General features: G+C 48.5%; 9 protein-coding genes and 1 non-coding gene across 33 annotated transcripts; 8 read left to right on the forward strand and 2 right to left on the reverse strand.

The window, feature by feature from the left end:
• Nucleotides 1–219: 219 nt before the first annotated feature.
• On the forward strand, nt 220–48,185 carry SLF2 (SMC5-SMC6 complex localization factor 2). 4 transcript variants are annotated; one of them, XR_010726534.1, is made up of 21 exons: nt 221–619; nt 3,244–3,287; nt 3,775–4,517; nt 5,794–5,851; nt 10,312–11,297; nt 12,250–12,320; nt 15,287–15,409; nt 15,827–15,994; nt 16,950–17,052; nt 24,383–24,458; nt 25,244–25,385; nt 26,940–27,042; nt 28,460–28,636; nt 29,885–29,982; nt 30,865–30,952; nt 32,730–32,861; nt 33,270–33,347; nt 38,153–38,239; nt 40,033–40,101; nt 43,263–43,430; nt 47,703–48,185. XR_010726534.1 is itself a non-coding variant. In XM_066238548.1 (20 exons), exons 1-20 carry the CDS (start codon nt 480–482, stop codon nt 43,296–43,298), a joined length of 3,519 nt encoding a protein of 1,172 aa, XP_066094645.1. In that variant the 5' UTR covers nt 220–479; the 3' UTR covers nt 43,299–46,501. The 4 variants fall into 4 exon arrangements, 3 of the variants coding, with proteins under 3 accessions (XP_066094645.1, XP_066094644.1, XP_066094646.1); XM_066238548.1 differs by lacking the exon at nt 47,703–48,185 and having other exon boundaries at nt 220–619; nt 10,315–11,297; nt 43,263–46,501; XM_066238547.1 differs by lacking the exon at nt 47,703–48,185 and having other exon boundaries at nt 43,263–46,501.
• A 1,380-nt stretch (nt 48,186–49,565) lies between these two features.
• Nucleotides 49,566–49,641, forward strand: TRNAA-CGC (transfer RNA alanine (anticodon CGC)). Its single transcript has one exon. It is a non-coding gene; the product is annotated as a tRNA-Ala (tRNA).
• A 2,044-nt stretch (nt 49,642–51,685) lies between these two features.
• On the forward strand, nt 51,686–67,791 carry SEMA4G (semaphorin 4G). Of its 5 annotated transcripts, none has more exons than XM_066239413.1 (17): nt 51,711–51,787; nt 53,956–54,017; nt 54,619–55,088; nt 55,179–55,327; nt 55,605–55,667; nt 59,540–59,638; nt 59,735–59,828; nt 59,978–60,091; nt 60,277–60,446; nt 60,529–60,698; nt 60,969–61,113; nt 61,277–61,499; nt 61,888–62,003; nt 62,141–62,316; nt 62,504–62,565; nt 63,964–65,016; nt 65,141–67,791. In XM_066239413.1, the coding sequence occupies exons 3-16, from the start codon at nt 54,965–54,967 to the stop codon at nt 64,794–64,796; spliced, it is 2,538 nt and encodes an 845-aa protein (XP_066095510.1). In that variant the 5' UTR covers nt 51,711–51,787; nt 53,956–54,017; nt 54,619–54,964; the 3' UTR covers nt 64,797–65,016; nt 65,141–67,791. The 5 variants fall into 5 exon arrangements, with proteins under 5 accessions (XP_066095509.1, XP_066095513.1, XP_066095510.1 ...); XM_066239414.1 differs by lacking the exon at nt 51,711–51,787 and adding an exon at nt 53,682–53,841; XM_066239412.1 differs by lacking the exon at nt 53,956–54,017 and having other exon boundaries at nt 51,686–51,787.
• MRPL43 (mitochondrial ribosomal protein L43) lies at nt 67,441–68,653 on the reverse strand. 2 transcript variants are annotated; one of them, XM_066239421.1, is made up of 3 exons: nt 68,468–68,653; nt 68,334–68,380; nt 67,441–68,154 (listed from the first exon to the last, which is right to left on the reverse strand). In XM_066239421.1, exons 1-3 carry the CDS (start codon nt 68,596–68,598, stop codon nt 67,913–67,915), a joined length of 420 nt encoding a protein of 139 aa, XP_066095518.1. In that variant the 5' UTR covers nt 68,599–68,653; the 3' UTR covers nt 67,441–67,912. The 2 variants fall into 2 exon arrangements, with proteins under 2 accessions (XP_066095518.1, XP_066095517.1); XM_066239420.1 differs by having other exon boundaries at nt 68,274–68,380; nt 68,468–68,650.
• Nucleotides 68,654–68,691: 38 nt separating this feature from the next.
• TWNK (twinkle mtDNA helicase) lies at nt 68,692–74,785 on the forward strand. Of its 2 annotated transcripts, XM_066239418.1 has the most exons (5): nt 68,694–70,561; nt 70,749–70,989; nt 71,128–71,235; nt 71,548–71,689; nt 73,222–74,785. In XM_066239418.1, exons 1-5 carry the CDS (start codon nt 69,319–69,321, stop codon nt 73,489–73,491), a joined length of 2,004 nt encoding a protein of 667 aa, XP_066095515.1. In that variant the 5' UTR covers nt 68,694–69,318; the 3' UTR covers nt 73,492–74,785. The 2 variants fall into 2 exon arrangements, with proteins under 2 accessions (XP_066095516.1, XP_066095515.1); XM_066239419.1 differs by lacking the exon at nt 71,548–71,689 and having other exon boundaries at nt 68,692–70,561; nt 73,222–73,424.
• A 2,223-nt stretch (nt 74,786–77,008) lies between these two features.
• LZTS2 (leucine zipper tumor suppressor 2) lies at nt 77,009–87,501 on the forward strand. Of its 10 annotated transcripts, none has more exons than XM_066238200.1 (5): nt 77,009–77,029; nt 82,901–83,350; nt 83,979–84,641; nt 85,146–85,382; nt 86,171–87,501. In XM_066238200.1, the coding sequence occupies exons 2-5, from the start codon at nt 82,943–82,945 to the stop codon at nt 86,852–86,854; spliced, it is 1,992 nt and encodes a 663-aa protein (XP_066094297.1). In that variant the 5' UTR covers nt 77,009–77,029; nt 82,901–82,942; the 3' UTR covers nt 86,855–87,501. The 10 variants fall into 10 exon arrangements, with proteins under 10 accessions (XP_066094297.1, XP_066094294.1, XP_066094298.1 ...); XM_066238197.1 differs by lacking the exon at nt 77,009–77,029 and adding an exon at nt 77,129–77,234; XM_066238201.1 differs by lacking the exon at nt 77,009–77,029 and adding an exon at nt 77,321–77,567.
• Nucleotides 87,502–87,528: 27 nt separating this feature from the next.
• On the reverse strand, nt 87,529–108,315 carry PDZD7 (PDZ domain containing 7). Of its 3 annotated transcripts, XM_066238191.1 has the most exons (17): nt 108,252–108,315; nt 107,388–107,620; nt 102,562–102,702; nt 102,062–102,236; nt 101,381–101,557; nt 100,953–101,100; nt 99,338–99,398; nt 98,538–98,945; nt 97,858–98,055; nt 95,571–95,618; nt 94,816–94,991; nt 90,801–90,892; nt 90,575–90,666; nt 90,352–90,423; nt 89,230–89,838; nt 88,825–88,925; nt 87,529–88,433 (listed from the first exon to the last, which is right to left on the reverse strand). In XM_066238191.1, the coding sequence occupies exons 2-17, from the start codon at nt 107,608–107,610 to the stop codon at nt 88,218–88,220; spliced, it is 2,937 nt and encodes a 978-aa protein (XP_066094288.1). In that variant the 5' UTR covers nt 107,611–107,620; nt 108,252–108,315; the 3' UTR covers nt 87,529–88,217. The 3 variants fall into 3 exon arrangements, 1 of the variants encoding a protein (XP_066094288.1); XR_010726503.1 differs by lacking the exons at nt 87,529–88,433; nt 88,825–88,925; nt 89,230–89,838; ... (1 more) ...; nt 90,575–90,666; nt 90,801–90,892 and adding an exon at nt 95,939–96,032 and having other exon boundaries at nt 94,975–94,991; XR_010726502.1 differs by lacking the exons at nt 87,529–88,433; nt 88,825–88,925; nt 89,230–89,838; ... (1 more) ...; nt 90,575–90,666; nt 90,801–90,892 and adding an exon at nt 95,939–96,032 and having other exon boundaries at nt 94,975–94,991; nt 95,571–95,621.
• A 301-nt stretch (nt 108,316–108,616) lies between these two features.
• On the forward strand, nt 108,617–116,776 carry SFXN3 (sideroflexin 3). Of its 3 annotated transcripts, none has more exons than XM_066239237.1 (11): nt 108,617–108,744; nt 110,900–111,063; nt 111,675–111,849; nt 112,201–112,295; nt 112,636–112,711; nt 112,864–112,949; nt 113,225–113,352; nt 113,531–113,580; nt 114,374–114,423; nt 115,085–115,132; nt 115,416–116,776. In XM_066239237.1, the coding sequence occupies exons 2-11, from the start codon at nt 110,903–110,905 to the stop codon at nt 115,510–115,512; spliced, it is 966 nt and encodes a 321-aa protein (XP_066095334.1). In that variant the 5' UTR covers nt 108,617–108,744; nt 110,900–110,902; the 3' UTR covers nt 115,513–116,776. The 3 variants fall into 3 exon arrangements, with proteins under 3 accessions (XP_066095334.1, XP_066095332.1, XP_066095333.1); XM_066239235.1 differs by having other exon boundaries at nt 108,632–108,749; XM_066239236.1 differs by lacking the exon at nt 108,617–108,744 and adding an exon at nt 109,590–109,686.
• Nucleotides 116,777–149,197: 32,421 nt separating this feature from the next.
• Nucleotides 149,198–153,620, forward strand: KAZALD1 (Kazal type serine peptidase inhibitor domain 1). The gene is made up of 5 exons (XM_066239986.1): nt 149,198–149,351; nt 149,791–150,349; nt 151,373–151,533; nt 151,616–151,763; nt 152,371–153,620. The coding sequence occupies exons 2-5, from the start codon at nt 149,845–149,847 to the stop codon at nt 152,463–152,465; spliced, it is 909 nt and encodes a 302-aa protein (XP_066096083.1). The 5' UTR covers nt 149,198–149,351; nt 149,791–149,844; the 3' UTR covers nt 152,466–153,620.
• A 65,170-nt stretch (nt 153,621–218,790) lies between these two features.
• TLX1 (T cell leukemia homeobox 1) lies at nt 218,791–225,791 on the forward strand. 2 transcript variants are annotated; one of them, XM_066239108.1, is made up of 3 exons: nt 218,791–219,849; nt 221,910–222,147; nt 224,724–225,791. In XM_066239108.1, the coding sequence occupies exons 1-3, from the start codon at nt 219,285–219,287 to the stop codon at nt 224,944–224,946; spliced, it is 1,026 nt and encodes a 341-aa protein (XP_066095205.1). In that variant the 5' UTR covers nt 218,791–219,284; the 3' UTR covers nt 224,947–225,791. The 2 variants fall into 2 exon arrangements, with proteins under 2 accessions (XP_066095205.1, XP_066095206.1); XM_066239109.1 differs by having other exon boundaries at nt 221,946–222,147.
• Nucleotides 225,792–280,598: the final 54,807 nt, after the last annotated feature.

Genomic DNA, 280,598 nt, shown 5'->3' on the forward strand with positions numbered 1-280,598 from the left:
CTTGCTCTCCACCGGGGGGTGGGGGAGCGGGCTGTCGCCTGCTGCCGCAGCGCCCACAGCAGCCCGCTCTATCCCACCCCCGCGCGCCCGCCAAGGCCGACGCTGCCAGGACCGGGCAGCGCGACCCACCCACCCCCGCGCGCACGTGACGGCGAGCAGTTTTCCTTCTCCCTTCCCCCTTCCTAAAACTCCTCCTTCTCCTGAGAGGTTGCGGCTTTTTATTGCGCCATTACTGGAATGACCGCCGCGTCAGCCAATCTGAACCCAAACATTCAAGCAAGACCCGCCCCCCAATGTTTGTCAGGTTCCTTCCCGCTCACACAGGAGTCACTTCCGAAGAGAGGGAACCGCCATGAAGAGAGAAGGGGTTGCCGCCCACCTTTGCTCCAACAGCCTCCCCGAGTCCCAGCAGCAAGACGGCAACCACGCACCCAACTTCTCCAGCCACAGCTCATGCCGCCGTCGCCAGCGGCGCCGACATGACAAGGCGCTGCATGCTCGCTAGGCCAGGTTTCCCCTCCTCCCCAGCCCCAGGGTCGTCGCCCCCGCGCTGCCATCTGAGACCCGGTAGTACCGCCCCTGCTGCAGCGGGAAAGAGAACAGAGAGTCCTGGGGACAGGTACCGTGCAGAGGGCTTGAGAAGGGGCCGGGTCGCGGGGGCAAGGGTATGAGGGCGGACGGCGGACGGCCGCTTTTCAGTTCCCGCCATCCTCCGCGAGCTCTGGCCTCGGCGTTTCGGGGCCTGGCAAACCTCCGCCCCGCCTCCGCGCGGGGCTTCTGGGAGTTCGAGTTTCCTTTTCTGTAGTTGGGACGCTGTCCTCGGTCTAGTGACCAGAGCCCGGATGGCTACGGAGATCCCGCTTTAGGTAGAACGTGCTTTTTGTCGTTTATGATAGCTGGACCCGGAGCCCTAACCGGTTAATGCATATTTAGGTGGTTTTCTGTACTTTGTCAGTTCTGGTCCTAGTGGTTTAATAGCAAACCTTTTTTTCTATATTGTGGGTGAAATTATGTAAGATGTATGAGGAAGACCCTTCCACGAATTACTTTATAGTTCAGTATAAACGCTAATTCATACTTAAAAGAACATGCAGATTTGGAATGTGATATATTTTATATTTTCTCCAGTAACTTCTTTCCAAGAGGCCAGTTTTTATGTAAAGGTTTGGTGGGAGCTATGTAATGAGATGGGCAGTTTTCTCAAATGACATCCTCTGACAATAAAACATGTTTAAATTCTCTACACACTTGGTACTGTCTTTTTTATTTTAAGTTTAAAAGCTTGTAACATAAGTTTAACAATAAATTTATCTTCTGCTATTGCAGTACAAGTCTACAATCCCTTAATTGTGAAGTCAGAAAGCTGTGAAAACCAAAAGCTTTCAATAAGTTTGGCATCATATCTTTCTTGACCGCCAAACCTAAAGAGAACTAATGGAAGACTGTGTATGGTCTTTATCTCATTAATGTAAATATTCATGTTTTGCTGGAAAAATATTAATGTGATTGCTTACAAAGTGCAATATTAGACCCCACTGGGGGGCTTTATGTACTATATCCAAGTTACCACCTTATCTATTACATTCAGAATTCTAAAATACATTTGGTCCCAAAAGTTTCTGATAGGGTTTGTGAGCTGTTACATTTTTAACTACCTGTAAATAAGTAATAGACAGTTCTGTGCATATGAACTTAGGGAACCATTCCTTCTTGAAAGTTACATTCATAGTTATTTGACAAATGCTGAGCATATTTTACAAAACCATTTTTCTCTCTGATGTAGTAACCGAAAAAGAGACAGGGATCTAATATTTTAGGGAAGAGATAGTGTTATTTTTAGTAATTAATGTAAAATTATAGTTAGTGTTACCTTGTTTTGAATTAACTGCTTCTTAATCCTGTCTCATCTCTTTCCTCAACCAATAACTAAAAGTGTCCTTACATCATCCTTCTCCCCTTTACAGAACCTCTAGCATTTCTTTCTTGACCCTCATGTACTGAATTTACCTAGTAAGAATTTATTTTATGAAAACAAATGAATAGATTCATCCTTCCATCACTCATTCAATTCATAACTTCTTAGCTTTTCTACCAGCACTTTATACATTGTATACTCAGTAAATCATTCAAGATGGCCATTGCTATTTTAATGTGACCAGTAAAGTGTGCAAGATGAAGAAGAAGCTTATCCTTCATGGGACTTGGATTGTTCATTTTTTCTCTAGCATTCCAACCTCTTAGTGAATAAATGATTAGGGAAACACGTAGACTTACTGTTACTCTCTTTCAGTAAAATGAATACATTTTAGCAAAATTTACCAAAAGTTGATTTTTTTGCTTTACACATAACATCCCTCTTTGTAGCTGACAAGTAACTAAATATGTGATAAAATCAGAATACAAATTCTGATAACATGGTCCTGTTTCATTTTGTGTCCACTGTAGGATACAGAATTCCTTAAAAATGAAAACAATTTGGTTTTTGTTATTCCTTACTTGTTAACTTCCTTTTCTCTTTGTTTTGTGTTTTTACCAGGTAGTGTGTTATTTTTGTAAATATCTTAAAAATTCTTAGATAAAATGAGATTTTGAAACATACTTGTGAAAACTCATTCCAATTTCTGCTGTTAGATTAGCATCTTACTGAAGATATAAGAGGGTATTATATGGTTAATACTTGATCCTTTCTGTTTTTTGTTCAACATACTCTTCAGCTGCCTTCCCAGACCAGCCAAATCACCCATATTACCATTCTACCATCTACTCTTGTTATGAGTCTGTTAAGATGTTACTGTTTCTACAGTCTCCATTATTCATTCAGCAAACATCTATTAACCATTATTTTGTACCAATCATTGCAATTATCAAAGAATGGGATCAGCTCTCTCAAGATCTTTTTTTTTTTTTCAAGATCTTCCATTCTGTGTAATTGAGCTTTTCAGACCTAGGAAGCACTCTACCATTCTCTGGATCCACACTTCAATCTTATCATTTTACTACTATAGGTTATATAAACCTCAGTTGTGTTTTTATAAATTTGATCCTACAAGAAGTGGTGAATTATATTTTTGATTTTTTATAATCAACTCAGCAAAAGCATTGCTATTGTCAGAATTTGATTAAACTGGAAGGTGAAATCCAGCCTATATTCTATAAATCTACTAGTGTTCTCCACTTACTCTGAATTATTGAGGTTTTAATATTGCTTATGTGACTCCATATTAGTTATGCTTTTATTTTCAGGAAGCAGTCAGTTATAGATTTCTTCAAACCAACTTCAAAACAAGGTATGTATATTATAAATGAATTTTATTGTGGGATTTTTTTTTTTGGACAGGGAAATGAATTCTTAAATCTACTCTAAACTCATTACTTTGATTAGACAGTGTTCAAAATTAAAAATATAATGGAAATACAGTTTTTTTTACAAAGCTAAACAAGTTCTAAACATCATGATGAAACTTTTTTACTGCTATACTTTTTAAAATTATTTCACACAATTTTTATAATGCATATTATTTTGATTACTTAATACAGTAACTTTATAGAGGCATAAGGAGCTTACATGATATAGCAAAAGGAAGGCTTTATGAAATTAAGGCTGTTAACAAATAAATCATGTCTTAATCTTTCCCCATAAAATGTGTATCATCATCTAAAGCAATTAAAAATTTTTCTGATTAATGTTTAAGTAATACTTTAAATATACAAAATGTATTCGTTTGTATATTTATAATAACATGCAATTTGTATGTGTTTTAATTGACTATTTAGACAGACATATGTTGGATTCTGCACAAAAATCAAACATCAAATATGGAGAAAGTGGTTTGTCCATTGCTGGGACAGAGCAGTTTGAAAGGAAACTATCCTCACCCAAAAAATGTAAGCGCAAGAGGGTGTCACCAGAAAAGAGCTCTATTTTAGAGGCTCTGATGAAAGGTGTTAAAAAGCACCCTAAAGATCGTGGTGTAAATGAGTCGTGTCGGCCTTGTGTGTCACTAACCACCAAATGTCCAAAGACAGTTACAAAGATGGTCTATGTTCCTCCTTCATATCGCTTGTCTAAAGAGATGAAGACACGAAAGCAAAAGCATCGATCACCAGAGAGAAGGAAGTTACTGTTCACTCAAGAAAATAGCAGGGAGAAGAATGATAGAGATCGAGACAAGAGCAATTCAGATTCCAAAAAGCAGGCCACAGTGACAGAAGCTGACATCTTCAAGAACACCTCCAGAAGTCTTAGCAGCAGGAGCAGCCTATCCAGGCATCACCAAGGAGAAAGCCCACTGGGAGCTAAGTTCCAATTGTCACTAGCTTCTTACTGCAGAGAAAGAGAACTAAAGAAGTTGAGAAGGGAGCAAATGGAGCAGAGAATCAACTCAGAAAATTCTTTGTCAGAAGAAGCAAGCAATCCTTCCTTAAAATCTTCCAGTATAGGAAGAAATTGTCAACCAAGGCAGGAACAAAGTAAACAGAATGATGTCAGACCTGGAAAGAGTAATCTTTCAAACCTGGTATGTGCAATAATTACTGAATTAGCTTGGCTACTGCATTATCCTATTTAGATACTACATTTAAAAATATTCCATAATTGTTATGTTGGTACCCTCTGTCCCTTTGTTAAAGAAATAACTGATACACAGATTTTGTAGAAGCTAGTATCATTAGGTTTTCTCCAACTGTCGGTCAAACTCAATTAAGCAGTGTTTCTTGCCCTTAATTTTTTCAAACCAGGAACAAAGCTTTCTTAATCAGAAAAGTAAACATTCTTTTTTAGGCAAGTGTAGTCATTTTTAAATTAGGCTTTGCTAAAGGGATGTACTTGAGGAATGAAAAATTAAAAACAGGAAGTGGTTTAGAACAGAGGTACTCAAAATGTGATTCCTGGACTAGCAATATCTGCATCACCTCAGAGCTTGTTAGAAATAATTCTAAACCCCACCCCAGACCCACTGAACCAGAAATGGGAGGTAGAGCCCTGCAATCTGTGATCAAGAAGCCTTCCAGATGATTCTGATACACTTTAAAGTGTGAGAATCACTAGTTTATATATAAATCTTAAGTAATTGAGTGAGACTTAAAAAACTATCCAAATACATCTTAACCATCAGATATATATTTTGAGACTAGACCAAACTTAGATCAGCATAAAAGCTATCCCTCTTCTCTGGGAAATCAAGCTGTTAAAGTGTTATCTGTTTCAAAGAGCTCTACGTACAGAGCAAATACAGGAAGATTGGGTAACAAGAAAGTGCTGTGTTAAAAAGTTGCTATTAAATTTGTAAGCCAGATAAACCAAACTGACATTCTGGGAGTAAATGGATATTATTGCATTGTATGTTGCCAGAAAATATATTTGTAAACTCTAGGGTTTGCAAGGAGTTTGATGCCTTTACCAGTGAGATTTGCTAGTAAGATTTCAGTATTTGGTGTTGGCATCAGTACTTAAACAGAAGTATTGAAGAATGAATTGAATCCATTTGGCAAATATTAGGCTTACTATTTATCAAAATAATTGTACACTGCTTAATAAAATCTTAATCCTGAGTCAATATAAATCTCTAAATTTGCACTCTGAAAACTGAGCTTATGGCTAATATTTTTATGTTAAAAATGTTTTATGATAAAACATAATTAAATATTTAAAATATTTTATTGAAGTTTGAATTTACCTCTAAATATACATTTACTTCATTCAGTCTAGAAACCTGTGTTTAAATGTTATGAAGAAAAATTCACATTCTTTGCTTCCCCCAACTTCTAATGAATTTTTTCTCATTATGCTAATAGGAAAATGGACATCTCTCAAGAAAAAGATCATCTTCTGATATATGGGAACTTGCTTCAGGTAGAATCAAAATTTATGAATTTAAAAATAAATTTGCATTTTATTGTCACTTTTTTAAAGCAAAAAATGGTTTAAATATACAGTTTCCTTCCTGAAGGTGGATTGAGTATTTCAGATTAGTTTAGAGTTTGGTATATTCAAAAAGGTTAGTCTTTGAATTTATTACTGTGTATGTAACCTGTGGTTTGTCTTGACTCGTCTCCAGAGTTCAGATTGGTATTCAGTATTTTATGTCTGATTCCTTGGCTACAATTAAGAAGCATAATCTTATATTCCTGGAATTGTGGATTATTCTGAGGTCTTGGTATTAATGATGCTTTATATAAAGTTGAGAGTGTTATTATCCACAGCAGTGTTTCCTGTATTTCAAATACAAAGATCCTTTTTTTAGTATCAAATTTCAAGGACACCTACATGATACTAGTTTGTACTTTTAGTATGTAATAGCAAACAACTACTGTTAATTCAGTAATTCTTCAAGTATCTTTATTTTTATTTATTTATTTTTATTTTTTGAAGCTGGAAATGGGGAGGCAGTCAGACAGACTCCCACATGCGCCCGACCGGGATCCACCTGGCATGCCCACCAGGGGGCGATGCTCTGCCCCTCTGGGTGTCGCTCTGTTGCATCCAGAGCCATCCTAGCGCCCCGGCCATCTCTGCTCCAATGGAGCCTCAGCTGCGGGAGGGGAAGAGAGAGACAGAGAGGAAGGAGAGGGGGAGGGGTGGAGAAGCAGATGGGCGCTTCTCCTGTGTGCCCTGGCGGGAATCGAACCCAGGACTCCTGCACGCCAGGCCGATGCTCTACCACTGAGCCAACCGGCCAGGGCCAAGTATCTTTATTTTTTAACTAAAATATAGAACAGTGTAAAATTTAAACACTGCAGAAATTTTTAACAGAAAATGAAAGGCTCCCAGAAATAACAACTGCTAATAGTTTTGTATATCAGATTTTTTTTCTGCTATGACTGCAAACTTTGAAAAATGGATTTTACAAATTTCTACACTCATAATAGCAAATGTTTATTGAGCACATATGTGTCATGCCCTGTTCTGTGTCCTTTTAATTTGAGCCTCACATCCATATAAGGTAGTTACTTTTAGAAATTTAAAAAATGAAGGTATAGAAATGTTTTCTGACTCACCATTTCTTAGGTTTTGTGTAAAATTATGACTGTATTTTTTATATATTCTAGAGGTACATGCATTTTGACCAAGTGATCTCAAGTGTTAAAATCAATTTTCAGCCAAAGCTGAAATATATTTTACCATCACAGGAAGAGCTTCTAGAATACAGGAATAAGTTCGAAATTTTATGTGTTTTTAAATTTTTATTTAATTTTTTAAAATAATTTTGGTGATCAAATCTTAGTGAATTTAAAAAATTAGTGACTTTGGACATTGATATTACAAGAACAATTTTCTCAGCCATGTGATTGTTCTTGTACTCACTATATTTCATATCTGTAATATTAAGTAAATGATCACTTTGCACTGAATTGAATAGAAGAACAAAATACATATTTTTAGGCTAGCTCTGCCAGTACAAGGGGTGGCTAGTAATGGTGTTCTACCAAGCTGTTCAGCTTGGTTTTCCCTCTGATAATGACAAAGATATAAAAATTATCTTTAGTTCACAAATTTACCGATTTCCTGAGCAATGACGAGAGTAGTTTTTGTTTTTGTGAGTTTTTGTTTTTCTTTAGTTTGAGGAAGAAGAAAAGTGATATGAGAGGCATCAACTAGCTCATAGTTGCATCAATTTACTTGTTCATTGCTTGCTTCTCATATGTGCCTTGGGGGGGGGGGTGCTCAAGCAACTGCACCACCATGGGTCAGGCCAGACAAGTTTTATTTATATAATCCCACATAATGACATTTTTGAGCACTTCATGAAAAAGATGCTTTCCTCAAATTTTCTGAGGCACACTTAAGATGCTTGCCTTCACTAATGTTTTTATTTCTAACATTTTTGCATGTTTTTCATAATCCTTATACTGTATTTTTCGCTCCATAAGATGCACCTGACCATAAGACACACCTAGGGTTTTAAGGAGGAAAATAAGAAAAAAAATATTCTGAACCAAGTGATGTGTTAAAATATTTAATAAAATAGCATATTTTTTGCTACATAATACGCACGGGCATTTTCCCCTCCACTTTTGGGGGGGTAGTGTGTCTTATGGAGCGAAAAATATGGTAATTATGGTATTATATTCTTTCTTAACTTTTTTTCTATTGATTTAAAGAGGGAGAGAGAGAGGCAGAGAGACATCAACTTGTTCCACTTAGTTGCACACTCATTGGTTGTTTCTCATGTGCTCTGACTGGGGATCCAACCCGTGACTTCTAGGTGCCTGGGATAACATTTTATCCACTGAGCAACCCGGCCAGGACAAATAGCAGGCTTACTATTTATACTCTTTTATTTATTTATTTAAGTGAGAGGAGGAGAAATAGGTTCCCGCGTGCGCCCCAACCAGGATCTACTGGGCAACCTTGATCTGGGGCTGATGCTCAAATCAGCCGAGCTATCCTCAGCACCCGGGCCAACCAGCCAGGGCGGCAATTTGGTTTTTGATAATACTGATTATGTAGGGAGTTTTTAATGAATGATGAATTTTAAGAGTGATTAATGAGGCCCTGGCCTGTTGGCTCAGTGGTAGAGCGTCAGCCTGGCGTGCGGAAGTCTCGGTTTGATTCCCGGCCAGGGCACACAGGAGAGGCACCCATCTGCTTCTCCACCCCTCCCCCTCCTTCCTCTCTGTCTCTCTCTTCCCCTCCCGAAGCCGAGGCTCCTTTGGAGCAAAAGATGGCCCGGGCGCTGGGGATGGCTTCTTGGCCTCTGCCCCAGGCGCTAGAGTGGCTCTGGTGGCGACAGAGCGAAGCCCCAGATGGGCAGAGCATCGCCCCCTGGTGGGCGAGCCAGGTGGATCCTGGTCAGGCGCATGCGGGAGTCTGTCTGACTGCCTCCCAGTTTCCAGCTTCAGAAAAATACAAAAAAAAAAGAGTGATTAATGAAACCACATTTTTAAACAATAAGGATTTTTTATTTATTTTTTACAGAGACACAGAGAGGGGTAGATAGGGACAGACAGGAACGGAGAGAGATGAGAAGCATCAATCATTAGTTTTTCGTTGTGACACCTTAGATTGCTTTCTCATATGTGCCTTGACCATGATGCTACAGCAGACCGAGTAACCCCTTGCTGGAGCCAGCGACTTTGGGTCCAAGCTGGTGAGCTTTGCTCAAACCAGATGAGCCCCCGCTCAAGCTGGCGACCTCAGGGTCTCGAACCTGGGTCCTCTGCATCCCAGTTCGACACTCTATTCACTGCGCCACTGCCCGGTCAGGCAACAATAAGGAATTTTTTTTTAAAAACTTAGTTAACTCAAATATATGTGGTTATTAAAAGTGCTTCTAGATGGGATTGCTAACACATCTTGTTTTAGTTGTCTAGGACTTCCATAACAAATAATGAAACCCAGGTGGCTTAAAGCTAGAAGTTCAAAACTAAGGTTATCAGCCTGGCCACGGTCTCTAACAACTCTAAAGAAGGATCCTTCCTTTTCTCTTCTAGCTTCTGGTGTTTACCTACAATCCTTTACCTTCCTTGGCTTATAGATGCATCACTCCAATCACAATGTCTTCTTCCTATGTGTCTCAATGTCATATTCCCTCAGCATGTATGTCTTCATGTCTAAAATTCCATTTTTATAAAGATACCAGTCATATTGGATTAGGACCCATCCTAATGACATAATTTAAAATTGATTATACCCTGTAAAATATACTATTTTCTAATGACAGTCACATTCTGAAGTTCTGAGAGTTAGGACTTCCACATACCATTTTGGGAGCCACAGTTCAACCTATACCGTAGGCTAAAGACAGGGTTACATGGGAAAGGATGAGCAAAGACTTGGGAGAAAGACTTGCATTGATTTTTTTCTAATTGAGGAATTAAAAATTGTCTTCCTTCAACTAGTTACCATATATGTGGTTTAAGATAACATAAATTTAGATATAGAAGTGTTACATTTCTGGAACCAGGTAGTCTTTGGTATAAGAAAGAATGTATGTACTTTAGGGGAAGTGCCTTTGGAATCTTTTCCTTGATACAACTAGGCAGGGTTTTTTTATTTTGGGGTTTTGTGGGTTTTTTGTTATTGTTTTGGGGAGTGACACCTTTAATTCTATTTAGGTAATAGACTTTTAATAGTTTTGGAATGAAAGTAAGCATTTGTCATTAGCTTTAAAGTTCTTGGAGTGACCAGTATTTATCAGTGAAAAAATAAATGATAATAATTCTTTTTCCTCATTCCATATGTGGTCAGTAATCTGTTTAAACTTTTAGAATGTAAACATTTTATCATGGTGTTCTAGACACTCAAATTGAATAAACTTTACTAAAGTAGAAAAATATTTTTTCACTAATCTGGCAAAAATTGAATTTTAGCAGGCTCTAAGCAGAATAAATTCCCTGACAAAAGAAAAAGGAACTCTGTGGACTCAGATCTGAAAAGCACAAGAGAATCTATAATGCCAAAAGCAAAAGAATCCTTCCTTGTGAAGCGTCCCGATGGACCACATCCGAAAGAGAAATTTATAAAACACATTGCACTGAAGATACCTGGTGATGTATTGCGCTTGGAAGATATATCCAAGGAATCGAATGATGAAGCTGATTGCTCTTCTACAGGCTTGGCACCTTCAAATCCTGGCCACCATTCTTGCAGAAATAGTGACCAAGCTCGTGTGGCAAGTACCAAAGAGACTAAGATACAGAAACCCCACTTACCTTTACCTCAGGAAAAGCCTGCAATTAAAAAAGCTAGCAACTTTCAGAAAAATAAAACTGCTAGCTCCGTGGCATCAAAGGAGACAAAACTTCTACCTTTACTTTCCCATGTTCCAAGTGCTGGTTCCTCTCGGGTACCATTAAATAAAAATTGCACTCTTCCAGTTCCTAAAAAAAATAAAGAGCGTTCCTCATCTAAAGAATGTTCTGGGCATTTTACAGAGTCCTCCAAACACAAGGAACACAAAGCAAAGACTAATAAGGCTGATTCTAATGTGTCTTCAGGGAAAATTTCTGGGGGATCTTTGCATTCAGAATATGGCACTTCTACAAAGTCTCCCCCGGCTGCTTTGGAAGTTGTGCCATGTATCCCAAGTCCTACAGCACCTTCAGATAAAGCCCCTTCAGATAAAGAGGGTTCAGGAAATCTCAATGCAGGTAGCAATGCACTGAAAAGAAAACTAAGGGGTGATTTTGATAGTGATGAAGAAAGTTTAGGTTACAACCTAGACAGTGATGAGGAAGAGGAAACATTAAAACCACTGGAAGAAATAATGGCTTTGAACTTCAGTCAGACTCCTGCATCTACAGGAAAGCCTCCTGCTCTTTCCAAGGGGCTTAGCTCTCAGTCATCAGACTATACAGTAAGTATTTCTAGAATATTTATCTTTACTTGAAGAGGGAAAAGTGGATTGAATAATGAAAGAGGGATGGAATGTAAGGACTTACTTTAAAATCTAGTATTTGTTAGGACTCATACATAATTGATCTGAAACTGGTATAGTTTTTGTTTGGTTAATGGGTTTCTTATTTTTAGTTTTATTACTGTAAATCAGTGGTCTCCAAACTTTTTTGATCACACACACTTCTATTAGTAAAAAATTTTTTGAGCATGCACCCCAATATATATGTATACTTATAGATTAATACATGTATTACTAGACTGTACTTTCTAAAGAATATGCAAAAATAAGAAAGTATTTTTTTGTAGAATTTACATAGAAGTTACTATAGACTAAGTTCTACTGGAGTTCCTATAGAAGTTCCATATAAATAGAAGTTCTATTATTTTCTTTCTGCACCCCAATGGATCACCTTGCACACCCCCTGCTTTGGAGACCACTGCTGTAAATGAAGGTAGAGTGTAGAAATGTTGTTAATTGTGGTGTGCAATTTATTTATAAAGTGCTTCATTCTATCTTGGGAATAAGGTGAATTCTAGTATGTCTAAAATATGGTGGGGAAGGTGTTAATGGTCATGGTAACACCTAAAAATTGTTTTATTCCACGAAAATAGAATTTTAAAAATAAACACAGGGTAGTCATGGAGCCCTTGGGTGTTTATAGTTAGTTCCTAAGGCTAGCAGGGTTTTATAGTAGTACCTTTCCTAATATAGATGGTAAAATCAAATTGCCTATAGTACAAAATACTATATTTCAAGCATGAAGGTGAAAATTCTCTCTTAAGAAAGGTATCCTCCTGGCTCAGGTTATTGAAATAGAAAATATTCTTTAGTACTCTGAATAACTTAAAACATCCCAAGTTTTCTACTAAGATATGTTATAAAGTATTCCTGAATTTTCTTCTTGTTTTAGGAACATGCTCATAGTGGAACTTACACAAATACTCTAGAGCGTCTAGTGAAGGAAATGGAAGACACACAAAGGTTAGTTAGCATCATGGCTACCTTGCTGAATTTAACATACTGCTTTAGAAATAAGATATTCTTGTTCAGAGGCTGGGTCAGAGGCTCTTTAAGTTTTATGTTATGCTGCATTAATTAATAGTAAAAATTTCTTTCTGCTTACCACAACTGGTATCTAATAGCTAAGCTAAACCTATTGATCAAAACCATTAGTAGATTTTTTTATACTTTTTATTGTGATAAAATATATATAACAAAATTACTATTTTAATAATTTTTAAATGTACAGTTCACTAGTGTTAAGTACATTTACATTGTTGTACAAGTATCACCACCATCTAGCCCCAGAACATTTTTTTCATCTTCCCTAACTGAAAGCCCATATCTATTAACCAATAACTCCCCATTCTCCCCTCCCCACCCTTTGCCCTCCCCTCCCCTCTCCCTTTTCTCTCCTTCCCTCTCCTTCCCTCCTCTTCCATCCCCTCCAGTCCCCTTCCATCCCCTTCCATTCCCTGGTACAGCTTCATTCTTTCTGCCTCTGTGAAATTAACTATTCTAGATACTTGATGTAAATGGGATTGTAAGTATTTGTCCTTTTATGACCGGTTTATTTTACTTAGCCTGTCTTCAGGATTCATCCATGTTGTAGAATTGTGTCAGCGTTTCCGTCCCTTTTTTTTGGGGGGGGGGGCTCAATCAAAAGGACTTGGGTCGCCTGACCTGTGGTGGCGCAGTGGGATAAAGCGTCGACCTGGAAATGCTGAGGTCGCCGGTTCGAAACCCTGGGCTTGCCTGGTCAAGGCACATATGGGAGTTGATGCTTCCAGCCCCTCCCCCCCTTCTCTCTCTCTGTCTCTCCTCTCTCTCTCTCCCTCTCCTCTCTAAAAAAAAAAAAAAGGACTTGGGTCTGCAGAATCGTCTTCCTCTTTAAGGCTGCATAATAGTCTATTGTATATAGATACCGTATTTTGTTCATTCATTAACAGACACTTGAGTTGTTTCTGTTTTTTTATTATCAATATTGCTGCTGTGAACATGGGTGTACAAACATATCTTCAACTATACACTTTCAGTTTGGGGTATATACCCAGAAATGCAATTGCTAGATCATGTGACAATTCTATGCATAATTTTTTGAGGAACTGCCATTCTATTTTACACAGTGGCTGCACCATTTTGCATTTCCACCAGCAGTGCACAGGGTTCCAGTTTCTCCATATCCTTACCAAGCCTTGGTATTTTCTGTTTTGATAATAGCCCTCATAAAGAACATGAAGTGGCCTGACCTGTGGTGGCGCAGTGGATAAAGCGTTGACCTGGAATGCTGAGGTCACCGGTTCGAAACCCTGGGCTTGCCTGGTCAAGGCACATATGGGAGTTGATGCTTCCTGCTCCTCCCCCCCCCCCTCTCTCTTTCGCTCTCTCCTCTCTAAAAATGAATAAATAATTAAAATTTAAAAAAAACATGAAGTGGTATCTTATGGTTTTGACTTGCATTTCACTAATGGTGTTGAGCATCTTTTCATGTCCTTATTGATATTGGTGTAGCTTCTTTGGAGAAGCATCTATTCAAGATCCTTTGCTCATTTTTTAATCAGGTTGTTGGTGTGCAGTTTGTTGTTGTTTGCGTAGGTACAGTTTTTTAAAATGTGTATATGCCTGCTTAGTCCAAGTTTTGACACCAGCATAACCAGACATATTATTTCTACATCAAGCTGCTCTTTTGAGGAAGAATTTTAGTTATGACTGATACTGTCTGACCATGCACACAAAGAAATAAAAAATTTTGAGGGTCGTAATGATCCTAATGAAATTTATGTGACTAGTTGCAACCTGCTTTTGCTAATGAGAGAGGGGAGATATATTTCTTATTAGTTCAAGGAATATCCTTGAAAGAGCCCAGAGAACTTCACTAAAATCTCTGCTGCCTTGAAATTTTATGTGTCTCAAACTTGATAACTAAATAGCTAGATAGGAATTGCAGATACTTACTAAGTCAGAAGTGTTCCCATTTCTGGACATAAATTAGAGGAATTGTTTCTATTGTAAAATTCTTTAAATGTTTCGTGAATTTGTGATTTGTGATGTCAAATCTGAAGTTGCTTATTTAAAATTGAACTTTGCACAGACCAAAGGAAGAGATGCTGTGTGATCTGATGATTGACTGTTTCCTGTAGTAATAGAGCAGTACATTTACTGGTCATTTACTGTTGTATTACACTCATCTACTGTGGAGCTAAAATAAGGATCTCAGTTAAAATAACTTAATCTTGGTGAGTAATATAAGTAAGGAAGGACTTTAGAACTAGACTCTGACTTTGAATCCCAGCTCCTTGCATTGTGAGCTTGAGTAAGTTAGCTTTTCTAATGTCTGTTTCCTCATGTATAAAATGGGTAATCATAAACTACTACATCACATTGTTGTGAGGGTTAAAAAAAACTTAATATATATTCTTAGTACAGTGCCTGTCACATAGCAAGGGCTTAGTCAGGATTAGATGTTGTGACAGTAGTGATGATGACAATGATAATGACTACTGGTGTTAGAAAGCCTAATACTATCAGGTTGTTGGTCTACTGGAAGTCAAATGAGCATTAGAGATTAAACATCAAATTAGTAATGTTTATTCCTTGCCATTTTTCCTTCTCCTTTCTCTATATGATTTGGACATCATTCTTGAAGTCCTAGCTATAAAGTAACATTCAAGTCTTTTATGTGATGGAATACAATTCTAATACCATACTGGTAGCTGCGTAAAAGCCTAAGACCAAAAACAATTTTTGTGTTTAATGAAAATAGTATATATATATATACTATATGATATATCATGACATATTTGGAAGACATGATTTGACCTATAGTGTAAACAAAGCTTGTCTTAAAACTCTTAATAAGAGTTTTCCTTGGTGCTTTTAGACATAAACTTCAGATTATTTTTATTTTCAGGGCAAACGATTTATTATAACGTTCTTCCAATTCTCAGGCTAGATGAACTGCAGAGGCAACTGCAGGAAGACATAAGACAAGGCCGGGGCATTAAATCCCCCATCAGAACTGGAGACCAAGACAGTACAGATGATGAGGACGGCCTCTTAGAAGAGCACAGGTACACCGTTTTTCATAGGATATTCCCTATTAAGTTTATGTATTTAAGTTTTTTGTTTTTTATAAAATAAATGAGCAATTTATGGTTATTTACTTAGTGGACAATCTGATGGGTTTCTAATCCATCTTTGATGGATTTGAAAGGCAAATGTTAAGGCCAAGTTACATCATTTGTCTTTTCTCCTGGTTAGTGTCTTTTTACACACGTTTTGTGGCTTTGGACTAATAACTAGCAAAAAGTGTAAGGAACAAAACATGTGTTTTCATACTAATCTTGTAATCTGGGATTAATACTAGTCCTTAGAAAAGTTTGCTTTATACCCAACTTTTTTTTTTTTTTTGTAACCAACTTTTAAATGTAAAATTAGATGCAGTATAACTGTTTGTTACTCAATAACTTTTTTTTTTTTAATTTCAGGGAATTTCTAAAGAAATTTTCAATTACAGTTGATCCTATTCCTGATCATCATCCAGGTGAAGAAATATTTAATTTCTTCAATTCTGGAAAAATTTTCAATCAGTATACCTTGGATTTAAGAGACTCTGGTTTTATTGGACAAAGTGCTGTAGAAAAGCTTATTCTTAAGTAAGTAGAAAAATAGACATTTTACTTTTTCACATATAAAAATTACTCTTAAGATTCTGACTGATATAATCTTCTGAAAGGTTAATTTCTGTTAACCCATCCAGTTTCTTAATCCTCTTATTACTGTTGCCCTTTGTGTTTCATTATTTAATTACAGGAAGCCGTGTGAGATGGTAAGTTGGCACATCACGTGCCTTTATTAGTTAGGATTAAGATCAGTATATAACAGGGGCTTAAAGAAATACATTTCTTATGTGAAAGATTTCAGAGGTAGGAGGTCCAGGGCTGGTATTTCACTGTATGATATCTCCACCATCCTTAGCACTTAGCTGCTTTAGGTGCTACAGGAGCTCCACCCTTTACATTCAGATTTCTAGAAATCCCACATATCATTTCTACTGATGGTCATTTGGGTAGAACTTAGTCAACATGGTCATACCCCCATAAGAAAAAGGCTGGAGAGTGATTTTATTTCAGACAGCCAATGTGCCCAGCTAAAAATCAGGGTTCAGTTACCAAGAGGAAAGGCAAGGATAGATATTGGGAGACTAGCAGTCTCTCTCACAATGCTTTTCTCTCAGATTACCTCAGAGCTAATTTCGTTCAGTGTATGATATCTCAGACCCAGAGAAATCACATTAATTCTGGTGCTGAGTTTTATGGAAGTACAAACCCAGACTGGCAAATGTAGATAATGTCCTGAGACTTGATAGGCTCCTCTATCACACTGCCAGCTAAAGTACATTTGTCCAGTAGATAAATCTAAAGCCAAGCCAACAGATTAGATCAACTTTAAGCCATCAATTGAATTTCTTTTATGAGCAACCCATCCATATTGGGGTAGAATCCACCCAAGAATGGGATTAAGGATGGTTTGCTTGCTCATGTTCCTGATGATGTCAGATGTGGTGTTAGAAGTTTCTTGTCAATAGTGATATTGATTTTATTTTTTCAGATCAGGAAAAACAGATCAGATTTTCTTGACAACACAAGGCTTCCTTACCTCTGCTTATCACTATGTCCAGTGCCCTATACCTGTGTTAAAGTGGCTGTTTCGGGTAAGAGAAATATTTGAGGGTAAAGTTGCTTCCTACTGTATTTCCCAGTCAAAAGCAAACTTTTAAAATATAATCTTACTTGAAATTATTAGAGAAAAATCTAATATAGTACATCAAACCCATTTCAGTAGATTAGAATAAGGCAAAAGAATCAGTGTAAAGAGATTTGAAAGAAAATACTGCCCTGGCCAATTGGCTCAGTGGATAGAATGGTGGGCCTGGTATATGGAAGTCCCACATTCGATTCCCAGTCAGGGCACACAAGAGAGGCAACCATCTGCTTCTCTCCCCATCCTTTTCCTGCTTGTCTCACTCTTTCCCTCCCATAGCCAGTGGCTTGATTGGTTTGAGCGTGGAACCCCAGGCACTGAAGATAGCTCGGTTATATCAGCCTCAGGCACTAAAAATAGCTCGGTTGATTTAAGCATTGGCCCAGAATGGGTGTTGACAGGTGGATTCTAGTCCGGGTGCATGCGGAAGTCTGTCACTATTTCCCCTCCTCTCACTTAAAAAAAAAAAACAAAACTAAAATGCAGGAATAGTCAATAATGTTGTACCTGAGACATTTTATCACATTGGTAAATCACTAGTATATAGTTGGTTTCAGAAGAGGTCTTCTGATACATACCTGGGGGGTGGGTTACCATTTTTTCCCCCATTTTTATGGGGTCCTGCATACATTTTTATGATTTGACTGTATACTGTTTTCCCACCCATATATTTTATATGCAAATCAAACAGAATGTTTTTCCTCCTCGTTTATATTTAACTCTGCATTCACTTAAAATAATTATCTTAAGTTTTATGTTATCTACATAGTAATGTTATAAATATCAGTGATATCAGAGAACTAGAACTACAGTGTGTCCGTAAAGTCGTGGTGCAATTTTGACCGGTCACAGGAAAGCAACAAAAGAAGATAGAAATGTGAAATCTGCACCAAATAAAAGGAAAACCCTCCCAGTTTCTGTAGGATGATGTGGCAGCATGTGCACATGTGCACAGATGATGACGTAACACCATGTATACAGCGGAGCAGCCCACGGTCATGCCTTTCAAGATGTGGATGGACGGTACAGAGGAAAGTTCAGTGTGTTCTGTGGCTCGCTAAATTCGAATCCGTGACCAAAGTGCAACGTGAATATCGGCGCGTTTATAACGAAGCGTCACCACATAGGAATAACATTACTCGTTGGGATAAGAAGTTGAAGGAAACGGGCAGTTTGGTGGAGAAACCCCGTTCTGGTAGGCCATCAGTCAGTGACGAGTCTGTAGAGGCTATACGGGATAGCTACCTAAGGAGCCCTAAAAAATCTGTGCGTGAGCCCACATCGAACTGCACTGAATAGGTATGAAACTGGGAGAGTTTTCCTTTGATTTGGTGTAGATTTTACATTTCTATCGTCTTTTGTTGCTTTCCTGTGACCGGTCAAAAGTGCACCATGACTTTACGGACACACTGTATTATATGAAGTGAGAAGTGGGACAAACATAGATTTTCTATTCTGGGATTTAAAATAGCATTTCAAAGAGTCATATATATTTGGCAAGAACTAGATATTCCAGTATAGCCTTTTATTCACTTTTTCATAAAGCTGGCAATTTTGTATTTTTCTGAAGTTGGAAACGGGGAGGCAGTCAGACAGATTCCCGCATGCGCCCTACTGGGATCCACTCGGCATGCCGGGGGGGGGGGGGGGGGGGGGATGCTCCACCCATCTGGGGCCTTGCTATGCTGTGACCAGAGCCATTCTAGCGCCTGAGGCAGAGGCCATAGAGCCATCCTCAGTGCCTGGGCCAACTTTGCTCCAATGGAGCCTTGGCTGCAGGAGGGGAAGAGAGAGACAGAGAGGAAGGAGAGGAGGGGGATGGGTAGAGAAGCAGATGGGCGCTTCTCCTGTGTGCCGTGGCCAGGAATCGAACCGGACTCCTGCACGCCAGGCCGACACTCTACCACTGAGCCAACCGGCCAGGGCCAAAGCTGGGATTTTTTTTTTTTTTTTTTGTATTTTTCTGAAGCTGGAAACGGGGAGAGACAGTCAGACAGACTCCCGCATGCGCCCCACCGGGATCCACCCGGCACGCCCACCAGGGGCAACGCTCTGCCCCTCCGGGGCATCGCTCTGCCGCGACCAGAGCCACTCCAGCGCCTGGGCCATCTCCGCTCCAATGGAGCCCTGGCTGCGGGAGGGGAAGAGAGAGACAGAGAGGAAGGAGGGGGGGGTGGAGAAGCAAATGGGCGCCTCTCCCGCGTGCCCTGGCCGAGAATTGAACCTGGGTGCCCCGCATGCCAGGCTGACGCTCTACCGCTGAGCCAACCGGCCAGGGCCAAAGCTGGGAATTTTGAATGACAGCTATACCAGGCGCTGGAAAGAACAGCAATGAAAAAAAAAAGTGTTTCTGATCTCATGAAACCCACATTCTTGTATAGAGGAGAGAGACAATAAATGTGTGTATGTACATTTATAGGTATATTATGTCAGGTAGTAAGTGCTATGAAGTAAAGGTAGGCTAAGGTAGATATAGAGACTATCAGGGTGGGAAAGAAAGTTTGCTTTTTAATGTATATATATAAGGTATTTATATAGTTTATATATATATATTATATAAGGTATCAATAAGGCCTTACTGATAACATGAGGTCTTAGTCAAGACCTGTAGAAAGTTGATGGAACAAGCTTTGCCACTATGTGGGAGAAGAGCAATCCAGGCAAAGATAACAGATGGTGCAGACTGTGGGGCAGGAGCATTTGCTTCCAGGGACTACTTGGACCCAGTAATTTTTTTATTTTATTTTTGTGACAGAGAGGGACAGGTAGGTACAGACAGGAAAGGAGAGAGATGAGAAGCATTAGTTCTTCGTTGCAGCACCTTAGTTGTTCATTGATTACTTTCTCATTTGTGCCTTGACTGGGGGGCTATAGCAGACTGAGTGACCCCTTGCTCGAGCCAGCGACCTTGGGCTCAAGCTGGTGATCCTTGCTCAAACCAGATGAGCCTGTGCTCAAGCTGGTGGCCTCGGGGCTTTGAACTGGGTCCTCCGCGTCCTAGTCCGATTCTCTATCCACTGTGCCACTGCCTGGTCAGGCTAGACCCCCATAATTTTTTACTAGCCCTAATTAAGTAAACAGTTGCCTCCTGCCTACCAGTGGTGGCACACTGACCAGTGGATAGAGCATCGACCTGGGATGCTGAGATTTCAGGTTCAAAACCCCGGGGTTGCAGTCTTGATTGTGGGGTCACCAGCTTGATCCCAAAGGTTGCTGGCTTAAGCAAGGGGCACAGACTCGGCTGAAGCCTCCACCCACACCCGTATGAGAAAGCAATCAATGGAAAATTAAAGATGCAACTATAAGTTGAAGCTTCTCATTTCTCTCCTGTCCTGTCTGTCTGTCTGTCTGTCTCTCTCTCTCTCTCTCCCCCTCTCCCTCTCCCTCTCCCGCATGCTAAAAAAAATAAAAGTTGCCTCACTACAGTTTTCATCTAGTGGTACTAATTTTCTTTTCTATAGCTTCCCAGAATATGCCTCATCTGTCTTTACAGTCCTTCAGTTATTTTTCAACTATCATGACCCTCATCTCTTCCCACACTAAACATTCTTCAATCACTAAATTTCCAGTCTCTTTACTTTGTTTTTGTTTTTTTGACACACACACACACACACACACACACACAGGAAGGGAGAGAGATGAGAAGAAGCATCAACTCGTAGTTTTGGCACTTTTAGTTAATTGATTGATTCTCATTCGTGCCTTGACCTGGGGGCTCCAGCCAAGCCCATGACCCCTTGCTCAAGCCAGCTACCTTGAGCTCAAGCCAGCAACAATGGGATCATATCTGTGATCCCATGCTTAAGTGGGTGAGCCTGTGCTCTAGAACCAGGGACCTCAAGGTTTTACACCTGGGCCATCGGCCTCCCAGGTTGATGCTCTGTTCACTGCGCAGCTCTTTAGCTTGTCAGTGTCACTCCTGAAGTGTTTCTTCCCTCCCCATATAAATTGACATATGCTCAGCAAAATTCTTACCTATCTACCGCACCCACATATTTCTGTTTATTACAATTCTGAACTTTATTCGCTCTTATGACAGGGTTTCATTATACTCTAATTATGTAATATAGCTTCTCTTAAACTTATAAGTAAGACTTTGCATTCATATGTGTTAATTTTCATCTTGATGTGGTCTCATCATTATGGCCTTTCAAATTCTAATGATGACATACAAACATATCTTTGTGTAAGCAGTTTTTATACTCTTCATATTTATTATTTGAAAACCAAACTAATCATTTGTTAAGCTCTTTTTCTGTGTAAGATACTTTGTCATTTCTCATTTCCAATTCCAAATTCATTTTTCATGATGAAGAGGCCAACTTATTAACTTTTTTATAAACATATTAGAATTTATTTTAATGCTATAGTTCTAATATTTTGTAAATTGTTAACATGTTTTGCATCTTTGTGATCCTAATGTAGTATACCAGAAAAAGAGTTTACTATTTTTTTGTATTTTACCATTTTCAGAGGGAATTCACATTTGATTGTGAGCTGTTCAAGTAAAATGGAAAGGACATTAAAATTAAAAAGGCTGACTCCCAATCTCCAGGGGCTGTTAAATTTTAGAGTTTTCTGGATTGGTCTCTGTATATATGTAGAATGCAGTATAACATGTAAATAAAATATGTAGGTTTTTAAAATTTTTTTCTACTGATTTCCGAGAGGGAGAGAGAGAGGCGTCACCTCGTTGTTCTACTCAGTTGTTCCATTTAATTGTGTACTCATTGATTGCTTCTTGCATGTGCCCTGATTGGGGGTTGAACTCACAACCTCAGTGCACAGGGACAATGCTTTATCTACTAAGCCACTGGCCAGGGCCAATATGTGCTGTTTTATAACTTTACCTCAGATAATAAGTTGTCAAGTATTTTTATCTTAGTATAGACATGTTATCATCCTTTTTAATAGCTTTATAGTATTACTTGTAGTGCTATACACTGGTTTCTTTAGTCTTTATTTTTTTCTTTTTGGCAGAGACAGAGAGAGGCAAAGAGAGGGACAAACAGGAAGGGAGAGAGATGAGAAGCATCAAGTCTTCATTGTGGCATCTTAGTTGTGCATTGGTAGCTTTCTCATATGTGCCTTGACTGGGAGCCTACAGCAGAGCGAGTGACCCCTTGCTCAAGCCAGCGACCATAAGATTGTGTCTATGACCCTGCCCTCCAGCTAGTGAGCCCGTGCTCAAGCTGGATGAGCCCATGCTCAAGCCGGTGACCTTGGGGTTTGTAACCTGGGTCCTCCACGTCCCAGTTCAACACTGTATCCACTGCGCCACCACCTGGTCAGGCTTTAATCCAGTCTTGATTGGTAGATATTAGATTGTTTTATATACTTCTTCATACATTAATTATCTCAAGTTGCCCACCTTAGAATTCATGTTATCCAAAATCCATCCTGTGTCCAACATGCCGTTGAATGGTACTGCTCTCTAGTGACAGAGCATTACAGCACAAACATAGTAAAGATACTTATTCACATGGGATGATTTTGAAATATGATACAAGCTATGTGCCTGACAGAAGAAGCTAGAGTTGGGTTATTCTCTCTTACATTATAGATTTAAATTTATTATAATGATAATCCCTGGCTCCAAAGCAAAAGAGAGATAGAAATAAAATATATATTTTTAATATGATATTTTTAAAACGTGGGGTTTTTTTGTTTTTTGTTTTTAAGTGATAGGAGAGGAGATAGTCAGATTTCTGCATGAGCCCTGACCAGGATACACACAGCAACCTGTCTGGGGCCAGTGCTTGAATCAACAGAGCTATTTTTAGTAATGAAGATGAAGTGCTCAGACCAGCTGAGCTATCCTCAGTGCCCCAGGCCACACTGGAACCAATTGAGCCACTGGTTGTGGGAGGGGATGAGGGAGAGAAGGGGAAGAAAGAGGGGGAGGAAATCAGATGGTCTCTTCTCTTGTGTGCCCTGACCAGAAATTGAACCCAGGATGTCCGTACACTGAGCCAACACTCTTATCTACTGAACCAGCCAGCCAGGGTCTAAAAAACATAAGTTTTTTGTTTTTTAAAGATTTTATTTATTCATTTGAGAGAGGTGAGAGAGAGAGAAGGGAGACATAAGGGCGGAGGAGCAGGAAGCATCAACTCCTATATGTGCCTTGACCAGGAAAGCCCAGGGTTTTGAACCTGCGACCTCAGCTTTCCAGGTCAACACTTTATCCACTGCGCCACCACAGGTTAGGCCTAAAAAACATAAGTTTTACCAAATTACACATCGTGGGCATACTACCTCTTTCCTAAGTACACTTGCGAACAATGAGTATTATCAATATTCTCAATTTTCACCTATGCTGAAGTCAACTAATGATATCGTGTCATTTTTTTTTTGTATTTCTTTGACTACTGGTGCTATTGAACATCTTTTTAAGAAGTATATTGGTATATTAATTTGCATATTTATATCTTTTAAAATAGTTTTACTAGGTTTGGGGGGGGGAGTTTTGTTGTTTTTTTTCGCCTGTGAAGTGATCAGCCTAGCAGCCTTTTCCTTTATGGTTTTTGGGTTTCGTGGCATGATATAGGAACTAGAAATTTATTTTTTTATAGTTTCAAATATTATATTTGTCTTCTTTTAAATAAAAACTATAGAAACAAACATGTTAGAATTGAAAAGGCCCTGATTTTTTTCTTTCTTTCTTTCATTTTTCTGAAGCTGGAAACAGGGAGAGACAGTCAGACAGACTCCCGCATGCGCCCGACCGGGATCCACCCGGCACGCCCACCAAGGGCGACGCTCTGCCCACCAGGGGGCGATGCTCTGCCCATCCTGGGCGTCGCCCTCTTGCGACCAGAGCCACTCTAGCGCCTGAGGCAGAGGCCAAGGAGCCATCCCCAGCGCCCGGTCCATCTTTGCTCCAATGGAGCCTTGGCTGCGGGAGAGGAAGAGAGAGACAGAGAGGAAAGCACGGCGGAGGGGTGGAGAAGCAAATGGGCGCTTCTCCTGTGTGCCCTGGCCGGGAATCGAACCCGGGTCCTCCGCACGCTAGGCCGACGCTCTACCGCTGAGCCAACCGGCCAGGGCCCGAAAAGGCCCTGATTTTAGAATCAGAAATTTAATTCCAACTGCTCGTGGATTATATTGGGTAGAGTATTTTAATCTCTCTGAAACTATTTGCTCCTGTATGTGATGTCTGACCACTTCATAAGGTTATTACAAGTATTAAATGACATGCTCATAAAACACTTATATATCATAAATAGTTAATGCTCATGTTTTCTTTCTTATCTCTTAATACTCTTTTATCTTCTTAGATGATGTCAGTTCATACAGACTGTATTGTGTCCTTGCAGATTTTAAGTACATTGATGGAAATAACAATTAGAAATGGTGAGTATATAATAATATTAGCGGTATGAATTATTGTTTGCTATGGTCTCTTGTGTTGCTAAAAATTAGGATATTTGGGAATATAGAATACAATTTACTTTTGTAATCTAATCTTTAATAATGAAATGAAATTCCAATGAAAAATGAGTATCTGCATTTTTCTAGTTACACTGAGAAAAGGGGTATAAGATCTTGCAAGTGGCAGCCCTTACCTAATATTTGCCAAGTCATGGCTTACTGTGCTGGGTAAGTAGAAATAGTTGCACGTTATTTAGTCAATTAACTTTAATTGGCTCTTGGTTAGCAACAGTATTAAACTGATTATGCACTAAAGAGATTGAAAATGTCCACTGCAAAAGTGCAACGGTTGCTTTCTCGCCTTTGAAATCCCTTATAATGACACAAGCACTGTGATCTAGTTGTCTTGTTTTGAGGATCAGGGCAAAAAGGCACTCAAGATGATAAAATCTTCCCGTGTTAACAGTTGGTATTTTATTATTGTTATTTCCAATATTTTCAAAATGTGTTTCTTCCTTCTGAGTTATACCCTTTTATTCATCACTCTCAGATATTTTGTTCATAAACGTTACTTCTTTCATATTTATTTGAAAATTTGTAATTTGTCTGTGGTCATTCTAAATAACTGTATTGTTAACATACCATTACCAGCTGTCATTTCTATGAAATCACTATAATAATCCATGTTTCACATGCATGCTATCACCTTGCAACTGTGGGTTTGTGAACTCAGGATTTGAGATAAAATGTTTTCTTCTGTTAACTAGATACCTTCAGTGATTCACCAGTTTGGCCTTGGATCCCATCACTGTCTGATATAGCAGCTGTGTTTTTCAATATGGGAATTGAGTTTAGATTTCTGTTTCCTCTGGAGAATCTTCAGCCAGACTTTAGTGAAGACAATCTAGTGTAAGTTTTTTTTTCATAATTAATGCCAGAAACATTTTAAATAATTTTTATATAAGAACAGTTAAATATTCATTTATTTAATAAGTTTAATATCTATTCTTGATTTTTTTTATCTGTCAGATTTTAAATGGATCTTAAATTAGATACTTTCTTAATGTCTGCCCTAATCTAAAAACTTATCATGTTTAACAGGGAAAAAATAGAAACCTTTTTTTTTTAATTCAAAAAATTCATATTTGACCTATTTTCTATTTTGTTCTCCCTTTGTCTGACCAAATTAATCTGCTTGCTGTTTCTCCGCATTAGCCAGTGTTGCGTTGGCTCTTCCTCATGCTGTTCCCTCAGTTCCATCCTTAATGTTTAACTGCCAAAATATTGCCTGTCTCACATATTGAAACACTATTTATGAGAGCAAAAGCATTTAATCTATTGTAGACAGGTCATGTTACATTAATAATAATCATCACAGCTATTAACACATATTGCTTACTGTGTGCCAAGCATAGTTCTAACGACTTAATATACAGTACTTAATTTAATAGTCACTGCAACTATCCCATTTTACTGGTGAGTTAGGCACAGAAAGGTATTAGGTAACTTGCCGAGGTTCTGTATAGCTAGGAAGGGACACAGGACTACCAAGCAGATATTTTAAAAAGAAATGTTCTTCATATATGGAAGTATCTACATGATATATATTAAGTGACAAAAGAGATGTGCACAACAGAGTATATGGTATGCTGCCATGTGTATTAAAGGTTCATATTTATTTGTGTATATATAAAACGTGGAAGGAAGTACTAAAACTAGTAGTGGTTATGGAGAGGGGAATAGGTGGCTGAAGGTCCAGTCTGTGAGGACAGTTCTTCACAGCATACTGTGCCTTGATAACTTGGCTTTATAAACATATGAAGGTATTATTTATTTAAGAAATTAAGCAAGAAAATGTCTGTCTTTTGAAGGCCAAGTTCATGTGTCTCCTTTTCCATGAATCTTACCTCAACCAAAACTGAGGTGCTCAGAATTACTTTAGTATAGTACTGTTACAGTTTTGTGAGGCCAGTCATGAGACCTCTAAATATTGTAAGATCTTTGTAACCAGAGCCACCTCCTACATAGCTCTCTAACGCCAAGAGCAGTGAGGATAGTGCCTTAGAAGAAGTAGTGGTTCAAAGAAAAACTAATGTGTAGAGCCAGAGATCAAATTAGTATTTACCTGGAGGGGGAGAGAGTGGATTGGCTTGCATATGGCAATGAAGGGACTTACAGGGATAATGGAAGTGTTCTATTTCTTGATTCAGATGATGGTTACACTAGTATATATATATATACTGCTCACAAAAATTAGGGGATATTTCAAAATGAATATGAAGCGATAAAATATCCCCTAATTTTTGTGAGCAGTATGTTTACCAAAACTTACACTAGTGTGTATCTTTACCAAAATTTATTGTGTGTAAATTATACCTTAATAAAGTATACATTTTTGTTGCTTTTTATATCTGATAATTATGTTGGACCTAATTTCATGTTGCTTTATTTGCTTTTCAATAGTTCTGAAACACAAATGACATTGGGGGTAAAAGGAAGTGAAGATTCATCTTGTAAGCCAATTTTTTCAACTCTTCCTGAAACCAACATTTTAAATGTGGTTAAGGTAAGAAAAACTTTTGTGTGTCTTTAGCACAGAGCTAGAACCATTTAGTTTTGTGGTTAATAGTTTTAAAACAAAATCACTAGTGTTTCACCAGTGATTTCCAGTTTCTGTAATTTCTTAGCAATAATCTTTGTTTTAAAGGTTGTTTTTGCTGTTTTTTGTTTTTTTAGCGAGAGACAGCCAGCCAGATAAGAAGGGAGAGAGATGAGAAGTATCAACTCATAGTTGTATCACTTTAGTTGTTTAATGATTACTTCTCATATGTGATATGTGCCTTGACTGGGGGGCTCAAGCCAAGCCTGTGACCTTGGGCTCAAGACAGTGACCTGGGCTTCAAGTCAGCAACCTTGATATTATGTTGATCCCACACTCAAGCTGGTGAGCCTGTGCTCAACCAGATGAGCCCATGCTCAAGCCAGCAACCTCGGGATTTCAAACCTGGGACTTCAGTGTCCCAAGTCAACACTCTATCCACTGCATCACCACTGTCAGACTTTTTTTTTTTTAAATATTAAGAGTGAAAGGGATCTTTAGATCAGAATATATATTTAAAATAGTTCTAGGAATGCTTTACCAAGAAGCTTTTTGAAACTAATATTTTTTAAACCAGTAATTTTTTAGAATTAAAATTATGAAGAAAAAATATTACAGTATAACTTAGTGACTAATAATTAATAACATGTTAAAACATTTTTAGTGGCCGTGGTCTGGGTAATAGCTCAGTTGGTTGGTGCCAAGGTTGCAGGTTCGATTCCTGGTCAGGGCACATAGAACAATCAACCAATGATGCTTGACCAGTGGTGGTACAGTGGATAGAGTATCAACTTGGGATGCTGAGGTCCCTAGTTTGAGTGCAGGGTCACTGGCTGGAGTGCGGGGTCATCAACATGATCCCAAGATCGCTGGCTTGAGCAAAGGGGGCTCAGCTTAAGCCCCCAGTCAAGGTATGTGCAAGAAGCAGTAAACAACTAAAGTGAAGCAACTACGAGTTGATGCTTCTCACTGTCTTTCCTCCTTCTCTCCCTTCCAGTCTCTATCTCACTCTCTCCCTCTCGTCCTCTCAAATTAAAAACAAAACAAAACCAATGAACACATAAATAAGTGGAAAAACAAATCAGTGTTTCTCTCTCCCTCTACCCCCCACTTTCTTTCTAAAATCAACCAATAAAATGTTTTTAAAAAATGTTTTTAGTGGCTGGATTAAATCAATGCTAATGAGCTGTTAAGATAATCTTGAAAATGAAAAATACAGAAGAAAATACTTATCACTTAATTCAGCTACTAACATGAGTTATTTCTTTTTTCACAGCTGGAGAAAACACAATTCTCTTTTGCATTTTTTATTTAAAAGTTTTTATTTTAAACTTTTCAAGTAAAATATATCTCAAATTGCTTTGTCTCTACATTTATGTCAAAGTTTCTAGGCCTATGTACATCTATCCATCCAGAAGGTTACAAGGATCATGAAATAATGTTGCTGATCTTAATGTTGTTTAAAATGAGTTTGGAAAAACAGCTGAAGCAGATTCCTCTAGTGGACTTTCAAAGCCTCCTGATAAACCTGATGAAAAACATCAGAGATTGGAACACAAAGGTAACATTACTTAGAGCTTTAGTATTGCTTTTCATGTAGAATATCACAGTTTGACTTTCATAGTGCATGCAGAACAGTTTCTGAGTGTACTTACGATCTTCATCAGATGAAAAATAACTAAGGAAGGTACTGTCTTTGCTAGGACTGTTATTAAATTAATGGTAACTGAATCTTCTCTAAAACTACAAGTATTCTACTCCCCAAAAAAGTGTTTCTTGGGGAGTTACTGTGGGCCAAGCATTACTGTAAATGCTAGAGCTTCATCTGTGGTCTGTGGCCATACCACCCTGAACGTGCCCGATCTCGTCTGATCTTGGAAGCTAAGCAGGGTCGGGCCTGGTTAGTACTTGGATGGGAGAGATTCATCTGTGAAAAAGACAAAGCACTTGAACTCATGGCAGTTTTAACCTTGTCACAGGGTTATATAATAAGTAAATGTAGATTGTGCTATTATGTCAACTTACCATAGGGCTAGAAATAAAAATAAAGCATATAGAAAGTAGCAAGGCAGGCAGTGCTCTACTTCAGAGAAGGCAGTCAAGCAAGGCCTTTCTAAAGTGACCTTTGAGCAGAGACCTAGAAGAAATGATGGAGGAGTCACACAAGAATTTGAACTTCTGCAGCCATATTGAGGCTAAACATGGGTAATTTTTGGTTAGATATTTTTTTAATTACATTTTTCAGCCTTTTTTTTGTGGAAAATTTCAAACAAGTACAAAAATAGAGAATGTAATTGAGCCCCTAACTCTCTATCACCCAGCTTCATAATTATCAAGACATAATCTTGTCTCTTCTGTTACCCTCATCTTGTACTTTCCCCTATTCAGAGATTATTTTGAAGCAGTTCTATTACATTCTAAATCCTGGAATAGCTGAGGATCCTTAAAATGTAGAAATCCCAGGTCTAAGAAGGTATATGGTCTTATACAATTCTCATTATATACCTTTGTAAACTGGTATTTGTATTTAAATCACTTTATTCTTCCAAGAAGGAATATTTAAGTACATATAGATATGAGGTAGCATAAAACATTAAAGCCGGGTGAAATGTGAATAAATGCATTGGTTCAGTCTGTTCTAGAGTTTAAGATAAAATTTAATCTATGCTGTATAAGTTTTAGCAGGTACTTGTGCTATTTCTGAAAGTGGGTGCTCTTTTTATAATAATGCCTCCATTATGGGAAGATCATTGTGGATGTTTGATTTTACTGACCTGTTTGAAGAATCTTACTCATTCTTTGTTTTCAGGTGCCTGAACTATGTCTGGCCATAAATGAACTCTCTAGTCATCCCCACAACCTTCTGTGGTTGGTACAGCTGGTCCCTAATTGGACATCACGTGGAAGGTATGGAAAAGGGAGAATTAAACTTTAAGAAAAACGTGTAGTGAGCCCTGGCTGGTTAGCTCAGTCTGTTAAGAGCGTCCTGGAATGACAAGGTTGTGGGTTCAATCCCCGGTCATGGCACACATGGAAGCAACCAAAGAATGTACAACTGAGTGGAACAACAAATGAATACTTCTCTTCCCCCTTGCCTCTCTAAAACCAATAAAAGTTAAGCCGTGGCCAGATAGTTCAGTTGGCTGGAGCTTCGTCCCAGAGCATGGAGGTTGCTGGTTCTATTCCCTGGTCAGGACATATACAGGAGCAGCTCAATGTTCCTGTCTCTCCCTGCCTCTCTCTCTCAAAAAAATGAAAGAAAGAAAAGAAAAATGTATAGTGTTTATATTAATGAAATGCTTTTGGGTTATTTCCTCTCACCATTCCTTAAATGTTGAATCAGTCTTTTATTTCATATTCAGCTATGGGAAAAGGCATTGATACCCTGATTCTGATACTGAACTCAAATCATTTTATAATCTTGGTTTTTAATTTTAGCTTACTTGATCATTTAATCTAGATGGTGCATGCCATGAAAATGAATGAATTGCCTTTTTTTTTCCTTCAGTAAAATGAAATTTCAGCAATAAAATAGATTTCTAACTATAAATCAGTATGGTCAAAGATAAAGGCTCTTAACAATTTGCCTGAGCCTTGGGCAACTTGAACTTTATGTACAAATATTTTACATGAAAATTTTACTATTCAATTAAAGCTTGCATGTTCTATACAGCTTCCTCTTAAAACATTAGCTATATTTTCAGTTAGCAGGACTAGAAGAACTTTTGGCTTACTCATTTGCTTCTCAAACAGGATTGATTAAAATACATTCTAAAATTCTAATTCCAGGCAGCTGAGACAATGCCTCAGCCTAGTGATTATTTCAAAGCTTTTGGATGAGAAACATGAAGATATCCCTAACGCCAATAATCTTCAGGTATAAATAACATTTTTGTTCTCTTTTAATAAATGGAAAGGGTAGTAAGGTGTAAGGAAGTTTTATGGATCCTGAATCAACTCAGGATCTAACCCAGGGTTAGATCTCAACTTTCAGATATAATGCTATTTATATAATTTTTAGAATGGTACTTAAGTAATTAAGATTCAGTTTCTTCATCTGTGAAATGGTGATGATGTCACACCCTCTACCATCTCCATAGGGTTGTTGTAGATATTTAGATGAATTAATGTATAAAAACTACTGGGAAAATCATAATGGTTAAGTATGACATCATTTATTAAATTAGTTCACTTTATCAAGGTTAGCAATTTTATCACAAGATTAAAAATTGCAAAACTATTGTGCATTAATTGCATTTGTACCTGTTTTAATATCACTCTTTAAACTATAGAACTTAAATGTGGTCGCCCTTCAGTACTTAATTCAGTAGTGAATATATCATATACGTATGAGTGTGTATAAACATGCCCTTTGCAAGTTCCACTCCGAGAAGTCCTGAAGGCTTTTCTCAAATATTAATAGCACTCATGGGGGCTATTCATATTTATTTGGATTTGAAAACTCAACATAGAACCTGATCTAGATGTTGTATTCTTGTTTGGATTGTGATTCAGTACAAAATACTCTACTAGGGATTTTTTAAATGAATTTGAGACTGCCCTTGAAAACATAATCTAGTTGCCCTGGCCAGGTAGCTCAGTTGGTTAGAGCATCATCCCGATACACCTAGGATGTGGGTTTGATCTTGGATCAGGCATATACAAGAATCAGCCAATGAATGCATAAATAAGTGGAACAGCAAATCAATGTTTCTCTCCCTCTCCCCTTTTCTCTCAAGAAAATCAATTAGTCTGACCAGGCAGTGGCACAGTGGATAGAGCGTTGGACTGGGACGCAGAGGACCCAGGTTTGAAACCCCAAGGTCACCAGCTTGAGCATGGGATCATAGACATGACACCATGGTCACTGGCTTGAATCCAAAGGTCTCTGGCTGAGTAAGGGGTCACTCACTCTGCTGTAGCCCCCCGGTCAAGGAACATACGAGAAAGCAGTCAATGAACAACTAAGGTGCCACAGCGAAGAATTGATGTTTATCTCTCTCTCTTCCCATCTCTGTCCCTATCTGTCCCTTTCTCTGTCACACACACACAAAAAAATCAATTTTAAAATGTTTTAAACCATAATCTAATGGTTGAAACAAAATAAACCAATCATTGTGGTATAGTGTAGTAAGAGCAGTGATAGAAGTATGCACAAGGTGCTGTGGAACAGAAGGATTGAAAGAGACAGATGGTTTCTGCTTTAATGGATTTAAGGTAGATTTGATTCCAGCTATAGGGGCCACTCCCGAGTCACCAGGCTCATTATCAAGTAGCTCTCAATCCTTTCAGTGATATTTACTGCCATCAAAAAAGAATTCTTTCCAAAATTCAATGACTTCTACTCACAGGGAGAGTCAATTTTGTTGACTTTTAAGTAATTTCACAGAAAAAGCACTGTCTTTGACCTCTATTGTGATACCATTTGGTCTCCTCTTTGAACTTTTATCCTCAATTACAAGTACTAAATCTTTAAAATTCCTTTTAAGCAATTGAAGACTTTTAAGTAAAGGAGAAATGGGTATCACTGGGCTATACAGAAAACTAAAGGGGCAAAATTAGAGAAGACAAAATGAACAGAGGACTCACTGGAAAAAAAATAGCCTAGGAACAAGCAACTGTATTGCTTAATGTTAGTACCTTTCTTTTGGTAGCTGTCAGTCCTACATCGGTATCTTGTGCAAATGAAGCCTTCTGATTTATTGAAGAAAATGGTCTTGAAGAAAAGAGCTGAACAACCAAATGGCACCATTGATGACAGTCTTCGTTTGGAACTTGAAAAGCAGGTATCCAAAGCTAGATCATCTCAAAAAAACACATATGAGCGTCACCTTCCTAACTATAAATTGATATAGTAAAGGCATTCAGAGACTTACTATAAAGTCAGTGATATTTTTTATTGCTGTCAAAATTTTTCAGTAAACTTGGGAGTTGAGAATTGAGGTTAAAAGGAAGGTTATTGGTAATTTAATACTGGGAGTATTTTTTTTGTAGCCCTTTACTTGGGCACTCATGAGGGAAAAGGAATGCACTTGAGTTAGAAATCAGAAAGCCCAGGTTAATACATGGCTTTTTCCTCTAATTCGGTTAACTTTAGCAAATCCTTAATTCTTCCTGGGCAGTTTTCCTTAATGTCTAAACTGGAATATCTATGCTGGCTAATTTCATGGTTATTTTATTCATTTTTCTAATAGGCATATTACCTGACCTACATTCTTCTTCATTTAGTTGGTGAAGTTAGTTGTTCACATTCTTTTTCTTCTGGGCAACGGGTAAGTAGTCTTTATTGGGTTTTGTTTGTTTTAATAAATGTCACTACTACTGATGGAATGAATACATGAACTTTTTTTTATTTATTGGGGTGACATTGATTAATAAGATTATATAAATTTAAGTGTATAGTTCTATAATATATCATCTGTATATTGCATTGTGTGTTCACCACCCAAAGTCAAGTCTGCTTATGTCACCATATATTGGACGACCTTTACCTTATTTTACTTCCCTCCAACTTTCTTCCCCTCTGGTAACCACCATCCTGTGTCTATGAGGTTTTTGCTTGTTTTGTTTGTTTATTTGTTGCATTCTCATAACTCATATATGAGTGAAATCATATGGTTCTTGTCTCTTTCTGTCTAACTTATTTTACTTAGCATGATACTCTCAAGATCCATCCATGTTGCAAATGGCAGTATTTCATCTTTTCTTATGGCTGAGTAGTATTCCATTGTTTATATGTACCACATCTTTATCCAGTCATTCATCAAAAGACACTTAGGTTGTTCTGATGTATTGACCACCACGAATAATGCTTCTGTGAACATAGGGATCCATATATATCTTTCTTTACAATCCTTTTTTTTTTTTTTTTTTAAGTGAGAGGAGGGGAGGCAGAGATAGACTCCCACATGCACCCCCACTGGGATCCAACCAGCAAGCTCACTAGGAGGCGATGCTCTGCCCATCTGGGGTCCTTGCTCTGTTGCAACTGGAGCCTTTTTTTTTTAAGCACCTGAGGTGGAGGCCATGGAGCCACCCTCAGTGCCCAGGCCCATTTCACTCCAGTCGAGCCATGGCTGCAGGAGGGGATGAGAGGAGATGAGAGAGAGAGAAGTTAGAGGGGGAGGGGTGAAGAAGCAGATGGGCGCTTCTTCTGTGCGCCCTGACCAGGAATCAAACTTAAGACATCCACACTCCAGGATGACGCTCTACCACTGAGCCAATTGGCCAGGACTGCAAATGTTTTCAGATTTTATGGGGAGATACCCAAAAGAAGAGGTCTTGCTGCATCATATGGTAGCTATATTCTAATTTTTTGAGGGACCTCCATACTGTTTCCTATAGTGGCTATACCAATTTATGAACATTCTTTATATGGGAGAAGATTTAATAAAAGGTAACTTTGGATTTGGTATATACTATTCCCACCTTGTCCACAGAGGATATGTCCGAAGACCCGCAGTAGATGCCTGAAACCACAGATAGTACCAAACCTCAGATACAATGTTTTCTCTGTATACATACATACATTTATTTCAATGTATACATACATACCTTTTCACTTTAAGGGAGCACTTTATGGCTTCTCTTTGGCATACTCAAATTGTCACCATCACTGCTCTTGCACTTTGGTGCCACTGTGATACCACAACAGTGGATCTGATAACTGAGATTGCCACTAAATGACTTAACGCACAAGTTGCCTATAGCAATTTTTTCTAACTGCCAGGCCAAAGCCTGGATTCACTGGCAAAGGGATGATTCACATCCAGGGTGTAGCAGAACAAGACAGCATGAGATTTTATCACTCTAGTCAGAATTATGCTCAATTTAAAACTTAATGAACTATTTATTTCTGGGAATTTTTATTTGATATTTTCGGACCATGGTTGACTGCAGGTAACTGAAACTGAGGAAAAGTGAAACCACAGATATGAGGGGACTACTGTAGAAATCCTAGTGTGCACTGGAAAGAGGGAAGAGTAATAACCTTCCAACCACATCACCTACAAGAGTTATTTGTCCACAAATATTGGTTCTGTTTATTGGGATGGATGTAAGCATCATGACCTGCCAACAATGTAATATATCAAAGTCACCAAATACCAAATGGGCCAGCTTTTAGCTGATTTCTTCTCATCTCTTCTCCCATTCCACTTTTTGTTTTAATCTTTAGAAATAGTATTTGTCTTAAAAAATTAAGTTGATTGTAAATTGGGCTACTTAGGATATGCATTTTTTTTAAGGATTTTTTAAAATTTATTGATTTTTTGCTAGTGAGAGAGAGAGGGTGGGGATAGACAGGAAGGGAGAGAAATGAGAAGCATCATTCTTCATTGTGGCACTTTAGTTTTTCATTGATTGCTTTCTCATATGTGTCGTGACCAGGGGCAGGGGCTCTCCAGCTAAGCTGGTGACCCCCTTGCTTAAGCCATGACCATGGGGTCATGTCTACAAATCCACACTCAAGCGGCAGCCCTGTGCTTGAGGTGGTGAGCCATCACTCAAGCTGGCAACCTCAAGGTTTCGAACCTGGGTCTTCAGTGTCCCAGGCTAAGGCTCTATCCACTACACCACAGCCTGGTCAGGCTAATTTATTGATTTTAGAGTGGGTAAGGGGAGAGAGAGAGAAATAGAGAAAAAGGGGTTGGGTAGAGGAGCAGGAAGCATCAACTTGTAGTATGTGCTTTGACCAAGCAAGCTTGGGGTTTCAAACCGATGACCTCAGCATTCCAAGTTGCTGCTTTATCCACTGCACCACCTCAGGTCAGGCCAGATATGCATTTCTAAATTATCTCCCCATATTAAGATTTTCTTTTTTTTTTTAACTTTGGAGCAGCAATATTTTATTTTATTAACAAGTAAACATTTCACAAAGATTTAATCAGGGATGCATATGTATTAGGCAGAACAGAGAAAACAAAATGAGATAATAAGGCTTAAAATATCATTTGTAGTCCCATCTATTTTGTTATACATAGTAGATATTCAATACTGCTGCACTTAAGCACTTTATAATATGTACTTACAAAATGTGTAATGCCATTTTGAATTACATATTTTGTTCTTCCCATACTACCATGATTCATACTCCTGAGTAAGCTCTTATTTAACTGCTCATGTTTCACACTTTAGGTAAGCCAACCCTGGTTTTTTTTGTTTGTTTTTTGACAGAGTCAGAGAGAGGGACAGATAGGGACAGACCGACAGGAACAGAGAGAAACGAGAAGCATCAATCATTATTTTTTTGTTGCAACACCTTAGTTGTTAATTGATTGCTTTCTCATATGTGCCTTGACCTTGGGCCTTCAGCAAACCGAGGAATCCCTTGCTCAAGCCAGCGACCTTGGGTCCAAGCTGGTGAGCTTTGCTCAAACCAGATGAGCCCGCGCTCAAGCTGGCGACATTGGGGTCTCGAACCTGGGTCATCCGCATCCCAGTCTGATGCTCTATCCACTGTGCCACCGCCTGGTCAGGCAAGCCAACCCTGTTTTAAAACTTAGTATCTCCTTAGGCATGATAAAAAGGACACAAAACTGGTTCATGCGTTTTAATAAACATAATGTTCATAGAACTGTTTGCTCTCCTGATTGGAATCTAATATAGTCATCCATCTATAATGTTTTTATATGATCTTTACATTAAATTTCTTTTCTGGTTAAAAACTTAATAGTATCTAAAAGCTCAATTATTATAGAATCATGTAAGGTAGAAAGTGGAAAAACTCCTAATCCAGTGCCCTCCCATAAATTTCTATGTAATTTATGCATGTACTGACATAATTTTAACAAAAATGGGGTCAGACTGTTATTATCTGCAACTTCTCTTTTATAACTTTAAGATATTAGCACTTCTGTCTACAAATTATATTTGAAAACCTTTTGTGATAAACATTATATTTTTGTGATTACACACAGTGCTAACATGCATGTTTATTTGTATATCTCTACCAACCTATGCAAGCATTTCTATAAGGTAAATTCCTAGAAGTAGAATTGATAGATTAAAGGTTAGCCAAACCATGCAGTGCACAGTGGATAGAGCATCGCCCTGGGACCAGTTCATAGAGCATCACTTAGGATCCAGGTTCAAAATCCCGAGGTTGCCAGCCTGACCACGGTGTCGCTGGCCTGAGCGTGAGATCATAGACATGGACCCGTGGTCTCTGGCTTGAGCCCAGAGGTCACTGGCTTGAAGCCCGGAGTCACTGGCTCAGCTGGAGCCCCTGGTCAAGGCGTGTATGAGAAAGCAATCAATGAACAACTAAGGTGCTGCAACTATGAGTTGATGCTTCTCATCGCTCTCCCTTCCTGTCTGTCCATCTGTCTCTCTAAAAAACAAGATTAGACCTGTGGTGGCACAGTGGATCAAGCATCGACCTGGAATGCTGAGGTCGTTGGTTCAAAACCCTGAGCTTGCCTAGTCAAGGCACATATGGGAGTTGATGCTTCCTGCTCCTCCCCCTTCTCTCTCTCTCTGTCTCTCTTCTCTAAAATAAATAAATAAAAAATAAATTTTTAAAAAACAAGGTTATACATTTTTCAAATTTTAATTATTTAAAAATAGCTGTTATCACAGTTCTCTCCCAAAAAGTATCCATTTACATTCTTACCTAGGTATTTTTGACCTTGGTATATGTACAGAGTGACTGTTATGGACTATACACTTCTAAAACTTAAAGGACACTTGATTTTTCAAGGAATTACTATTAAAGTAGTTTATAGAGAAAAAAAATAAGTTAGCTATTTGAATATTCCATGAGAGAATGCATTAAAGGAAGGACTTTTTAAATTTCTGGGCATTACATCACAGTCTGAGTTCTAGTGTTAATTTCTATTATGTGCTTCAATACATTAACAAGAAACTTTTTGTGTGTGTATATCTTTTACATTAACTAGCAGTAAACCATAACAGCCTACTGTCGTGGCAGTTAGTACTTTCATTAATATGACTGCTGTTATGTTGGATGGCTAAATCAGAAGTTGCTGTATGGAGAAGGGTAGATTTTTAAATGCTTTTTAATTATAATTTGTAATGCTTCAGAGCCGTTTTCATTACTTTTGTTTGTTTTGCACAGAAATACTTTGTGTACCTCTGTGGGGCTTTGGAAAAGCATGTTAAGTGTGATATTAGGGAAGATGCAAGGCTGTTTTATAGAACTAAGGTAAGTGTATATTTTTCTTTTTTTGTTGTTTAAAATTGGTTATATTAATATTTAAGGAAGAGAAGCATATAAGGGTCTCTTTAAAAACATAAGATTTGAGATATGATTTCCTCTCTTAATAACAAATCATCTTCTACTAAAGTATATTTAGCTACATTGAAAGTGAAAGAGGAAAAAAGTCAAAGCAAATACATTATTTAATTTTACTATGCTTTCTATTCTAAAACTCCCTACACCTAAGAAGAAAACTTCTTCCACTACTAATGAAACTTATGTACAGTTAAGACCTTTATGCTTAAGTTAACTTCAAGGATTTATGTCTTAAAACAGTGGTTATAAAATTTTGTGATGGTTAAAAAAGTTTTGTTCATAGAGAAGAAATAGGCTAGGTGCTACTCTTTTAATATTCCGTTAGAGAATGTGTGAAAGGAAGGACTCTTAAATCTCCGAGTCCTAGCCTGAGCTCCAGGATGGCAATGATTCAGCAGTAAGCTTGCTAAGCTTTTTTCTTAAAATCTTTTTCTTCTAAGAATTTTTTTATTTTAAATCATCTGATTCCTTTTGCCCATTTGTGTTTGGGTGGTCACTGAATGTGAATTATCAGCTTTGTAACTTTATATCTTACATTAATTGGCTGTAAAAGTTAGCCCATTTGGATTTAGTATCTCTGTTTATTTTAGTAGATTTAAGTTAAATATAAAAATGAGCACCTAATGAAGTTGTATCAGATTGCAGATTTTCAAGTACATGTAGGGTATAGCTCTTTGCCTTCCAGTGGAAACCATAGTTTCAGACAAGCATTCTTTTGGACACTAACTAGAATTACTGGCCCATAGAGCTTGGTGGTTAGGGCTACTGCTGACAGACATGCTAAAAGGGGACCACCCAAGGTTTTTGTGTCTTAAGCCAGGAGCAGGCAGAGGTTGGTGCCAGGGCTCCTCTTACTTGGAGTGGAGAGTGACATAGAGGTCTATGGAAATTGCTTAGGGGACGGCCCTGCTGAAATGGTTGAGTTGCGTGCCTCTCTCCACAAGCCTCTGGTAGAAAGGCAGTAATTGTTCTGGAGAAACTGAATCTGCTGAACTCTAAATGGGGAAAAAAGCAGACCTTGCAGTTTACTTTATAAACTTATAGTAGCTATTAAATTCCTGACTTATTTAAAACCTTTTTCTCAGGCAGTTATGTTCAAGAGCTAGTTGAGAATCTCTAGAGTGGTAGGAAAGTTTGAGTTTCACACTAAGACTTGTTAAACCTCCAAATGTTGGAATGTACCAGGTATTTAAAAGAAGATTCATAGTACTTTACAAAACCCTAGAGAGGTGTAACAGTGAATTTTGGGTCTTTTGATAATGTGGAAAGGAACACATGACAACCATTGTTCATGGCCTTGAGCCTCTCAACTAGAAGCTGGAAGGACAGGTAAAGAGCCTAAGCCTCTGGACCCTGTAACAAAGCTACCCTTTTACCTCCTCTGAGTGTTGAAAAGCCATCAAGCTGAAAATGTGTCTTGAAGATGGGGACATGTCTTTCTGGGTGATCTTTAGTAACTAATGGGAAAATGGAGTCCTAAACATTCAGTATTTTAGATTAGGGTCATGCAGAAAAGTCTTATTAATCACTATGATTTTAAAGCCCCTCCTGAAGATGAGTGGTGTATTTTCTTTCTTGACAAAAATCAACTTGTTTTTGGGTGTGGGCTGTCACTGTTATCAGATCTTTTGTATTAAGCATTAATTTGATTTTAGGTGAAGATGTTTTGATCTATCCCTTTTCCCTTATTTGATATTTTTAAGGTAAAAGACTTGGTTGCCAGGATACATGGAAAATGGCAGGAAATAATCCAGAACTGTCAGCCTACTCAGGTATCATTTTATTAAACAGTTTCATTTATTCTTAATACTTTTGTTAAATGATTTCTACATATTGTTTGAAAAAAGTATGACAGCACTTGTCTCTAGATATCTTAAGATAAACGGAAAATTCTAGTATAATAATTTTGTTTTTAGTTTTTGTTTGCTTTATAGTCATTTATTTCAGGAGGTGATTGAGCCCATTTAAAAATGTTAAATTACATCACACGGAGGTTCGTTCCTTTTTTCTTTTCTTTCTTTTTTTTTTTTTTTTTTTTTTTTTTTTGAGAGGAAGATAGTGAGACAGGCTCCCACGTGCGCCCCACTGGGATCCACCAGCAACCCCCATCTGGGGCTGATGCTTGAATTGACCGAGCTATCCTCAGCGCCTGAGGCTGTCACTTGGACTAACTAAGCTATCCACAGTGCGCAGGGCTGACACTCAAACCAGTGGAGCCACAGTGGCTGTGGGTGGTGAAGAGGGATAGAAGGGGGAGAAGGAGAGGGAGAGAAGCAGATGGTTGCTTCTTTTGTGTGCCCTGACTAGGAATCAAACCTGGGATATCCATGTGCCAGGCTGATGCTCCATCCACTGAGGAAACCAGCCAGGGCCACATGGAGTTTATTTTTTTAAGAGCTTAACTGAGATAAAATTTAAATAACAAACATTTCAGCCATTCAGAGTATATAGTGGTTTTAGTGTACTTTAGAACATTTTTGTCTCTCAAAAAAAAAAAAAAAAATCCGGCCCTGGCTGGTTGGCTCAGCGGTAGAGTGTCGGCCTGGCGTGTCGGGACCCGGGTTCGATTCCCGGCCAGGGCACATAGGAGAAGCGCCCATTTGCTTCTTCCCCCCCCCTCCTTCCTCTCTGTCTCTCTCTTCCCCTCCTGCAGCCAAGGCTCCATTGGAGCAAAGATGGACCGGGCGCTGGGAATGGCTCCTTGGCCTCTGCCCCAGGCGCTAGAGTGGCTCTGGTCGCAACAGAGCGACGCCCCAGAGGGGCAAAGCATCGCCCCCTGGTGGGCAGAGCGTGGCCCCTGGTGGGCGTGCCAGGTGGATCCCGGTCGGGCGCATGCGGGAGTCTGTCTGACTGTCTCTCCCCGTTTCCAGCTTCAGAAAAATACAAAAAAAAAAAAAAAAAATCCCATCCTCATTAGTAGTCACTTCCCATTCTCCAGCTACCTACACTTTATCCCCATTCCACCAAACCCTAGGCAACTACAGATTTTTTGTGTGTATAGTTTTGCCTATTCTTTATATTTCATATAAATGAAATCATATACTATGTGGTATTTTATAACTGGCATCTTTCACATAACAGTGTTAAGTGAATCCATGTTGTAGTATGTATTCTATTCTTTCTGTTGCCAAATACTCCTTTGTATGGATATATCACATGTTACTTATTCACTTACTAGATGGACATTTGAGTTGTTTATACTTCCTGGCTATGAACTTTTGTTTTTTTTTATTTTATTTTTATTTTTTGTATTTTTCCGAAGCTGGAAATGGGGAGAGACAGACAGACTCCCGCATGCACCCGACCAGGATCCACCCGGCACGCCCACCAGGGGCGATGCTCTGCCCACCAGGGGGCGATGCTCTGCCCCTCCGGGGCGTCGCTCTGCCGCAACCAGAGCCACTCTAGCGCCTGGGGCAGAGGCCAAGGAGCCATCCCCAGCACCCGGGCCATCTTTGCTCCAATGGAGCCTTGGCTGCGGGAGGGGAAGAGAGAGACAGAGAGGAAGGGGGGGGGTGGAGAAGCAAATGGGCGCTTCTCCTATGTGCCCTGGCCGGGAATCGAACCCGGGTCCCCCGCACGCCAGGCCGACGCTCTACCACTGAGCCAACCGGCCAGGGCCCTGGCTATGAACTTTTGTATGAACAATTTTTCAAGTGAAAACATCTTGAGCATATCCCTAGGAGTAAAATCGCTAGGTCGTATGTTAATTTTGTGTTAATTGTTTTGAGGAACTGCCAGACTTTTCCAAAGAGGCTGCACCATTTTACATTCCCATCAGAATATTTGTGGTGTCTAATTTTTCCATATTCTTGTCACTACTTACCTGTTTTGGGTTTTTTTTTTACTAAAGTCATAATGGGGGCTTGAGAGTAAAATCTCACTGGTTTTAATTTGCATTTCCCTAATGACTAGTAAGCACTTTTCATGTGCTTATTAGCCATTCATATAGCTTCTTTGGAGAAATGTCTATTCAAATTGTTTGCCCGTTTTTTAATTGGGTTTTTATCTTTTTAATTGAATTGTAAGCATTCTTTATGTGCTCTAAATACAAGTCCTTTATTAGGTATAATTTGCAAATATTTTCTCCCATTCTCTGTGTTGTCTTTTTTATTGTCTTGATGGTATCATTTGTAGAACAAAAGTTTTTAATTGTGATGAAGTCCAGTTTTATCTATGTTTTTTTCTTTTGTTACGTTTTTGGTGTCGTATCTAAGGAGACTTTGCTTAAGAGAGGCATTGTTTAAACACTTGCTATTAAGTTTGCCATTTTGCTTGTTTACAAACAAACTGATACAGGATTGTCTAAAATGTTGATTCTTGTAGTGTGTAGGCATCAACAAGAAACTTACTGAAATGCAGATTTTATTCCGAAGGTCTGGAGTGGGGCCTGAGATTCTTTGCATCTCTGCCAGGTTCTCAGGTTGATGTCCGTGCTGCTGGTCCAGGCACTGTACAGCAACAGGGACACTGAATATTAACTAGGAAAGCAGTCTCACTATTTTATGACATTTTGACTTTTGCTGTGAGTGTCCGTCATAAGATAGACATAGAGAAGTCTTTGAGAAATCTTAATCTAATGTTTCTTTGTTTCTAACCTTAGTAGATCGTTTTTTAAGCTGGCCATCTTAGTTGATGTGGCATTAGAACAAGAACTTTAATAATGAGCTTAACATTTCACTTAATCTTCTTAAATATGACCCTCTATATGTGTGTGTTGATGAAGATAAAACATCATGCACTAATTTTATACTTTTTAATTGTTAGACCACAAAATGTGAAGCTTGGATATAATTACTGTTAATTCTCAGAGAATATCCAATATAAAGATATTACTACTTTTGTTATCAAACTCCTTTAGATTAAGAAATTTTATAAAGATTAATTCATAATTTGGTTTCTCTTTATCCTTTTCCCCCCTTCTGTTTTCTAGGGGCAGCTTCATGATTTCTGGGTACCAGATTCTTAGCAGGAGTTGCAACAGCAAAAATATGAACCAAGAGAAATTCAGTAGAGGAGTGGAAAGGATTACTACAAAACCCAGTGGAATACTAAGAAAATGTGCAGCAAGTGTCCTACTTGAGTATCTAGTATGAAGCTGGTAATAAGGAAATTGCCATTTCTGAAGCAGATATGAAACACAGTCTGTTTAAATAAGGCAATTGGCCTTTTAAAAGAGCAGAATCCTACAACAGGCGGGAAGAGTAGAAGCAGCTAATAGTTGCATGTCTAACCTGCTCCTATTAACTCCTCTGTTGAATTATAAGCCAGTTAGCTTTTTTTTTTTTCTTTTTGGTATTTGTGGCACTTGGATAATCACAGGAAATATGTCAGAAAAGATTTAGACCAGTGTGAGGAATTGAACGTGGAAACCAAGTTCCAGTTGGGTTTAATTTTCCTTTTTGGTTATTTTAGGCTCAACGGGAAAGCTTACACTTGAGTTTGGTAACAGAAAGGATGAATCTCTTCTGTAACTCCTATAAAAGACAGGAAAGTTCCGATCCATGCATTTTCACTATTTACAATTATAATTTGTTAGATGGTAAATATACATTTAAACAAACAATTGAGAAATAAAATGTCTATTGTCAGATCCCTTTAAGGGGGAGAGGTTAAGCTGTAAAATTGTGGCTCAGTCTTTATGCCAAAATATTCATATAGTTTGTTTTTAATTTCCAGTGCATTTTTTAAAAATACTGGTTAGATCATAGAATCTTGGCTAAATCTTAGAATTCTGGCTCCTTGGTAGCCACATTACAGAAGTCTGTATTATAAAAGCTTAAAAATCTGGACAAGTTTCCAAAAACCTTATTTGCATAAGTATATAACGTTGGCCGAGACCTAGATGGTGTTTATTCTTTAGGACACTACATGCATGTGTGTGCACACACGTGTATTTGTATTTGTATATTAAAGTTGTTGCACTTGAAAACCACAGCTGCTCTAAATTCTTAAACACTGGAAAGCTCCCCTTTGGTTTAAATGGTGGAGGGTTAGTAGAAGTGCACATGCCGGTCTTAGCTCAAAGGCTCTTTGAAGCCTTTAGTAGTAATAGACTCTTACTAGCTAACTGAAAGTCTTTTGTTGACTGAGTGTCCCTTTTCGGAGGGTTTGTATTTTAAAAGAAAATGCAACTTGTTTTTTCTTTCAATATTGACATGGATGATACTGCTAGCTATCCTGAGCACTCAGAGGTCTCCAGTTGTGAGGGGAAAGATGATGGCGGGGAAGGGAATTGGACTTGATGTTAATAGTTTGAGAAGTTAGAAAATACATTTTGAAAAATAGCTTTCTACTTCTAAATTGAGGCTTAAGAGTAAAAAGCATTTTATCTTAAATGTATCATTTAAAATAGCATAATTTTTGAGCCCATGTCAAGCATTGAGCAGTTAGAGATTTTCTAGGGAAGACAAAGTAAATCCAGTTGCTAAGAACCCCGTCAGACCAACAAAAGTTTTCTGTGTTGAGTTTACTGGTAAGAATATTATTTTCTTGATACTACCTCTCAAGGGTATTGTTAGAAAATGCCACTTAAGGTTAACGAGATAGATACAAAGAGTTATATTTGACAGAAACTTGCAACTCTGGCATCTATCTGCCCAACAATGGGGGCTTTCACACTCTGTGATTTAATACTTTGTAGATACATTATTTGTGTGTAATTTTGCAAGTGTTCATATTTTTCTCATTTTGCATTGTGTAAAGTGTACAAAATCTCAAAAGTATAAAATACTGCTTATATTGCTTGTAATTAGAGTGTGTAAATATTTTCTAATCGTGTACATTGATGGGGGGACAAGTGGATTATTCAGGTGTGTTTTTTTTAAGTGACCCTTTTGTATCGCAATTTCAACAGGTAACTGCCCATCAAATTTAAAACCACTTTGATACATTTTTATTTAGCAGTTCTAATTTAAAAAGTCTCTATTTTTAATTATCTTTCTCCATTAGAGGAAAATCCTTCATGTGTCCCTATAAAATAAATGGGCAAAACATCAGTTTGGACCCTTGTATTTATGACTCTGGTAGATGTCTTCAGTCTCCAGGTCATATTCCATTCAGTATTTGCATTCGGGTTCTCATAAAAAGTGTGTGATTCTCTTTTAGCATAAGTAGCCCATGGTTTTTCTTCCAATCAAGTATTACCCTTCTCCCTCTTGAGTCCCCTTGCTTTCTCTCCTTCCTGCTGTTGTTGCCCACCCAGTGACTGGGATGGTAGTGGGGAGAAAATGTTAATTGCACAGAGAATGTCGGGCCACTTTTGGCACTTGGCAAATAAAGCTTGCACTGAGTGGTGGTGTGTTTGGCAATATTACTGTGCCAAAAAATCACCTTGTCTAATTTTTTGAATATGTATGTCAAATTTATCACCCTTATTGCAAGCTGAAATTTAAGGTACTTGTGTTTATGCTTTTGTGTGTAACTGTTGCCTTTTCTAAACTGCTTTCTTGTTATCCAAAAATACAATTCTGTGAGTTATATCATGTTAAGTGAAGAGGCTCACCATGCACAAAATGCATCTATGTTGTGGTAAAATAACAATATTTGTACATTTTTATGTCTATCTCCTGATGGCAGTGGTGCCTTTGTCACCTTTTGGAAGGTTGGCATTTTGTTTTTGTTTTGAGGTACAAGTAATAGCTTGCTTTTGACTTCACAAAAATCTCCCCAGATGTGAAAGAGAAAATGGCGTGTTGTCATCCAGGCTCAGTTGGAACATTTGCATTTTTTATGTCTGTCAAACAAGTATAGGTTGGTGGGGACTGGCCAGTAGTATGTGTGGAGTCTTTAAACCAAAAATAATTTAAAAATTTTAAAAAGTAAAACTTTAAGAGGTGACCCATTAACAAGTGACTGAGTTGGAGAATTATGGAAGGACTGTCCTGATTTGCCTCTAAGGAGGCAAGATTGGGGTAGAGGTGGCTGGACATGAGAGCATGCTCTGTGGTTATTCTTACTCACGAACATGTTGATGCACCTCATCAACCGTGCATCTGCCGCCCTGGGCAGTCTCAGCCGGCTCATCCGCCAGTTCTTAGGCAGCTTACAAGTAGATGCAGGTTTCCTTTTCTTTCTTTCTTTTCCTTTTTTTTTTAAGATTTTATACTACATCTTGTTGAAAGTCCTATGAATGTATGTATGTGTTATTAAAATAGCTTTTCTCAATTTGAACATGTGTTTAGTCATATTTGTTTGGGAGTGGGGATAGTTTAAGTATCTGGAATGCCCCGTTTCTTCTCCTACCCCATCCCCTTGGTTTTAAACTGATTTCTTCCTTTCTTTCTCTTGCTTTGGATTCTCCAGTCAGTTTTTTAGTTTGATGTCTTCTGTTGCTGGAATATTTAAAGTGATAGTTGTACACAGTTCACTTTTATATAACCCAATTAGTAATTTGCTATATACTTTGCAGTCTGGAATTCAAGAATCTCATTCTTATATTACCTCATCCACTATGTTCCATCAACTACTGAGTTCCTACTACCAATTAGACACTTTTTAGGATTCAGTGGTGAACAATACAGACAAAACTCTCACGAATCTTACCTTCAGGTAAAATACTCTGGTTTTAGGCAAAGAGGACTGGAAGAGACTAGCCTTGGCCAGGCTCCTTGTTCTGAAGCCCAGGAGAAGCCATCCAGTGCAGAGGCAGGGCTCAGGATCACCTCCAGCCTGCTAGGCTGACACAGCTCTGGATACGCCAGCTGGGAGGAGATACAGGTTGACACCTCACAGGGGCAGCTGTTCTTATGAGGTCATAGAAGGGCTAGGCATGGTTGTCAGAGGCCTCGGGCTCTAGAACCATGTCAGTATTTCTCCCTTCTGACCGGCCAGTTTAAGAGACTGCTTATGAGCATTTTTCTCTTGACAGCGGGGTGGACAGGTGGCAGGCAGCACAGTCTTGTATAACTTAAGGGCCTTGACCTTGCCCTTCGTTCTGATCCCAGATCCCAGATTAACCACAGCAGTTGTTTGATCCTTGTCAAGTTACTTAACTTCTCTGAGTCTTAGTTTCTTTATGCGTTAAAAGGAAAGTTAATAGTGTCCACCTGAGCTGTGAGGGCGAAATGAGCTAATGCATGAAAAGTGTTTAGCAAAGTGCTGGGCTTATAGCAAGAAGTCAATAAATACTAACTGTTACTGTTGAGCTCTAAGTTGACGCTCTTCTCAGATGCCAAAATGGATCTTAAGGTACTTGGGCTTCACTGACATCTGAGCAAACCATATCTCTTAAAACTATATGTGCTCTAAAAAAGGTTTGTGGTTTTTTAAAACCCAGCATGCTAAAGCTTAGTTAAGGGGGTGGTGGGTGGTGATTTTCCAGCATTTGTGGACATGTCCTGACATTCCCTTTTCCTTGCTAACCATTCCCCAGGCTGGAGTCAAGAGAGGTCAAACCAGAAGGCCCAGCTTTGGGTCTGACTCCAAGACGACTGGCTGGGAGGAAAACTTAACAGGCAAAACAGGCTTCTGAGGCACAGTGGAACAGTGAGACTACAGCATTGTTGCACTGGTGACAGTCCTTACTGAAGAAGCACCTCAGCTGTAATGTGGCCAAAATAAAGATCACAACACCTAAAGGGAGAGTGCTGGGCAAGTCAGAGGTGGAGATGGCAAAGCAGGAACAGAAATGCTGCCACAGTGAACAGCAAGCAGGACAACTTGACTAGGCCAAGTTCTTTTGCCTCAGGGAACCTCTGCTCAAGTATCAGGAGTTCATACCTACCCCTTACACCTAGGATCCCTGCTACAGTGAGTAACTGCTCTGTGCAAAGCCTGGAGCCAAACGCTGGTGTGTAGCTGACTGAAGACAACCAGCACTGGCCTCAGTCACTTTCCTGCAACAATTGGGGAGAATAGCCTAGCAAAATCTACATTTGCGCTCTGTTTGTGAAGCACACCCTGTGGAACAGCCAAACTAGTGCCTTCAAGGATGGGTACCAACCTGCTCAAGGAATGACCTGCTTGTGTCAAAGGACACAAATTCATGGCTAGGTTAGGATTAATTTCTTGATTTGCTTTTGAGTCTCTTCCACTGTCCATCTTCTCTTCGCCCATAATTTATCAGCTTGTAAATAATCCTTACAAAAAGGATTATTATCAAAGGGCTTCCAATAGATGGTTCCACTAATTGCTATCGCATCTGATCATTTCCTTTGGTTCAGAGATTGAAGTGTGGGAAGACAGCAGAGAGAAATCCATTGTGGTCTGAATCTGTACTATCAGAGGTACTGACGTAACTGCCCAACTATAGTGTAGCAAATGGAGCTCAGCATTGTCATTTAGGCATTTTGTTCATTTGAAAAAGTGTAAGGTTCTGAGTCGCCATCAGAGCCTTTCTCCTCACAGCATAGGTGAGCGGGATACTGAACCTACTTACCACCAAGTCACTTTGGCCTACTTGTCACCTCCTGAAGTATAGAAAGTCGACGCTGAGTTCCATGAGAACACAAGGAGCTGTGTCCCTGTGCCCACTGAGGCCCCTTGCAGTTTAATTTCTCCCCTGTTTTACTATGAGACTAGCAGTCTTCCTGTCCCTCCTCCACTGTCACCCCAACCCACTGTCCCACAAGGACTACAGAGTTGTTGTTTTTTTAAATAGGGACTGTTTATTTTATTTTATTTATTCATTTTTAGAGAGGAGACGGGGAGAGAGAGAGACAGAGAGGGAGAGAGAGGAGAGGGGAGAAGCTGGAAGCATCAACTCCCATATGTGCCCCGACCAGGCAAGCCCAGGGTTTCGAACCGGCGACCTAAGCATTTCCAGGTCGACACTTTATCCACTGCGCCACCACAGGTTAGGCCAGAGTTGTGTTTTTTTAAGCCATGTTTTTCCCTGTCTTCTCAGCTTGGACCTTCTTACTTAGCTCTTTCAGTTTTCTTCTGTAGTCTCTTCCATACTACTTACTGACTTTCCTCTCATTACCTTCCAGGAACCCTCCAATCTCATCAAATCAGCTCACCTTCTCTCATGTCCTCCATCTGCCTACTTCCCCAACACAAGCCTACACGTTTCTGCCTTTGCTCTGATAATAATACCCCTTCAGACTTAACCTGCTCCCCTCTTCTCAGGCTTTCCCAGTACTGATTGTCCTCTCTGTAAAAACAATATTTTTTTTAAAAAACCAATAATATCAAGGCAAGTTATTTAACCTCTTAAAGCTTGCTTTTCCATCTACAAAATAAGGCTATTAATTCCTCACGATGAAATGAAAATACAATTAAAAAAATAAAGTGGGCCCTGGCTGGTTGGCTCAGCGGTAGAGCATTGGCCTCGCGTGTGGAAGTCCTGGGTTCGATTCCCAGCCAGGGCACACAGGAGAAGCGCCCATCTGCTTCTCTACTCTTGCCCCTCCCCTTTTTCTCTCTTCCCCTCCCGCAGCCAAGGCTCCATCAGAGCAAAGTTGGTCCAGGCACTGAGGATGGCTCCATGGCCTCTGCCTCAGGCATAGAATGGCTACTGTTGCAACAGAGCGACGCCCCAGATGGGCAGAGCATCGCCCCCTAGTGGGTATGCCGGGTGGATCTGGGTTGGGCGCATGCGGGAGTCTGTCTCTGCCTCCCTGCTTCTCACTCACTTCAGAAAAATACAAAAAAATAAAGTGAAGGCCCTGGCCGGTTGGCTCAGCGGTAGAGCGTCGGCCTGGCGTGTGGGGGACCCGGGTTCAATTCCCGGCCAGGGCACATAGAAGCGCCCATTTGCTTCTCCACCCCCCCTCCTTCCTCTCTCTCTCTCTCTTCCCCTCCCGCAGCCAAGGCTCCATTGGAGCAAAGATGGCCCGGGCGCTGGGGATGGCTCCTTGGCCTCTGCCCCAGGTGCTAGAGTGGCTCTGGTCTCGGCAGAGCGACGCCCCGGAGGGGCAGAGCGTCGCCCCCTGGTGGGCGTGCCGGGTGGATCCCGGTTGGGCGCATGCGAGAGTCTGTCTGACTGTCTCTCCCCGTTTCCAGCTTCAGGGAAAAAATAAATAAATAAATAAATAAAATAAAGTGAAGCTGGACACTATAAATGTGTGTGTATATTTGAAGCATTTCTCCCAAGCCACCTCCCCCTCCACATACACACATCCTATTTGCAGAATGCTGGGGGAGTTGGAAGTGGGATGTGGGCCCTGCTGTTTAGTCACACATAGCAGCCCATACTACAAGATTGTAAGTGAGGAAGTGCCAAAAGGCTTTGGGGAATTCAGAAAAAGAACAGGATGGTGCCTGAAAAAAAAAGAAAGTTAAATAATGACAGGGCCTCTTGAATCTTGTTCACCTGCTACGGCCAGTGTTCATCCCTCTGTTCCCCCACCTTATGCCCCTCCAGAGCACAGACTCCTAGGCACATGCATGAGTCAGTTCTGCTATGGCCTTCATCATTTGGTCCTGCTTTGGGGTCTATATCAATACTGTCATGGATGAGAGGGAAGATCAGGCCAGGTCATGGCTAGATCTCAGGTTTGAGTCAAACCCTAGAGGGGTCTTGAATAGGCAGTGGGAATGAGTTAAGGGGAAACTGAAGGGCTGAAGATTGCATGGGAGGACCACCCTAGTTAAAGGAGTTGGGGACTTAATTCTGAGGGGGCTTCCTAGATTGCTACTGAGTAAGGTGATTGAGCCTAGGAAAGAGGATATTTTACTACCTAGGCAGAGTTCATGGAAGGATCTGGACTAAGACGTCCAGGATGAACTGGAAGGGACGGCAGGTGTCTGAGTGGCCCAGTTCTCGAGTAGGTGCCCTCCAGTTATGTGTAAAATATGGTTGTGGCTTATGTTATCCGGAAAAAACAAAACAGCATTTTCTGTGTGCACTTCTGGTCAAGCCATCCAGGCCTGACCCGGTTCACACACCCAAACCTTAGGCTGAAGGACCAATGAGCTGAGAATCAAGACCATGTTCTGTATTCAGAGCTGCTCTAACGCTTGGTCTCCAAGTACTGTGGCCCTCTGCACTCTAGGCAGAGATCACAAGGCCATGTCAGGAGTGCAAGAAGTGAGGACGGGCCTCGGGCCCTTGGGCTTTGGAAGAGTTTTAAGCCCTCAGAGAACAAGTTTGCACGTCTAGCAGGAGGAAAATCGGAGGGGTCCTAGGGCTGGAGAGGAAAGAAGTTGGGCTATAAGCCATTAGGCACTCATCAGGGTGATGAGGCCACCACCAGAGGGCAGTACTGGGTCGCGGGCCTCGGGAGTAGGGAGCGCCAGCTACCGAATGACTGTTTGAGCCTTGACCTTCTTAAACGGTCTCTACTGAATAGGGCCAGGGTGGGGGAACGCGAAAGGAGAGAGCAGCGCCCTTTTCGGCACCCCACCCTGTCGGTCCCGCCTCCCCATCCCGCCTTCCAGGCCCCCGCCCCACCCCCAGCTCCGCCTCCACCCCCACCCCTTCTGACCGCGGCCCCTTCATCCTGCAGCTGGTGCTTTGGGGCCCCGGAGCTGCTGCGCGTCGCTGTCTCCATGGCCCGGGATCCGAGCGCAAAGGTGAGAAAGGCAGGGAGTGAGGGCGGTGGCAGTGCTTGGGCTGGGGGAAGAAGGGGGCGGGGGCCAGGCCAGGCCTTCCCCACATCCATGCCACCTAACTGAGCCAGGCCTTTCTTACCGCCGAGTCCCCCGGTCTCTCATAAAGGATGTAGAGGGGCGCATGCCAGGCCTTGGGGCCGCGCTGGGCTCAGACCCGCCAACGCGCGGAGTCGGGGATCAGCGCAGGGCGGGGGGCCGTGTGGCGAACAGTATTCCCCGGGATGTGGGTCACGTCTCCTGGCGTCCGGCGGGATAGAAGGAGAGCTTGTCCTCGAGCTACAGCAGTCGAGACTGAGGTTAGACCCGAGGAAAAGAGAACCTGAGGGGAGATGATGGAGAAAGGAGGTAGCGGGGGAGGGGCTCTCAGCCCCGGAGAGACCACCATCCTCCTGGGTGAGGGAGATATTCCCACATTAAGCAGGTGGACGTCTAGGATGACGGTTGAAAGCCTGCTGGTCCTACACTGGGGGGGAGTCACCCCTCAGTTCTATCTACCTAGGGTCTGCCTAGTGGGAAGGTGATCAGAGTCCAGGGGCTGTCCGTGGGAGAAAGCCAAACTATGGAACCGGAGTAGGGGGCAGTGGGGGCGGGTAGACTGGAGATCTTGAAGTCTTGTTTGCCCCTTAGCCCCGCCAACTCTCCCAAGAGGTTAAAAGGGGGCTGAGAGCTCAGGCCCCACTCCCGTATCTAAACCTGCAGTATACATGGGAGTAGGAGAGTGCCATTCCATCTTTCTTTTGCTACAACTAGGGACCTCCTTTCTCCCTCGCAGAGCAGCCTTGACCCATGCACCCGTCCCGTTTGAGCATCTGAGGTCAGAATCCTCCCCCCATCACACACACACAAACACATACTTGGCCTCTGGCCTTAGAATTGGGACACTGGGGTGGGAGGTGTTCTGCTTTTCACCTCACCGTCCACGGTCCCTGGCAGCCTCCAAGCCTGCAGTGAGAACTGGGCCCCTGTGTGTACATATGCTTGTCTCTGTGTAGATGTAATTGTGTGTTTGAGGACTGTCAACACACATGGACTTGACCCTTCTGGGAACATGACAATGCCTGAGCCACTGTATGGAGTTCGTGTGCATGTCCCTCCACATATGTGTCTATGCGCAGGACCCTCCTGGGAAGGGGTGTCCAGTCCTTCATTTGCACATGTTGTATGGGTTTATAACCCTCCTTGTCAACCTCTGAGGCTGTGTGACCTGCTGAATACAACCTTACATGTGAATACATATGAACACAAGTGGTAGGCCCTTTACGTGAACATGTGTGCACAAACCTTCCTGTGAATGTGTGTGTGCATGACGTATTCAGAGCCCTCCTATGCATGTGTGTGTGTGTGCACCTGTTTGCATGCACATCACCCCCTCTGGACATGTGACTCTTGTGTAAACCTGTATTAGTGTGCCAGGCAACCACTCTGAGTGGTTGCTCTGACCTGGGGTGTGTTCCTTCTGCCCAATCCTAGGGACTGGTTCCTCCTAGCCAGAGCTCCCCCTCCTTCTGTACTAAGCAAATAAGAGGCCCCAAAGGTAAACAGGTGTGCCTCCACAGTAAAGTGTGGAGTATGGGCAGTTTGCCTAGGGCCTCCTGCTGCCACAGCCCCTAAACCAGTAGCTGATGCCCTTCCTTTCTGTGATCCAGTGACCCTCTTCTCTCTACTCATACTCTGTTCTTCCCCTCTGGCCTCTGCCCACTACAGTGGTGACCTTTACCTCTTGAATAAATGCTCCAAATTCCTGTTCTCCCTCTGGCCAGCTTCTGGGCCCTCCCCTCTCTTCAAGGCCACATAGTTAATATTTGACCTGGAAGGGAAGAGAGAGCCCAGTATGACCCCTCTGGCCCTATCTCTGGGCATCTGATGAGATTGGGTGGGTCAGGCTTTCTCCACACCTAGCCCAGCTCAGGGAGCCTTCAGGAGCCACTTCGGAGATCAGGCCTATTAAGGGCTCAGAGGAGGCCTGCAACCTACCCCACCCGCTCCCCAGCTGGTTGGCTTGAAGGAGGGTCCAGGTATGGGAACAGTCTCCAAGCTATGCCAGGGGAAGTGGCCAAGAGCTCAGGGATCCCATGGTTCACCTTTTCCATGTTGCTTGTGTCTCAATTAACTGGTCTTGCACATTCTAGCCTCCTGCACAGACATTACACTCGTTTGGCCAGGGGAGCCAGATACCCGCACCCCAGTGCCTGTGAGTACCTGTGTGCAGGTAGGGACATGTGTAGATGCCTAGCCAGAGGGTGCAGTGCAGACTCGAACGGACAGGACGGAGAGGTACACCCCCTCAGAAAGGAATGCTGAGAAGTGTCTAATTAAAGAGAATTTCCAGAGGGAGCTCTCAGGCCAGGGAAAAGAAAGAACAAAGGGAAAACAGGACAAAATAAACAAAGGCCCATTAAACGTCTCTGCCCAGGCCTTCCCGCACAAGTCACCCCCTCAGGCTGCAAGGGCAGCTGCTGCCCAGCTGGGTCTCGTTGTTGGGAGGAGAAGGCATTCTCCCGGAGAACCAAGCTCCACCGCGATGGAAGCCTCGCTAAGCTTCCTCGCTAAGCTTCGGACTTGTCAGAGGTCTTTACCTTGGGTTTAGGTTGGGGGAAGTGCAGGGTTTTGTAAAGAAGGCGAGTTCCACCCAACTTCCTGTATCGGAGTGACTGAGTCAATCCTGACGTGGGAGTTCTGTGGATGCTTGGCCTCCTCCCTTCAGTACCTCCTGAAGTCTGGGGGCAATGTCAACTACCTTCCACCCACACACAAACCTAAGAGCTTTTATCCTGTTTTTTTTTTTTCTTCAGAAACCAGACCTCAGAGAACCAGGACTAGCCTTGCTGTCAAGGCAGGGCAACCCCATCAGTGACCGACAACCTCTCCATGACCACACAGCTCCCTCTCACCATGGAGTTTGTATTTGATACAGACAGGCAGCATGTGATCCTTTGACCTCTTACCTGGGATTCCATGGCCATACAACCCTATGATTCCATGTCCCCCCAATTCCAGGACCCTCCCTGGCCCCATGACTCCTGACCTTCCAAGTGACCTCCCTGGACCTTGCCCCCTGTGACTGTTCTTTGCATCATCCCCTTGACTCTGGCCCTGGCTCCCCTTGGGGGTCTTGTTGGTCTGGGCTTCCCTAAGAAGATGTGGGGGAGGCTCTGGCCCCTCCTCCTGAGCTTCCTCACAGCCACTGCAGTCCCCAGACCCTCACCACGGAGACCATCCAGAGAACTAGATGCCACCCCGCGGATGACTGTCCCCTACGAAGGTTAGACTGACTTCTCCCACAATCTCAAAAGGCAGCAGGAGGGTGGGGAGGCAGCCCCAGAACTGAGATCACAGCTCCTGCTCTCCCCAGAGCTCTCCGGAACTCGGCACTTCAAGGGCCCAGCCCAGAACTACTCAACCCTGCTGCTGGAGGAGGCTACGGCAAGGCTGCTGGTGGGAGCCCGGGGCGCCCTGTTCTCTCTCAATGCCCACGACATAGCAGATGGGGCTCATAAAGAGGTCAGCCCCTGGGACCCGGGCCGCCCAGAGGGTCTCCAGCTTCATCCAGCTCCCCAGACCTCCACTCCCTGGAAATCCTGCCCACCTACCCTAGTCCCCGTCAGACAAGGCCGCCCTTCCCAGCCCAGGTTCCCCTGCGCCTCGTGCTTCTCCTGGAACTTACACCCTCCCCAATCTCCCCAGTTCCTGGGGGTCCTATCACTTGGCCCCACAGGTAATGGGGAAAAGCAGGGGTATCTGGGTCAATGCATCAGCCTTTCTCCCCTCCCCCCTCCAGATCCACTGGGAGGCCTCCCCGGAGATGCAAAGTAAATGTCATCAAAAAGGGAAAAACAATCAGGTATGTGGTCTGTCCTGTCCCCAGCTCCTTCCCTCCTCCTCAGTGATGTCAGGGTTGGGAACACAGACCGAGACAGACGTAATGAGCAGCCAGTCTGTTGCAGCAACCACATAAACTTGCAAGTGCTTCTGGAGTGGCGAGCCCCAGGCACTGCAATTCTAATCCAGACATCTGGTGCCCTATTAGCTTGGGTTATGATGGCATCTTAATTTCCTCTGGGCTCCCAAATAGCAATCCTGATAACAATAATTAATCTCTTAGTTTTTTATCTCACCTAATTCTAAAATAATCCTATGAAATAGTATTATCCTGCATTTTAGAGATGAGAAAAATGGAGGCTTTGGTCAAGGAATAGCTCAAGTACCCAGTATTCCACAGAAGGGTGTTGGTTAGGTATCAGCCCTTTCTGACTAAAAAAAACAGTGCTGCAGGGTTCTCCTGTCTAGCTATGTAATAGATCCATCTGGAGAGCTTTTTTTTTTTTTTTAAATAATTTTTTTTATTTTAATTTTTTTTAATATTTTTTTATTTATTCATTTTAGAGAGGAGGGGGGAGAGAGAGAGAGAGAGAGAGAGGAGAGAGAGACAGGGGGAGGAGCTGGAAGCATCAACTCCCATATGTGCCTTGACCAGGCAAGCCCAGGGTTTCGAACCGGCGACCTCAGCATTTCCAGGTCAACGCTTTATCCACTGCGCCACCACAGGTCAGGCCATCTGGAGAGCTTTTTAAAAATATACATTCCCAAGGTCCACTAGCCCCAGGATTCTGATTCAGTGAGTGAGGGACGGTGTTGGGACAGCTGTGTGAAGAGAGGTGCCTCTTGCAGCTTCCATCAGAGGTCGCCTCCTGGTGGCACACGGACAGAAAATGGGGCTGCGAGACCCAGTCACGGAGGGCTGTAAACGCCCGGCTGGGGGGCTGGATTTTATTCTGTGACAATGGGCACCCTCACCACTTGATATGTTAGATACCCTTAAACTTGAATGTGCACAAGAATCACCTGCGGCTGTTATAAATGCAGATGCTAACTCAGTGGCTCTGGGTAAGGGTCAAGATTCTGCAGCTCTAACGTGCCCCCAGGTGAAGCTGGCACTGTGGGTCCCTGGACCACACTTTGGGTAGACAGACATTTTCCATAGCATGTTCTGAGGAACATTAATTTTCAAAAGAGGGATTTAATGGTCAGATGAGTTTGGGAAATGCTGCATGCTCAGTCCCACTAATGCGCAGCAACACCCTTACGGCTCTGAGAAATCCCCAGTAAAGGCAGATTTTTACCTGTGGTTTCCATCTTATTTGACAATAGAATCTCTCTCTACCTCCTGCCCTTATTAATGTAAACATCTTTTTTAAATTTTTATTTATTTATTTATTTTTAAAGAGAAAAGAAGGAAGAGAGAGAGAAACACATCAACTTATTTGTGTTCCACTTATTTGTGCCCTAACTGGAGATCAAACCCACAACCTTGGTGTATCAGGACAATGATCCAACCAACAGAGCTACTGGGCCAGGGCCCTTAATGTAAACATCCTGAGGAAACATTACTTACTATAGAAATATTACCCAGCCACACTAGATGGATTAAAATGAAAAGTCTGGAACAGTGGTAGTCAACCTGGTCCCTACCACCCACTAGCAGGCTTTCCAGCTTTCATGGTGGGCGGTAGCGGAGCAATCAAAGTATAAATAAAAAGATAGATTTAGGCCTGACCTGTGGTGGTGCAGTGGATAAAGCGCCGATCTGGAAATGCTGAGGTTGCCGGTTCAAAACCCTGGGCTTGCCTGGTCAAGGCACATATGGGAGTTGATGCTTCCAGCTCCTCCCCCCCTTCTCTCTCTCTGTCTCTCCCTCTCCTCTCTAAAATGAATAAATAAAAATTAAAAAAAAATTAAAAAAAGATAGATTTAACTATAGTAAGTTGTTCTAGAAAGATTTATTCTGCCAAACTTAGCGAAAATCTGACATAAAGTACTTGGTAAGTAATTATTATTATATGCTTTAACTTGCTGTAACTCTGCTTTATAAATTTTATAAAGTAAACTTACTTCCCTACTTTATAAATCACTATTACTGTGGAACCGGTGGGTGGTTAGAAAATTTTACTAACAGAGATACAGAAGTGGGTGGTAGGTATAAAAAGGTTGACTATCCATGGTCTGGAGGCTGGAAAGGCATAGGGAAGTTGGGGCCATTGTGTGGGTCAGAGTTAGGAGGCCTGAACAGGCTGGCAGAGAGGAGGGATGGATGCCCAAGAACGGCACCCAGTGAGGGAGTAGAATGACAGAGGCCTGGATGGATTCAAACCCTAGGGAACAGGCAGAAGGAAGAATCATTAACAAGGTGAAGAAGTCAAGAGGGCAGCAGTTTAAGGCATTTGATGTGCAGAGGCCAATATGGCTGGAGTGTGGTGAGTGAGACCAGAGAAAGGGGCAGGGCCAGGAGCATGTTGGACCCTATGTTCAGGACTCTAGCAAGCCACCAAAGGCTTTTTAAATATAGCAGTGACATGATCTGGTTTACATTTTTTAAAATATGCCTTGGAAAGTGGGTTGCAAGAGTGTGCCAATTGGTAGACTATCTCTGGAAGGAAACAATGGTAATAGCATTCTCCTTTTAAGGAAAATGGGGTAAAAAAAAAAAAAGGGAGACTTTTTACAACATATCCCTTTGTACCTTTTGAATCGTATACTGTGCGCTCGTATTCCTAATTCACTGGATAAATGAGTTGTGTTTTATAAAGAGTGGTGGAGGGTTGGAACAGCAGTATGGTGTTCTCTGCCGTGGTTCAGGGATGAGGTGATGGTAGAAATTTGCTCTAGGGTCGGGGCAGTGGGGGGGGGATAATGGACCAATGGACCAAGTCAAGAGACGTATAGGACAAAGAGACACTTAATCAGGGAGCAGGACTGAGTGGGGGTGAGAGAATGGGAAGGAGCAACAATGACTTGGTTTCTGGAGGAAGAGAGGAGGGAAAGACGGGACAAACAGGTTTAGGAGGGAACGTGCAGGTTAGGGAAAGGGGGGGTGAGCTTGCTCTCTGACCAGGTAAGTTTGATGTGTCTGGGATACTGGGTGGAGAGAGAGCTGGAGCTGGAGGATAGATCTGGCAGTGTCACCCTGAAAGGGGTGTGGGAGCTCTGGGAGGGGGAGCTTGCTGAGATGGGAGAGAAGCACCTTTGGGCGGTGAAAGCCTGAGCGCACCTGCACTGAGGCTGCAGGAGAGGCGGGAGGAGCTGCCAGTGTGCCCTGTAATCCAAGAGATGGAGGAGGGAAGGGGATCTATGCCACTGGGAAGCCAAAGGACAGTGAGTTCCAGGGACTGTTCTATGTTCTGGGCAGTGAGAAGGCCCACTGGGATCTTAGAAAGAACTGTGTGTCCTGTGAGTAAGAAGTAAGAGCCAGACTGCCCTGGCTGGTTGGCTCAGTGGTAGAGCGTCGGCCTGGCGTGCAGAAGTCCCGGGTTCGATTCCCGGCCAGGGCACACAGGAGAAGCGCCCATCTGCTTCTCCACCCCTCCCCCTCTCCTTCCTCTCTCTCTCTTCCCCTCCTGCAGCCGGGGCTCCATTGGAGCAAAGATGGCCCAGGCGCTGGGGATGGCTCTATGGCCTCTGCCTCAGGCGCTAGAGTGGCTCTGGTCGCAACAGAGCGACACCCCGGATGGGCAGAGCATCGCCCCCTGGTGGGCGTGCCGGGTGGATCCCGGTCGGGCGCATGCGGGAGTCTGCCTGTCTCCCCGTTTCCAGCTTCAGAAAAATACAAAAAAAAAAAAAAAAAAAAAAAGAAATAAGAGCCAGACTACCAAGCTGGACTAATGGCAGAGTCCTCTAAGGAGGTCCAGGCCTCACAGCCCTCCCCCACCTGTCTCACAGACCGAGTGCTTCAACCACGTGCGATTCCTACAGCGGCTCAATGCCACCCATCTCTATGCATGTGGGACTCACGCCTTTCAGCCCCTCTGTGCAGCCATCGTGAGTATGCCTTCCCCAGCCCTGATCACTGGTCCCTGACCCCATACTTGTCTGACCTTGGGCCCCTGCCTTGACTCTGAACTCTCATTCCCCCAGGATGCTGAGGCCTTCACTTTGCCAACCAGCTTCGAGGAGGGGAAGGAGAAGTGTCCTTATGACCCAGCCCGTGGCTTCACAGGCCTCATCATCGGTGAGCATCCCCTCCTCTCCACTCCAGTCTCTCTTCCAGAGTCATGCTGTTTGAAGGACATAGATGTTGTTGCTAGGACTTGCCACCATGTGTGTTAGTGTGCCTTGTTGTATGTAACATGTTTCATGCCTGGCATGTCCCTGCCTCAGATGGAGGCCTCTACACAGCCACACGGTATGAATTCCGGAGCGTTCCTGACATCCGCCGCAGCCGCCACCCGCACTCCCTGAGGACAGAGGAGGCACCCATGCACTGGCTCAATGGTTAGGAGGATGGTGGGGGCAGGGGACTATGTCTTCATCCCTACTGCCTTGGGCAGTTGACTGTCCTATCCCCAAATCCCCAGGTGAGCCAGCCTAGTCCCGTGCATTGCTGATTAGGGATGGAGTGGGGTGGGGGGAAGACATCCAGCCTGTCTTAGAAGCCACCTGAACTGCCTGCCCCACAGATGCTGAGTTTGTGTTCTCTGTCCTGGTGCGGGAGAGCAAGGCCAGTATGGTGGGTGATGATGACAAGGTTTACTACTTCTTCACGGAGCGTGCTGCTGAGGAGGGCTCTGGCAGCTTTGCTCAGAGCCGCAGCAGCCACCGTGTGGCCCGAGTGGCCCGTGTGTGCAAGGTGAGTAGGAGTGAAGTTGGAGCAAGGGTGGAGAGGCTGAACCGCTGCCCCGGCCCCTGACCCCGTACCCCTACCTCCCCAGGGAGACCTGGGAGGGAGGAAGATCCTGCAGAAGAAGTGGACCTCCTTCTTGAAGGCGCGTCTCATCTGCCACATTCCACAGTACGAGACACTACGAAGTGTCTGCAGCCTGGACGCTGACACCTCGGCCCGCACACACTTCTATGCGGCCTTCACGCTAACCACACAGTGGTCAGTGCGGGCTCAGTGGGGAGGCAAGAAACTGGGGACAGCACAGGGGCTGGAGCAGAGGTCAGTGAGAATGAGACGTAATCCACTGTAGGAGGGCTGGCTGCAGAGACGGAATTTCCAGCATATCCATGGCCTACTGACCCTCAGGAGGCGCTGTGGGCCTGAAACGTGGCTCGACTAGGGTAACAGTGGGCTCCAGGCTGGGCAGGTGGCCAGTGGGCAGGCTCCACGCAGTGTGACTTGGCCCTCTCCCCTATGTATTACCCCTAGGAAGACCCTGGAGGCCTCAGCCATCTGCCGCTATGACCTGACCGAGGTGCAAGCTGTCTTTGCAGGACCCTACATGGAATACCAGGATGGTGCCCGGCGCTGGGGCCGCTATGAGGGTGGGGTGCCGGAGCCCCGGCCTGGCTCAGTGAGTGTCCAGGCCTGGGGTCAGTGCTCAGTAGACAGAACCCCTGGGACAGGAGGCCTGTCTGGCCTCATGGGGATGGCAGGCAGGAGGACAGAACCCCTGAGAGTGGTAGTAGAATCCTGTGGAGGGTCCTGAGGTTCACCAACCTTGTCCCCCACCCCAGTGCATCACAGACTCTTTGCGCAGCCGAGGCTACAACTCATCCCAGGATTTGCCGTCGCTGGTCCTTGACTTTGTGAAGTTGCATCCACTTATGGCTCGGCCCGTGGTACCCATGCGTGGACGGCCCCTGCTGCTCAAGCGCAGTGTGCGCTACACACACCTCACAGGGACACCTGTCATCACACCTGCTGGACCCACCTATGACCTGCTCTTTCTGGGCACAGGTGCTTCTGACCCCTAGCCTGAGCGCTCTGGTGACTGCTGACCTATCCTTTGATCCCTGTTGACCTCTAGCCCCCTTAATGACCCTTGGTAACAAAACCCAGGTGACCACTGATGTTGGTTCCTCAATGAACACTCACTATTGGTGCCCAGTGAATACTGGCTCTTCTCTGTCACCAATCACAATGACATTTGACCCCAATACTAATGCTTCTGAACTCAGTAATTCCTGCCATGACAAGCTGAGTTCCCAATGTCCTGAGGGCCCACTGCTACTAGCTGAATCCTGTCCCTGATCTCATGACTCCCAAGATGGTCCCATTAGGCTACTACAGGGTCCAAGAGCAGATTCCTTTGCTGAGATCTGACCCTCAGCCCTTTCCATACCAGCTGATGGCTGGATCCACAAGGCCGTGGTCCTGGGCTCTGGGATGCACATTATCGAAGAGACACAAGTGTTCAAGGAGCCGCAGTCTGTGGAGAATCTGGTCATCTCTCCAATGCAGGTAACCCCGGACTTGTGACCCTCAATATGACCTTGCCAGAATAGGGGGAGGGGCTGGAGAGGCTGGGCACTGGCTGTGTATGTGTGTATCAGTGGCTATGGGGGTGCTGCTGACCAACCGTCCTCTCTGGCTCCCAGCATAGCCTCTATGTGGGGGCCCCTAGTGGAGTCATCCAGCTACCGCTGTCCAGCTGCTCCCGCTACCGCTCCTGCTATGACTGCATCCTGGCCCGGGACCCTTACTGCGGCTGGGACTCCAGCACCCATGCCTGCATGGAGGCCACCGCCAGAGCGAACAGGTCCCAGGGGAGCAGGTGGGAAGTGATGGCGGGGTGTGAGGGTCCCATGTGCCCAGGGTCTCGAAGCCTGAGGGGAGGAGGAAGGCCTGCCAGCTGCAGGGGAAGTGGGAGCCAGTTGTTGGTAACAGCCCCACTGGCCCTTCCACTTGGGAAACTGATGCCCAGTTGCCCTTGCTCACAAGTCCTGCTCTTCTGTCTCTAGAACAGCACTGATACAGGATATAGAGAGAGGAAACCGAGGCTGTGAGGGCAATAGGGACACAGGTAAGTGACATTCATGGATGTGTGGGTCTGGCTGCATAGCCTGTCCTCCTTAGCACTTACAGTACTATCATTTGTGTGCACATGTATGTATTGAATGTGCTTTCGGAGGCTGGCACAGAGGAAGTGCTCAAAACAAATATTTGTTGCCCAAAAGAATTATAAATGAGGGAACAGGCTCACTTCCAGAGCTTACAGCCAAGTTGGGAGAGGGAGGCTGGCAATCACATGATCACACAACTAATTATAATTATTTCCACTAGTTTTTGTTACAAAAGAAATAATTATAACAATGACAAGGGACAAGGGTAGAAGGATCATGGGCACTTCCCCATGGAAGATCTGATGACTGTGCTGATGTCTGAAGAGCAAAAGTTAATGATAGCTAATATGTACTGAGGACTTACTATGTGCCAGGCACTGGTCAAACACTCACAGGCACCATCTCATTTATTCTCACAGAACTCCTATGAGAGAGGTAGGTACTACTGTCATAATCCACATGAGGGGCAACCTCTCTGAGGCACAGGGAGAATAAGTTCACTTCCCAAAGTTAATCAGCTATTTAGTGGCAGAGGCTGAACTTGAAACTGCCCCCAGCAGTCAGACCGTGGTTCGTACTTTTGATCACTGCTATGCCCTCTCCCCCCAAAGTTAACCAGGCAAGTGAGGGCCATATGGAGAGGGATGACGCCTAAGCAGAGGGAAAAGCAGGCAGAGCGAGCTTGGTGTGTTTGAGCAACAGGAGAAGAGGCTGGAGAAGCGGGCAGGGATTATGTTAAGGCAGGGGAGTGGCGTGATCGGCTGAGTGTTTTTAAAAGGTCACCCCACTGCTGCATAGAGAATGAGTTAGATGGGCACCAGAGTGGGCCTGCAGTTGTGGAAGAAGTGAACAGGTCTGAAATAGGTTCCAGAAGCAGAATCTGAGTGAGGGTTAGATACAAAGGTGAGCAGGAGTGAGAGGCAAGGGAGACTCCCAGGTTTCTGATTCACGTACCTGAGTAACAGGCAGTGCTATACACAGTGGTAACAATTCAAGGGAAGACCTAGTGTAGTTTGGGAGGGAGGCTTTGGCCTTAATTCCTGTGACATATCCAAGAGACCCCATGTTGATGCCTCGCATGTGGAAGATAGTCAAGTCTGCTGTTCAGGAGAGAACGCTGTGCTGGAGGTAGAGATTAGGCATCATTAGCAGATGGCAGGAACTGCAGCCACAGGAAAGGGCCATTGTGATCCTTCTGTAGAATATAAGCACAGAGAGCTGGGCCAGTTGTCACCGTGATTCCAGATTCTGTGCTTGGAGCTGGGAACACAGTAGTGAGCCACCTGGCTTGTCCTCTCCAATGCCTTCCCTGGGATTGGGAGGCACTGACTGCTCCTCCTGTCTCCTACTCCCGCCAGGGCTGCTGCCGCCAATAAAGACTCGCTCTGTGCTCCGGGGTGATGATGTCCTCCTGCCCTGTGACCAGCCATCCAACCTGGCCCGGGCCTTGTGGCTGCTGAACGGGAGCCTGAGCCTGAGCGATGGGCAGGATGGCTACCGTGTAGGTGTGGATGGGTTGCTGGTGACAGACACACAGCCAGAGCATAGTGGCAACTATGGCTGCTACGCTGAGGAGAACGGCCTCCGCACCTTGCTGACCTCCTACAGCCTCATGGTGCGGCCAGCTACTCCTGCCCCAGCTCCACAAGCCCCTGCCCTGCCAGGGGCACAGCTGGCACCTGATGTGAGGCTGCTCTATGTGCTAGCCATTGCTGCACTTGGTGGCCTTTGTCTCATCCTGGCTTCCTCCCTCCTCTATGTGGCCTGTCTTCGGGGAAGCAGACAAGGGCACCGACGGAAATACTCACTGGGTCGGGCAGGCAGGGCAGGGGGCTCTGCTGTGCAGCTGCAGACAGTCTCAGGCCAGTGTCCCGGAGAGGAAGATGAGGGTGATGATGGGGAAGCCAGCACTGGGGACCTGGAGGGCAGCTGTCTCCAGATCATCCCCGGGGAAGGCGCTCCTGCCCCACCTCCTCCACCACCCCCACCCCCACCGACTGAGCTGACCAATGGGCTGGTGGCCCTGCCTAGCCGTCTGCGCAGGATGAATGGCAACAGCTACGTGCTCCTGAGGCAGAGCAACAATGGAGTGCCTGCAGGGCCCTGCTCCTTCGCCGAGGAGCTCAGCCGCATCCTGGAGAAGCGGAAGCACACGCAGCTCGTAGAGCACCTGGACGAGAGCTCTGTCTGAGCCCAGCCTCCCAGGACAAACGCTCTTCCAAGCCAGCCTGTCTGCCCCAGGCTGGGCTGCTGCCTCCCAACACAGCCACCCTACCTTCACCCTCCAACTCTCGGCCCTTCCAACTTTTGATGTCCCTATAGGGCTAGCCAGTCTGGCCCAGCCAAAGTCCCCTCCTCAGTCTCCACAGACCAATCTGTGAGCAGCCCAGGCCAACCGGTTCTCCTCAGAGGTAGGCGCTCTTTCAGGTTCTTCAGCCCCAGCCCCAGTTCCTGTTCCCTTAACCTAAGCACTTGGGAAGAGGACCCCACCTTCCGGCTCTGTTCATCTGCTCAAACCCTTCCTCTTTCTCCTAGGCAGGGCTAGCAGGTCCAGATGGCCTCAATGTCACCATCTTCTGCATAGCCCTCTGTGCTGGATGGTCCTGATACCAGACAAGAACTGTCAGCCAAAAGAGCCACCTGAGCCCTGCGTACATTCATACGTGCACATGGAAGAATGTCAATCAGCTGGGCTGCAGGCCCCTCACCCCACCTTCTGGTGCATTGTTTCATCCCTTTCTTTGGACTGTGGGTACCCTCCCAATTGCCACATCCCATCCTATCTAGTCCTCTCCCCTAGTCCCAGCCCCTGTGATGACCTTTGTCAAGAACTTGGGAACAGAACAGCGTGGGGAGGTAAGACTATCATTTCCCTCAATGTGCTGCCCTTATGAGCCACACCCCCCCCCCATTCCCTTGGTCACTCTCAAGAGACGGAGTTCTAGGCATGTCCCTCATATACATATGCTTAATTTCTACTCACATGCACCTTATGAGCCTCCTCTTGCTGCCTCAGACCTGTCTATTGGATTTGGTCCACAGACATTTCAGAGAGCCCTTTCCGGTTTAGCTGTCCTTGCAGACACTTCCCTAGGACGGGTGACCAACACTGCACTCAATGAGCCAGCCTCCCTTTTGGGGACCAAGCCTTTGCTACCCCTAGACGAGAGCAGGAGGAAAGATCTGATGTCTCACCTGGCACATGAAGCCCGTTCTCGGAACTATGCAAAGGGCAGAGGCTGGGAGTTTGGATGCTTGGCTCCCACCCCTGTCCTACCTCACCGGGCACTTTCAGGGTCCAGGGGACTCTGAAGTCTTCAGGCCCATATGGGACAATCAAATCCTGACTGAGCTCCCCCATTCCCTTGGGTGAGGCTGTTATTTTTGTAGCTGAGAACGTGGAATCCCACGGATTTTTACTGCCCTTCGCCCATCCTCTTCCCACCTCTACCCCACAATGAATGTATTTATTGTGAGATGGCTTCACTTCTGTAGGAATTGCCCCCACTCACCCCCCCCCCCAGGTGGGCAGAACAGGCATGTGACAGTGGGGAGCCTGGGCTCAGCTCCTCCACCCGGTTGGTTAATAAATACCCTTTCTTCCCGTTATGAGTAGTCTACTTGATCTAAACTGGCCTGACCACCAGGGGACAGGTTTCTGAGCCCATGGAAAAGGTGCCACAGGCTTGGCTCTATTCCCCATAAAATGATTTGCAGAGAAAATTGGGATCCTCATTTCCATCCTGGCTGCCCTGGGCAGGTATATAGGCCTTTGCTAAGGCTCTCACTCTTCATGGATTGTGGAGATACAGGCATGACAAAAGTAGTGCTTTAAGAATGCATACAAAGGTACCTCCTGGCTCTTTTTCTCACCATCTCCCCCACCCCACCCCTTGTTTGTTTGTTTGTTTGTTTTAAGCTAAGCACCTAAAACACACTGCTGCCCTGCTGCCCATTTATCAGCTAGCCCAGGAGTCAGGAACCTTTTTGGCTGAGAGAACCATGAACACCACATATTTTAAAACGTAATTCCATGAGAGCCATACAACGACCCGTGTACGTTATGCATTATCCAATAAAAATTTGGTGGTGTCCCGGAGGACAGCTGTGATTGGCTCCAGCCACCTGCAACCATGAACATGAGCGGTAGGAAATGAATGGATTGTAATACATGAGAATGTTTTATATTTTTAACATTATTTTTTTTTTATTAAAGATTTGTCTGCAAGCCAGATGCAGCCATCAAAAGAGCCACATCTGGCTCACAAGCCATAGGTTCCCGACCCCTGAGCTAGCCTGAGAATCACTCTCTCCAAGGATCAGGCCTAGATTAATTGCATAGCCTTTAATATTAAGCATCCCAAAGGGTTATTACATGTCCTTCTTCTGGTTTTATAATGAAAAGTGGTGTTAGGCCCTGGCCGGTTGGCTCAGCGGTAGAGCGTTGGCCTGGCGTGCGGGGGACCCGGGTTCGATTCCCGGCCAGGGCACATAGGAGAAGCGCCCATTTACTTCTCCACCCCCCACCCCCTCCTTCCTCTCTGTCTCTCTCTTCCCCTCCCACAGCCAAGGCTCTATTGGAGCAAAGATGGCCTGGGCGCTGGGGATGGCTCCTTGGCCTCTGCCCCAGGCGCTAGAGTGGCTCTGGTCACAACACAGCGACGCCCGGGAGGGGCAGAGCGTCGCCCCTGGTGGGCGTGCCGGGTGGATCCCGGTCGGGCGCATGCGGGAGTCTGTCTGACTGTCTCTCCCCCGTTTCCAGCTTCAGAAAAATACAAAAAAAAAAAAAGTGGTGTTATACTTTAAAACAAAAGCAAATCTTTTGATGTAAGACCTCAAGAGTGACTGTGGGTAAGTTTATTAACCTCAGTTTTTCCAGTTTGTACACAAATATTCACACAGCCTAGCCCAGATGTCAAGTTCACAGCAGAGCAGGAAGTGCTAGCTAGCACTCTACAGCTTAATGGTTGCAGAAACAGGACATCAGGGATTCTTCAGCAGCCAATCTTGAAATCCCTCAGTGATCTGAGACCACTACTGTCAATTTGGATTTCAGAAAGAAGGATCCAGTAAGATCCTTGAAGACTCAGAGTTCAGTAATGTCAACTGGAGAGGAATTAAGAGACAGAAACAAAATCATTGCCCCTCACAGTGGTCACCAAAAAGAAACAGGCAGCTGTTCTTTATCTCAAGCAAAAGCTTCGGCATCAACTTCCCCATTCAGGGGCTCCACTGTCTGCCGGGGCTGGGAAACCCCTGAAACAAAACTGAAACCACCCTCACTGGGACTGGAGTTGGGGCAACTCTTCACTGCGCTTGCCCTTGGGCTAGGGCAGGATCCTGGGCCTCTCGGGGGCGCAGCCCGCCCCACGTGGTCGGTTTGTTGGTGAAGGGGTGCCACTGGCCCTGGATGCTGGGGGTGTCCGTGTGGAAGGGCTTGCGGATGCGGATCACCTCCAAGCCCGACTGGTTCGCCAGCTTCTGCACCAGCTTCGTGATCTCCTCGGCCGACTTGCAGTTGATGCTCTCCTCGCGCACAGCCCCATTCACTGGTAGAGGGAGGTGAGGGTAGGAGAAAGCGGGAGGTCAGGCTTCAGACGAGGGGAATAAGGCGGGCCGGGCCCGCCGCCCCCAGGCCGCCCTCCAGCCTCCGCCCGGCCACACTCACGGTACTCGGCCACGACTCTGGGCACACTACACGGCCGCGGGTTCACGTATATTACGACACCTGGGTTCCGTCGGGCGAAGTCAGCCACCTCCTGTTCCACGTACTCCCTGAGGAAACCGAGAAGGTTGAGCACGGTAACCGGACCCGAGCGACCTCTGTCCGGAGTCGCACCCCCGCGCCCTTCTCCGGTTCACCTGGCGCCACGGGACGAGGGCGCGTCGCGGCTGAGGGTGAAGCTAAGTCGCTGCAGCTGCTGCACGTAGCGACCAAGCCCGTTGTGGAGGACACTGGTCAGGAAGCGGCTCGGAGTCCCGCGCGCCGTCATGCCTGCAGTCCTCCGCCCGCGGAGCCGGGCCGGGAGGAGGAGGGGCGGGACTAACAACCAGGCTTCCGGTTCCGGGGAACAGCGCCCAAGGAGTTTTGATTCCGAGGTCTTGGCGGATGGCGCGCGCGGGTGACCCACGTTGCGAGCGGAAGGCAGGAGGCGAGATTGGTGACACCGACTAGGGTCGGAGCGGCGGAGATCCTGAGGGTGGAGCGCAGGGAAGACACGTGGGTCGGCAGAGAAGTGGCGCGGAGAGGCGCGGGAGCCGCACAGTGGCGCCCTAGTCGTATCGAGTCTCCTTTGAGGGAAGGAGCAGCCAAGAGGGCCACTAGTAGTGGTTGTAGAGCAGAGGGGCTACAGAAGGGACGCAGACGGCTGTAGAGATGTGGACGACGAGGAGACTCCGTGAAGGGCAAGAGTAGTGGAGAGATGATCTAGTGAAGACGTAATACGTGAGGGGTTACATGAGAGAAGCAGTAAAGGACCACGGAGGTAGGGAACCAGATAAAGGGACAGAGACGTGGTAGGATCTTGTAGGTGGGTTTGAGTGAAATTACCAAATGTAGAAGAGCTGAAGAGGATTCAGCAGATGTTTATGAGGGAGAAGTTTGAAGAGAGCAGCCATCTAGAGTGAACTCTTAGAGTGCTGTGGGAGGATCCCTAAGGGTCTGGAAGCCACCTGAGGCCTTTCAAGTAGGGACTTCCTCCATCTGACTAGGAATGGGGGTCCTTTTTCGAACTGGGTACCCCCTCCGCATCCTGCTGTCCCTATGTGGGGAGTGGATGGGTCGGAGGGGCCTGCCTCGAAGCTTGGTCCCAGGCTTTCCTCCCAGACGCTACAGGAAGGAGGCTCTCCCTGCCTTGGAGATACCAGTGTTGCCTGTGACTGCAACTGAAATCCGCCAGTATTTGCGGGCACATGAGATCCCCTTCCAAGATGGCCACACCTGCCTGCGGGCACCCAGCCCCTTTCTGAGGGACTCCCAGCTCAAGGACCAGACTGATGCTCCCACTTCCTTCAGCCTCTTCATTAACAAGACCACAGGACGGTTTCTCTGCATGACCAGCCTAGCGGAGGGAAACTGGGAAGACTTCCAGGCCAGTGTGGAAGGTCGCAGGGATGGAGATAGCGAGGGGTTCCTGCCTAGTGAGGCTCCAGAAGCTGAGGACAGTGAGGAGATCCGGAGGATCTGGGACCGAGCAGTACTTCTCTGGGAGCTGCCTGAGCTGGAGGAGGCTCAGCTGGCTCGAACGATGTTTGGCCTTACCAAAGTGACAGATGACACGTTAAAACGTTTCAATGTGCGGTATCTACGGTCTGCTCGAAGCCTTATCTTCCCTTGGTTCTCCCCTGGAAGTTTGGGATTACGAGGTCTGAAGCTCCTAGAGGCTGAAGGTCAGGGGGCTGGAGTGCATTTAGTGGAGACCACCATTCCCCGGCCTGGTACCTACCACAATCTGTTTGGATTACCCCTGATCAGTCGTCGAGATGTTGAGGTGGTACTGACGAGTCGTGAGCTGGACAGCCTGGCCTTAAACCAATCCACAGGGCTGCCCACTCTTGCTCTTCCTCTAGGAACGGCATGCCTACCCCCTGCCTTGCTCCCTTACCTTGAACAGTTCCGACGTATTGTGCTCTGGCTGGGGGATGACCTTCGGTCCTGGGAAGCTGCCAAGTTGTTTGCCCGAAAACTGAACCCCAAGCGATGCTCTTTGGTGCGTCCTGGGGACCAGCATCCCCGTCCCCTGGAGGCCCTGAATCAAGGCTTAAATCTTTCTCGAATTCTGCGTTCTGCCCTGCCTGCTTGGCACAAGTCTATCGTGTCTTTCCGGCAGCTTCGGGAGGAGGTACTAGGAGAACTGTCAAATGTGGAGCAGGTAGCTGGTGTTCGCTGGAGCCGCTTCCCAGACCTCAATCGTCTCTTGAAGGGACATAGGAAGGGCGAGCTGACAGTCTTTACAGGTAACCCTTTGGGAAATCACTGCTTGGGATGGTGGCATAGGATCAGGTGGCAAAAGCATGTGGGTTTGGGCCACTGTAAATGTTGAAGAGGAGGCTTTTCCTCCCAACTTTGAGGTCCTGCTCCGTGACTTGGTTTCAAGGGTAGGACTTTCGTCTCTCACCAGGTCTATGTTCAACCTCCCCGCAGGGCCAACAGGCAGTGGAAAGACGACATTCATCAGCGAGTATGCCCTGGATTTATGTACCCAGGGGGTGAACACGCTATGGGGTAGCTTTGAGATCAGCAACGTGAGACTAGCCCGGATCATGCTGACACAGTTTGCTGTGGGACGGCTGGAAGAGCAACTGGAAAAATATGACGAGTGGGCTGACCGCTTTGAGGACCTGCCAATCTACTTCATGACTTTCCATGGACAACAGAGCATCAGGTGAGATTCCCATGCCTGGTATTTTCAAAGAATGGGAGAGCAGGAGAACAGACCCCCAACAGAGTTTTCAGGATGCTGGCTTTCTGCCTGGAATGGACTGGAGACTATCTTGAATTTATTGCCTCTTCCTCTTCCTAGGACTGTAATAGACACAATGCAACATGCAGTCTACGTCTACGACATTTGTCATGTGGTCATTGACAATCTGCAGTTCATGATGGGTCTCGAGCAGCTGTCCACAGACAGGTGACATCCTCTTGTCTAGCTGGAACCCACTTGAACACATGTCTCCTCAGGCAGCTGGCCCCTAGTTACACACACTGTGCTCTCTTGTTTTCTGACACATGTGCAGATACATCCCCCCTTACGTGTATTTCTGTGTTAAAGAGGTGTGGGATATGGCCGCAGGAAGTACCGATAGAGACCTAAGTGTGAGTCCTTGGGTAAGGGGAAGTAGAGTGGGGTATGGAGCTTTTGTGGATGAATCAAGAGTGTGTGTCTATTCTTGTCCTTCTGTTTGTATCTGATAACGTCTTTGCTTTGTCGGGGTGGAGGCAGGATTGTAGCTCAAGACTGTATCATCGGGGCCTTTCGAAAATTTGCGACAGAAAATAGCTGCCATGTGACACTGGTCATTCATCCCCGAAAGGAGGATGATGATAAAGAACTGCAGACAGCATCCATTTTTGGCTCAGCCAAAGTAAGTGACCTTTAGAAGAACCCAAACTTTGGAAAGAAGAGGGGCAGATGCAACCAGGGATAGCCCTCAGTGAGCCTTAGATCATCTTTTTTTTTTTCTTTTAGCAAGAGAGAGACACTGTGGGACAGATAGGGACAGACAGACAGGAAGGGCGACAGATGAGAAGCATCAGTTCTTTGTTGCAGCACCTTAGTTGTTCATTGATTGCTTTCTCATATGTGCCTTGACCATAGAGCTACAGCTGAGCCAGTGACTCCTTGTTCAAGCCAGCAACCTTGGGGCACAAGCTAGCGACCATGGGGTCATATCTATGATCCTGTGCTCAAGCCAGCGACCCCACACTCGAGCTGGTGGGTCTGTGCTTAAACTGGATGAGCCCGCGCTCAAGCCAGCAACCTCAGGGTTTCTAACCTAGGTCCTCTTCGTCCCAGACCAACGCTATATCCCCTGCACCACTGCCTGGTCAGGCAGCCTTCAGTCATCTTGACTCTTCACCTGGAAAAGGCAGCTGGGGCCACGGCATGAGCAATACAAAGGCTGATAGTTATTGGTCCTTTGCCTTCCTCACCCTCTAGGAACTCACATTCTCTAGTGGGGAAAACAATGAGGCAGTGATTACAGCTTGGTGCAATAAAAGAAATGATAGGCAGCACACATATTTGAGGAGCAAAAAGAAAAGACATCTGAGTCAGCCTTGGACATCTAGGTAGACTTCCTAGAGGTGTCAGCAAAGGCTGGGTTTAGTTTTGGCCAACAGTAGGTGTTTAATAACTAAATTGGAGGCCCTTTTGGGCAGCAGGACCAGCCCAATCCTGGAGCTCCCAGTGGTACACTGAATGCCTATTACATGGTAGGCCTGGGCTGGGCACAGGGAATACAGAGCGAGGAGCAGACTCTATGCCATAATGGAACAAACGTGGAGCTGGGGAAGAGAATAACAGACGTGGATAGATAGCAGTGACTTCTCTACGGGGATCAAGAATGGTCTCTCTGATCCCTGACCTGTGGTGGTGCAGTGGATAAAGCATCTACCTGGAATGCTGAGGTTGCCAGTTCAAAACCCTGAGCTTGCCCGGTCAGAACTGGCAACCTCAGTTCTGACCAGGCACATAATGGGAGTTGATGCTTCCAGCTCCTCCCCCTTTTCTCTCTCTCTCTCTTTCAAATAAATAAAATCTTTAAAATAAAAGAATAAAATAAAAAAAAAAGAATGGTCTCTCTGATGAAGTGTGACATTTAGACTGCGACTTCAGTAAGAAGCTGGGGTTGAATAGGATGGTGAGCTGTGCAGAAGTGTTACAAGCAGAGGGAACAGCAGGTACAAAATATGGGGATGACAGCAAAGTTGTTAAGGAACTGAAAAACTCAAGTTGCCCAGCATCATGGTCAGTAGTTGAAAGTGCTTTGATAAAAAGGAAAAGTACTCTTTCCCTTCGCCATTCTTGCCACTCCTCCCTGTACCCTCAACCTTCCTCTCTGCTTCTTTCATATGGCCTCTCACTGTCCTTTGTCCTCTGTTCCCTGTCGCTCAGGCAAGCCAGGAAGCGGACAATGTTCTGATCCTGCAGGACAGGAAGCTGGTAACTGGACCGGGGAAACGATATCTACAGGTGTCCAAGAACCGTTTTGATGGAGACGTAGGTGTCTTCGCACTTGAGTTCAACAAGAGCTCTCTCACCTTCTCCGTACCACCAAAGAACAAGGCTCGGCTCAAGAAGATCAAGGAAGACAATGGGCCAGTGGCCAAAAAGCCCTCTTCTGGCAAAAAAGGGGCTATGCCCCAGAACTCCGAGACTTGCTAAGGCAAGGCCACCAACCCGTACCAGCCAGACCCCTGCAAACTTTCAAGGTGAAGGAGGTGCAGAGCTGACACGGGAGTGAGCATGACCGGACAGGCTGGGGCATAGATTCTTAGCCCTCTGCTAGGACTGCCTCTGTCCTGTGGGCCTAAGCTACGGGTCCTTCTCAGTCTGAGGGACCCAGCCTAGGGCAGGGTCCCCTAGTGAGAGAATTTAATTGAGCAGATATTTGAGAACCTACTGTGTGCCAGGCTTTGTTCTAGGTCCTGGGAATATGGCACAGACAGGACAGATGAGGTCCCTGCTTCCATGGAAAATGCAATTTGCTGGAGGGACAAGATAAGCTAATGAACAAATAAACACAGAGCATACTTTTTTCTCTTTTTTTTTGTATTTTTCTGAAGCTGGAAACGGAGAGACGGTCAGACAGACTCCCGCATGCGCCCTACCGGGATCCACTCGGCACGCCCACCAGGGGGCGATGCTCTGCTGCAACCAAAGCCACTCTAGCGCCTGGGGCAGAGACCAAGGAGCCATCCCCAGCGCCCGGGCCATCTTTGCTCCAATGGAGCCTCGGCTGCAGGAGGGGAAGAGAGAGACAGAGAGGAAGGAGAGGGGGAGGGGTGGAGAAGTTTCTGTGTGCCCTGGCCGGGAATTGAACCTGGGACTTCTGCACGCCAGGCCGACGCTCTACCACTGAGCCAACCGGCCAGGGCCAGAGCCTACTTTTAGAGAGTGAAAAATTTTATTTGAAAAATAAAATAATAATGCGATAGTGTTTATAGGCTAGTTTAGATTAAGATCTGAAAGGTGTCTCTGAGCAGAAGACATTTGAGGTGCGGCCTAAAGAACTAGCATTGAGCCATGTAAACATCTGGAGGAAGAGATCCAGGCTAAAGGGAAAGTAAATACAGAGACCGTGAAGTGGGAATAAGGAAGTTCAGAGCAGTGGGGTCAGGCCCCCCAGAACCTGGAGAGTAAGAGACTTCTTGCCAAAATTCCAGCTGAGGCTTTCAGAGCCAAAAGGTGACCTGATGGGCACCAAGCTCTACTTCCCACTCTAGAGCCTGCTATGTGGTGGCATTCGCTATCACTGGATCCCAGGTGTTTGGCCCTGTAATATCGGGGTCCCGAAATGAAGGTGGAAGCTTGGCCAGAGAGCCATGGAAAAGCTGTGAGCCGAGCGCCTGCCACCTGGACCCTGGGTGTGTGGTGTGCTGCCTCAACCACTTTAGTGGATGTGGTCATAACTTTTTGTACAGCCTTTCCCAGTTTTACTAAAAAAAATTTTTCCATAGCCTTTGTTTCTGTGCTGCTTCTTATTTGTCCACCAGGTGTCTCCCCAGTCTGTAACTGGGTTTTCATCTCACTTTGAATTGGGAGTGGGTGCGTCCCTTTCCTCACCCTCAGTCTTTTTTTTTTTTTTTTTTTTTTTACAGAGACAGAGAGTGAGTGAGAGAGAGAGAGATAGACAAGGACAGACAGACAGGAATGGAGAGAGATGAGAAGCATCAATCATCAGTTTTTCATTGCGCATTGCAACACCTTAGTTGTTCATTGATTGCTTTCTCATATGTGCCTTGACCACGGGCCTTCAGCAGACCGAGTAACCCCCTGCTGGAGCCAGCAACATTGAGTTCAAGCTGGTGGGCTTTTTGCTCAAACCAGATGAGCCTGCGCTCAAGCTGGCGACCTTGGGGTCTCGAACCTGGGTCCTCTGCATCCCAGTCTGACGCTCTATCCACTGCGCCACCTCCTGGTCAGGCTCCCCACCCTCAGTCTTGAGCTTTGTGCTCCCAAGGAAGCAGGAGCATTAAAGAGCCTTCACACACGCACATCTTTCCACCTCTTCTTGGCCTAGCGAAGACAGGATGGTGCCTCCATCTCTGTTTTCCCTGAGCATCTTCATGTGATCCTTGGCAGAGGTGTGGGTCACTGGGACACAGGCCTGGGCTCTGCCTGACCAGCTGTCCATCTGTGATATGAACCACTCACTAACCTCTCAATGTGGACTCAAGGCTCAGCATATTCTTTCTGGCCCGTCCATTCCTACCCACCCCCACCCCCACCCCACCCCACCCCGTACCTTCTCAGTGTTTCTCTTATTTTAGTGTATGTCAGAACTAGGGCTCTTGTTTGAAAAAACAGAACATAGGCCCTTCTCTCATCCCAGTCCTTACACCAGAAATTTCTAACTCTAGTTTGAGGAGAGTTATAGAATTCATTGTTTTTAACAATGAATCCTATAGTCCTGAAGGAGATGGGAAAATAAGTTATCCAGAGACCCTGTCATAAATTTTCCTAAATGATGACACTCTCCTCTCACTTCCTCTGATGTCCTAAAGTCCCAGTTTCCCTTTAGATTTGCCTCCAAGTGTGGGGAGAATACTAGATTCTTTTGAGGGGGCTGGGGAAAACCTTTTTAAGGTGGTTCCCCACTACGAAGCAGGCCTGCCTTATCAAGGTCTCCTTCTCAACCTAAGAAGGGGCTCCTGGGCCCCTGTAAAAGGATCTGGGTCTGGTTTTTTATGTCTGAGAACTTTGGTTACAATTGTCTCCTGAAACAGACCTGGAGCAAAGCTGTTTTCTGGGGGAGGGAGGAGAGAGCTCTTCCAGGGCCTCCCTTCTTGGGGGTCTCTCCCAGACTGGCTGGAGCCAGGCCTCCTAATCCCACAGTAATCATTCCCAGCCGCGGGCTGGTCTAGGCTTCATCCTAGGTCTATAACATTGAACGTCAGCCATGCCTTCCAGATGCAAACTACTGAATCATTCCTACCTTTAAGGACATGGGTTCCACGTTCTAGTCTCCCTAGAATACCTGGTGTGTTCTCAGGAAATCCATTCAGGGAACTTCATGAGGTCTCTGTGGATTGAGGATAAAGGACTTGCCTGTTTGTCTTCCCCCCACCCCGCAGACACCCCCACACAGCACAAACCAGGATGGGAGGGAGGGGATGCTGGTGCTCCCCCAGCCCCACACCTTACACAAACACACTCCATTGCACACCTGTCAAACTCCTCACATCAAGGTAAACTCAAAATGTGTTCAGGAGTCCCTGGAGCCTAGAAAGCAGTGGGGGCCCCTGAAAGCCACTGTCCCTGTACCCAGCCAGGGTGGATTGAGGCAAAGTACTCTGCTTACATCCAATTGGACGTTCAGAGTCTCTCTGATCGCTCAGGAAGGGAAGGGCCTGGCCAAACAGGGTCCAGCTGGATCTGCAGCCCTTTCCTCAGGCGGAGTATCACGCTTGGCTGTGAGTGGGCTGCTTCGGACCTCCAGCAGCTTTGCTGTGGATAGGTTTGAGAAGGGACTAAACTCACTGCACTCCTGCTGCCCAAGTACTAGTCTGCAGATATGGCTCAGGTACCTGTAGACGTCACAGGCTGCCTTAGGTGCCTCCCTGCAATACAGTCCAACTTCCTGTTTGTGCCTGTGGGTGGAACTTCACGAGTTTAAGGGAAGCCAGCCTATGCTCTGTACCGGGGCCAGAACTGGCAGGTTTGCTCACCAGGGTAGACACCTATTCCAAAGGAGAGCTAGGTGCTGGTTCTGCTTGGGCAGCCCAACCCGAGGTGTAGGGGGGAGGAGAGGCGGGTCTGTTTTGATGAAACCCGAGCCTTCTTTGTCTGCTTCTCAGGGGTTTTCCCTGTCTCTGGGGAGTGGGACAGTGGACCAGGTTTGGCTCCCTACAGAGCAGGGATTGGTGGCGGGAAAGCCCTATATTCAGCTTGGTTAAGGCACCCAGGTAGGTAGCTAAACTCTTGATCACGTGCAGCTTGCCCCTTACGCAGGTCGAAAGCCAAATCCTGTAGGATGTGAAGTCAGAGGGCAACCTCAGGCCACCGCCCAGCTACTGCTGGGCTGGGTACAGGGTCGCTGTTCAGGGGGTGCTGCGGCAGACCATTCCCTTCCTTGGGTCGTGGGCGCGGCCTCAGCGGCCCCGCCCCGCTCCATCAGGCCGGACCTGGCGGGCTCACGGAGCCCGGAGTCCGGAGCGGGCTTGAGAGCTGGCGGATCCACGGCAAGGAGTTGCCCGCGCCGGGGCAGGAGCCAGGCAGGAGCTGGAGCAACAGCGCAGGTGGCACTGAGTGAGTGGTGGGGCCGCGGAGGTGTAGAAACTCGCGCCTCCCGCACATTTCGACTACGGAGTAAACTTTTCCGTTTGGCGAAGCTGCGGGTTGGGATGAGGAGGGGGTGTCCCCACGCCAGGGCGCAATTGAAGTGTTTGAACAGGGAACCGACACGGAAATTCACATGGACGGGCCCGCACATGCGTGCATACAGACCCACGCACGCACTTGGGACACACGAACACACGTGTACTCAGGAAAGGACGCGCCCAATGGGTTACTCTTGCAGCCCTTGGAACAGCGCCACTGGCCCGCGCGGACCCCAGCGGGCCAGGGACCTCTGCTGTCGCGTACTTGGCGGGGGTGAGAGAAAAGGGCCGACGGGTGATTGCGGACGGGGGCGGGCCGGGTGGGCCGGTTTCTGCTTCCCCGCGGCCCACTGGTGAAGACTAAGACGTAAACAGGCGCCGAGCACGTGATCGCTTCTCAGACAGGTGGGCTGTGCTTCCCCGGACCCTAGCATCAAGGCGAGGACAAACCTCCTGATGTCAGGGCAAGTTTTCAGGGTCCCTTGCGGGGCTGTATTCCCTTCTCCACTTTGAGTGATAAGCCCTCCTCCAGAAATGGGAGCACGACGCCCCCTGGAGTCCGGGTAGCGCAAGAGGACGGGAGGCTGTTGGACTAGGGTGGAGTTACCTGGGCTCCTCGCCTTCCTTTTCTTGAACACATTTATGGTGCCCTCATCCCTGAAGGTATCGGAGCGGGGGAGGGGGGACGCTATGCTTGATGGCAGTGGACAGCTGTCCCCTCCCCCCACCCTGCCCCATACCTCCAGCTTGGGAAGCAGCTGACTGAGCGCCCGTGGGTCCCCTACCTACTAAGCCCCCTTCCTTGCAGAACTGGGAGCTCCCCCCCCGCCAAGGTAGGAGCAAAAACCCACTCACTCAAGAGGGAGATCCTTTTTCCCCAGAGACTGCAGGAGCATAACCTTGTCCTCAGTACGGGAGTGGGCCTATACCCCTTACGTAGACAGAAGACGAACCCCCCATCCCAATGAGGGAGTGGGTAGAAGCCGTCAGCCTCCCTCCCCGCCCCACCCCCCACCGCTACACACATGCTGAGCCCAGCTGCTGCCGGAGCTTCTGGGCAAGCTGCCAGAAAGGGGAGGAGGCTCCTTGTGCCCCTGGAGGCTGGGATCAGGGCAAGGCCAGAGGAGGGGGTCTCTACTGGAGAGAGGGGCTCCGTCTGTTCTTGTGAGACTCCGGGTCTAGGGTGAGCCTGAGGGTGGCTGAGCTGTTTCCCTTTCCAGGGAAAAAGAAAGAAAAACAATCCTTTCCATAGAGCTAAAAATAGAGCTGAGAGCCGGCCAGGGCTGTGGCCTGGAAGGAGGGGGATGCTCCTTCTCGGGGTAGAAGAGCTCAGGCAGGCCTGGCCCTGGTGGTGGTGGTGGTGGTGGGGAGGGGCAGTTAGGGGGATGGAGGCTGTCCTTGCCCGGGGGTGCTGGCATCAGCTGACCCGATCAGGTCACGGAGACCCCTACAGGAAAGTATGCGTGGTAGAATGTTTGAAAAATATGTGTATGTGTAAGAAGTTGTGACAGTGAATAAGAGCTTCAGTGTGTAAAATATGCTTAGGAGATTGTGTTTAAAGTTTATGCCTGGGTGCGAAGGACTGCGAATTGTGAAAGTCTGTGCACAAGTAGTTTGGTGACTCCGAGTGTGTCTGTGTGAGTTGGCCTGAAAGATTATGAGAAGAAGGAACGTGGAACCGCGTGATGAATAAGGCTCTGTTTTTTGTGGCTGTGTGAGACTGAAGATGGAAAAAGTCGTGTGGGTGTTAAAGGTCGTGTTCTTTGCCATAGGGTGAGAATATTTGTAACCCCGAAAAAACAGTGGAATGTTGTCTGTGAGGGTGGTATGGGTTTGAACCTGCTCACCCCAGTTTGTTGAAGGGTCAGGGGCTGCCTCCCCGACCAGTGACCTCTCTCCTAGCAAATGACTCTGAGGGAAGACTGAGGAGAGCACAGAGCCGCCTCTTGGGCAGCCCTGGCCTCGTGGGGAATAGGGTACACTGCTGAGAAGGGTGGTAGGGTACTCCCCACCCACCACCCTCCGAGGTCGGGGAGCGGGGTTACTGTGTATGTTTTCCGAATGTGCCACTAGGTGGCGCCGCTTCCGCAAATCCAAGTGTGGCGCCTCCTAGCAGCTGGGGGTGGGGCAGGCACGGACCGAGCCTCGGCCCCTGGCTTGTAACGGGGCGCAGGGCCCCGGTCTCTGTAGACTCTACAGCGTAGAGAATGGGTGGCAGCTGACCGTCGGCCTCTCCCTTCGGACTCCGAAGTCAGAGAGTGTGTCTGGGGGCGGGGGGAGGCTTCGACAAGAGAAGTAGAGGGGGCAGGGCGGCCGCCGCGGCGCCCGGCCCTTTGTGCTTGAACAATGACCAGCAGCCGCTGGCCCCGGGGCCCGGGTTGGGGTAGAGGGTGACCCGCTGCCGCCGAGTCCTCAGCATACCGAGCCCCCAGACACACAGCCATCCGACCTGGGAGGAAGGGATCCGGAGCTGGCTGGGCGGCTCAGCGTACGCCCCGCCGGACACGCGTGACGCGGGAAGCTTGCGCGTGGCCGCGCCCCGGGGGCGGGGACGCCCCTGGGACCCCTCCCCCCCCTCTGCACCGCCCACTCGGGTCGGGCGGGGGCTGCCCCGCGGGGGGCGCTGCGGAGGCGGGGCCGGGTCTGGCCGGGCGGCTCCAAGTGGCCGCGCGCGGGCCGAAGCCGGGCGACTCGCCGGTGGAGCGCGGGGGGCGGCCCGGGGCTGAGCATGGAGCAGAGCGGTGGAGGTGAGGGGGGCCGGGGCGGGGAGGCGACCTGGGAGAGCCCCCAACTTTTGCGCGGCGGCGGGCCAGTAGGGAGGGAGCATTCCACGGCGGCCCCCACTTTATGGAAGTGGAGGCGGTAAGGGGAGCTCTGGAAGGTGGAATGGGGGCTCCCGACTTCCTGTCGCAGAATGGGAACTCGTGGTCCCAGACTGGAGCCCACTTGACGGGTCCTTGGAATTTGATGAGGGGAGACTTTCTCCGAACTCTTCAGCCCCCAAACAGGTTTGTGGGCCCTCGGACCTTGGCAGACCACTCTCAGGCCCTGGCTGAACTCCGCCCTCTGCCCCCCAGCTCACTAAGCTGGGTTGCTGTGGCAGAGGGGTCACTCCAGGAGTGCTGGGGAGAGTGGGGGTTCCCATTCCTACAGCCACAAACGCAGTTCTCAAAATGGAGCCTCTCCTTGCCCCTCCTTCTCTCTCAGGCTCCAAGAGCGGGAGCCGGCCGGCTGGGCCTGGCTTTCCAGACGCCTGGCTCTGGCTCCAGCTGCCTGAGTGTCTGGTTTGCAGGACCCAGCTTTCTGTCTCTCTGGGTTCAGGGGCCCCTGGCTCCGTTGGGTTCAGGGTCCTGGGTTCACTGGATCTGCCTGTCTCCTTGTCTACCTGACACCCTGGGGCGCCTGAGTCTTTGTCTCTTGTCTTTTGGGTCCCTGTCTCTCTGAGTCTATCTCCTCCCCTCAGTTTTCACTTTCTCTGCGCTCATTGAAGTGGGGAGATGCAGACAGAGATGCCAGCCCCCACCGCCCCCTCAGAAGCCCCTTCCCCACTGTGTTCTCCGTGCTCTGGAAGAGGCAGAGGAGAGGTGGTTCCATTCACTCTGCTCAGGACTGACACTTGTGTGGTGGACACTGCTCACCCCACCCCCAACTCCCAGCTCCTCCTGCCTCAGTCTGGACATCTTCCTGGGTCTCAGGGTCTCTTGACTTGAGTGGGGAAGTGGGGGCAGACTTAATGGAACACAAGCAAGCAAGAAGGGGAGCAGATCAGGCAAAGGAGTCAGATAATGTCTCTCCTCTCCCACACTCCAGTGAGTGACAAAAATCAAACTCCCACTCACCCAGTTGGCCCTGCCTGCCACTCTCGCTCCCACCCTCTCTCACACTGCTCCTTTTCACACACACTCCTCAATACACACTTGTACACACGTTCCTGTTCACACACTTGTGTAAAATACATGTAAGTTTACACATAAACTCAGCTATATATGAGTGGAGCTCTATATCAATTATCTTCTCTCATATAGTCACACATACACCACAAATTCACTTAGTAGATATGTATTTATAACTTTCACATATGTACTTTTGTATGGGTGACCCCTGTTTACACACACTCTTATAAGATATACCCATATGAATTCACACGTATACTCGTGTGTATGTGGATGTATCTATCTAAACATCTACTCACCCTCATTCATGATGTTTTCACACGTTTCCATATATACAGTGCTCATTTTCATGCCGTGCATACAGCCCCATACACACAAATAAGTAAATGCACGTACTCCTGCTCCTGTGCAATTCCCTGTCCACTTCTTGGCCTCTACTCTGCATGATGACTTCAGCAGATGCCTGATCCTGGTCTCCGGGATGGAGGGAGTTCCGGGTGGAGACTTGCTGTCCCCTTCCAGGAAGGAGGAGGGCCTAAGGAGGTGGAGCCCTCCTCCCTGGGCTCCAGGGAAGTGAGATCTGAAGCAGCTGCCAGAGGTGATGGTGGGGCTTCCACCGTCATCCCTTTGGGATCACACTGGGGAATTATCTAAAGCTGGAATGTTTTTGTAGGAGCTGGCAGTAGGTCTGTGTAGGTTCCTTTAGGTCCAGTTGATGGGGTTGGGGAGGCTAGGAGTCGTCATGACAACAAGCAGGAGCCTGCATAGAGTTAGGAGACCCCAGAGGGCACTTGTGGGCACCCTAAGAGCTGTGAGTTCCTTGTTTGGCCAGCTCCACCCTTGTCGCCACTCTGTCTGGGAGAAACTGAGGCCCAGCTGGGGAAGGCTGGGCACTGCCTGGCCTTGGCTCTTTGTTCCCTAATTACCATCTGAGTCGCTGACTTTGTCCCTGAGGTTGTTTCTGCCCAAACTGCCCTCTAATGAGGCCACCTGTCCCAGGGGACCTGTGCTGGGAGCTGGTAGAGAAGGCTTCCTCCCGACCTTGGGTCTTGGCCTTTGTGGGGGGATGCAGTTTGGGGCTGGGCCCTGCAAAACCACCAGGTGTCCCCTCCCCTCGTCATCCCTGCTCAGTAGATTCAGCCTTCTCCCCTGTTCAGACCCAAGCTGGGCGGTAGTCTGGGGCCCAGTAAGAACCCAGGCTCATGCCAGTACTTGGAGGGGGAGCCTTGGGAGATCAGGGCTTGTTATGGAAGTCAGAGGGCTGTTTGACCTGGGATCGGGTCAGGAGAGGGACTTGGGCCCTTGTATAGGGAGGAGGCTCAAGGTAGAGGGACGCTGACACCACTGCCCTGCTCACAGGTTCCCCTGGAGGCCCCTGGCCAGGCCAGAGTTTCTGCCACCATGGCCATTGTGCAGACTCTGCCCGTGCCACTGGAGCCCGCTCCTGAGTCCACCACTACCCCACAAGCTGCAGCCATGGGCAGTGTGAGCAGCCTCATCTCAGGCCGGCCCTGCCCCGGGGGGCCAGCTCCTTCCCGCCACCATGGCCCCCCGGGGCCCACCTTCTTCCGCCAGCAGGATGGGCTGCTGCGGGGTGGCTACGAAGCCCAGGAGCCACTGTGCCCAGCTGTGCCCCCCAGGAAGACCGCTCCTGGCACCACGTTCACCTACATCAATGAGGACTTCCAGACAGAGTCACCCTCCAGCCCCAGCAGTGACATTGAGGATGCCCGAGAGCAACGGGCACGTAATGCCCACCTCCGTGGCCCCCCACCAAAACTTATTCCTGTCTCCGGAAAGCTGGAGAAGGTGAGGACCAGCCCTTTCTTTGGGGCCTGGGTGGAATCAGGAGCCCCCTGGAGAAGCTGGAGGAATTTGAGGTCTATTTAGAGGGAAGAATGTAGACTCCAGATTCACCAGACTTGAGTTCTAGTCCCAACTCTGCCTCATTCTCACTATATGACCTCAAGGAAGTCACTTAACTTTCTTGGGCCTGTTACTATATCTGTGAAATGGAGGTAATAGGTCAGCTCCCATAACTTTGTTGTGAGAATTAAATAATATATGTAAAGTGCTTAGTATAGTGCCTGGCATATACTGTGTACTCAATAAATATTAGCCACTTGAGAATACTGTTGTTACACAACAGCAATATGTTTGACTTCAAGCATGGCCATTCACTCTGCTGAGCCTCCATTTCCTCATCTGTAATATGGGGATGGTGATAATATTTTGCTTGAATGGCTATTGTAATGACTAGTGACAAACCTTTTAAATTACGTGACACAAAGCTGACACTTGGGAGCCCCTCAGTTATTGGTAGCAATTGTTATTAATATGTGGGAATGGGAGGCCTCAGATGGGCGACAGGGAGTATGATGAGGGCTTTGAAAAATTGGGCAGCACATCCCCAGTGTCACATGGCACCTCATTTCAGAACATGGAGAAAATCCTGATCCGCCCAACAGCCTTCAAGCCAGTGCTGCCCAAACCTCGAGGGGCACCATCTCTCCCCAGCTTCCTGGGTCCTCGGGCCACCGGACTGTCTGGGAGCCAGGGCAGCCTAACACAGCTGTTTGGGGGCCCTGCGTCCTCCTCCTCCTCCTCCTCCTCCTCAGCTGCCGACAAACCTTTGGCACTGAGTGGCTGGGCCAGTGGCTGCCCATCAGGAACGCTATCTGACTCCGGCCGAAACTCACTATCCAGCCTGCCCACTTACAGTACTGGGGGTGCAGAGCCAGCCACCAACTCCCCAGGTGGGCACCTGCCCTCCCATGGCCCTGGGCGGGGGCCACTGCCAGGGCCAGCCCGAGGAGCCCCTACTGGGCCCTCCCACTCGGACAGTGGCCGATCTTCCTCCAGCAAGAGCACAGGCTCCCTGGGGGGCCGCGTGGCTGGAGGCCTCTTGGGCAGTGGTCCCCGGGCCTCCCCTGACAGCAGCTCTTGTGGGGAGCGCTCGCCTCCACCGCCTCCACCACCTCCACCCCCATCGGATGAGGCCCTGCTGCACTGTGTCCTGGAAGGGAAGCTCCGTGACCGTGAGGCAGAGCTGCAGCAGCTGCAGGACAGTCTGGACGAGAGCGAGGTGACCATGAGCCAGGTGTGGTCAGTGGAGATAATGGGGGTGGCATGGCAGGACACACAGTGGTGCTGGGGACCCAAGGAGCATTTGCGTTTGTTCCAGGTGGGGGCAAGTGGTGGCAGTTACACTGTGGTCCCATTTCCACCCAGCTGTCTGGTTTGACTGTAAAGTGATGAGGATTCAAACCTAGTACTGCCATGTACTTTTTTGTACTAAGCCTCAGTTTTCTTATCTATAAATGGGGATATTTTTGTCCTCTTGGAGTTATAAGGATTAAGTAAAGCAAAGGGTGTAGAGCATTTAGAATAATGCCTGGCACCTAGAAAGTGCTATGTAAGTGCTGCTATTATTATTGTAGTTTCTTTTATCATAAAGGTAGTAGTTACTATTGCCACATTATTATTGGATAGTGGAATCTAGCTTACAGCCCCCAGCGGGCCACTAGAGCAGTCAGTGATTGGGGGTGGCCAGGACTCGAGGTTTGGGGAACCGCCAGCACCCAGGTCTGCCCTCTCACCACAGGTGTATGAGGATCGGCAGCGGCACTGGCAGCGGGAGCGAGAGGACGGTGCAGCCCGGGCACAGCGGGCACAGCAGCTGCTGCAGCTGCAGGTGTTCCAGCTGCAGCAGGAGAAGCGGCAGCTGCAGGACGACTTTGCACAGCTGCTGCAGGAACGTGAACAGCTGGAGCGGCGCTGTGCCACCTTTGAGCGGGAACAGCGGGAGCTTGGGCCACGACTTGAGGAGACTAAATGGGAGGTGGGTCAGACCAGGAGGGGTGAAGTCCTACGGAAACAATCCCTAGAAAGAGGGGCCCAGCCACACCCACTGAGCTAATCCAGAGAACCTCCCCTTCCTCAGCTCTGAGATGAGGACCTCTCTCTGACCTCCCTTCCTGGGAGGGGGCTTCCTTGTGCCTCTGTGTTTGGTCTTCCCATTGGTCTGGTCTAATGCCCATAGCCAGTGGCATTTCCACTCACTGCCTTCCAGCCAATAATAAGAATGTAGTGCTTGCTATGCAGGGCACTATTCTAAGCGTGTTACATAGGCTATATATCATTTAATCTTCATTAACAGCCCTATGGGTACTGTAAATACCCCCATTTTAGCATTGTAGAAACTGAGACTCAGAAAGGCTGGAGCCCCAAATTATACCAAGTCTGTGACAGAGTTGAGATTTGAACCCAGGCAATCTTACTCCTTTGTCTATGCTTCTGACCAAAATACTGTAGTGCCCTTTCAGCTGGCAATGTGGGCACTGATCTCAGTTGCCCCCACTCCTGCAAAACCTGCTATCACCCAGTCCCCAGAGCTCTGGGGTTTAAAGACACCACTTTGAAAGGAACAGATCTGGGTCTGTATTCCACTTTAGCCAGTGAGTAGTTGTATGACTTCAGACATGTCACTAGGCTTGCTTCAGTGTCTTCATCTGTAAAATGGGTATAAGGATCAAACCTCCTCTCCACCGAATGTCCAGTGTGATGTCAGGGCCTGACTACCTGGAAAAACCCTTCTCACCATTCTTCCTGAATCCTTCCCACCATCAGGTGTGCCAGAAGTCGGGCGAGATCTCCCTACTGAAGCAGCAACTGAAGGAGTCTCAGGCCGAGCTGGTGCAGAAGGGCAGTGAGCTGGTGGCCCTGCGGGTAGCCCTGCGGGAGGCACGGGCAGCACTGCGGGTCAGTGAGGGCTGGGCGCGGGGTCTCCAGGAGGCGGCCCGAGCACGGGAGCTGGAGCTGGAAGCCTGTTCTCAGGAGCTGCAAAGGCACCGCCAGGAGGCTGAGCGTCTGCGGGAGAAAGCTGGGCAGTTGGACACTGAGGCAGCTGGACTCCGGGAGCCCTCTGTTCCATCTGTCACTGCTGACCCATTTCTCCTGGCAGAGAGTGATGAGGCCAAGGCCCAGCGTGTGGCAGCTGGGGTGGGGGGCAGCCTGCGGGCCCAGGTGGAGCGGCTGCGAGCCGAGCTGCAGCAGGAGCGGCGGCGAGGCGAGGAGCAGAGGGACAGCTTCGAGGGGGAACGGCTGGCCTGGCAGGCAGAGAAGGAGCAGGTGATCCGCTACCAGAAGCAGCTGCAGCACAACTACATCCAGATGTACCGGCGGAACCGGCAGCTGGAGCAGGAGCTGCAGCAGCTCAACCTGGAGTTGGAGGCCCGGGAGCTTGCTGACCTGGGCCTGGCCGAGCCAGCCCCCTGCATCTGCCTAGAGGAGATCACTGCCACCGAAATCTAGGGGGCCCTTGCTGTCCTGGCTCTGCGGGGAGCTCCACTGAAAGGGAACAGGAGCCTCGGGTCCACTGACGGCCCCAGAGCCACTTGTCCCCTGGGATCCAGGACTCTGGGCCTCTGCCAAGAACCAGCTACCCTATGACTTGGATGAGCAACATCAGACCCCTTGGAGGTCCCTGTGTTCACCGTCACCCAGAGGCTCCTACTCACACCACCTGTTTCACTCTCCACCTGTCACCACTGTCAACCTCATTCACCCTAGACAGTCACCAGCTCAACCCACCGGGGGTCTGGCGAGAGGAAGTGTCCCTCATCTCCATACACTCCCCTCTCCACAGCCAGAGAGAGCCAGACAGTGCCAGCTGCTCCAGATGTGCCTGTCCTCACCCCGCCCGTGCTGGGGACAGGGCTGGGACTGGGGTCTGGTCCCCAGCTTCCAGCTCTGCAGCCCCTCTCCTGTGGGGAGGGGGCTGTAGTCAGACCAAAGGAAGAACTCAGAAATGTCTTGTTTATTTGTGTTTGTGACCAAGTGGCCCCTCCCCACACCCTGGTCTATGGCCTCATTTTCACTTGTATATTTTTCACACTGTAAATTTCTTGTACAAACCCAATGAAAAAAATTAAAATTTTTTTTGTTTTTAAGAAAACAAAGGTGAGTATGGGAACTTGTTTGACCCGCTGTCCCCTACCCCTCGCAGAGGTCCTAGGGGGAGAAAGTGAGCTGGGAAAGGACAAATAGTCACAAGTCTGAGGCTAGTGGACCACAACATGAAGTGGCCTCCAGGGGTTTGAGAAGCTTCCTGCTGTCCCTGCACAGGACACTGCTTGAGGGCTGGATCTGAGAGTCTGTGTCCCTCAGGAATTGGGAGAATCAAAGGGGGCGTCATGAGACAGTGCCCACCGATCCCAAGCTCCAGACCTTGGGTTTCTTAACCCCTTCCTGTCTTGGGAGGTCAGGAGCAGTGACTGGGTGACAGGCTGCCAGTAGCACCTTGTCCTTGACACCAAGTTTGCCTGGAAAGGGCAGAGCCTTAGTGACAGCTGCAGAGGGAAGGAATCGGAGACTCTGAGCCACCAGGATGGAGCTCCGGGAGTGAGCGAGGCCGAGGCCGGCAGGAGTGGGAGCTCCCCAGCTGGGTTAGTGGGCGAGGCCCAGGGGAGAGCAGGAGGACTCCAGGGACAGTGGGAGGACCTGAAGTCAATGGGAAGGGTCCTGGGATAGGTGGGGAGAGGGGTTGGGAATCGAGCATTGGACAAGGGCTGGGCAGGGGGTCAGCTGGCAAAGACTGACGTCAGTGGGAGAGTCTGGGCGTTGTTGGGAAGGGTACTGAGAGATTCTGGCAGCCAGTGGGAGGACCATCCAGGGGTCAGCGGGCAGGGGAATGGTCAGCAGGAGGGAGCCGATGGGTGAGAGCCAATGAGTCGGAGGGTAAGGGTGGGGGGCCAGGCCCAGGGACCCTGACCACAAGCTCCATGGGCTCCCGAGCCTTGTTTCGATAAGCCCGGCGGATGGTGTCCACTGCTCGCTGGTGGGTCACCTGCTCCAGGCTCTCTCCATCCACTGCCACTAGCTCAAAGCCAGCCTAGGACAGGAGTGGGAGAGTCACAGCCCTCCCTCCTCAGGTCACCCCTGACTCCAGCATTCAACCTCTCACCTCCCTCAGCCAGGACACTCCTCACTGGGTGGAGGGGATGGACAATGGGACATTTGTGCCTGGAGCTATTGGGGGCTGGGTGGGACACAGACAATGGCCCTTTGTCCCTTGGGGCAAGGAGTGGAACAGGATGGGCCGCCCTCAAGCCCAGGCTGGCATGAGGGGACAGATTTTTCCCTGGGCTTGCTCATCCTGCCAGCCTGACACCCTCCCACGGCCTGCTCTCAACACGCCTGGCTGGCCGATGAGCGTGTCCCAGCCTGCCTGGGCCAGAACACGCACTGGGCCAAGGGAGCAGGTCCGAGTGGGCTCCACCCACCTGCAGGGCCCCACTGAGGAAGGCAGCCCCCCCGGGGAAAATCTTTTCTATCTTCACCATGGGCTGCACCTTGGACTCGATCCCCCCTGAGATGCTGATGCCTAGAGAAAGTGAGAAACGGGGTGAGAGTGGCCACGCCCCTGAAACCCAGAGCTCCCAGGACCGGCCCAGGGCCCCATCCCCAAATCTGGGCACCCAACTCTTCCCAAACTTTAATTTTGTTACTATTCAATCCTCAACTCCAAAATCCTCTAGATCCTAAAGCCTACAAATCGAGACCCCCAGCTACCCCAATACCCAGGTTCTTTTCCTAGGCCCAGGCCCTAGTCACATCCCCAAACCAAACCCACCAACCTTACCCAGACCCAAGAGCCCCTGGCCAGGCCCAGTCCCACCTGCACTCACCCAAGGACTGTTTCATCTTGGACAGCGTGACTGTCCTCAGCTCCCCACTAGGGGCCTTCGTGGTGGCTGCGTGCTCGTGCTCAAGTGTCCTTCCAGTCCCGTTCTCGGAGAGCCCTTGACTGCCCCCTGCCTTGGCTACGTGCCCATCCAGAGGTTGTGGCAGAGAGGGCCTGGCCTTCCGAGGCTTGTGGTAGCGCCCGTTGGCCATGCTGGTGGTGAGGATAGGCCCCGGGGACGGAGAACGCCTGCGTCCAGGGGACTTGCCACGGCCCTGGCTGCGGCTGCGGCTGCGGCTCTGGGCCGGGCCCTGGCTCTGGCCCTGGCCCTGGTGAGGGTCTTCTCGGGTTAGGGGTTCTGTCAGCAGCCAGTTAGGCCTCGGGGGCCGGGGAGCAACAGGGGGTGGCTGGGGAGGGGGTGTGCAGGCGCTCCGGCGTGGGACAAAGGCATCTACTGGCACGTCTTGGAGAGGGGGGATCCCTTTATGAGGGTGGCGGGGGGCAGAGGCTCCGAGGGAGACCTGGAGGTTCCCCAGCCGCTCCCTCAGCTCCCTGTCCTCCTCCTCCTCGGAGAAGCCATTCAGAGGCAGCAGGTAGAAGCCTCCACGGCTGTCTGGGGAAGAGGGCCAAGGTCAGGCTTCCCCTCCTCTCCAGCCCAGACCACCTGGCCAGAGCCCAGCTCTCACCTTTGTTCCCGCAGGGCCTTGGAGACCCAGGCCTGGGTCTGTGCAGGCCCCACGCAGCATTCCCTGCAGGGAGGGACACAGCCCATGCTCCACTGTAATAGTATTTTAATACTTTCTATTGTAATAAAGTTTTATTTTAATGTGTCTAGGAAAAAGTATGACTCACACACCAAACTGGTTATTTCTCGGAGATTATTGCATGGAATGAGGCTAGATTTAAAAAGCAAGTGGGTTTAAAACCAATTATTCGGTAAATAATAGTGGTGAGTGGATGTGACGGAAGTGGTTCTGCTGGAGGATGGCCTCCCATCGGGGAACCACACATACCTCTGAAACCACGACACCCCACAGTCCCTGGGGCAGGGACCAAAGAAGGCCTGTTTTCCCTTCCCCAGTTCCCCTCAGTGTGCCCGTCCCTGGGCTCGGGGACTGTGACTGACCAGGCACAGGGGTGATGAGGTGACGCTTGGGTGGTGTGTCTTGCCGGGCTGGTCGCAAAGCAGGAGGCCGTACTGGTTGGAGAGAAGAGGTCAGCGGCAGGGCCCTGCTTCCAGGCTCCCTGATGGACACAGCTGAGAGGGTGTTGACCCCTTTCCACTGGGTAGGCCACCCCCACCCCCACCTGGGGTTCCGGGTCCACAAGTCCTGCCCCCAGCCGCTGACCTGCGCGGCTCCTGAGGGCCTCCAAAGCCTCCAGCTCCACAGGCATCACCATGCTGTCGAAGCGGCCCAGGTCTGTGGGGGCCACCACACTTCTGGGAGGAGGAGAGGGGGTGGGTGAGGGGCTCCGTTCTGGAGGTACCCAGGGTGGGGCTTCAGCCCTGGGGAGAGTGGGGGTGGCGTCAGGGATCCCCTTCCTGCCCGAACCCCTCCCACAGCCCCCTCCCACCTGATGTCCCGCAGCAGCAGCAGCTTTGCGGGCCTGTCCAGAATGGCCAGCAGGGGCCTCACCAGGTCCTCCACGCCACCCTCGTGCACGTACTGCGGAGAGGGCACCACCGGTCAGACAGCAGCAGCGGCTTCTGGAGCTGGCGAGGGGCAATGCCCGGCATGGCGGGGCCCCATGTTTGGGAAAGGCTCTCCCCATCCCAAGCCTGTCCACAGGATGTCTTCTTAGTGACTAGGTAAAGGCCTGCACCAACTATAACAGACTTGTAATCGCGACAACAGCAATGACAGCTTCAGGACGGGGACACCTGTCTCTTATTTAGCAAACACCCTGAGCGATGACATTATTTATTCCTGGTTTGCAGATGAGGAAACAGGCTCAGAGAAAAGGACTTTGCCGGCTCTGGCCGGTTGGCTCAGCGGTAGAGCGATGGCCTGGTGTGCGGGGGACCCGGGTTCGATTCCCGGCCAGGGCACATAGGAGAAGCGCCCATTTGCTTCTCCACCTCCCCTCCTTCCTCTCTGTCTCTCTCTTCCCCTCCCGCAGCTGAGGCTCCATTGGAGCAAAGATGGCCCAGGCGCTGGGGATGGCTCCTTGGCCTCTGCCCCGGGCGCTAGAGTGGTTCTGGTCGCAGCAGAGCAACTCCCCAGAGGGGCAGAGCATCGCCCCCTGGTGGGCAGAGCGTCGCCCCTGGTGGGCGTGCCAGGTGGATCCCGGTCGGGCGCATGCGGGAGTCTGTCTGACTGTCTCTCCCCGTTTCCAGCTTCGGAAAAATACAAAAAAAAAAAAGGACTTTGCCAAGGCCACACAGATAAGGAAGTATGAAGAGGGACTGAAACCAGAGAGGTCCAGCTCTTGCCTACTCTGTGCAGGAAAAGGATGTGCAGAGAGTGGACTCTCCTCCCCACCCCCACCTTCCAAGCAGAAGGAAGGAATCTGAACCAAACACTAGGCTGTGGGCCTCACTGGCCCAACATTTGCACACAGACCTACAAATTAGGCTTTGTTCAGGGCTGGAATGAGGACCTTGGGGAAGGAAGGGGTGGCCCTACAGAAAGCCTCCCCAGTCAGTACTCAGGGTGGTGGAGGCCTTTCTGACTGGCACTGCCAGGATGCCACCAGTCACACCCCACCTAAGCAGACCAACTGGCAAACTGAACACTGGGCGCCAACCTACTGGGTGGCATACTGCCCCCTTGTGGTTAAAGGGAGGCAGTACTGATCCAAGGACAGAAACACAGAGCACCCTGTTCGGTCAAGTGGGAGCACAATAATGAAGACCCTGTTCCAGATCTTCAAAGACTCAGTCTAGTGGGAACGAGGGGCAGAATGAGCCACGTGCCCCAATGTGCTACAAATCACTGACAAAGGGAGTCTCAGAGGAGGGTGGGAAGATCAAAGCAGGCTTCATGGAAGCAGTGGCATTTCCACTCTTTTTGTTTGTTGTTTTCTTTTTATTTATTCATTTTAGAGAGGAGAGAGAGAGTGAGAGAGAGAGAGACACGTAGAAAGAGAAGAGGGGAGGAGCAGGAAGCATCAACTCCCAAATGTGCTTTGACCAGACAAGTGCAGGGTTTCGAACCGGCGACCTCAGCGTTCCAGGTCGACGCTTTATCCACTGCGCCACCACAGGTCAGGCCATTATTTCCATTCTTAAGGATGAATTCAGGCATCAGCATGAAAGTTGTGAGGAAAGTGCTCTGAAGGTGATGTGGAATAGCAGGTGGAGAGAAGTTTAAGTTGATCGTGGGTTACATAAAGGTTCCTCGTGTAGGCTGAGCAGATTGTGATTACAGTGTGAGCAGTGCCCCTAGGGTTGTGCAATTCATAACCTGTATAAACTGATGTGGTGACCAGGGGAAGATGACGACATGGCGATGTGGTGACTGGAAAAGCTGAGGTTAGTGGGTTGAAGAGTCAAATCAGGGACGGCCTTAGGCCCTGACCAGTTGGCCCAGCAGTAGAGCATCGGCCTGGCGTGTGGAAGTCCTGGGTTCGGTTCCCAGCCAGGGCACACAGGAGAAGCGCCCCTCTGCTTCTCCACCCTTCCCCCCTCTCCTTTTTCTCTATCTCTCTCTTCCCCTCCCACAGCCAAAGCTTCACTGGAGCAAAGTTGGCCGGGGCCCTGAGGATGGCTCCATGGCCTCTGCCTCAGGCGCTGGAATGACTCCAGTTGCAATGGAGCAACGCCGCAGATGGGCATGCTGGGTGCATCCCGGTCGGGTGCATGCGGAAGTCTGCCTCCCTGCTTCTCACTTCAGAAAAATACAAAAAATAAAATAAAGTAAAATATAATAAAATAAAATAAAAATCAGGGAGGGCCTTAAATGTGAGAATAAGGAACTTGTACTCTAGTCTGTCAAAGAGAGCACAAGAGGGATTGGGGAGTGTAAAGTGATCAGAGAGGTGGTTTCTAATGCCTGGCTGCCATGGAGTAGGGGTTCAGGGCTGCACATCAGAATCACTGAGCTAATCTTTCCTGCCATCTCAGAGGGTCTAATCTCTTGCTGTGGGTAGGGCTTGGGTCAGGTTTGTGTGGTATTCAGAGCTCCCCAGGTGCCGTGGGGACAACAGAGAGGCGTCCTGGCTTGGGTGGGGTGAGAGGAGCTGAGGGAAGAGGGGAATAAAGAAACAGACACAGAGCCCCACCAAGTGGCCATAGCGCAGAGTTACAGGCTTACAGAAGCTGATACACACAGCCCCACTTAGCGCTAAGAGCGAGTATGGCACTTGAGTTTAGCCCAAAGACCCTTAGCTGCCCACAACATGCACCTGACAACTCAGCGCCCTATTGTAAACCAAGCCTCAGTATAGGGCAGCGGTTCTCATAATATGTATTTTCCGATGGCTTTAGGCGACCCCTGTGTTTTGGTCGTTCGACCCCCGCCGGGGTCGCGACCCACAGGTTGAGAACCGCTGGTATAGGGATCACCACATCTGTCTCCAGGTGACATATACATGCCTGTTAGCCAGACACCTGTACGCTCACACAGACATACAACACAGCCCCACCCTGACCATGATGAGAGAGTGGCGGGGAGCCACAAACCAGATTGTCCTTGCACATAGACTCACATGTGCATGAGCGCAGATTTATTACAGGGAATCCATCTCAGAAACTTGGAGGCTCTTGAGACAGCGGGAAGCCCTATACTGGAGCGGGCCTTCCAGTCCTCCTGGAGGAGGTAACCTGTGCCTCCTGTAGTCTCCCCAACATACAGGCTACAAAGATCCCCTCAAATCTAATCTCTATCCCATCCTGACCCTTCTAGTCTGTTTGAAGTGGAAGGGAACAGAGAACCACTGTGTAGGTGTCAGGGAGGTTTGGGCAGTGTGTGTGTGGTGGGAAGGACAAGGGATTACTTACTTTTGCCAGGCCTGTTGGCTGACCCAGGAGAAAAGGAAGTAGGTGGACGGGCTGGAGTTTAGAGAAGAGAAGCGGATGTCTGCAGGGACTCATGTTCCCCAACTCATTACCTGTCGGACTCCTTCGCTCAGCTTAAATACCAAAGGCCCTCCCAGGTCATATCTAATTTGTGCCTCTTGGGTTATTTATTTTATTTTAGAAAGAGGAGAGAGAGAGAGAGAAAGGGGCAGGGAGGAGCAAAAAGTATCAACCTGTAGTAGTTGCTTCTCTCTGACATGTGCCTTGTCCGGGCAAGCCCAGGGTTTTAAACTGATGACCTCGGCATTCCAGGTCAATGCTTTATCCACTGTGCCACCACAGGTCAGGCCTTGGTTATTTTCTTATGTTCCTTTTCTTCACAGTACTTTACATTATTTGTCACTATGGATGTTTAAAGTCTAGTTATTGTCTACCTCCCCTTTTTTGTGTGAGCTCAGTGTGTGTGTCTGTGTGTATGTGTGTGCGTGACAAGGGTGATTTCTGCCTTTAATGACCACTGCCTCACAGTGTTGAGCCCAGATACTGGTCAGGAGACAGTAATCTGAATGAATGAGGGACTGGGTGACTGAGTGACCATGTGCTGGGGCAGGGGGTGGGCTGGAGGCTTACCCGGGAGCAATGGCGGGTGACAGCCAGCACCTCATCGTCAGTCAGCAGCCGGCGAGCCAGGTCCTGAATGAGGGGCCGTCGGCTCTCCCAGGCCTGCACTTGCTCATCCACACTGGGCAGCTGGCTGGAGGGGCTCCCAGACCTGGCAGAGAGCACGGCCCGGCCCCTCTCCCGGTCTGCAGGGCAGGAGCAAAGCGGTATGATGAAGGAGCCTGGACCCATCAGGGGAGGAAGGGGGGCTTCCCTAAATGGGGGTTAGACCCCAGGACAGGCTGGCTGAGAGGCCCAGGTGCCTAGACAGAGTCCCAGCCTCACCCAGGTGCTCGCCACCGTGGTCTCCCATAGTGATCTGCCCACCTAGGGAGCTCCACCCCAGGCTCCTTCCTCAGCCCCCCAACACAGATCTCTGTTCCGCCTGTTTCTCAATGGAGTCCTGGCCTAATGGCCTGTGGGCCCCCTGAACATGCACTGTCATGCTGCTCTGGTCCCCACTGCAGTTCTTACACGGGTTTCCTCATTTCCCCCAAATATGTGTCTGGAAGTCCCAACTGAAGCTCCCTGGTCCACAAAATGACCCCCAATACCCACCCACAACCCTATCCTTCGTAGTCCAGTTCTTTTAGCTGCCCGCTCTATGCACCTCCCTATCTGCCCGATCCCCCATGTTTAACCTCAACTGAGTCTAGCCCAAAGCCCCTTAGCTGCCCCCCAACATGCACGCCCTCACAGGCCTTAGTAAAAGATGCACGCATTACCGCGCCTCAGCCTCCAGGTGACAAACTTCTGCACAGGGCCCACTCCGCCTGCTGAGAAGAGAAAAAGCTCAGCAGCAGGCTCTGGGCCTGTCTGAAAATGGGGGTTGGTGGGCTAGGACTAGCTGGACCACTGGTTGGAGTGAAGAGTTCAGCCTGAAGGAAATGGGATGAGGAGGCAAGAGACCAGGCAGGTCATGGGGGTCTTGAAGGCCATACTCAGGCCGAGGACTTGTTCAAAGGCAATGGCGACTCAGTGAAGGTTTTGGGATCAAGAGAGGGTGCAGTCTGAACTCTGCTTACAGGGATTTATTTGGAAGTAAATGTATGAAGGCAAGAACTCCAGGGACAAAGTGTGGGGGAACACCTACCTTCAGGGGACAAAGAAAAAAAGGACAGCCTTTGAAAGAGAGAGCGGAGTGGCCAGAGAGGCAGAAGGAGAACCAGGAGAGCAGGTCCCAGAGGCTGTGGAAAGAAAGACGGGTCATAGGAGGCATGGGCTCAGGAAGGGGGCTGGCCTGCCCTTATTTGTTGTTGTGGGTTTTTTTTGTATTTTTCTGAAGCCAGAAACGGGAGAGACAGTCAGACTCCCACATGCGCCCGACCGGGATCCACCCCGCACGCCCACCAGGGGGCGACGCTCTGCCCACCAGGGGGCGATGCTCTGCCCCTCCGGGGCATCTCTCTGTTGAGACCAGAGCCCCTCTAGCGCCTGGGGCAGAGGCCATCTCTGTCGCGACCAGAGCCACTCTAGCGCCTGGGGCAGAGGCCAAGGAGCCATTCCCAGCGCTCGGGCCATCTTTGCTCCAATGGAGCCTTGCCTGCCCTTATGTGAAGGAATTGTTTCCCCCATGGGACTGCTACCTTGAGATCCAAGGGAGGGACAGGGCCCACCCATGCTCTGGTTGTTTTTGCCTACCCAGCATCTACTCTTCCTTCTGGAACAGCACCTTGATGTCACCTGGGGATCCCCATTCTCAGTGCAGGTCCCCCAGGGGGGGCGCATGACCCTGGCTGGTTGATGAAAGCCCCTCTCTCCCATGTCACAGTGATTTGTTGGGCATGTGATCCCAGCAAGCCAATGAGCCTGGAACTTCAGCTGGGACTATTTAAGGAGAAGCCCTCTTTTCCTTGTGTTGCTAAGCAACAGTGGCCATTTTAGCTCAAGTGGGTAAGGCCTGCACGGTAATGAAGCCAACTGGGGAAGGGGAACTGAGAGATGAGCGGGGCAAATGTCTAATGAGATTGTTTAAATTCTTAGACCCAGCTTAAACCAGTAGCTGAGCCAAGAAGTGCTTTGTGAAGCTAGTTTGGGTTGAGTTTCTGCCCCAGCCAACTCCAAGAGTCAACTCATCTACTCTTTTTTTTTTTATTTACAGAGACAGAGAGAGAGTCAGAGAGAGGAATAGATAGGGAGAAACAGACAGGAATGGAGAGAGATGAGAAGCATCAATCATTAGTTTTTCGTTGTGACACCTTAGTTGTTCATTGATTGCTTTCTCATATGTGCCTTGACCGTGGGGCTACAGCAGACTGAGTAACCCCTTGCTCGAGCCAGCGACCTTGAGTCCAAGCTGGTGAGTTTTGCTTAAACCAGATGAGCTCGTGCTCAAGCTGGCGACCTCGGGGTCTTGAACCTGGGTCCTCCACATGCCAGTCTGATGCTCTATCCACTGCACCACCACCTGGTCTCAGACCAACTCATCCACTCTTGGTCCAGTCGCTGAACCTCACATGGGAGCTAAGAGGCCCTCTGTGAGGGTCCTTAGGGAGCCCCAGGGTGAGTGAAGCCTGCCTAGGCCCTTCTGCCTGGGCCCTGATCTAGAAGTGGCCTTAATCAAAGATGGTTCTAAAACTGGTTAGGGCCGGCAGAGCTCTGGCCAGGAAAGGCGAAGCCAAATATTCTAAGAAAAGAGTGCCCTCCCCTCCTCTCAGCACCAAGAGCGCGGGCATTGGACTCAAGCTCTTCCACTTCTTTCTGTTCTGTATTCCTATCAGTTTTCCCTTCTGTAAAATGGGGAGAGAAAGCACTATAAATTTGCTTAATGACCGCTACATTTTCTGGGCACAAGGAACATGGCAGACAATGTCCTAAGTGATGAACAGACACTTATTCATTTATTCCTCACTATTCCTAAAGCTATAGGCACTATTGTTTAGATTTGACTCATGAGGAAGCTGAGACTCGCAGGGTGGAGGGGTAACTCACAGCTAGTGAGAGGCAGAGTGGGGCTGAATGCCAAAGTGGACTTTTCTCCTGTCCTCTCTGCCTGAGCAGCCCAGCACTTACCTTTCTCCATGTCCAGGCGAGGACGGGCCTTGGCCGGGCTCCCTCTCTCCAGCGTCCAGGCCTCTCTACCCCCGTCCCCAGGCAGCCGCCCTTGCCGCCCTCCCTTGAAGAAGAGGTTCATGAGTGTCTTGGAGCGCTGCAGGGCCCCCTTCTCCCCGGAGGACCCCGACTTCTCCTTCTTCCGTTGCTTCTTCTCCTCTGCAGACACGAGGGAGCACCCAGGGGGCTGGAAGGGTGGCAGAAGGGAAGGACCAGGGACAGGGGTGTGGGGAGGGGCAGAGAGAAAGAGAGTAGGGGGGCAGACAGGGTCTGCAGCTGTGGGGGGGTGGGAGGGATGCGGGCAGGGTAGGGGTCCTCCTCCAAAGTTTTACCTCTACAGCTACAGCTATGTGAAGAATCCATGCGGGCCGGGGTGTGTGGTGTGTGTGTGTGTGTGTGTGTGTGTAGGCACTTGTTTAGGGCTTTTGGGGGGCCCAGAGCTGCCTGGAGCTGGGACTGAAGGTGGGTTTGGGGTCTGTACTAATTTTAAAAAGAGACCAGCTCAGGGTCTGAATATATTCTGGCTCTGAGGCTGGGTCAAGGCCTGGGGCAGAGCGAGGCTTGGGGCCCAAGAAAGGGCCTAAGAGAGGTTTTGGACCAAGGGCTTTGAAGAGAGCAGCAGCCACCCCTCCCACACGTACCCCACAAGGTCAGGTGGCTCTGGGAGCGAGTGATGGGGGGCCGGGGTCGGCTGAGGGCCAGCAGCAGAGCTGTCTTAGGGGACTCAGAGAGAGCAGAGTCAAGGCGATGGGTGGGCAAGGGTCCATCGGAGCGGATGGCTGTGTCCCTGAGGATGACTGTGGGTCGCACGCTACACCAGGTCTCCACTCGGCCCCCCACGTCGGGATCTGTCTGCATAGCTGTGTCTGCCCGTCCCCAGCCAGGACCGCGGCTGCCGGGCTCCTCAGGCCCCAGGCAGACATCCATGCGGTCAGAGGGCAGAGAGCTGGAGCCCTCGGCCGAGCTGTAGGGGACGCTGGAGGCATAGGAGGAGACACTGGAGCTGCTCTCGGAGGCCTGGGACAGCTGCTGCAGCACCCCGTTGCTCACTGCGGGCAGAGGGGAAGGCACGGGCGTCTCAGGGGTCTGACCAGACTGATCAGAGTCCTGCCGGTCTCGCAGACCACCCTGGGTTTGGGGGTCTAGGGAATATCCGGCAGCAGCCAAGGTCTGAACTCAGCATCCTGCCAGCAGGATGAGACCTTGGGAAAGTCACTTCTCTTCCGTCCAACCCCCTGGGACTCCAGACCCTAGGAGAGCCTGCCATGGAACCTGCAGCTTCTCAGAGAGCCCAGAAACAGCTCTGGGCAGTGGGAAAGTCTGGACAGTGTGAAAATCCCAGTAAGATCTTGGTCCTCTGCCCATTTATTCTTCATAGCTTCTAGTCCCACCCTCGGGCCTCAGCCCTTTCCCTTCAACCTTGGGGACCTGAGCCACTTACATCGGTCCAGCCAGCAGTACTCAGAAACCATCTCCTTGTAGGCAGGGTACCGGCCAGTCTCCTGGGGAGGGCATGGAGGGCATGGGGAGTGGGTCGGAAGGGAGAGTAAGAATGGAGAGTGAGCCTGACCAGGCGGTGGCGCAGTGGATAGAGCGTCAGACTGGGATGAGGAAGGACCCAGGTTCGAGACCCCAGGATAGCCAGTTTGAGCGCGGGCTCATCTGGTTTGAGCAAAAAAGCTCACTAGCTTGGACCCAAGGTCACTGGCTTGAGCGGGGGGTTACTCGGTCTGCTGAAGGCCCATGGTCATGGCACATATGAGAAAGCAATCAATGAACAACTAAGGTGTCACAACAAAAAACTGATGATTGATGCTTCTCATCTCTCTCCGTTCTTGTCTGTCTGTCCCTATCTATTCCTCTCTCTGACTCACTCTCTGTCCCTGTAAAAAAATTAAAAAAAAAAAAAAAAAAAAGAATGGAGAGTGATGGGACAGGAGTAAACTTTTCAACCCTATCACTCTCCTTCCTCATGCTCTAGCCATATGGGCCACTTTACTTCTGAATATGCCAAATTCCTCTATACCTCAGGACCTTTGCACTTGCTGTTTCTAATTGGATTCTCTTTCTTCAGCTCATCTTGTGGCTAGTTCCTTCTCCCTCTTCAGGTGTCACCTCCTCAGAGAAACCTAATCTGACCCCCCTCCCAGCTAGAAGGGTCTTCCTAAATTGCTTTATGCCATCTCTGTGTTAATTTTCTTATAGCATTTGTCACAATGTGCATGTGTCTAGTTTAATTGCCCATCTCCCCACCTCACCACCTGGTAGAAGAGACCTTGTCTTAGTCACTGTTGTATTCTCAGTACCTGGCATAGTGGCCATTATATAATAGGTACTTAAAAATATTGAATGAATGGATGAATGAATGAGGGGTAGAGTGGGAATACGGAGGAGCATTTGGGATCATTTGAGAGGAAGAAAAAGGATACATAGAATGTGAGAGAGGTGGGAAATAGAGGTGGTGAGGTGGGGAATGGTAGAGGAGGCTCCCAATGGTGAAACGGGTGAAAGTCTTGGACAAGAGAAGGGAGAATGGGGGAGCAGGGGCTGGGATGAGATGCTAGGGAGAGGCATCACTTCCTCCAGGGACCAGAGTGAAAAAGACCTGATCCTCAGCAAGTGTGAGACCCACATGAATAATGGATCCAGCTACCTCTCTTGAAACCCAATCTCTGGCCCCAGCCTAGCCCTTCCTGCCCTGTACCCTGAGGATGCCCACCACCTAGGTCCTACCCAAAGCCGTAGCTACCATTCACCCTTCTGAGAGGGACATTATTTTTCCTTTTAGTCCTTGGCCTCCACCGCTCATAAGAGGGGGCACTGCCCTAGACATTGGCCTGCTACTGACCAGCTGAGTAATTCACTGGGTCCTCAGTTACTTTGCCTCTCTGAACCTCAGTTTCTTCCTCTACGAAATGAGAACAATGCCTGCCCTACCTCTCATGTGGCTGTGAAAAGGTCAAATTGCAGTGCAATGGGTGTAATTAGGCACTAGAGTGCTCGAGGAAGTCCTTCCCTCAGTCTGGCGTCTCCCTCGTTCCCACGGTTCTGCGCACCTTGATGGTCAACATGATGTGCGTCTGGCCCTTCAGCACCTCCACGGCCTGGCTGTGGCTGATGTCGTCAAACCTGACCCCGTTGGCTGCCAGGACCTGGTCTCCCACCTTGATGCCATTCTCCTCGGCCAGCCCACCATGGTCCACTCTAGGGTCAGGCAGGCAGCAGTCTGGTAGGCCCCTTGGCCTGCCCTCCCACCCCATCCCAGGCTTTCTTCACTTGGATGCAGGGATGCCCCAGGCATTTCACCCTCCTCCTGGTGACCCCCGCCCTCCTCTGCAGATCCCACCCCCACCGAGGCCCTCATTGGAACATGTGGCTGGCCACACCCCACTTGCTGGCCTATATCCCCAGGTCCCAGCCCAGGTCAGCTCCAACCCCCATTCCCTAGCCTATCCGTTTCGTTCGTTCCCTGTCCAGCCCTCACTTGGACACGTAGATGCCCAGGCCAAACTCCTTGCCCCCGCGGATGTTGAAGCCCAGGCAGAAGTCGTCGGAGGTCGTGTAGAGGTGAACGATGCGCCGCACACCGTCCTCTGAGCTGCTGTCCGATGGCGCTGAGCTGCACTTCTCCACTACCAGCTGCCGATTCACCACGTCCACCCTGGGGCCGCAGCAGGGAGCCTCAGCCTGGGCCCCCATCTGCCACCGCCCACCCCCTCCTCTCAGCAACCTCCACAATTGCACGACAAAGGTGGGGTTGCCTTTGGGGAACTTCCCACTCCTGAGATCTTCAGTGGGACTTAGATGAATCAAATCTGGGAAGTCATCCTAATCCCTTTTTCCTGAGCAGCTACAGCATGCTCGGCCCTTCTCGAGTCCTCATAGGCCCACAAGGAAGAGGTGCTTTTCCTATCTTAAACTCACAACAGCAGCAGCAGCATAGGGGTCAGGGCCTGGGGTAGCAGATCCTAGGGAGGGGGGCTGAGGGAGAGACGCGGCCTTTCTTCATTTCAAGGTCAGGCCTTAGGATCCCTGCGTGTCCAGCCCCAGGGGGTGGGAGAAGCAGAAGCCATACTAGCCAGGCCTGTGCAGAGCCCTGTGCCCTCTGCCTATCCTGCCATGGCTTTGGGTGGGGGTGCCGGGTGGGCAGGGCAGGCCCTCTCACCACGTGGTCTTCTCCTTGGAGAACTTGATGCCCGGCACACGGCCCATGCGTCTCACCATCATATGCAGGCGGCTGCTGCCCGTCAGGACCTTCACGGCGCTGCCCATGGTGGTGCTCTCCAGGCTCAGCCCATTCACCTCCGTGATCTTGTCCCCCACGCACAGGCCAGCCCGCTCTGCACCAGGGGAGAGGGGTGGCGGCATGGGCCCCTTGGGAGAAATCCCTCAGCGTGAGGCTGAGCCCCCATCAGACCAGGCTACGTGGGGTAAAACTTTCCCCCGAAATTGGTGGTCCCAGGCAGGGTCTGAGTGTCCCATATTAGACTAGGGACCTGCCCAGTAGACCACTCTGCCCTGGGAGGAGGTCCTGTCTCCCCACCAGATCAAGACCTCCAAAGCCGAGGACCCTTCCTCCCATCCCTGACAATAGCACCTCTGTACCCCACTGACGTGGGGTCACACACCTCTCCCTGGGACCTTCCCCTGGGGGTCCCTGCTCACCTGCACTGCTCCCCTCCTCCACCTTGCTGACGAAGATGCCCAGGCCGTGCTCAGAGCCGCCCCGCACACTGAAACCCAGCCTCCCTGCCGGACTCTTCTCCACCCGGACTGCGTGTATGATGTCGCTCTCATCACTGTTGGCTGTGGAGGTGGGAACACAGGCATGACTCCCATGCCAATCTGGGCACAGTGAACCCTGAGGTTCCCCAACTTGGGGCCTGCAAAAGCTGGGTTGCTGGGCACAGGCATCGAGACCGAAACAGGCATGGGGGGAGGCAGCCAATTTCTGAGTTTCCTCTGAGTGATTTTGAGACTATGGACTAGGGAGAGGACAGAAGCAGACAGGCAGGATAGGACTCCATGTGAAGAGAGTCCTCTTTCCCTTGTAATATAGAGGTGTGTGTGCAAGTGTGTGTGTGTATGTGTGCATCTAATCCTTGGTAAGCTTCTCATGCCCACAGGCCTGGGATAGGCCAAATACCTAAAAATCTTGGTACTCTCGGGTCAGATGGATAGAAATGAGTTCAAGAACCTTTTCTATGAGGCACAGTTGAGGGAGTCTGGGCTCCTCAGCTTGCACTGGAAATGAATATGTTGGCTCTATCTTCAAATAGTTAAAGAGCCATTCTGTAAAAGGAATTACATATTTTTGACTGTGCAACCCAGAGGGCAGAACAAAGGCCACATAGTACAGTTATATGGAGGCTCGCTGAGCCAAGGAAAACTTTCTAAAACTTTCAGCTGTCAGGCCATGGAATGAGTTTTCCAGGAGAAAGAATGAGTTTCTCATTTTGGGAGGTATACAAGCTGACACTTAGTCAATTCCTGTCTAGAGTGTTGTGGAAGGATCCCTGAGGCACCTTCTATCTCTTAGACTCTGTGATTCTGGAGGTAAGGGCTACCTAACTATATAAAGAGAGAAACCCAAAGCAACACCATGTTGCAGTATGTGCCCAGTTCATGGGAAAGTCAAAGGACGAGGGTCCTTAGGGGCTGGAGCTGTCTGAGGTTTCCTGGAGGACTAAGATGGACAGAATTTGGATGGGTGGAGGAGAAAAGAAAGACACTGATGAAGGGATGGCATGAGCAAAGGCTCAGAGGTGAGTCCCTGAGGAGGCCCTTGTGGTTGGAGAAAAGTGAGAAAACTGGAGGAGGGGTAAACTGGGCCCCAGGTGAGAAGGTGAGATTTCTTTCTGGGCAAGGCTTACTCCGGAAGAAATCAATCTCTCTCAATCTCTCTTCCTCTCTCTCTCACACACAGACACACACACACACTTCTATTCTGTTTGAGCTGAGAAACCAGCTTACAATGCACGATCAGGGCATCTCAGAAGAAATCAATCCCCAAGGGCAGCCTGTGGCAGGGATGCTACAGAACAGAGACCTGGGGATCCTGGGGCTTCCTGGCTGAGTTTGTCTGCACAGGTCTGGGGACCTTTTCATCCCAACCAAGGAGACTTTTGATCTCCCATCCCCAACCCCTTTCTCCTCAGTCCATTCCTGGGGCCTCCCTAGGGCTCTGGACCAGGGGGATGCTAGATCCGAGTGTTTGAGCCTGAGAGTTTGGGCATCTGAGGATGGAATCTTCTCTCCCTCGACGGCCATAGCCCAGACCCCTGACCTTTCCATTCTCTACACAGTGGCCAGAGTCAGCCTTTATAATAGATCATGCCCTTCCCCTGATTAAAAACTTCAGTTTCTGCCTGTTCTTCTAGAAGGAAACCCACACTCCTCCCATGCCCAGTAAGGTCCTTCATGAGCTTTCCTCTGCCTACCACTCTCTCTTCACTGCTGGCTTTCATCTCTAGCCTCCCTGAGCTCTGGCCACACCGACCTCTTTCCCATTTCCCTCGTGTGCCGGTCCTTTCAGTGTTTCCTCAGCCTGAGATGCTCTTGCCTAGACCTTCAGAAAGTCAGCTGCTATTCCTCAGGCCTTCCTGACTCAGACACCACTTTCTCAGAGAAGCCTTCCTGGACTACTCTACCTAGGAGAGCCCCTTTCTTCCTTCAGGGGGTCTCTGTGGGAGTGGTCCTCAAAGCGTGCTCCCCAGACCAGCAGCATCAGCAGCACTTGGGAGCTTACTAAAAATATGAATTCTTACGCTTTATCCCAGACTCACTGAATCAGAAGTTCTGGGTATAGGAGCCAACAATCTGTCTTTTAACACATCCCCAGGCAATTCTACAGTTTGAGACGCAATGTTATATTATCTGAATCAGTCCCTTCAAGATTCTTGCCATCTTTTCTCATTATTTGTATAATATTTATTATCTGTCTCCTCTCATGGTAAGCTTAAGCATGGTAGAAATTTTGTAGTTTTTCCCCACCAATGTATTCCCAGTATGTTGCTCAGTACTTGGTATTTGCTAAGTAATTTTAAATAAATAAAAGAATAAGTGGATAGATGAATGAATGGATGAATGGGCAAATAAATGAACTAGAAAAGTGAGGAGAGTTCTTGGCTGGTTTGCTCAGTGGATAGAGCATTGTTCCGGCCTATGGATGGCCTGGGTTTGATTCCTGGTCAGGATACACAGGAGACGTGATCACTTGCTTCTTCCCCTCAGCCTCTCCCCCTTCTCTCCCTCTTTCCCCTCTCATGCAGCCCCAGGAAATGAGGATAGCTCCCTTGGGGTACATTAGCCTTAGGCACTAAAAATAGTTTAGTACTTGAGCATCGGCCCCAGATGGGTTTGCCAGGTGGATCCCAGTTGGGGTGCATGTGGGAGTCTGCCTCACTATCTCCCCTCTTCTCACCCCCCATAAAAAGAAAGTAAAAAGAAAGGGCTGGTTTGGCTTAAAGATAATGTATTTTCTCTGCGACCCACTGAGTTTGAGGAGCTGGTGGGACTTCATGGGGGTGATGTGAGTAGTAGTGTTCCCCTTCCCACTGTGTCTCCCTTATCAGTTACTTTAAGCCCCTGAGTGGTCTAAATAATATGAGGAGGAATTCTAAGCTATGAGTTGGGAAATATTTGTGCACAGGCAGAGGAAAATATTCTGAGCTCAGTGGCTGCCAGCCCAAACAGGCTAGGGGCCAGCTGGTCAGAGTAGTGCCCATTGGACATGGTGTGTCTGGTATGTGAGGGGGTGTATGTGGCATATGAGGGGGAGGTATAGCACACACAGTTCAGTTCTTTTTTAAAAATATATTGATTGATTTTAATTATTTTTTAAATTTTATTTATTCATTTTTAGAGAGGAGAGAGAGAGTGAGAGAGAGAGTCAGAGAGGGAGAAGGGGGAGGAGCTGGAAGCATCAACTCCCATATGTGCCTTGACCAGGCAAGCCCAGGGTTTCAAACCAGCGACCTCAGCATTTCCAGGTCGATGCTTTATTGATTGATTTTAGAGAGAGGGAGAGAGAGAGACAGACAGACAGACAGAAACATCAATCTGTTCCTGTATGTGCCCTGACCAGGGATTGAACTGGCAACCTTTGCATCTGGACAGTGCTCTAACCAACCGAGCTATTAGGCCAGGGCTAGCAGTACAATGAGAATTACAAAAGCAGTGCTGCAGTGCCCCCTCCCCCCTCCATGTCTTGTAGCTCCTCTGGGAACTTCTGCTCCATGACCAGAATGACAGTGGTGACCCTCAACAGTGCCCTGCTGCTCACCCTAGGGTGAGACCAAGTGTGTGGATGATGGGGGTGAGTGGCTGGACTACTGGTGGAGAAAGCATGATGCCTGAGCAACCTGCTCTACTCTTGCCCCAGAGGCCCAGTAGAAAAGCAGAGATGCCCAGCTGAGGGAGAGGGGAGGAGCGGGATCTGAAAAGTCCAGTCTGGGATTCAGCCAGGGCTTTCTGCTGGCTGAGAGACAGGACGGGAGCTAGAAATATTCATCTGGTCTTGTCCACAGAAGGCTCAGGCCCAGGGGGCTCCCACTTCCCCGCTGTCATTCAACGTTCTGTTTTGCTCATCTACTCTGTCGCCTTACACCTGTCACTGCAGCCAGGCTGTCTCTTAAGTGCCTGCCCTATTGTGCTCCATGCTTTCTACTTCCATCCTTTGTCTGTGATACCTCCACCACATCACCAGCTGCTCTCACTACTGTCTCCAAGCCCGGCTACACTGTTAATTTCTGAAAATGAAGATTGAGCCCTACTTCTCTCTAGGTTCCTTGCAGCACCTAACTAGGGCTGGCACAGAATGCGTGTGCGATGAAATGGTATTAAGTATCTACATAAGCTTAGGTCTCCCCCTCCTTCAGGGCCCAGCTCTGGCGCCCTCCCTGACCCTCCACCTTCCTCTTCTCCCCACTCGTCTAAACTATCTTCTGTTACTCTATCATCATTTCCTTCCTTTTGCATGTGAAGCCTTTCATTCTGTCTGCCCAACTGAGCACTGATACCTCACAGCTCAACACAGAGCTGCTCACGCAATAGGCTTGTTGATGGAGCATGCACTCCAGCCTGCACACTCCCCGAAGGCATGCACAAATGGGTTTGGACAAAAGTAGAGTACATGAAATGGAGGGGCCAATTCAACACATTGCCAGCTCATCTGAGAACTAGCATCTCTCTCTCTCTCTCTCTCTCTCTCTCTCTCTCTCTCACACACACACACACACACACACGCACCTTTCCCTGTCACCATGCCCTATTTCCCACCTCTGACCTCTCTACAATTCTGGAGCCCTAAGGGATTGGCCTGAAGGAGAAGGAAAGTAGATGAAGAGTGTATGGGTTCCCAAAAGCCCTTCCACCCTTAAGACTCCCATTTTTTAGTTCCGCCACCCATGTTGGCTCTGCCTCCTACTTAGTGCAGTATGGCCTCTCCCCCCACCCTCTGCTCTGGTCCTGCGGATGGGCCCCGCCCCTACCTTCGATGGGGGAGTTGATGAGGATGACACGGCCCATGGGTGACGAGGCTCGGATTCCGCGGGGGGGCCCATTCAGCAGCCGCTGTTGCTTCCTCAGCAGGTATCGCGTTGCGGTGCCTGAGTCGCTGCCCAGGTGGCCTCGGGAGGAGAGGGAGCTCAGAGAGCCCGAGCTTACGTCTCCAAGGCCCAGCGGGTCAAAACCCACTGCGAAACCGTGCGCCATGGCGGCTAGACTACAGGTCCAGAAGGAACCTGTTAGCCCGCAAGAGGTGGGCCCTGCATGCCTTAGGCCCCCTCATCTCTCCCACCCCTGGCCAGAGAACTGCCCAGTCCAGGCACCAGCGTGGGCTTTTGGAGCTATTCATACAAGGCAGATGGGAACCTCTCCACCCCTCAGTCCTGCTCTCAGCTGAGTCACCTACTCGGTCCTCAGTCCTCATTAGAGGCTGAGCCAGTGGAGAAGATGAGATTACTGCAGGCCTGCGGCTTCGAGGGGTGTGAGAGAAACTGCGGCCAGGACAGTTCACCGCACACCTTTCCTGTGCACGGGGGTAGGGCCTTGGGTGCTCAGGCCAAGGTCAGGGCTTCAGGACCTGGGACAGCTGCAGCCAAAGACCGCAGACATTCCTCGGGCCCCAGAGACCCGCCAAGCCTCAGGCCGCTCTCTTCTCCGTACCCTCTCCTCTCCCGTCTGAAAAGGTTGTGTGACCCTCTCCTAGGCGTGGGGGTAAAACCTGCTGCCGGGAGCCTCACAACATCCCGCACAGACCCCGGGCCAAGTCCCCCAGAGCAGATCATAGCACCCCACCCCCGTCCGGTCCTCCCGGCCCCCCACCTCTCGGTCTCAGCCCCGGCCCACCTCACCTGCTTGTGTGCGCGGCGGCCGCCGGCCCTGCCCGCCCGCGGGCGTGAGCGGCTGCAGCAGCAGGGGACCCCGCCCACGCCTCCCGGAGGCGGCAGGATCATCGCCGGCCTGCGCAGCTCTGCGCTGCCATTGGATGAGCGGGCCGCCAGTCACTCTCCCTCCTGCCACCTCCTTGGGCACCCAGGAAAGCGGTTCGTCACCAGGGCTGGGGCCACTGGGTCCTATTCACTCTGGTTGGAGTTCTGATCCTCCCGCCCCCCGACCTAAAACTTAGGGCTTGGGTCTGGGCTTGCCCTCCTTCCACTACCAGTTCAGCATAGGGGAACCCAGAACCTTGTTCAAGCCTAGGGCTCATGTAATTGCCACCCCACCGCGGTCGCATCGAGGCCTCAGTGAGGGAATGCCACCTGGGCAGAGCGGGACGTGAGCCTGAGGCGGGCAGGAGTGGACTGGAGCCTGGGTGTGATGCCGACATGCTCTATACTGTGACTGGTGAGGTGTGTGTGTGTGTGTGTGTGTGTGTGTGGCTGAGAACTTCTTTCTTCTCATGCATTCACCTTCTATGTCAGAAAGTGTCTCTCTGGTCAACCGGTTATGGAAGTCTCAGGAAGCGGCAGCGGGTTCCAGGACACTGGGGCATGTGTGTGTGTGGGGGGGATCTTTCTGATTCACTTCGTTGGTGCAAACAGAGCCTTGAGACATTGCCCCTTCACATCCCAAGGTCCCATGGTACAGGGGAAGAGATTGGGGGCATAAGGAAACTGGAGACCCAGTGAAGCTAGGAGTTACAGAGGGGAATAAGGACGGGACTGGGGAGGAGCAAAGAACTGGCGACATAAAAGGGGCACGCCCGCGGAACAGAACTCTGAAGGGGTGTGAATGCAGAAGTGTAGCAAGGAAGGAGTTTGTGGGAGTGGTACAGGAGCCCAGGGAGCCAAGTAGGCAGAAGCCACTGCCAAGGCAGCTTACAAGTAAACAGGCCGGGATGTAACCCCAGTCCCTCCGGGCGCACATCAGAGGATAGCCCCTCCACACTGCCCGCCTGCGCCCTGCAAGCCTTCGCTTTGGATACTTAGACCCCTTGCTGCCGAGCGCGGGAGCCTCCCGAGGCCAGCCGGGTGATTACAAGCACCCGCGGCTCCTCCCTCCTCTCTTTGGCTGAGGACAGGGCCTGATCCTCGAGCCGAGATTGGCTCTGGGAGGTAGCATGGGCCGGATCAGATGGCGGGGGCTGGGGGCGTCGCCCCAAAATGACACCCACCGCCCCTAGGCTCTGCCAATCCCTGGGCACGCCGAGCGGACGCCGGGGGAGCCCCCGCCCCTCCTGATGGTTAGCGTCACGCTTGACGTTACGCGTGATGGGTGGGAAGGCGGGGGCGACGCTCGGAGTGTAAGGCGGGTCTGGGAGCTGCAAAGGCCAGGAACCCAGGAAAAGTGAGTGCTTGGGCGCGGTTCTGGGGTCAGGCGAATAGGGGTTTGAAGGCTGGGAATAGGAGAGGAAGGTCTGCCTTCTATGTACTTTACGGATTCAGTATATTCATGTAGGGAAGTTCCACTGGGCGCGAGGAAAGGTTTTGGGGGAAATGTGAGGGTGGGGCTCTGTGTGATCACACACTCAAGTGTCTGCAACTGATGGATATGGACAGCGTTGTGTGTGTGTGTGTGTGTGTGTATGTGTGAGTGTGCGTGCAAGTAACGGTCTTTGAGGGCCAATGCATGCTAGGTGTGTCCACGCTGTTTGTATGTCTGTGTAGGGCTAGTATGATGGTGTTTTTGTGTGTGGGTATGTGAGTGTGTGACAGAGGGGAGGGTGTGTTTGCCTGTGAGGGAGGAAATGTGGTTGAAGAGGATTAGTCATTCTGTAGGATTTTGCCCAACGCAGCCAGATGGCTGTTTCAGGCTTTCCTCTCTGTGCTGGGTGGAGGGGGCACTTACAGAATCCTGCCCTTTCTGGAGGCAGCCGGTTCCAGAAAGAGATGGATGGCTGCCTGTGCCAGCCCTGTCCAGCCTGCCCATTTAGTATGGGTTGAAAATGCACACACACACACCCACATACACACACAGGCACACATACACAGCTGGCATCAGAGTCCTCTGAGATCTGGGATAGATAAGTTCTGGGGTGCCAGTGAGCTCCTGCTCTCCTCCAATCAGAGGCAGGGGTGTGGGGTGGCTGTGCTGTCTTCCCAAACAGCCTTGGGAGTTTGTATCCAGGTCTCGGGGCAGCTGGGGCCTAGAGCTGAAGTGAACATAAATGTGGAATGCATATAATATGCATTTTTGTGCATATAGAGCACAAGAGTAGCTGCAGGGGGTTAGTTGCTGCTCATGCAACAACCACACATATGTAATTCTCACTTGTGAAAATCTGCACCAGGCCACAGTGCAAGCTCTGTTTTCCTGGTTCTGTCCCCACCCACTCCCCTTCACCCCCCAGCCTCCTCCAGTGGTGGTAAGTCCCTGGGCCTGACATTGCCTGGAAAACAGCTCCTCCCCCAACTGTTGCTTACCTATCTGGAGTCACCTTGAGCTCTAGAAGGGATTGGCCATAGGCCCGGGGACCAGTGCAGGACAACCAAAGGCTCCTCCAGGTGGAGCCCTTGGACCCTTTCCTTGGAGTTCTCTGACTCTGGTCCCTGCCCTGCAGAAAATGGGTGCGTTGCCCTTAGATATCAACATCCAGGAACCTCGCTGGGACCAAAGCACTTTCCTGGGCAGAGCCCATCACTTCTTCACTGTTACTGACCCCCGAAATCTGCTGCTGTCTGGGGCACAGCTGGAAGCTTCCCGGAACATTGTGCAGAACTACAGGTGATCCCCTTCCCCATCTGACTCTGTACCTCAGGGCCTCATTCCCTGCCATTAATACAGTACCTTTTGCACCCATATCCCCACCAAGCTTGAGAGTGACCCTGTCCCACCCCTCTCTCCCTGGCCCTATCTGTTGGAATCACAGAAAACTATGGCACAGAGCTTTTACCCAAAACATTTTAGGGTATTTGGGTTGAAAAGATGGCATTGATATTTATGCCTCACAAACTCTTTACAGGGACCCATCTCCTTGCTGAACCACCCTCTGCAAGGACAGAGGGGCTCAAAGTTGAGTCCCATGGAGGCAGGGGGGCATCCCCTTTGTTTCTAGAAGGAAAAACCCTTGCAAGATCCGTAGCCATTTTTGACCTATTGGAAACCATCAGTATTTGGGCAGAAACACTTTGTGTGGCTAGAAGGGAACTAGAAGTAGGACCCCCACCCCAGGAAGATTTAGTTCTCTCTCAGAGCCCAGGAGCTCCTTTATTCTGAGATTGGGGACCAAAGTGCCTGGTTCTCAGTCCAGTCTTTCCCTGAGCCAGGTGGACAGGGCTTGGGAAGGCATATTTGCTCCCTAAAATGGCCTGTCTATTCCCTGCTAACCTCTGCAGGGCTGGCGTGGTGCCTCCGGGGCTCACTGAAGACCAGCTGTGGAGGGCCAAGTATGTTTATGACTCCGCTTTCCATCCGGACACGGGCGAGAAAGTGGTCCTGATTGGCCGCATGTCAGCCCAGGTGCCCATGAACATGACCATCACTGGCTGCATGCTCACCTTCTACAGGCAGGTCCTATCCCGTGTGTCCCCTTCCTGAGCACTCTGTCCACGTTAGAATGTAGCTTGGTGAAGAGATGCTTCCTGTCTGGGCCAGTGTGGGCAGAAAAGAGTAGGTGGATGAGAACTGGTGTTAGAATCCCTTTATTCTTTAGAACTCAGCCCTGGGGTTCCTCTCACCCCAGAGACAGGAGGAGTGTTTGTGTAAGTGGGAGGGTCATGCAGGGGTCATCAGAGCAGGATTTTGGGTCAACTGGCTCCCTCCTGAAGGTTTGGGAGTCATCTTTGGAGTTTCATTATCAGGGTCCAAGGATGAGGAACACTGTAGAGGGGACGGAGTCAGTGTCTTTATTTCCTCAGGAAGACCCCAACCGTGGTGTTCTGGCAGTGGGTGAACCAGTCCTTCAATGCTGTTGTTAACTACTCCAACCGCAGTGGCGATGCTCCCATCACTGTGGGGTGAGAACGCGTCTCTGGGGACCCTTCTCCCTGCCCACCATTGCTCTCTCCTGTTGGATCCTGTTCACCGAGGGCCCGTGCGGCCGGTGGCTCTGGGCTCCCTCTTAGTCTGCTCCCCTCCCCACTTCCCTGGCCTGAGGGTATGGGGTGCTGGGGGGCATTCTTCTTCAAGGGGAGGGGTTGGGGTTTCCAGACAAGTCCACACTGGAGCGTGGGAGGCACGTCTCTGCTGTGAGGCACCTCCTACGCCTCATGGGCTGTGGATTTGACATGTGTCTGAAGGAAAAAAACACATGCTGGGCTGTTCACCTTTCTTGTGTCCTGGATTTTCCGCCCATAGGCAGCTGGGAACAGCTTATGTGAGTGCCACCACTGGGGCTGTGGCCACAGCTCTGGGACTCAAATCCCTCACCAAGGTAAATGCCCCCCATTCCACTGGTCCCCAGTCACCCTTTACTCCCTTTCCTGTCACCCCATCACGCCAACCTACAGGCTTCAAATAGCTTCTCAGAGTTCCCTACCATACCATAGTCCTCACAGCCACTAAATGACAGCTTTCCTCCACCAGCACCTGCCCCCATTGGTTGGCAGATTTGTGCCCTTTGCAGCTGTGGCAGCTGCAAATTGCATCAACATCCCTCTGATGAGGCAGAGGTGAGTAGCCCCGACTTCCGGACGGTGCATGCCGGCATGCATGTGAGCACACCGTTTAGTGATGCACACCAGGTGGAATGGGGACCATCCCGTCCTCTCCCTCCCTGAGCATGAGCTGCTGGGCCCAGTCTCAGGCTGATGCTAGGATCTGGGATGAGAGACCCAGGCCTTTAATCAGGGATGTTTGAGGGGACCCCAGGGAATAGCTGCCCATGAGGGCATTTTGAGTAGAATTTGGGGCCTGTGATCTGAACCCACACCCCTTCCCTTCTCAGGGAGCTGCAGGTGGGCATCCCAGTGACGGACGAGGCAGGTCAGAGGCTTGGCCACTCCGTGACTGCGGCCAAGCAGGGCATCTTCCAGGTGGTGATATCGAGAATCTGCATGGCGATCCCCGCCATGGGTGAGGCTGGGCAGCTGGGAGGGGCACAGGGGTCTCTGAGAGAAATGGGGTGCTGTTCTCCAGAGACTTTGAGGACTCCTGGGGGTAGTAGGGAGAACTGTGAAAGGGGATCCCCCTTCCTTCGGGTTCTGACTGTCACTCTGCTTACTCGCTCCCTTCTTCCCTGCTCTCCCCTCAGCCATTCCCCCCGTGATCATGGACACTCTGGAGAAAAAAGACTTCCTGAGGGTAGGTCACTCTCACTTCTTCTGTCTTGGAAGTAGCGGTGACTGGGAGCAGAAGTGACCAGTCCCTAACCCCCGCTGCAGCCTGACCTGAGGCTCAGACTTGCCACATGTTTGCTCCACCCCTGTGCTGCCTTTTCCACCGTCATTCATTCAGCAGGAATGAACTGGGCCGGAGTGAAGGAACACTGAAGGAAGGAAGGAAATGGTTTCTATCCTGAAGAAAACTGGTGTCACTCAGAGCCTCTGACACACATGAGGGTGAACTATCATAGTTACGCTTGCTATCAGACTCATGCTGTCACCTATTAACAACAGTGAGACATGCACACACGCAGAGCCCAGAAATACAAGCTCTAGCTCGCTCATTGGATCATTTATTCATATATATTTATTGAACATCAACTGTGTATATTTGAGTAACAGACATGTTTGGAAAGGGACACATTCATGCCACTGAGATGGAGGAAGTGAGTGAAGGGTCAGAGGGGCTTCCTGAAGAAAGCAGCTACTGGAGGAAGTGAGGGAAGAGAAAGAGGGGCAGGGAGTGCCATGGAATCCAATTCTGAGGGGCCAAAATGGGTGGGGGGGACACTAGGGAGTGTGTCAGCAAATAGACTTGGCTGGAGTGGCTGGTGGTGATCTAAAGGTCTCAACCCTGTTTTGGATTTGGGAGAAAGAAAAGGGCGCCATGCATCAGAGGCTGAAAGGCAGGGCTGATAGGTTAGAGTCATGGTGGGTGACATGGGATGTGGGCAGGGGACACACACCATTCCATTGTCTCTGTTTCCCCACAGCGTCGCCCCTGGCTAGGGGCACCCCTGCAGGTGGGACTGGTGGGCTTCTGGTAAGTGTGCAGGGAGTTAGCTAGTATATTTGGGAATGCCATGGTGGGAATTTCCATGGTGGACGTGGGTGGGTATTTATTGCTTTTGATGTTTATATGCCCTGGCCAATGGCTTGGTTGGAGTATCACCCCAGTACTCCAAGGTTGCGAATTCAATCCCTGGTCAGGGCACATGCAGGAACAGATCTTTGTTTCTGTGTGTGTGTGTGTGTGTGTGTGTGTGTGTGTCTCCCTTTCTCTTACTCTAAAGTGAATCAATGATTTAAAAAAAAAAATATATATATATATTTCAAATATTAAGAAGGTAGGGGTCTTGGACACCCACAGGGCATACTGTGTGTGTGAGGGGTTGCTCCTTTTCTTTGAAGGTCAAGAGTCTAGTTGAAGGGTTTCCAGTCTTTCTCTATGAGAGGAAACCATGATAATACACCTTTTGGTGCCATCCAGGAGTTTCGTGCACATTGAATTCTTGATTCTCACTCCCTGGCTGTGGAACTGGGTCACTGCTCTGGAGAGTCTTTCCTCATCCAGAGCCTCATGTCAGCGCTGGCTTTAGTCAGTCTCCACCCCTAGGGGCAGTGTCCAGACATGGGGTGGGGTGCAAGGAGGGAACACACTTAGGTCAAAGCTTCACAAATCTTTTCAACACTCTTCTTCCCAGCCTGGTATTTGCCACCCCACTGTGCTGTGCCCTGTTCCCCCAGAGGAGGTAAGTGCTGCTTCCTGGGCTTGGCCGGGGGCTCTGGGCAGGGGGCTCTGGGCAGGTTTCCCTATCTCTGGAACCAGCTGACCTAGGGTCCCTCAGTGTGTCCCAGGAAGAGGCCTGGTAGGCGCTCAACTTATTCAGGGGCTGGGGTAATGACAGTGCTCTGGGCCTTCTGCCCTTTGATGGAGAGATTCTTCAGCTTTGGAAGAGGAGGGATGGTGATCCCTTAGCCCGAGGGGGGTTGGGTTCAGGGGACACTCAGCCTTCCTGTGCTGTTCTGTTGCAGCTCCATACGCGTCAGCAGGCTGGAACCAGAGCTGAGAGCTCAGATCCATCAGCAAAACCCCAGCATTGAAGTAGTGTACTACAATAAGGGGCTCTGAGGGAGGTCAGCCTGGCCCCTCCCTCGCCTCCTTGGGCCACTGCTACATTAGTGGAGCCTTGCCCTCCTGCTACTTCTCTTCGGCCTGGTGCTAGGCAAGAGGCTTGGTGGAGAGCAGCCACTGAGACTAGCAATTCACTAGGCTGGGAGGTACCGCAGTAAACCCCTTTCTTTCCTCTTTGATTCCAAAGAGCAGGGTCACATATCCCTTTCTCCTGCGCTGGTGTCTGTATATGCAGAAGTGATAAGTGTGTGTACATGCTGTCCTGGAAGCTAGGAGCAGACGTGCTGTCCTGGGATGTCCTGATATCTGGCTATTCCTCTTGGCCTCCTGCCACCTTCCAGCCAGCCAGGCTGTGGGACTCACACAGTTCCACTGGCCAAGTCATTTCTGACAGCACCTCACCCCAGGATCTCAGGACACACTAAGGGAAACTAGCAAACCAAGCTGGGCTAAATCCTTCAGATTTCTGCTTCCTGGCTCCCAAAGCTGACTCAGGAACTGGGCTGGCAGAGGAAACCATGTCAGAGCTGAGGGAGGCAGGGGGGCTTATATTATCCCCCTGGAATAGATCACTTCCTCTCGGCTTCTCTACCAGAACAAAGGAATGTCAGTATCCTGTACTCCTCTTACCATCTTCCCGTCCCTCCATCCACTGCATTGTGGGCATATTCAAGCACAATCCTGGGATATCTTGGCCCACACTGACATTATGGCCTCAAATCTAAACCTACATCCCCTACACTCTCCCCAGCCAAAATGTCACAAAGGCAGAGAAGCATTCCTCTTTCCAAACTCCCGTCATACCAGAGGGACACAGCTGTGGGAACAGTACTTAAACTCCTCAAATATCTGAATAGGTATAACTAGTACACCCTCAAGGGCAACTAAGGCCACAAGTGTACAATTTTAAGACAGGAATTTTTTATTCCTTTGGCTCTTGTTAGACATTCAGCAGAACTCCCAACTTGGCTCCTCCTCTTTCTTGAGGCTTGGCTTTGCTCCCACCCCCAGCCCCAAGAGGAGGTGGGGCTCAGGTGTCAATGGCTGGTCCAGACGGGAGGTGGGCTTGGGGATAGAGTGTGTGCTGGCAAGTAAGAGTATATAGTGTTGGACTTTGACTGCCACTCCCATGACATCTGGCTGAAGTGTGGGGTGAAGTCCCCAGCAGGATCTGCTAAGAGCACCTTACTGCTCCCCCAACCAACCGCCACCAATAATAAAAGCTATGATGCCATTGTTACTCAATAAAACTGAAAACCTGTCTACTTTTTTTTTTTAACAGAGACAGAGAGAGGGTCAGAGAGAGGGATAGACAGGGACAGAGAGGGATGAGAAGCATCAATCATTAGTTCTTCGTTGCGACACCTTAGTTGTTCATTGATTGCTTTCTCATATGTGCCTTGACCGCGGGCCTTCAGCAGACCGAGGAACCCCTTGCTCGAGCCAGCGACCTTGGGTTCGAGCTGGTGAACTTTTGCTTAAACCAGATGAGCCTGTGCTCAAGCTGGCGACCTCGGGGTCTCAAACCTGGGTCTTCCGCATCCCAGTCCAATGCTCTATCCACTATGCCACCGCCTGATCAGGCAAAACCTGTCTACTTCTTGATCTTCATTTAATACCAGGTCCTGAGTGCCCTGCTTGTGGCCATTCCTTCCCTCCCCACAAAGTCCAGGTCTTAGTCTCTTCTCTTGCCTTCTGTACGGAGCCTCATCTCCCAGCAGAGGGCGCTTTGGGATTAGAAAATCAGTCCTCCGTTAGCACCGTGAGTACTAAAGGAGAGGAAATGTAGGTAGGTAGATGCCTCCATCTTCTACTCCATCAGCAGATGAAGTCCTGGGTTTATTTTCATCTTTGCTAGGGGGGATGATCACATACCTACATGCCTACTCAGACTCTGGGCTTCTCTGTTCCCTTCAGGCATTTGGCATGGGGTAGTAACATTTGGTCCCCAGGGAGGCTCCTGCATAGAGAAAGGCTAGAGTGCTAAAGCTTGCCCAGCATCATCAAAGAGAAGTTGTCAGTACATCAACACACCCTCCCTCCATTGATACAACAGGGGAACAAGTCTGGCAGGGACCATCTGCCACTCAACACTCCTCCCCTCTACCCTGGGCTCTGTATTCCCTCTCTGCTTATGTAAAATCCCTCCTTTTTTTTCTGGGAGGTATGAGGCCAAAAGTTTATGCCAGTGTAAACCTTGTGAGAGGTAATATTAACCAGTTACAGTTGCCTCTTTTACTCTAGGTTAGAAGATTCAAAAGAATAAACGTGAATGAATCTAATAAAATCCATTATCCTTTCAGGAAATACCTCTTACCTCCTATTTTTCAGCCCAAAGCTCTCAAACTAGGTGGTGGGGAGAAATCTTTAGGGCTAAATGGTCCCACAGCAGCCTGAAGTGAAGCTGTTACCTTGGCCTGGGCTTACTCATTCCTCTTAGGAAGTACAAGTTTACTTGTGTGGGCGGTGGGAGTGACACCATCTACTGTTCACTGAGTTCTACTGTGTGGTAACAGGCTTTATAAAGCAAAGTACTTTAAGTATATTACTGCTTTAGATGTTCACAACCACTCCTGTGTGGCCAGACATGTGTCCGTTCTTAGCAAACACACAGGCTTAAATACATTAATAAAATTTCCCGTGACTACACAACAAAGAGCTGGTGGAGGCAGAATTCAAGCTGAGCTGTTGTGACTGAAGCCACTGCTATGTTTCTTCACCTGCCAGCTGCTAGCCAAATTTGAAGTCATTTTCCTAGTCCCTTCGACGTTTCAGGCCTGCAAAACTGACAGGCCCACAAGTATACACAGACCTTTTTTTTTTTTTTTGTATTTCTCTGAAGCTGGAAACGGGGAGAGACAGACTCCCGCACGCGCCCGACTGGGATCCACCCCGCACGCCCACCAGGGGCAAAGCTCTGCCCACCAGGGGGCGACGCTCCGCCCCTCGGGGGGTCGCCCTGCCACGACCAGAGCCACTCCAGCGCCTGGGGCAGAGGCCAAGGAGCCATCCCCAGCGCCCCGGCCATCTCTGCTCCAATGGAGCCCCGGCTGCGGGAGGGGAAGAGAGAGACAGAGAGGAAGGAGGGGGGGAGGTGGAGAAGCAAATGGGCGCCTCTCCTATGTGCCCTGGCCGGGAATCGAACCCAGGTCCACTGCACGCCAGGCCGACGCTCCACCGCTGAGCCAACCGGCCAGGGCCTATACACAGACCTTTTTATTAAAGCCACTGAGGAGTTTCCAAGTTTGAAGGGTTTATAGCTGAAGGAGTATAAGCAAAGATTCCCATTGTTGATTAAATAGAGAACCAATTTCAATTCCAATCAGTTCAGCTAATCTGGACCAGTACTTCCCTCAAGCCCACGGGAGCCCTGAGTACATTCCTGAAGCCTCTTTCTACAGTTACAATTTTGGCCTTAGGTAATCCCTTTGAAAAGAAGCCTTGCACTTTTCTTGTACGATCTATGCAAGATAAACTCATTTGGGGAGTGAGGTGCAGGAATTTGTGTAAAACAAAATCATTAAGAACATTTTATTTTTTTTATTGATTTTAATTTATTGTGTTTACATAGATTCTAGTGTTACCCTGAATGCATTCCCTGTCCCCCTTCATGAAGAATATTTTAGCCCTGGCCAGTTGGCTCAGTGGTAGAGCGTCGGCCTGGCGTGCAGAAGTCCCGGGTTCGATTTCCGGCCAGGGCACACAGGAGAAGCGCCCATCTGCTTCACCCCTCCCCCTCTCCTTCCCCTCTCTCTCTTCCCCTCCCGCTGCGAGGCTCCATTGGAGCAAAGATGGCCCGGGCGCTGGGGATGGCTCCTTGGCCTCTGCCCCAGGCGCTAGAGTGGCTCTGGTCGCAACAGAGCGACGCCCTGGAGGGGCAGAGCATCGCCCCCTGGTGGGCAGAGCGTCGCCCCCTGGTGGGCGTGCCTGGTGGATCCCGGTAGGGGGCATGCGGGAGTCTGTCTGACTGTCTTTCCCCGTTTCCAGCTTCAGAAAAATACAAAAAACAAACAAAAAAAACATTTTATAACAATTTCATATGTGTTCTGCAGATAACACTAAACCATGTTAGAGAGAAGACTGGCCAGAGCACCAGTGGACCAGTTAGGAAAGAATGCTTTCCTGCCATCGTTCCTAATTCCACACCAGCTTCTCAAAACAAAAAATTAACTTTAGGCTAACCACAGGCTCTCTAGGGGCATTGCCTAGCCAGGTACATTTTCCAAACTGGCTCCACGTACTTAGACATTTCCTTGGAAGTCAGCATTTGGGCAGAGGTAGTACTTTTCTCACTGGAAAGTAATCTGCCCCATTCTTGGGCCTCTCCATTTCCTCGTGCTCAGACTCCGGGAACCTTCCCTGGGAGCCTGCATCTGCGTCCTTGGCCTCCTCCCCGGCTTCTTTCCCTTGCCTGGCCTCATCTTCAGAGCCCGCACCCTGTCCACTGTTAAGAAGGTCCATAAAGCTCCGTCTCTCCCGGTCTAAGGTCTAAGGAGAAATAGTGTCTTAGTTCTGGAACCCTGACTTAGCCTGGCCATGGAAAGGGTGCCATGTATCCCGTTCTTTTCCCGGATTATTGGGACTAATGAGGCCGGCATTTTAGGGACAGGTTCAGCTCAGGCCCTGTGGACTCCTGTCAGTCAGACTAGCCTAGTCCCGCGGGGTCCGGTGCCATATGGGTCAGAGCCAAGCCCCCTTTTCCTGCCAGTGAAGTTTGTCAGTCTCAAGCCAGCTCCGCCCAGGAATCTGTCAGTCATAGGTAAATCACCCCTCAGGCATAGCCAATCAAGAGCAGAGTCCCGCCCCCGCTGTGGCCCCTGTCTGTCAAAATTGGCTTGTCTCCACCGTCTTCCCGTTTCCCGAGCAACAGCTTTAGCGCTGCAAGCCTGGAATACCATTTGTCTTCCCTGCCTGAACCTGAACCTACATCTCAGATCGGCTTCCCAGGTGATCTCGGTCCTGGACCGCTAAGTCCGTCACGTCCCCTCCGTGTCAGTTTCGAAGCCCACGAGTGCCTCAGCGCCCGCCCTTTGACTTCCTGCCCGGAAATCCGCGAGGTTTTCGAGGAATCACGCAAGGCCTCTCCTGGGTCTCTGATTTTTTTCAGCGGCCTCTGGGGTTACTAGCTCTCCCTTTGGCGCCGTCCACGCCCCTCCTTCTCTCCGCCCTTGCATCCCATATTCAGGAAACATTTACTGAACTCTGTCGAGTGACTGTGCCCGGCACGGGGTAGAAATGGCCTGCTGGGTAGACAGATTCCCTCCCCATCTGCAGGGACACAGCCTGTATCCAGTAGTAGTCGTCCAGGCGCCTCTCCCTGTCCCCTCTGCGTCAATCTCCCAGCTCGTTGCAGTGATCTCGGGTCATCGTGTGGGGGCGACCTTTTGTTAGAAATTGTGGCGGAATCTTGATCTACTTGGATCATTTCCCATAAAGGAGTTTCCTGGGCTGCTGCCTTCTCTCTTCCTGGGTACACAACGTCTTTTTCCTCACAGGGAGCCCTTGCACAGGCTGCCAAAGGGACGATGGCACCCTCAGCTTCCTGGCCACAGCCTCCTTCAGCTTCCTTTTTTCATTATTCTCAGACAAGGGACGTTTTGCAACTGAATTAAGGGTCAGGAGAATGTGGGAGGAATCCTGCATAGCTTGGGCTACCCCCCCCCCCCCACTTTATACATCCAGTAGGAAAATAACCCTGCCTGAAACAAGCAACAAGCCACCTCCTTCAGGGTGAAATATTCACTAATGGAGCAAGAGTTTGCTATGTTAACCTATAAATTGACCAATGAACCACCTACGTTATTTTCTGACTGAAAATTCCCCTCTTCCATCACCAACAAGTCCTCAATTGACAATTTTAGTTATTTATTTTGGGGGGCATGATGATGAAAACAATTTTATTCTTTCTCACCACAATCTGTTAAACTTGTTTTATGAAAATGGAAAACTTTTTATTTCCCAGAAGGAGCACTTCTGGTTTTTTGGTTTTTTTTTTTCAGATACAGAGATTGAGAGTCAGAGAGAGGGGTAGATAGGGACAGACAGACAGGAACGGAGAGAGATGAGAAGCATCAATTCATTAGTTTTTCATTGCGACACCTTAGTTGTTCATTGATTGCTTTCTTGTATGTGCCTTGACCAGAAGCCTTCAGCAGACCGAGTAACCCCTTGCTCAAGCCAGTGACCTTGGGTCCAAGCTGGTGAGCTTTGCTCAAACCAGATGAGCCCACGCTCAAGCTGGCGACATTGGGGTCTCGAACCTGGGTCCTCCACATCCCAGCCTGACACTCTATCCACTGTGCCACCACCTGGTCAGGCTGGTTTGATTTTAATTGAAATTATTTTGTGGAAAACAGCAGACAATAATTGTGGCTAGCTTCAATAAATAGAGGGATGTATAGAAAGGATTTGTCAGTAGCTCTAAGAACCAAAGATGGGGCTAAACAACTTGGCTTTGGGAAGCACAGGAAGCTGGACAGCTTCAACCAGCTCCAGTCTCTGATCTCTCCATTTAAGTTCTAAAAAGTTGGTACAGCTAAATCAGTTGTCTAACCCTCAGAGCTGGCCACAGGTCAGGGTCAAGTTGCAAGGACATTGGACATCATTATTTCAGGTCCTCTTCTGTGGTTGGGGCTGTTCCTAAAGTAGAGCAATTGTTGTGAGCAGTAATTACCCTGATTAGTGTTTATTACAACATGTTATTGGTCTTGTATGGATGATTCTCTCCAGTTTATATGAATCTCTTCCAAGAGAAGGCACCATATCTTCATTTTTTTTCTAATTGTGATAAAGAACACATCACATAAAATTTATCATCTCAACAATATTTAAGCGTTCAGTTCAGTGGTATTAAGTGTATTCACATTGTTGTGAAACACACTTCTGTAACTTTTTCATCTTGCACATCTGAAACTCTATACCCATTAAATACCTCATACCTTCACTTTTATGTGCCCAAAGCACTTATAATAGTACCTGATCCACAGTAGATAATCAATACACATTTGCTGAATAAATGAATATGCCCTAAACCCCACTCATATGTTGATCTTAGGTAAGGTTACTAACACGGTGTTTCTCAATCTGTTTTACTCCTCAAGAAACATAAAAAATGTGATAAATGCACAACAGAAACAATGGCTGACAGCTTTAGTGATTTTCAGCCTGGTGGATGGGGGAGCATGTCTTCCCAGGGAGGCATATCAGAATCTTGGGTTAAGTAGTGTGGCTTGAAAAGTTCCCCAGGCAAAGTGAAGCTTGGCCCTAGATATGTCTCTACATAGGATGGCCAGCAAGAGAAGGAGCTCAGTCCTTCCTGTTCTCTGTCTCGCTAGAAGTCCCAAATACAGTGGTGTGAGGGACAGTGTCTCACATGTCATCAGGGCTCCCATTTCCAACTCTGTTGTCTGTCTGCTTCCCTGCACATGCCAATGCCTTTTCCCTGTGTTACTTAGGTCCCCCTGATGCTGACCTACCCTCTACAGCTTCTTGGGGCTGGCACCAAGCTGCAGTCATTTAAGACATGGTGGAAAATAGACACCTTCACCTTATTCTAGTCCAGTTCCTATCAAGCAGTCCCATAGCAGAGTTGCTTGGGCCTCTGGATATATAGTTTTATTTGCATGACCTCCTTTCCAAGGCACAGTGAGGTGGGAGTGATACTGGGTAAGTGGTGATGTAAGATTAGGTGTCACCCTACAATATACCTGGAAACCTTCCTTCTTATGATACTCAAGCCTTCTGTTGAGTCTGGTTCACCCGGTTGGACTTGCTCATCACTGCTAGTGATTTTCTTTCAGGGCCCATTTCTGCTAGCTGGCTTCCAACACCTGACCCTTAGCTCTCAGACTCCCTTCCTTATATCTAATCCTAAATTGTGGGTAAGATTTAAGTTCTTTTCCTTTGGCCAAATCAGATGACCTCTATTCAATTGTTCCAATGTTTTCAAGACCACCAAGGAGGATTGTTGCTAATGGAAGATAGGCAGACTCCTGAAATCTGTGATTTCCAAAGTATGTGTTGAAGCACAATGAACTCAGAGGACATTTTAAGTTTTTGAGGGAAATCCAACCCAGCAATACTTGACATCTTTTGGAAACTGCATAAACTACTAGCTTGAGCTCACAGTTTCAAAATTAGTTTGTGATGCATTACTTTCAACGTCTTTGGAAAACTGGGTTTTTGATGGTTTCAATGACCAAAAAAAAAAAAAAAAAAAAAAAAAAAAGCAAGAACTACATAGAGTCATTGTGGGACAAGAAATGAGGGTGGCAATATCCAGGCTGATTCCAAGTTTCGAGACATTGTACAGAACCCAACAGGTGTACACATGTTATTAGTAAGTAATTGAAGTTAAGAATTACAAAATATATTTTTCTTCCAGCTTATGTGTATTGGTTTTTCAGACAGCTACAATGGAGTTAGGACATAAATGCTTAAGTTGTTTGGGCCTAATTACTTAAAGGGGACTATTAGATATTTTTTTGTCCAAGGGTACTGTGACAAAATTACTGAAAAACTAAGGTTCCATGATTGTAGAAAGTTTGAGACCCCTCGCCCCAAATGAACGAAGAAAGAAATGAGGGAATGAGGGAACAGCACTGGGTTGTATTTGGGTCTCAGCCCTGTCCTCTGTAAACTCACCAGGTACTATGCCTTTGTAGGAAATTTCCTCTTATTAAATTCTTGATAATTCCTTCTGGGAAGTTCTATCAGTTTCAGTGACCCAGGTTGTTCACAGTCAGATCAGAGGATGGTAGAGAGTCCCTAGGGATTGGGGATGGTGGTGGCAACTTGGAAGCCAGAGATGTATTGGCAGGTCTAGCTCAGAAGATCAGAAGCAAAGGAGAGAATGGAGGCTGCGGACAGCGGGTCACTGCCCTGCCCGTCTCTGCTTTGCATCTCTGTTGGGCTGCAGTAAGGAGTCAGTCTCCTTAGAAACCCCATCCCCGGAGAGCTGCCCCCTGGAGGCCACACTGGGTCTGTGGGACTCTGGACCAAAATGCTTTCTCCCCGCCACTGGAAATCTGGGGGCCTTTGAGAGCCCATCCCGTGGGAGAGAGGGGGTCGTTCGCTGCCAGAGCCGCACGCAGATCTCCGCTTCTTCCTCTGTCCTCACCTGCATCCTCAGGTGAGTGGAGGGAGCCTTCAGGACGCTAAGACAGAAGAACCAGCGGGTCCCTAGTTCCCGGCTCATGCATTAAAGATGCGGAGGCGTCAGGACTATGGTGCAACAAACATGAAGACAAATTTTTAATCCCGAGCAGGAAGATGCTGGGAGATGTGGTCGCGGGAGAAAAATGAATTAGGTTTTTATTATGTGTTTTATTATGCTGTAATTGAACAGGATTAGGTGAGAATACAATATATTTCTGATGCGGCTGGAAGGGAGAGGAGGCGGGAGAGAGGCTGACGGCGAGGGGAAAGACAGCGAAGCCCTCAGAGAAGGGGGGCTCCAGGCCGCAGCGGATCCCAGGAGAGGGCGGAGAGGCGCCGACCCGCCCGGGTGGGCCCGGAACCCTTCCCCCCACGTCCCCGGCAGTTTGGACCCGGATAGAGGGTGAGGGGGAGGCTTTGAAAGAACTGCGTTAGCGACAGGTCCTGCTAGTATTTGCTGGAGGAGAGGATGGTCTTAACAGCTGGGGGGGGGGGGCTCACAAGCCCACCCCAGGAGGAAAAATAAGTCATAGAGGGGGGAGGGGCGCAGTTATGAAAAAACAAGGCGTTCTGGAGTCACTGCGGTTTCAGAGACCCACGAATTCACATTTGCTCCCAACATCTACCCCCTGCACACGTCCACGTCGGGCACCGGCCGCGTAGGTCAGCAAACATCGGAGCACCCGCTTTGTGCCCTAGCTTATTGCAGAGAGACTCGGACTCCGACACTCCCTCTCCCCGTATCCCACCTCACCCTTGTTACCACGGAGAGGATCCACACTGATGCCGGTCTAACCCGGCACTCTCCCCACCCCCTAGGAGGCCTCCTTAGGTAACAGGCGCCCAGGTGAGCCCCCGACCTGGGCTGTCCGCGCGGACGTGGGCGAACCATCCTCTTGCCCCTGGAACCGTCTCCCTCCCCAGAGGATGCCTCTCGGTCCGCCCTGACCCACGGCTTCATTAAGGGCCGCCGCCTGCTCTGCGTCTCACCTGCCGCGGCGCCCCGCGCGCCCCGCCGGGGACCGACTCCTGGCGGTGATGAAGAGGCCCATTAGCCGCTTCTACCTTTAGGGCGGACTGGGCCTCTCTCCCCACCTCCCAATTAGGACATTAGAAACCGTCAACCAAGATTAATAGTTGCGCGGCGCCGGGGCAGGAAGACGAGCCCAGATCCTGGCGCAGCACTGCGCGCTCGGCCTGGGCCAAACCGGTGCGGGCCGGGCGCCCGCCGCCGCCGCCACGCCTCCCTCCGCCTCCTTTCCTGCCTCCCGGCGCACCTGGGCCTCTCAGGTGAACTCCGCGATGGGGTCTGGAGTGTCAGGGACCCCAACCCCATTCCCTGCTGAGCCTTCCACCCGGGCGTGCTCCGAGGCGAGTGGAGGAGGAAACAGCGCCCTCTCGAGGGTCCTCTCCCAGCTTTCCCACCGCTTCGATGGAAAAACTGGGATCTTAAATGAGGGAATGGCTTTCTCGAAGAAGCGTCCTTACCCCCCTCTCCCCCAAGTCAATTCTCCTTTTGTTCTCGCTGGATTGCTCTCTGTCATATTTCAATATACGTACCCATGCGTGCTTTTTTTTTAAATTTTATTTATTCATTTTTAGAGAGGAGAAAGACAGAGAGGGAGAAGGGGGGAGGAGCTGGAAGCATCAACTCCCATATGTGCCTTGACCAGGCAAGCCCAGGGTTTCAAACCAGCGACCTCAGCATTTCCAGGTCGACGCTTTATCCACTGCGCCACCACAGGTCAGGCCCCATGCGTGCTTTTACCTTTATTTGTGTGGTTGTATCATTGATGTCTGCTTCCCTCGCTGGACTGTGGGCTCCAGCGGGCAGGGGCCATCGGTTTGCTCACCATGGCTTTGCAGGACCTTCAGTACTTGTGAATGGAATGAACGAGTGGGCAACAGGCTTGTTTCCGGGTTTTTATTTTATTTTATTGAAACATCTGCTTCCTGTGCTAGCTTCCCCCACCCTCTTCTGAAACACCCTCATAGCACCGCATTCATATTGTAATTGTAACTTATTAATTATTTCTCTGATTTTCAGTTCAGTGTCTGCTCCCCTTTGAAGCCAGAAGCCCCAGGAGGGCGGGCAAGGGCTGGGCACACAGCTGCACTCAGCCTGCCATCGGGGAGTTCAGCACACAGTCCAGCAGATTACAGTGTGTGAGGGCCCAGGAGCCCAATTCTTCTGAGGACTCCGTGGCCTGGAGAAGCAAAATGACTTGTCGGAGGTCACACAGCCAACCATGTAGAAGCAAAGTCAAGGTGAAAATAACTTCTCTCCAACACACTGTGATTTTTTTTTTTTTTTGCCAACGGTCACATCATCTGGGACACTGAAGAAGCCCCTTATGAATGTTCCCTATACTCTGTATCAATAGAAGTATATTCTTTCCATTAAGTCTCAACTCTAGTTTCCCTTCTTTGGATGTAAAACTAGGGGGAGCCCCATTTCTCTAGCCCTGGAGAGATGTGAACTATCTCTGATCTCTCTCCACCCTCCTCCTCCCCCAGAAGCATCAGGAAAAAAAATAGGATTATGAAAATGTGGGGAACTACAGAGGACGTGCTAAGACGGGAAGAGTAGGGGCACGAGCTCTTCCATCTCATCACACCTCTGCTGTCACCTCTCTAGAACCCACCTACTCTAGGGGGGAGGGGCTGGACTGGGTTTGGGGACCGGGGTAAGATCGATACTTCGCTGGGTTTTGATGACCGCAGGCTTTCACCTTGCAGATAATGGGGTGAGCGGCGGTAAACTCTCACCGACAGAGCGGGCTCTCCCGGCCTTAATGAGATAATCAATACTTGTTCTCGGCTTAATTTCCATCTAATTGCTCTTTAACGACGCCGGATAATGGGCCGCCTCCTGTGAGGAGAGAGCTGGCTGGGAATCCGACCCGCCTCGGACTCCCGACCCTCTTCCCGGGGCGGAGCGCCCTCGCGCAGGTGGGATGGGGGCGCACCACGCTCTCACGCGAGGCTGGGGCTCCCTCCGCGCGTCTCCTCGCCTCGCGCCGCCCCCTGTCCGAGGCGTTCTCCGCACCCCCGCAGGGGGCGCTCCAGGTTTTGAATGAAGGATCCCAGCCAAGGCTTCCCGTTCTGGGCTCCAGGTCATACACCTGATTGAACGTCGGAACCGCGCGGTGTCCTCACCCCCTGATGTTGCCTCATCCTCCCTGCCATCCACAGGTCAGGCAACTCGCATCTGAGCCCCGCTAGCCAAGGTGAAGGGCCTCTGGACAAGGAAGGCCCTTTCTTCCTTTCCTTTCTTACCTCCATGCACTGCACAGGGCTGTAGCCCCGAGGCCTTGGATAGGTTGCGGTGTTTCTGAATCTAAAAAGGGCTCCAATCATATTTTTCCCTATGAAGTAGCTGAGCTGTCTCCTGCAAGGGAACCTGTCTGGCCACCACCGCCCCTCAGGCAAGAAGGGAAAGGGTAGGCCCTGGCCGGTTGGCTCAGCGGTAGAGCGTCGGGGGACCCGGGTTCGATTCCCGGCTAGGGCACACAGGAGAAGCGCCCATTTGCTTCCCCCTCCCCCCCTCCTTCCTCTCTGTCTCTCTCTTCCCCTCCCTCAGCCAAGGCTCCATTGGAGCGGGAATGTCCCGGGCGCTGGGGATGGCTCCTTGGCCTCTGCCCCAGGCGCTGGAGTGGCTCTGGCCCCGGAGGGGCAGAGCATCGCCCCCTGGTGGGTAGAGCGTCGCCCCTGGTGGGCGTGCAGGGTGGATCCCGGTCGGGCGCATGCGGAAGTCTGTCTGACTGTCTCTCCCCGTTTCCAGCTTCAAAAAAAAAAAAAAAAAAAAGAAGGGAGAGGGTCAAGAATGAAGAGGCTATGGTGGATACCTAAGCCCCATGACTCAGAAGCCCACACTGTTCCCCAGATCAGAGAGCCACCTGATTTCTACTCACCACTCCCCCTACCCCCACTGCCCCTAGCCAGGACAGCTCCTGTCAATTCCAGCAGCTGGTATTAGCCCTAACTGCCCTCACCTCCCACCTGCCTGTTTCAGCACTGGGAGCAGCTGGAGGTTCTCCAAGGACTCCCAAATACCCTAGCCTCACAGGGGACTAACCTGCTAGCCTTCATGGCCAACCTCCAGCACGTTTCTTCTCTCCTCTGGATGCCAACTCTGAAGCACTCTGGCCGTAGGTGCCCAGAAGCTGTGACCAATAATGTTCCTATCACCTTCCACCTCCTGATCTGCTGTCTGGGCACACACTCACCTGCATTTCTACAGCTTGGCTCCTGATCTGGGGTATTTAAATTTATAAACCACCAGCTGCCATTCTGGCTCTAGTTGCACTGAAGTTAGGCTGACAGAGGTACAGTGATGGCGTTAGAATAGTGTGATGATTAGAATAAGGCCTTGGACCTTAGCAGCCCCCAGTTCAAATCTCGGCTCTGTTGCTTACTGGTCAGTGTGAAAGGGGGCAAACTTACTTATAGATCTGAACCTCAGTTTTCTCATTTAAAAAATAATGTTCATAATCTTACCTTTGTAAGTCTCAAATAAGATGATGGATGCAAGTTGCTTGCCACAGTGCCTGGCACACTGGAACCATTTGATAAGTAGTAGCTATTATTATTGTTGTTATTATCGCATGTTAGAGCTGAAGGAATCATCTAGTTCAGGGGTCCCCAAACTTTTTACACAGGGGGCCAGTTCACTGTCCCTCAGACCGTTGGAGGGCCGGACTATAAAAAAAACTATGAACAAATCCCTATGCACACTGCACATATCTTATTTTAAAGTAAAAAAACAAAATGGGAACAAATACAATATTGAAAATAAAGAATAAGTAAATTTAAATCAACAAACTGACCAGTATTTCAACGGGAACTATGCTCCTCTCACTGACCACCAATGAAAGAGGTGCCTCTTCTGGAAGTGCGGCGGGGGTGGATAAATGGCCTCAGGGGGCCGCATGTGGCCCGCAGGCCGTAGTTTGGGGACCCCTGATCTAGTTCAAGGAGCTTAAACTCGAAGGCTACAGAAGCAGGTAGGAATCCTAAATGAGGGAAGTAGACCTGTCAGGACAGTGGTAAGCTGGACAGGGCCAGCCCCACCTAAAACAGCAGCCAGTACATCTTTAATTGTTGCTAGGCAGACCAGATTCCTGGTTTTTATTTTCTCAATAAAATTTGGCAGCACCAGCAGCTTAGATATCAGCTCTGACTCTTCTTACCTCCAACCTTTCTATCTCAGCACTAGGAGCAGCTGGGGGTTCTCCCCAAGCCCTCTCTGAACATCCTGGCCTGATAACTTTGGCCCCAAAATTCTGGATTTGTCTATAAAATTTCACACAATTTAAATACTGGCATTTAGGTAAAGGAATTAAAACACTGCCAAATACAATATGTCTGAAGGCAAAATTCACCCTTATTTCTTAGAAACCTGAGGTGCAGATGGTGTCACGGCTGCTGGCAAAGCTGATTGGAAGCCTGGATTCAAATAAGAACTCCTAGGGCCCTGGCCGGTTGGCTCAGCGGTAGAGCGTCGGCCTGGCGTGCGGGGGACCCGGGTTCGATTCCCGGTCAGGGCACATAGGAGAAGCACCCATTTGCTTCTCCACCCCCCTCCCCTCCTTCCTCTCTCTCTCTTCCCCTCCCGCAGCCAAGGCTCCATTGGAGCAAAGATGGCCCAGGCGCTGGGGATGGCTCCTTGGCCTCTGCCCCAGGTGCTAGAGTGGCTCTGGTCTCGGCAGAGCGACCCCCCCCCCCCCGGAGGGGCAGAGCATCGCCCCCTGGTGGGCAGAGCATCGCCCCTGGTGGGTGTGCCGGGTGGATCCCGGTCGAGCGCATGCGGGAGTCTGTCTGACTGTCTCTCCCCGTTTCCAGCTTCAGAAAAATACAAAAAAAAAAAAAAAAAAAAAAAAAAAAAGAACTCCTAGGAGGCCCTTCCTGGACCATGGGTCTCTTCAGCCTCCACTGACTACATCTGCCCATAGTAGTTGATGGTTAGGCTGGTGTTAGTACTTCGCAGATACTAAAACACAAGGCCTGGGTCATAGCAGCCTTCTCCCTTCTGATAAATATTCAATACAAATTCTTTTAAAATGTTGTAGAAGGCATTGCGGTAGCCAGTCAAGTCCCAGGACCCTGGAGATCTCAACTCCTTATTTAAAGCTCTATTTTTTTCTTTTTCTTTTAATTCTCCCTTTGTTTAGTTCTACATAGTTTGTAATTGTCCCTCCTTTCTTTTTAAAAATCATTTAGTTAATTACAGTTGACATATAATATATTTGTTTTAGGTGTACACCCCAGTGATTAGACATTATATAATTTACTAAGTGATCATCCCAGTAAATCTAGTACCCATCTGACACCATACATAGTTATTATAATATTATTGACTATATTCCCTATGCTGTAATTTATATCCCCATGACTATTTTGTAACAATCAATTTGTACTTTTTAATCCCTTCACCTTTTTCTTTCTTTCTTTCTTTTTAAAAAACATTTTATTTATTGATTTTATAGAGGGGGTGAGAAATTTCAAGTCATAATTGCTTCACTTAGCTATTCATTGATTGCTTGATTGTTGTATGTGCTTTGACCGGGCAAGCTCAGGGTTTCGAAAACCTGTGACCTCAGTGCTCCAGGTCCATGCTCTATCCACTGCACCACCACAAGTCAAACACCTTCACCTTTTTCACTCATCTCCCCAACCTCCCTCCTATCGGGCAACTGCCAAAATGTTCTCTGTGTCTATGAGTCTGTTTCTTTTATGCTTGTTCCTTTATTTTGTTTTTTGAGATTTAATTGTTAATATATATGTATTTATTGCCATTTTATTGTTCTTATTTATTTATTTATTTATTTAAATTAAGTGAGAGGTAGGGAGGCGGGGAAACAGAGACACACTTGCATGCACCCCAACCGGAATCCACCTGGCAAGCCCCTTACAGGGGCATACTCTGCCCATCTAGGGGTGCTGCTCCATTGCTTAGCAACCAAGCTATTTCAGCACCTGAGGCAAGGCATGGAGCCATCCTCAGCACCTGGGAACAACTTGCTCATTTGAGCCATGGATGCAGGAGGGGACGAGGGGGGGGATTGGAGGGTAAAGGGTATAGAAGCAGATGGGCACCTCTCCTGTGTGCCCTGACTGGGAATCGAACCCAGGACTTCCATATGCTGGGCTGATGCTCTACTGCTGAGCCAACTGGCTAGGACCCATAGTTCTGATCTTTTTTTTCTTCTTCTTAAAGAAGATTGCTTAACATTTCGTGTAATACTGGCTTAGTGGTGATGAACTCCTTTAGCTTTTTCTTGTCTGGGAAGCTCTTTATATATAGCCTTTGAGTCTAAGTGATAGATTTGCTGGGTAAAGTAATCTTGTTTGTAAGTCCCTGTTTTTCATCACTTTGAATATTTCTTGCCACTCTCTTCTGGTCTGCAAAGTTTCTATTGAAGAATCAGCAGACAGTCTTGCAGAAGCTTCCTTGAGGTAGCTAACTGCTTTTCTCTCACTGCTTTTAAGAATCTCTCTTTGTCTTTAATCTTTTGCATTCTAATTATGATGGGTCTTGGCCTCTTTGGGTTCATCTTGTTTGGGACTCCATGCTTCCTGGACTTGTATGTCTATTTCCTTCACCAGATTAGGGAAGTTTTCTGTCATATTTTTTAAATCTTATTTTTATTAATTTTAATGCAGTGACATTGATAAATCAGGGTACATATGTTCTGAGAAAATATCTCCAGATTATTTTGACCTTTGATTATGCTGCATACCCCTCACTCAAAGTCAAATCATCCTCTGTCACCTTCTATCTGGTTTTCTTTGTGCCCCTACCCTCCCCCACTCCCTCCCTCTCCTTCCTCACCCCTTTCCCACCCCTCCACCCCACTCCCTGTTATCATCACATTCTTGTTCATGTCTCTGAGTCTCATTTTTATGTCCTATCTATGCATTGGTTCATATAGTTCTTAGTTTTTTTCTGATTTACTTATTTCACTCCGTATAATGTTATCAAGGTCCATCCATGTTATTGTAAATGATCCGATGTCATCATTTCTTATGGCTGAGTAGTATTCCATAGTATATATGTACCAAAGCTTTTTAATCCATTCGTCCTCTGACGGACACTTGGGCTGTTTCCAGATCTTCGCTATTGTGAGCAATGCTGCTATAAACATGGGGGTGCATTTCTCCTTCTGGAACCGTTCTATGGTGTCCTTGGGGTATATTCCTAAAAGTGGGATAGCTGGGTCAAAAGGCAGTTCAATTTTCAATTTTTTGAGGAATCTCCATACTGTTTTCCACAGAGGCTGCACCAGTCTGCATTCCCACCAGCAATGCAGGAGAGTTCCCTTTTCTCCACATCCTCGCCAGCACTTATTCTGTGTTGTTTTGTTGATGAGTGCCATTCTAACCGGTGTGAGGTGATATCTCATTGTGGTTTTAATTTGCATTTCTCTAATGATTAATGATGTTGAGCATTTTTTTTTCTTTTTTGTATTTTTTTTCTGAAGCTGGAAACGGGGAGAGACAGACAGACTCCCGCATGCGCCCGACCGGGATCCACCCGGCACGACCACCAGGGGCGATGCTCTGCCCACCAGGGGGCGATGCTCTGCCCCTCCGGGGCGTCGCTCTGCCGCGACCAGAGCCACTCTAGCGCCTGGGACAGAGGCCAAGGAGCCATCCCCAGCGTCCGGGCCATCTTTGCTCCAATGGAGCCCTGGCTGCGGGAGGGGAAGAGAGAGACAGAGAGGAAGGAGGGGGGGGTGGAGAAGCAAATGGGCACCTCTCCTATGTGCCCTGGCCGGGAATCAAACCCGGGTCCCCCGCATGCCAGGCCAATGCTCTACCGCTGAGCCAACCGGCCAGGGCCGATGTTGAGCATTTTTTCATATGCCTATTGGCCATCTGTATATCCTCTTCGGAGAAGTGTCTATTCATTTCTTTTGCCCATTTTTTGATTGGATTGTTTGTCTTTCTAGTGTTGAGATTTATAAGTTCTTTATAAATTTTGGTTATTAACCCCTTATCAGACATACTGTCAAATATGTTCTCCCATTGTGTAGTTTGTCTTTTTATTCTGTTCTTATTGTCTTTGGCCATGCAAAAGCTTTTTAGTTTGATATAGTCCCATTTGTTTATCCTGTCTTTTATTTCCCTTGTCCGTGGAGATAAATCAGCAAATATATCGCTGTGAGAGATGTCAGAGAGCTTACTGCCTATGTTTTCTTCTAAGATGCTTATGGTTTCACGCCTTACATTTAAGTCTTTTATCCATTTTGAGTTTATTTTTGTGAATGGTGTAAGTTGGTGGTCTAGTTTCATTTTTTTGCAGGTTGCTGTCCAATTTTCCCAACACCATTTGTTGAAGAGACTGTCTTTACTCCATTGTATTCAATATTTCCTTACCTCCTTTGTCAAATATCAGTTGTCCATAGAGCTGTGGGTTTTTTTTTTTTTTTTTTTTTCTTCATTTTTCTGAAGCTGGAAACAGGGAGAGACAGTCAGACAGACTCCCGCATGCGCCCGACCGGGATCCACCCGGCACGCCCACCAGGGGCGGTGCTCTGCCCCCCAGGGGGCGATGCTCTGCCCATCCTGGGCGTCGCCATATTGCGACCAGAGCCACTCTAGCGCCTGAGGCAGAGGCCACAGAGCCATGCCCAGCGCCCGGGCCATCTTTGCTCCAATGGAGCCTTGGCTGCAGGAGGGGAAGAGAGAGACAGAGAGGAAAGCGCGGCGGAGGGGTGGAGAAGCAAATGGGCGCTTCTCCTATGTGCCCTGGCCGGGAATCGAACCCGGGTCCTCCGCACGCTAGGCCGACGCTCTACCGCTGAGCCAACCGGCCAGGGCGAGCTGTGGGTTTATTTCTGGGTTCTCTGTTCTGTTCCATTGATCTATGTGCCTGTTCTTATGCCAGTACCAGGCAGTTTTGAGTACAATGGCCTTGTAGTATAGCTTGATATCAGGAAGTGTGATACCTCCCCCTTTCTTCTTCTTTTTTAAGATTGCTGAGGCTATTCATGTTCTCTTTTGATTCCATATAAATTTTTGGAATATGTGATCTATATCTTTAAAGTATGTCACTGGTATTTTAATTGGTATTGCATTGAATTTATAAATTACTTTGGGTAATATAGACATTTTAATGATGTTTATTCTTCCTAACCATGAGCATGGTATATGCTTCCACTTGTTTGTATCTTCCTTGATTTTTTTTATCAATGTTTTATAATTTTCTGAGTACAAGTCTTTAGTCTCCTTGGTTAAATGTACTGCTAGGTACTTTATTTTTTTGGTTGCAATAGTGAAGGGGATTGTTTCCTTAATTTCTTTCCGATTGTTCATTGTTGGTGTATAAAAATGCCTCTGATTTCTGAGTATTAATTTTAATCCTGCCACCTTGCTGAATTCATTTATAAGGTCCAGTAGTTTTTTGACTGAGGCTTTAGGGTTTTCTATATACAATATCATATCATCTGCAAATAATGATAGCTTTACTTCTTCTTTTCCAACTTGAAGAAATAAAATTCTTCTTCTTGTCTGATTGCTGTGGCTAGGACTTCCAGGACTATGTTGAATACGAGTGGTGAAAGGGGGCACCCCTGCTTTGTTCCTGATCTTAAGGGGATTGCTTTTAATTTTTGCCCATTGAGTATGATGTTGGCTGTGGGTTTGTCATAGATGGCTTTTATTATGTTGAGGTATGTTCCCTGTATTTCCACTTTGCTGAGAGTTTTGATCATGAATGGGTGCTGGATTTTATCAAATGCTTTTTCTGCATCTATTGAAATTATCATGTGGTTTTTCTCCTTCCTTTCATTTATGTGATGAATAACATTGATAGATTTGTGAATATTGTACCCACCTTGCCTCCCCAGAATAAATCCCACTTGATCATGATGTATAATTTTTTCCATATATTGTTGGATACGGTTTGCTAATATTTTGTTGAGGATTTTAGCATCTATATTCATCAGGGATATTGGCCTGTAATTTTCTTTCTTTGTGTTGTCTTTGCCTGGTTTTGGAATCAGAATTAGGCTCGCCTCATAAAAGGAGCTTGGAAGTCTTCCTTCCTCTTGAATTTTTTGAAATAGCTTGAGAAGGATAGGAGTTAGTTCTTCTTTGAATAGTTGGTAAAATTCACTTGTGAAGCCATCTGGCCCAGGACTTTTCTTTGTTGGGAGTTTTTTGATAACTGTTTCGATCTTATTTGGTGTAATCGGTCTGTTTAGGTTTTCTGATTCTTCCAGACTGATTTTTGGAAGATTGTATGTTTCAAGGGATTTGTCCATTTCATCTAGGTTGTCTAGTTTTTTGGCATACAGTTCTTCATAGTATTTTCTTACAATCCTTTGTATTTCTGTTGTGTCAGTTGTTATTTCTCCCCTCTCATTTCTAATTTTATTTGAGTCCTCTCTCTCTTTTTCTTGATGAGTCTAGTTAAAGGTTCATCAATCTTGTTTACCTTTTCAAAAAACCAGCTCCTAGTTTCATTGATCCTCTGTATTGTTTCTTTAGTCTCTATGTCATTTATTTCTGCTCTGATCTTTATTATTTCCTTCCTTCTACTACATTTAGGCTTTACTTGCTGTTCTTTTTCTAGTTCTTTTAGATGCAGGGTTAAGTTGTTTATTTGAGCTTTTTCTAGCTTCTTAAAGTATGCCTGTAGTGCTATAACTTCCGTCTCAGTACTGCTTTTGCTGTGTCCCATAAATTTTGAGTTGTTGTATGCTAGTTATTATTCATTTTTAGAATTTTTTAAATTTCTTCTTTGATCTCATTCTTAATCCATTCGTTATTTAACAACCTGCTATTTAGTTTCCATGTGTTTGAGAATTTTTGAGCTTTTCTGTTGTGGTTGATTACTAGTTTCATGCCATTGTGATCAGAGAAAGTGTTTGATATGACTTCAATCTTCTTAAATTTGTTGAGACCACTTTTGTGCCCTACATGTGGTCTATCCTAGAAAATGTACCATGAGCACTTGAAAAGAATGTATATTCTGCTGCTTTAGGGTGAAAGGTTCTGTAGATATCTATTAAATCGAGTTGATCTAGTGTGTCCTTTAAGTCTGCTGTTTCTTTGTTAATTTTCTTTCTTGAGGATCTATCTAGTGATATTAGTGGGGTATTAAAATCCCCTACTATTATAGTGTTACTGTTGATCTTGCTCTTTATATCCATCAAGGCTGCTTTATATATTTAGGTGCTCCTATATTAGGTGTGTAGATATTTATAATAGTTATATCTTCCTGTTGGATTGCTCCCTTTATCATTATGTAGTGGCCTTCTTTATCTCTTACTATATTCTTTGTTTTAAAGTCCATTTTGTCTGATATAAGTATTGCTACCCTAGCTTTTTTTTCATTTCCATTTGCATGAAATGTTTTTTTCCATCCTTTTACCTTCAACCTATGTGCATCTTTTGTTTTAAGGTGTGTCTCTTGTAGGCAGCATATGTACGGGTCCTGTTTTCTTATCCATGCAGCTACCCTATGTCTTTTGATTGGATCATTTAATCCATTTACATTTAGGGTTATTATTGACATGTAATTGTTTATTGCCATTTTATTCTTTAAAGCTGTATTCCTCTTTTGCTATATTCTTTTCCCACTTTGATCTGTTTACACCATGCCCCTTAACATTTCCTGCAGCATTGGTTTGGTTGTAATGAATTCCTTGAGGTTTTTTTTTTTTTTTGCATTTTTCTGAAGCTGGAAACAGGGAGAGACAGTCAGACAGACTCCCGCATGCGCCCGACCGGGATCCACCCGGCACGCCCACCAGGGGCGACGCTCTGCCCATCCTGGGCGTCGCCATGTTGCGACCAGAGCCACTCTAGCGCCTGAGGCAGAGGCCACAGAGCCATGCCCAGCGCCCGGGCCATCTTTGCTCCAATGGAGCCTTGGCTGCGGGAGGGGAAGAGAGAGACAGAGAGGAAAGCGCGGCGGAGGGGTGGAGAAGCAAATGGGCGCTTCTCCTGTGTGCCCTGGCCGGGAATCAAACCCGGGTCCTCTGCACGCTAGGCCGACACTCTACCGCTGAGCCAACCGGCCAGGGCCCTTCCTTGAGGTTTTTTTTGTCTGGGAAACTTTTTATTTCTCCTTCAATTTTAAATGATAGCCTTGTTGGATAAAGTAGTCTTGGTTGTAGGTTCTTGCTCTGCATTACTTTGACTATTTCTTGCCATTCCCTTCTGGCTTCAAGTGTTTCTGTTGAGAAGTCTGATGTCATCCTTATGGGGGCTCCTTTGTAGGTGATAGCCTTTTTTTCTCTCACAGCTTTTAATATTTTCTCTTTATCACTTAGCTTTGGTATTTTAATTATGATGTGTCTTGGTGTAGGTTTCTTTGGGTTTCTTTTTAGTGGAGTTCTCTGTGCTTCTTGAATTTGTGAGAGTTTCTCCTGCATTAATTTAGGGAAGTTTTCAGCTATGATTTGATTGAACAAGGTTTCTAGTCCTTGTTCTTTCTCTTCTTCTTCAGGAACCCCTATGATGTGGATGTTCTTTCTCTTCATGTTGTCACAGAGCTCTCTAAGAGTTTCCTCAGACTTTTTGAGTCTCTTTTCTTTTTTCTTCTCTGCTTTCATGCCTTCATTCCAGTTGTCCTCCAACTCACTGATTCGATCCTCAGCTGTATCCTTCCTGTTTTTAATTCCTTCCATTGTGGTCTTCACTTCTGATATTGTATTTGTCATCTCCGACTGATTCTTTTTTAACATTTTAATATCCTTTTTTATACTTGCTATTTCTTTATTTAGGTGTTTGTGATGACCATCCATTGTTGTTCTAAGATCCCTAAGCATCCTTACAATCATTATTTTAAACTCTGCATCTGGAAGTTTGATTATTTCCATATCACTCAGTTGATCTCCTGAAGGTCTCTCTGTGGTTTCATTTGGATTGCACTTCTTTGTCTTCTCATTGTGCCTGGGTGTCTGGGTGTTTTCTTTGTAGAGCTGGTTGAGTCTAGGCTTGGTGTTGTCTGTCTCTAGTTTTTACTTGTGTGGTTTCTAAGTCTTCTTGGGTTGGCTTCAGCTATTATTTGTAATCCACTTTAGGATTTGGGCCGCTTTGAAGTCTTGATTTGTTTGTTTTCTTAACAGGTGATTGTCTTCTTTGCTGACCTCAGCAGGGGGCTTATTTGAAACTGTATCCAGGAATGCAGTGGGTGTGACCTGAGGCTCTGATGTCCTCTTCGGCCAGTTAATCTCTCTGGGGGCGGGTTGCTTTCTCAGCTTCAGTAGGGGGAGGTGTATCTCAGATCTCCAAGGAGACCTGAGTTACTGCCCCTCCTCCCCACTTCTTGTTTTCAGCTGTGTCTTATTGTGCTAATTGGAGCTGGAGAGATGTCTGTATCTCTGTGACCTGGAAGTACTTTTGTATTTTGCTTTGTGGAAGGATCAGCCCCTCCCCCAGTTATGGCCGCCTCCAGCACTGAATGAGTCAGCTTTTTATGTCATCACCTATATTCCTCTCCCCGTCACCACCCGTCTTTCTCTTTCTCCTTTCTTTTTGGAAGACAAGCGGGCCCTTTCAACACACCTTGTTCCCTGGTCTCCAGGTAAGTGGCTGTGAGCAGTATTTACTGCTCTTTATCCTTGGAATTGAGAGCCTAGCCTCACCCCCCCCATTACTGTAAGCAGGGGAGATTCAGGCGCTCCCTACCAGGTTTGTTGTGGCTTCTTCTTTGCTCCTTGATTTTTGAAAGCTGTTCTTGTAGTCCAGATTTGGTTTTTCACGCTGATTGTTCATAAATTAGTTTATAATCCAGTTCGGTGGTGTGAGCTGGGAGTCTGTGTGTCTGCCTACTCTGCTGCCATCTTCAGGTCCATCTGACATATTTTTAAATAGGTTTTCAATTTTTTTCTTTTTCTTTTCTTTTGGCACCCCCATGATGGGAATGTTGGTATTCTTGAAGTGGTCCCAGAGGCTCCTTACACTACTTTCATTTTTTAAAATTCTTTTTTCTTTTTGCTGTTCTGATTGGGTGTTTTTTGCTTCCTTATATTCTAAATCACTGATTTTAATCTCCATTTTCTCTACTGTTGATTCCCTATAAATTGTTTTTCATTTCAGTTAATGTATTCTTCATTTCTGACTGGGTTTTTTTTTTTTTTATGGTTTCTGTGTCATTTTCCATGCTGTTGAAGTTCTCACTAAGTTCCTTGAGCATCCTTTTTTCTTTTTTTTTCCGAAGCTGGAAATGGGGAGGCAGTCAGACAGACTCCCGCATGCGCCCGACCGGGATCCACCTGGCATGCCCACCAGGGGGCGATGCTCTGCCCATCTGGGGCGTCGCTCTGCTGCAACCAGAGCCATTCTAGCGCCTGAGGCAGAGGCCACAGAGCCATCCTCAGCACCTGGGCCAACTTTGCTTCAATGGAGCCTTGGCTGCGGGAGGGGAAGAGAGAGACAGAGAGAAGGGAGAGAGGGAAGGGTGGAGAAGCAGATAGGCGCTTCTCCTGTGTGCCCTGGCCGGGAATTGAACCGGGACTCCCGCACGCCAGGCTGACGCTCTACCACTGAGCCAACCGGCCAGGGCCTGAGCATCCTTTTAACCATTGTTTTGAACTCTGTATCTGGTAGTTTGCTTGCTCCATGTCATTTAGTTCTTTCTCTGGAGATTTTTCTTGTCCTTTCATTTGGAACCTATTTCTTTTTCTCCACAGTTTGGCTGCTTCCCTATGTTTGTTTCTTGTGTTAGGTAGAGCTGCTACATCTCCTGGACTTGGTAGAGTGGCCTAATGTAGTAGGGTGTCCTGCAGGGCCCAATGGCACAGCCTCCCTAGTCACCTGAGCAGGGTGCTCCCCAGGTGTACCCCTGTGTGGGCTGTGTACACTGTCCTGTTGTAGTTGAGCCTTGATTGCTGTTGGCATCATTGGAAGGGACTGACAACCCCCCCCCCCCCAGCTGATCAGCTTCAAGGACCAGCTGTGAGTATAGCAGAGGAGTTGCTGTCCGGGAGTTGACCTAAGGAGCAGGACTTGTTTCAGTGGTGCTTTGGTGCTCACTGAGTCCACCCCTTGAGTGTGTCACTCACAGAAATGGTAGGGTTGTAATCTGGCATGGTCTAAAGCTGGCTCTGGGGCCTCATAGGAGGTGCAATGTCAGCCACAACCTGTGCCCTGCTTGGGACCACCCAACACAAGCTACAGAGTGATGTGTGGATGGCTGCTACTTGTGCTGAGATTGGAGGTGCCCAGGAGAGGCCAAGCCAAGAACTGAGGCTGGCTGCCACTAGTGCTGGGCCTGTGGCCACTTAGCAAGAGGTATGGGGTATGCAGAGGCCAGATAATGCTTGTTAAAGATTTTAGGAAAGTCCAAATCAAGAGGCAAGAGGCCATTTTGTATGGAAAAACCACTGGAAACAGCTTTGGAGGGCCTGCAGTTAGGTGGGGCAGAAGCCTCAGGGAATCCCCAGGGCAGAGCTAACCCTGTAAGCCAGGTTGATGGAGACTCAGATATGGCACTCACCTGCCACCTCTGTGTGGGGGTGGGGGGAGAGGTGTGGTCTCAGAAAAGGAACCTTTACCAGCACTTTTATCTGACAGAAAGCTGTCCCCCACCAGCTCTTGCCTTTATGCCAGACATTTCAGTTCCTCCCTGTATGTCCCTGGTTACTTTCATGGTGCTGCCCCAGTGCTTGAGCTCAGACAGAGTGAGTCCAAGTAAGTCCATGTGTGGGCCCTTTAAGGGGAGCTGCCTGGGACTCCAGCAGCTGTCCATTTCACTCAGCCACAATCCCCGCTGGTTTTCACAACCAGAACTTATGGCGACTCTTTTTCCTGGCTCTGAAACCCTGGGCTGGGAGGCCTGGTGTTGGGTTGGGACTTCTTGCTCCTCAGGGGCACCTCTACAGCCCAGATACTCCCAATTTTTACCTAACAGAATGTAAGTGTAGCACCAGCTCATTCTGCCACTCTGTCCCTCCTATGAGTCTCAATGTGGCTTGTTTAAATCTCTAGTTGTAGGAATTTCACTCAGCCCAACTTCAGGTGGTTCTAAATGATGTTTGTTCTGTAGTTTAGCTGTGATTTTGATGTTAAAGTTCTATTTTCTACATATTTCTTGAATTCAACTTCAGTGTGATTCTACCCAGCAAGTTACCCACTTGGGTCTCCCCAGTTAGAAAACAGAGCCAGAAGGAGGTTTACTAGGCATAGTTCTCTTGATTGCTACTTTTTGGTACCTCTCTTCCTGTACCTTAGCCTCAGGGGAAATGTAATAAAACTCATGAAGGTATCTGGGGTTTTGTGAGTTGAGTATATTGAAATTTAAGAACTAAGGACTTTTGAACATGCTTAGAAGTTCAGGCTGAGCCTCAGGTTTGTTCTTTCTTGCACACATTCTATTTAACACGTTTGTTCTCCTAATACTGAGTTGCCCACACTGAACAGAGATGACAATTGTTTTTTGCTTAGCATTAATCATATTCTGATGCTTTCCTGGGGCTCAGGATTCTCTATGTGGTTGGCTGCCTAAAAGCCAAATAGTTCCTGGCTGACAGTATGTACTCTTATTTTCTATCAGCCCTTGAGAAACTATTCCACTATTCCTTCCTTGGAGTTCTGAGAATATATTTCCCAGATTCTTCCTTGGCTTCAGGGAAATAGCCAGCTCAGGGGAATCCTGGGATGTTAACCTACTGCCCAACTCCCCATAGAAGCCAACACTAACCTGTAATTTCTTAAGAGCAAAAGTTAAAAGTGGTATGTGGACAAGGATATTGTTATAAACAAATGTAATTTTGGAGCCCAAGATCTTTTCCTGGTCTATATGTTCTTAATGGGGCCCTCAGACAGATGTCCTCCTCCATTGACAGGAATGATCTTAGTTCTGGTTCCCCAGAAAGCAAATCTTGAGAAAGGATTGTTTGGGATGTTATCCCAGAAAACACAGTGAGAGAGAAGGGAAGCAAAAGAAGGGAAAGGAAGTGAGAGAAGGGAAGGAAAGGGCATAAAGTGTGATCAACAAGTGGGTTACTACTGAGGGCAACTAGGGCTCAATCCCACTGCAGCCCTTCTTTAAGACTGAAAAAGCCTGACCAGGCAGTGGCACAGTGGATAGTGTGAACCTGGGACACTGAAGAGCCAAGTTCGAAACCCTTAGGTTGCTGGCTTGGGCATGGGTTTATCTGGCTTGAGCAAGGGCTCACCAGCTTGAGTGTGAGGTTGCTGGCTTAAACGTGGGATCATAGACATGACCCCATGGTCGCTGGCTTGAGCCCAAAGGTTGTTGGCTTGAACGAGGAGTCACTGGCTTGGCTGGAGCCCCCTAGTGAAGGCACATGTGAGAAAGCAATCAATGAACAACTAAGGTGCCACAACAAAGAACTGATGCTTCTCATCTCTCTCCCTTCCTGTCTGCCCCCCACCCCTCTCTATCTCGCTTAAAAAAACACTGAACAAAATACACCTCAGAATTATTCCACTGAAAGAAAGGGAAGCAGGGTATTTATCCTCTAACTCCTGGCCCTCACAGGCTACAGCTTGCTTCTGGGTTAACTCTGTGGCCTTTTTCAGCCTGCCCTGCTAGCTGAGCTCACTCTAGGCACCAGAAGACTCCATGAGGCAGAAAGACATGTGAAATTGTACAAGAACTGTCTTCAGGTCACATTTGGTGTGGCCAAGGGTAAATGAGTGAGGTATCATCATCTGCTACAGGGGGAGATTTATATTCCAAATCATCCAAGCAGAGTCAATAAAATATTTCTCTGTGATTTGACATATTGATGCTATTGATATATTGATGGGAACCCTAAGTATGGTGCAGGCTGGAGCTGTTTACAGCCTTTGTTCCTGGCTGCTTGGGAAAAAATATCAGAAATGGATTCATTAGTTTGGATTTTTATTGATGTAATGTTCAGGAGAGGTCTGGGCCAGAGACAGAAATAGGGAAATCATCTTGACATTATATACAATAATAGTAGAAGTAATGAAGAGTCACTTAGTAGTAGTTGCTTCTTTAGTCTGTGCCTTGACCGGGCAAGCTCAGAGTTTTAAACCGGTGACCTCAGCATTCCAGGTTGATGTTTTATTCACCGTTCCACCACAGGTCAGGCTAACGAGGAATCACTGTAGTGGTGTCAGCAGAAAGTCATCTCATTGGCTTTACCTACAGAAAATTGTCTTCAAGTAAAAAGTGGATGTAAGGCAGGACTGAAAAGCCAGCTGCTTTGGAGACTATCACGTGTCATCGCCAAATCTTTCCTTTCTAAGTGTGCCATAATGAGAAGTGGACTTCTACCAGTGACCCTGGGGTAGCTCAGAGCTACCCCAACAAGTAGAAGTAGAGTGTGAAAATGTATTTAACTATGACAAGTAGCCTCCTTTCCCTTCACTGGTTTTTGATGATAATTTTTACAGCAGCTTATATATGAAATGACTTCTTTTCTAGTATTATAGATTCTATTAGCATGAGTGCGGCATTTATCCTCTCATACCCCAGAAGACCCATTTAGTCACTTCATGATTACACAAACCTATACATGTGATAAAATTTCAATTATAAACACACACATGAATACATGTAAAAATCAGTGAATTGTGAATAAGGTCCATATTTAGTCAATAGTTTTGTAGCAATGTCAATGTCCTGGCTTTGATAATTCTACTATGGTTTATAAATAAAATGTTATCAATGGGGCAGGGTGGGTAAAGGGTAGTAGAAACTTTCTGTGTTATTTTTGCAAATCCTACACAAGTCTAAAATTATTTCAAAAGTTTTTTTTTTTAATCTAGGGAAAAAAATGCTTGCAGAGCTGACCATCTTAGAATCTTAGGCTATAAAATATTTACTTAATATCTAAAATTTTAAAAACTGACAATAAGTGTTGACAATGATATGGTGCAGTGGGAACTCTCATAAGCTGCTGGTGACAAGGTATACTGACACAGTCACTTTGGGAAAAATGGTTTGGTAATACTAATGTTGAATGTATGCATATTATATGAAGTGGTAATTCTACGTGTATTCCAATTCATATAAAAGTCAAAAGCAGGTAAAATTATCGAGTTAGAAGTAAATTAGTCTGACCAGGTGGTGGCGCAATGGATAGAGTGTTAACCTGGGACACTGAGGACCCAGATTTGAAACCCCAAGGCTTGAGTGCTGGCTCACCAGCTTGAGTGCTGGTTGCTGGCTTGAGTGTGGGATCATAGACATGACCACATGGTCACTAGCTTGAGCCTAAAGGTCACTCATCTGAAGCCCAAGTTCGCTGGCTTGAGCCCAAGGTTTCTAGCTTGAGCAGGGGGTCAATGGCTCAGCTGGAGCCCCCCGGTTAAGGCACATATGAAAAAGCAATCAATAAACAACTAAAAGTGCTGCAACTATGAGTTGATGCTTCTCATCTCTCTCTCCCTTCCTGTCTATCTGACCCTGTCTGTCTGTCCCTCTCATGTGCACTAAAACAAAACAAAACAAAACAAAATAAAATGAAGTGAATTAATAAAGAGAAAGGATCAATTATTGGGAGGAGGCATGATGGGAGCTTCTGAAGGTGTTATTTGTAATGTTGTTTCTTTTTCTTTTGTGACAGAGACAGAGAGAGGGACAGGTATGGACAGACAGACAGGAAGGGAGAGAGATGAGAAGCATCAATTCTTCATTGTGACATCTTACTTGTTCACTGATTCCTCTCTCAAATGTGCCTTGACCAGGGGGCTACAGCAGACCGAGTGACCCCTTGCTCAAGCCAGAGACCTTGGGCTCAAGCTGTTGAGCCTTGCTCAAACCAAATGAGCCCGCGCTAAAGCTGGCGACCTTGGGGTTTCGAACCTAGGTCCTCTTCATCCCAGTCTGACGCTCTACCCACTGTGCCACCACCTGGTTAGGCTGTAATGTTGTTTCTTGATTTGGATTATGACCACATGAATGTTCATTTGTAGTAATTAATTGAGCTATATAGCTACTTTGTGCACTTTTCTGCTTGTGTGTTATACTTTTTAAAATTAAATTTTTTTTTATTTTTTTAGTGAAGTGAGAGGCAGGGAGGCAGAGAGACAGATTTCTACATGCCCCCAGATCAGGATCTACCCAGCAAGGCACCTACTTGGTGATGCTCTGCCCATCTGGAGCTACTGCTCTGTTGCTCAGCAACAGAGCTATTTCAGTGCCTGAGGTGAGGCCATGGAGCCATTCTCAGCACCTGGGGCCAACTTGTTTGAACCATTTGAGCCATGGCTGCAGGAGGGGAAGAGAGAGAGAGAGAGAGAAGTAGGAGGGGGAAGGGTTGTGAAGCAGATTGATGCTTCTCCTGTGTGTCCTGACCAGGAGTCGAATCCAGGACTTCCACACGCTGGGCTGATGCTCTACCGCTGAGCAAACCGGCCAGGGCCATGTGTTATACTTCAAACCAAAATAAAAGTAAAAGGAGTCTAAATGATTTAAGTATCCTTTTTAAGTTTATCAATACAGATGTGGCCAAGTCATCAGGTCAGATGAAGCTACAGTATCCATCTCAAAGGGGGATGGGAAAATAGGGGTGAAGAACAGGGAGTTGCCTCTTGGGATATAAGAAAAGTAATCTGAGGAAATTTTTGCCTGATTTATTTCTGCATGTTTTAAAGCCCATTCAACTAGCCTTAATGCCTAGGTATTCCAGAGAGCTAGTCTCCTGGGTATTCCAGCTTTCGTTTGGTAACAATATAGCTGAATTATAATGCTTATCTTCCCACCTGGCTTTCCCAGCTTCCTACATTTATCTCAGCACCCTAATTTACCTATGAAATAGTTTCTACTTTATTATGATAAGTCATTTTAAAAAATAATAGTGGGTATTATACTCAACCATTTGCCTCATTCCACATTCTCTTAGGGTGTTTATTGATGATATATATGATAAATATTTACATGGTTGTCATCAGTATCCATATACTTCTCCTTTTCACTTAACCTTATTTCCCTACTCACATTTTTCACTTTGACTGAGTTTACCTATTTGTCATAATAGGTAGCTACAAGGTATTCTATCTTAATTATCTAGTTGGGCCTTTTTTTTTCTTTGAGTTAACTGATGCTCATGTTCAGAGGAAGAACAATTCCTCTGTATCCATCACTAATAGGTCAATCTAGGCCATTTATTTCACTTCTGCTTCTTCCTTGAAGTTGCAACTCCACTATTTTCACCAGCTGTATCAAAACAGGGCTAAAACCCTGACCAGATAGCTCAGTTGGTTGGAGCATCATCCCAAAGCACTGAGGTTGCTGGTTTGATCCCTGTTCAACAAATTTTAACTTCACTCTCTTCATCTGAATCTAATCTCCCTCAGGCAGACTTGCAAAGAATACCGCCACCTGGCTTTTTTCCTGGCAGTACTCACTTGATCTAGATAAAGAATCCTTTCTCTGTGGCCCAACAATTTTGCATGACCCACTCAAACTGACTAAACATTTTCAAAGTATGAATATGCAAAATATTTAGTAAGTTTATGATGCAAATAGATGTTACTAAAGGTGTTTTGGAGTCTTAATAGATAGTGGCAGATAATGAAGATCTGAGTACATATCTAAACTTCCAAATTGTGTCTTAGGCAAACAATTCCCTTCTAAAAAAAATTTCACAATATGTGGTGTTTCCCTGGAACAAAATCTCTACTTAATAAAAGCAGATTTCCTATATAATCAAACACCTACTATAGGCACGATATTGTTCTCATCACCAACCACAAGGCCACCAGAGGGCGCTCGTTCCCCGTCTATCTAGTCTTCTGCATCAGCGACACAGAAAATCCAGGTTAATCTTGATTTTCACTCAGGAAGTCTTTTACATTTAACCCAAATATTTACCAAGAATTTTCTATGCTGTCAGGCGCGGGGCTTGGTTCGCAAGATACAGTGGCAAGACACAATTCCTAATATTAGACGCTTGAAGTATAGCAAAGATTGAACATAAACAACCGGCTACAATAAAGTGGGATGGGGTAAGAGTTCCTAGGTCTGCGAAGTTTAAATACTGGCGCCAAGCCTTAGAAACGGGTAATAATTCCTTAAGAGGCCTGACTGCTTCCGCTCTGTATCCTGGGCATTGATCTCCGCCCTCAAGGCATTCTGTAAATCAGAGCCAGAGGCCTCTCCTTGGGTGAGTGGCTCCATTAGTCAACTTCCTCAATTTCAAGTCTCTCCTACCCCCTTTACACCCTCCACCCCCAGGGCTTCCTGTAGTTCTCTTATAGTTCGTTTCTGCCTCAGGTCGACATTTCAATAGCCCTAAGACCAAGAATAAGAGTTCATCCATGACTTCCAGTTATATCTGGCTCCGCCCATTCTTTTTCCGGTTTAAAATCCGCGGGCTTTTCCTGTTCTGAATTCCTAGACTTCCTGTTCTAATTCCCGCGACAGTTGAGAGACAACGCGTGAAGTTCGCTTCTTGTCCTTTTGAATCTGAAAGACCAAGGTGACGGTATCTGTCTTCGCCCACCTCATCAGACTCTTCCAGCCAGGAGTGGCGTGTACACTGGTAGGGACCCCTACGTGAAACTTATTACACGTGTTGAAGCCCTGAGAGAAAGTTCCGAACCACACTCGGGAACTTGACTCTCCGAGCATCCAGTACGCATGCGGAGCCGATCGCCGCCTCGAAGCCGAGGGCCCGCCCCGAACTTTTGCGTTGGCCAATAGGCTCCCTACTGCAGTCGCCCCACCCCCGGCCAGGTCATTCTGGGCGGAGCCTGACTACAGCCCTGGTCCCGGCTGCAAATCTGTTTCCGCACCTCCCCCCCCCCCCCCCCCCCCCCCCCCCCCCCCGCGGAAACAGTAATTTAAGCGCGGCTTCTGTAAACTGCTTGGGGCTGACAGGGCCGGCGGGGCGGGGCGGGGCGGGGCCTGGCAGACCCCCCAGTAAGGTGGGCGGGCCTCCAGAAAAGCTCTCCTCCCCGTCCCCAGCCCAAAGTGCCACGGTGGCGCTGGTGGCGGCTTCGAGATTGTACGCCTCCGGCCCTGCTATCCTTGTAACCATAACCTGTAATCTGTACGCGAGAGGCGGGGTCCCGCCCACCTCTCCCTGTGGCCGCTTTTCGGTTCGGACCCTTAATCACCCGGCTCATCCGAGGTTAAAGCACCTGCCGGATGTAGGGAGGGAGGAGGAGGCCAGATGTGGGGAGACTGATGTAAGCTCCCAGTCTCTGGTCGGCGCCTTTGTGGGAAGCTGGATGAACAAGCCTGCAATCATTCCCAGGAAGCCGGTTTGGGGTTGCGTGGCCCTGCCCTATAGGAGCGCCCGACTTGGCACCAGAGCTCCTACCCCGGGACTGGAAAGTCAGATGGGACAGGGCCTAGGCTGTCAGCCAACTCTTCGAACTTCGCTGCCATCCCCCTACCCCTACTCTCAACCCTCATCTCACCCCGTCGCTGGTCCTCTTCCAGCTTCGGTGTCCAGTTACGGCCTCTCTATTCTCACTGTGACTTTGGCCCAGACTGAGTGAAGTGGCCCAGGAAGGTCCCTTGCAGCCGCATAAAATTAGCAGCTTCAGAACGAAGGAGATGGTGTGGGGTGGGGGTGGGGTGCGACATCTAGGGGCGGGGAGAGGGGCGGAGGAGCTCCTCTCTGAATCCAAGCCCCTGGGCTCTCTCCGAGATCCTCAAGCAGAATCAGAGGTGGCTGGCGGACCCAGCCGATTGTTCTCTGCTTTCTTTCCACTGCCTGTTTTTTTCGGACTGGAGTCTCGGCTGCTCTGAAGGGCTTAGTTCTGGACACTAGGTGAGCGCTCTGGACCTCAGGACATCACCCACTTTCCTTCCTACCCTTACTTACAATTCCTTCTCATGGGGCCGTCCATTCCCATGCACCTCTAGGGCAAGAAACTTTAAAGTTGGGTGGTATGTAGTGTTGGTGCTAGTGTGTGTGTGTGTGCGTGTGTGTGTGTGTGTGCGCGCGCGCGCGCGCGTATGCCATGCTGTGCCAGAGCTTTATTACCCTTTCTTCTTGCCCCTCTCTAAACGCCCCCCCCCCAGAACAGCCCAATCAATTACCACCCAGCATAACTGAATAACCCATAAAGGGTCACTATTCCGTGGTGTTGAGGGTCTACTTGACTCCAAAGTAGCAGGGGAGGGGACAGTCCTAGAGTCAAACTTTGATACGAGAACAGTGAGGTAGGTTGCTTCTGACGTCCTAACCTGGCTTCCCTCCCTGGCAGGGTGCACGAACCCACCACTGATGCCCCGAGTGCTCGCAGGGCTCCCAGCTAACTATGCCACAGCCGCCCGCAGCTACCTTGGCGCTGCCCCTGCTACTGCTACTGCTGGTGGTGTGGGCGCCGCCCCCAACTGGCGCACTGCCGTCCCCAGGCCCGGATTACCTGCGGCGCGGCTGGCTGCGGCTTCTGGCGGAGGGCGAGGGCTGCGCTCCCTGCCGGCCAGAGGAGTGCGCCGCGCCGCGGGGTTGCCTGGCTGGTCGGGTGCGCGACGCTTGCGGCTGCTGCTGGGAATGCGCCAACCTCGAGGGCCAGCTCTGCGACCTGGACCCCAGTGCCCACTTCTACGGGCGCTGCGGCGAGCAGCTTGAGTGCCGGTTGGACGCAGGCGGTGACCTGAGCCGCGGAGAGGTGCCGGAGCCGCTGTGTGTCTGCCGCTCGCAGCGTCCGCTCTGCGGTTCCGACGGCCGCACCTACTCGCAGATCTGCCGTCTGCAGGAAGCGGCCCGCGCTCTGCCGAACGCCAACCTCACTGTGGCGCACCCAGGGCCCTGTGAATCGGGTATGGGTCTTCTATCCACAGCACTTGGGGTACCTCGAGGCATTGCTCCCTGGCCTCCGACGGCATTGGCTCCTGGCCAGCGGAGCAAAAAAGATGAGGCCTGGAATCCAGTATGAGCCCATTCTCGCTGCTGGTGTGCAGAGGTCACCACCTGAAGGGACCCACTGGCAGGGACCAACTCTCTGAGGGAGTAGACACATAGCCAATTGTTGGCCTCAAAACTGAGAAAGTGAAGAGACCCCCCCAGACTTTGCCCCAGACAGCTGGAGCCCAGGCAAGGGAGACTTAGGTTCCTGTGATATGCAATCGGGTTTCTAGCAAGCTGTGTACCTCGATTAGTGAAGGAGAGGACTCTTTTAACTTTTCACCCACCCCAGGAGTCTCAGGGCCATTCAAGCCTCAAGTTTTATTTGGCAGCTTTAGTAACTTTCACTTCCTGAGCCCCTTTGACGAGTCTGGCTGGGCTGAGGCTGCCAGGAAAACAAACACCCTGTGGGGGTCCCAACACTTTCTCCTACAACTCCGGGCTTTCTGCCTGCTGCCCAGGTTGGTTTCAGTTTCTCTGCTTTTGCCATTTGAGACATGCCACCACCTCCCCCCACCCCCACCATGAGGTGGGGTGCCCAAGGGCAGCTTTTTGGGCCTTTGGCAACTGAACCTGGTTAGAAAAAGGGGAGGGTGGAGGAGGGAGGTGTTGGTTACAAATAAAGGGACAGGGCCTAGAGAGTGAAATGAGGACAGGGGAGCAGTCAGGAACAGAATGTGGCTGCCAGCTGAGGTGTGGGTCCGTGTGCTTGTTTGTGCGTCTCGTCTGCATGTCGTACATCCCCATCTCTGCATTTGCACTCGTGTGTCCGTGTGTCCGCAAGCACATGGTCATGTTGTGTTCATGGAGGTGTATTTACCTCAGTATATATTGTGTTCCTCAACAAACATGTTCACAATGGTTCATATTACGGGATCCTTGCTAGGCTGGATGTGCCATCCTGTTCTCAGGCCTCCCACCTCCACCCCCACCCCCAGAGCCCCAGATCATGTTGCACCCATACGACATTTGGAATGTGACTGGGAAGGACGTGATCTTTGGCTGTGAGGTGTTTGCCTACCCCATGGCCTCCATCGAGTGGAGGAAGGACGGCTTGGACATTCAGCTGCCAGGAGATGACCCTCACATCTCTGTGCAGGTAGGGGAAGGAAGCAGAGCTTCCCCAGGGGCAGCCCAGGACCTACCTAGAAAGACCCTGATGACTCTTTCTCTGGTTACAGTTTAGGGGTGGACCCCAAAGATTTGAGGTGACAAGTTGGCTGCAGATTCAGGCTGTGCGTCCCACTGATGAGGGCACCTACCGTTGCTTGGCCCGAAATGCCCTGGGCCAGGTGGAGGCCCCAGCTAGACTGACTGTACTCACACCTGGTAAGGGGGAGCCCTGAGCTTTGAGGGCAGAGGGGAGTGGTGGCAGATTGAGGCCTTAGTGCGTATCCATGTGTGTATGTGCATGGGAGTGCACATTGCAAGCATGGCTTGCCCACAGGCTGGGAGACGTGGGCACTGACAACCCCTCTTTCTTTTTTTTCTTTTTTCTTTTTTTTTTTTATATTTCTGAAGCTGGAAACAGGGAGAGACAGTCAGACAGACTCCCACATGCGCCCGACCAGGATCCACCCGGCACGCCCACCATGGGGCGACGCTCTGCCCACCAGGGGGCGATGCTCTGCCCATCCTGGGCGTCGCCATGTTGCGACCAGAGCCACTCTAGCGCCTGGGGTGGAGGCCACAGAGCCATCCCCAGCGCCCGGGCCATCTTTGCTCCAATGGAGCCTTGGCTGCGGGAGGGGAAGAGAGAGACAGAGAGGAAGGCGCGGCGGAGGGGTGGAGAAGCAAATGGGCGCTTCTTCTGTGTGCCCTGGCCGGGAATCGAACCCGGGTCCTCCGCACGCTAGGCCGACGCTCTACCGCTGAGCCAACCGGCCAGGGCCAACCCCTCTTTCTTGTTCTCTCTTCTTTGCCCACATGTTTGTAGACCAGCTGAACTCCACAGGCATCCCCCAGCTACCGTCCTCGTACCTGGTTCCTGAGGAAGAGGCCGAGAGTGAAGAGGGCGAGGATTACTACTAGGTCCGGAGCCCTGGCCCGTGGGGGTGGGTGAGTGGGGATAGTGTTTATCCCTGCTCTTGAAAAGATCTGGAAAGGGGGAGCAGGGCCCCATCTCATACTACTTTAATGCCTTTAGTAGGGGAGACAAAAATTAGAGGAAGGTAAGGAGAGAGGCAGAGACTAGGGGATAGAGTGGTGGGATGCAAAGGGGCCCATGGAGGGAGATTTATGGACCAACTAGGAAGAAGGCAACAGCTGCTTGCTGGCCCCTAGGCTGAGGTGGGGGTGGGGGTGGGGTGGAGCAGACACAAAAAAGTGCAGACAATAGGTTCCTCCCTTGCTTCCCAGCAGCCCTCCTTCCACTCCTGCTCAGCCAGTCTTCCTAACTGTCCTTTGCACAGCTCCTGCTGTTAGTTTCCTATTCCCCAGTCTTTGCCTTGCCTCAGTTTGCCCCTTCTCAAAATTAACTTAGAAATTTCCCTCTCTACTAAGTCCCAGTTGCACTTACTAACTGCATTCCTTTTTGCTGTTCGCCATCTGCTGTCTAGGCAAGCACAATGGAGCACGGTTTAGTTCAATGCAGTAAGATGGGCGTTTGGTCATGTCTAATTTCTCCTGTCATTCTGGAAACTCCGTATCTTATACCACTTTGTATTGGACAATGCCTAGCACAGGACTAGGCACAGTAAACACACAATAAAGGTTTATGAACAGATGCACAGATGGTTCATGCAGATGTGCACATGAAGACTGCGTTTCATGGTAGTAAGACTCTGGCTTCCAGAAGCTGTAGGTCCTGCTCTCTGAGCATATGTCTGCCAGATGTACAGAGAGGATGCTAGAGCTCCCCCACCCCCCACCCCTGCCCTCTAGGGAGGAAGGCTGGAGCCTTCTGGGTGGAGGGAGGGTGTCCCCCAAGGCTGCACTCCACTGGGGCTGGTCTAGAGATAAATTACCTGCCCCTGTTGATCTCACTCTGGTCCCCTGCCCTGGCAGAGTGGGAAATCTGGTCTATGTGGGTAGGGCACAGTGTGAAAACATAAACTGGGTGGAGGAAGGGAAAAGTTTGGCTACCTGCATGGGCCACACCCTAGGATTCCTAGGAATCCACCCATTTCCCTGCTGAACACAGTCACAGTAAGCTGGTTCCTCATCTGCCCCATCTGCGGCCTGTTCTTTCTGGTAGAGGGTCATCATGGAGCCAGACTCTTTCACTCCTCAGACCTCTCTGTACACACTCCTTGCCTAGCCAAGGGACACTGGTGAGGCGCAGTGTTTATTGTCTGATTGAAGAAGATGAAAGCTTAAGTTCCGGAGTCATGTGGGATGGCAACGGCCTGCACGCCTGGCCTACGCCTGGAGCCTGGCGCCACCACGGGAAGGATCGCAGTTGGTTCAGTGTCTGAGCTTGTTCTCTGGCGCCCAACGCAGGAGCCCAGCCTCTTGAGAGGGGCGTGGTCCAGAACCCCAACCCCAGGGCTTGGGCGCCCCTCACGTAACAGCAAGGCTCGTCCAGAAGTCGCAGCAGAGGACTGCTCTCATTGCCTGGCTGGATCCCCGCAGCCCAGGAGCTGTGCTCAATAGACTTGGGGCGGATTCCAAGGCGACCACGGAAGTAGGAGTGGGGGTGTGAGTGGCGTGGCAGGGGAAGGAGGTCGTGCTGTTCCGCGTCCAGACCAGGAGGTCTGCTCCACGCTGAAAGGGGGGATAGGGTCTGGGTCCTGCAGCAGCCTGGGAATCCGCCCTGGCTTCTTGTTGGCGGGGTACTCCCGACCAGCAGGGCTCGAAGGTGCCCACTGGTAGCCCCATTGATCTTATCGCGCCCACCTGCAGAACAGAGGCTCCACCCTACCCTAGAGGGTCACACGCATCCCCGGGAACCCCGTACTGCTCGATCGCTTTTGCAGCAAGTTCGGGTTCAGCCGCTTGACAGTCTCCGTTTCCTCAGCCGCGGCCCTCCTTGTTCAGACCCGGCAGCTCGGAGTAAGAGGAACTCCTGCTGCGCCCTCTACCCGCCGCCGCCCCACCCCCGCCTCAGCTCCAGCGGACGGACTTTAATAACGTCGCTGGAAAGTGACACGCGATTTATTATTAAAGTAATGCGGGGACGGGAAAGGTTTAATAAACGTGCCGCGATGCCGAGGAATATTCGCCGCAAATAAATGAGAGCACGGGCGGTGTTTTAATAAATAATTTCCCGCCGCTCCCAGGAGAGGAGAGGGGAAGAGGAGGGGGAAGCTGAACTGCTGCCAGAATTCCCGGCTTCTCCCCACGGGTTTCCAAGCTCTCTCCTCATTTTTCGTCCTAAGTTGCTCACGCCCGACATGTGAGTTTCCAGGAAAGCTGACTCGAGTGGCCCAGGAGACGGGAGAGCCTGTGTCCCACCTCACTTCCCCACCTCCGGGGTTTTAAGTAGTTTACTTGAAACGAGTGAATGCGCTTCCCTCTGTCCTTAGCTGCCTGCATACTTAGAATATCCCTAGGTGACAGGACCTAAACTTTTGAGCCTCCTCCCCCCACCCCCCCTTGAGTCTTCTCTGAACCAGAGATCCGGAGTCAAGACCGGCCCGGGGCAGGAAGTGTTAACGGGGACTAGCCTCTTTAAAGCCAAGGGTCCTAGGTCCCAGGGCCTAGCCATTCCCCCAGCTTTAGGCTGACCTGGGCTAGATGTTCAGGGCAGGGCGTACAGAGTAGCCGAAGGGACCTGTGTTACCGGTGTGTAGGTGTCACGTGTGTGCAAATGACCCCTCATTTTCTTCTTGGGCATTTTTGGGGATGGGGCTATTAAGTCTGGCTGCTCGTTACTATGAAGTCCCGGGTTGGAAGGGCCCTTGAGCCTGGTCTGGACCTACGGAGTCCTGGGGAAGCCCACACCCTGGCTCGCAGGTGAACAACGTGGATTTGAGTTCAAGCTGAGCAGAATTGGAGCCTCAAGGGGGAGTTCGCCCTTTCTACAGAAGCCCGGAGGCCTGAGAGTACGAACTGGATTTTGGAGAGGGCTGAGATTGTAGCCTTTGCGGACCAAGGACACGCCCACCCAACTGGAGGGTAGGGGAGGGAGGGGCAAGCTCGTGGGATGCGCTAGCTTCGAAAGTTTTGTACCTCGGACAAAAGAGTTGGCGTCTCTGGCGACACTTCTGGCAACACTTGGAAGTACAGGAAGTGGTGAAAGAGTGCTATCTGGCGGTTATTTCAGGATACGGCAGCCAGATCTGGGCCAGGGACCTTAAGACAGTTAAATAGGCTGGAAATTTTTTAGTAAAAATGTATTTCGATTTGTATTTGTTTATGTATGTGAAGGTATACGTGCATGTGTAGTATATATGTGATATGTTTGTATGATATGTAATATATGTCATGTTTATTATAGTGATATGTGTCTATATGTACTATATGTAAGGTATGTGTATAAATGAACATATTACATCGCAATATATGTGATTACCTAAATGCATACACATGTATGTGATAACCATATAAGTGCTCAAAAGTTATATGTGTATATAGCTGTATATATACATTTATTTGCAAGTATATATTTTATTATGTGTCATTCTTTCAGCAAATATTTCTTATATTTCAGGACTGGAGATACAGAGCAAAAAACCCCACATTATTTCTGCCCTCAAAGAGCTTATATTCTATACTAAGATGTGCATGTAAATAAGTTATATATGTGTATGTTTACAGGCTTATATGTGTATGTATGTATAACTCTGTTTATGAATGTATGTATAAGGACTAGACAGGTTTAAACACTCTGATGGGATGAGGATTCCCTTAGGCAGCTAAGGACAGGGAAAGAAGCTGGAGATATAGACTGATTACCTTCTAGGATACATTTTGGTTATTTCATCAGTCTCTGAATGACTATATTCTTTCTAAAATAGGGAACAGCTATGTAAGTACACTTAGAGTAAGGAAATGTGAATGATGATCAAGTTTCACCTCTCCACTGAATGAAAAGCATCTTAGGAGGAGGAATGATGGGCTGGGGATGGATGGGAATGGGGCCTGAGAGGCTGGGGTCTGGGGGTAGGAATAGGTTCTTGGAGGGCAGTGGTGAGGCCATTTAGAGACTGAGAGGGATCAGGTCTGGGAGGTAGTGATTGGATCTCTGGGATTCAGTTGCAGATAATGAGGGTGGTTTGACAACTCTTGGGGGAAGGATAGGTTGGTGGATAGAGATGGAGCCTGAGGGGAATAATGAGGTAAAAGTCAGGGTTGGAGTTGGAGGGGCCGAGATAGAAGCTCTGGTGGCAGGAATATACCAGTTGGGGTAGAATTTGGAGGCAGCTCAGATGGAGTCAACCCCGCTTTCTCCCACACCTCCCTTGTCTGTGCCAGGGTCCCTCATGTTCTCTGATCCTCCCTTGAGCTGGGTTGCAGATGTACTGGGGATAGGGGAGAAGAGCTTAGGCTCCAGGGCTTGTCCTGGCTCAGGTGACTCACAGAAGCAGGAGAGGAAGGTAAGGCAGGGCTCCCACACCACTGTCCCATGAAGCCTCGTCCCAGCCACTTAGATCATTGCCAGCCAAGCCGCTATTACCAGCTTCTAGTTTGAGCTCAGTCCAGGGGTTTCAAACAAGGGCCAGGCCTAGACCTGGAAAAGGCCACAGAAGACCCCCCACTCCACCCCCTGCACACTTACACACATTTCTGAAGCTGAATTGGGAAAGGTGCTTTTGAATCCTTCCTTTCTTCCCATTTTTTGTTAGATTTTTTTAGACACAGTCAAGGCCAGAAGTCTTCACGTGCCATTATCTGTGGTAACACCTCATACCTGTCCCCTTCCTTCTCAACCTTGAATGCTCTACTACTTCATCCTAAAACCATGGGTTCTGTCCCTTCATTGCCTCTCCTCCCTTCTTTCAGTTCCTGTTTTTCCCCCCAGGGTTGAGATCTTAGATTCCTGGTCTGAGAGGCTGAAAACACATGTGGTTCCTTGCCTAGATTTATTTTTTTAATTTTATTTATTGATTTGAGAGAGAAACATTGATCTGTTCCCATATGTTTTCTGACCAGGGTTTGAACCCACAACCTTTGCCTATCAGAATGATGTTCTAACCAACCCAGCTATCTGGCGAGGGTTTAGATTTATTTTCTCCACCATCTGGGCAACTAAAGTCTCTCTGAACAGAATGAACAATTATAAAAGTCAGTATTGGTGACAAATGTTACCCCACAGTCAAGTCTTACCCTGCCCTCTTGGTGAGCAGCACCTTGGGAGGCAGGATGGGCTTGCAGGTACTGAGGTGAGGTCCAGAGTCCCTTGGCAGAAAAGACGTTCTCTATGAGAAGTGATGGGATCTCTCAGGATGAGAGTTGAGAACTTCAGGGATAATTACTTCTGACTTCCATCCAGTGTCCACCCCAGATCACTGGAACTGCGCTGGAGAAAGCCCCACAGGTCTCCTGGACTCAGCTGTTCCTGGTAGGGACCCAGGCTCTAACTTTAGCTTTCCTGTCCCCATGCCTGTCCCCCACTGTGTTAATGGGTATCAGAAGGGGTTATATTGTGAGGGCAGCAGTGGGGTGTCCGTGGGCAGTGTTCTCTGAATGGATGGGTCTTTGGGAGCAGAACTGGGCTCAGGTCAAGGTGAGGAGACCTGAGGTTTTGCATTATGGTTTGAATCACAGTTCTACTTTTTAAGTGCATAACTTGGGCAAATTTCTTAGTTTCCCTTCTTTTGTGTCCTTCCCTGCAAACAGTGATAAAACTTACTCTTTAGGGGTTTTAATGAGATTAGAGATTTTATAAATAATGTCTCTGGAACACAGTAGGTATTCAACAAAAGGTCAGTTTTACTATTACCATTTCTGGGAGGGTAAGCTACATGGAGCTGGAATTGGGGTATGTAGTAGTACAGAGCTCCCTGCTGAAGTGTGTGTGTTGAAGGATGGAGTGATTGCAGGCTTGGTGCCTGCCTGGAGGAAGCCTTAGGATTGGGCCTTAGGAGGAGGGGAATATCTAAGGTAGGATGGGCATGGGAAGGGACTGGGCTTCCAGAGAGCTTAGCAGTGCTCACTCTCACCCTCAGCCCTCCTCGGGGAGCCCCTGTCAGAGTCCATGACTCTAGCTCTGGGCTTGCAGGGAGGGGCGTCCCCGAAACTCACCTCCATCCATCTCTTTTATCTGGGCTGCTGAAGGGCTGGAGCTCCGATGGGGCCTCTGATGGGGAACAGATACAGACCAGGCGGAAGCAGCCGGAACTGTGCTAAGCTGGAGCTGAGGACCAGGCCAGGGGGTCAGTGAAGACAGATAAAGCTCAGAGTAGCAGGGGACTCAGGGGACCTAGGAGGAGGGGCAGCAGAGGCTGAGGGTGGGCTATGTTCTGGGAGGAGGTAAGGGCCGGAAGCTTCTCTGATGGGGACCCATGTCCATCAAGGACTTCAAATGGCCAGACGGGGCCTTTAATGACTCCTTGGGAGAAAAGGAGGGGTAGAGCTTCACGCCCCAGATGTGGTAGCTGGAAGACCAGGGTGCCTATCAGGGGTGAGGGTTGGTTCCAGGGAGAGGTTGAGCCTGAGAATGGGACTTCAAGGTCCAGACTGGAGGCAGGGCTTCTTGGGACTGCTTACTTTTAAGGCAGAAATGGGAAAAAGGTTGATAAGCGATTTTTTGGTTTTAGTTCCTGTTTTAATTAACTTTGAAGGGCTTGAGGCCTCCCTGGATGCCAGGGAGAGGAGCAGAACAGATGTTTATTTTCCTCTTTTCCCTTTTAAAGACAATTTTATTAAATCACTTTGTTTTCATTCTTGGCTTGAACATGGGGCATTTAAGTGGAAAAGTAATTATTTCACCTTGTTTGCTTAAGGAGAGAGGAGAGTCAGAAGAGGAAGAGAAGGAGGCCAGTGAGAGGCAGAGGCTGGCACACGCACACTCAGTCCTGCTCACACTCCCACCAGCATCAGTGTCCACAGTGCCGCCGCACATTGTGTACCCACAGAAAGATGTGCCATGTTCACACCCTCCCAAATGGAGACACCTCAGCACCTGCAAACACATAGCCACGTTCTCCTGATGACACAGTCCTTCACAGAGCCATACCTGCAGGCAAAAGCTCTGTCTCCTGCGCAAACGCAACACACTATGCTCACAGCACAGGTAGCCCTCAGAGGTACCACAAACATCCCTTCCAAGTGCTGTGGGTGTGCACGAGCGCGCGCGCACACACACACACATCATATTTAGCTCCTCTGGAGCCTGTTGAGTTACATCATCACAAATACACACAGGTTGAGACACACAGTTCTCATTCCCAAACACAAGTGCACTGTGACAAGGATGCCCGGGGACAGACTTGGATGAGGGGGGACATAGCCACGAAGAGGGTAGAAGAGTGATGGAACTCTCCCTCTCACTGGGATTCGGGGGGCCCCTCAATTTACCTACCCCCTAGGCTACTCCGCCAGCTTCTTTCTTTGTATTTGTAATGTTTGGAATGATTGTGATCTTGACTCTGCAGCTTCTGGGACAGAGTGGCTCCCGGCCTCCCTCTCCCCTCCCCCCCACCGCAGATCACTGGAGCAGGACAGGAGGAAGCCAGCAGGTCTCCAGGGCTCAGCCCACCCTCGCCAGGACCAGGTCCAGGGTTCTAACTCTGGCTTTTCCAACTCCCCGCCCTCTCCCGCAGTGCAGACTGGCTTTGGAGGGGTTAAACCCGGAGTAGCCACTCCTCTCCCCTCCCACCCCTGGCTGGTACATTGAGGGCCGGTTTGCAGGAGCCATACCTGTACTTTGTCTTCATCTGTCACCCCTTCTGACAGTCAGATACATCTTGTGGGGGGGGCATGGGGGCGGGGAGCAATAATTAACCTCTCCTGCCTCATCCCCCAAATGCCGCTGCCTCGCTGCCTCGGCTGCAATTGCAGCAGGGAGTGAAGGAGAGAACAGAGGGAGGGAGGAGGAGGGGAGAGGGGAGAGGGCTGATTTGAGAATGCGGGAGAGGATCCAGTGAGAAGGAGGCATAGAGGAAAGGCCCTGACATTTTTATTGCCCTGCCAACCTCTCTTCTGCACCCTTCTTTCCACGCTCCCTTCCTGGGGAAGCGCGGGGAGATGGGAGAGGTGTTAGAGAAAGCCTAGTGCACTCACAAGCTCATCTTTCCAGTAGTGCAGGCCCCTGTTGAAGGCCTGGGGGGTGGATTTGGGGCAATGGGGGTGTGGTGAGCTTTGCACAGGGACATGTTGAACTAGGAGAATGTGTTGGTTGGTGTAGAGGGTGTGGGGACACTACTGGTGTTTCACATTTATGACAAAGGACTAGAGCTTATGCTAAGATTAATGAAATCAGTGAAGGTGGGGGGCAGTGTCTTGTGTTATTCCTGGAAAAGGCAAGTGACTCCAGTGCCAGGTGATTGTGGGACAAAAAGAACTCTGGAATTGAAGTGGGAGACAGAGGACATGTCTCAAAAGTAAAGGAATTACTTGTGTGAGGGGGCTTGGAATCAGGGGTTAGATAAGAAGACAATTTTTTGTTGAGCAAGGTCCTTGGATGAGGCAGGTGGGCCAGGCAAGAACAATCTGCAGCCAAGGAGACGAACTTAGATACAGGGTATTCCCAGCCAGACTGCTCCATGCTGAGGGTGCCCGGGAAGAAGGAGGGAAGCGGCCAAGATGGCAAGGAGAGGTGTTGCTATCACTGCTGGAGCTGCTGGGGGCACAGAGACAGGGCTCAGCCTGTCCCCAGGCCATCCTGAAAGCCAAGAGATTTTAGCTTTTCCATCTCTTCAAAAGGCTATAAGTCAAAACTGTCATCCATGGTATCTCAGGAACGAGGCCTTTTCTCTCAGGTCTCTGATAGAGTTATGGACAGAGCACTGTCTGTGAGTAAGGGTCCTTGGTTCTCACTCTGGTTCTGCACTAGCTAGCTGTGGTTCTGCACTAGCTAGCTGGGTGATAGAAGGCAAGTCGTTTAACCTCTCCAGATCTTAGCTTCCTCATTTATAAAATGGAGCAGGGGTCGGGGGGGGGGGGGACTGATGAGACAAGCTATAGACACTGCTGATACTGATGTTCTGTAATCTTTTAAGACCTGAGGGACCTTAGCTAGGTCAGCTGTGCCCCCACCTCCCTTACCCATTCTCTGAACCCCCTACCCCTCAGCAACATATTTATATAGCCCAGAAGATTCTCTATTCTCATCCTCTCTCTCTCTCTCTCTCTCTCTCTCTCTCTCTCTCTCTCTCACACACACACACACACACACACACACACACACACTCTCTCTCTCTCTCTCTCTCTCTCTCTCTCTCTCCTTGCCCCATGTATGGTGCATCCCTGGACTCCCAATCACCTATAAAATTAGCTGCAGTTGAGAAGGAGCCCAGGACCAGGGCACTCCAACAGAAAAGCTGACTCTGTGTATTTCCCCTAAAAGAAAAAGAGAAATAACAACAACAGAGTGGAGCATCAAGGCAGAAAGCACCAGAAAGGGTCTGCCAAATGGGGAGGGGGCATCTGGGAAGGGAAGGCAGCCCTAGAGAGGTGAGGAGAGAGAAGGAGAAGCCTGGCTCAGCAGCAGGGGACTTACTCTGCTGCAGGGGACTCATGCCGAGAGCGAGGAGTGAAGGGTGCTGACAGCCTTGTCAGGAGATCGCCTCAGAGCTCCCACACCCTGGTCTGCAGGGTTCCAGCTCCCGGCACAGGAGCCCCCGTGAGTCACGGCTGCTGTCTGTCCCCTTGATTCCAACACACAGCCCAACTCCAGAAAAGGGAATTCACTTCTGGCTATGATTTTCTTCACCTGGGGAAGTGCTGGATGTTTTGGCAGCATCACAGGAGAGAGAAGCAGAAAGAAGTCAGGACTGCCTGGACTGGGGCTGCCTAGAGTTGCACTGAGTCACACGGAGCAGCGTAGAGCCCAGGACTTAGCTGGTCCTCTAGGCAAGTGTGGCACTTCAGAAAGAAGTGGGCTTTCTTTTCAACAGCATGGAACCTGGGACAGCAGTGGGTCGCCTAGGACATATCAGGGGCCCTGGAGCAGAGCTGTCCTGCTGAAGGGGAGGCTTGGAGTTCAGAGGGAATGCTACAGGCAGCCTCACTGGTGGAGTGGAGAGTTTCTCTTCTAGCCCTGGAGGTATGGAAATGAGTTCCAGTCTTGCTGGGTGAACTCAGGGGTCTCTTCTCTGGCCCTGTCTCCTTTTTTCTTGCTTCCCTTCCACTGGGGATAGGTCTCAGGTGCCAGCCCCAACCCCAGCTTCCACTCGCTCTGAGAGCCTCATCAACCACCTTCATAAGATAACTTCTTAGTCTGCCTTAAAAAACCCTTTCCATTGTTCTCTACTTTAAAAATACAGTACATGAATATATGCTTATAAAAATTTCAAAGTTTCAAACAATCCAGAAATGTGTAGAGTACAAAGTAAGAGCCCCTCTTTCCTCCTTCCCTCTAATCCTGCCCTCTTCTCTATAAGTTACTGTTGTTAACAATATTGTGTGTATTTCTCTAGGTCTTTTACATGTTTACCACAGAGACACACTGACACGCCACACATACAGACATACAGACGTGCACATACAAATTAGGTTTTAAAATCAGTTATTGTACAGATTTATCAATGCATACTACTATTTTACTTTTGCTCTTTTCACTTAAAAAATATCAGAGATATTTTCCAGGTCAGTTCATAAGGATATATACCTAAATACATATAGCTATATTTCACATGGCCCTTCATAATAGTTTTTAGCCAATTCCTTATTGGTGAGCCTTTATATGGTTTTTAAGTTTTGCTCATACGAACAATGCCATGGTGAGATTCTTTAAACATATTATATGTCATTTAGCACACAGACACATATTTCTGAGTATCAGATTTCCAAAAACTATTACTGGGTCAAAGATATGCACTGTATATCTAACTCTGACTTCTCTTTCAAGCTTGAAACCCACATTCCAAGTAAGTGCTCATGGCTGTTTGGAAGAGGGTGGCCTGCTGTTTTTTCCAGGCAAATGGCCCCCAAGCACTTCAGACCCAACAAGTCCAATAAAAAGCTTGTTATCTCCTCTTCCACCCAAGCACTCTGCCTCCCAGCCTCTTTGGTTTGGTCAGCGTCACCCTATACATGCTGTCACCCAAGCACCACACCTTGGGTCATTTTACCACGGTGTCAGTGTATCCAGACTTACCCAGGATTGCTCAGTCTATGCCTACCATCCTGGTAAATGATTGATAGTACTCAAAACTGTTCTAGATAGGACAATAAACTATATGGCCATGCTATTCCTCTTCATCTCTGATTCTAGTTCAGTCCATCACCAAGTCTCACCAACCGTCCCATCATTCTTCCCTCTGTCCCTTTCCCATTGTATGACTCTGCAACCCACCACCTAGCACGAATGACAACAGGCTCCTGACTATTCTCCCTGCTCTCCACTTCTCTTCCCATCAATCCACTCTTGTATTCCATTGCCAGTCTTATCTTTTTTAGGTCACTACTTTCATCCTCTAACCCTCTTCCTCCCCATTGCCTACAAGAATGAATCCACTCCAGATCCATCATAATGCCACAGTCCACCAGAACACAGAGCTCCCATCCCCAGATGTCAGGAATCTCTGTCATCTTGGCTGAAGAAGAGGCAAGAAACAGGTACAGGCAAGAAAAAACTGTTCTGTGCCCCCCAAATCTGCATGATTTGAACAAAGCCCAGAAGATGGTGTTTTGGTATCCCTTTGAATTCAGGTCTGGGGGTGTCCATAGAGAGAGGCCCCCTTGGGCAACACTTCTTCTGATCATGCTTTATTTCCCCGATTACTTGCTTTGTCCCCTGGTGCCACAAAAACTCCAGTTTCCCCCATCTCTTGTTCTAGGGCTGGAATCTTCAGGGACAGCTTTTCATGTTTGGCTCTTATCCAGCTACTGTCTGCCCACTGCACTCCACTCCAGCTCTGAACAGTGTCATATATGATCAGAGGTTCCGGGAACACCCAGTCTTTGAGTGAGAGGGAAGGAAGCAGCAGAGAGTGTTGTGAGAGCCGACCCTCAAGTCATTTCAAGTCACACCCTAGGGGAATTGTTCTAGAGAATCTATGGGGGGGCCTGGTGAGAACTCCTTCCCCACCCTGTTAACCGCCCCCCCCCCACCATACACATCTGAATCTTTAGAATAAACTGCTGGAGCTCTTCACCAAACCTAAGGGCACCTGCAGCCTCTCCACTCACTTCCCTGGCATCGCCTTCCCTCACTCAGATGTTGCCAAATGAATGGTGAGCTTAGATGGGTCCTGGTGGCCAAACTCCAAATAGAGGGGGAAGCATCCTGGCCCCTTGCCAGTGTTCTGTCCATGGTAATTTGGCAGGAAAGCACTAGCTGCATATCCTGCACATCTGTTTATGCCTCTGGCTTGTTATTTATTTTCTGTCTTTCATGAGAGCAACAGAGCCAGAGCACACCTCAACTCTTCCCAAGTTAGATTAACTGGGAAAGAAGGTTGGGACACTCAGTCACTACAATTGCTGATGTTCATTGAAGGGTATGCCTTCTTCAGCAGCTGCTGCCACTTTTCATAGAGACACAGAGGAGAGGAGCAAAGGGGTAGGGAGGGGGAGGGGAAGGGTAGGAAGAAGAGATAGATGAAGGGAGGGCTGTGGAGTTAGAGCCACAATCACACTGGGAGGACTTAAACCAGTGGGCCGACCCCTGTCTCCACTGGACAGTCAGCTAGTCTTTCAAATACAATTATCTCGACCTTCCTTCCTGCTAGACACCAGATTTCAGCATGTATGTGTTCTTGGATGGTGTGGGTGAGAGTCAGTCATGGTGATAAGGTCTTTAACGGAGGCTAGGTAGGATAAGATTTTTGAGGTGCTTAAATAATTCTTCTTGAGGGATTCCTGGGATGATGTACTTGGTGGTGAAGACCCAGCACCAGGTTCTGTCCCTGGGATTAAGAAGGAGAAGAAGTGAGAAGAGGAGAGAGGGAGAAATTAGATAAAGGAGAAAAGAAACAAAAGGAAATAGTGTCAAAGATTGGAGAAACATGTTTGGCAGGAAAGAAAAGGAATGGGTGGAGGGTCCTGGAATGTGAAGATCCTTGAAATGGCGACGGTGCTATCCTTGGTGCTGACCGACAAAGGGCCCAGAAATAACCCAGAGTCCTGGATAGGGCTCCAAACTCCCTGTGATTTCCTTTGAAGGAAACTGGATGATTTTGGAATAAAACAAAGAACTGGAGCCTCAGATGGTGAGAACTGAATCCACAGGTCTGACTTCTCCCGCTGTTAGCTCATCTCCCTTCTGACCTTCCCCAAAGCAACTTCCTGTCCAGTCTAGGGCCCTTGCAGGGGACAGATAGATGTGAGCTCGAGAACCCTTGGCAGGGCTCCGAGGGTGCAGGTACCTGCACCGGGGTTATACTTGGTCTCAGTGGGGGAAAGCGGGAGTGCCCTAGGGTGGGGAGTGCTTGCTTGGCCAAAATTATTTTTAAAACATATTATTTATTTATTTGTTTGTTTTTTTAGAGAAGAGAGACACAGAGATAGAGATAGAGAGAGAAAGAGAGAGAGAGAGAGAGTGAGAGAGAGAGAGAGAGAGAGAGAGAGAGAGAGAAGGGAGGGAGGGAGGGAGGAGCAGGAAGCATCAACTCCCATATGTGCCTTGACTGGGCAAACCCTGGGTTTTGAACCGGCAACCTCCAACATTCCAGGTTGGTGCTTTATCCACTGCACCACCACAGGTCAGGCTGCTTGGCTAAATTTAAAGCAAATAAACCCTGCCAAAAGTCTGGACAGACATATTGCTTCCACTTTCTCTCCTGCTCCTTTGCAAAACTTGAATACCAACTTCCTTTTTTCCCCCTTCTTCAAAATATTCTATGTAACGAGCTGTTCAGATGCAGGCCTTGCACAGATGGGGGTTTAATCAGCTAGAATCTAAGCACACGGCATTCCAGCCTAATCCAATTCCCATCAGTTCATTAGGGGAAATATTCATCACCCAGAGATTACAGCGGGGCCAAAACGCTGAATGGATTCTAAAGAGCTGTCAGTGGAGTAGTAACTGCACCAGCCGAGACAGGAGGCTAGATTGTGTGGAGGCTGCCTGGAAGCCCCTGGCCACGCTCTGAGACCCCTGCTCCTACTAGGTTATTTCATAGGTACTTTTATTTTTTTGAGAATCATGTTTACAGACCTTGGGGTCAGGCACTGAGGGGAAATATAGAAAGGAAATATAAACTGCCCTTGGGAGTCCCTGTTTAAAGGGGAGATACATGACCCACTACTTTAGAGAACCCTCGGTGTGATGGGGAAGACATGGTCCCCATCTTCTAGACTGCTCTCTGAAGAGTGCTAACTTGTAAGTGATCAGACACCTTTGTCCTAGAGTCTCTAGCAAGATGCAATAAATTGCCTCCTTATGAAGGCACAGGCTCCTAGCTGCATGAGCCCCTATCAGTTTCTACAGAAAATGAGAAGCAGAAGTTGGGAATAGACTGCAGGGTTCAGACTCCAGACCAAGGGACACCATTACTTTTCTCCTACCACAGGGACACTGGGCTAGGTGAAGCCAAGGAAAGGAGTCAAGGGATCTTTCCAGGCTGGCTTATTCAAAATAGATGAGACCCTCACTGATATCCAGTGACCTTTATCTCTTGGTATGGAGAGTCTTGAACATTTCCTTGTAGTCCCTGCTCACATCCCTATGGAAAGTTTGGAAAAATTGTTTATCACCTCTGGCTTTCCTGATGCCATCTTTCTCTTGTCCTCCCTGGTAGTGGCAGTGGGGGAAAGGCCTGTGCCCAGAAGGCACCTGGGGCTGCCATTCTCAGCCCCACATTTTCAGAGAGGAACCAGAAAGAGCATCCAGGCCCTGGGACAGAGGGCTGGGAGCTGAGGGAGGCGACAAGATCCAGATAAGAAAATAAAAAGTAGCTGAACCACAGTGATACTTGGGAGTTGTGAGGTGTGGGAATCCATAAATATCTTTCCACTTAGACACGGGTTGGACCTACCTGGGACTTGGGACCTGGAGCCATGTCCTGCTGCTGAATGGGAGGTGGTAACATAAATAGGGGCCTGGCTTCAAACCTTGTTTTCCCACCTGCTAGCTATGGATTTTTTGGTCAGCTACTGTTTGGTATCTGATTCCAGTTTCCTTATCTCTCAAAAGGGGTGTATCAGTCAGGCAGAGAACCCAGGACAGAGGTTTATCATAAGGAATTGACTTATGCAATTGTGGAGGTTGGCTAAGCAAGTCCCAGATCTGTAGGTCAGGCCCCCAGGAAGGGAAGGTCAAGACCAAGCTGGAGCGCACAGGCAGTGAGGAGGGGAAGACCTAGTGAAGGAGGAGCAAAGTACATGAGCTGCTGTTTGAGGTCTCCACCATCAGGAAGAGCTCGCCTGATGAGGCCACGCCCACAGAGGGTACTCTCCTCAGTTTAAAGTCAGCTGATTAGGGACTTTAATTACATCTTCAGAATCCCTTTCAGCAAGAGCTAGTGTTTGCTTGAATAACTGGGAGAAGGTGTTTTTGCTACAAAGGGGCTGATGGTTTCTCTTCCATTCTCATTGCTTCCATTAGTTGACACATCAAAAAAAAAAAATCACAGTGAAAATTATTTGTATGAAGACTAACTGTTCAGTACTCTTTAGGAAAGCTCCCACCAGCTAGGAACCTCTCAGTGTAAGTTAGCTGAGCCTATGTAAGAGGAATTTACACACCTGCTTGCTGAGACTCTGTTTCCCTTAGCAAAGGGTCCATCCTTAGTTGTTCTTGGTCAGAAGCAAGGGTGTCTCTGTGGGACTACTGGGGTTTGTGGAAACGGTACAGGGTGGGGGGAGATCTCAAGATCAATCAGTGTTCCAGGGGTGCCCTGCTCTGGCTGTTGGGGCCACCACAGCCAGAGCCACAGCAGCAGGTGACAGCAGTGGCCCTTAGTGACCAGTGGGACTTCAGCAGGTAATTACCCAGCAGACGCTGGGAACTGACAGGGTAATTATTAGCTTCTAATTGCAGGGCAGACCCAGGCTGAGATCCCCATCTCAAAAGCAGAGGGCATTACTATTTGCATAGCAATTAATTACTTTGGGAGCTACAGAATTTAATTACCCACTAGTTCACAGGAGCCAATAATTAAATTACTCTCAGAAACAGGGTATTTGTTTCCCAGTTAGGCTGAGCAGGTAGCTCCTACCTGAGGGAGTGAGCCTGGGTGGTGACCCCTGAACTACTGGCTGGCCCTCAGCCTGAGCGGGCATGGAGTGGCGGCCCAGGAAAGAGTGTCCTCACTGTGGTGCAGCCAGATATCCAACACTCAGAGAGGCGGATCCTGGAGGAGAACACGGACACAGCATACTCAGACCCAGGCTGGTGCTGGTCATGAGGCTGGTCATGGTGGCTGGTCTGGAGTTAGGCATATGCACCAACGTAGTGGGAAGAAGGATGAAGGGACCAAATAAGGCATTTGACTCAGTCATTTTTCCAGTTATTTGGCCTAATTTATGTCAAGATATAAAAATGTAGCTTTAGGCCCTGGCCAGTTGGCTCAGCGGTAGAACGTCGGCTAGCGTGCGGGGGACCCGGGTTCGATTCCCAGCCAGGGCACATAGGAGAAGCGCCCATTTGCTTCTCCACCCCCCCTTCCTCTCTTCTCATTTCCCTTCCCCCAGCCAAGGCTCCATTGGAGCAAAGACGGCCCGGGCGCTGGGGATGGCTCCTTGGCCTTTGCCCCAGGTGCTAGAGTGGCTCTGGTCACGGCAGAGCGACCCCCCGGAGGGGCAGAGCATCGCCCCCTGGTGGGCGTGCCGGGTGGATCCCGGTTGGGCGCATGCGAGAGTCTGTCTGACTGTCTCTCCCCATTTCCAGCTTCAGAAAAATACAAAAAAAATAAAAAAATAAAAAATAAATAAAAATAAAAATGTAGCTTTAGTGCTATATACTTTGGTCAACAAACTGATTCTGAGCCCATCCTGGAATCTCTTTTCATCCCTGATTCCTCTCAGGGACCTGGTTGGGGTTGTGGGGGGCAGAGGTAGGGGTGCTCAGGGCAGAGTGGGGTTGGGGAGGGACTGGGGAGTACTTGTTTTAAACCTCACTTGAGCCTGACCAGGCGATGGCACAGTGGATAGAGCGTTGGACTGGGACACGGAAGACCCAGGTTTGAGACTCTAAGGTCGCCAGCTTGAGCCCAGGGTCGCTGGCTTGAGCAAGGGGTCACTCGGCCTGCTGTAGGCCCCCCCCATCAAGGCACATATGAGAAAGCAATCAATGAACAACTAAGGAACCACAACGAAGGACTGATGTTTCTCATCTCTCTCTGTTCCTGTCTGTCTGTCCCTATCTCTTCCTCTCTCTGTCTCTCTCTGTCTCTGCCACAAGGAAAAAGAAAAACCTCACTTGATACTAGTACAAAAATTAAAAAATATAATTCTGACAGTTTAATGTTCCTGCACCAAAATGGCCATATCAAATGTTATATACTCCTAAGAGGTGTGAGCTCATAGAAGACATTGGGGCATCTGGAATCTTCCATATAGAAAATGGCCCCTTGGAGCAGAGCTGTGTTAGATCCAGACCTTAGATCTCCCTCTTAATAGGAAGAAAGATAGGTCTTGGGCCCTGGAGTAGAGGAGCTGAGAGGAGGGGTAAGCCACTGAGGGAGTGCCTGGGTCAGGGTGTCTAATGACTGGGACATTCCCCTCCCCACCCCCCAAACCCAAGAAAGCCTAGAGGTTGGGTAGTGCCTTCCCCCACCCTCCCTTACCCACCCCTCAGTCCACCCACCCCAATCTTCGTTCCATAGCTTTCCCTTGGGCCTGGTAGGTAGTTGGGGCACATGGCTTTTTTCTCCATTCTGTTAGGAGAATATGGGGTGAGGTGTTTGGCTCATCAGGGCAGACTGCTGTCTGTGATGGGTGCTCCAGGCCTCTGGGCTAGTGGACCTGGGGTCTCTGTACCCTGCCCCCCTCTGAGGAAGGATGGAAGGAATAAAGCCCACTTCCCTTACTCTTCACTCCCTTTCCTGGGAAGTGTCTTGGGCAGATCCAATGGGTCCTGTTTTTTCGATCCTATTAGCTTCCTTCCTCCCTTTCTCCCAAGGACATTATTGAGTCCCTGCTGTGTGCAAGTCCAGAGCCAGGCCACATCCATGCCTCAGTGCCTTTGGGTGAGTTCTCAGCTGGTATGTGTACCCAGACCCTGACCCCTTGGAATTCACTCCCAAAGCTCGATGTTGAGCGCCAGCCTCCATCCCTCCAGCCTGGCCTCAGGGCCTCCCCAGGTGGGATCCTCTAGGCGCTTCTAATAAAGTTCTCTCTGACTCTGTTCGGGGCACCCACCACCCGAGGAAAGGAGCAGCCGCGGCCCTCAGCCCAGGCTGCTGACAGCAGCAATCCATCTCCATCACAGTAATGGCGTCCCCATTAATCGGCCATAAACTAATAAAGCAAGCACTTTCCACCCTTCACCCCCCCCAACTTCATTAAGTCTTTAGTACATTAATATGTCTTACTTAGTGTCAGCTAAGCCTCCTTCTCCATTTGGGGTGGAGCATGGTGAGTGGGCACCCTGCCCGGTGGGGGGTGGACGTGACCCCTGCCGTGGCCTGGGCAGAGGGGCTGCTGGCGCCCTTCCCCCTCCTCCTCCACACACTGCCCCCTTGAGGGCCTGTGAGGTGGAGTGGGAAGCAGGAGCGGGAGGAACAGGAAACGGGGGGAACAAGAGGAGTGAGGAGAAAGGGGAGGAAAGGGATGCAGGAGACAGGATGGACTGAGGAAGACAGTGCGCTGGAGGAAGGAGGAGACGGGATGGGGGAGGAGCTGTACACTTCCAAATTAAATTTGTGATTCAGGCATCAGATGGGCCGACAGCCAGAGATTAATTCGACTGATCGAGTTATAAAGAGCGGGAGGCCTGGGTAATCAATCTTGCAGCTGTCAGTCCGACAGCAGGAGTATTAACCTGGCTAGACGGCACATACCGAGGACTTTTTCATTTCATTCACCCCAACCACGTCCCTAACCACCTCTGGCCCATCTCTCCAAATAATAATAATTGTGTCTGTTAACGATGACAGAGACAGGATGAGGGGACTGGCTTTTCTGCCAGGGTCTTCTCTTCCGGAGTTCCCACCCTTTCACTGCTCCGTTTGAGCACTCCCAGGAATGCAGAGCAAGTAACAGCACTTGCTAGGCCCTCTTTTAGGGGTGGGGAGATTGAGGTAGGGAAGATAGGGAGTCCAAAGACCTTCAGACAGGCCAGAGGGCTGGGGAGGTACTTTGAGATACAGGACAGTGTCCCAGATCCCTCTTGCCTTCTGGGAAAGGACTTACTCCCCAACCAGTTGGCTCAGCCTCTGACACTTTCAGCTCTGGCCAAGGAAGCTGGGATCCAGGGTGAGCTGACCCCTCCTCTGGCCTCTTCCCACCCTGGCTTTGAATATGAGCACGGGGTGGGTTGGGTGGGGGCCCCATCCCTGGCACAGGCCCTGGGCCGGGGCAGCTGCTCTTCCTGGCAAGCCGTCTCCTCTCCTCTCACTCTCCTGCCTGACACTGTCAGTCCGCACCTGGGGGCGAGGTGGGGGTCTCCCTGCAGAGACTTGTGAAAACACCATCCCTTGGGCAGGGAAGGGTGGGGGTGGGGGCAGTGCCTTGAAGTTGACACCTCTCAGCTCCAGCTAATTTTCACATCCTTCAAACTCTGGTATCTTTTTCTTCCCCTTGCTCCAGGGAAAGAAAGGGGGAAGAAGTAACTCTGTGTGTGTGTGTGTGTGTGTGTGTGTGTGTGTGTGTGTGTAGGGGGACCTGTAAGAAGATGTGATGGGGGCACCTTTAGGGCTTACTGGGAGTGAGCCAGGGCTGAATCAAGTCACTTGCCTGGGTGAGCTGTAGGTGGTGGAGGCCTTGGAGGGCTGAGCAATGAGACTTGAATTTGCTCCTCCTTTCTCAGTGAGGAACAGGCATAGGGTTAGTTAAGGGGACCATGGTCCCTATAATGCTCTAACAATGTTATCTATTGTTATTGTTATTATTATTACCAATCTAGGAACAACTCCATCCCTGCAGACAACACAACTCTCATTTATTGTGTTCTAAGTTCTCTTTATATACTTTTTTTTTCTTTCTTTCTTTCCTTTTTTTTTTTTTTTTGTATCTTTCTGAAGCTGGAAATGGGGAGAGACAGTCAGACAGACTCCTGCATGCGCCCGACCGGGATCCACCCGGCACGCCCACCAGGGGGCGACGCTCTGCCCCTCCAGGGCATCGCTCTGCCGAGACCAGAGCCACTCTAGCGCCTGGGGCAGAGGCCAAGGAGCCATCCCCAGCGCCCGGGCCATCTTTGCTCCAATGGAGCCTTGGCGGGAGGGGAAGAGAGAGACAGAGAGGAAGGGGGGGGTGGAGAAGCAAATGGGCGCTTCTCCTATGTGCCCTGGCCGGGAATCGAACCCGGGTCCCCTGCATGCCAGGCCGACGCTCTACCGCTGAGCCAACCGGACAGGGCCTCTCTTTATATACTTGCTAAGCAGTTTACATATGTTGCAATTTTAATGTTCACAAAAAGCCGTAGATAGTAGGTTCTATTTTGGCCCCATTTTACAGGTGAAAAACTAAGGTTCAGAGAGGTTGGGAGACTTGCTTAAGCTCACATTGCCAGGAAAGAGTACAGCCAATTCTCTATCCAGAGCCTTAGCACAGGCTAACTTTCCTCCAAGGTCCTCCAATTTTACTTGCCCTCCATCCTGACCCTATCCCCACCACGTTCTCTGTTGGCTGATCCTGGGTATCTCTAGCTGAGGTTACCTGGTTACCAGATCCCTTTGGGTGTGAGGGGTGGGAAGGTGGCGCTGTTTGTTCAGAAGGTGGGGTGGAGGGTTTGGTGTCAAAGCACACTCATCCAAGGCAAAGGGAAAAATAGGGGCCCCACCCGGGAATGTTCCACAGAGCCCTGCCCTGGCGTAACCCCAGGGAGTAGGACTTGCCCCCTCCTCAGGCTCCATAGCCTCTTGGGAAACAAGAGGGTGCTGACTTCCACACATCCCCCGCCCTACCCAGGGATGGAACAGCTGGAGGGCTGCCATGCTGGGTGTGTGTTGGGGGAGAAGGGGGTCCTAGCTTGGATGGGTCTAGAGAGAAAGCTCTCCCTCTCACCTCCTGACCCCAGCTGAGGCTGCACCCAGGGCGGGTTGGGAAGTGGACCTGGCTGGGGTGTCAGGAGTTGGAGGCTGGAGCCAGGCCAGGCCCTCTCCCAGGCTCCCTGGGACCCATTTCAAGTGGCTGCTTCCAGGCTGGGCCAGCCCAGGGGAGGGGGAGCGGGAACAGGGAGCCTGTTTCCAAGCAAAGGTTCAAGGGTCTCTCTTCCTGAGTCCCCGCCCCATTGCTCAGGGCAGCCATTGATTCTGCCCTGTCAGTCTCTAGTTTATTCCTTACTCCTGATTCAGGGCCAAGGCCCAGAGGAGGGACCTCAGTTCCTGGAGACTTTATGTGTCAACACATCCCATCTTAAGGCAGTTCTTGTGCTCGGAATAGATGTGAAGGGGGACCCCTTCAGCACAGACCCTCAGAGACCAGAATCTTAAGGTTCGATCACTGGGGCAGCTGAGTTTTGCCTGCTGTGGTTGCCCTCCCACACGCTTCGTCCCCTCCACCGGTCCTCTCATTCATTGATCCTGGGTCTGGAGACTCAGATTGGGCCCCTCAGGAGCTTGTTGGGGCTGTAGGGATGGGGGTGTTCTCTGGTCTCCAGTCCTTTCACTCCTATCAGAGTGGACATGGAATCAGACCCCTAAAGGACTATCTTATTGTGATCGCCACGATGGTCCCTCAAACCTTCTCTATGCCACTGGCCTCCATCTATAGGTACAGAAAATTATCCCTATGATCTCTGCTTATTCTGCCGTAGGATGGGGAAAGGTATGTTGCTGAGGAAGGAGAGAGATTTTCAAAGGCAAATCATTTAGAACATCTGTTTCAGAAACTGGCTGACTCTCTGTGTCTCAGTTTCTCCATCCATGAAGTGGGAAAAATATTGCCTGCTTTCTTGGGTTGTGATGATGCTTAAGTGAGACGGCAGAGGGGGCCCTGCACTGTGCCTATATATTTGCACTGTGCATCAAGGGTGCCGAATTAATATTTGAGACCATAATGGAAGCAGGGAGAAGCCTGGCATGTGGTGAAGGTGCAGGCCTCAGGGGAAACGCTCCCTTGCCCCCCTCTGTCTTTCTCTCCTCCCAACTCGCCCCCCTCATACTGTGAGAAGCCCGGACAGAGGCCCTCCAGCTGTGGACAGTTCCACTCTGAGGGGCTCTTGAACAAGCCTGGGAGAGCTTCTGCATGCTGGACCAGGTTGTGCTTGAGGGCTGTGTGTTTCCACATCCCTATTTCGAGAAAGGAGTATTTGGACATCAGCCAGGCCGTGTGTGTGTGTGTGTGTGTGTGTGTGTGTGTGTGTGTGTGTGTCTGTGCACATGTGAGTGTGTGTGCGTGTGTGTAGGCTCAATAGCTGGCATCAGAACTCTGGCTGTTAATCTCTGTCTTTGCACACCCAGCCCTGGTCCCAGGGTCTCCAGGCCGGAGCTGGCGGCCAATGGGCCTGAAGGAGCAGAATTGGCCCAGGAAGATGGATTTTCCTGTCCCCTCAGTCCCTATCTAGCAGGGGAGGGGGGAAGGTTGCTTCATTATGTTTAATGGGATTATTGGGGGGGGGACAGTAGTCATGGGGCATTAGCTGCTAATTGGGTCCATAATAAAGTTAATAAAGCTCTTATGGTCTTTGCCATTAAATGTAATTAAGGGGGTGCTCTGTGGAGGGGGGTGGGTGTTGACGGGGAATGGGTACTGAGCTCTCACTGGTAGAAGGAGCCAGAGCAGGAGCAGGTGATGGGGAAGCTGGCAGCCATGCCAAGGCCGGGAGCTGCACCAGCTTCTAGATCCCACCCCTGGCTAGGCTCGCCAGCAGGTCCTCTGGGGGATGGAGGGGGTGAATGGACAGAAATGGAAGGGGGCTCACTATGTACTGTATGAAGGGTCCAGGGGGAGATTACTAACCCCAGCCCAGAGAACACCTCTTGGAAATATGGCACTTCCAAGGAGAAATGGTATTGACAAGTTACAAGTTTTTGGGGCCTGACTCTGAGCTGTGTTTGCTGTGTGACCTTGGGGAAATTGCATAAGCTCTCTTGGCATCAGTTCCCTTCTGTAACATGAGGATAATAACAGTGTGGCCATCTTGGTTCCAGAAGCTAATGTGGTGGGAGGAAAGCTGTTGGGTGACTGCTGTGGTGCTGTTGTTTTTTTAAACTTTTTATTTATTTTGTAAGTATACAAAAAAAGCTTGAAGTCTTGTTGTATGTCCAGAGACATATAGAGTGAAACTCCCCATTTTTTCCCTTTTTTATGTAAATAGAGAAATATTTTTGTACTGTTTTGCAGTTTGCTTTTCCCTTTTATAGTTGCCTTTGTAGTGTTTCCATGCCAGTACATGTAGATCTATTTAATCTTTTTTTTTTTTTTGACAGAGACAGTGAGAGAGTCAAAGAAAGGGACAGACAGACAGGAAGGGAGAGAGATGAGAAGCATCAGTTCTTCATTGAGGCAACTTAGTTGTTCACTGATTGCTTTCTCATATGTGCCTTGATGGGGGGGATGGGCTATAGCAGACCAAGTGACCCCTCAAGCCAGTGACCTTTGGGCTCAAGCCAGTGATCATGGGGTCACGTCTCTGATCCCACGCTCAAGCCAGCAACCCTGCGCTCAAGCTGGTGAATCCATGCTCAAGCCAGATGAGTCTGCGCTCAAACCGGCGACCTTGGGGTCTCGAACCTGGGTCCTCCGCATCCCAGTCTGACACTCTATCCACTGCACCACCACCTGGTCAGGCAGATCTGTTGAATTCTTGTGTGACCACTCAGTATTCTTCAGCCTGAATACACCATCATTTACCTAAACAATTTACCTATTGCTGAGCATTTGTTTCCAGTAGATGACATTTAAACAATAGACCATCCTTGTGTAATCTTGGTGTACTTGGGTATTTCAAAAGGCTAGATTTCTGGAAATAGAATAGTTGGGCCGCAGGATATCTTTTACTTAGTTTGTATGTATAATAATTTTAGTTTTGGCAGGTAAAGTATGTACAAAGTGCAAAATAGTCCTAAAGAGTGTAACAGTAAAACTTAGTCTCCCTTCCGCTCCTGACCTCAGTTCCTCTTCCCATAGGCCTGCACCATTACTTCTTGAGGATTTGTCAAAGAAATATTTTCAGAGATATGAGAATGCTTGTTTGTATTCCCCCTCACCAGTGGTGATATTCTACACCGTTCTGTACTTTGCCTTTTATCTGCATCTTGCTATCCTTATACCTTAAAGATTATTCTCAATGAGACCGTGCAGATTATTCTGTTGAATGGCTGCATAGTATTCCATTGTGTGGCTATGGCTTCATCATTTAGCCAGTCGTCTGGGTGGGCACCTGGAATGTTTCTATTCTTTAGCTCTTACAATGCTGCAGTAATAGCCTTGGTACTCCTCTGAGCACAACTGCACGGCATGCATAGACAAATTCCTAGATGTGGAATTACTGGGTCAAATTATATCGTTTCACTGAAAAGTTTTTTTTTTTTTTGTATTTTTCTGAAGCTGGAAACGGGGAGAGACAGTCAGACAGACTCCCGCATGCGCCCGACCGGGATCCACCCAGCACACCCACCAGGGGCGATGCTCTGCCCACCAGGGGGCAATGCTCTGCCCCTCCGGGGCGTTGCTCTGCCGCGACCAGAGCCACTCTAGCACCTGGGGCAGAGGCCAAGGAGCCATCCCCAGTGCCCGGGCCATCTTTGCTCCAATGGAGCCTTGGCTGCAGGAGGGGAAGAGAGAGACAGAGAGGAAGGAGGTGGGGGATGAAGAAGCAAATGGGCGCTTCTCCTATGTGCCCTGGCCGGGAATTGAACCCGGGTTCCCCGCACGCCAGGCCAACGCTCTACCGCTGAGCCAACCGGCCAGGGCTCACTGAAAAGTTTTGATAGCTCTTGCCAGATGGCACATTGAGATGATCTACCCCAGTCCCACAGCGGGGTAGCTGCCGCTGCGGCCTCCCAGGCCCTTAGCTGCAGCTACATCAGTTGGACTGGCATGCTCATGGCTTCTTCTGGAAGCTCCTGGGTCCGAGAGTCCCAGGCAGAGTGCAGCTTTCTCTGGGAGAGCCCAGGCAGGAGAGGCAAGGTGCAAGCCCTCTGCTCTGTGCCTGAGAAAGCCACTGGGTAAACAAAGTTGTCAGCAGAGAGGAAGAGTTACATTCAGGGTCAGGGGTTAATGCGGATTGAGCTACCGGACACACTGCACAGAGCAAACAAAACAAGTAGAGGGGAGAGGGGCTGGCTGGGGGGGGGGGGCACCAGACAGCCTGGACTTGGCTCTTCCCTGGGCAGCTGCTGGCATGGGCATGGGTTCTGGGCTGCTAAGGACCTTGTAGTTGGCTGCTGGGCTCTGAGGCCACGGGGGCAGCTTTCCCCTTCCATAAAGGCCCCCAGCCCAGAGCCAGCAGGGTGGCCCTGCCCTGCTGCCTCCAGGGCCCCTCCACAGGGTAATCCCCCTGGAGCCCCGTCTGGGAGGCTTTGAGAGGTATTAGAGGTGAGCCAGGCGGGGGGCCCTGGAGCCAGGCACAGTTTTTAGAGCATTCCTGGGCATTAGGCGCCCTGTCCCAGCCCAGCCTTACCCTCGTTTCACTGAGCCCCAGGGCCTCCTCTGCCTCAGCCACTGCTGGCCTAATTATAGGTGTCTATGTCAGGGTCAGCAGTGGGGTTAATTTGGGGCTTGTCCTGGGGCGGCCAGGGCTCATTAATGGAGTCCCACGGAGTCCAGGGCATGAGCTAGACAAACAGGGGATGAGGGGCTGAAGAAGCCTGCTGTTGCGGAGTGATGGGTTAGACAGGCTGAGAGCAGGGCAGCTCTGAGGGTGTGTTCATGCACTCACCACACAGGCGCTTGTACAGAGACATGACAGGTGCTCCGACACACAGACACACACAGCTGCAGCCCAGACACCCACAGGAGACTCACGCAGGCAGACATGGAATTTCACAGCCACAAGGCTCACCAACAGATACACACAGCACACTGTAAGGTGTGCAAGTGGCGGGAGTTTGGGGGAGATGCATCAGAGCCTCCTTTTCCAGCCAGAAACTCTGGCCTGCCCCTGCCAGCCCCCTCTGGTGCCCCATCTACCCCTGCCCCACCAAGGGGGCGATGTTCCCTTCTCCTTTTCTCTCAGCACTGCCCTCCCCCCAGGACTGGAATTCTGAAGCTTTGGCCTGTGGATGGGATGACTTAGAGCAGGCTCCCAGCAGGCTGGGGGAGCTACCAACCCAGCTCCCAGAAGAATCCCTGCACCCACCCTGAGCCATCTAATAACCCTTAGGTCCTGAGGGGAGGCAGAGCCACGCTGTACAGAGGTCACTGAAGAGGAGAAGGAGGAGGAGGAGGAAGAAGCTAATAGAGCCAGGGCTTGGAGGGGCTGGGCAGGGGGAAATCGCTTAACCCCAAAGCCGCCACTAGTCTTTGGAACCCCCGGCACTGACGGGGGCCAGCTGGAGCCGGCTGAGGATGAGAGGCCCAAGTGTGGGAATCCAGGGAGGGCGCCTTCCGGGGTTTCCTAGGTCAGCTGGGAGGAGGGCACCAGAGCGTTCTTTCCCAGCCTGCCCCACTGTTGCCACCCCTGACTAGGATGTGGAGATAGGACCTAGCTCCCTGGCTTTTTTGCTGACAAGAAACTTTTTACAGCATTAACCAGTACCCCGCACCCTAGCTGGCTGGCAATGGTATTCCATTCCTCCTGTGGTGGTGGCAGCACGGGGGCGGAGGAGCGGGTTAGGAACCCAGCATTTGACTCTGGAAGAGTCAGAGTTTCCCAAGGATGCCTCCTCCCATCCGTGCCCCCTTCCCAGCACACTCCCTTTACTAGTATTTAGAGGCGACTTCAGAGGCACAGTGACTCCCATTACAGAAATAGCCACTACTCCATCCCACTAACTTAACCTTCTCATCAGTAACAGTGCCCACAGGGATAAGCTGCCACCTGTTGTCACCTTGGTCCTACACATTGACTGTTCCCTTCCTGGGCTCCCTGTCTCCCCCATGCCATCCCCAGGACCCCCCACATACTCCAGGCCCATAATTGAATAGAAAGGCCCAGAAGCCAGTGCAAGCAGCAGCATTAATCACCGGCAACCTGGCAGCCTCCTGCCATAGATCTTTCTCACACGTAAAACAGCTCATGTTAATCATTGCTGCTGATTTATTGTCTTCTCCACCTTGTACATAAATTATTCACCATTGTCTGCAAGTGAGGAATCCTGTAATGAGGGCTTCCGTTCTTCCATCTCTGAGGTGGATTGGTCAGACATCTGGGTCCCTGCTGGACTGTGGGTGTTTCCTGGCCCAGGCGTGGAACCCCAGTCAGGGGACTGAGGGAATGATAGGGAAAGGGACCCCATTCACGAGTATCTGTGTCACCCAGGAGCACATGCAAGAACTCCAGCTCCAGAAAACAAGACTTTGGCCTTGGAGACCTCTCTAGTCTGAACAGGAGAAATGAGAGAATAGGGGCTGTTGAGTGGCCCTGGGCTTCCTAAGGCTGGGGGGTTAGGGGTGGAGCAGAAGGAACCTTTACCGGAGGTTCCTGCCCAATACCTGAGAGCTTCCACAGCCAATCAAGCCCAGCTTTAGGGAGTTCCTCATCCCAGGAAGCAGGATGTGGGTGTGTCCACGGGGCTTGGAGACCTGCCTTGCCCTGTGCCTTGTCCTACACTGGGGTCTGTGCTGCTCTCTCTGGCCACGCCTCTGAGAAGGCCACAGCCTCGAGGTGGTGGCAGTAGTTGTGACAGTGTCCACCAGATGGCAGACCTAAAACCCAGCGCAGTAGCTCCAGGAGGCGAGAGGCAGCATTTGGGTGAGAAAGTGTCTTTGCAAAGGAGAGTGATGGGGACTGGGTGGAGAGGGGGATTCTTGCTGAGGGAAAGAGCCCTCAGCCTCAGTGGGACCAGAAGATAGGACCCATTTCCTACATCAAACTACACATGATGCCAGCCTCAAATGGGATGGTCTCAGGAGAGGAGCTGGGGTCCCAGGAAGTGCAGGTGGGCAGTGGGACGCCGGTGAGGGAGGATGCAGTCAGTCCCAGCTTCACTGGCCCTGGCCCCGGACCCACGCCCCTGAAATGCAGCTGGCTGAGGCTCTGTCTCCCAGGCTCAAGCCCATCACTTCCCAATCGCTGTCTCCTGGCTCAGAGACCCTCGGAAGCAGCCAAGACAGGAGCTGCTGATGTAATATGGTCAGTGGGGGTCGAGCAAAGCCCAGCTGTCAGCATCTGGAGCACTCACTGATCCTGCAACCTGACTGTTCAAATCTACAGGCCTGTGAGTTGCTTGGACCCACTTTACTCAAGGGCCTCTGTCTCCGCAGCAGTCCCGTTCCTCCCCTCCTCCACATAGCGCTGCCCAGAGACACAAATGGGGCCTAAGATTCAGGAGACTTGTGGCTTCAACACTGAGCTTGCCAGACATGCCCAGCCAGCCCCTTCTTCCAACCTCTCAGCTCCCACACACAACTTAAGGGTATGTTCTGATGCCATCTACTAAGGCTGCGCAGAGCACTGCATGGCATTGTCTTGCCACCTAGCCAAGGAGCTGCTTCCACCTTAGACACAGGACTCTGTCCCCTTAAATGCCTTGAGTCCCGAGGGTGGAGTTAGCAGGACCAGGCTCTGAAGGTCAGCCAAACCTCCTTTGGTCCCAGCTGCCTCAATTGGTGTCCTAGGAAAACAACGGCAGCGTCTGTCTCCTCGGCAGTTCTTGCCCGGGTGTCCTGACACCCTCCCCCCAGCTTTGTGCAGCTATTTGTTCCACTGAGATCCTGGAATGTCCTTCCTGGCTCCAGGACGTTTGTGACCACATGGGTACCCCCAGACCCAGGCAGGGCCCTATCTCCTGCTCTCAGGCTCCTTGGGGGCAAGGCCAAGACCTCCCCATCATTGAAGACTACTGTTTCTCCACGTAGGACATGGGCCTGAAGGCCTCCTGCACCACAGGCTGTAGAGATGAGGGCTAGGGAATGGAACTATCAGTAAGCTTCCAAAAGTCTGCAGAAGAGACTTCCTCAGAACCAAGGGAATGTCCTGTTGGACCCGAAGCTCCCTGAAGGCAGCTACAGACAAGGGTGGCTGGGTGGGAAGGCTTGCCTCTCTGGCATCAGGGTGCTGACTTCCTGCTGGCAGCTGCCCTGGAAGCAAGCACGCTGCTGGCCTCTTCTCTCTCCTTCCATCTGGTCTTCCTCCCTTCCCCGCCAGCCCTTCCACACCCAGCATGCCTGGCTTCCTGAGCCCGCTGTCTTCATGTCTGTCTTCACATTAGTTCCAGGGCTGCCCCAGGCCAGCTTGTTTATCCTTCAGGGGGTCCAAGTGGGTGTTTCAATCCCAATTATGCTCTGACCAGAGTCACCGCAGATACCAAAACAAACGTCCTGGTGTCAGAAGTGGGGGAGGCTCAGACAGGCTGGTGCCAGGGGTGCTGATAAAGGAGGATCCAACTGGGCCTGGAGGTGACGAGAACTGCTCCTTGTGATGGGGCCCTGGGGAGCAGGGGCTCGTGGGTAATTGGCCCCTTCAGCTAGGCCCAGGCCACAAAGAGAGCAGTCTTGGCCTCAGTGTCCCCTACCAACATCTCCTACTTTTCTGTGGTCTCATCTAACAGAGGGAGGCCTGGGGCTAAAAAGCCTCGTCTCTCCTCAGCTGCTGGCTAAGTGGGGCCTCACCTCCAAAAGATGCAGAGCTGGATTCCTCAACCCGGCCATTGAGACCTTTCCCCCCTCTCAGGCCTGGTGGGCTAGTACTAGAAGTGAAGTCAGGGGTTCCAGACTCCTCCCTGCTGGGCTCACCCCATGACTTGGATTGGGGTCCTGTGTCTCAGTCTCCCATATCAAGGTCAACTAGCAGAAAATGCTTTCCAGTCTGACTGTCCATGAGGCAGGAAAATTCTAACCCTCCAGACCTCCATGGGGTGCCTAAAGAATGCAAGGCTTCTCAGGGAGCTAGGTTGAATAGGATGTGGTGCCTGTTTGGGGCACCGGTGACAGCGATGAGGAAGGAAAATGGGGGCAGTGGTGATGGGTGGGCCCTGATTTCTATCTAAGGTTTCAGAGGGGCAGGAGGTCAGACATCTAGTGCTAGGCCCCCAGCTCCCTCAGAGGGCAGAATTGCCCTCTGAACCTAGGACCCAGCAGAGGCCATTCAGTACCCACTTCCAGCTGTGCCTGCCCCCCTCTGAGAGGAGCCTCCTCCTTCACTGCTGCCCTCTGTGGCTTCTCACCCCAGTACCTGCTTTACCCCCTCCCTTGCCCTTCTGCTCTGCCCTAGAGAGGCCACTGCAGCCCATCTGTCCACTGGCCCTGCAGTGAACCACACCTAGGAGCATTCTTTTTTTTTTTTTTTTTTTTTTTTTTTTTACAGAGGCAGAGATAGACAGGGACAGACAGACAGGAACAGAGAGAGATGAGAAGCATCAATCATCAGTTTCTCGTTGCGCGTTGCGACTTCTTAGTTGTTCATTGATTGCTTTCTCACATGTGCCTTGACCGTGGGTCTTCAGCAGACCGAGTAACCCCTTGCTGGAGCCAGCGACCTTGGGTCCAAGCTGGCGAGCTCTTTGCTCAAGCCAGATGAGCCCGCGCGTGACCTCGGAGTCTCGAACCTGGGTACTTCCGCATCCCAGTCCGACGCTCTATCCACTGCGCCACCGCCTGGTCAGGCGGAGCATTCTTAATAGTGATAACAATGAGGGTAACAAAACAGCCCCCATTTAATGAACACTTTTTTTTATAAATTTTTATTAATTTTAATGGGGTGACATCAATAAATCAGGGTACATATGTTCAAAGAAAACATCCAGGTTATCTTTTCTTTTATATTTTATTTATTATTAATTTTTAGAGAGAGAGGAGAGAGAGAGAGAGAAGGGGAGGGAGGAGCCGGAAGCATCAACTCCCATATGTGCCTTGACCGGGCAAGCCCAAGGTTTTGAACCGGCAACCTCAGTGTTCCAGGTCGACGCTTTATCCCACTGCGCCACCACAGGTCAGGCCCCAGGTTATCTTGTCATTCAATTATGTTGCATACCCATCACCCAAAGTCAGATTGTCCTCCATCACCTTTTATCTAGTTTTCTTTGTGCCCCTCCCCCTCCCCCTTCCCCTCTACCTCCCTCTCCCCCACCAACCACCACACTCTTGTCCCTGTCTCTTAGTCTCGTTTTTTATGTCCCACCTATGTATGGAATCATGCAGTTCTTGTTTTTTTCTGATTTACTTATTTCACTCTGTATAGTGTTATCAAGATCCAACCATTTTGCTGTAAATGATCCAATGTCATCATTTCTTATGGCTGAGTAGTATTCCATAGTGTATATGTGCCACATCTTCTTTATCCAGTCTTCTATTGAAGGGCTTTTTGGTTGTTTCTATGTCTTGGCCATTGTGAACAATGCTGCAATGAACATGGGGCTGCATGTGTTTTTACGTATCAATGTTTCTGAGTTTTGGGGGTATATACCCAGTAGAGGGATTGCTGGGTCATAAGGCAGTTCTATTTTCAGTTTTTTGAGGAACCACCATACTTTCTTCCATAATGGTTGTATTACTTTATATTCCCACCAACAGTGAATGAGGGTTCCTTTTTCTCTACAGCCTCTCCAACATTTGCTATTACCTGTCTTGTTGATAATAACTAATCTTATAGGTGTGAAGTGATATCTCATTGTAGTTTTGATTTGCATTTCTCTAATAACTAATGAAAATGAGCATCTTTTCATGTATCTGTTGGCCATTTGTATTTCTTCTTAGGAGAAGTGTCTGGTCATGTCCTCTTCCCATTTTTTTATTGGATTGTTTGTTTGTTGTTGAGTTTTATGAGTTCTTTGTATATTTTGGATATTAGGCCCTTATCTGAGCAGTTGTTTGAAAATATCATTTCCCATTTAGTTGGCTGGCTGTTTATTTTGTTGTCAGTTTTTCTTGCTGAGCAAAAACTTCTTAGTCTGATGTAGTCCCATTCATTTATCTTTGCCTTCACTTCTCTTGCTTTGGAGTCAAATTCGTAAAATGCTCTTTAAAACCAAGGTCCATGAGTTTAGTACCTATGTCTTCTTCTATGTACTTTATTGTTTCAGGTCTTATATTTAGGTCTTTGATCCATTTTGAATTAATTTTAGTACAAGGGGACAAACTGTAGTTGAATTTCATTCTTTTGCATGTGGCTTTCCAGTTTTCCCAGCACCATTTGTTGAAGAGGCTTTCTTTTCTCCATTGTGTGTTGTTGGCCCCTTTATCAAAAATTATTTGACCATATATATGTGGTTTTATTTCTGGACTTTCTATTCTGTTCCATTGGTCTGGATGTCTATTTTTCTGCCAATACCATGCTGTTTTGATTGTCGTGGCTCTATAATATAGTTGAAATCAGGTATTGTAATGCCCCCAGCTTCATTCTTTTTCCTTTGGATTGCTTTGGCTATTCGGGGTTTTTTATAGTTCCATATAAATCTGATGACTTTTTGTTCCATTTCTTTAAAAAATGTCACTGGAATTTTGATGGGAATTGCATTAAATTTGTATATTGCTTTGGGTAATATGGCCATTTTGATTATATTTATTCTTCTTATCCAAGAACAAGGAATATTTTTCCATCTCATTGTATCTTTTTCGATTTCCCTTAACAATGCTTTGTAGATTTTGTTATATAGGTCCTTTACATTCTTTGTTATGTTTATTCCTAGTTATTTTATATTTTTTGTTGCAATCATGAAGGGGATTATTTTTTTGAGTTGGGTTTCATTGTTGGCATATAGAAAGGCTATGGACTTTTGTATGTTAATTTTGTATCCTGTGACCTTACTGTATTGGTTTATTGTTTCTAGTAATCTTTTTGTGGAGTCTTTGGGGTTTTCGATGTATAGGATCATATCATCTGCAAAAAGTGATACCTTTACTTCTTCTTTTCCGATATGGATGCCTTTTATTTCTTTATCTTGTCTGATTGCTCTGGCTAGAACTTCTAGCCTTCTAGCACCATGTTAAATAAGAGTGGAGAGAGTGGACAACCTTGTCTTGTTCCTGACTTAAGGGTGGAAGTCCTCAGTTTTATTCATTTAATATGATGTTAGCTGATGGTTTATCATATATGGCCTTTATCATGTTGAGATATTTTCCTTCTATACCCATTTTGTTGAGTGTCTTAAACATAAAGTTGTGTTGTATTTTATCAAATGCCTTTTCTGCATCTATTGATAAGATCATGTGGTTTTTGTTCTTTGTTTTGTTGATATGGTGTATTATGTTAACCATTTTACATATATTGAACCATCCTTGAGATTCTGGGATGAATCCCACTTGATCATGATGTATTACATTTTTTTTTCCCCAAAGCTGGAAACGGGGAGGCAGTCAGACAGACTCCTGCATGCACCCGACCGGGATCCACCCAGCATGTCCACCAGGGGGCGATGCTCTGCCCATCTGGGGCGTCGCTCTGTTGCAACCAGAGCCATTCTAGTGCCTGAGGCAGAGGCCATGGAGCCATCCTCAGCACCCAGGCAAACTTTGCTCCAGTGGAGCCTTGGCTGCGGGAGGGGAAGAGAGAGACAGAGAGGAAGGAGAGGGGGAGGGGTAGAGAAGTAGATGGGTGCTTCTCCTGTGTGCCCTGGCCAGGAATCAAACCCAGGACTCCTGCACGCCAGGCCAACGCTCTACCATTGAGCCAACCGGCCAGGGCCTTAATATGTTGTTGTATTTGATTTGCTAGTATTTTGTTTAGCATTTTAGCATCTGTATTCATTAGAGATATTGGTCTGTAGTTGTTTTTTTTTGTGCCGTCCTTGCCAAGTTTCGGTATGAGGGTTATGTTGGCCTCATAAAATGTGTTTGGAAGTATTGCTTCTTCTTCAATTTTTTGGAAGACTGAGTAAAATAGAAACCAAGTCTTCTTTGAATGTTTGATAGAATTCACTAGTATAACCGTCTGGGCCTGGACTTTTATTTTTGGGGAGGTTTTTAATAGTTTTTTCTATTTCCTCCCTGCTGATTGGTCTGTTTAGGCTTTCTGCTTCTTCATGACTCAGTCTAGGAAGGTTGTATTGTTCTAGGAATTTATCCATTTCTTCTAGATTGTTGAATTTGGTGGCATATAGTTTTTCGTAGTATTCTACAATAATTCTTTGTATATCTATGATGTCTGTGGTGATTTCTGCTCTTTCATTTTGGATTTTGTGTATATGAGTCCTTTTTCTTTTTTCCTTAGTGAGTTTTGCCAAGGGTTTGCCAATTTTGTTGATCTTTTCAAAGAACCAGCTCCTTGTTTTATTAATTTTTTTCTATAGTTTTTCTGTTCTCTATCTCACTTATTTCTGCTCTGATTTTTATTATTTCCTTTCTTCGGCTGGTTTTGAGTTGTCTTTGTTCTTCTTTTTCTAGTTCCTTAAGGTGTGAAGTTAAGTGGTTTACTTGGGCTCTCTCTTGTTTGTTCATATAGGCCTGAAGTGATAGGAACTTCCCTCTTATTACTGCTTTTGCTGCATCCCAGAGATTCTGATATGTTGTATTATCATTTTCATTTGTCTGTATATATCTTTTGATCTCTGCACTTATTTCTTCTTTGACCCATTCATTTTTTAAAAGTATGTTGTTTAGTTTCTACATTTTTGTGGGTTTTCCCCTCTTTTTTTTTGCAGTTGAATTCTAGTTTCAAGGCTTTATGATCAGAAAATATGCTTGGTACAATTTCGATTTTTCTAAATTTGCTGGTGTTATTTTTGTGGCCCAACATATGGTCAATTCTTGAGAATGTTCCATATATACCAGAGAAAGATGTGTACTCTGTCACTTTGGGATGAAATGTCCTGTAGATGTCTATCATATCCAGGTGCTCTAGTGTTTCATTTAAGGCCAATATATCTTTATTGTTTTTCTGTTTGGATGAATGATCTAGAGCCGTCATTGGTGTATTGAGGTCTCCAAGTATGATTGTATTTTTGTCAGTTTTTGTTTTTAGGTCAATAAGTAGCTGTCTTATATATTTTGGTGCTCCTTGGTTTGGGGCATATATAATAAGAATTGTTATGTCTTCTTGATTCAGTGTCCCCTTAATCATTATGAAATGATCATTTTTGTCTCTGAGTACTTTTGCTGTCTTGTAGTCAGCATTATTAGATATGAGTATTGCTACACCTGCTTTTTTTTGGATGTTATTTGCTTGGAGTATTATTTTCCAGCCTTTCACTTTGAATTTGTTTTTATCCTTGTTGCTTAGATGTGTTTCTTGTAGGCAGCATACAGTTGGATTTTCTTTTTTAATCCATTCTGCTACTCTGTGTCTTTTTATTGGTGAGTTTAACCATTTACATTTAGTGTAATTATTGACACTTGTGGGTTCCCTATTGCCATTTTATAAGTTGCTTTCTGTTAGTTTTGTATCTTGTTTGATTCTTCTCTTTTGTTTTTCTATCATTTGTTTTTGTTTGGTTGTATTCCATACTTCTTTCCTTTGTTGCTACCTTTTTTAAGTCATATGCTTCTGTGGTGGTTTTTTCAAGGGTGGTTACCATTAAGTAATGAAAAGGGTACCTACCATGTTTATTGTAGTACACTATCTTATGTGTGCTTCTGCACTCCATTGTCCTTTGCTACTATTAATCTCCATCCTCTCCCCCTTTAAAAAAATTTTTTCTAAGAATGCTTTTTTTTTTTTTATTACAGAGACAGAGAGAGAGTCAGAGAGAGGGATAGATAGGGACAGACAGGAATGGAGAGAGATGAGAAGCATCAATCATTAGTTTTTCATTGCGACACCTTAGTTGTTCATTGATTGCTTTCTCATATATGCTTTGACCATGGGCCTTCAGCAGACCGAGTAACCCCTTGCTCGAACCAGTGACCTTGGGTTGAAGCTGGTGAGCTTTGCTCAAACCAGATGAGCCCGCACTCAAGCTGGAAACCTTGGGGTCTCAAACCTGGGTCCTTGGCACCCCAGTTTGACGCTCTATCCACTGCACCACTGCCTGGTCAGGCTCCCCCCTTTTTTTGTTTTTGTTGTCACAGTTTAAATTTGGTTTTATTATGTTCTTGGTGGAGCTTTTACTTGTGGTTTTGTTTTTTTTGTTCTTTGTATCTGGTTGGAAAACCCCCTTTAGTATTTCCTGGAGTAGGGGTTTTCTGGTGATAAATTCCCTCATCTTTTCTGTATCTGTGAATGTTTTTATTTCTCCTTCATATTTGAAGGATAGCTTTGATGGGTATAGTATTCTTGGCTGAAAGTTCCTCTCTTTCAGGACTTTAAATATTGGGGTCCACTCTCTTCTAGCTTGTAGAGTTTCTGTTGAGAAATCTGATGATAATCTAATAGGCCTTCCTTTATATGTTGTAGTCTTCTTTTCCCTGGCTGCTTTGAGAATTTTTTCTTTGTCGTTTGTTTGTGCCAATCTCATTATGATGTGCCTTGGAGTAGGTTTGTTGGGGTTAAGAAAACTCGGTGTTCTGTTTGCTTCTTGAATTTGAGGCTTTAGTTCTTTCCACAGGCTTGGGAAGTTCTTATCTATTATTTGTTTGAATATGTTCTCCATTCCATTTTCTCTCTCTTCTCCCTCTGATATACCTATTATTCTTATGTTAGTCTTTTTGATGGACAGTTCCTGTAGGGCTTTCTCATTTTTTTAAATTTTTGAGTCTCTCTCTTCTCTCTGTTATGCCTCAAGTTTCTTGTCTTCTATGTCACTAATCCTACCTTCTATCTGGCCTGTTCTATTAGCTAAGCTTGTTACCTCGTTTTTCAGTTCATGAATTGAGTTTTTCATCTCTGTTTGATTTGTTTTTATAGTTTCAATTTCCTTTGTAATATATCCTTTGTGTTTGTTGAGTTGTTTTCTGAGCTCTCTAAATTGCCTTTCTGTGTTTTCTTGTATATATCTGAGTATTTTTAGAATTTCTATTTTAAATTCTCTTTCATTTACCTTCAAGGTTTCCAATATATTGAATTTTTTCTCCATAGATTTTTTTCTCATCTAACTGTGCTACATCTCTGTCTTTTGTATCCATGATATTTTATTTCCTTTTTCGTAATGGCATCTGAGGGTGGTTTTGTTGATAGCACTTCATTTTCAGTGTTTGGGACTTCCAGACGCTCCAAGGATAAATTTTTCTGTCTCTGGTTGAAGAACTTGTTGAAATTTTGGGGAGATTTATTGGTAGCGCTCCTCACGGTGCCATTTCTCTGACGTCACTCCAATGAACATTTTGTGTGTGTGGTGCCAGGTACTTCTGCAATTTGACCTTTGTATTAGTCCTGCATGGCAGGTGGACACAGCAGCCCAGCTTTACAGGTGAGGAAGCAGAGACTCAGAAAGGGGAAGCTAATTGTCCAAATCACCCCACTGGGAGGGAGGACTGGGTTCAAACCCATCAGGCCTGACTTCTGAGCCCAGGGTTTTTGCACTTGGCTCAGGATTGCCTGGGGATGGTCTGGATGGCAGTGATTTTATTCTGATCTCTGTCCCGGCCTTTCTTACTTTGTCAATGCTCGCTGCTGCCCAAATGCAAGCAGCCTCTGCCCCTGAGCTGAAGCCACAATGTGGTATGTGGAGAAATGGGAGGTGGGCTGTAGAGGCCAGAACTCTGCTTCCCAGCCACTCCTCAGAGGCCCAAACTCATACCGCAAAAACACTTTCAGTGAGATCAAGGTCAAGATTAGACCCTTGGCCTCTGGGAAGGAGGAAGAACCACCAGGGGCTTATGAGAATTATGCCTGTTTAAGTGAGTATATGCTGGAGACTGAGAGGGTGTGTGTCTGTGGCTGTGTAGGTGTGTACCTCTGTATGCACCAGTATAAGTGTGAATGGGTGGGTCTTTGAAAGAGCAAGTGCAACTAAGCAAGTGTCCTAGTGTAACCGTGTGGTATATGGGTGCTCCCGAGTGTAAATGATTATGCTCAGGTGTGAGAACACAAACATGAGTGCATGAGAGGGAAAGCTAGTTACTGTCTTAGAGAAAAATTCCAGAAAATCCAGAGTTCAGTCTCTGTTCTGCTATTAACCAGCTACGTGACTTTGGACACATTACTTCTCTAGGTTTCCATACTTACAACGGGGAGAAAAGCCTCCCCAGGGTCATCATGAGGGTCAAATGAGATGGGAGAGCAGCAGAAGCTACCTCTCAGAGTTATAATGAGGAACAAATGAGGAAACGTGCAAGGCAGGATTCTGTCCATGGCAGAGGGCTGCCTGACGTGACTGTCAGCACCAGCCATCACTCAGTATTTGTCATAAATTGCTGGGACTAAATCCAGGGCTGTAGGTTCCGCCAGGACCTCCTGGGCCTGGACTTGTCTCTAAGACCACAAATTATAAGTCAAGCAAGAATACAGTCACCTTGCCACTCTTTGCTTCCCGTTAATCTTTTGTGATCTTTCTATGGCAGCTATGACTTGGGACATGTCAGTCTGGACAGCTCCCCAATTCTAACATTCCAGGGGTGGAATGAAAGGCAAACCCCTGTGACATTTGCCAAAGCAGAATTATTGCCACAGAGGGGCTCCTTTTTTCATTCAATGGATAAGACTCTTGGTGCCTCGTGTGTATGTTGTTTCATCGCTGCTGCCTTTACTAATTCATTCAATGTACCTCTATTAAAATTTATTTTAAATTTCAAAAGGTAAGCTATAAAAGCATTTTTGCTGTAAGAAATATAGATGAAGCACCCTTTCCAATTCCAGAATCTCCCCAGAGGTCACTGCCATGGTCAGTTTACTGGGTACCCTTCCTGATAATTTCCTCTACATTTATATACATGCATATATTATATATAAACAAATACACTGTTTAGGGTATATTTTTATCTCTGTTCACAAGTGTTATTTTATGCAATTTGCTTTTCTAAGTAAAATACGGCTTTGTTGTGAGGGAAGAACACAATGCAATATACAGATGATGTATTGTAGAATTGTGTACCTAAAACCTGTGTAAGTTTATTAACCAATGTCACCCCAATAAAGTCAATGAAAAAGTTTTTAAAAATATGACTTGGAAAAAGATATGGCTTAGAAATTCATCTGAATGAATGCATATAGCTCTGACTCATTATTTTTAATTGCTACATATTAAATATTTCATACCATGAGGTGCCATTGTTCATTTAGCCACCCCCCCCACCAGAGGACTGTTAGGTTGCTTCTAACTTTTCGTTATTTTGTAATGCTCAGTGAACACCCTGATATGTGGTTCTGTGGGCAGACATAAATATTTTCAATAGGATAATAAATGTCTAGAAACAGAGTTGCTAAGACAAAGATGGACATTATTAGTTTTAATAGAAACTGCCAAGGTACCTCCAGGAAGATTGGATCAATTTATATGCTTCCAATTGCTGATGAGATAACTAACTTGCCTTTTAAATTTTTATTTTTAAAATAATTTTTTTTATACAGTGACAGAGAGAGAGTCAGAGCGAGGGATAGACAGGGACAGACAGACAGGAACACAGAGAGATGAGAAGCATCAATCATTAGTTTTTCGTTGCAACACCTTAGTTGTTCATTGATTGCTTTCTCATATGTGCTTTGACCCGGGGGGCTGCAGCAGACCAAGTAACCCCTTGCTTGAGCCAGCAACCTTGGGTCCAAGCTGGTGAGCTTTTGCTCAAACCAGATAAGCCCACGCTCAAGCTGGCGACCTCAGATCTCGAACCTGGGTCCTCTGCATCCCAGTCCGATGCTCTATCCATTGCGCCACCACCCAGTCAGGCTAAAATAATTTTTTTAGGTGAGAGGAGGGGAGATAGTGAGGCAGACTACCACTTGTGCCCTGACCGAGATCCACCTCGCAACCCTGTGTGGGGAAGATGCTCCAGTACCAAACTATTTTTTTTTTTTTTTTTTTCTGAAGCTGGAAACAGGGAAAGACAGTCAGACTCCCACATGCGCCCGACCGGGATCCACCCGGCACGCCCACCAGGGGCGACGCTCTGCCCACCAGGGGGCGATGCTCTGCCCATCCTGGGCGTCGCCATGTTGAGACCAGAGCCACTCTAGCGCCTGGGGCAGAGGCCACAGAGCCATCCCCAGCGCCCGGGCCATCTTTGCTCCAATGGAGCCTTGGCTGCGGGAGGGGAAGAGAGAGACAGAGAGGAAGGAGGGGGGGGTGGGGAAGCAAATGGGCGCTTCTCCTGTGTGCCCTGGCTGGGAATTGAACCCGGATCCTCCGCACGCTAGGCCGACGCTCTACCGCTGAGCCAACCGGCCAGGGCAGTACCAAGCTATTTTTAGCACCTGAGGCTGACCTGCTCACTCAGACCAACCGAGCTATCCTCATGGCCTGGGGCTGATGCACGAACCAACTGAGCCACTGGCTGAGGGAAAGGAAGAGGGAGAGGAGAGGAAGAGGGTGAAAGAGAGAAACAGATAGTCACTTCTCTTGTGTGCCCTGACTGGGAATCGAACCTGGGATGTGCATACCCTGGGCCAATGCTCTGTCCACTGAGCCACCAGCCAGAGCCTTTTTTTTATTTTTTAATTACAGTTGACATACACTTTTGTATTATCTTCAGATAAACAACATAGAGATTAGACATTTACATAACTTGTGAGGTTATCACCCCAATAAATCTAGTACCCATCTGACACGGTATAATTTTTACAACATTCTTGACTATATTACCCAAGCTATACTTCACATTTTTAAAAAAAAATTTTTTTAAATTCATTTTTAGAGAGGAGAGAGAGAGGGAGAGAGAGAGAGATAGAGAGGAGAAGAGAAAGAGACAGAGAGAGAGAAGGGGGGAGGAGCTGGAAGCATCAACTCCCATATGTGCATTGACCAGGCAAGCCCAGGGTTTCGAACCGGCGACCTCAGCATTTCCAGGTCGACGCTTTATCCACTGCGCCACCACAGGTCAGGCTTTACTTCACATTTTTATAACTGCCAATTTGTACTTTTTTTTCTTTTTTTAAATTTTTATGTATTCATTTTAGAGAGGAGAGGGAGAGACAGAGAGAGAGAAGGGGGGGAGGAGCTGGAAGCATCAACTCCCATTTGTGCCTTGACCAGGCAAACCCAGGGTTTTGAACCAGCGACCTCAGCATTTCCAGGTTGACGCTTTATCCACTGCGCCACCACAGGTCAAGCCCAATTTGTACTTTTTAATCCCTTTACCTTTTCACTCAATTTGTTCTCTGTATCTATGAGTTTGAACAAACCACTTTTCATACATTCCAACATTAGGCACTAGCAATCTTTTTTTTTTTTTTTTTTTTAAAGAAAGGTTTTTATTTTTTTTTAAATTTTTTATTTATTTATTTTTATTTATTCATTTTAGAGAGGAGAGGGAGAGACAGACAGAGAGAGATAGACAGAGAGAGAGACAGAGAGAGAGAAGGGGGGAGGAGCTGGAAGCATCAACTCCCATATGTGCCTTGACCAGGCAAGCCCAGGGTTTTGAACCAGCGACCTCAGCATTTCCAGGTCGACGCTTTATCCACTGCGCCACCACAGGTCAGGCCACTAGCAATCTTTTTAATTTAACTATTTCTATTTATATAAATTGCCTGTTCACATACTTTGCCCATGTTTCTAATGGGGTTTTAACATTCTTTTTCTTATTGGTATGTTAGAATTATTTATTCTGGATGTTAATATTCATTATGCTTTAGTTGCTTATCTTTCTATCATTTTCAATCTTATCAGCTATAAATTTTCTTATTAGATATAAGTTTAATAGAAACTGCCAATGTAAGGTACCTTGGCAGTTATTTCTTATCAGATATAATTGATAAATTATTTCTTATCAGATATAAAATTTCAAATTTATATCTAGTATACTTAACAATATTTTCCTTAATGGATTTTATAGTTTGGGTCTTTTTCTTTCTTTCTTTCTTTTTTTTTTTTTTTTTTTTTTGTATTTTTCTGAAGTTGGAAACAGGGAGGCAGTCATACAGACTCCCGCATGTGCCTGACCGGGATCCACCCGGCATGCCCCCCAGGGGGCGATGCTCTGCCCATCTAGGGCATTGTCTGTTGAAACCAGAGCCATTCTAGCGCCTGAGGCAGAGGCCATGGAGCCATCCTCAGCACCCGGGCCAACTTTGCTCCAATGGAGCCTTGGCTGTGGGAGGGGAAGAAAGAGACAGAGAGGAAGGAGAGGGGGAGGGGTGGAGAAGCAGATGGGCACTTCTCCTGTGTGCCCTGGCCGGGAATTGAACCCGGGACTCCTGCACGCCAGGCCGATGCTCTACCACTGAGCTAACCTGCCAGGGCCCAGTTTGAGTCTTATTTTAAGCAGCCTTTCTAATCCAGAATTATTTAATTTTAAGTTGTCTTATAACATTTTGAGTCAGGTATTCATTTTATTTGTGCACAATAGAAATAGTCTTTTTGTAAAGCAGTTTGGAGACCTCCCCTACTGTCACTATCCAGACTATGAATCTGATTTTCTAATACCAACGCATGCCTTAGTGTTTTCACAATTTGGAAGAGAGACACTTGTAAGCAATAGCAAATATATGGTGTGGTGAAGAAAGGCCGGGGAGGAGGTGACTGTGACATGAGGGGCTCCCTCACAGGGCTCAGCTGAGTGATAATAACTACGGGGTGCTGGCCTTGGCTCCCCCTTTTGCACCCCTTAGTATGGAAAAGGTTCCAGGCAAAGAGAACAGCAGGTGATTCCCAGAGGAGCGGGAAAGGTGCAGCTCTGTGAGCACCTGGTGTACAGCACGTGTCACCACGTGAATGGTCTGTTTCTTTAGCACTGCCCCCACTAAAATGTCAGCTCCTGGAGGGCAGGGACTGTGTCCTCTTCAGTTTTCTCCATCCCCCACTCCTAACACGAGCTGGCACCCTTGGGTGGATGCATGTGCCCACATATCTGTGTGCGAGAGGCATGTGCAAGGGGCACATCCTTGGATGAGCACATGCACCCCTCCCCGCCATGTGCGTAGATGCATGTTGAATGCACGATGGGCAGTGTGTGTCCTCGTGTCACAGGCCGTGTAGGTGTGTGAGTGCAGGCTGGCGTACCTCTGTTTGTGGGCACAGGAACACGTGTGCTTTCCTCCCCTCCCCCGCCAGTTATTTCACCCTCTACTTCTCTGGTCGTGGAGATTTTTCTCCTCACAAGTGGGGACAGTACTAATGGGGACAAAGCCAAGACATAGCAAATCTTATAGTTTCTCCCAGGAAAGCTTCTTGCTTTCCCCCTCCTCCTCCCTCTCTTCTTTGCTCTCTTCTCCTCGCCTCTTCCAATTTCTCAACCCTCCCCATCCAGGAGGAAGCTCATCTGAGCTCAGCCTTTGCTGACATGGCCATTTGGGCCCATTAGCTGCCTCCTAATGAGTGACTGCCTCCTCGGCCCCTTTTCTCACCCCAATTGGGATGGTGGGATCAATTAGCTGCTGTACACACATACACGCACACACACACGCATACACACACGTACCTATACATGTCTCCATGCCCCCAGGTACATATGTACACATCACATAAACACACAACAAACACATGCATGCTTTCTTCTTGACCAACAATATCCTTTTTTTTTTTAATTGTTCTCTGTTGCCTATTTTTTTGTCTTTATTTTTTCTATATTTTTAATCTTTTATTTTTATTGAATCCAGAGAGAAGAAGGGAGGTAAGGGGCAGACAGAAGCATCAGTCTGTTTCTGTATGTGCCCTGGCCAAGGACCGAACCAGCCACCTCTGCATTGCAGGACAATGCTCCAGCCAAACGAGCCATCCAGCCAGGGCCCAACAATATCCTTTTAAGGGCCCCTACTTTCCACTGTGTTCCCCAGGCCCTTAGAGAGAGAACCTGCTTAATTCAACAAGGAGACCACCCACTGCCAAGCCCACTCACCCTGGCTCATTTCCGGGTTCCCATGATTCTAAATTGACTCCAACTCTCGTATTTTATAGATGGGCAAACTGAGGCTCAGAATGGGGTAGTGACTTGTCCAAGGCCCATCAGTCAGTTAGAAGCCAAGCTGGGGTTGATCTCGTGTCCTCAAACTCTCAGTCCAACACTGTTGCTTTCAATGAATAGAAATGGGGTTCTGACAAAGGCCTGCTCTGTACTCCACAGAGCTGTGGGATTCGCGAGGAGTAAGTTCACTGTAAGGTGTATGGACAGGATCCTGATCCTCGAAGTGAGAAGGACCTACGGAAGCTCTGCGTATGCAAAGGGGGGAGAGGGTGAGCCCTCAGGGAGGCCTGCCTTGCCCCCCAGAATGAACTCAGCTCAGAAGCTGTGGAGACATGGGTCCAACCTCAGCGCCCCCTCTGGCTCTCACAAGTGTCCCCTGGGCTTCTCTCCTTCCACTGCGTACTTACCTCAGGGATCCCTCATTCAGCTCTCTCTTGTTCAGATAAGAAGGGGGCACCTCACTGAGGATTCTGTTCCAAAGAACGTCCCCTGAGGACTGAGAAAGGGTGGATCCCAGCCTGGACCTGCCCCTGGCCCATTCTCTGGATTTCATATAAAGATAGGAAAAGTGAGAACTTGGTTGCAGTCCTGAGACACGGGGACCCGACTGGGATAGCCCAGGCCGCCTGGGTCAGAATGCCCTGGCACCACTGTGCCAAGCCACTTGGGGAAGCCTCAGCAGCTGGGATTATGGATGAGCCTTGGCAATTCACATCTCCTGTGGTCCCAACCCTGCAGGCTTTGTATGAAAGAGGAGTTGAGGACAGGTCTGGGGGGTTCTTCCGAAAGCTCCACACACACCCTCTCCCAGAATCCAGGGATGAAAAGTGGGAGTTCTTACCTAGAGAGACTTCTTCTCCCTGGGAGCCACAGACGCTCAGCCTTCCTGGTCTCGGTCCTCCAAGAGGTACCGTGAAAACGGAAGCCTGTTTGTCTGCTGCTCTCCATAACCTCAAGGCCTTAGTGCAACCTGGTATGAACTTAAGAGGGGCATACTGGGACCTACCCCCTGGCTGATGTGGACCCTGACATGGTCTCAGTCGAGTTCCTGGACCCTCTCCCTGCCCTTTTCCTCAGCAGGGCTCAGCCCAGCAAGTTCTCCTTTAGGTTGAATTGCCAGAGGGGATGTCCTTTTGCAGCACAGCCACTCGCCCGGTCCTAAAAGCATGGAGCAGCAGAGTCTTGGACTGCTCATGGGGCTGATGGAGCCTCTCACCTCAGTCGGGCCTCCAAGTGCCAACGGAGGTTGGAGGAGACTGTGGACCCTGGAGCAGAGGGAGTGGAGGACACAGGCTGCAGGCTGGGAAGATTTGGATTGGTAACTAACTGAGCTTCCCCACTTAATACCTGAGTAACCTTGGAGAGCTACTCCACTTTTAAGGGCTTTTTCATCTGCAAAAGGAGAAGAAGCAGAGCTTATTCACAAGGACTTTGCTGTGAGGATTTGATGCCACCTATAATCTCTAATATCATTTGCTGGTGTGCCCTGGCGACTTCCGGAGAGCACACAGAGAAACTGCTAAGGGTGGTTACCTCTGGAAACAGGAGTAGCAGGAGGAAGGAGGGAACTTTAACTTTTCACTTTATTCTCTTTTGCACTGTTTTAATTTTACTACTAAGCATATTTTACTTTTATTTAAAGAAAGGAAGGAAAGAAAAGGCAAACCACTTCCAGCCGAATAGCTGAGCTTCAGTTGAGTCGGTGAACGGCAGTTTCAACTGTTGTCTGTTAACAGGTAGCAATCTCTCCTTCTGTGGGCACCGTGTCTGGACGTGAAAGTGATTTGTAAATAAATTGCTGTATAAATGTTAGGTATGATTAGCATCTGGGTAATGATATATTTCTATGCACAATTATGTATGTGAGATGGTTTGTCTTAAGTATGAATATATATATATCCTTAAGGGTAATTATGCATACTGGTATATTATAGGTGGCGGTTAAGAGCACAGGCTCAGTAGCCATGTTTCCTAATTTTGAATCCTGAACCCACTATCTACCGGAGATAAGATCTTGACAAAGTTACTTAATCTTTCTATGCCTCAGTCTTCCAATCTTTAAAATGGGGATAAGGAATATACCTTGTCCGTAGGATTGCTGTGAACGTTAAATGAGCTAAGTTATGTAAAACTCTTAGAACAGCCCCTGGCACATAGTAAGTGTTCAATAAATGTTTTTTATTTTGTGTATCTGTATATACATGTTAGTGTTTCTCATCCCCTTAAAAGAAGGAACGTTGTCCCAACCTATCTGCCATTGAGGAGGAGGAAGTGGCAGAGTGGGGTGGTTCCATCTGTCCTTTTGGGGTGCTTATAGACACTTACTGTGGAGACCTAGGGAGCTTGAGGAGACTGGGGTGGCTCTTTTTCAGGAACCCAGAGCCAGAGCCCCATCCTCAAAGGGACAGCTGGGAGAAGAGGGGCACTCATCTCTAGCTCTCAGCCCTTTCATGCTTCCAGAACACTCCTGGAGGTGGCTTGCCCCAGTTGCCCCTTGAGTCACTCAGATAAAACGTCATCTGAACCAGGAAGGAAGACTGACCCCTGAGAGTGGAGGTCAGGAGAAGGAGGTCACTCTCCAGTGCAAGTTGGCAGGAAGGAGAGACCAGGGGCAGTGGGGGAGGGGCTGCTCCAAGCTGAGGTCAGAGGGAAGGGGGGGGCAGCTTCTGGCAGTGGCTTGTCCCAACCCCTTCTGAAGGGGTTAGCTTGCCCTCCTACCTACCCAACTCCCAGCTCCGGCCACCTCTCCTGGTTCTGATGGGATGGCTGCTCCCCTGAAGAGGGGCAATGGAGGCACCTCCCGGAGATGCTGGGCCACCAGGCGGGTTGAACAGGTTTGTTAGGGGTGGGAGGGGTATTGACTTGGGGGTGGGACCTGGGCCTGGGTTGGATCTGACAGAGCCTGTTTACTCAAATGCCAAGGCCTGGCACCAGCCCGGGAGGAGAGTGAAGTAGCTGGCTTAGAGAAAGATGGGGGCACTGAGCCAGGCTGACTCCTTTCCCTTGAAGGCATAGCTCCCTGCTCAGTATAGACCCCATGTCCTGGAGACCTGGAGAGATCGGAGGTTCTGAACCTCAAATTGGGACACGTGTTAGGCAAATGTTTTGTGGAAATCACAGGGTTGAATAATTTGAAATGGGATAAACTGACTCTACCTCCTCCATGGAGCAGGAGCAGTCATAAAGTCACAGCCAGGAGCTCATATGCACATCCAGTTGTGCAGGCATCAGCACACGCACAGTCACGCACATCACCGGCAGGCATGCGCACACCATCATGTCCACGCAGATATACACAGGCAGACAATCACAGGCACAGTGCTGGAACCCAGAGTGCTTTCTGTCACTTTATAAATCAAGAAACCAGATTCTAGGAACTTAAATAGTGAGGCCATGGTCCACCTTTGGGGGGTCTCCAAAAAGAGACCCTTTTTCTTCTAAATAGCCATCCTCAACGAATGCCCTCTAGCCACTCCCTCCCTCCTCTGTGTGTGTCAGCCCTCTGTAGAGTGGCAGGCTTCCCAGCATTGCCAGATTGGTGTGCACACCTGAAGTCTGACCCACTCCAGAACTTTTGCTGGGGGATTCCTGGAGGCTGGGATCAAGACTTCACCCACCTGAGCTCTACCCCCAGGGACACTGCCTTAGCAGGGGTCACTGATTTCCAAGAGGAGGCCGAAAATGGTGAGAGAAAGTTGGGGAGAAGAGCCGTGGGGCTAGCAGAAGCTTGGAGGTGAGCATGATGCAAGCAAGCATTTCACCTGACTGGGCCCCTCAGATTCATCTTCCTCTTACACACTCAGAAACCTGCACATTTAGATGGCTTGAGGAGGGAAAAGAGGAAGAAAGTCCAGGGCCAGATGAAGGTGAGCATGGTGAGCAAATGTGAGGAACGTGGGGGAAGGTATCAGGAGAGTCTTCATGTTCCACATTTTAGAATAAATGTTAATTGAATTGTAACATAAATCCAGATAATACATAAATTATATGTACTTTAAGGTTTTTTATTATATGAGCATATTGCACAATGAATTCCCACAAAGTAGACATACCCAAGTCAACAGCATCCTGATTGAGAAGTAGAATAATATTGGTACTCAGGAATCCCTTACCCCCTTTTCTTTTTTTTCCTTTTTTTCTTTTTTTTTCTGAAGCTGGAAACGGGGAGAGACAGTCAGACAGACTCCCGCATGCGCCCGACAGGGATCCACCCGGCACGCCCACCAGGGGCTATGCTCTGCCCACCAGGGGGCGATGCTCTGCCCCTCTGGGGTGTCGCTCTGCCGAGACCAGAGCCACTCTAGCGCCTGGAGCAGAGGCCAAGGAGCCATCCCCAGCGCCCGGGCCATCTTTGCTCCAATGGAACATTGGCTGCGGGAGGGGAAGAGAGAGACAGAGAGGAAGGAGGGGGGTGGAGAAGTAAATGGGCGCTTCTCCTGTGTGCCCTGGCCGGGAATCGAACCCGGGTCCCCGCACACCAGGCCGACGCTCTACTGCTGAGCCAACCGGCCAGGGCCCCTTACCCCCTTTTCAGTCACAACCCTAGCCTGACTTCTTACGCCATAGATTAATTTTTCCTGTTTTTATATTTTATATCATTAAAATCACAGAGTATGTTAATTTCTGGGTCTGGCTCTGTCTCTTCACATTATAGTTCTGAGATCAATCCGTGTGTTGTGCAAACACATTTTCAAACAATATTCATACTGTCGATGTACACCAACAAGAGCTCACACAGGGCAGACGCATGTGTATCTGGTTCTGTCACAAGTCTGTACACTTAACTTGCTCACACAATCACAAACACGTGCCTAGGTTCTCGTGCACATATGCACATTCTCGCACAAACACGGGACTATTGTGCACACATATATGTATAGGTAAATACAGCCCAAACTCACGCTTATACATATTCATGCAGGTTCTCACACACACACATTCTCAAGACAGATACAATAAATGTGCCTGTTTCAAACTCAAATGCACACTTTTATACCATGCACCCTCAGCCTCAAATGCTGGTGCCTATGTCACACACACACAAAAACACACACGCCCACTCTCACACACAGGTCAACCTCGCTCAGTCTCTCAGGCCCAGGCCCTAAGCAGACAGAGGAATGTGATCGAATCCACAGCTGAAAACTGTCCTAAGAGCAAAGCTGTACTTTGTTGAGAAACCAGAGCCTTTATTTGGAGGGCAACAAGTGTCTGTGTCTGAAGGCTAGGGGCGGGGGGGGGGGGGTGTCTCCCAGGGCACTTGTGGCCACTGGGCTGTTTCCATTATAAGAAATGATGAAAGGGTTGGCGCAGTGAGAGCAGGACTGTGAGTAAATAAAGCCGCCACCTTTGACCTGGGAGGCCAGGGTGAATCCCAGAATGAATGTTCTCTGGGGAGGGGGATGCGTAGGCCCAGCCCAAGCTCTCCAGCTCAAGTCTGGACTCAAGGCCAGACTCCCAAGGGGGGTTTGAGAACATGTATGATGTTAGAGGACATGTAAAGAAAGGAGGGAGCCTGACCTGTGGTGGCGCAGTGGATAAAGCATCGACCTGGAAATGCTGAGGTCGCCGGTTCGAAACCCTGGGCTTGCCTGGTCAAGGCACATATGGGAGTTGATGCTTCCAGCTCCTCCCACCACCCCCCCCTCTCTCCCTCTCTCTCTCCCCCTCTCCTCTCTAAAAATGAATAAATAAAATAAAAATTAAAAAAAAAGAGAGAGAAGTGAGAAGATTAGGGATAAGGAAGGAGGTTGGCGACACTGGGGAGAGGGTGGGGGTCATGGGGGAAATGTGGGGATAGGGGGAAGAACTCGGACTTCTGGCTTTCTCTCCCTCCACTTCTCTCTCTTTCTCATTCTCTCGGCACCTCTCCAGGTTTCATCTGCTCCTAGTCCCTGAAACAAACATACATCCCCCTTCTCATGTTTAAGGCTTGGTTTGCTTGTTTTTCTAATCACCAGGAACTACAGGCAAACAGGGGTTAGCAAAAATAACAAACACAGGCAAAGTACAAAGTCACCAGGAATTCCAGAAAGATTGAGAAGTGGTTGGTTTAGGCTTTGACAGAAATAAGAGTGTTGCTGGCTGGCCTGCCCCCCACCCCATGGGTCCCTCCTGTACCCCTTTCCCAGGACACCTGCCCAGCTTAGTATTCGGCAGGCACAGTCTTTGGCTCAGAGCAAAGCTCAACATAGTTTGCTGCATAGATAAATAAATGAATAACTGGCTTGATGAATGAAAGGTTTCTTTTTTTTTTTCTTTTTTTCTTTTTCTTTTTTCTGAAGCTGGAAACGAGGAGGCAGTCAGACAGACTCCCACATGCGCCCGGCCGGGATCCACCCGGCATGCCCACCAGGGGGCGATGCTTTGCCCCTCTGGGGCGTCGCTCTGTTGCATCCAGAGCCATTCTAGACCTGAGGCAGAGGCCACAGAGCCATCACCAGCGCCCGGGCCATCTTTGCTCCAAGGGAGCCTTGGCTGAGGGAGGGGAAGAGAGAGACAGAGAGGAAGGAGAGGGGGAGGGGTGGGAGAAGCAAATGGGCGCCTCTCCTGTGTGCCCTGGCCAGGAATCGAACCCGGGACTCCTGCACGCCAGGCCGACGCTCTACCGCTGAGCCAACCGGCCAGGGAATGAAAAGTTTCTTGGTAATCAACTTCAACTCTCTTTGGGTCAAAACTCTTTGAACTCGCATGTGGGGCTGCCCTCACTGTTGGGTCAGAAAGAGCCCCCAGCTCTTTCCAGGCCTCCTCCTTCTCTTCTCTTTGCAGCCCGGCTGGGCCCCTCTCTCCCCAGGGCTGGCATTCACTTGGTTCTGTAGTCACTATGGCTCTTAAAGGTTCACCTGGTCCCGTCCCCAGGGGAAGAAAGTGCTTTGCAACTCAGTTCTCAAAAAGCCATGCCCTGTGTGTCCCTCCATCCTGCATGGACTCAGTGGTCACTCCCTTTGCTCTTCCTGAGGGCCACGGAATGTCCATTAAGTAGGTTTTTAAAAGTCGTACCTTGGCTAATTATGAGAGTGATAATAACAATAAAATATAGCAATAAGCACAAAAGTTTTCATCAAAAGATAAGGACACCTCCAGCTTTGTATGTGAGAGACAGATAGGGAAGATGACAGGAAACAGACCACTTACTACACTGCCTACCCCTGCTGCCCCATCTGCGCCTGACTTAACAAGAAGACTAGAGAAAGACAGCTCAAGAAAAATATCCCTGTTTTCCTGGAAGCCTGGAGCCTGGTGGCTGGAGCTGCAGTCTTGAACTGGAGGGCAAAATCGCTGGAGGAAGCTGAGTACAAGAACGCACCCAGCAGGCCAGAGCATGCGTGCTTATGTGTGTGCTTGCGTGCGTGCATGCGTGCGTATGGGCCAGTCCTTTTCCCAGGGAGGCATAGCATAGCTGTAGTCAGGTGCCGAGAACCAGGTCCCTTTATCCCCCCAGACACAAGGCCTGTTTTCTCAAAGTCCTGATGGAGATGTGGCTTGGTCTTCTTTCCCCAGGGGGAAAGGGAAGGAAGGCTGAACCCCCACGAGGGAGCAGGAGGCTGAGGCAGTTGAGCCCTGTGTGTCAGCACTGGCTTCTTGATCTACACCAAAGACTCTTGGTCAAGTCTTTCTTGCCTTAGCAACTGAGATGAGGGAGAAAGCCTGGTGGGCTCCACTTCAAACCCTGAAAACATAGGTATCATGAAAATCAAACACTGATTTTTCACTTTCTCCTTAGCCCCAACCCAAATTATAACCAAATTTTACCTTGGGGCCACACACTGTTCTGTGGGTTTACATGAATTAATTGATTTAATCCTCACAACAATTCTATAAATAGGTGCTATCATGATCTCCATTTTATAGGTGAGAAGGCCGAAATCCAGCCAATTTTTTTTATTTTTTTTTTATTTTTTATTTATTCATTTTAGAGAGGAGAGGGGAAGACAGAGAGAGAGAGAAGAGAGACAGAGAGAGAGAAGGGGGAGGAGCAGGAAGCATCAACTTCCATATGTGCCTTGACCAGGCAAGCCCAGGGTTTCGAACCGGCAACCTCAGCATTTCCAAGTGGACGCTTTATCCACTGCGCCACCACAGGTCAGGCAATCTAGCCAATTTTTAAGTGGAGTACTGAAATAGGAACCCAGGAAGTCTGGCCTCTAGGGAGCTAATAGGGGTCTGAGTCTGGTTTGGAGCTAGGAAGCCCAAGTTCAGGGCCACGTTCAAGAGTCAAATGAGAAGACAGCGAGTATTCCCAGCCAGCTGTCCTGGCTCTCGGCTGCTGGGTCCCCCCATCTGACCTGGAGCAGATGTAGTTCCAGCCCTTCCACAAGCAGCACCAACTTCTTGTCTGCGTTGATGGAAAGGTGGAAACACTTACATCCCTCTCCTTTCCCCGTTTCATTCAACTCCTACCTTCTCAACAACAAAAAATTCCATCAGTTTGAAACACCAACTCTTTACATCAATCATAATGTTTCATCCCTTGATCCTTATCAAGGTTAGGACCTGTACTCCTTTGGAGTTGTAGTAAGAACATAAAATCTTCTTTGAAAATTTTAAATTTAACATTACATTGTATCTGTATTTCCCTGCATCTACACATCCTCTTAGTTGTTTAAATCATTTAATCCATCTTGCATTTAATTTTATATGATAGAAAATACCATTTTTCAAGTGGCAAAACTTTTCTCAACACCATTTATTGAGTTCTGTTTTCTTCTCCTTGTTTTCTAACATCTATATTAAATTCTTATGTGGTTGGGTCTATTTCTGGGCTCTTTTCTGTCCCACTGAATTAAATGTCTTTTTTGGTGCCTACACCACACTGTTTTTATTTTGTTGCCCCATAAATATGTTAAAATATTTTTAAAAAAATTTTTTATTGATTGATTTTTAGATGGGGGGCGGGGAGAAGCAGTTAGCATTAACTTGTAGTAGTTGCTTCCTTTATGTGCCTTGACTGGGCAAACCCAAGTTTTCGAACTGGTGACGTCAGCATTCCAGATCGACGCTTTATCCACTGCACCACCACAGATCAGGCATAAACTCATTTCTTCTGCCTTTTTTTTTTTTTTTTTTTTGACAGAGACAGAGAGAGGGACAGATAGGGATAGACAGGAAGGGAAAAAGATGAGAAACATCAATTTTTCGTTGCAGCACCTTAGTTGTTCATTGATTGCTTTCTCATATGTGCCTTGACCTGGGGACTACAGCAGACCAAGTGACCCCTTACTCAAGCCAGCAACCTTGGGATTAAGCCAGTGACCTTGGGCTTCAAGCTAGCGACCATGGGTTTATGTCTATGATCCCAATCTAAAGCCAGCAACCCTGTGCTAAGGTTAGCCTGTGCCCAAGCTGGATGAGCCAGCGCTCAAGCCGGCGACCTTGGGGTTTTGAACCTAGCTCCTCTGTGTCCCAGTCTGATGCTCTATCCACTGTGCTACCACCTGGTCTAAAATGTTTTAACATCTGGTCAAACTTGCTCTTCTTTAGAAAATTGTTTGATATATTTGTTCATTTATTTGCTTTTCACATGAAACTTAAAATCTTTTTTTTTTTCTGAGTTCCAAGAACATGTCTCCTGTGATTTAGATTAGGAAAGCATTAAGCCTCTCAGTTTTCTGGGGGATATTGACATTTTTACAATGGTCGGCATCTTTGTACATCCCACTATTTCACCTGTGTCATATCCAGCGATTTGAATGGCTGAGTACTATTCCTTATGCTGCCGTTCCTTAGCTGGCTTAACTATTTCCTACTGTTGGTTATTTGGGTTGCTTCCAAGGTTGAGCTATTATGAATAGTGCTGTTATATAAACATCTTTGTACAAATCGCTTTTTTATTTCCTTGGGATATGGTCCCCAAAGTGGGATTATTTGATCAAAGGATATGAACAGTATCATGGTTTTTGTTACATAACCCGGGGAGAATGGGACCAATTTATAGCACCACCAGCAACATGTAAAGAAATATCTACTTTTCCCTTAAAAACCCTTGAGCAACCTGAAGACTTAAAAGGGTAACTTGTTCCTAAGGTAAACAAACCACAGCCACTGGAGGAAAAGGAGGGAGGGGGAGAGTACAGGGTTCCGAAGAGCGTGGATCCTGCAGCTTAAGAGGCAGGCTGCCCCTGGCCCGTGGCCCGCTTCCTCTGAGACCTTCTCAGAACCAGATTCCCCATCAGCACGTGAGTCTGGTTTATTTTTATTAGCATGTGTTTGTATAGCAATTATAATGTACCAGGTACTATTCTAAGCACTTTACAAATATTAACTCATTTACTTCTCATAAGTGCATAAAATAGATCCTATTATCACTATCATCATGACCATTTTACAGGTGAAGAAAAAAGTCAGAGAAAACTTGCTATAGGTCACACAGCTAGTAGGATTTGAACTCAGGCAGTCTGGTATTAGATTACTAACCACCATGCATTGCTCTCTTGACTGGGAAGAGTCACTTCAGCTTGTCGCTGCCCTTTTTTTCTGGATCTTGCTTTGGCCACAGCAAGCCCAATCCCTTCCAGGGAAGGAAGACCCTAAATCTTTCTGTCCTCGGTTTCAGGGTTTCTTGTTACCTTCTTCTCACAAACAGCCACCACCTGTTGGATCCTGCCACATGCCAGCCATTGGGCTAAGCTCTTTTACATCTTTCTATCTCTTCTCATCTTTATCACAATCATTCAAAGTAGGTAGTATGTCTTCATTTTATAGAGGAGGAAACTAAGGATCAGAGAGGTTAAGTGTGTTAGCCAAGATCACACAGCTAGTAAAGTGGCAGAGGGAGAATTTGTATCCTGTTCAAACATTAGTGCCTTTGGTCTTTCCATTATACTTGGTTCCTCTCTGGCTCCCTGAAGCCCCACACTTTACCCTAGTTCATTTCTCTCTCTCCTGATGGTTTTCTTGAAGTACACTGAGGTAGAAAGAAACCCTTTTGGTGCAGCTCCACTGTTCTTCCTGGCCAGGGGCTTCACCAGGGCCCAAGCAACCATCCCTAAAGAAAGGGCCATCATTTTCTTGTGCTTTTTGGAATGGAGGGCCATTCCCTGAGAGGGGCCCGAATAGCTCCTTCCTTTCCTGTTTCAAAGTTCACACCCCTTCTGGAGCCTTCCCACTGATTCCTACTTCCTGCCTTAGGATCTGCCTCTGATTTACTGAGTACAGATGATGGACAGGTTCTAGTTCCAATGAACAGACCACACCCCCATCTCAGTTGTGTGCTCCTGCATCTCCAGGTCCTCTGAGATGACTCAGAGCTCAGTCCCAAACCCTCTGGGGAGTGGTTTTTCCCAGTCCTGTCATATAATTTGTATAAGCCCCAAATACCCGGAACACACGTTATGCTCTGTGCACAGAATTCCCACCCAAAATAAAAGAAGGTACTTCTCTGATTCCTGACAAGCTCTGGAAGATTCGATGGCAGCATCAACTTCAGAAACTGTGCTTGTATACTGCTCTGTGCATGCTTTTCAGCGGGAGAGAATATAGCTGCATGTCTGCATAGGTAGACCCAGGACTTCAAGAATGGGTTGATGTACTCAGGAGTTTATTTGTGTTGGCTTCTTTTTTCGTGTGTGTGTGTCTTTGAGAGTAAGGGTCTGTACATACCTGTGAGTTGGTGTATGTGTTTGTGTGCACACACTGTACAAGTTGGATAAAAGGGCTGGTTAGAAAGGTTTCCAACAGCACTCAGGAGGGAGACTGGACATGAGATGTAGGATGGAGAAAAAGGGAAAAAGAGAGTCAAGTCTGATGCTTTGTAAATAAGCAGAGGGATGTTGTGGTAAGTATGAAATGCCCCCAGACAGAGTCAGACAGGTTTGCAGCATTCATTGTCACGTGTGGCCCAGGGCAGGACGGGCAGGTCAGAGTTGGTAACTATGTGCTGGCCTGACCAGACAGAGTCCCAGTTTTAAAGGACAAAGGACTGAAGAATATGAGAAAGCAATGCTCCCCCCTCCCCCCCCCCTCCTGGGCCCTGGGCTCCAGCCTATCCCTATAGACCCTATAGCTTCTCTGAGATAAAGACAGTTCGGCCTTGGTAGAGAGATGGGAGCAGAGAAGAGGAGGCCTTGCCAGTGCCCCTCACCCCTCTGCCTGCTCCAAAGGCAAAGGAACCTTCTTCCAGGAGCTGCTCACAGGTTTCGCTGACTTCAGAGGGATGGAGGAGGAGGGAGGAAGGACAGCTTCCCTGAGGTAGGGAAGCTTTTGCTGAGCCTGCAGGCTACCCAGCCCCTCCCTGGTTCCTCATTATTGTGGTCCTTGTGCATGAAATGTCTTTTTATATTTGAAGGCCAACAAGAATCCAGGGCTGTGTTAATGACTAGCCAGCACCAGAATGAGGCCTGAGACAGGGGGCTGACTCTCTTGACTGAAATCCTGTCTGAACTTTTTCTGCTGCACTGGCATCCTATTTTTCCAGAACTTGTCTCTATGCCTAGCCCTGACCTGTCAATAGGAACCTCAAAAGGAGGGGAGTTGCCTGACCAGGTGGTGGCGCAGTGGATAGAGCGTCGGACTGGGATGCAGAAGGACCCAGGTTCGAGACCCCAAGGTCGCCAGCTTGAGCGCGGGCTCATCTGGCTTGAGCAAAAAAGCTCACCAGCTTGGACCCAAGGTCGCTGGCTCCAGCAAGGGGTTACTCGGTCTGCTGAAGGCCCACGGTCAAGGCACATATGAGAAAGCAATCAATGAACAACTAAGAAGTCGCAACGCGCTACGAAAAATGAATGATTGATGCTTCTCATCTCTCTCCGTTTCTGTCTGTCTGTCCCTGTCTATCTCTGCCTCTGTAAAAAAAAAAAAAAAAAAAAAAAAGGAGGGGAGTTAAGGAGGCCAGGACAAGAGCATAAGACTTCATAAACTGGGTCTGGGAACTGAGCAGGGCTGGCCAACATCCAGTTTCAAGGGCTCTCAGACCAGCAAGGATGACGAACATTTTACATAAATGTTAATGCAATGAGAAAGATAGTAAAGCAGAGAACACCCAGTGGATTAAGGAACTTTTACATGGTTTCATCTTTACGTTGATTCTGACAATGGCTTGATGAAATAGAAGGCAGAGTTCATTGTGCCTGTTTTATTTTTAAAAAAAAAAGCAAGGGCTAGAGAAGTTAACTGATCTGTTTCATTCACATTTATAAAGCAGTATGGCTAAGACGCCAACCCATGTCTCTGTGACTCCAAATCTACAACAAAAAAAGGGCAATTTTTAAAACAGTATGCTATTGGCCACTTTGAAGCCTCATGAATTATGTCAGGAGAATATTGGGGAGGCAGAAATATGAGCTAGATTTTGAAGTAAGAATAGAAATTTTCTATCCCCCCCTTTTTTTGCAGTGGGGGTGGGTGTTGTCAGGGTATTGCTCCCAAAAGTTGGGTGCAAGTGGGAAGCCATGGGAGTGTTAATCTCAACTGATGCAAAATGGCTACTGGTAGTCAGTGATTGGGGAGGGCATGACAGATGAAGCGTAAAGAGAGTTGAGGGCCTTGAATGGCGGGATAAAGGGCTTTGATTTTCCCTTAAGCAAGGTGAGCACTTTCTAAGCCAGGGAAAAATGTGTCCTGTACATTCCATAGGGGAGGAGAATTGAGGCTCTCCAGCAGTGAATTTGGAAGAGAGGGGTGGATCACCAGCTGGGACCAAACTGTTGCCCAAACAGAAGTTAAGTAGAAGTGAGGGTGTCAATGAGGCTCACCAACTTGGGGACAGATGGTGAGGATACCTCTGGAAAAGGGGAGGTCTAAACCAAGAGGCTCAGAGAGGAGGGTGGCCCTGGCAGCCCAGGGAGAGAATAAAGGTTAGTGGAGCCCCCGCGCCCAGGCTGGCCATGCTGTGGCCATTCTCACCGAGTGTGCAGTGTGGGCAGCCCCAGGCTCTGCCTTTCCAGCCTCCTGCCTCATTGAGAGGTTATTAATAGGGAGTTTGTCTGGTGTCAGAGCGCAGACATAAACTGCATTAGCATTACCCCATAATCTTATTTAGTAAATGCTCATGCCGCTCCGTCTCCTGTAATTGCATTGGGAAGATGCAATATTTATGAAAGGGGAGAGGGGGATGTCACTGCTCATCTTGGTGATGCAGTAAAAGTCCCGGGAAATATATATAGTGAGGGCTGCAGAGGCCTGGCCCCTGGCTTGCAAGAGTGTGCAGCATTGGTGCCCAGTGCTCTCAGTATGGCCTTCCAGGCCTATCCCCAGATCATCGCCACCCACCCTCACTCCCATCCTCCCTCAGGAGCCTTGGCAGCAGGGTGAGGAGGTGTGGAAGTGAAAGCTACTGCTGCCCTTGACATTACTCCTCTAAGAGGTCCTGGTCCCTGCTGGATGCATTGAACCCTTCTGTAGAGCACAAAGCTCCAAGCTCTGGGTCACTGCCATCTTTAGTTGAATTTCTAGGGAGCTTTACCTCCACTGTGCAACTTAGGTGGTAGGAAGCTCAGTGGGCAGCAGCAGGCTGAAGGTCTGGAACCAGGGTCCTGGCTAGAGCAGGGTCTCAGTAGCAGTGCTGGCCACTGAGTGATCACAAAGCCCATTGCTAGTCCCCAAAGTCCTAGGTTCGCAGAGTGGTGGCCCTCTTTCACCTTCCTGAGATCATGTGGCTTACTCTCTAGGACACACACACACACACACACACACACTCACACTTTGAGCCAGTCCCAGATCTTTTGCTTCTGGGTGGAAGAGATAAGAGCATAGACTTGCCCCATGGGACTTGGAAGCATGGCTGTGTGCTCACTGCTCCTGAGTGCCCTGGGTTCCATTGCCGGTGGTGGGGACTTAAGTGAGCTCTCTGGTGAGGCCACCATGGAAATCCAGGCTGAGAGGAAGGCAAGTGCCCAGGCAGACACTTCCTGTGGGACCCCAGGCAGTGTGAGACACTCAGCCCAGCTTCCTGGCTTTGGGGTCTATGTGGCCCCCAAGAGGCCTGAGCTGGGTCTCTACATTCCCTATTCACACCTCACTCACACACAGCCCCACACTCTACACTTAAACCACATTCACACACACACACACCCAGCACCTCACTCACTGTACAGGGGCTCTGGCCCCCAATGAGCTTGCACACTCCTGAAGTTAGCCACATGCCCCGCCCACTCATTGGCTCCACGCTCAGGCCACACTGCCTGCCCAAGTTGGGCACACCTTCCTCTCTAAGGCACCCCTCGGTCTAATTTCCAGCGGCTGGTCCTCCCACCCTTACCTCCCAGGTGAGGAAGGGGCACCTGAATCGGAGGCAGCTGAGAACCAGAAAGAGGATGGGTAGAGGAGGGCCGGGTCATCTCCCTCTCCGCTGTCCCATTAATCACAGAGTCGCGGTCCAGTTGGGGATCCCGGGCGCCCAGTGCTACACGCAGACCGCTGGACAATGGGATTATTTCTGGGGAGAGAAGCCGCCTGGGGCAGGGGCTCAGGCGGTAGTGCCTCCTTCCTTCAATCCATCCCTCCGCACCCAGCAAGCGCCTGCGGCGCCCTGGGACGGGTGGCAAAGCGGAGGCGGGTGGCGCACGGGTGGCAGGATCTGATGGACCTAATTCAATTAGCTGGGCAGCCGCCGCCTCTGCGTAACTCTGGGCCCGCGGGGGCTGAACTGCGGGCAGCTGCTCTTTGTGCGCGGAATCCATGCATATGGATACGGTTCCTCCCCCTTTGGCACGCCCCTCACTTCCAGCACCTGCGGCTCTGTTCCTTCCCCACCCCTCTTAGGAGAGAAGGCAACCTTGGCCTCCTGTAAAAGTTGGGAAACTGTGTGGCTGCTGGTGACCCCGATCAGTGTGAAGGGGAGAGCAGAAAGGCCGTGTGGAAAGGGTGTGCCTGCAGGTTCATAGTGTCCGCGTACCTGTGCCCGTGTGACCCGCAGGTTGTGTGTGTGCAGGGAGAGGGTTTTGTTTGGTTTTGCTTCTGGGCGGCGGGGGTGTCAGTGTGGCTGGGTGTGAGGTCGGCACCTGCGTGCGGATGTGTGAAGGAGGCTCTGTGACCCTCCGTGGGGCATGCACTCAGGAGTGTCTGCGCTTTGTGTGCAAGGGAGAGTGTGGGCCTGGGAGTGGGTGTGAGCGGGGGTTGTGGCTGCTCCCACGCTGGACCTGGAGAGCCTCGGGTGTTCGGTGTGTCTGTGCGCACCCACTGGAGATCGGGCCCGTGTGCAGCCCGGAGGCGGCGTGGAGCACAGTGCCCGACACCACCTCCAGCAGCCCCGCGGCAGCTGGGTCTCCCGGGCGCAATTCGTTCCCCTTCAGCCCGCCGCGTGTTTTTCTGATGAAGGAGGAGCTTGGAGAGTTCATTTCAAACCTAAACTCCAGCTCAATCATTGACTGGGAGTCACTTCCCGAATCCTCCGGGCTCGCGGGGCAGCCAGGCCCTCTCATCCAGAGCAGGGTCCGGCCGGCCAGGTCAGGTGATCGGTTCCCAGAACCGCGCTCACTGGGCGCCGGGAGCTGCCGATGCGCCTCTGAAATGACCGGGCCTGCCCTTGCCAAGGTGGCCGGAGCTCCTAGGGCGGCTGCGAGACCTCCAGCTCAGCCGCCCCGCCGCAGCCCGGGTGAAGCCCGCTGGGAGCCCCGAAGGTCTCTGTCCGCCTTCCTTCTAGGGCCAAACCTATGCTCCTCGGCGGCGAGGAATTGAGGCGGGAAGATAGGAGCACTGCAGGCTCATTCTGCCTTTGCTGCGGGGGGGTGAGAGGGAGAACCCATAAAGCTGCGGGAGCCCAGCCCTCCATCAGGAAGAGAGTCACCCCACGGGTTGCAGGCAGTAAAGTGGTTCCTAGAAGATGGTGCTGGCCCTCGGAGACCTGGCTCGCGGCAAGCTAGCGTTCTCTCGGCTCCCTTTCTCTCACCAGCACCCTGCTCAGGGCCTGGCTACCCACTGCCCTCTGCCACCCGAAATACCCCAGTAGATGATTAGGGCCAAGGGTAGAGGCTAAGAACAGGCCCTTCGGCTGTCCGGTCCTAAGCGGGGCTGCTCCACTCAGGCCCACTGTTGGGAGGCCCAACCTAGTGTCCTCCGGGGTACACAGGGAGCCCTGTGGCATTGCCAGGATATGGCAGGGCTGTGGAAGTCTGTCCTGCCCTGAACCTCCTCTCAGCACACCTGCTTTCCGACCCACTTCTGGATTTGGAGTCCAGAGAGAAGGCCTCGCATTGAAGATAAGCTGGGTCAAGGGCACCAATGCTAGGTGGTGGGACTGGAGAGCCTCTGGTTCTTGCTTGGGAGGGAGTTGGTCAGAGAGAGGCTTGAGGCCCTAGATCGGTCAGTGCCCAGGGCTGATGGGGCCAACAGCTTCTTTTCAGTCAGAAGCTGAGAGGGAAACCCTAGAGGAGAGGGCCAGACTAAGTACCCCATTGTTCAAGCAGGCTTTGGGGTGGGGAGGAGCAGAACAGAGCTGGCCCTTAAATCAGGTGACACTAAAGTGTATTCTACATCAGAGAAGCTCTGTCCCCTGTCCCCCCATCTTCTACCCACTCAGGGTCCCTCCACTGATAGAAAATGTGTGTCTGTCTTTCCATGTTGGAGAAGTCCTTGGTCCCTGTTACTGTAAGGATTGGGTGGGGGCACCTGGGGCTGGCCCTGTACAACCCCTGCTGCCCTCACCCAGCCCTAAAAAATTATTGAGTTGTGTGCCCGGAATCAGCCTGACCTGCCCACTCCCTCCTTCCCCAACCTTGGCCCCTAGAGACAAGCACTGCCACCCAGGGCTCTGGGCAGGTGAGGGCCCCTGAACTGGGTCTCCTTTACTAGGTCCTCACGTCACCAGCTGTGCCTGCCTCCTTTATGGAAGGGGAAGTTTTCTGCCCCTTTACTAAGGCAAGTGAGCAAGGCAAAAGGGACACAGCTGGTACTGGGGATACAGACCTCGATGATGGTCCCACTGTGGACCACTTCACATTACAGGTCCCCTTATATATTTCTCAGTCTGCTCCAACCGTTTCCTGTTAAATACCCTATTGGGCATACTCAGTCTCCCTCTTCTCACACCCACAGGCCCACATATGGCCATTTCCCTGACAACTATACTAGAAAATAAGACGCCCCTCTCACAGATAGACTCACACACCATCAGCAGCACACATGATTACATTCATACTTTCACACCAGCCAAGGACAGCCTCGCACCATCATGTTGTGTCCATTATAGAAGAACAATGTAGAGACAGACACTCGTCCTGTTACAGAAAACACACATTTACCTGCATTCTCACTGACATGCACGTCCTTACACAGACAAATCCAGTTGTAAAACAGACCCAGACTCCCGCACCCCAGCACTCTTACTGACATGCATTTTGTTTGCAGTTGTGTCCCAGCAGCCTAACACTGCTACATCATGGACACTCAGTACATATTTGGGTGAAAACATAGTTGGGTAAATTTTAAAAATGATTTCTTAAAGACAAGCACAGCTACCGGCATTGTCAGGCACACTTCCGCACCCAGTTTTCCCCTCCTGGGCACACAGTCCACAAACACAAAGTAATTAAGTCATCATACATACCCCTAAGCTAAAGGACAACCCCTGGCTCCGGGGTCTCTCCCAGAGGGGAAAGGAGCAATGTGGGATCCAAAGGCCCCCTCCCAGGGGCTAAGCCCTCCCTTTTCTCCTCCCCCAGCCTCAGCCCCAGCTGCTCTTCTTTTAATTGGAGGCACTTCCCTATTCCGCAGGCAGTGGGGGGGGGCTGATGCTGGAAGAGGGGGGTTATTTTCAAGTGGCCTCAGGGCTGGAACTCACCTAGATGTGTGCAAAGATACTTCTGCAAGACAAGGACCACATCTACCAGGTGTGACGTTGAGCAGCTTGTACTGAACAGAGTCAGAAAAGCAGCATTTGAGTCCAGTCTCTGTCCCTTTTCTGCTTTCAGGGCCTTGGTTTTTTCACTTATAAAATGGAGACAACAGGCACATCACAGGACACTTGGAGGGTGGGATGGGAAGATACCTAAGACATCAGTGGGGCTTTGTGAGTCGCACCTCCTTCTCTGCAAGGCATGGAACACAAGCTGCACTGAACATAAGCTCTGAGTCTCTTCCCCTGTTTCGGAAAATTTTCTAACCTGCAGCACTGTGTTCAGGAAACACTGCTCCAAGGAGTGGCAGGGGTCAGAACCCAAAGAATCCTGGCGCTCTTGTCTGGGTAACCCAACCCTCAGTCACTATCCCATTGGAAGACAAAGGCTGAGGTCAGCTGAACTGAAAGAACCCCAGCTGGGGGGAGGCCAGCAGCTCTGAACTGAATTGGGATGAAAGTTGACTCTGATAAGCAGGAGAAGTGGATGTGAAATCCCCAAGGAATCAGTCAAGGAGGCAGCAGTGAGGGCAGGGAAAAGCAGGATGTCCCTGGGTTGCTGGATCTGGTGAGGAGAGCATGCTGATAGTCTTAAGGGGCTCCTAGGCAGCTGTGACCTCTGACAAACCTAGACTAAGGCAGCAAGGATGAAATCTCCTCCCAGGTACTCTGGACAACTGGTAAAAGAAGTGAGGAGTTCAAGAAGTGAGTGAGGCAGACGTCCAAAGGGTTGGAACAGGCAAGGTTGGAAAACCATAGGGACTGGAAAGGTGCATTAGGAGGGGTAAAGGGAGGAAGAGGGAGAGTGTTAGAAACACTTAAGGAGTTTCCGGCATGGGCCAGAGAGTGACAAAGAGAAGTTGTTTTGAAGATAATCTGGAAAGACAAGGTTTTGATTATAGCAGGCAGCCTGCCCTGTGGTGGCGCAGTGGATAAAGCCTCGACCTGCAATGCTGAGGTCACCGGTTAATCACTTCTGGCTTGCCTGGTCAAGGCACGTAAGGGAGTTGATGCTTCCTGCTTCTTCCCCCTTCTCTTTATATCCCCCCCCCAGGCAAAATGAATAAATTTTAAAAAATTAAAAATTAAAAAAATTGTAGCAAGCAGAACTATGGTTAGAAACAAATGTGATTTCTTGACTAAAAGGGAGAAAAGCAGAACAAGGCAACTTGGACCTAGCCTCAGAAGATGCTGAAGGGCCTCTCCTCATAGTTTTTACCCTCTCAGGAAAAATAGTTCAATCCTCTTGGGATTCCAGATCAATCCTCTGCCGTCTGTGGGACTTTGGGCAACTTCATTCATCTTATTCAGCTCAATTTTTGTTTTTTTTTTCTTTTTAAAAATGAGATATAATTCATGTACCATAATTTTAGCCCTTTATATCATACAACTTGGAGTTTTTTAGTATATTTAAAAAGGTGTGTAACCTTCACTACTAACTCCAGAATATTTTCATCAGTCCAAGTAAAAACTTTGCATCCATTTGCAATCACTTCCCAATTCCGCCCCCCCCCCTCCAACTCCTGGCAACCTTTAATCTACTTTCTGTCTCTATAGATTTGCCCATTCTGTATTGTCCATATAAATAAAATTACATGTGGCCTTTTGTGCCTGCTTCTTTCACGTAACCTAATGTTTTCGAGGTTCTTCCATATTGTAGCATGAACCAGGACTTCCTTTTTATGGCTGAGTAACATTCAATTGTATAGCGATACCACCCACATTTTATGTATCCATTCATCAAAATTCATCAAAAAGTGTTTCTACCTTTTGGCCATTATAAATAATACTGCTCTGGGCATTCATTTTTTTCTTAAATTTTTTTTTAAATGGAGATGTTTCTACTAACTTCACAGGGTTGTTGTCAGTCTCAAATGAAATCACTGTGGTGTGAACACTGAAGTCTATCTCTTCTTCAGTTCTTTCAACATAAGAAGCAGGAAAGAGACACACTCAGGTTCAAGCAACTTACAAAAAATGTTATGGAACCTCTTGCTAGAAGTGTAATACCTGAATTGGGTGCGCAGAGAAGAGAAAACTGGCAAGGGAGTGGAGTGCTCTCCTCATGTCTCTGTTTAGTATTTAAAACAACCACATTGGGCTTTATATCAAATGAGCTCCTGTCCACCTGCTCGGAGCCCAGACAAGGTTTTCCTAATAGAGGTGCCCTTCCAACTAGCAGTCAGGTTTCCAAGGTAACCCATAAAAGCAAGTAGAATCCAGCTCTTCCATCTTGATCAAGTCACTTAAACTCTCTAAGATTTGGCTTCTTTGCATATGTAAAATAGGGGAATACTCATCTCCGAGAGTTAGTGTAGAGTTCATATTGTTCTCCATAACACTTATTATCATCTGGCTTATTGTATTTGCTGCCTCACATCCCCTCCGTGGAATGTAAGCTTCACAAAGGCAGAAACTTTGTTTCATTCTCTGCTCTCTTCTCAATGCCGAGAACCATGCCTGACACACAGTAGGTGCTCAAAAAATTTTGTTAAATAAGGAGGTTCATTCATTCATTATTCACTCGAAATGAGTATATTTTGTGGGTTTGGGCTACATTCCACAGGGGGGAACAGAGATGAGTAAGCTATTTCTTGCCTCCAAGCAGATCTCTTCAAGTGGAAGTAACAGACGTAGCCAAAGCAAATATGACTTTGCAATGAGACTTGATAAGTAGAATGTGTGCCTTCACACGCTAGCATCCTGCCTGGTAGAGACAGCCCCTCTCTGCAGGCCTGTTGAATCCGGTATAGGCCAGAAACAGATCCCAAGTGATCCAATCTGTGCCCTTGCCAGAGCTTGGCTTCTGGGAGGGATCGAACCTTTCCCTACTGGAGAGGGGAAAGACGGGAAGCAGAAAAGGGAGTTTCCTCCTTCTCTTCTGGGCTCTAAGCCAGTTATCCACAGGCAAAACTTTGAAAAGGCCTAAATTTGTCCTGGATGCACTTCGCTCATTTTGGTCCCACCACCCCCAGCCCCCACTTAAACTCCTTAGGCCTCCCTCCCAAGATTTCAAAAGTAGGAGAATAGCTCCTTCCCCTTACCACAATCCAAAGGTTTCTTGCTTGAAGTAGCCACCCCTGGCCTAGTTGCTAGGTGAAAACAATTCAAAAGAATTCAGTCACATATTGTGGGAACTTTTTGGGGGGACATCTGTTTATTTATATAGGAAAGGGGCATCTTGAAGCATGGGCACCCTGGCAACAGTCCACAAGCTAACTTCCTTGCCTTGTGCCCGTATTTCAGGAAGTCTTTCTTTCCTCAGTTTCTCTAAACAGGCTGAGTTGGGGTTGTTGTTGATCCCCCCCTCCAACATATAGCTGTGTTTTAAAGAAGGACAAGCCTGAACTCACCTTCCCTGCCTGAGGGGTTTGGGTTCCATACCTGGGGAGTAGACAGTCTTCTACTTTCTAACAAGCTGGACTTGAAGTTTGGTGTAAATCCTCTGGTTGATGGACAGGTGTTTCCCAGCTGAGCCCTTGGGGAGATTCTCAGTAGCGCATGGACACCTCTTCCCCAGAGGCCAGTGGGCTGGACCACTTTGGTCCAATTCAAAGTTAGGGGGCGGCTCCTGCCTGGCTGGGAAGAGGGTTCTGACTTCCACCTCCTGGGCTCCGTCTGTCTGTCGTCTGTGGGAATGGCTGCCTCCTGTTCTATTTCTTTCTCCTTTTAAGTCTCTGGTTCCCTTCTTCCTGAACTACTTCTCTGAGTCCCAGTCTCCGTACTTCTGTCTCTGGCTCAGGCATCTGTCTCGGCTCCCGGCCTCCTTCTCCTCGTCTCCGCCCCTCCCCCGCGCTGTCATTCACCCCGCTCCTCTCTACGCACAGCCAATGGAGATACCCGGTCGGAACTGCGAGGCTCGCTCGCACCGGGCTTTTTCGCCCGGTGATTGATGTCCCAGAGTCAACAGCGAGCAAGCAGCCGGAGAGGGGAAGGAGCAGCCGGAGAGGAATAGAAGACGGCGCCCCCTCTCTCCTTCCCCTCCCCCTCTTCTTTAGCCCTTCTGCACACTTCGTCTCCAAGTCTTCGCTCAGCTAGGAGCCGCTCCCGCCTTTGCGCCCCTGCGCGCTGCCTCCAGAGCGAAAAACAGCGAGCCCCGCCGCCCAGGCCCCCCCGTGGGGCCGGGGCCGGGGGCCGGCATGGAGCACCTGGGTCCGCACCATCTCCATCCAGGCCACGCGGAGCCCATCAGCTTCGGCATCGACCAGATCCTCAACAGCCCGGACCAGGGCGGCTGCATGGGGCCAAACTCACGCCTCCAGGACGGAGAATACGGCCTGGGCTGTTTGGTTGGAGGCGCCTACGCTTACGGCGGCGGGGGACCGGTGGCCGGGGCGGGGGCCGGCAGCGCGGGGGCCTATGGCGCTGGCGGCCCGAGCGGTCCCGGTGGCCCAGCGGGCGGCGGGGGCGGCGCCTGCAGCATGGGCCCGCTGGCCGGCTCCTACAACGTGAACATGGCCTTGGCGGGCGCCCCGGGTCCGGGAGGCGGCGGTGGCGGCGGCGGAGGGGCGCTGAGCGCTGCGGGGGTGATTCGAGTGCCGGCGCACAGGCCACTAGCTGGAACAGTGGCCCACCCCCAGCCTCTGGCTACTGGCTTGCCAACGGTACCCTCCGTACCTGCAGTGCCAGGTGTCAACAACCTCACCGGCCTCACCTTCCCCTGGATGGAGAGTAACCGCAGATACACAAAGGACAGGTTCACAGGTGAGTCCGGTCCTCGCGCGCCCCGCCAGGCCGCGGCCCGGTCTCTGCGCTACCCACATCCCCGTGGTTCCCGCAGCCCCGTTTGCGCTCCCGGTCGCCCAGCTCCTCTTGTTGCTTCCCCCAAGTTCAGCCGCCTGCCAGCTTTCTGTGCTGGAGGAATCGCCATGCTGGAAGAGTTCTCCCCGCCCGCGTCCCTCTGCAGCTTTCTCAGGGCCCCTGCTTGGAGAGGCGCTTTCTGATCCCCTTTAGGAGTCCCTGGGCTCGGTCAGGCGGAGGGGAAGAGAATGTAGCTTAGGGATTATATTACACCCGCATTTGGGGCTCGGGAATCTCTGAGAAGGGGAGCAACGTGAGCAAACTCTTTCTTCCGTCCCGGCATAAGTTCCTGGCCCAGGCGGCGAGCCCCAGAATCAGACACAAGGAAAGAACAGGTTCCTCAGCTCCTGTCCTCCCCCCACCCGACACACACACACACACACACACACACGCGCGCGCACACACACACACACACACACACACACACACTCCAAACTCTGCTGTCTGTTGCACTGCCGGGCTGGCAGAGGTCACGAGCCCGAGTAAAGCAGCAGAGCTTACGGGAACTTCCTCCCGAACTGCGGGCTTCGTCTGGGTCGGTGGCAATACGAAGCTGAGCCGCCCGCTTCATTTTCGTTTTGTCGGGGCTTGGCGGACTTCCCCCACCCCCACCCCTGGCCCTTCAGCGTAAATAATGCACCCGCCAGGCCCACGATCGATTGGCCACCAAAGGACTACTCCTGGGACGATTACGCATTCCGCGGCGCCGGCTGCCTCCCTCTCCGCTGCCTGCTCCGCGCCTTTCTCCACTTGCCCCGGCTCCCTCCGCTCCTGCTTCCGCTCTCGGCACTCAGCCCTCGCTCCAGCGCAGGCCCCTCTCCCCGGCTTCACTTCCCGCTTTCCTTGGCGTTCCCTGGATCCGAAAGTACTATCCTCCCGCTGGGCCAGGCCCCAGGCCCGCCGGGAAGCAGCCACGAGTTGAGTCTGGGTTCCGGATGAGGACTCAGGGAGAGGAGGCAGGAGGCACAGGCTGAGACTCCCGTGGGGCTCGGGCTCCAGGGCCAACAGTAAAAGGCTTAGAGCTAAACGCTAGGCTAGGCGACCCCAAGGCGCCCCAGATCCCTGCTCTCGGTCCAACCTGAGAAGCTGGACTCAGATTCGGCCTGTGACAGAAGTTTGGGGGGAGGTGCGCAGAAGCAGAACAGCCATTCCACTTTGGGCTTCCAGGAGCGGCCCTGCACTCCAGGGGCCCCCCTGCTCCAACCCAAGTTCTCTCAGTACCTGCTGCCCATCCTTCTCCCCTTCCCCACCCAGGCCAGGCCAGGCCAGTCTTGAAGGACTCTGATGGAATCCTCAGCCTGGAACATACTGGTCCTGGGTCTGGTGAAAGGGACTCCACAGAGGGCCTAGCTAGGGGAGTCACAGCCCGTTTAATCTTTTTTCAGGCCTAAATAAGGTTCTGAGGGAGTGCGTGGCTGTCGCCTGGTGTCACCTTGTGTTGCCCTCTGTCCTGTATGCCTCTGTCTGTGTGCCTCTGTGTGCCGGCGTGTTTGGGTGTATAGATCTATAGCTTGTCTCTGTTGTATGTGATGTGCTTGTGTATATTGCTGTGGGATGGAGGCTCAGGTCAGGACCCAGGGTCCAGGGTCTTAACCAAGCATGGCCCCTTACTGCTGGGCACCTTCTCTGAACCTGGAGGCCTGAGGCTGTAGGGGTGGTGGTGCGATTTTTACCTCGCCTCAGAGAGACTGGGGAGGTGACTATGGCAGTGTCTGGTTGAGCAAATGGGAGGCCGCCGAAGCTAGAGAGGCCTGCGTGGTGGCAGCAGCGGCGGCTTGGCAGCGGGAGGGGGTCGTTTCTCGCCCGGGCTTGAAGCTGAGGGCTGACGGTAGGATCAAGGCCCTGCTCAAGGCCCTGCTCGTGGGGTCTAGCCGCGATGCTCGCTGATTCGCGGGGTGCCGGGCCTGGGATGCCTCCTGACGCTCTGCCGCTTGCTTCTGCCGTCTGTCTGTCTCCCGCTCCAGTGGCCCTCTCACCCTTCACTGTAACACGCCGTATAGGTCACCCCTACCAGAACCGGACGCCCCCCAAGAAGAAGAAGCCGCGCACGTCCTTCACGCGCCTGCAGATCTGTGAGCTGGAGAAGCGCTTCCACCGCCAGAAGTACCTGGCCTCGGCCGAGCGCGCCGCCCTAGCCAAGGCACTCAAAATGACTGACGCGCAGGTCAAAACCTGGTTCCAGAACCGGCGGACAAAGTGGAGGTGAGCGCGCGGGGCGGGCACGGCGCGGGCAGCACAGCCTCGGCCGCTCCAGGTCCCGGGCCTCTCAGGGCTCTCACGGTCCCTTCGCTCCTGATCTGTTTGGAGGAGCAGGCAGCTCCTGCTCGGCTCTCGGGAAGTGGTAGTAAAGCTGAGCGGATGACCGAGATGGGGCTGGAGAGCCTCGCTCTGTTCTATCCGAGGCTTCGTGGTCGGCACACTCAGAGCCAGCGTAGACGCGGCTGGTCTCCGCGCTGCTTGGGGACACAGCGAGCTAGAGCAGTTATGCAGCCTGGGCCTCCTGAATCGGTGAGTCCTGTGGGACTTTTTGTTTGCGCAAACTCGCGCTTCAAGGGATGCCTCCTCTATCCCGGAGAGAGGAGACTGGATGGCTCGCGCCCTGTTTCTGCGCCCCAGCCGGGCTCTTGCAGAGCGTCTGGGGCTTCAGACCGCGGCCTACGCTCTGCGGACTCCCTCCTCCCGCGACTCCCGGCCTTCCCGCAGCGACTTCCCCACCCTGGAAGGGGGAAATCAATCCGCGCCGGCTGTGGCGGGGTTTTCGAGAGTCCCACTGAACCCGGGATCAATTAGGAGCAGATGTGTGTGTGTGTGTGTGTGTGTGCGCGCGCGCGCGCGCGCGAGAGAGAGAGAGAGAGAGAGAGAGAGAGAGAGAGAGAGAAATTTCCCCTTCCCACGTCACACACAACTACAAGATTTTCCCCCCTATGTACATATACCTCGATCTCTGTCCTCTCTTCCTCTCCCTCTCTCTCTCCCTTCCTTTTCCCCTTCCTCCTCCCTCCTCCCACCCACTCCTCTGTACACAACTTGCCCGCTGACTCCTGGGCAGCCTACTCTTCGCACACACCGGCGCTTTCTCCGCTGGGCCCTCTTGCACTCCCGCACCTTCCCGCACATCTGGCCCTCGGCTCGGCTCCACGCCTCCCAGGAGTTTCTCAGTAGCTCGGGCCTTAGGGGGGAGCACAGGAGTCTGGGCAAAGGCGGCGGCGCCGGGCCGGGCGGGCCTGGGGCGGGAGGAAGGAATTGGAGTTTCCTCTTTTTCTGAATGAAGGCGAGGAATCTGCCTGGGATTCCGCCGTCGTGGCCACAAAGGAAGCCACTGCCCCGCGAGTCTGCTGCCCTCCCTTCCCCACATTCCTGTCGCCGGGGAAGGGGTGGAGGACCCGCTTCAAGTCTCTGGAAAGCGAGTGAGAGCGGGAGCGAGGTCTAGCTGGGTAGGGGACACTGGTGTTCTTCAGGGTCACCCAGGGCTGCAGCCAGGGGAGGCAGGGAGCCAGGCGAGACAGCCCCCTAGGTGGGGGAAAGAGAGGCAGAGTGGCAGGCAAAGAGAAACAGGCACAAAAGGGGTGGGAGCAAAGATAGACACCCAACCCCAAGGAGAAGAGGAAACCAGGCAGCATAACGAAACCTTACATACAAATAAGGAGAATGATGGGTAACAAAAACCTCCGTTTTCGTTTCAAACAAATTCTCTTAATTTTGAGAGAGCCAAAGGGGTGGGAAGTGGGAGTGAAAGAAAACAAGAGAGAAAGACATAAAGCCCAAAGGAAGAGAAACAGTCAAGCAGTTTAAAGTGCGGAAAAGAAGGGGAAGAAGAGGCCAGAGAGACAGAGCGAAAAGCAAGAAGGGGCGGCGGGAAGGAGGCCGGCGTCCGTCGCTGGGAGAGGCCCTTGCTGGCCTCGCGCGGCTTTATCGATCGCCTACAAATTGCTTCTGGAGGCCCCGGGGACTCCCATTAGGTCTGTCCACCTTAGAGACAGACGTTTGATCTCAGCTGACGGGCTGGAGGAGAGTCATTAGATGCAGTGAGTCATCGCCTCCCTGGACAGCCTCGGAGGAAGCCGGCTGGCCGGCAGGGCATGGGGCTCCGCGCAGGAGGGTGAAGGCCTGGAGACCGTGCAGGAGGGTGAGGCCTGGAGACCGTGCAGGGGGTTGAAGGCCTGGAGACCGTGCAGGAGGGTAAGGGCCTGGAGACCGTGCAGGGGGTTGAGGCCTGGAGACCGTGCAGGAGGGTGAGGCCTGGAGACCGTGCAGGAGGGTGAGGCCTGGAGACCGTGCAGGGGGTTGAGGCCTGGAGACCGTGCAGGAGGGTGAGGCCTGGAGACCGAGGCAGAAAAAAGGGGGGGAGAGGAGAGGTTCCGCGGGGCAGCTTGTACCCAGCAGCCCTTACCCTTGTTCTGGATGGTGGGGAAGGGGAGGCCCCTCGGGTGTGAGACGGGGTGCCTGTTCTCCATCGGGGCTAGAGAGAGGGGAGAGGCCCTCCGACCCCTGACTGCGCCCGTCCAGGCTGATGTGCGGGCGCCGGAGCAGAGAGCAGCTCCGGCTGCTGCCTAGAGGCCTTTCCCACAGCTTCCCCAGTACAGCTCCATTCCATCTACTTTGGGGGTTACCGGTTTTTTGTTGGAGTTAGGACCTTCAGGATAAGGGAATGCGTTAGACTCTAAGGTTAGAAAGACCGAAGCTGCAGGCAGCTGGGCGCTGCCAGGGAGAGCAGTGCTCGCTCGTACTACCTCTGGGGGTCCCACCGAGGCGTGCGTAACGGCTTGTCCCCGGTGCAGGCGGCAGACCGCGGAGGAGCGCGAGGCCGAGAGGCAGCAGGCGAACCGCATCCTCCTGCAGCTGCAGCAAGAGGCCTTCCAGAAGAGCCTGGCGCAGCCGCTGCCCGCCGACCCGCTCTGCGTGCACAACTCGTCGCTCTTCGCCCTACAGAACCTGCAGCCGTGGTCTGACGACTCGAGCAAGATCACTAGCGTCACGTCGGTGGCGTCGGCCTGCGAGTGAACCTGTCCACTCCACTCCGGGACACCCTGGCCCAGCCAAGGGGTCGCCGCCGAGGCCTGAGAGCCAGGACTCTCTCCCACCCTGCAGGCCTCAGGCTGCACGCGGATGGGGAAGGCCCTCTCCTCCGCAGGGGCCCGCGTGTTCACCGAAACTCCTCTCTTCGGTGGAAAAGAAGAAAAGAGAGTGGGGAACAGGGACCCAGACCTCCTTCCGGACTCCCATGCGGTTCTGCGCCCGCTAGAAGTCGGCTCAGTTTGCGTCTATTTTATATTATTCTAATTTTTAACATGGGACCGGGAGAGGCAGGGGAAGTGGGTGAAGATTTTCTAGGGTCCCCAGCGGACAGCGGTGGACTGTCATTTGAACCTCCCGTCTGTATCCCACTCCTCATCACACTGACTTCTTCAGGCCCACACAGAGATGATCTCACTGTCCCTTTTGGTGTCACCCCACAGTCACACATAGAGGACCTATGGCAGGGTGTCATGCACACACTGGGCCATAGCCTTCTTACTCTTGATCCTCACTATCTGGCCTAGGCCAGGAATGACCTAGACTCATTCTGAACAGCATGACCCTTCTCATAAACACAAGGCCACAGCCACACCGTGACACACCATCCCACACACAACAGCCGTAGCAGTGTCACTTGGCCTGCCAGACCCTCATCACACATCCCAGTCGCACCCAGTACACACAGGCAGGTTTTCACACAAACTCAGCCTATTTCTCCAGATCCTGTTCGTAGGGGGAAGGGTTAAGTTATGCACTTATAAGGTGTTTTCTGTGTAACCATTTTATAAAGTGCTTGTGTAATTTATGTGAAAAAACAATAAAACCCTCCGGACCCGGAGTTAGGGCTGCTCCTTGCTGAACCCAGCACTTTGCAGCTACTTGGGGTTGGTGTGAGCTGGTGCTGCTGGGGCAGCCGCTGGTGGCTGAACTTCAGGGACCTCTGGAGGGCCAGGACCTGCAGGCTCTGGAGACAGGAAGGAAGGAGGGGGGACAAACAGAGAGAAGGCACAGCTGAGGAAAGGAAGGAGAGCAAGGCTCTCCAGGGACAGCTAGTGCCGGAGAGGATAGAGTGTCTTTGAGCGTGAGAGTTGTGTGAGTGTGTTGTGTGTTTGTGGTGGTGTGGGCAATCAGAATGTCACTGATAGTGAATGTTTGTAATAGTGTGAATTTCGTTTGCAATTACTGTGTGTGCTTGTTTCTGCTTAAGTTACAAATCGAAACTATCATAATACACTCCAACCGTTATGTGTATGTGTGTGTAACCATGTGTAAATAGGGCTGTGTTTGGGGGGTAATTGTTTGATTAATCCACCCATATTTGGGATTATGTATGAATGAATCATGTGTTAATGTTTGTGAGATACATATTAGTTTCTCCTTGTGAACCTGCTTTTGTGTTAAATGTGTGAATGTTTGTGATTGTGTATCATCTTTAATTATATGAATGTAATTGTGTGTGAGATGTGTATTTTACTGTATATACTTGTATGTGTGTGTGTGTGTGTATTTGGGGAAGTGAATTAGTGGGGAGTATGGGTCATTGTGGACCACTGTCCCTGCCAGTGAGTGTGTGTGAGTGGGTGTAATTGTGTGCTGGTGGCACACAAGATGGTGGGGGTCTAAGGTAGAGTGTGTAGATACACTGTGGGGGTACCAACATCTACTAGGAGTTCTGGAATTCTAGGCCTTTACCCAGCAGACTGCAGAGACTGGGGCACACTGAGGAAGGGGCCAGGATACTCTGTGGTGCTTTAAGCAGACTCCACAGCTTCCGGCACGAGTCTGCCCTGTGTGGGATCTGAATAAGTGATTTCTCAGGGACCTTTAGAGAGGCCCCAGGCCACTCCAACCAGGACAGCAGCCACAGTGTACAACACTTTCCATAACATCTAGTGCCCCCCCTCAAAACACACATACTAAATCAATCTCAGGTGCACAAAGTTGACTTGGGTCTGCTTTTGTGGAAGAAGCCAAGTGGTGGAGGGTGTGGGGAACATGACATTCTGGGAGTGTAGCATGGGGTGATAGGAGGCTCTTTGGGATGGGAGGGTAAGAGAGCTTTGTGGCTAAAAACTAGGAGTGAGTTGTGTGGAGCACTTGTTTGTGTGTGCAGAGGGACTGCGATGGTGGGAGCCACAGAAACCATCAAGAGTTACTCGTTCTTCCTCCATGACCAGGCTTCTATCCTGGAAATGCCCTATGAAATGGGGACAAAGCACAGAGACCTCCCACCCAAGGACATTTGGCCGTGGGGTATGGACAGTGCTCATCCATCCCTCATCTGTGGCCCCCTTGGAGCTGGCTCTCTGCAAGAGAGAATTCTGGGCCCAAATTGTAGGCCAGCCTCCTGCCCCCACCCTCTAGGCCCAAAGGGTGATCAAGACCAGGCCCTGACAGACTGTTGTCGGTCATGGGGAGAAGGTTCTGGCCACAACATGGGGTCTGTAGCGGTCTCTGCGTGCAGTGGCTGCAGCGCCCAGTACCTGGCTGAGTGAAATATGGAAATGGCCTCCTGGAACCATAGAATTTATCTCCTTCTGCCCCGGCAGGTCTGGCTGTCTCCTCCTCTCTCACCAGCACCGGAGCTTCCCAGCCCGCACTCTCAGTTTGGTGAGGTCTCTTCCACCGTCGGTCTTTAAGACACACCTTCAGAGCCCCTGGCTGCAGCATTCCAGACACACGGGATGTCGGGATGTCGGGGAAACGAGGGCCTTGTTCCCACTTCCCAGTCCCTGGAGCCCCACAAGGAGCTGCTGCGCTGGAGGCTCCTGGATATTTTCCAGCCTTAGACTGCCCAGTTGAGGAGCTGAGGCAAGAACGGGGAGCGGCTGCCCGGCCCAAACACAAACCCTCAGACCGGGCTCTTCACTGCCACCGGCTCTCCCCATTTCGCAAACACAAACGCTAGCAAAATTAGGCATAACTCACCTCCTCCCCAAAATACCTTTTGCCTTCTCGTTCTTACAAACAGCTTGGTCTTGCACTCACGCCGGGCCGGCGAATGCCCACTCAGCCTGGCTGCTCGCAGCTCCTGTCCAACTTGTCGGGAATTGTCAGGGAAGTGGGCACCCCGCGTGCCAGGGTCAGGAGCGCTGCTGCCCCCTTACTATGGGCGGCCACCCGCTGCCCAGACCAGCCCCCCGGTCCCACACGCCTGCCCTCGGTGCTCGCTGGTGGCCCGGGTCGCGCGCTCTTCCGGGGTCCCCCCCACTTGTTCATACCCTAGGACTAGGCGCCCCAGAGGCACCAGACCCCCGGGACACTGAGGCTCCTGGCATTGAGGAACCGCGCGGGACTGCCAGCTCTTCGCCGGGAATTCGTTGAGACCGAATCTCGGCCAATCCCGCGTTGGCCGAGGGCCGCGGCAGCCGGGAAAGGCCGGGCTGCGGCCGGGCCCGCAACCCCGTCCCTAGTGGGTGGAGCAGCCGGGGAGGGCGCTGCGAGGGTCACAGGCAGGGCCAACTACCCGCAGCAGAAAGTTCCCAACTTCCCGCCTGCCAGGTGCCTGCTGGAAATGATCAGTCTCTCTTCAAAAATAGAAAGGGAGTTATCCGAATAATTGTAGAGGTGCGGGGGGGGGGGGGGGGGGGAGGAATGAACGAACCTGCCTGGGCAGAAAGGCCTCCTTCCTTTACTTGGCTTGAGCGAGCAGAACGCACTGACCAAATCCCCAGGTGAGTGCGCTCCGAGCGCGCGGGGGCTGAGCGGGGGCCCGGAAACCCACGCCGGACGGGGGTCCTAGAAGCTCACGCTGGGCCTCCGGTGGCACACGGGGAATCTGGCTCAACCTGTTAACGATAATAGCGGCTTTGTGTGGCCGGATCTGCGCGCAGGGGCTCTGTGGGAATGGCCCGAGCGCTGCCTTGCAATGCTCCCACCTCAGGAGCAGGTGTGGTGTTTGTCTTATGCCCAGAACTCAGACGGGCGTCCTGTTTGTGGTGTGAGTGACTGGCAGGTAGGCGAAGTTGGTTCTAGGAGTAGGAGACAACTGAGCACGGACCTCCCTCCGGTGTGCAGAGCTGGAGCAGCTGGAAACCAGCGGCCATGCTGCGGCGGGGAGGAACTGTGGCCCGGGGCTGCCCCGAGTGCCTTAGGCCAGAAGTGGGAGGAGCCCCTCCCTCGTGCTGCCCCTCCTGCTCCCCCACACCCACCTGCACACACTTCTCACTCCCGGCAGCTCCCAGACTTCTGCTCCTCCGAAGCGACTCTCCATCCTGGGCGCTCCCTAACCGGCTCAGTTTGCATTCCCACAGCCAGGCCGCCGTCCGGGCAGCTAGCAGGAACTGCCCGGGTTTTGCTCGAACTGCACGAATCCGCTACCCAGTATTTGCCCAGAGAGGCCCCTGGCACCACTCCTCTGCACCCACGCCTGGGTTCCGCACCCCGGGGAGTCTGGTAGGAACAGACTTGGCAAGAGGGAGGGCTGAGCCAGCTGGATTTCCCAGAGGCTCCGAACAGACTGGGAAGATGGTGCGTTCGATGGATGAGGGAAGGCAGGGATGAGTGGAGGGAGCGATGGGTGTACGTGTTGTGATGAGGGGCGGGTAAAACCTCGCAGCCCCTCATTCGCAGCCTGCCTTTGTGTACAACCTCACACACCTCCTGGTGCTGTGCGTGGGTGTGCGGCGTTACTCGAGGAGAGCTACAGGTGTGCGCTGCTGGGTACATACACGCACACCTAGTCTCCACTGTGGGCATTCGCGGTCACTCTCACCAGCGTAGCCCCTCCGGGCCCCACCAAGCTCCCACACGCGGTTATCCCGCGGCCACCCGACCACGGCCCCCTCCGCCCCTTCTTCCCCCTCCCCCCCTAACCCTGAGGGAGGAGGATCCAACTCGACTGCCAGCCGGCCTGGGGGTGGGGATTTTCTAGGCCCGTGCTTTTAACTTCCAGCTCTGCAGCTCCAGCAGCCCCCAAACTCTTGAGCTTGAGACTGGGTGTGGGGGCCACGGACCACCCTGGATTCTGGCCAAGGACCCTAACAAGGCCCAGACGTCCAGCGGCCACCGCTGCCCCCTGAAGCTTACGGAAATCCGGTCTTGTTGTGTGTGCAAGAAGGAGGTGGAGGTCCAGGGGGTGCGAGGCCCCCAGTGCCAAGAGTCGCCCTGAGAAGGAGGTTTGGCGGGAGCTGCTCCTGCCCTCTCCCCCCGTTTTCCGCTCTGTGGTCCCAGAGCCCACGTATCTTCGGTTCCTGGGGAAGGAGTCTCAGGACCCAAAAGCTGGAGGCAGCAGCGACGATTCAGCCTCCCAAAGTGGGAGCCGGACCTTGGGCCTCAACACTGAAACACAGGACAAGTGAGTTCCGGGCGCCCTCTAGGGGCTATGCGGGGAGAGGCACCTGGAGCCAGGCCCTGGCAGGTTCTGGTCTGAGCGACCGGACCCTTGGGACAGCAGGGTGGCTGCTACCAGCCCGGGTGGAAAATATTAATAAGCAACATTATCGAGCGCCCTCTTTGTTCCAGATTCTGCACTAGATTTTAAAGGTGTTATATGTAACTAACAACCACCCCGTGAGGTAGGTGGTATTTCCCTACCACTTTATAGACAAGGAAAGTTGAAATCCAGAGGATTTATGCAACTTGCCTAACATGCAGCTGAAAAATGTGGGGCTCAGCATTCCAACTCAGGGTCTAATGCCAGAACTAAGGACCTTGGGAGAGATGGCTGAGTCCAGAGATTTGGTGGATTTGGGGAGGCCTCCAGTTGAGAATTGATCAGCCTCCTAAGAGATGTCTCACTTTGTGGGAGGAAGTCTTAGCTCAGAGTTCCACTGGGAGTTTGCCCACTAGGATTGTGGGAAAAATGCTTTCAAACCACTGTGCCCCATTGGCTCTTACTGCCCGCCCTCCCCCCTCTCCTAAAATTATCCCTGAAGCACTGCCAGGCCTAGGAGACCTCTCCTCCCTCCACCACCTTTCCAGCACCCAGCCTCTGGGCCTTCGCAGCCTGGGTTGCCTGCTTCTGGGATGGAAGGGGCTTCTATGCACTTCCACCCCTTCTTTTCCCTCTGCTGGGTTCTTGTAATGGGGTTGGGAGGACTCAAACAAGCAGAAAGTTAAATATAGAAGCTATGAATCACACTTTATTAGACAAAGGGATGGAGAACCAGGAAGGGAAATTCTTTTCCTTTTCCATCTGCTCTGTGCAAATCCTACAGCTGAGGAGGCTGCTCTGGGCTGGCGAATGGGGACTGTGTTGGGATGGGTAGGATGATGCAGTCTGCAGGAGTTTCTTTGTCAACCTTTTAAGCAGTAAGAATCCAGTTGGAATATGAAAAGAAAAGCGAGCACAGCCCTGCATCCTCCAGAGTAGTAGAGGAGGAGGTAGCGAGGTGTCCCTGAGGAGGCTCTTTGATAGGCAGTATAAGGTACACTCATTTATATACTATATAACTGCCCTGAACAATGTCTTAAACTTGAATTTGTAGAAGAAACACTTATTAAAATGCAGGTTCTGATTCATTATGCCTGGAGTGGGGCCTGAGATTCCAGGTTTAGAACAAGCTTCCTGTGCTGATGCTAGTTCAAAGATCAAGGTATTAAACTACCACCCTATGTTTGAGGATTAATCCGGGGTTCTCAAATTTGCCTGTCAAATATGGCTTGCATATTTTATTTTATTTTCCCTAGAGTCTTTTTTTTATTTTATTTACAGAAATAAAAAATAAGGATGCAATCAATACCCCTTCTGATATGGTTTTGATCATTCACTCTCCAGCGTGCTGCTCACCCCTCCCTGGTCTTTAATGTCCCTGTTACCTGCGTGGCCCCTCCCGTCTCCCTCTTCTGCACCTGTCTCTAAAGTTCTCCTTCACTCCCAGCTGTCTGCTAAGGTGGCTTTGGACATCAGCCTAATTCTGAGCTCAGCTTCTGTGCTTTCTAACCTCCGGAAAGTTAATTAAATTTTAGGAGCCTGCACTTTCATTGCCCAAATTATAGGGCCAATCCTTCCTCAGATTACCGAAGGGATTTAAGGGGATAATGCAGGTAAAAGCGCTTGGCTCTTTTCAGGTGCTCCAGGAAAGGCTCGGGGCGCCCCAGGGTGGTTTGACCTGGTTTTTCCACGCACCAGGTGGGGTGGGGTTGTAGGGGGCGCACCCTAAGATCTGCAGGGGCCCTGCTTTCCCCACCTCATTCCTAGACCCTGGGTTTTCCGGAGAACTCGCCTCGCAGGGAGTTTTCCCTCCATAGCACTTCAAAGGGAGCCTCATTGTGTATTTAGGTGCCGCGCTTCCCGCCCCTCCTTGAAGCAAGGGGCAGATTAGCAAGGCCCCGCGTTCGCTGGCGCCCGACTGTCCGTGAGGCAGGCGGGCTGAATGGGAGCTGGTTAGAGAACCTGCGGGGATGGGTGGAGACCCCAGGGAGGAAACTCTGTGGGGACCCGCCCAGCCCTGGAGGGGTAGAGGCGCCAGGCGACGGGGTGGGGTCGCAGCAGAGCGGTGAGTCCCCCTGCCACTCCAGCTACACACACGCACACACACACACACACACTCACACACACTCACACACTCACACACACACGCACACACACACACACACTCACACACACTGCACACCTCCTCAGTGCTCACAGGAACACACTGTTGCTCTGCCTTTCTCAGACTCTCGGCTGATTCTCAAGCTGACCCGTGCGTCTGCGTCCACACGAGGGGATGGGTTTGCTGCATGCCTATTCACTCACCGTCCCGTTCCCTGGACGTTCGTTGGTTACACCCAGTTGCTGTCCCCAGGCCCCACCCCCACGTTTGCCTTCAGTCTAGGGAAACGCAGGATCGCTCGTTTCCAGGAGCCATGTGGTCACACCTGACCTCACACAGAGAGGAGGCGGAGGCGGATCCCACAAGTTCACAGAAAAACTCTCAGGGGGCCTTCGCCGGCATCGCTCACCAGTTCTCGTGCTTTTAAGGAAGAACCAGCTCCTGCGTGCTGGCACGCTTGTTTAGGAGCCTGGCTTCGAGCTCGCAGACACACCCTGGCACCCTTAAACCCATGTCGTATCCACAGGCTTCGCTGGAACGTTTCAGGCCAGAAATTAGGTGCTTTCTGGTCAGTGCAAAGGCACGCTCTGGGCGGATTCTGCAGGGGTTGACAGAGGAGAGGGAGGCGACAGTTATTAATCCCACAGCAGCCCCAAGTCAGATTCACACCCTCATCTACTGTCCTAGGGAGACGGAACCGCTGGCCGTCCCTTGAGCACCGGGGCGCTGGGACTCCAAGGCGCCTCGCAGCAGATCGACAGCGCCAGGGGGATCCCAGCCGGCCTAGCCCCGGTGGGAGAGGCTCCCAGCGCGAATGAAGAGCAGGGTCGGTAGTGCGTGAGGGACGCTCCTCGATGGCGGGTGGGCTAAAGCAGATCATTGGAAGGCCTGGGGCCTTTGGTTGCACCAACGGAGCAGAGCCTTCCGTTTAAGGGAGGCCCCCTAGCAACCCCCGAGCCTTCTAGGGTGGGTTCCACCGTCCCCTCCACACAGCAGTCCCGCTCCCTCCCTTGTCGTGGGATGTCACCTCCAGTTCACAGAAGTTCTCAGGACGCCAGTGGGCGCCCCCGGCGCGTACAAAGGAGCATCGGCATGAGGCTGCCCCGTGGTGCGCTGGGGATAGCTCAGAGTGTGGCGTCTTCAAGCCTGTGTCCAGCTGGAGAGTGTGGCTGGAAGCTCTGCAGGGACAGTTAGTCAACGACCCAGAAGCGCCCCATATTCAACCTCCCGCGCGCCCAGCTCCCAACCGCAGAGACTGCCGGGCTGGACAGCACGGGACCCTCGGAGGCAGGGTATGCCTGGTGGAAATTTACCAGAGATGCGAAAAGGGTGAGAAACAGGCTCTCACTTTGAAGTCCAGCCTCACCAGGATCCGGAATTTCCAATACAAACAGGTTGGCGGAGGGAAGGAACATCTTGCACCACCGCCCCCAAATCTGGTCCTCTGAATGTGTCCAAGGTTGGGCGGCCTGGAAGAAAACGCAGGCTGCGCGCACCTGCTCGGATCCCACCAGGTCGCAGACTCGAGCCTCCCGCAGCTCGGCCCGGACCATGGGCCCTTGGTGACGCGGTCCGTCCTGCACCGGTCGCCACGGGGGCTGGAGCATTCAGCCAACGTGGCCCGTTCTTTAGTGGTGAGTCGCTCCGCTCCACCTCTTGGCCCTGAGTGCTCCGAGGTGCAAGGGAAGTCCAGGCACCCCGCGCTGTCCTGGCTGCGGAGGTGGCCGGACAGGCCATGCACGCCCTTGGCCCTGGCAGAGAAGGGCTTCCTTTATCCTTGCGCTTCAGGGACACGAATCCAAGGCGGTTTGGACCTCATCGAGATCTGCCATCGATTTCTGTGGGCTTAACCCCTCCCTGGGACCCAGGCCGGGCAGGACAGTGCGCAGCGGCCACGCTGTTTTCTGCAGGATGCGGAAGTCTCTCCGCCTCCAGAAATCACGGGAAATGGGTGACTACGCAGAGGTCACAGGGGCACCCGGTCCTGCCCTCTCTGACTTAGGGAATGCCGGGGCTGTGGATTCGCTCGTGGAGATTTTGGGACATAGACTCGCAGGAGCAGATCTCAGCCGGCCCTGACCTGGCGCCGCGCCCCACTTGGGATCGGGATCCACCAAGCGCTTGGAAACCCCTTGGGAAGGGAAGGGTACTTTGGTCAGGATTCACCCTGTCGCCAAGAGAAGCGGGACGCAGGATTCCAAGGTAAGAACCTGAAAGAGGAAACACACACTTTCCCATGGCTCTCCGGTGCTAATAAGCGCTACTCTAAGCTTCCTCTCTAGTCCTACCCTGTGAGGAAGGACCCTACCCAGGGGGAGCTAGGGAGAGTATTACTCCAAAACAGAGAGATAGCACGTCCCCAAGGAGGCGTCTGTGGAATCAGCCACCTTTACTCCCCCCCCTCCCACTCTGCCATGAGTTCTCCAGTCAAAAGACTCAACTTGTTGCAGCCACGAAGGGTCATGGCAAGGGCAGGGCTGAGAGGAGAGGTTTCAGGTGTTGCTACTTTTTTTTTTTTTTTTTTTAACAGAGCAGAGTCAGAGAGAGGGACAGACAGACAGGAACGGAGAGAGATGAGAAGCATCAATCATCAGTTTTTCGTTGCGACACCTTAGTTACTCATTGATTGCTTTCTCATATGTGCCTTGACCGCGGACCTTCAGCAGACCGAGTATCCCCTTGCTCGAGCCAGCGACCTTGGGTCCAAGCTGGTGAGCTTTGCTCAAACCAGATGATCCCGCGCTCAAGCTGGCGACCTCGGAGTCTCGAACCTGGGTCCTCCGTATCCCAGTCCGACACTCTATTCACTGTACCACTGCCTGGTCAGGTGGTGTTGCTACTTTTTATGGAGAAGAAAGCGCCAGAGCTCCTGTATGGCGGAAGCCCCCTGTGGCTGTACTGTGAGGTTCACCACAGTGAATGGCTGCCACCTCCTCTTCACACTCCTTAGAAGGGCCAGAAATCCCGAGAAAAAGAAGAGTTAGCCCAGCTATGCTCCTCCCCAGAGAGCTGAACCTTCCCTACATCTCTGCCTTTTTGGCTCCTGAACCCCTGGGAAGGGGGGAGGGCTGCTCAGTCCTTTAAATCACAGGGCCACAGGTCTGGCAATTGTCAATAGCCACACCAGCTGTTTTTACAAATGGGCCATCTTAGTGACTAAAATCCACAAAAGGGTTCTATAGAAAACACCATTTCTCTCCAGCCAACACAGGACAGGAGGCTTCTCACCTACATACAGAAGGTTCAGAAAATACTTTTCAACTCTAGACTTGAGAGAAGACACTTCTTCCTTGAATCCTTGATTTAAGGTAGTTTACAGGAACAGGAAAGATATAAAATGAAGAAACACTGGCTTCAGAAAACACCATGTGGTCACACCACAGGAAAAGCTGGTGAGGGCACTGCTGCTGGCACCCCTGTCATTAGAGTCTTAACAACATCACTATGTGTGGTTTTTCAAGTCTCCTTCCATCCTTACTTTACTTCCTCAAGATTCAAAGCTCACGAGGGATCATTTGACTGTCTAAACCTAAGGCATATGTTCAACTCTAGCTTTCACGGATAGTTTCTATAGGAAAAGCTAAAACTCCTCTACCAGTATTTACCTTGTTTGGGGAAAGTCTTCTCAAACAAAAAGAATGTTCAGATGGTAGGTTAAAAAAAAAAAAAAAAGGAAAATGATAAATGCCACTACAGTCCACCCCTTTGGCTGTGTACCACCCACATATGCCTTTCTTTCCAAATTTACAGCCCTCCCCCCATGCTCTCATTTAACATCACTCATACAGAATGTATTCAGCTTGCCCCCAAGGGAGACAATCCAAACTCTCATAGCTGTTGAGTTTATGATCTTCATTTTATTCCTCTTCCAATTCTGTTGGAGTCCTGTCTCAGTATTCTGCAACCTATGGACTAAATTGTAAAGTTAATCATTACCACACAATACAATAGTAGAGGAACAGCAACTGGAAGAAAAAGCAAATAAGTTAAAACATGTAAATGTCTATACCAGGGGTCCCCAAACTTTTTACACATGGGGCCAGTTCACTGTCCCTCAGACTGTTGGAGGGCCGCCACATACAGTGCTCCTCTCACTGAGCACCAATGAAAGAGGTGCCCCTTCCAGAAGTGCAGCAGGGGGGGAGGCAGATAAATGGCCTCAGGGGGCCTGTTGCAGCCCGTGGGCCGTAGTTTGGGGATGCCTGGTCTATACCATACGATTTCATTTATGTGGAATCTAAAAAAAAGAAAGAAAAAGAAACACTCATAGATATGGAGAACAGCTGGCAGGTGTTGGGGGGGCTGAGTAAAATAAGTGAAGGGATTAAGTAAGGAATAAACAATCTCATAGACACAGACAACAGTTTGGTGATTACCAGAGAGAAAGGGGCTGGGGGTAGGTAGAAGAGGGTAAAGGCAGAATAAATGACGATGGAAGAATACTTGACTTTGGGTGGTAAACACACAATACAATGTACAAATGATTTATTATACAATTGCACACTTGAAACCTATATAATTTTATTAACCAATGTAACCCCAATAAATTCAATAAAATATTTTAAAAATAAAATATAATGGCCCTGGCCAGTTAGCTCTGTTGGTTGGAGTGTCGTTCTGGAAAGGGATGTTTGCTGGTTCGATTCCCTTATCAGGGTACATACAGGAACAGCTTGATATTCCTGTCTCTCTTCCTTCCTGCCCTTTTCTCTCTCTAAAAAAACCCAAAAGACAAACAAACAAAAAACTCCAAAAAATAAATATATGTCTAACATGATAGAAGGTCAAGAGGGAAAAGCCATTGTTTCCTTCTCTTCTTCTTTTCTTTTCCTTCCTTCCTTCCTTCCTTTCTTTCTTTCTTTCTTTCTTTCTTTCTTTCTTTCTTTCTTTCTTTCTTTTTCTCTCATTTTCTTTTTCTTAAATTTTATTTATTCATTTTTAGAGAAGGGAGGGGGAGAGAGAGAAAGAGAGGGGGGAGTATTAACTCCCATATGTGCCTTGGCCCAGCAAGACCAGGGTTTTGAACTGGTGAACTCAGCATTCTAAGTCAACATTTTATCCACTGCACCACTACAGGTCAGGTGTTTTGGGGTTTTTTTTCGTTTGTTTGTTTGTTTTGAGAGAGAAACACACAGAGACAGGAAGGGAGAGAAATGAGAAGCATCAACATGTGGTTGCGGCACTTTAGTTGTTCATTGGTTGCTTCTCATACATGCCCTGTGGGGGTGCAAGCCAACCAAGTAACCCCTTGCTCAAGCCAGTGACCATGGGATCATTTCCATGATCCCAAACTCAAGTTGGCAAGCCCACACTCAAGCTGGTGACCTTGGGGTTTCAAACCTGGGATCTCAGCATCCCATGTTGACGCTCTATCCACTTCACCACCACTGGTCAGGGAAAAGCCACTCTCTTTTTTTTCTGCAGTATGAAATTCTATTTTGTATTGATGATACCCCTCCTCCTTTTTCATTCTATGATTTTTTATTTTACATATTTTTTTGCCTCCAGCCAGCACCTAAACTGATTTTCATTATTTACCCAGGGGAGAAGCAAACCTTTATTGCTGAAGGATCTGAGCCCTTGATGATCCTGCCCATGGAGGGTTGTAGTGGTCATCCACTGTTACCACTGGACGTAATAGCACTAGGAGGAAACCCAAGGGAGCCTCTTAGTGCCAGGAATACTTCTTTTTGCCCATTGTGTAAAGAAAAAATCCTATTTGACCTTGATATTCAGAATTAATCAACCTGGCCAATCCCATAATCCTCCTTTCACTGGTTCATCCATTGATGTGAAAATTTGTTCTTCTGGGGACTTTCTTCCCTCCAGGACTCTCTACTCCTAATCCAGAAACAAGGTGGCAGGAAGTGAGGAGATCATTGAGTGCTTGTAGGAAGTGCCACTTCCTCTTGTTTATTTTATTGATTTTAGAGAGAGGAAGGGAAAGAGAGACAGGAACATTAATCTGTTCCTGTATGTGCTCTGACCAGGGATTGAATCAGCAACCTCTGTGCTTTGGGATGATGCTCTAACCAACTGAGCTATCTGGCTAGGGCATGGGTGATAATATTTATGGAAACCTAGTACTTAGAGAAGGCATACTCAAACCTTTCACTAGATATCTCACTGGTCCTTCTGAAGTTATAGAACAGTACAGAGGACTTGGGGTTGATTGCCACTGCTGGCAAATTGGGCAGTTGGCAGTGATGGGAACCAGGTGAACTTTGGTGAGATGGTGAGTTCATGCATAGCTTTCATCTCAATCTTGGGGCCATTTAGTCAGGAGAACACTGAGCAGGCCCTGCGTACCTGAAGAAGGAGATAGACTGAGATCCAAGGTGGGTTTTGTTGTCCACTTGATAATTGAGAACCCTTTTTATAGTGGGAGACTTTGGGTGATCAATTTCATAAAACACAAGTATTTTCAATCTAACCTATCCTAAAAGATCCTTTTTTTTTTTGAAGTGAGATGTGGGGAGATAGAGAGACAGACTCTCATGTGTGTCCTGACCAGGATCCACCTAGCAACCCCTGTCTGGGGCTGGTGCTCAAATCAACTGAGCTATCCCTCAGCAACTGAGGCTGATGCTTGGACCAGCTGAGCTATCCTCAGTGCGGGAGACTGATGCTCGAACAAATAGAGCCACTGGCTGTGGAAACAGAAGAGAAAGAAAAGGGGGAGAGGGAGGGGAAGAGAAGCAGATGGTCATTCCTCATGTGTGCCCTGACTGGGGATGGGACCCAGGATGTCCACATGCCAGGCGACGCTCTATCACTGAGCCAACCGGCCAGGGCCAATGATCCTTTCTTATACTTGACCTTCTGCTTTTTGCCCTAAATCTTTCATCTCATTTCTTCCAAGCCCTTGGCCATCTGTCTAAACCATTAGACCCTGCCCATAAATTCACTGCACATCTTCTCAGGCCACCTCTCTCTCCAGACAGTGAGCCACAAAATATATTGTTCAATGTTCTGCCCACTGGGAAGCTTTCTCTTCTCTTTTGTTTTTCAGAGCCACTCCTGAATAGAACTGTACATCAGTATTCTATTTCTGGCCGGATTTGGTATATTGCACTATAAACTAGACTTGACATTCTTTCCCCCCTCCATCATCTGGTATTAGGATATTCCCCATGAAATTATAGCTGTAGAGTGAGGTGTGACACATTGTGGTATGTGTAACAATAAAACAAGTTGGCTGCCTATAGTGAAAAATTTAAGGAGACATCATACTCAGGTTCTTGCAAATAAATGGCCAACACCTGAGTGAATGCCTCCTTAAATAGTACACCTTAGGCATCTTGCCTACTTCACCCCAGTCTAGGCCCTGTTGAATGGCCTGCACAAGCCAATTACTTATGCCTTCAGGACCTACATGGATCTGATTCCATAGATTTCACTTCCACTTGATAATAGACTTTAAAGAGTACTTCAACACATGGCTACGTAGGTCAGACAGCAGCCAGCTCAGTTTATTTTGGTGTCTCATGTACAGCTAGTGATTTTTTGTGTGTGACAGAGAGAGGGACAGATAGGAACAGATAGGGACAGACAGAAAGGGAGAGAGATGAGAAGCATTAATTCTTTGCGGCTCCTTAATCTCCTTAGTTATTCATTGATTCCTTTCTCATATATGCCTTGACCAAAGGGCTACAGCACAGTGAGTGACCTCTTGCTCAAGCCAGTGACCTTGGGCTCAAGCCAGCGACCTTGGGCTTCAAGTCAATGACCTCTGGGCTCAAGCCAGTGACCATTGGGTCATGTTTATGATCCCATGCTCAAGCCAGCAACCTCCTGCTTAAGCTGGTGAGGCCACACTCAAACTGGTTAAGTCCATGCTCAAGCCAGTGACCTTGGGGTTTCAAACCTGGGTCCTCTGTGTCCCAGTTCGACACTCTATCCACTGCACCACCGCCTGGTCAGGCAACACAGCTAGTGATTTATACCAAACCCAGGCCCCCTTGTGTAAGTAGCTCTTGGTTATCTGCTGGACCATGAGAGGGGCCTCTACTGTAATTCTTTCACTGTGACATGCCACAGGCTCCATGTAGCACTTTGATGTGTCCTAGAAAATTTTAACTTTCTCCAAACCTCATTCATGTTCTACCATCTCTTGATAATTAAATAAAGATGTGATAAGGAATCACTACTCTTCACTTTTATAGTTTTTTAATGGTTTAATCTTTACAATTTCCTCAGGATTTTTTTTTTTTTTTGTATTTTTCTGAAGCTGGAAATGGGGAGAGACAGTCAGACAGACTCCCGCATGCGCCCGACCGGGATCCACCCGGCACGCCCACCAGGGGCGATGCTCTGCCCACCAGGGGGCGAGGATGTAGCTTTTGATTTTCCATTTTGACAGAAAGTGAGAGCTCCTGGGGCTCCCACTTTGCCTTTCCAGTTACTGGATTACCAGTGTGTGTGTTTTGCTAGTTTTTGACGACAGAAGGGAAAATGGCTAGGGGCTAGGTTTAGATTTCCACTAGGCCCACTATAAGGCACATAATGAAATTCAATAAGTAATAGCTATAATAATAATAATTATTATTATTAATATTTTTTTAGTGAGAGGAGGGGAAGCAGAGAGACAGACTCCCACATGCACCCCAACCAGGATCCACCCACCAAGCCCACTAGGGGTTGATTCTTGGCCCATCTGGGGCTGTTACCCCATTGCTCAGCAACCGAGCTATTTTTTAGCACCTAAGGTGGATGCCATGGAGTCATCCTCAGTGCCAACTCACTGGAGCCAATTGAGCCATGACTACAGGCAGAGAGGGGAAGAGAGAGAGGGGTGGGAGAAGGGTGGAGAAGCAAGTGGTTGTTTCTCTTGTTTGCCTGATGGGAATCGAACCTGGGATATCCACACTCCAGGCTGATGCTCTACCACTGAGCCAACTGGCCAGGGCTGATAGCTGTAATTATTAAAGAAAATTCTTTTGATGCTATTACAGAGTTCCTCACTGAAGATACTCAACCTTCCTTTTACTTAAGGGGCTTTGGGTCTTTGAAATGACTCAGGTCTGTGAACTGAGGGAGGTGTCTATATTTTTTTATCATTGGGACTTACTATCTATCGTCATTACTTGCTTACCTATAAGTAATGGAGATCTAAAGTAACAATGACTTAGACAAGATAGAAGTCCATTTCTTCCTCATGTGGCACTCCAAATGTGGGTTGTCCAGGGCTGATATGGTGTCTCTATTCCACAAGGCCATCCAGGCACTTCAGCTTCCTTTAATACTGTTTTCTCACCACCATTACAGTATTGCCCTTATCTATACTCCAAAATGCCTCATAACTGCTTCTGTATTCTGAGCAGCAAGATGGAGAAAGGGGAGGAAGAAGAGGATAAGCCCACCTTTAAGCGCATACCTGGAAATTATGGCCATACCTAGCACAAAGGAGGTTTGTAAATGTAGCCTTAATTCTGGGTAACCATGTATGCAGTTGAAAACCAGAGATTCTATTTCTATGAGAGAAAAGGGGGAAATGGTACTGAAAACCAATTAGTAGTCTTTGTCATATTAACTCAACTCATAGCTGTTTTTACCATTTTTCTTTAAAGGACTGATCAAGCGGAACCTTAGTGGGCTATTTTGATTCCAGGCACTCAAGTAGAAGAAGCAAAAATAATTACATGATCAGGGACCTTTGTCCATGGAGTACCTGTCAGCTCCACTGACTGATGTGTTATTATGTTCATTTACCTCTACTACTTAAGTGTTACTACTTGATCTGAAGCACACACAGTTCTTCATTTTGTTTTGAACAGAGAGTCACACACCATCTCTCAATAGCATCCCTAGCCTACAGAGAACAACTTGCTAAGCACTATTTGCTGCTTCTGCTATTTCCATCACCAAAATATCTTCCGAGTTTTTTGGGTATGAAACATCTGGGGCCTTCTCCAGGGACATAACAGATGAGTGGTCAAGTTGCACATGATAAATCTTCTCCAATGTTTCTATCTTCATAAGTCTTCAGATTCCTTTGAGGTGACACCATTCCTGACACTGTAACTTGGGATTGGGCTGAATTTAATGAAGTAAGAGCACTTAGTAAAGATTCTGGGGTTGTTCTAGTTTCGGCAGCTGGGAGCCCAGGTTCTTGTCAACTGTCTGCTCCTTCAAGCAGAACCACTCCCAAAAATTGGTATGCTGCGATTTGACATATCTGAAGAAAATGTTGGGTAGGAAGAGTGGTACATGCGGATGAGGGGTGTCCTCTTGTAAGGTAACTCCAGAAGTCACAGCATCATCAGTCAAGAGAAGAGCATTGCCAGACAACGGGAGGAGCAGCTTCCGCGGGTAAAGGAGGCTCAGGGATAGCTGCGAGTTTCTTCTGAATGACTCCCAGGTAGCCCTTTTCCAAGGCCTGGGCTCCCATTTTTCTTAATCACTGTCCTATTTTATAAGACTGTGCTTTGTCTGACATTATAGTTTAAGAATAATTAGGATCATCCCTGACCTGTGGTGGTGCAGTGGATAAAGTGTCAACCTGGAATGCTGAGGTCACCAGTTCGAAACCCCGGCTTGCATGGTCAAGACACATATGAGAAGCAACTAATACAAGTTGATGCTTTCTGCTCCTCAACACCCCTTCATTCTCTCTCTGTCTCTCACCTCTCTCTAAAGTCAATAAATTAAAAAAAAATTGTTTGTTAAAAAGCATCATTAGAATCAAATTCCAGGCCCTGGCCGGTTGGCTCAGCGGTGGAGCGTTGGCCTGGCGTGTGGGGGACCCGGGTTCGATTCCCGGCCAGGGCACATAGGAGAGGCGCCATTTGCTTCTCCACCCCCCCCCTTCCTCTCTGTCTCTCTCTTCCCCTCCCGCAGCCAGGGCTCCATTGGAGCGAGGATGGCCCAGGCGCTGGGGATGGCTCCTTGGCCTCTGCCCCAGGCGCTGGAGTGGCTCTGGTCGCAGCAGAGCGACGCGCCGGAGGGGCAGAGCATCGCCCCCTGGTGGGCAGAGCATCGCCCCTGGTGGGCGTGCCGGGTGGATCCTGGTCAGGCGCATGCGGGAGTCTGTCTGACTGTCTCTCCCCGTTTCCAGCTAAAAAAAATAATAAAATAAAAAAAGAGAGAGAATCAAATTCCAAGATTGGTTTGCATTTATGTTGCCATAAGACATAAGGTATACTTTCCAGTAATGATGGAAAGCCCATGGGTTTAATTTGTTACTTTGAGCTGAGAATTTAGGGTTTAAGCTTATTTTCCCATTTCTATAAGCTGTCTTGTGGTTTCAGAAGCAGGTAATCCATCCCATATAGTCTCCTAATGCTTGTCCTCAGTGGACAGTTCATTCTAGGTGCCCACAGGCAGTAATTTAATTAGCCGGTTTGCACTGCACGGCATAGGCTACCAAATTCTCACTCCTGAATCTCTAGACTACAACTCTAACTAAACCAAATAACCAATCCCATTTCCACCACTCCCCTGATCATCTCTCACCTGCCATCATTTCCCAGGTACCAATTTATATTCCAGTTAGGTTCTAGGCAGTAAACACAAAAGTTAACTTTGGCTACCCTAAACATAAAAGAGTAAAGAGAGTTTGGGGGAAATGTTTTAGGTAGCTCATAAAAAACACATTAAAAAAAACCCCAAAACAAAAAACCAGAGTGCAGGAACCAGAAGACAGAAAATACAGCCAAAGTCAAACTGCAAGAGTATTCTGGCTGGGAGTCCCAACTGTTGTCTCTGCCATTTAGCACTCAATGCTGCTGGTGCTGTGTTTCCACCCTCAGTGTCCCCATTTTGGTCTTTATTTATTTTATTTATTTTTATTTTTTACAGAGACAGAGAGAGAGAGAGTCAGAGTGAGGAAAAGACAGGGACAGACAGACAGGAACGTAGAGATGAGAAGCATCAATCATTAGTTTTTCGTTGCGCATTGCGACACCTTAGTTGTTCATTGATTGCTTTCTCATATGTGCCTTGACCGTGGGCCTTCAGCAGACCGAGAGTAACCCCTTGCTTGAGCCAGCGACCTTGGGTCCAAGCTGGTGAATTTTTGTTCAAACCAGATGAGCCCATGCTTAAGCTGGTGACCTCGGGGTCTCGAACCTGGGTCGTCCGCATCCCAGTCCGACGCTCTATCCACTGCGCCACCGCCTGGTCAGGCTGTTCCCATTTTGAATAAATTTTCACCTGTCCCTATATCTTTGAGTCATCTTGGGTAGGATCATTAATTGGCTCAGCTTGGGTCATGTTCCCACAGACTAGCTGATAGCGGGGTAGAGAAAGACAGCTTTGGCCCCTTTGCTTCTCTAGTAGCAGAAGATTCTCCTCACTCCAAACACACATGAAGTTGGGTTCCTCCCAAATTGGAGGGTAATCAGAGGCAAAATAGCCACACACACACACACACACACACACACACACACACACACCCCTGTTCACTGTAGTTGGGAACCTCCTTGCTTTTCCTTCCTTCTCTATATAGCCAAGAACCCCTCTCCAATTCAGCCTGACCTTTCATCTAACCCAAGCCACTGACAACTCCTAAGCCTGGAGCCATAGCACCACCTCATACTTTCTGTCTTCACCAGGCTACAGAGCACATCTGGGGAAACTCACAGCTGGAGGACAGGTAACTTCATGAGGTCCAACTTTTGTTGAATCTTTACATTAGATATCATATTTACCTATAAAAAGTAAGGTTCTTTTCTTTATTTTTAAAAAAATATTTTTAATTTTTTTTAGATTTTATTTATTCATTTTAGAGAGAGGAGACAGAGAGAGAGAGAGACAGACAGACAGAGAGAGAGAGAGAAGTGGGAGGAGCAGAAAGCATCAACTCCCATATGTACCTTGACCAGGCAAGCCTGGGGTTTTGTACCAGCGACCTCAGCTTTTACCCACTGTGCCACCACAGGTCAGGCTCTTTTCTTTATTTTTTAAAAATATTTTATTTATTGATATTAGAGAGAAGAGAGAGAGAGAAGTGGTGAAGAGCAGGAAGCATCAACTCCCATATGTGCCTTGACCAGGAAAGCCTGGGGTTTGCAATCCATGACCTCAGCATTCTAGGTCAATGCTTTATCCACTGCACCACCACAGGTCAGGCAAGGTTCTTTCCATATGTGGCTAAAATTAACAATAATTTTTAATAGCATCTAAAATCTATCCTTCAAAAAAATTAAGCTGGGGGCATTACAATACCCCAGCTTCAAATTATACTACAAAGCCACAATAATAAAATAGTGTGGTGTTGGCAGAAAAATAGACACTCAGACGAATGGAACAGAATAGAAAGTTCAGAAATAAAACCACATATATATGGTCAAATCATCTTTGATAAAGGAACCAAAAACACACAATGGAGAAAAGAAAGCTTCTTCAATAAATGGTGCTGGGAAGATTGAAAAGCCACATACAAAAGAATAAAACTCAACTGTGGTTTGTCTCCTTGTACAAAAATTAATTCTAAATGGATCAAAGACCTAAGTATAAAATCTGAAACAATAATAGTACATAGAAGAAAACATAGGTACTAAACTCATGGACCTTGGCCATAGAGAACATTTTATAAATTTGAATCCAAAGGCAAGGGAAGCGAAGGCAAAGATAAATGAATGGGACCACATCAGACTAAGAAGCTTTTGCACAGCAATAGAGACTGACAACAAAACAAACAGACAGACAAGTAAATGGGAGATGATATTTTCAAACAACAGCTCAGATAAGAGGCTCATATCCAAAATATATAAAGAACTCACAAAACCCAACAACAAACAAGCAAACAATCCAATAAAAAAATGGGAAGAGGACATGAACAGACTTCTCCCAGGAAGAAATACAAATGGCCAACAGATATATATGAAAAGATGCTCATCTTCACTAGCTATTAGAAAAATGCAAATCAAAACTACAATGAGATACCACCTCACACCTGTTAGATTAGCTATTATCAACAAGACAGGTTATAACAAGTGTTGGAGAGGCTGTGGAGAAAAAGGAACCCTCATTCACTGTTGGTGGGAATGTAAAGTAATACAACTATTATGGAAGAAAGTATGTTGGTTCCTCAAAAAGAATAGAACTACCATATGACCCAGCAATCCTTCTACTGGATATATACCCCCAAAACTCAAAAGCATTGGTACATAAAGACACATGCAGCCCCATGTTCATCGCAGCATTATTCACAGTGGCCAAGAAACATGGAAACAACCAAAAAGCCCTTCAATAGAAGATTGGATAAAGAAAATGTGGTACATACATACAGTGTGTCTGTAAAGTCATGGTGCACTTTTGACCGGTCACAGGAAAGCAACAAAAGACCATAGAAATGTGAAATCTGCACCAAATAAAAGGAAAACCCTCCCAGTTTCTGTAGGATGATGTGGCAGCATGTGCACATGTGCAGATGATAATGTAACACCGTGTATACAGCGGAGCAGCCCACAGCCATGCCAGTCGAGATGTGGACGGTACAGAGGAAATTTCAGTGTGTTCTGTGGCTCGCTAAATTCAAATCCGTGACCAAAGTGCAACGTGAATATCAGTGCGTTTATAACAAAGCGCCACCACATAGGAATAACATTACTCAGTGGGATAAACAGTTGAAGGAAACTGGCAGTTTGGTGGAGAAACCCCATTCTGGTAGGCCATCAGTCAGTGACAAGTCTGTAGAGGCTATACGGGATAGCTACCTAAGGAGCCCTAAAAAAATCTGTGTATGAGCCCACATCGAACTGCACTGAACAGGTATGAAACTGTGAGAGTTTTCCTTTTATTTGGTGCAGATTTCACATTTCTATTGTCTTTTGTTGCTTTCCTGTGACAGGTCAAAAGTGCACCATGACTTTATGGACACACTGTATATACTATGGGATACTACTCAGCCACAAGAAATGATGACATAGGATCATTTACAACAACATGGATGGACCTTGATAACATTATAATGAGTGAAATAAGTAAATCAGAAAAAACTAGGAACTGTATGATTCCATACATAGGTGGGACACAAAATTGAGACTCATGGACATAGATAAGAGTGCAGTGGTTACCAAGGGGAGGGGAAGGGAGGAGTGGGAGGGGCATAAAGAAAACTAAGGAGGACGGTTTGACTTTGGGTGATGGGTATACAACATAATCGAATGTCAAAATGATCTGGAGATGTTTTCTCTAAATCTATGTGCTATAGTTGACCAATGTCACCCCGTTAAAGTTGATTGTCTAAATAAAACTATTAACAACAACAAAAAATCCATCCTTTGTTCAAACTATTCCCCAAATCTTGTGAAAGTGATCTTTCTAATATAGTTATATCACTTCCTTCATTAAATTACACTGGGGGACAAAATTTTTGTTGCATCCACAAAAACACTTGTTCTCACCTAATTTGAATGTGCTGATCTCAAATCTGACATTAGTTTTAATCTGTAAGCTACATTTTTTTTGCAATTCAAGATTTTAGGTTTTCATCTTATTATAAAATTTTCAACATTTAGTTTAACATAATGAAGTAGAATGTCTTCTTGGGCATCATCTTTGTGAAAATATAATAATTTATATAATGCAGTAAATACACTAATACACGAAAAGATATGATTGCATCAGAATTTTTCTATAATTTTGAAGTAGAACATATCAAAACACTTATTTTAATCATAAAATTTGCACAAAACTTATTTAAATTCTATTCAGGCAAAAATTTGCGTTTGTAGCTCTTGGGTTTGTGTACTTGTTGAGGACAATCTCGTTTAATGCTCCAGCAGCAGTCTGTCATCACTAACGTCTCCAAGATTTTGGGGAAACTTATCAAGGTGACTGTTCAGGAAGTGAATCTTAATGCTCATGTTACATCCAATGTCACGGAAAGCCAACAGCATCTTTTGAACCAGAAGTTCACAGTTTTCTGCCTTTTTGTTGCCAAGGAAGTTCTTTGTAACTGCCACAAAAGACTGACATGATGGTTTCTCCTCCTTATTCATCTTCCTGGCAAATTCTTTGTCACATATGAGGGTTCAAATTTGAGATCCATTGAACTCACCTGCTTTTATCGTCTTGAAAGACAAGGCAGGAAAAGCAGAAATAATATGTTGAAAGCATTCACTTTCTCTATTCAAAGCCTGAACAAACTGCTTCATTAAGCCAAGTTTGATGTGAAGTGGGGGAACAATGATCCTGTCTTGATTAACTACAGGTTCATTCACAATATTTTGCATCCCTACTTCCAGAGCTTCATGTTTCAGCCACTCCTGTGTCCAGTGTTTTTCCTGAGCTCGGCTGTCCCACAAACACAGAAAGCAGGTTACTTCGTGAAACCTCTCTATTGTTTTAGCAGGAAATTTACCATTTTAAGATCCACACAAATGATCCAGTTATGCTCCTCATACTTCAGAAAGTCGAGGACAATTTTTATGTCATTATAATCTTCTCGCAGATGAGTTGAATAACCAATTGGAACCGCTGCATAAACATTACCATTGTGTAGGAGAACACATTTCAGACTTTGTTTAGAGCTGTCAAGAAATAGCCGCCATTCTGTTGGACTGTAAGTGGTAACACCTAGCTGGCTGAGAAGACTACTAATATCATGACAGTAAACAAAGTGTTTGTCTTTGGAGAAAAATGTCCACAAAAATTTGTTCATGCTTCCTGAAATGGGATACTTTAGCTTACCGGTGAAGTACATTCTTTGAAGCCTGGAGGCTAATAACTCAGCTGCTTTCTTTGATAGGCCCAAATCTCTTACTAAGTCATTCAATTCGGGTTGGCTAAACTGCTGAGGGGTTAATGACTGCTTGGCATCAGAAGAAGACCCTTCAGATTCTACAACCATTTCCTTATGCATCTTATCAAAATACACTTGATCACCATGTTCACTTTCTTCATCCTTAGAAGAAATAAACCATTGAAAACTGGAACCTGGAGTGTCTCAGAGTGTAGGATAGGTCGTATTGCTGAAGGAATATTAGGATATGCAATCATATGCCATTTTTTCTTGCCGATGCCCTTTGTATGGATCAGACAGAAATAACAGTCACTGCTGTGGTCCTTAGGTTCACGCCAAACCATGGGAATACCAAAAGACATTCCTTTGCGTTTTCCTTTTGTTTAGTCACGAAGCATTTCCTCACAATTATGACACACAATATGAGGAGCCCAATTCTTGTCTTGATTGCCAAGGGGAACTTGAAAATAGGCAATATATGCACGTGTCACAAATGATGAAATATTGCGCCTTTGACGTTGAAGTGTGTAACAGCCATATGTATAACAGAAGGTGTCAGGACTATTCTTACATTGACACCTACTTGAAGAGCCATGATTCAATCTTAAAACAAAATAAGAGGATGTTTTTATCAGATAATAATTTTTTACATTTAAAAACAACTAAAATTATGTAAAAGTGATGTTTGTAAAACATTAATTGCCTTGTGGTTATGTTCAATCCAGGAGTCGTTGCCCTTTAACTCCAATTTAAAAACCAATGCATGCCACTAACTGTAACAAAAAGATATAAAAGTTGCATAAACTAGAGCATGCACCAAAAACGGATTTCAGATTTGGAATCAGCGATGCAAAAATATATAGAAAAAGTTCGAGGCCCTGGCCGGTTGGCTCAGCGGTAGAGCGTCGACCTGGCGTGCGGGGGGACCCGGGTTCAATTCCCGGCCAGGGCACATAGGAGAAGCGCCCATTTGCTTCTCTACCCCCGCCCCCTCCTTCCTCTCTGTCTCTCTCTTCCCCTCCCGCAGCCAAGGCTCCATTGGAGCAAAGATGGCCCGGGCACTGGGGATGGCTCCTTGGCCTCTGCCCCAGGCGCTAGAGTGGCTCTGGTCACGGCAGAGCGACGCGCCGGAGGGGCAGAGCATCGCTCCCTGGTGGGCGTGCCGGGTGGATCCTGGTTGGGCACATGTGGGAGTCTGTCTGTCTCTCTCCGTTTCCAGCTTCAGAAAAAAATACAAAAAAAATAATAAAATAAAAAAATAAAAAGTTCGAAAACCTTATGCGACAGAAAACAAACAAACAAAAATTGTTCCCCAGTGTTATTTAAATTTGTCAACATTGTAAAATAATACAAATGCAAACAGTACAAAGTGGCATGAAGTAAGAAGAAAGATGCCTGACCAGGCGGTGGCACAGTGGATAGAGTGTTGGACTGGGATGCGGAGGACCCAAGTTAGAAACCCTGAGGTTGCCAGCTTGAGCGCAGGCTCATCTGGTTTGAGCAAGGCTCACCAGCTTGAGCCCAAGGTCACTTGGTCTGCTGTAGCCCCCTCCCGGGTCAAGGCACATATGAGAAAGGAATCAATGAACAACTAAGGTGCCGCAACAAAGAATTGATGCTTCTCATCTCTCTCCCTTCTTATCTGTCCCTCTCTCTGTCTCTCTGTCAGTCACAAGAGAGAGAGATAGAGAGAGAGAGAGAGAGAGAGAGAGAGAGAAAGAGAGAAGGGAGAGCAGTCCTCTGCCTCCTCTCCTTTCTCTTCCAGTCCAGTCCATCTCAGCAAAGTATCAATTTTTGATATTATATGTTTTCTTTCAATAACTTTCACATGCAAGCAAGAACATGTATTAACACAGAATACAAAGGGATCCCACCGCACACACTCTCATGTGAGACTTGCTTTATTCATTTGATAATCCATCTTGGAAATCTTGTCATGGCAGTGAATAAAGAGAAATCCTTCAGGAGTTCCTGTCTGCGCCTCTCACTGGGGTGCTATCTCTATCAGCTAGCATGCAGTTCCCCAAGCGCACTGCACTCTCACACCTCTACGGCCACATACATGTCATTTCCCCTGTTCTGAATGCCTTCACCTCTTCCATGGGTGCCCAATAAACTTTACCCTCTGTGAAGCCTTCCCTCACCTTGAGAAGGAATTATGCTTTCATCTTAGCTCTGAAAATGTCCTCAGTATTCTTTTTTCATCACACTCATCACGGGGTTTTATGGGTGCTCACCTACTTGTCTTCTTCTCCCACTAGGCTGTGGGCTCTGGGGGCTACCCTCTGAGTTGTGACTAACCCTGTCCAGTGCCTGCCTCAGGGCTGAGTCAGAAGTGGTGCTTCATAAACGGTTGTTACTGGGCTCCTTCCCCCATCCACAGCCATCAAGGACATCTTAGGGCAACAGACATGCCAGGATGCTTCCCCCCCCCCCCATTTAGGCAGCAGGATCCTAGGAGACAAGATGTGGAGAGCACCAGATTCTCCAAGGCCTGTTGGTGTCAAGGGGGATGCTCTGAGTAAAAAGGAGCCAAGATTCCCTTCCCCTGGGGGCCTTTTTGGGTTCCTCCCAATTAGGGCCTGTGGAATTAGGCAGAACTTTCCATAACAATAGTTGGGGACATGGGTAATAATGACCCTAAGACTACCAGCCTGACCTTGACATCTCAAGGGTAGGCAGAGTGAAAATCACTGAACAATGGTTTTATCTGGAGAAGAAGGCTATATTTGACCAAACATATATGGATGGGATAGAGAAGGTCCTTCCTTCCTGAGATAGGCTGGAGCTAGGGAAGACAGGGTGGTGGTGAGCGTGGGCTGGCTGGGTCGAGTCCATGGCATTTCTAGGAGAGAGGATGAAGCTCCACTATCAGTCGGAAGGTGTGATGTGTACTGTGAAGTAGCCCATTCTACACCTGTCCAACCTTCTTCCAGTGTGCACCCATCTTGAAAGGTTGCAATCTCATCTGAAGGCTTGACTAGGGAAGGTTCTACATCCTAGTTCATTTATATGGTTGGTGGCAAGGTTCAGCTCCTTGTGGGTTATTGAACTGAGGACCCCAGCTTCTTACCGGCTGCTGGCTGGTAGCTTTCTGAAGTTCCTTTCATGCGAGCCTCACTGCAGGGCGGCTCTCAACATGGCATTGGCTTCATCAGAGCAAGTAAGCAAGAGCCTGAGCGAGCAAGAAAAATGGAATCTACAGTCAAGATGGAGCCCAGTCCTTTTGCTACCTAATCTCAAAAGTAACAGCCCCTCACTTTTGCTATATTTTATTCATCACAAGCAAGTCTCTAGGTACATTGTAGCTCACACTCAAGGGGAGAGGATTTCTCAAGAGGAGGTGGATTCCACGGGAACCAGGGGTCACTGGGGACTATTACAAAGTTTGCCTACCACACATGTCACTTAGAAAAGCCCCCAGTGCCAGGACTAACTTCTTTCTCTTCCCATATGCACCCCCACTCTTTCCCTCATTTCCCTGGCCACACACGCCACAGCTCCCCACAACCCTGGCTGGCTCTCTCAAGTGAAAATCCAGGACAGCCTCAGAAGTACCTTACTATCAGAAAACCGAGATCCAGAACTCAGGTGCCCTGGCTTATGAAACCGAGAGACGTATTTGGTATGGCCATTGTTGTTGGTTAGCAGACAGACTGGACGTGGAAAAGAACCAGGGTCCAGACTGGGTTCTGGAGGCAGACTCTCCTGGGGCTTGTCAGGTGCACAAGGCCCTCCGAAGCCGTAAGTCCAACTTAGAGTGTTTCCCCAATGCAGAGGAGTTCCAGGGTTGGCTCTCCTCAGGGGCCAGTCCTATCCAATTTGGCTGGCTTTAGTCCACTAAGCATCACTGTCTTAGTTGCAGGTGTGTGTGTGTGTGTGTGTGTGTGTGTGTGAACTCACATAGGTCTGTGAACCTGGAGAGTGAAGAAAGTACAGTTTTTTTTATTTCCATCTAGGGATGACCTTGGCCCATTTTGGTGGACCCATTTTTCCATCTTTGATTCTCTTTTTGTTGTTGTTGTTGTTTTTTGTTTACAGATTCCCATCTCGCTGACCTCTTCTCTTGACTTCACATCCTAAAGCGGCCTAGGGTACAGGGTGCCCCTAAAATTGAGCCTCCACTCTCTAGAAGGAGAGGCAGGATTTGAGAGGAATTATTCCCCTCTGCCTTTAGCACCTGAGGCAAACGATTTGCCTTGAGACTGCGCTCCTCTGCGCTGGAAGACTCCGAGAGGTAGGCAAACAGGGTCTTTCCATACTGCGTCCACAAGAGGGCGCTCACTGCGCTTCACATGTTCGAGCGTCTCCAATGGGCCTTGCAGAACGCTCCTCAAATGACTGAAAAATAGGGCAGGAAACTTCCACACTAGAAAGGCGTGGGAAGGGTACAGTGCAGTATGAAGAAGTGTGTGGTCTACCTTGATTCCCAGTGTCTATGTGGGAGCTTGAAGGGCAGTCTTCAGACCCGTTGTCAGGCTCAGGTTTCAGGGACGAAAATAGCCAGCACTCCTTCCATGGCCGGTTCACCACCTCTGCCAGCACCTCCAGGGAGGGGAACCGGGTACTATTCATCTCTGTGTCCTCAGGGCCTGAATGAGTGAACGATTGCGCAAACAAATGAGTAACAAAGTGTGATATTTAAGAGGCTTTGGTCCAGATACACGTTCAGGTGTGAGAAATGACATGTTTACAAACATTCATTAGAACATTACTTGTAATCTTGGAAGATTGGAAAGAACTCAAATGTCCATCAATAGAGAACTAGGAGAGTAAATTATGGCATATCCTTCAGGGTGATAGTGTGCCGTCATGGAAGGAATAAGAGCTCTAGGTACAACGATGTGGGGCAAGCTCTGAAATATGTATTGCTAGGTGGGAAGAACGAGAGGCAGAACAGGGCGCATACCAGCCAGGCTGCCCGCCCCATGTGCGTGTGCGTGTGCGTGTGTGTGTGTGTGTGTGTGTGTGTGTAGGAGTATGTCGGTCTCTATATGTATAGGAAAGCCCAGGGAGGACACCCAAGGAAAGCACAGCTCTGGTTCTCTGGGTAAAGCAACCGAGTGTCTGAGAGAGAGGATGGAAGGAGGCCAGACTTGTCACTGCTTTGAACTGTTTGTAATTTGTATTGTGCAAGTATATTATTTATGCAAAAACAATTTTAAGTGTACAGTTTGGATTGCCCTCCCAGCTTTGCCACTTCCCAGCTATGTGATCATGAGTAACTTGTATTATTTTTTGAGTCCCCATTTCTTTATCTGTAAAAATAGAGTTAGAAGTCTGTCCAGTGTGTTGAGGGTGTTCGGAGGTGTTTCTGCAGCACACTCGGGGGGCTCAGGGCTTCGCTAGCACTGCTGCCTTTTCTACCGTTACATACAGATAATGAATGAGGAGAAACTCTGCCCTGGAAAGGCCAAGGTCACTTATTAAAATTTCACAACAGGCCTGACCAGGCAGTGGCGTAGTGGACAGAGCGTCGGACTGGGATGTGGAGGACCCAGGTTTGAGACCCTGAGGTCGCCAACTTGAGTGCGGACTCATCTGGTTTGAGCAAAGCTCACCAGCTTGAGCCCAAGGTCGCTGGCTCGAGCAAGGGGTTACTCCATCTGCTGTAGCCCCCCCCAGGTCAAGGCACATATGAGAAAGCAATCAATGAACAACTAAGGTGCTAAAACGAAGAATCAGTGCTTCTCATCTCTCTCCCTTTCTGTCTGTCTGTCCCTATCCGTCCCTCTCTCTGACTATCTGTTACCAAAAACCAAAACAAACAAAAAAACCTTCACAACAGGTAACCCAGTGAGAGATGACCCCTGACTAATTTTGGCCCCAATTGCAGAGAGCCAGCTTAAATGTCCTCACGGTGCTCACCTGTTGGTTGATGTTCTCTGATGGACCCTCTTCCCCCATGTCAGCGACCATGCCCAAGACCAACACCCGGGGACTCTGTCCCAACACCTGACAGTTGTATTATATCATTTTTCCTTTACTTTTTTTCTCCCTGTATCTTACCAGTGAGAGAATGGTGCAAATGCAAAGGAATAGAACATGTAGCCATCTGGGGTTCTGCAAGGGGAAGTGCTCGAGATTTCAAGGTTAACGGTCTTTTTTTTTTTTTTTTTTTTTTTTTTTTGTATTTTTCTGAAGCTGGAAACGGGGAGAGACAGTCAGACAGACTCCCGCATGCACCCGACCGGGATCCACCCGGCACGCCCACCAGGGGCGACGCTCTGCCCCTCCGGGGGGTTGCTCTGCCGTGACCAGAGCCACTCCAGCGCCTGGGGCAGATGCCAAGGAGCCATCCCTGCCCCAATGGAGCCTCGGCCGCGGGAGGGGAAGAGAGAGACAGAGAGGAAGGGGGGGTGGAGAAGCAAATAGGCGCTTCTCCTGTGTGCCCTGGCCGGGAATCGAACCCGGGTCCCCCACACGCCAGGCCGACGCTCTATCGCTGAGCCAACCGGCCAGGGCCAAGGTTAACAGTCTTTAGAGATATTCTCCCTAAAGTGAGTGGAAGCTTGAGTCACTGCATATGTGATGTCGACCCTGTGTGCAAGCTGTGCATGCCAGGAATACTTTCTCATTCATCATGTATTCATTGGACAAAAATTCATTCAATTCCTTTCCTCTGCCAGGGATGTAATGGAGAGTAAGCTGCCTGAGGAAGTTGTGGTCCGTTGGTGAAGGTAAACAATTAGATAAACTAATCATAGTGAAGTGTGAGAAGCATCGGAGAGACAGCCAGTCTTTCTGAGTGTGCCAAGCAGAGATACAGAACCCAGGGGTAGGGGTAAGCAGGCTCCTCTGGGAGGAAGGAAGTGAGGATTCCGCTTGAACCTGAAGGTGGACGGTGGAGGAAAAGTGCTGGTGAAGAGAAACAGTTTTCCACCAGCTGTTGTGGGGATGAACCAGAGGTTGTAAATGGCTAGTGCCAGGCCCAACACACTGTAAACACTTGATCAGTTCTAAACAATACAGAAATTTCCCCAGATGCCCAGGCCTGAGGTCAGGGCTGCCATCACCCCAAAATACCACAAGGGGGAGCTCATCCCCTGTTATTGTATATTCAGGTTCCTGTTCCTCCAGCTGCAATATATTGTAGCTCTTCTCTCCATCAAGGGCTGGTTATTTACAACCTATAAAGCTGTTACAAACGGCCCCAGACACAGGTGGTCCTTGCTACGTCTACTATGTACCAGAGTCCAAGTGGCTCCTGACAGCCTTGTCCTAGTGTTTTTTCTTAAAATACAGGATTTGTTCTTCTACACTGTAACCATTTCAATATAGCTCCAGTTCTCCAAAATAGCTACCAGTTATGTTCTTTTCACCCTTCCAGTTTCTTCCCACCCACACCTGGCATCCCCCAGGGCCCATTCCCTAGAGTAGCACCAAAGGGGGTGAGGTACTGGCCACTGATGCCTCTGGGCCATCTGGGCCAGCAGGGTTTCATTTCTCTGTCCTGTCAACCCCAGGCAGGCCCAACCCCTCTCCAGAGGGGATGAACAGGAATTCATTCTCTCACAGATCTCTGTTGGAATCCATGGGAGTCTGAAAAAACCAGAGTAACAGGCTTTTATTGAAAGGAAGAAAGGAACCCTGCCAGGCACTTCTCCCAGGGAGAAGGGCACCGAAATAGACTCTGAGGCAAAAATTTATTAAGGTAGGGGAGAGCTTTGAGCAAGTGTGCGTTGAGCCAGCAATTCTGGTGTGCTCCCTTCTTCAGTCCTACGATTTCGGCTTCCTGGAACGCTTCTCCTTGGGGAAGTCAACCAGCTTCCTAGAACTGTTCTGCTTCAGGGGCAATAGTAAGTAAGCAAGGGCAGGATCAGATAGACAAGCAGAACAGCAAAAGGGCAGCCGGAAGTTCTGGTGAATTCATGTATCCATCATTTCTCAACTCTGTGGTGTGATAAAAGAAAAAAGAGGTGAGGGAAAGAAAAGGGTATGGGGTTCAGGAAGGAGGTTTGTCTCGGACCGGCCATCTTCTGGAGCTGCTTCCTGCTGTTATCCTTATTGGGGGCCTCCTTCGTGAACCTCTCCCCGGGGCAGTTGGAGTAGGGGTGTTTTTTATAAGGTTCCAGATAGTTTGTTTTGCGAGGGCAGGTTTCAGGGTTGGTGTGTAGGGTTAGGTAGATTTTTCCAATTTTCTGATTGGCGAAGGTCTGCATGCAGTTCTGTAAGAAACTAGTGAACAAACGTAAGAGGTAGGGTCCAAAAGTTAGAAAAATAAATAGGAGAGTGAGTGGATTAATGAAAGGCTATAGTCAAGACACCCAGTTTATGTGAAACCACTGATTCCATGTTTACAAATTTGCTGGGCTTCAGAGAGAGAGAGAGAGAGAGTAAGAATAAGACAGGGAAGTGGCCAGTCCCCCTGCCCCTAGACCTACTTCTATAGAGATTCCTAAAGTAACAAGAAGAGGGATTATCTGTATAGCTCATTTGGTCCTTAGATTGACGGGAAGTGTACTAGGAACTGGAAGAGGCTCATGGGGCGGGATTAGGTTGATATTTGGGGTGAGATAGATTAGGGTACAGGTTTCTGTTCATAGTAGGGAGACACATATAGGTGTTGGTCCCACACAAGTAGAAAGCACCTGATTGGTTGAAGCAGGTGGAGAGGTGAAAAGAGAATAGAAGGACAAGGGGTTGGTTTCGTTTCTCTGTTTCTGAGCTCCAGATGGTCAGGGTGGAGGAAAGAGCCACCTTAGCAGCAGTGGGAGTTGTCAGGGTCATGTTGTGTGGACCTGTCCGCATGAAAGTCAGTCCTTGGGTGATGTACTGCTGGAAGCGCCTCTTGGACAGTTTTTGAACAGTTTGTTGAGTAACTTGTAAATCCTGCAAGTACTTAGGGAAAGGGTGGTTACATTTCTACACTTTGCAGTTAGAGTTTAAGTCCTAGTGACCACTGCTTCTAGCTGGAATTAGCAGCAGGTCCCAGCCTACAATAGGCATGGGGCATTGAGATAAGAGGAATAAAGGAGATATTATACATTAAATAAAGCAACAAAATTAGACTGTCAATACCCACAGTAGAGATCTTTGAGGGATAAATAAAACTCAAATATTTAGGCAAGGCATAGTAGATGGCCCTTGTTTACAAGAAATGAAATCAGTTTATCTGCTACTTGGAAGAAATACCTTAGGCTCGTGAATGATGTCATTGGGCCTTCAGTGGCAATTCCCAGCATGCTGGAGCAGGGCTAGAAGAGACTGAACCCTCCCTCCATGGAGCAAGGGGGAAGCTTACCTTCTTGTGTCCCTCTTTTCACAGCAATGATGTGTCCCTTGATGGGGCCAGGAAGCCTGGCAGGCTTCAGTTCAATGCCCTTTCTTTCCACTCTGGAGCAAGGCCCTGATGAAATCCTATGAAGCCCTTTAGGACGCTGGAGCTTTTAAGAGCATATGCCAAAAGCTGGTATTTCCTGACCTCTTTTGGGCCTTATTTGCCTATTTTGTTACTTCCTTGGCCATTATAGACCTTAAAAGCCATGCTCAGAAGATCTCACTGAAGGGCTTGACTAAGAGAGTAAAATTGGGAATCTAGTGTCTAAAGAAGCCTATTAGACCAAGGAAAGAAAGGATTTGATTTGTGATGGTAGGTGGTCGGAGACTGTGGAGGGTCTGAGTTTGATCTAGGGTGAGACCTCAGGTGGTGGGGGTTAAGGTGATGTCCAGATAGACTAGGGACTGAGAGTGAAGTTGAGCCTTAGCAGAGAAGACATGATATTCCTTCATGGCAAGGAAGTTAAGAAGGGTAGTGGTGTGTTTCCTTGAAGTGGGCAGGGAGGGGCTGCAGAGGAGTAGGTTATTTACATATTGTAAGAGAGTATTAGTTTTGAGATTTCATGCTGCTAAATTCTGAGCTAGTGCCTGCCCAAACAGGTGTGGGCTATCCTGGAAGCTTTGAGGTAGGACCATTCAGGTTAGCTGTTGTGAATGTAAAGTGTCAGGATTGGTCCAAGTAAATGTGAAGAGGTTTTGACAGTTGGGATGTAAGAGAATAGTAAAGAAGGTATTTTTGAGGTTTAGTATTGTGAAGTGAGTGGTGTTTGAGGAAATGTGTGACAGTAACTTGTAGAGAGTAGGGCTACTGTATGGAGGGGAACTACTGCCTCATTGATTAGGTGTAAGTCTGGTATGAGGTGTTAAGCCCCTGAAGGTTTTTGAACAGGAAGGATGGGGGTATTGCAGGGAGAGTCCGTAGGGATGAGTAAGCCTGGTTTAAGAGGCAGTTAATTATTGGTTTAAGGCCTTAGAAACAGACACAGTTAAGGAGGAGAGGAAGCAGAAGGATGGACAGTGTGAACAGCTTAGATGGAAAGAAGAAGGGTCAGAATCTGCAGGAGGAGGAGGAGGATTGGTGGTGGCGCCATGTGGTCAGAGGAGTGTTGGGCAGATAAAATGTATTATGCTCACTTTGTTAAAGATGACGCCGCCCACGTGGAGGCCATCACCCAGGTGATATTAATGTGTGTTGAGAATCCCTGTAGCCTGGGGCTTGGTTTTGGGATTAAGCCTTTCCCACCCATCTTGATGTGGGGCGGTACAATCCAATCATGCCTCAGAGAGGTGACTTTGTATTAGGGACTTCCTTGTTTGTATATTGGATTAAGGGATTTTGGTTTTCTACAGTATAAAATAGGGGCAGAACGAGAGTTTGCTCTCTTGGTTCCTGGGATGATTAGCATGAGAGAGCAGAGGGAGCAGAGCAGAGAGCAGAAAGAGGCCATGTGGCCAGGAGAAGCAGCCAAGATGGCGGAGTGCTGAGTGAGATGCCAGTTTGTGTAGAGTTTGTATCTGGGATAAGGAAGGAGATGGGGAACTGAGGAGAATAAGGCTGGTGAGCTAGAAACCTTTGATTCTAGGAAACTCGGATAAGTCAGTGGCTTTGTGAGCACTGAATGTGAGTGGGTTTTGGAGCCCAGTGTGTGTTTTTACTTGCCTGCCAGGTGCAAGCTAGAATTAAAGAAAATGCCTATCAGTTTTTGGCTCCGTTGTTTCTTTACCGACTGTCCGAATCCAATGCGAACCTGCATGGGCTGGGCTGCTGTGATGGTGGTGGCCCTGGCCCTGGCTACTGGCTTTACATTTGGCGTAGTCTGTGGCAGGATTCGATACAGATCGGCAAGGAGCCTTTGAGTGGTGGAGTAGAGGACTGGCTGCTGTTAGGGTTCCCCATGGCTGTCCTTTTGGGGACCGTAGGCTGGTTGCTTTTACAGCCATGCGTGAGGAAACCGAGAGCTCTGTGGAAGAGGCTGCCTGGGACCTGCAAACCGAGCAGCGGAAGGAGCTGGAGCAAACGCAGGAGAAACCAATGCTGACCCTGGAGCTGGAGGAAATGCTGGAGGAGGATTCAGAGGTTCGTGAGTTGCAGCTTGCCCTGGATGTTGCAGAGAGCCAGCAGCGGCGGGAGGCCGGGGCTGAGGCTGAGGCTGGGGCTGAGGCAGGGGCTGAGGCTGAGGCCGGGTCCAGAGTTGCAACGTCTGCGGAGCAGAAGGAGGCGGCAGCCCGGGGCTTGAGCCTGGCAGCAGGAGCTGATGTTCCCAGTTCCTCTTTGGAGGATGAGAAGAATCGCACTGGAGTTGCAATCCGCAGTCTCCATAAGATGAGAGCCCAGCTAGAAGGAGCACCTACTACGGCCCTGGTAGGTCTGCAATTTGGGGTCATAGGGCTGGACGCCATGTGCCCCTCTTTGGGACAGTGTGAGACCTGCCAGGATGGCAGGAATGAGGGGGGTGGCTGACGCCCCATGTGCTTGGACTGATTTCCTGGACTACGACCGGAGCGGGCATTGGCTCCTTTGTTGGATGGACTTACGGATTACGGATTTTGGACAATGTGAAATACCCTGATGGGGGTAGGGAGTGGCTTTGCTAGAAGCACTCCCCTGCCCCGGGAAACTTTTCCCATAGGCCGAGGACATTTTCCGCTTTGGGCTAAGTGCTCAGAGACTGGTGAAGTGTACCTTTGTGATTATTGAAATTGTATGACTTGTGCTGTTGTAATTTGTGTAATGTGCCTAATTTCCTTGCACAGAGATGCTGGTGATGTAGATTGTGGGTAGTAAAGTGAGCATAGGGGTGGATTGTTGGGCAGATAAAATGTATTATGCTCACTTTGTTAAAGATGACGCCGCCCACGTGGAGGCCATCACCCAGGTGATATTAATGTGTGTTGAGAATCCCTGTAGCCTGGGGCTTGGTTTTGGGATTAAGCCTTTCCCACCCATCTTGATGTGGGGTGGTACAATCCAATCATGCCTCAGAGAGGTGACTTTGTATTAGAGACTTCCCTATTTTGTATATTGGATTAAGGATTTGGACTTCTACACTATAAAATAGGGGCAGAGCAGGAGATTGCTCTCTTGGTTCCTGGGATGATTAGCATGAGAGAGCAGAGGGAGCAGAGCAGAGAGCAGAAAGAGGCCATGTGGCCAGGAGAAGCAGCCAAGATGGCGGAGTGCTGAGTGAGATGCCAGTTTGTGTAGAGTTTGTATCTGGGATAAGGAAGGAGATGGGGAACTGAGGAGAATAAGGCTGGTGAGCTAGAAACCTTTGATTCTAGGAAACTCGGATAAGTCAGTGGCTTTGTGAGCACTGAATGTGAGTGGGTTTTGGAGCCCAGTGTATGTTTTTACTTGCCCGCCGGGTGCAAGCTAGGATTAAAGACTATGGCCCACCAGTTTTTGGCTCCGTTGTTTCTTTACCGACTGTCCGAATCCAATGCGAACCTGCATGAGCCAGGCGGCTGCTTTGATAGTGGCAGCCCTGGCTTCTGGCTTTACAAGGAGTCAAAAAGATTTAGAGCCCTGAGGAGAGGGGAGAGGACCAGAAGTAGTGGAAGGCCGGTGGGGTGGGGGGATGGGTCAAAGAAGAAAAAGAGCCGCCCGTCTGTAACTAGTGAAGAGAAGAGAGGGGGCTTTCTGGAGGGAAGAGAGATTTGCAGAGGGACCAGAGTGGGGTCCCAAGAGAGGGGTGCCCTCGGGGGTCAGGCAGAAAGGGAGAGAGTTGGGAGTCCGCGGAGGAGAGATTAGGAGTGGAGGCTTTAGGTGAGGTTTCTTTGGCCAAAAACAGCCTGCGTGTAGAACAGGCGGCACAGAAATTAAGGACAGGAGCGAAAGTTAAAGGAAGCCTGCACGTAAGGAATTTCTGATGCCCTCCCTGTCCGGTGGCAAAAGTTGTCAAGGTCTCGCAGGATATAGTAATTGAATGTCCCATTTTCAGGCTGTGGGAGTCGTTGTCTAGTTTATATTGTGGCCTGGCAGGATTGCAAAAGAAAATGAGTAGAACACAGCCCAGCGGGGTTTGGTCAGACGGCTTTGACTCCGAAGAGCCCAATGTGGAGATTAGTGATCTAGAGAGGGCATCCCCGCCTCCAATCACAATCTCAAAGGAGAAAGCTCTCCTGGGAATGTGGAGTCATCCTGCTTAGGGGTCGTCACCACCTAAGGAGGAGCTCAAAGAGAATGTGGAGGGATTTGGCTAAATGTTTAGACTTTTGGAATGTGCTGTCCCTGGGACAGAAAAATGGCAAACCCCTCAAAATGTGAGGCTGACCAGAGAAAGCCGTCCGATGATGGATTAGGGACTTATGGGTCAAATTAAAGCTAGCAGGAGAGGGAAGGGAGAAATTCCTTACCTTTCTGATCTGGCAGGGGTTCAGGACAGGGTCAGATCACCGGCCAATCAACCTACAATTACATGTCCAAACAGAATCAGGGAATAAGCCCGGAACGAGCTGCCGCTGCCCATTGCTTCCCTGACTGTTTAAGTTTGGACGGCAAAGAGGGATCGTCTAGGCAGTTAGTACCCTGTCCCGGGTTTCGGCACCAAATGTTGGAATCCATGGGAGTCCGAAAAGACCAGAGTAACAGGCTTTTATTGAAAGGAAGAAAGGAACCCTGCCGGGCACTTCTCCAGGGAAAAGTGCACCGAAACAGACTCTGAGGCAAAAATTTATTAAGGTGGGGGGAGAGCTTTGAGCGAGTGTGCGTTGAGCCAGCAATTCTGGTATGCTCCCTTCTGCAGTCCTACGATTTCGGCTTCCTGGAACGCTTCTCCTTGGGGCAGTCAACCAGCTTCCTAGAACTGTTCTGCTTCAGGGGCGATAGTAAGTAAGCAAGGGTGGGGTCAGATAGACAAGCGGAACAGCAAAAGAGCAGCCGGAAGTTCTGGTGAATCCATGTATCTATCAATCTCCTTCCAGAGTTAGAAATGCACTCTTCATCTTGAACCTTCAGGTCTCCGCCCTGATGGCTTCTGAGGAGATTTGATGGCTACATGCTCTGATGTCCAACCCTCATTCTGCTGGTGACCTTGGGCAAGTCACATCATCTGAAGTCATCATCCATGAATTGAGGTTTAAAGACCTAATATCTTGCCTGACAAGGTGGTGGCACAGTGGATAGAGCATCAACCTGGGACACTAAGGACCCAGGTTCAAAACCCTGAGGTCACCGGCTTGAGCTTGGGATCATAGACATGACCCCATGGTTGCTGGCTTGAGCCCAAAGGTCACTGGCTTGAAGCCCAAGGTTGCTAGCTTGAGCAAGGGGTCACTGGCTCGGCTGGAGCCCCTAGTCAAGGCATGTATGAGAAAGCAATCAATGAAGAGCTGAGATGCCTCAATGAAGAATTGATGCTTCTCAGCTCTCTCCCTTCCTGTCTGTCCCTGTCTGTCTATCTGTCTCCCCCCTCCCCCCAAAAAAGACCTAAGATCTTACTTTATAGGCTGGTTGAAAGAACCAGGTCTCCCAGGTAAAAGGCATATTCACAAGCCACTTTATTCCTTTTCTTCCCTTGCCCACGGAAGAGCTTTAAACAAACACAGATAGATGTACAGGTAACTCCTGAAAAAGAGAGGGTCTGTTTCCTGACAGATGGCTTCAAGCCAAAGAGATAAAACTCGGTCAGGTGGGGGCTGGCAGGAAGTCTACACCCTCCCTTTTTAACTCTGTCTCAAGAGGAGTCTGGCTGAGGTTAAGGGCTGACAAGTACAGGACCTGACGAGTTCAGGAAAGGGACAGCAGAAGGGTTTCTGGGTAAAGGAAGCACAGACATGGGTGGACTTCAAGGCGGGGTTCTGGGTTTATTATGTCTCCTCCAGAGGGCAGGAACAAGACCTCAGCCACCTGGGCCCAGCTCAGTGTCTGGCACATAGTAGGTAGCCTATTGGGGTCAAGAGTGACTAGGGCCGCCTGACCTGTGGTGGCGCAGTGGGTAAAGTGTCGACCTGGAACTCTGAGATCACTGGTTCAAAACCCTGCGTTTGCCCAGTCAAGGCATATATGGGAGCTGATGTTTCCTGCTCCTCCCATTCTTTCTCTATCTCTCTTCTCTAAAATAAATAAATAAATAAAAATAATAAATAAATAAATAAATAAATAGATAAATAAATAAATGGAGTTTTTATACAGCTACAACATTTGAATAAGGAAGAAATTAGAAAGAAAGAAAGAAAGAAAGAAAGAAAGAAAGAAAGAAAGAAAGAAAAGAAAAGAAAGAATGACCAGGACCTTAACCCTGGGCTTTGGTCCCATCAGAACTCACTCCAGTCATCTGATGACAGAGGCCATCCCAAAGGTGTCCCATACAAACTGCAGCTCTCCTCTCGATGAAACTTGAATTAGACCAGATTGAAGGGTTTGAAACTACCCCTCAGAACCCCTCCGAACCAGGAGGCAGGGAAAGAGGGGTGACAAGTTGGGCGCCAATGCTCAAAGCCTCCTGTCCTGCTTCACTAGGGAAGCTCTAAAAGAGCTTGTGTGAAAAGAGAGAGAGAGCCTGACCAGGTGGTGGCGCAGTGGATAGAGCATCAGAATGGGATGCGGAGGACTTTGAGGTCTCCAGCTTAAGTGCGGGCTCATCTGGTTTGAGCAAAGCTCACCAGCTTGGACCCAAGGTCGCTGGCTCGAGCAAGGGGTTACTCAGTCTGCTGTAGGCCCGTGGTCAAGGCACATAAGAGAAATCAATCAATGAACCACTAAGGTGTCGCAACGAAAAACTAATGATTGATGCTTCTCATCTCTCTCCATTCTTTTTTTTTTTTAATTTTTTTTTATTTTTTTTAAAATTTTTTATTTTATTTTATTTATTCATTTTAGAGAGGAGAAAGGAAGAGAGAGAGACAGAGAGGAAGAGAGAGAGGAGAGAGAGACAGAGAGAGAGAGAGAGAAGGTGGGGAGGAGCTGGAAGCATCAACTCCCATATGTGCCTTGACCAGGCAAGCCCAGGGTTTCGAACCGGCGACCTCAGCATTTCCAGGTCGATGCTTTATCCACTGCGCCACCACAGGTCAGGCCATCTCTCTCCATTCTTATCTGTCTGTCCCTATCTATCCCTCTCTCTGACTCTCTCTCTGTCACTGTAAAAGAGAGAGAGAGAGACAACAATAAAGAAAAATCCATACCACCTGTTGTGCAGTTTAACAATTAGCTATAAAATGAATAACCCATCGTGCACCCCAGAATCCCCTGAATATCCTTCTGCTCGACACCTCAGAGGCCCCAGGCTTGACTTTAAGGGAGCCAACATGTCTGGTCCAAGATGTAGCTTTAGAGATGTGTGTGTGGTGTGTGTGTGTATGTGTGCACACATGCGTGCACAGGGGTAGACCTCAGATGCAGAGTTCCGTTAACCACACACTGCCCAGGTCACACAACACAGTCATGCCCTCATTAAGGCCTTCTCTAGTTTTCTCTCATATGCTTATTTTTCTTCCTGTCATCTCCATCACTGCTTGTATTTCCCCTTTCCCTCACAGAGGCTTACTAGATTGTATTTGCCCTATGACCTTGGGTAGCTATATACCGTATTTCCCCATGTATTGATACAAGACGTACCTTTTCCCCCCAAATTTGGGGTCTAAAAACTAACTGCGTCCTATACAGTGGTTGTAGTTTTTAAACTCGTATTTCCCACTTTTTTGCACAAATGAGGAGTTGAATAAATTTTATGATGAATAAAACTTGAGTTCAATAACTTTATGTAATACTTTTTTTTTTTTGTCAAATTTCGGGCCCAAAAATTAAGGTGCGTCTTATACATAGGGAAATACAGTATCTTGGAAAAATACAGTGTTTTATATATGTTGGCATTTTAGATCTCTATTCCTTACCTTTTTCATGGATAAGATTTATCCATGTTATTTTATATACCTCAAACCTATTGCTTCTAACTGCTATACCACAGAATGTGTCTATCTGTCTTACTGATCTGTTCTCCTTAGGATGAATGTTTAGGGTGCGTCCCATCCTCTGCTGTGGCAAACACGCACACATGTTCCCCCTGAGGCATATGGCCAAGAGGAGGTACAGCAAGGTAAGGCGAGGTGTAGGATTGGCTAGTTTATTCTTTTTTTTTTTTTAGAGAGAGAGGCAGGGAGAAAGAGACAGAGACAGGAACATTGAGTGGTTCCTGTATGTGCCCTGACCGAGGATTGAACCAGCAACCTCTTTGCTTTGGGACAATGCTCCAACCAACCGAGCTATTTGGCCAGGACTTAATTATTTAATTTATTGATAGATTTTTAGAGAGACACAGAGAGAAAGAGAGAGAGAGGGGAGGGGGATGGGAAGTATTCATTTGTTGCTCTACTCAGTCCTGTGCTCATCTGTTGCTTCCCATGTGTGCCCTGACCTGGGATTGTATTTTTCAGTTTTTTGAAGCAAATATTTAAAGTGGTTTATTTGAATTAATATTTTACGGTATCATCCTGAAAGTATTGAACAACTGGATTAGTTAGTTTAAATAATGTCAGCAGGCTCTTGGTTGTACGAGCTGTCTCTAGTTGCCTGGTGCCTGGCCCTGGGTGATTAGGGCAAGGAGGGAGTAGCTGGGAGTGTACAGCGGGTGAGGGAGGTAGTGGGGGGGGTGAGCTCTGGACTGGTTGGTTTGCATGTGAAAGACGTGCTTGCAAGTAAGTAAATCCTTTGGCTAGCTCTGTGAGGTCAGTTTCCAGGGTTCGAAAGGACCCAGATACCAAAGCATCAGAATAAAAAGACATGCTTAATACAGCAAATTCGGTAGAGTTTAGCTGACAAGCCACCTGAGCTGAGAGAAAAATTTTAAGTGGCGATAACTTCGATGATTATTTCAATTATTTTACCAGTTGCTGCCTTATTTCCTATTTCTTCTTGTTCAAAGTTTGGCATTTTAAGTATTTCTTATAGATTTTCAATCTTATTGGCATAAAGCTGTATCCAATTTTTACCTTTAACTTCTTGTTTCATTATGAAAAATTTCAAACACACAAACAAGAAGAGAATAATATATGAACACCTGTGTACCCACTATCCAACTGTCAAATTTTAAGATTTAAAAAATGGTTTCAGGAGCCTTGGACAGTTGGCTCAGTGGTAGAGCATCGGCCAGATGTGTAGAAGTCTCGAGTTTGATTCCCAGTCAGGGCTCACAGAAGAGGCGACCATCTGCTTCTCCACCCTTCCTCCCCCTCCCTATCTCTCTCTCTCTCTCTCTCTCCCCTGCCCCCCCAAGTCATGGCTCAAATGGTTTGAGTAATTTGGCCCCGGGTGCTGAGGATGGCACCATTGCCTCACCTCAGGTGCTAAAATAGCTTGGTTGCTGAGCAACGGAGCAGTGGCCCCAGAGGGGCAGAGCATTACCTGGTAGGGGACTTGCCAGGGTACATGTGGGAGTCTGTTTCTCTGTCTCCCCGCCACTCACTTAATAAAAAAAATGGTTTTAGCACTTTTATTGAAAATTTATAGATACCACTGCAGCTGTTGTGTACCTCTCCCCTCTCCCCTACTCCCTTCTTTACCAGGGGAAACTACAATCATTAAAATGGTTTTATCAGATTTATACAGGTATTAGATGAATACCTGTATACTTTCATTTCATTTTCTTTTTTTTTAGGTGAGAAGAGGGGAGATAGTGAGGCAGACTCCTTCAGGTGCCCCAACTGGGATCTGCCTGGCAACCCCATCTGGGGCTGATGCTCGAATACTGAGCTATTTTTAGCAACTGAGGCTAATGTGCTCATCTGAACTCAGCAACCAGGCTGACACTGGAACCAATTGAGCCACTGGCAACAGGAAGAGAAGAGGAAGGAAAGGGGTAGAGGGGAGGGGAGGAGAAGCAGATGGCTGCTTCTCCTGTGTGCCCTTACAGGGAATCAAACCTGGGACGTCCTTATGCTAGGCTGATGCTCTATCCATTGAGCCACTGGCCAGGACTCATTTAATTATTGTTTCCTTATTATAGGATTATGGTTTCAGAGGGTATATAACTATAAATGGTATATAATGCATAGGTCACTCTTGAACTTCTCTTCAGCTTTCCAAATTATGTTGTGGAGATTATCCATGTTAATAGATGTAGCTCCAGTTCATTTTCACTGCTGGGTAAGTAGTCCATCATGTGGCTGTACTGTAGTTCTTCCAGTCTGCTGTTGATGGACATTTAGATGATTTTACACTTGTTGTAATCAATGATGAACAATCTAGTCTTCCTGTGAACATATGTGCTAGTCTCTCTGGGCTGTGCACCTGCAAGTAAATGCAGGGTTGCATTTTATCTTCCACTTAAACTAATGTGTGAATTTATAGTCCAACCAACCTGTGAGTTCCTTTTTCCCTGCTTCCTTGACAATACTTGATCTGTTCAGATGTTAAACAATTTTCCAATCTAATTCAGGTGAATGTATCTCGTTTTTTAGGATACATTCATAAAGAAAGGGATCTCTTTTTTTTTTTTTTTTGGTATTTTTATGAAGCTGGAAATGGGGAGAGACAGTCAGACAGACTCCCGCATGCGCCCGACTGGGATCCACCTGGCACGCCCACCAGGGGCGACGCTCTGCCCACCAGGGGGCGATGCTCTGCCCCTCCGGGGCGTCGCTCTGCCGCGACCAGGGCCACTCTAGCGCCTGGGGCAGAGGCCAAGGAGCCATGCCATCCCCAGTGCCCGGACCATCTTTGCTCCAATGGAGCCTTGGCTGCGGGAGGGGAAGAGAGAGACAGAGAGGAAGGAGGGGGGGGGTGGAGAAGCAAATGGGCACTTCTCCTATGTGCCCTGGCCAGGAATCGAACCCGGGTCCCCCTCATGCCAGGCCGACACTCTACTGCTGAGCCAACCAGCCAGGGCAGGGATCTCATTTTTTAAACCTGTGCTTTCTCTCCTGGATCCTAGTAAGGTTGGACATCCTTTCCCACATGTATTGACCGTTGAGTTTGGCTGTTTGTGTCTTGTTGGCTTGTAGGAGTTCACTCTGTAGTCTGTTCAGATGATTTGTCAGTTATGCGTACAGCAAATTTCGTCTCCCAGTCTATGGCTTGTATTTTGACATTGTCAATGTCAATTTATGTGCAGTTTTAAAATTTGAATGTAGGCAAATGTGTCCGTGTTTTTATTACTAATTCTAGTAACACATTATCTTTCGATGACAGTCATCTCCTGATCAGTTGACCACATCATACCTGAATGGAGACAAAATCCAGGGTACATTTTTAAACATTCCTACATAGGAAATAAAGGTGCTATTAGGAAGGGGATATAGATGCTGAGTGGCCCCAAAATGACAAATGTCTACTATACGAGTGCAGAGAGAAGCCAGTAAAACCAACTCAGAGAGAGAGAATGACACACAACTGGGTTTTGCAAAAGACTTGGGGGGAGTAACCCTAGATAGGTCTCCAAGTTCCTGAGTCAAGGCGCTCGAAGGGCTCGTCTCCATGCCACAACTCGTGCTATTCCCTTCTAGTGAGAACCCTGTTTTGGTTGAGCAAGTTGACTACATTTCTGCTCCTTGCAGCCAGACTCCTTTTTCTAACAGGGAACTTTGGTCTCACATGGATGCATCTCAACCGATACAGTTCTTTTTCTACCTGGTGGCCACAGGTTGCCTGCCCAGACCCCTCCTGCCGCCCCCACCCACCCCTCTCCCACCCCACAACTGCACGTTCCTCCTCTGCCCTGTGTGGCTTGGGCAGCCCCACAACTCAGACTGGCAGCTGCTGGCTTTGGAACTTCTGACCGCCCCCCCCCCGCCCCCCAGTCTTGCTGCTTTACCTTTTTGGCCTGAATTCCAGCCCCTACCTTTAGGAACTGTCATCGTGTTTAATCCTGCCTGGGGGAGACCTCCCTCACCTCCCTAAATGAAAGGTATTCCATTACCGGTGGAGTGCGCTTTCAGTTGCTGGAGGGAAGTGTGACAGAGTCTGTCAGAGTTGAGCTGCACTTGCCAAAACTTGGTGTGATGTGGGGACGCTGTCAATACTCCCAAAGAAACCTGAGCTGAGCCAGGCTGGGGCTCGTGGGCATGTTCCCGGTGAGAGGCAGGAAGTGGTGCGGGGGAGGGGCTCGGGCCCTGGGTGGCCTGAGGAAGGAGGGCTCCCAGGGGTGCAGCGGGGCTTCCTTGTCATTGCTGCCAGACCCAGGCACAGGGACCGTCAGGATGCCCCGCCTGCGTGAGGGTGGGGTGGGTGAGACCAGCTCATGCCGGCGATGGGGGGCAGTTGGGTAGGGAGCTGGGGGAGGACAGGGTTTCCTCCAACAAATGTTTCAGCCTGAGGCCAGGAGCACCTGGACCTGGACCCGGACCCGGACCCGGACCTGGACCCGGCGAGGAAAGGCCCTCCTTCCAGAGATGAGAAGGTGGCAGTTCCTGGTAGAGAGGGCCTGAGCCTTGGGGCAGCGGAAGGGCACAAGACTGACCAACAAGAATACCCAATAGCCTGACCTGTGGTGGCGCAGTGGGTAAAGTGTCGACCTGGAAATGCTGAGGTCGCCAGTTCGAAATCCTGGGTTTGCCTGGTCAAGGCACATATGGGAGTTGATGCTTCCAGCTCCTCCCCCCTTCTCTCTCTCTCTGTCTCTCCTCTCTCTCTCTGTATCTCTCTCTCTCCTCTCTAAAATGAATAAACTTAAAAAAAAACATTAAAAAAAAAAAAAAGACTACCCAATAGCACGGACCAAGCCCCACGCACGCAGCTGAGCAAATTACTGGAAATGGGCCCAGCCAGATTCTGAGACCTTAGGGCCCCCTCTCAGTGAGCCTCAGTTCCCCAACCCCCCAGGCCCTGCTCCTCCTACCACATTTCTTTGTCCAAAAAGGAAACCCCAGCCTCCAGTCTGTCTGTCTATCTGGGCCAGCTGTCAGTCAGGGCTCAGTCTGGCCTCCGCACCTCGCAGCAGGAGGCCACCCCTTGTGCTCCCTTTGACCAAGCCTTGCGCCAGCCGGGACACAGTCTTTCCCATCTCGGCAGGCTGAGGCACCTGAGGATTTAATTATGAACTCCTCAAAGCCTTTCTAGAAGCAGGTGAGAGATAAAGTGTAAACAAGCGAGGGAGTGAGTCATCCCAGCCCTCCCAGCCCTCCCAGCCCTGCAGGACATGAATATCCTTCCTGCCTCTGACCCACCAGCCTCTCAAATAACAAACCATGGGCTCCCCCTCCCCAGCAGACAATGTCCTGTGACCAGGGCCCTTCAAGGCTCCTCCGCCACCCACCATCCCCCACGGCACCTTCCTCTGCAGCACACCCCCCGCCATCGATGAAGTAGTCACTCACCTGGGCAGAGAGCTCCTATGAATTAGTTTATTTAACCCTCACAACAACCTGGAGAAGTAGGTACTATTATATCCTACAGGTGTGTTTTACAGGGGGCAAAAGCAAGGCCTAGGTAGGGCAAGTGACTTATCCAAAGTTACAGGGGCTGATAGTGAAGCCAGGTTCAAATTCCAGCAGTCTGACTGGAGTCAGGACTTTTAAGTGCTTCTCATGTTCACTCCATCTGCCTTCTCCCTTCAGAACTCCCAAGTCCTGCAGGAGTCGCTGCAGCTGCCCAGTAGCTTGGCCTCTGGCTCCTCTCTAATCACAGGTAACTTGCATTCACATTGCAAAGCCCCTCTTCTCCACAATCTGGGGAGGAGAGAGCCTCTTAGCTCTGGGGGTGCAGTGGGGAGGTGCATATGTATCTGCGTGTGTTGGAAATAGGGGCGGGATAATTGAGGTGACTTCTTTGTGAGTTTTCTGCTCTGGATATCACTTTTGTAAGGTTCATGTGGGGACTAAGGGAAAGTCTGGGGATGGGGGGGTTGCAAAGATAGCCCTGCAGTCCATTTCTTTACATCTAACTGTGACCAGAACCTCAGTCTTATAGTTAAGGAGGGAAGCAAGGAATTAGAGTGTTCTGTGGGGAAGATAGGGGTGAGAAAACATCCCATCGCCTCCCACATGTCATGACTGGAAGGACAGACAACAGGGCAATAGGCTCTGGAATGAAACAGGTCTAAGTCTGAATCTCACTGTTTTGTGGCAAGTTACTTGACCTGCAGAACCTCAGTGGTTCAATCTGTAAAATGAGATAATAAATAGCTAATTCTATTTTTTTTTTTTGTATTTTTCTGAAGCTAGAAACGGGGAGAGACAGTCAGACAGACTCCCGCATGCGCCCGACTGGGATCCACCCGGCACGCCCACCAGGGGCGATGCTCTGCCCACCAGGGGGCGTCGCTCTGTCGCGACCAGAGCCACTCTAGCGCCTGGGGCAGAGGCCAAGAAGCCATCCCCAGCGCCCAGGCCATCTTTGCTCCAATGGAGCCTCGGCTGTGGAAGGGGAAGAGAGAGACAGAGAGGAAGGAGAGGGAGAGGGGTGGAGAAGCAGATGGGCGCTTCTCCTGTGTGCCCTGGCCGGGAATCGAACCCAGGACCTCTGCACGCCCGGCCAACGCTCTACCACTTAGCCAACCGGCCAGGGCTAAATAGCTAATTCTAGATGTTAAAAGGAGACAACTCCATTTTGTAATTGTCATAGTAATTACTGATTCAGGAAAGAATCACTAATGAATGCTAAAAATATTGGGCAAGAGTTTATTGGGGGAAAAAACAGTCTCAAAGTATCTCCCCAAGAGCATTTATTAATTTCAAAGGGGAAAATGTAGCCTTTACTTTTTTGCGCATGCGCACAGGAGGAAAGAGGGAGATGAAAAACATCAACTCATACTTGTAATTGCGGCACTTTAGTTGTTCACTGATTGCTTCTCATATGTGCCAAGAGGCCAGGGGTTGGGGGGCTCCCACCAATCTAGTGACCCCTTGCTCAAGCCAGCAACCATGGACTCAAGCCAGCAACCTTGGGCTTCAAGCCAGTGACCTTTGGGCTCAAGCCAACTACCATGGGGTCATGTTGATCTCACGCTCAAGCCAGGAACACCATGCTCAAGCCGGCAAACTCGGGTTTCAAACCTGGGTCCTCAGCGTCCCAGGTCAACACTCTATCCAATGTGCCACCACCTGGTCAGGCAAAATAATTGCTATAAAAGACAAAATTTGAATATGGACCATATGTTAGATAATAGTGCATATCGATGACATTTCCTTAATTTGGTAGTTGTCCTACGGCTATGTAAGACATGTTCTTGTTCTTAAGAGGTAGGTGCTGGAGTGTTTAGAGATGAGGGTTATAATGTCTGAGACATTCTCCAATGGTTCAGAAAAAAAAATAATGCTAAGATAATTATGTATAGCCTGACCTGTGGTGGCGCAGTGGATAAAGAGTCAACCTGGAAATGCTGAGGTTGCCGGTTCAAAACCCTGGGCTTGCCTGGTCAAGGCACATATGGGAGTTGATGCTCCTTGCTCCTCCCTCCTTCTCTCTCTCTCTCTCTCTCCCCTCTCTATAATGAATAAATAAAATCTTAAAAAAAAAAAAATCCTTTAAAAAAAAAAAAGATAATTATGTATATATATGTAAGAGAGAGAGTAAAGCAAATGTAGTAAACTATTCGTTATCAGTGTATCTTGGTAAAGGACATTTAGGACTTTATTATACTATCCTTTTAACTTTTCTGTAAGTTTGAGTCTTTTCCAAAATAAAACGGTTGTTAAAAGGGAGTAACTGGGCCCTGGCTGGTTGGCTCAGTGGTGGAGCATCGGCCTGGCATGCAGGGGTCCCGGGTTCAATTCCCAGCCAGGGCACACAGGAGAAGCACCCATCTGCTCCACCCCTCCCCCTCTCCTTCCTCTCTGTCTCTCTCTTCCCCTCCCGCAGCTGAGGCTCCATTGGAGCAAAGATGGCCGGGCACTGGGGATGGCTCCTTGGCCTCAGCCCCAGGCGCTAGAGTGGCTCTGGTTGCAACAGAGCAACGCCCCGGAGGGGCAGAGCATCACCCCCTGGTGGGTAGAGAGTCGCCTCCTGGTGGGCATGCCGGGTGGATCCTGGTCGGGCGCATGCGGGAGTCTGTCTGACTGTCTCTCCCCGTTTCCAGCTTCAGAAAAATACAAAAAAAAAAGGGAGTAACTGTACATTTTTAAAAAGGGGGGAGTTACTGAATTTATACACCCTGCCACTAATTAGACCTTGCTAGATGGTAGTTCATTGGCAGGACAATGGGTCCCAAAGCACCGTAGTCGCAGCCACCCATTGAGACCCAGGGCCCAGGTCCTTACCCATTCTCTCTCTTCACTGAGATCCCCAAGCTTCTGCCTTTGTACCCACTCTCAGAACTATCCCGGCCATTGCTGAGAGGTGCAGAATAGGAAGTGATGGCCAAGGGTGTGGAAACACAGTCCTTCCTCTTTCCTCACTCCCAGGAATTGTATCTGTTGAGAGCCTGGACAGATTTGTTCACATGCATTAAGTGGTTTGCGCTGAGGGATTTGCAAACAGAAGAGGTACTGACTGAGACGCGGGAATGCCCCTCTGGCTTCCGCTCCCACCCGCACCTCTGAGCCCCAGGAAGGCGACGCACAGACCCACAGAGGCATCACTCAGCCCCGGGAGAGCCAGCCCCAGCGTCAACACTCTGGCAGAAAGAGGTGCTAAAATGCATATTTGAAGATGTCTGAACAGACTTGTTTGAGAGACAACAGGAGTTGTGAAGTAATCCTGATGTCTCCCCATGTCTCGGTGTTGAAGGCAGGTTTGCCTGCAGGCCTCTGACCTCTAATGTCTTTCTATTATTGTTAGCATTTGACAAAACTTTGCTTAAGACTTGGGGATGACAGAAGTCAAAGTCAACAGAAAGGAGCTTATATTGCTGCTAAAAGAGCTACTCTCCTAAGACCCTCTATGGGACAGAAGTCTGCTCAACCTGGGATTCTCCAGGACTAATGCCTGGGCCAGTGATGTTTTCCACTCTGTTCACATCAGTCACGTGAGCTAATCTGTTCCAGTTTTTCCTCTTGGACTCCTTTAAGTTGGACTTCTGCCCCTTCTTAAATAAAAAAAGGGGGTGGGGCGTTCTGATAAATATACTGTGTGGACACCTTGTCCCCCAAGCAGAATCAATCAATACCTCTCCTACTTCCCCTCTCCCCCTCCCTCGCCAGCTCTCTCATATATATATATATATATTTTTGTATTTTTCTGAAGCTGGAAACGGGAGAGACAGTCAGACAGACTCCCACATGCGCCCGACCGGGATCTACCCGGCATGCCCACCAGGGGGCGACGTTCTTCCCACCAGGGGGCGATGCTCTGCCCCTCCGGGATGTCGCTCTGTTGCAACCAGAGCCACTCTAGCGCCTGGGGCAGAGGCCAAGGAGCCATCCCCAGCACCCAGGCCATCTTTGCTCCAATAGAGCCTCGGCTGCGGGAGGGGAAGAGAGAGACAGAAAGGAAGGAGAGGGGGAAGGGTGGAGAAGCAGATGGGCGCTTCTCCTGTGTGCCCTGGCCAGGAATCGAACCCGGGACTTCTGCACGCCAGGCCGACACTCTACCACTGAGCCAACCGGCAGGGCTCTCTCTCATATTTAAACTAGGTGCAGAGAGCAAAGATTCCAGTCCAATGGCTGGAACTGAAAGGCCGGGCAGGTTCAGGACAAGGGTAGCCATTTGGTTGGGGATTCACTTTTGGAAACAAAAAGGGAAACTGGTTTGTTTAACTAAACAGAGAAAGAAAAGAACCAGATGGACAGATTGAGAGACATGAGTTTTCCACTCCTGAGCCCTGGTGTGCTTCCTACCTTTCTCTCTGATATTCTCTGAAACTCTACAATACCCTCTGTCTTAGGCTCTTTTAGATCTAAGTGACAGAAACTCACTCAGGCTAACTAGGCAAAAATGATAGTTATTATAAGGTATTAGTACTATATAACATAGTTGTGAGAACAGGTGGCCCACTGGGCCCAGGGGGCCTAGGAGCCAGGCAACCCTTCTCCCTCAGCCTCATGGTAAGCATCTTACTCGAGACCAACTTCCTTCAGTTCGCCTCAGGCACCAGGCTGATGTGGCTGTTTCATAGCCCCAGAGTGTACATGCTCAGGTGGCCACAGAGATGTCCTGATCACTTTCTAGCTCTTGTCTAAACCAGGAAAAAGACTCTGGCAGGCCCAGTCTGGATCAGTACCCACCCCTGCTCCAATAAACCATGTCTGATGGAGTGGGGATCACACTGTACCCCAGCTTCCAAAGCCCACCTTCAGGCAAGGGTCAAAGAGGAGTCCTCCACAGCTGTGTTGTATCAGGGTGCTTTGGATGGGTTTCCAGTCACTGCCATTAAACATTTAGTGGACTAAAACAACTGCCGATGGCTTTAGGGGGCCGTGTGTGTGTGACAAAGACAGAGAAAGGTCCAGACAGACAGGAAGGGAAAGAGATGAGAAACATCAATTCTTCATTGCGGCACCCTAGTTGTTCATTGATTGATTTCTCCTATGTGCCTTGACAAGGGGGCTACAGTAGACTGAGTGACTCCTTGCTCAAGCCAGCGACCTTGGGCTCAAGCTGGTGAGCCTTGCTCAAACCAGATGAGCCCGCACTCAAGCTGGCGACCTTGGAGTTTTGTTTGTTTGTTTAATTCTTATTGATTTTAATTAATTGTGTTTACATAGATTTAAGTGTCCCACCAAATATATCTCCCCCTACCCCTGTGTTCCCCTTGACACCCCCTTCCCCCCTCCCCCTCCCCCCAATGCCTTCCCCCCTTCCCTCCAGGATTTGTTGTTCTGCTCTCTATAACACTGTGTTTTATTTATTTATATATATATATATATATATATATATATATATATATATATATATATATATATATATAATTTCACTAATCTCTTTCCCTTCTCTGATCCCATCCTCTCATCCCCTTTCCCTCTGACTGCGACCTTGGGGTTTCGAACCTGGGTCCTCCATGTCCCAGTCCAATGCTCTATGCACTGCACCACCTCCTGGTCAGGCTAGGGGCCTCTTTGCCCCTCACCTCCCTCTCCTGGAAGGTGTGCGGTTCACGGAAGTGTGCAGCTGGATCACAGAGCTGGTTCTTCCTAAATGAGTGTAGAGGACATTCTTCCACAATGTATCTCATGTGGACAACTAGAATTCATGGTGGTGGCAGCAGATTGTCCCTCCTTACTATGCCCCCACCGTCCATCACCACTGGCCAGTGACATATTATTTGGTCTCATCATGCATCCTGTGTAGGTTGGCAAAAAGCCATAGGCAGACTCGTACCTGGCATGTGTATGACTTGATCATAATTTGCCCTTTTCGGAACAACATATACCAATATTTCATCATCTCTGAATAATCTTGGAATCATACAGCTATAAAGTGGATGGGGAATTCTGAAAGTTGAACACGATTCAATAGATTACATGAGGGGTGGTAAGTAGGGCTGCAGGGGCTGAATCAGGTCCCATGAATCTTGGGTATCTCTCATATCTTAGGACTCCTAAAGATACCAGCTCCACCCAGAGGCCAGAGTTTTCTTTCCCAAGCTCCGCTAGGTGGAGCCCCTGGATGGTGTCTTTCCCTTCTCATCTTTCCATGATTGCTTGGCAAGAGGCAGCCCTGGATCTGGCGGGGGGATGGGGACCATCTCGTGCAGCACAGATAGACTGAAGGTTCAAAGTAGGAAGGACAGGAGGATGTTTTCTGTTCACCATTGCTTTTCTAAAATGAAAACATGGCTGAATCATGTTAAAGCAGGAGCACGTAACTACTTCCCAACATGATTAAGAGGGATAATTCAGAATTCAGAATAAAATGTAAAGAAATGCACTGAGGCCTGACCAGGCGGTGGCACAGTGGATAGAGTGTCGGGCTGGGATGCGGAGGACCCAGGTTCAAGACCTCGAGATCGCCAGCTTGGGCACGCGCTCATCTGGTTTGAGCAAAAGCTCACCAGCTTGGACCCAAGGTCGCTGGCTTGAGCAAGGGGTTACTCGGTCTGCTGTAGCCCCACGGTCAAGGCACATATGAGAACGCAATCAATGAACAACTAAGGTGTCGCAATGAAAAACTAATGATTGATGCTTCTCATTTCTCTCCATTCCTGTCTGTCTGCCCCTATCTATCCCTTTCTCTGACTCTCTCTATGTCTCTATAAAAAAAAAAAAAAAAAAAGCACTGGGGCATGGCCGGATACCTCCCTCCCTCACCCACCCAGTACGGCCCTTTTCCTGATTACCTTCTAATAAACTCTAATTTTCTCCTTTCACTTGAGTTGAATACTCTTTCCTAAATTATTCAGAGCATATCTTGGCTTGTTTAAGGCCCAACCTCCTACCTACTTGCTTCAAGGCCCTGGTGGGAGGCTTCCATTTTGCTTTTAGGCTTCACGTTGGCAGGAGAACCATAATGGCATCCATGCTTCTGTCGGCACAACAGCCCAGCCTCGCCAGTAATGCAAGCATCGGAGCAACGACCTGAGTGGCATGGGGGGGTGCTGGAGAGGGGGTGATGGAGATGTTGCGGGACAAACACACCATTAACTACTCAAACAATAACAAACTACCAAGAAGGAAACAATAGAGACATAGGGAAAGAAGAAGGGGAAAGTTAGGTAAGGCAGGACCTCGGTCTGGTGATTTAGTTTAACAGCATCAGTGGTGAGTCATGTCGATTGCATGTTCCCTGAGGTGATGTGATGAGAAGGGCACATCACCTTTGCGGTCTTCTTCCCAAAACCTGTAACCCCAGTCTTTTTTTTTTTTTTTTTTAATTTATTCATTTTTATTAGAGAGAGAGGAGAGAGAGAGAGAGAGAGAACAGGGGGAGAAGCAGGAAGCATCAACTCCCATATGTGCCTTGACCAGGCAAGCCCAGGGTTTTGAACCGGCAACCTCAGCATTCCAGGTCGACACTTTATCCACTGCGCCACCACAGGTCAGGCCATAATTTATTTTATTTTTTTTTAATTTTATTTATTCATTTTTAGAGAGGAGAGAGACAGAGAGAGAGAAGGGGGGAGGAGCTGGAAGCATCAATTCACATATGTGCCTTGACCAGGCAAGCCCAGGGTTTCGAACCGACGACCTCAGCATTTCCAGGTCGACGCTTTATCCACTGCACCACCACAGGTCAGGCTTGTAACCCCAGTCTAACCATGAGCAAACAACAAACAACCAGACAAACCCAACTGAGAGACCTTCTACAAAATACCTGACCAGTACTCCTCTAAACTGTTAAGGGCATTAAAAATAATAATAATAAAGGAAGTCTGAGAAACTCTCATAGACCAGCAGAGACTAAGAAGTTGTGACGACTAAATGTAACGTGGTACCCTGAATGGAGTCCTGGCACAGAGAACGGACCTCAGTAGGAAATCTGGTGGAACTGAATAAAGTGGAGTTTAGTTAGTAGCAATATACCAGTGTTGTTTGCTTAGCTGGGACCAATGGCACCATGGTAATGTAACGCATTAACAAGAGGGGACAGTGGGTGAAGAGTCTTTGAGGACACCCTCTATTACAGGGGTCCCCAAACTTTTTACACAGGGGGCCAGTTCACTGTCCCTCAGACCGTTGGAGGGCCGGACTATAAAAAAAACTATGAACAAATCCCTATGCATACTGCACATATCTTATTTTAAAGTAAAAAAAAAAAAAACAGGAACAAATACAATATTTAAAATAAAGAACAAGTAAATTTAAATCAACAAACTGACCAGTATTTCAATGGGAACTATGGACCTGCTTTTGGCTAATGAGACGGTCAATGTGCTCCTCTCACTGACCACCAATGAAAGAGGTGCCCCTTCTGGAAGTGCGGCGGGGGCCGGGTAAATGGCCTCAGGGGGCCGCATGTGGCCCGCGGGCCGTAGTTTGGGGACCCCTGCTCTATTACAACATGGCAACTTTTCTGTTAATTAAAAATGATTCTAGAATTAAAAGTTTATATTTTAAAATAAAAGGTGATGCAAGGATGTGGGGAGGGCAGGAGTTGCTGGCTTTCTGGTTGGAAGGGGAGGGCAGGCTTGGAAAGGAGAAGCCCTGGGAAATCTGAAGCAGGAGAAGCCCTGGGAAATCTGAATGAGTTGTTTGAAATGGCTGTCCCTGCCCCCAGCAGCCCTGAGGACGTGGCTTCCTATGAATGAAGTTAGCAAGGGTTTTCCTTACCCACAGATGACCGAGAGACAGGGAGAGCTGAACTGTTCCAACTCCAATGTAGGTTCGGACTCAACAGGTCTGGGGGGGGGGGGGCCTTTCTCACCGGCTCCCGGATGATGTGATGCTGACGTTGTGGCTTCCAGGACCACACTTGGAGTTACAAGAAGCCACAGAGTTGGATGTCA

The sequence above is a fragment of the Saccopteryx bilineata genome, chromosome 7, assembly GCF_036850765.1.
Source record: "Saccopteryx bilineata isolate mSacBil1 chromosome 7, mSacBil1_pri_phased_curated, whole genome shotgun sequence".
Taxonomy (NCBI): domain Eukaryota; kingdom Metazoa; phylum Chordata; class Mammalia; order Chiroptera; family Emballonuridae; genus Saccopteryx; species Saccopteryx bilineata.

Coding starts and splice junctions, on each gene's coding strand:
- MRPL43 (XM_066239420.1), bottom strand. CDS start 68,598: ATGACGGCGCGCGGGACTCCGAGCCGCTTCCTGACCAGTGTCCTCCAC. Junction 68,381..68,467: donor CCCTCGTCCCGTGGCGCCAG/GTGAACCGGAGA, acceptor CGGTTTCCTCAG/GGAGTACGTGGAACAGGAGG. Junction 68,155..68,273: donor CAGAGTCGTGGCCGAGTACC/GTGAGTGTGGCC, acceptor TCCCTCTACCAG/TGAATGGGGCTGTGCGCGAG.
- LZTS2 (XM_066238193.1), top strand. CDS start 78,291: ATGGTGCCCTCATCCCTGAAG. Junction 78,312..82,900: donor TGGTGCCCTCATCCCTGAAG/GTATCGGAGCGG, acceptor CCCTGCTCACAG/GTTCCCCTGGAGGCCCCTGG. Junction 85,383..86,170: donor TTGAGGAGACTAAATGGGAG/GTGGGTCAGACC, acceptor TCCCACCATCAG/GTGTGCCAGAAGTCGGGCGA.
- TLX1 (XM_066239108.1), top strand. CDS start 219,285: ATGGAGCACCTGGGTCCGCACCATCTCCATCCAGGCCACGCGGAGCCC. Junction 219,850..221,909: donor CACAAAGGACAGGTTCACAG/GTGAGTCCGGTC, acceptor CTCCCGCTCCAG/TGGCCCTCTCACCCTTCACT. Junction 222,148..224,723: donor AACCGGCGGACAAAGTGGAG/GTGAGCGCGCGG, acceptor TCCCCGGTGCAG/GCGGCAGACCGCGGAGGAGC.
- SEMA4G (XM_066239412.1), top strand. CDS start 54,965: ATGTGGGGGAGGCTCTGGCCCCTCCTCCTGAGCTTCCTCACAGCCACT. Junction 59,639..59,734: donor AGCCCCTCTGTGCAGCCATC/GTGAGTATGCCT, acceptor TCATTCCCCCAG/GATGCTGAGGCCTTCACTTT. Junction 60,699..60,968: donor TTCACGCTAACCACACAGTG/GTCAGTGCGGGC, acceptor TATTACCCCTAG/GAAGACCCTGGAGGCCTCAG.
- KAZALD1 (XM_066239986.1), top strand. CDS start 149,845: ATGCCACAGCCGCCCGCAGCTACCTTGGCGCTGCCCCTGCTACTGCTA. Junction 150,350..151,372: donor CCCAGGGCCCTGTGAATCGG/GTATGGGTCTTC, acceptor CCCCACCCCCAG/AGCCCCAGATCATGTTGCAC. Junction 151,534..151,615: donor ACCCTCACATCTCTGTGCAG/GTAGGGGAAGGA, acceptor CTCTGGTTACAG/TTTAGGGGTGGACCCCAAAG.
- SLF2 (XM_066238547.1), top strand. CDS start 480: ATGACAAGGCGCTGCATGCTCGCTAGGCCAGGTTTCCCCTCCTCCCCA. Junction 4,518..5,793: donor AGAGTAATCTTTCAAACCTG/GTATGTGCAATA, acceptor TTATGCTAATAG/GAAAATGGACATCTCTCAAG. Junction 15,410..15,826: donor GGCCTCTTAGAAGAGCACAG/GTACACCGTTTT, acceptor TTTTAATTTCAG/GGAATTTCTAAAGAAATTTT.
- PDZD7 (XM_066238191.1), bottom strand. CDS start 107,610: ATGGCGCACGGTTTCGCAGTGGGTTTTGACCCGCTGGGCCTTGGAGAC. Junction 102,703..107,387: donor CATCAACTCCCCCATCGAAG/GTAGGGGCGGGG, acceptor CCACCTCCACAG/CCAACAGTGATGAGAGCGAC. Junction 90,424..90,574: donor GGCCCTCAGGAGCCGCGCAG/GTCAGCGGCTGG, acceptor CTCTCCAACCAG/TACGGCCTCCTGCTTTGCGA.
- TWNK (XM_066239418.1), top strand. CDS start 69,319: ATGGGGGTCCTTTTTCGAACTGGGTACCCCCTCCGCATCCTGCTGTCC. Junction 70,990..71,127: donor CATGGACAACAGAGCATCAG/GTGAGATTCCCA, acceptor TCCTCTTCCTAG/GACTGTAATAGACACAATGC. Junction 71,690..73,221: donor CCATTTTTGGCTCAGCCAAA/GTAAGTGACCTT, acceptor CCTGTCGCTCAG/GCAAGCCAGGAAGCGGACAA.
- SFXN3 (XM_066239235.1), top strand. CDS start 108,726: ATGCTCTATACTGTGACTGGTGAG. Junction 111,064..111,674: donor AACATTGTGCAGAACTACAG/GTGATCCCCTTC, acceptor TAACCTCTGCAG/GGCTGGCGTGGTGCCTCCGG. Junction 112,950..113,224: donor ATCCCTCTGATGAGGCAGAG/GTGAGTAGCCCC, acceptor TTCCCTTCTCAG/GGAGCTGCAGGTGGGCATCC.